This window comes from Pelophylax lessonae, assembly GCF_965119305.1.
Source record: "Pelophylax lessonae genome assembly, chromosome: 9".
NCBI lineage: Eukaryota > Metazoa > Chordata > Amphibia > Anura > Ranidae > Pelophylax > Pelophylax lessonae.
Genome location: NC_138776.1, coordinates 158,540,052 through 158,828,409, shown reverse-complemented (window position 1 = coordinate 158,828,409; position 288,358 = coordinate 158,540,052). Strand labels below are relative to the sequence as shown.

The window sequence follows — 288,358 nt, the reverse complement described above, 5'->3', positions numbered from 1 at the left end:
TGAACAGGATATGCAGTGCACAAGTGTTTCCTCCCCAGTTCCTGGCAGCATCTTTAGGTCTGGGAATACCTCATGGACATAGAACAAGAGAGAAAGGGCGCTAGGTCACAATGGTTAAAAACGAATTTCCACTTAATGTAGAATTAAATTACATAGAAAATTGCAGGATCCAGTGTACAAGTTGGGGGCAGGCAAAGAGCGAGCATCAACAGTCTGGATGGACCAATGGAGCCACGGGTTTCTTTTAAACCTTGCTGACCTGGCGCTCTTGCTCTCTTGTTTTCAATCAGTTGTATGTGCCTGTTGAAAGGGGACATTGGCTGGTGTCCTGAAGAGCTAAGTCTATCTAGTTCTACAGGAAGGGCTCCTGTTGCTCTAAAGAAAGAAGCTTGTATGTTGTTAACTGCTTTTATTCCACAGCCAAGTTCACAGTTTGCTACATGCAAGGGCTTCTGCTTCAGCTTAATAGAAAGGAGTTCACTATCCTCAACCTGTACATAGTTTCTGTTTTGAGAGTAGACCGCTTAATTCCCACAACCCTTTCCAAGTTCTCGAAAAATGAAAACAACAAAAACAACACCCCTAGACTGGTTATTGAGGAAACGTGTGGCTGAGATCATGTGCTGTGGGGCAATCCACTGGGGAAGAACCTGACAGACCAAGCATGAACAGGAGAACAGATACCCCTGTTCCTACAGCTGACCACTGAGGAATTGTCATTCACTCAGTCAGAGGCAGGGATCATAAACCCCTGTAGCAATGGCATCGAACATGAGATACCTGCAGATCAGGATCCTCCCATATGGGAGAGGTACGAAAGCATACCTTCACACCTGTATTTGAAATTAAGCAAATGCTGAAAAAAATGATGCAACAAGGGGTGATTATAGAAAGTAAGAGCCCACGGGTGACTGCAGTTGTCTTAGTGTGGAAAAAGAATAGCATTCATGCTGTTACCACAAGGGATTCCTATCCTTCCCTTTGGATTGAAGAATCCCTTGCCACCCTAGGGCATTCCAAGTTTTTCTCCAACACAGATCTAGCCAGTAAGTACTGGCAGATCCTTGCTGCCAAGTCAAACCAGCCTAACCAGAATGCTTTCATCATCCCCATGGGTTTTGGTTGTGTCATTTCAAAAGAATGTCCTTCGGGCTGAACTACATGGATGTCAGACTTTGGCCAATGACTTGAAAACAGATTCTTGTTTGGTGCAAAGATGCACATCAACAAGGCAAGTTACAGATACTGAGGGAAGAAGTCCCAGGAACCATATTATTGATCACCTATCGGGGATGTACCAGTCTATGACTTCTGGAAGGAGGGTATTTGGGACATAGGCTCTTCAAGTCTACAGCATGGAGAGGCTGTTAAAATATTATTGCATTCACAGACACCAATTTTGGGGTTATTATTGAACCATTGTTAGGGCTTATTGTACTCCAACTTCTTTAGTGGCCATTGCAATATGCTAAAAAACCTTCAGCAGGCTCAAAATGTTTGAGCTTTGGGGTACAAATTTTTCTGCTATTGTGCAGCCCTCTTGGAAGTGTCGGGGTTGCACTAGAGGCCCTCTATAATTTTCAAGCTGACCCCCACCATCATAGAAATAGTGTCTGTGTTGTGAATTTTGAAAATGAATTTAATGGCAATGCTTATAGATACAAAATGAGAGCTTGTTTTAAAGGGTTTTTAATGCATTAACCTCTGAACAAGTGGCATACATTCATTAATCAAAGGCACCTTCATCCCAGAAGATTAGATTTAAAAAAAAAAATATGAGAAAGGGATTTTAATGGTGCCACAACACATAAATTATTATAATAACATTTTTATTTGAATTAAAGTTTAAAAGGATATGGGGCATACAATTACTCCTCGATAGAACATTTCATAAAAAGGTTTTTTCCTACACAAACATGCATACATATAGATACTATGTCAATCACAATGCTTGTTCCTCAACATGTTTCCTTTTTCTGCTTCTTCAGAAGCCGTAAAGCATGTGTAACTTCAAAAAAACAACTACAATCAATATAATAAAACACACAGATAATCAAAATTCTCGTTCGTCACTGATAGTTATATTTGCATATATATAGGTATATACTGCAAAAATAAATATTCCAAGGAACACACCAAGTAAATTATTACATCAAAATCAAAATAAATTTGCCATTACTCTCAATGACAGCCCGAGAGCAACACAGAAAGGTAAATGATAATGAAGCACTCACCATATGTATATATCGCAATCACTTAAGCACTGCTAGGAATCCTAGAGTTGATATATGAAGGAGGACCAGCACCTACAGCGGCAATCGATCGTAGGGAGAACACACCAGGCCAGTGTAGCTGATAAAAGTTAAAGGGTATATGAATGTGTAAAAAAATATACACAAATGAGCCCCAATCAATTGGACTCAATCTCATAAGTGACAGACTCCAACTGTATACATATACAGTATCTCACAAAAGTGAGTATACCCCAACATTTTTGTAAATATTTTATTATATCTCTTCATGTGACATCACTGAAGAAATTACACTTTGCTACAATGTAAAGTAGTGAGTGTACAGCTTGTATAGCAGTGTAAATTTGCTGTCCCCTCAAAATAACTCAACACACAGCCATTTATGTCTAAACTGCTGGCAACAAAAGTGAGTTCACCCCTAAGTGAAAATGTCCAAATTGGGCGTAGTGGGGAGGTAGGGACAGATCTGGGACCCTAGTGGCGAAGGCCTCACAGAACCCCAAATCCTCACGCACTGCATGCAGCAACGGCTGCCTCAGTCTCTTCACTGAGTTAACTGGGACTCACAGGGCTGCTTCTCTCCTCAGTTCCCCAGTCCCACTCAGTCTCCACTTCAGACTTCTGTCATGATTACCGCATGCCCACGGCGACTAGCTAACCGGGACGTGGTTCTGTAACTGGGGAGTATAAGGTAATAAGGGAAACTCCTACTGAGTAATAAGACTGGCTGTGACACTTTCACAGCCCGCACTGCCTTTGGCAACCACTAGAAGAAGACTCCACACCAACCGACCAGCTGGCTGACCACATACAGTCAGATACAAATATTACACACAATCTGGTGCACTCTAAGGGTTGGGGAGCAGTCTAGCAATTATTACACACTACTAGGATTCCCTCAGCTATCCTACAAGCTAGAACCCCGGTGTTAATAACTCTTCCCACTGTCCACACACCCACACACCAGACACACCACAAATGCTAGCCTGCCACCACCCAACAGTTTGTCCACAGACTGGTCTGCTGGGCCACCACACACACACACAGATCTCCGTCTGGCAGATCAGCTAGTTTACAATCTGCATGCAATCTGCCAACACGCATTGCAATTGCATACAGATTGGCACGTAGCTTAGACAAGCAATTAGGCTCTAAAATGCAACAATCTCTCCAGGGATATGAGCCCTAGCTTAATATACAGAAGTCACTTATTAATTTTATAATTTAATATCCCAAAAGTGGGCAGGGCATAAGAAATGTATACAAAGAAAAAGGAGTTACAAAAATACAGAAAAAGACAAAAAAAAAAAGACACACAATGGACAATTTTCTATGAAAATAAAGAGAAATAAAACAGAAATAAACTTTACCAAAGCCTTTACCTTGGTAGAAGCATATCGGAAACCATGTGGGGACTCCCCAGTTTTGAACTGGCTTTATGGAAGAACGAATACGAATATGGATGTGGGCTGGACTTTAGCCCTTGGCCAATCAACCCCAGGGGGATGTCCCAGTCTCAGCCCACAGGAGGTTTCATCTTTTGAAATTACCAGAGTGTAATTGGCCCAGAACGGTGCTGACTGCTGAGTCAGGGATAGGAATTCTGACACCAGCGCATTGATCTGATCGCAACAGTACCAAACACTGCTTGCCTGCCACACTTAGGCACCATATAACGGTTTTGTGTGTTTCTCTAGGGTTCTACACACGCTACAAATACAGATTTACATGTACTTGTAGCCCAACATGTGTTCCGTCGGAAGGAATTATTTTCACCTTTCTGTCACTAATATTTTACCTATTATGAGAGATAAAATACATTCCTTAGATCTGGTGATATCATTTAAAGCTTGCAGACTCTTCGGAGCTTCTCATTGCCCCTGATGATTCTTGTAGACGGAGTGACTAGGTCTCTCCTTTGATGTTTTGGAAAGGTGACAATCTATGTTTTCTTGTGTGGGAGACTTTTATTGGCATCTAGGTGTCACCTCGATCCTAGAAGCTGGCCCTGTCCTTTTCAAATGCTAATGAAAGAACATATGTCTATGACTGAGTACTGAATACTATACCTTTAAAGCGGTGTTCTGGGCAAAAAAAAATTTTTACGCTAAAAATAACCCCAGGACAGTCAGGACTAGTGCATTTAAGCAACGATAGCCTCTGAACTGTCTCCTGTTTCGCTTACCTGTAAGAAGAAATACTTACCTTGAAAATGTCTTGTCCAGCGCTGCCATCTCAGGTGTTGCAGCTGAAGCAGGAGCGTCCCTCTTCGTGTCCTCTTCGGTGACGTCGGAGTCCCAGAATGCCCTGCTAGTCACTTCCGGGGCAGGCGCATCATCCCTGAACAGCTTCTGCACATGCCCAGAAGCTGTTCAGAAGGGAATGACGCACCTGAACCAGTGATGAGTGACTCCAGTGCAGGCGCATTGACTCTTAGGATCGATGATGCTCATCTCCCAGGAGTCAATGCAAGGAGGAAGTGACGTCGTGGGTCGTGTCCGCAGAGGGAGGAAGAGGAAGGAAGGTAAGTATATTTTCATTAAAAACAAGGTAAGTGAAACAAAAAAAAAAATTTAATTATCCAATTCTTTTTCAGGTGTTTTAAAGCTAGCGGACGGTGCAAACTTCATTTTTAGGGTGGAACTTTTTAAATTCAAAATTACACTACATCTGCAATTATACTACTTCTGTAGATCACTTCACATCTCGCTAGGGCAAAACTATCTTACTCTTACATTTGCGTTGCAACTTCCAATATTCAATTCCCTCTTCCAGGGACCCACACCGATGTTGGAAACTGGGTGACGCTACATCAATGGCCTCGGCCTCCTCCTCCTCCTCACTGGAAAAACTGGAAGCCTTCAACTTCTGAGCCCATTTATCCCCCTCTGCCTCTTAAGGAGCTGAACTGTGGGTTGTTGTGACTGTCGCATCTTGCGGCCACTGCTCGGCCCGTACAAGTTGCAAGAACTGCATCTCTGAAACATAGGTCTCCCTGGTCTGACAGGCAGTGGTGGGGTCGCCACTCTGGGTGTCAGCAGCTCCAGAGTGGTTCCTGTCTCCCAGCTTACATACAGTCTTCTGGGCTGACAATCACTCCTTTCCGACTGCAACAACATGTCACTGCAGTGCAAACACTGACCCCACTCCTGCACCTGCATGGACACTTTAAGGCATCTGCTACATGATGCTCCTAGATGCTCCGTGTCCCCTCCACTGCATAGGGCCAGGCTTCCTTTGAGCTCTAGTCGCACCCCAGTGTCCCACAGGGTCGAGTTCGGCAACTCAGTCTGCTCATCAGGTACTCCGCCAACACGTGGGAAAGCCCCTGCGCTCCGGCTCACTCCAGCATCCGCCATCTTACTCCTCCACACATGTGTCTGCTCCTCAGCTACACTCGATGGCAGAAGTGACGTCTCAGCTCCCTTCCTCCATTTGGATTGGCAGCCTGCGGACAGCAACTCCGCCCATTGCCCCAGACTAGCCGACTCTCTGGCGGTGGCTCTTCCTGCAATGCAGATTTCTTAAGTGTGCGCTTTCCCGCGTGGTGCTGTAACCTCTTCACCGCCACCATAACTCTGCCCAGCCTGCGAGAATTGTACTGTGATGCACATGGTGTTCCCTGCCACAGATACACATACATCTGCCTCTTCTGTCTGTACTTGCTGCTTTAGTTGAACTTCTCCATTCACAAGCCAACCAAACTCCCTTACTGCTGTTAGAAATTGTCCCGCTGTAATTGGCTGCACGGCAGACATTTTCTTTCACAGTACATGTACATACACAACCCCTGATGCACCGATCTCTGCATCCCGGGTCACAGCTTTCTTGGCGATCACCTGAAAGAACACTTGCACTGATCACTGTAAAGCAGACGCAATTTTCTCTCACAATACAGCACATCTTTCCCCCATCGACACTCCAGCACTTTACTTTAGAAGACATATTGTTTCCTAGGTAAATGTCCGGTCATTGCCAATAGCAACCGTTGCCATGGCCATTACTTAGCAGCACACTTTCACTGCTCCCTGTAGAACAGACATTTCTTTCTCCACTAACACTCTAGTACTTTGCCTCACCAGGTTGCTTGCGGAAGCAGCTGCATTGCTTAAACCATACTGCCACATGTATGGAAAGGGTTAAGTTTCCTTGCTCTTTTCTCTTCAGCAAGTGACTTGAGGAATCTACATTATCTTCGGGACACTCACTAGCATCCCCTTTACTGACACCCATCCACTTACTCTTCTAGCTGCAGGGGCAGTCCCCCTCAGGTCAGGCCCCTTGACACAGATCTGTACTCACTGTACTGCAGAATCAGATCCCCCAGTGTCTCCTCTTTCAGTCAGCTTCACCGGACCTCTGAGTTCAGTTTATAGTTGCATAGTTTGTGAGGTTGAAAAAAGACATCAGTCCATCCAGTTCAACCTATGATGTGTGTGTGTTCCTCACTAGCAATCTCCAGGCCCTTAGGTCAACTACCTGAGGCCACAGGGCACCTCTACAGAGGAGGAGGCAACCATGCCCTCTCTCCAGGAATCCAGCTATCCAGCTGAAAGACCCCAAGCACATGTGCTCCTGGCTTTTATACAGTACCATAGCATGCACCGATGCACTTTTCCTCTGTCAAATCACCAGGGCTGTGTCAAACCCCTGTGCACTCATTTGTCAGGTTTCCTCCCACTGTCCAATATGCCTCCCTATTGGACTAGTGTGAAACACTCTGCAGTCAGAACTATGGAAAGAACCATGGTAAATAATAGTAATTGTTGAACATGCCCCTATCCAGGCACAGTGTTCTCCCATTTGGGGTGTCCGGCTTTACTGGTGAAAAGGCCAGTGCTATGGCTCTACCTTTAACCACCGTATTACAGTTTTATTTGTATACTGTTGGTACTGAACATTTTAAGTATTTTGCATATGTATTCAATTTTCTTATGACAAAAATGGACAATATCCTAATTTCTTGCTTGAATGTATGTGATTTCTGTTTATTGATTTGAAAACCTTTCAAAAAAACAAAAAAAGTAAAGAATTAATGTTACAATGCTGTCCTTCCATAGGATTGATGGTACAGCAAAACACATAGCAAAAATAGTTCCAACTGCTGAATACATGTGCTACTCCATAGAGACATACTAATGCACCTGGCTGCTCTTAAATCCCAAATAAGAGGTGTAGGGTGGAATTTCTGGTTGTAAACTATCACCAAGCTGTCCCTTAAGCCCCGTACACATGGTCTAAATGTCAGACAGCATCGGCCACTTTAATAGAAATCGGCCGACATTTGGTGCGCGTGTACGGCAACTGGTCCAACAGAAGCAGTTCGGCCGGCTTCTGACGAAGGGTCATGACCAAAAAAGTTCTACCACCCAGCTCCCGATCAGTTCTCTCAGCCAGTGGCATTGTTCAGAACACTATAGTACAGCAGGGGAGATCACTATACCAACAATCAAAGCTGTCAGCTTTTCTTTCAGTCAACTCAGATGGCAGTAGTGTGTATGAGGCTTTAGTTATGGACAAGCCAAGTATTGCACCTTGCTGCCTTCCCTCTATCCAGGCTTGGGGTGTGAAGAAAGAAAGCTTCTCACTCAATCCCTCTTTGGTGAGTCCTGAAGTCCAAGTGGCTGCTGCACAGGCTTCTTGCTATACAGGGCCAGATCGTGACTGTCAGGGTAGCCTCAGCAAAGCCTAGCTGAGGCTGGAAAGCGTGTGAGGCTTATGCTGCTCGTTGTCTCTCTCTCTCTGGCTTTATCCTGTCCTTTCTTCTGCCCAGGGGCAGTGCTGTATCTTGGCCTAGGACAACAAGGCCCAAGCCTAGGGCGGCACTTTACAGGGGGGGCAGCCCCTGCACCCTGCACAGAAAAAGAAAACCAGCCTCTTCCCAGCACGAAAAGGGTCCCGCCGGCTTGCGCTACCCTTTTTGTATAGTGCCAGTCTTATGTGGTGAATTGGGCGAGGAGGCAAATTAGTCTGGTACCCCCATAAAGCGGTCATGCTGCTACCTACCAGTATGATAATACCGGCTGGTCAGGACATTTTGACAGACTGCAAGCCGCCAACCACACTTAATACAACTGGCCCGACAGCTGCCAATGCTAATAAGTGTGGCACTGCAGCCAAATGCTCCGCCTTCTCTCCTCTGCCCCCAGGCACTGATGGGCACTCATATGCTGCACTGATGGGCGCTAATAGTCTGTACTGATGGGCACTAATATGCTGCTCTAATGGCCACTGATGAGGTGGCAATGGTGGGTACTGATAAACTGCACTGATGGGCACTAATGAGGCTGCACTGATAAGGCAGCACTGATATGCTGCACTGATGGGCACTTATATGCTGCACTAATGGGCACTGATATGCTGCACTGATGGGCACTGATGAGGCTGAACTTATGGGAACTGAGGAGGCTGCACTGATAGACTGTGGTTGTGGTCTGTGGTTTACAGATGACAGGGCGGGTCATAAACAGGAAGGGGTGTGGCCTTTACAGGAAGGGGTGGGTCATATTTAAATTAGGGGGTGCACAAGTTTAGTCAGGCCTAGGGCAGCACAAAACCTAAATACGCCACTGCCCAGGGGGCTGAGCCACCCAGCACAGGGGTCTCTCCAGGCAACTTGACCCTGGACTCTGCTCCCACATAGTCCCACATGGTCAGGCTCCAGAACATTTATGGCCTACTGGACTCTACCTACCCAGAGATTGGTGGAGACTCTATAAATATTAAGGCTCAGTCTCTTTTCCTCCACCCTCTAAGCTCTGCATACTAAACACGCACAAAAATAATCCCAGCTCCTCAGCCTACAGAGAAGCCAACTAAATTTACCTAACCTGTACACTGGGGTTCCTACACGTAGGTGGGAGCTGGGGATTGAGGGAGGGGTCAAAAAGGTGAGGACTGTAGATTGGGGGATTATGGAAGTAAAATCTTCAGATGGGGGGGGGGTTCTGCAGAGGTGAAAGCTGCGGATGGCGGGGAATGTTACTGAGGTGAGATCTGTGGATGGAAGGGGAAGGGTTTTCATATATGAGAGCTGTGTATGGGGGGGGGGGGGGGGATGTTAGAGAGGAAAGAGCACATTTACACTTGCTTCAAAATGTGGGATTGGACATGCTTTTTTCAGCATTCTGAATGCAAATCAAAGAGCATGTCACTAAATAAAATGGTTAGATTACAGTCCTGTTCACACTTTGTGCTTACTTTGCTTTGCTTCACTTCAAAAATTATACCCAATGTCGCTTTCATGGTGCTTCAAGGCATCTTAAAAGCCTCTATAGAAGTCTGTGACAAAGCTTATTTACAACACCTGCAGATTTTGCAAACTACAGTATATTCACTGCAAATTCAGGGATTTCCCCTACAGCACTTTTTCTGCTGTTAGATATGTTCAGTCTAATGGCCAGTGTCTTTCATCCCACTTTCTTTGAGCCCCGACCGTCCTGGGCCTGCCCCGGCTGTGACTGGACTGTGAAAAGAGAAGTAGCAAAGTAATGAGTTCACTGTTTTCTTTTCTTGGCGCGGGCATCTTCACTATTGGCACCCGGCTGTGACAGCTTGTGGCTTCACAGCCTGGTGCTCATTGCGCATGCATGAGCAGGGCTGTGCTTTGTGAATGGTGAATGCAGACTCCTGGGACCTGTCACGTGTCCCAGAAGACTCCGGGGAGGGAGGAGAATGTCCCCTCTGATCGCCTGGATCAGTTATGGCAAACCTTGGCACCCCAGATGTTTTGAAACTACATTTCCCATGATGCTCATCTACACTGCACTGTACAGTACAGGAGCATTATGGGAAATGTAGTTCCAAAACATCTGGGGTGCCAAGGTTCGCCATCACTGGCCTAGATGGTCGGAGCGGAAGTGGGAGTGGGTACCTGTCAAAATTGGGTACCTGCTCCTGAAAAGTGCCAATTCTTCAAGGGGGGGGGGCAGTCCTTAAAGCAGAACTTACCCTTTTAGGTGGAGCTCCGCTTTAAGCTCAAGGATGTTTTTTTTTTAACATAGGTAGAGTTTAATATATTAATGCTGTATATTGTGATATGTCAGGAATTTATTTCTGTGGACTACATTTTTTCAAAGGTCCACGTTACCATTGATCATTGCACTTCACCAGTCAGAGAACCTATATAATTTACCTGTGTTAGGTTTAAATAGGATGAGGTGGTGATACTGACAACAAACCTTTTATACCAATAGCCAGAAATACAGTTTCCTCTGTTCTGTTGGTCCTGGACTAGAAGATGGAAACCTGACTCCACAGCTGTAGAACTAAGTCACAGCATGCTGAAATACAATGTTATCAGCAGTGCCAAGTTACTTGATGGTATGATACAGAACCAGCACAATGATATGACGGCAGAGCTATCCCTGCTGCAAATGTAAAAAACATGAACTCCAGGCAAACAGCTAAATATACTGAAGAAATACAAATACTTGCCAAATAATTCACCAAAGAATTTTGTATGTTTTTTTCCGATCCAGCCTGTAGTAGTTGTAGGCAGGTACCTGCAGAGTGGCATATATTTTTGCTATATTTCAAAAAAGTTCTAAGTTCCTTGTATTTTTAACGACTTGGCCTCCATGAAATATACCCCCCCTTTATGACCAGGGCATTTTTTGCGATACAGCACTGCGTTATTTTAACTGACAATTGCGCATGTAGCACCCTACAGGGTAGGTGCTAGGTAAAAGTATAGTGGGCCTTGGCTGCCTAACAGCAGGGCCATAATTACAGCTGGGCTGTCATGTCTCCCAGGTGTGTCTGCTGAGAGGGGAGTCTCCCCACTGGCTCCAGGAGAGAATTCTCATTGGACAGTGGAGGAAATCCAATCAGAGACACATTCAGGCCTGTATCTACCCCAGAAGGCAGATTCTGCCGCAGAGGATTCGGGGAATATGTTTGAGGGGAACTTTAGCTGGAGGAGGGATCCAGTGTGCCGAGCACCAGTGCAGGAAGAGGGGTTCAGTTCCAGGAAAGCCTGCCAAGGTCGTGAGTACTGTGAACTGCCCGTAGGGGTCTGCTAAGTGTAGAGGGGACCACTCCAGAGAAGATTCTAGGGATCCAGGAGTCAGCTAGCTGTTAAAGGGGGTGCCTAGTCAAGTGTTGAGTGTAAGAGGGGGTACCTAGTCAGAGGACCCTGTAGTGTTAGAGGGGGCGCCGGCAGTTGGGCCCTGAAGAGCTAATGTGTCCAGTATGTAGTGTACAGATTTAAGAGTTGCAGCGGCACAAGCAGTGACAAGGAGCTACTTCGGTCAGTGAAGGGCTGAAGGGAGCTGTTCAGTGACTTTTGAGCTAAATTGAGTGTCAGGAGTCAAGTGTTCTACAGTCCTGGATCTACTGAGTTAACAAACAAGTTAACAGCACTAGTTCAGCAAAGCAATATCTTCAAACGTCAGGAAGCACTGGTCGGCATTCAGCTGGCGTCAAGACAGCGCCAACGGGCATTTTTGTAGAGTCCCAGTTAACCTAGTTGAGCCAGAGGAGTATCCCACTCATTCCCTTCTCCCACCCCCAAAATACAATAAACAAAACCAACCAAAGATGCCGGAGTGGTCAATGTCTCAATTCTCACACTTGGGTTCACAATTTAACCACTTAAGCCCCGGAAGATTTTACCCCCTTCCTGACCAGGGCCTATTTTGCTATTCGGCACTGCGTGACTTTAACAGACAATTGCGCGGTTTCATTTGTACCCAAATTAAATTGACGTCCTTTTTTTCCCACAAAGAGAGCTTTCTTTTGGTGGTATTTGATCACCTGTGTGATTTTTTGATCATGCGCTATAAACAAAAAAAGAGCGACAATTTAGCAAAAATAACAATATTTTTCAAATTTTTTTTATATGAAATGCCCAAAAAAAAAATTTAAAAATCAAAATTTTTTAACATTTTAGGCCAATTTGTTTTCTGCTACATATGTTTGGTAAAAAAAATCGCAAAAAGGTTATTTTGATTGGTTTGCGCAAAAGTTATTGCGTTTACTAAGTAAGGGAAAGATTTTTGTCATTTTTATTGTTTTTTTTTTTTAACGAGTAATGGCGGCGATCTGCAATTTTTTTTGCGGGACTGCGACATTGCGGCGGACAGATCGGACCCTTGACTGACATTTTTGACACTTTTTGGGATACCAGTGACATTACTACAGTAATCAGTGCTATACATATGCACTGTTACTGTAAAAATTACACTGGCAGGGAAGGGGGTTAACTTTATTGGAGAAGGAGGGGTTAAGTGTGTCCCTAGGGGCGTGCTTCTAACTGTGATTGGATGTGGCTTGTGATGTAACAGCAGAGATCTACGGTCCTACATAGCAGAACCGTATGATCTCTGCTGTTACACAGGGGAGACTGACAGGCGGCTTTGTTTACATTAGCCGCCTGTCTTTCTCCCAGTGTAACTGACGATCGCGAGTGACCGGCGGACATCGGGTCCGCCGCTCACAAGCGCGGGGGGGTCAGTGAGCGAGCCGGAGCGCGCCTCCAGCAACGAGCGCTCGCTCCCTAGAGCCTCACAGGCTAGTGACGTAGTACTACGTCGCTTTGCCTGTGAGGGGCTGACCACCACAGTAAATAGTCGTGCGGCGGTCGGCAAGTGGTTAAATGTGTTGGAGGTGTCACCGGTAACAATGGCAGACCCACATCAGGCTCAAGGCCTGGAAATATTGCTACACGCGGTTATGCGACACTGTGCCCTAATAAAATGAATGTTCTTTTTTTCCCCACAAATAGAGTTTTCTTTTTGTGGTGTTCGATCACCTCTGTGTTTTTATTTTTTGCGCTATAAACAAAAAAGATCGCCATTTTGGAAAAAATATATATATTTTAACCACTTTAAGACCGGAGGATTTTCCTGCTTAACGTCCAGGCCACTTTTTTCAACTTGGCACTGCACAAATTTAACTGACAATTGCACGGTCATGCAATGCTGTACCAAAACTAAATTTACGTCCTTTTTCTCCCACAAACAGAGCTTTCTTTTGGTGGTATTTTATCACCTCTGCGCTTTTTATTTTTTGCGATATTAATAAAAAAAGAGCGAAAATTTCGCAAAAAATTGACATTTTCTACTTTGACAGTTAAAAAACATCAAATATATTCAATTTTTGTCATATATTTAGGCCAACATGTATTTAGCTACATGTCTTTGACAAAAAAATTCTCACTTTAAGACCGGAAGATTTTCCCCCCTTCCTGACCAGGCCATATTTTGCGATTCGGCACTGCGTTACTTTAACGGACAATTGCGCGGTCGTGCGATGCTGTACCCGAATTAAATTTATGTCCTTTTTTTCCCCACAAATAGAGCTTTCTTTCCTGTCTGTCTCCATGGCAGCCTACGTGTGGGTTAACCCCGCCTCCACTCCAAGGGTATAGGACCCCCCTCCCATAAATTTCAGCTCTCAGGTACAGCAGGTGTTCATTTTTTGTCCTCCTCCAAGGACCTACACTTCTGATGTCTTACTACGTCCAGCTTACCTTAGGATACTTTGGATGGTGTCTGCATGTCCAGAGCCCAGCCACGGGCGGGTGAGTGACATTTAAAATCCCCTGCTCTCTGCGGTTGACTGAAGCTTGATTGGCATTCTCTGACATGGGTCTGAAGATTCGCATTGCTTCCCTTCATGGCAGCGGTATTTGTTATTTATGTACACTTTGTTTGTCTCTTTTTCTATCACTGCACAATTTGTTTGTTTGGCCCAATGGCGCTGGAACGCTTCCTGCGTTCCAGCAAACCCTTCCTGCGTTCCAACAAACCCTTCCTCTTCCTCCTCTGCTTCTAGCGTCCAATCGGTAGACGCTTCGTGGTCCCGCGCATGCGCAGTGCGCCGCGAGCGAAGTCGAGGCTTGGTTCGCACATGCGCATTAGCGATCGCGGCCGCATCACCGCTGACGTCATTCCGGCGGGAGATTTAAACAGCTGACGATTCCCCTGTACTTTGGGAATGTACTGTGGGCGTTGCGGCAGCTTCCCAGTGTCTCTGGATTCCTTGCTACAGGTATGTGCAATGGAGACTTGACTGCAGAGGGGGGGGGGGGGCGGAGGGTTGTCACCTCACAATGTATCACTGACATGGTGTCTGATATGTATTACCTTTCTTTATCAGTCTGGTTGTTTGGCCTGAAGTATGGATCCTGCGTCACCGCCCTCCTGTGGCCAGCCCTCTCACAACAGGTGGGTGCTGGCATTTTTCAGAGGGGGGGGCGGGGAGGGCTTGCTGGTCCCTAGGTCATGGCTAAATCCAGTGTCTCCCCGATTTTCTCTTTTTTCATCAGCTCTCCCAGGCCTGATTTACCACAAGAAAGAGACCCTGTCAGACCTCGTGGGAGTTCATCCTCCAGATCTAAACGCCGTGAATCTCCATCAGGGAGTAGGCAACAAGGGAGACGCTCCAATTCCTCCCCCAGACACCATACACGATACCAGAGTCACCGCACACACCAGAGAGCCTGTTGGGGTTGTGGGGCGCATGTCCCGGAGGACAAGTCCCTATGTGAGCCATGTTTTGCTCATGCAGCCGGTGAGAGGGGGCAAAAGGATCAAGGATTGGAATCTCTAGTGAAGAGAATAGTACAACAGTCCCTGAAAGAATGGGGTACAGTCCCACCACTCGGTCCCACCACATCCAGTTCTCCAGGGGAAGTGCAGGAAGATCAAGGCCCCTCTCAACCGAGTATTACTTCTGCAAAGTCATCTGACAGTGATTCGGAAGAAGAAGGGGCTGTAGGCGGCTTTGAGTTCGCCCTAGTTTCACCCCTGATCAGAGCCATTAAAGAAGCTCTCAGATGGGAGGATCCTGTGTCTCCTCAGAAAAAGCAGCGGAAGTTCTTCAAGCACCTTGGTAAGGAGCGTATCAACTTCCCTTCCCTCTCTGAATTACAAGAGGTGATTACTGAAGAATGGAGTAAAGGGGATAGTAAGTCTTCCTTATCCTCCAAACTTGGGAAACTATATCCCTTTAAACCTGAAGATGTCGCCCGTCTGGAATCTGCTCCTCTTGTGGATGCGGCAGTTACAAGATTAGCAAAGCATGTCACTTTGCCACTAGATGACGCGGTCTCTTTCAAAGACCCTTTGGATAGGAAGATAGATCTGGACCTAAAGAGGATCTTTGTGACGGCCGGCGCGGCCTGCAAACCTGTGATGGCATTAGCAACAATGTCTAAAGCCATGGAAGTCTGGGTTTCCGATATAGAATCCAAACTTGGAAGTCTCTCGGAAGAAGCCGTAGAAAGTTCCCCTATTCACGAACTCAAGCTGGCTTCAGTGTTTTTAGGAGAAGCATCTATTGATGTTCTGCGTCTTCTGTCCAGATCGATGCTATCCTCAGTAACAGCAAAGAGGGCCTTGTGGCTTCGCCCGTGGATTGCAGATCCAGCTTCTAAACAGGCATGGTGTAAGATCCCTTTTGAGGGTACTTCCCTTTTTGGAAACAAACTAGACAGCGCCATTGCCAAGGCTACTGGCGGAAAGTCAGGTTTCCTCCCGCAAGACAGACGACTATTTGGTCAGAAGAAGCCTCAACCTAGGAGGCAATACACGGAGAGATCAAGAGATGCACGCTCTTACAAGCCTAATAGAGATTTCCGAAGAAACTGGAGAGGTGGTCAATCCTCTACTCGGAGGTCATCGAAAAATCCAGCGCCTGCTGGACAAGATTCCACTAAATCTTTTTGAGATTGGGCCCGTCCAGGCATGTCAGGTGGGGGCACGCCTTCTCCATTTTCAGCATGTCTGGGCGGCCTCAATCACGGACTTTTGGACCGTCAGGACGGTCTCTACAGGCCACAGATGGTCATTTCTGGCAGATCCAGTTCCAAGATTCATCTCAACTCATTTACCCTGTCTAGAAGAGAGAAGAGAAGTCTTGCTCGCCTATGTAGACGCCTTGGTGGCTCAAGGAGCGGTAGCTCCGGTTCCGGAACAAGAAAAATTTCAAGGGGTTTACTCACCCCTCTTCTTAGTCCAGAAGAAGAACGGGGCCTGGAGACCTGTTATAGATCTCACATACCTGAACAAGTTCATAAAGAACGAAAAATTCAAGATGGAAACACTCAACTATTCAAAGGGCAGTACTGCCGGGAGATTGGCTCGCCTCAATAGATTTAAAGGATGCGTATTTTCATGTACCTGTGGCAACCGACTTCCACAAATATCTTCGCTTCTGTGTTCGGAATCAGCATCTGCAATTCATTTGCCTACCCTTCGGCCTGTCTACCTCACCCAGAGTATTCACCAAAGTTCTTCTAGCAGTGGTAGCCTTCATAAGATTGAAAGGTATACGTCTACATCATTACTTAGACGATCTTCTGCTTCTGTCTCAAGAAAAGGATCAGTTATTGGCACACAGAGATCAGGTCATATCGACCCTCAAAGAGTTTGGCTGGCTGCTAAACCTACAAAAGAGTCAGCTGGAGCCTACTCAGCGCCTAGTCTATCTTGGGGCGCAATTCGACACCGTCGAGAATTCAATCTCTCTCCCATTAGAGAAGATGCCGGTAGTGAGGGAGAGAATCCTTCCGGCTCTTTCCTCTCCTCGGCTGAAAGCCTCTCAGTGCCTCAAAATCATTGGCACCATGGTGTCCACGGCTCCAATGGTCAAATGGGCTCTCTGGCATATGAGGCCCTTCCAAAAAGGGTTCCTACAACAATGGAACACAGAAGAGAAAGATCAGTACATTCATATCTCCTCCAGCATGAGATACAGTCTTCTTTGGTGGCTGCAACGCAGGAATCTGCTCAACTGTCATTCTCTGGTTCCAGTCTCATGGACTATAATCACAACAGACGCCAGCAACTCAGGTTGGGGGGCTCATTGTCTGACAGAGATGACACAGGGGAGATGGTCTTTTCAGAGACACACTCCAGTCTCCAATATAGCAGCCTACCAGGGTCTTCGATCTTTCCAACACCTGCTAGAGGGGAAATCTGTAATGATTCGGATGGACAACACCACGGCAGTGTCTTATGTGAAGAGACAAGGTGGGACACGGAGTCTCTCTCTGCTACGAGAATTAGACCCGATCATGTCCTGGGCCCAGACTCACCTAGTAAACATCTCGGCAGTTTACATCCCAGGTTCACAGAATGTTCAAGCGGATTTTCTGTCCAGGGTCCAGTTGAACCACAACGAATGGTCGCTCCATGTGGAGTCGTTCAAATGGATTCTGTCGTTGGGAGTATCTCCCGAAGTCGATCTGTTCGCCTCCCCTTGCAACCACAAGTTGGAGAAGTATGTCACGAGGGGCAAGTGTCCTCAAGCTTACGGGACAGATGCACTAACCGACAGGTGGGAGTTCAGCAGGGCTTATGCCTTCCCTCCAGTACCCATCATTCTCAAATTCCTGCAAAGACTTCAAGCGGAAGGTGTGGAGATAGTGATGATGGCGCCTTTCTGGCCGAACAGGCCATGGTTTCCGCTACTCCTACAACTGAGCTACCGGGACCCGGTCCCTCTTCCCCTCAGACCAGACTTGCTTCTTCAGGGAACATCAGTGCACCCCTGTCCTGCAATTCTCCGGTTGACGGTCTGGTTCTTGAGAGGGAAAGGTTGGAATCGCTCGGCTGCCCATCTACAGCCATTTCCACCTTGATGAATGCTAGACGACCAAGTACTAATAAAGTATACTGTAGAATCTGGGCAAGATTCATGGAGTCTGCATATCCTGAAGGTATGTCTTCCTCAGTCCCTGGGATTCAAGAAATACTAAGTTTTCTTCAGGCTGGTCTGGATATGCCCCTTTCAGTGGCAACTCTTAGAGTTCAAGTTTCGGCCTTATCGGCCTTCTCCGGGGTCATGTGGGCCCAACACCCACTAATCCAACAATTTTTCAAAGGAGCAATCAGGCTCAATCCTCAGAGAAGACCTAGGTTCCCGAAATGGGATCTACCTCTTGTCCTAAATGCCCTCTCCAAATCGGGCATAGATTCCTCTTCTTCTATCAAGGACCTGACCATCCGAACTGTCTTCCTGGTAGCCATTACTTCGGCTAAAAGGGTCTCTGAATTAAGTTCTCTCGGATGTAAAGAACCATTCTTGACTTTTTTTCCGGATCGGGTAGTACTGATACCCAGGCTGAATTCAAATCCGAAAGTCACCTCAGTGTTTCACCAGAATCAGGAGATTGTCCTGCCTACTTTCCGTTCATCTAATGAGTCCAATCCTCATCCGTTGGATGTAGGAGAATCCTTAAAAGCCTATCTTCAAGCAACTGCACCATTCAGGCAGTCTGACAACCTCTTTGTCCTGTTCTGGGGAAAGAACAGAGGTAAACCTGCTTCATCTAGGACTATCGCTTCATGGATAGTGGCAGCTATCCAACAGGCCTATAGAGCTGAGGGGCTGGCTCCTCCGGAGGCGGTGACGGCGCACTCTACAAGGAGTATCTCTACTTCCTGGGCGGCTTCGCGGCACGTGGCTCCAGATGTGATTTGCAGAGCGGCTTCGTGGTCATCAGTCAATACTTTTATGACCCACTATTGTGTAGAGCCTGCTTCTCTGTCCTCAGTTAATTTTGGTTTGACTGTTTTGTCTGCAAATAGCATGAATTAAAATTTTCTTTGCTAAAGCATTCCCACCCGTGTGGAGTGAGCTAGTTATTTCCCACACGTAGGCTGCCATGGAGACAGACAGGAAAACGGAAAATTCCTATCATACTTACCGTAATTTTCCTTTCCTGATAGTCTCCATGGCAGCCGGAGTACCCACCCTCTCGTCTTGGATTCGGCTAAGATATGGAACACCTGCTGTACCTGAGAGCTGAAATTTATGGGAGGGGGGTCCTATACCCTTGGAGTGGAGGCGGGGTTAACCCACACGTAGGCTGCCATGGAGACTATCAGGAAAGGAAAATTACGGTAAGTATGATAGGAATTTTCCGTTTTTGGTGGTATTTGATCACCTGTGCGATTTTTAATTTTTAAAAAAAAGAGCGACAATTTTGAAAAAAAAAAACAATATTTTTCACATTCTGATATATAACATCCCCCAAAAAATTTTACAAATCAACATTTTTTAACATTTGTTTTCTGCTACATATTTTTGGTAAAAAAAATCACAATAATTTTGATTGGTTTGCGAAAAAGTTATCGTGTTTACTAACTACGGGAAAGATTTGTCATTTTTATTGTTTATTTTTCTTTTACTAGTAATGGCGGTGATCTGCGATTTTATTGCAGGACTGTGACATTGCGGCGGACAGATCGGACCCCTAACTGACATTTTTGACACTTTTGGGGGGACCAGTGACATTACCACAGTAATCAGTGCTAAAAATATGCATTGTTACTGTAATAATGACACTGGCAGGGAAGGGGTTAACACCTTTGGTGATCAAGGGGTTAAATGTATGCCTCATGCTCACGTTTTTGATATCCGTCTTGGTTTTTTAAGGCCATTCCTCTCCATCTTGCCCCTGGGACTTGACTGGTTCAAATGGGAATGTGATGAATCCCAGGATCACCATCAAGCTATGTATGTGTCTTTATATATAAATGAACTGGTTGGAGGCCCCTCTGTTTGCCTCCTTTTTTCGAACACAAATTATTGTATTTATGATCATATTTTTTTCTTTAATAGATATGAATACAAGCTCTCTGTATAATTGTGAAACAAACTCTCTGTTAGGATAAGACCCCTGAAGAAGCGGACAGCGTACCGCGAAACATGTTGGGCAAGACCTACACACTTCGGACCACTATGTTTATTGTGGTAACATGAGAGCATATTGTTTCATTAATGCTTGACTTTTAGATGTATTGTCATATATCTGTTTTTTCTTTTTGTACTTTTAATGAATACAATTCAATAAATGTGAATGATTTTAGAAATTGGTACCCCTACTTTATTGCACCTTTAAAGTTCCCCTGCCTCCTTTATTTCTCCCCCCCCCCCCGCTTTTTTTCTCTTAAGACTTCCTAAACTGTCGATGCCCAAACTTAGGGGAATGGTCTCTGCACACAGAGATCTTTCAAAATTTCTGTCACAGGTGGGAATAAAACAGATGTGTACTACCTGGCATTCAGGTTCTACAACAAGCTGCACAAGTTTGTAGCTTAGACCAGGGATCATCTAGCCTTCACTGTGGATACTCTGGTGGTTCCTTGGACTCAATTAAGCTGGTTTTGATGAAGGTCATCCCCTCTACTGCTGCACAAGATGGAATAGAAAAGGGTTCTAGTGATTCTCATTGCACCAAATTAGCCCAGAAGATTGTGGTATACAGACATTAAAAAAGGCCCCGTATTTCATCCTTCTTTTCAGTCACTAGCTTAAATGGCATGGCTGTTGAAACCCATAATATTATTTATGGCTCTGTTATTTCCACCTTTTTCAGAGCAAGAAAATCCAGCCTCCGCAAGATACACCATCACATGTGAAAGCTTTACTTTGCCTGGTGTAAGGACAGTACGTTGAGTCCCAGGGAGTACTCTCTCATTTGGATTTTGGCCTTTATTCAGTCTGGTCTTGATGACCATCTGGCTCTGTGTACCTTAAGGGACAAATTTCTGCTTTATCCATTTTGTTCCAAAAACCTCTTGCCTCGCAATCCCTAGTCAAGACTTTTCTTCAGGGAGTTGTCTATATACATCCTCCAATTCAACCTCCTGTTCTCCTTGTGATCTCTGTACTTTAGAGACCTTCCTTTAAACCAATTACAGCTATTCCCTTGGAAGACTTCACATCTAAGGTTGCTTCTTCCTCACCATGACATCTGTTAGGCGTGTTTCTGAATTGGCAGCTCTTATCTACAAAGAGCCCTTTCTCGTTTTGCACAAAGACAAAGTGGTTTTGAGACAAAAACTATCCTTCCTACTGAAGGTGGTCTCCTCTTTCCACCTCTGTAAGGACACAGTTCCTCTTTCCCTATATCTTGCCCTAAAACATCACAAGGAAATTTCCCTACATTGACTGAATATGGTCAGGGCTGTTAGTAATGGCGGTGATCAGCGATTTTTAGCAAGACTGCGACATTGCGGCAGACAGATCGAATACCTAACTGACATTTTTGACACTCTTGGGGGGACCAGTGACATTTCTGCTGTAATTCCTGCTTCCCACTCCACCATTGCTAGGGGGATCATGCAACTCATTTCAATTAAGTAAGCGCTGGGCAAGGATGGTTGCTAGGAAGTCAACTAGCTTGGGTTTGAAGCTGTCACATTTAACAGCCGTTATTATTACTGCTGCTAAAGATATCGCTTCCTGCTTACGGAGGTTCAGCAGGCAGGCAAACACTCCATTTAGTTTTCTGAACAGGCAAAGTTCCTTCTAATGTATGATAGAGTGGCATGAGGCAATGAATGGTTTGAGGCACAGCATACAGTCCAGGTCTAAGACACTGGGGTTGACTTACTAAAGAAGAAGAGTAATATTTGTTTTCCAAGGAATAACCAGCAATATACAGAGACACATGGGGCACTGTGAGTAACAGAAAGGTTTAAAGCAGTAGTAAACCACTGTGTTTTGTTTTTTTTTTTTGCAACCTGCAATGCACTGTCATAATTAGGGATGATCGAACTTTTGAAAAGTTCGGTTCGACCAGAACACCCGAACTTCCGAAGTTCGGCCCGGATTTCAGAACCCCATTGAAATCAATGGGACCTGAACTTCGGTAATCAAAAAACACCATTTTGAAGCCCTAAAACCCAATAAATGGCCCTAAAAAGTGCCTAGGGTTCTGGGTCATGCCCCAGGGGGCGTGTCACACAAAAAAAGTTCTTAAAAATTGTCATTTTTGATAGAGAGCCAATTATTGAAAAAATTATTGAAAAAAAAAAAAATGAGATTTCTTTGGATTTAGTGCCGGGGGGGGGGGGGGGGTCTAAAAGGTGTACCTGTGAAGTTTCAGCTCTTTAGCATGTCCAGAACCAGAAGCAAATGGGCTTGTGCGGACCGTACACGCCAAAAACAGTAGCTGTCGGGAGCCGTGCTGGTGGGTCGCCGGAGGGGACGGAGACCTGGACGGATGAGCGGCGACCCACCAGCATGGCTCCCGACAGCTACTGTTTTTGGTGTGTACGGTCCGCACAAGCCCATTGTGCCGATTCATGCAATTCTACTTTGAATGTGAATCAATTAAAGGATAATAGCAGTGTACACTTAGATGCCTCATTATCTTTATTCACATATCATGTCCATGGGATGGTGAGAGATCGATCCAGGAAGTGGCATTTTTTATTGAGGATTCAATGCTGGTTTAATGCTTCAGTGAGGTGAGAGGCCATCTGGTGGCTAAACGGTGGTGGTGTCACTTGCACTTTTATATGGAAACATCTATCAAGCACTTTATTGAATTTTAAACCACGGTTATATTTATATTTTAGTGGACTCTTATGCACTTTACTTTGAATGCACTTTATGGACATTATATATTGCACCTAAGAGGAATATATATTGCACTGTAAGCGAGTTTATTGATTTATATGATGCACATTGTCACTTTATTTGATTTTATATAGCGCTGTATACATATTTATTATCTAGCATATCCACCTTTTTTGACTGTGAGGATGTTCCTGCAGCCTCAAGAGGTTCCCTCGTTTGCCTGGTGGGAATTTAATTTAAAGTTCACGTCCTCAGGACTCTGGTGAGCATATATACAGTATCTTACAAAAGTTAGTACACCCCTCACATTTTTGTAAATATTTTATTATATCTTTTCATGTGACAACACTGAAGAAATTACTCTTTGCTACAATGTAAAGTAGTGGGTGTAGAGCTTGTATAACAGTGTAAATTTGCTGTCCCCTCAAAATAACTCAACACAAATCCATAAATGTCTAAACCACTGGCAACAAAAGTGAGTACACCCCTAAGTTAAAATGCCCAAATAGGGCCCAAAGTGTCAATATTTTGTGTGGCCACCATTATTTTCCAGCACTGCCTTAACCCTCTTGGGTATGGAGTTCACCAGAGCTTCACAAGTTGCCACTGGAGTCCTCTTCCATTTCTCCATGATGACATCATGGAGCTGGTGGATGTTAGAGACCTTGCGCTCCTCCACCTTCCATTTGAGGATGCCCCACAGATGCTCCATCACCTTTACCCTCAGCTTCTTTAGCAAGGCAGTGGTCGTCTTGGAGGTGTGTTTGGGGTCATTATCATGTTGGAATACTGCTCTGTGGCCCTGTCTCTGAAGAGAGGAGATCATGCTCTGCTTCAGTATGTCACAGTACATGTTGGCATTGATGGTTCCCTCAATGAACTGTAACTCCCCAGTGCCGGCAGCACTGCTTGGCTGTAGGCAAGACACACTTGTCTTTGTACTCCTCACCCGGTTGCCACCACACACGATTGAAACATCTGAATCAAATAAATGTATCTTGTTCTCATCAGACCACAAGACATGGTTCCAGTAATCCATGTCCTTAGTCTGCTTGTCTTCAGCAAACTGTTTGCGGGCTTTCTTGTGCATCATCTTTAGAAGAGACTTCCTTCTGAAATGACAGCCATGCAGACCAATTTGATGCAGTGTGTGGCGTATGGTCTGAGCACTGATAGGTTAACTCCCTCCCCTTCAACCTCTGCAGCAATGCTGGCAGCACTCATACTCCTATTTTCCAAAGACAACCTCTGGATATGATGTTGAGCAGGTACACTCAACTTCTTTGGTCGATTATGAAGAGGCCTGTTCTGAGGAGAACCTGTCCAGGTTAACCTCTGTATGGTTTTGGCCACCGTGCTGCAGCTCAGTTTCAGCGTCTTGGCAATCTTCTTATAGCCTAGACCATCTTTATGTAGAGCAACAATTCTTTTTTTCAGATTCTCAGAGAGTTCTTTGCCATGAGGTGCCATGTTGAACTTCCAGTGACCAGTATGAGAAAGTGAGAGTGATAACACCAAATGTAACACACCTGCTTCCCATTCATACCTGAGACCTTGTAACACTAACAAGTTACATGACACCAGGGTGGGAAAATGGCTGATTGGGCCCAATTTGGACATTTTCACTTAGGGGTGTACTCACTTTTGTTGCTAGCGGTTTAGACATTATTGGCTTTGTGTTGAGTTATTTTGAGGGGACAGCACATTTACACTGTTATGCAAGCTTTACACTCACTACTTTACATTGTAGCAGGCCCTGGTGCGTTCTGGCCTGCGATTTTATTTATGTATTATTTTTTTTGAGCTGTGCATATTCTGGAAGTCAAGAGAATAAAGGAAACTTTTTTCAGTTACATTTCAAATATCAAATGATGCAACTCTTTCCTGTGTTCTTGTGGTAAGATCTCCGGTCTATGTTTTTATGGTTCAACCTTAAAGCAGAACTAAACCTATAAATTTAACTGTTTCCCAAAACAGTTACATTCAAGGCATGTCATGAATGATAATTGTAACAGTTTTTCAACAGAACTGTCAAGCCATCAAATGGCTGGTGTCACAACTGATCACATGTGCAGCACCATGGCAACTGCAGATCAAACAGGAGCTAAAATAGAGCCTTTTGGCTGTAAAAGCTACTTCAGCTTTAAGATCAAGCATCCTTATTTTAATCAACAGTGCTGACAGAGCGGCACAAGGTATTACAGTTGAAACAATTGCTCTCTGTTTTATTGTATTTATAGTGGAACTAATCTTATATTTTGTTTGATCTGCAACTGCCATGGTGTTGCACATGTGATCAGTTTTGAAACCAATCATTTGATGGTTTGACAGTTTGGATGAGAGCACAAACTGTTTTTTGAGAACTTTAAATTGTTGGGTTTAGTTCTGTTTTAACAGTAACAGGATATAGGTACATTTCCCTTACCTTTTTCTATTCATCTGAATCAGACGCTTTACACAATACAGTGCTTGTGCAAACTTGGAAATGTATAAATGTTGACATTTTTCACTGCTTTCGCATTTTCTGGGGTAGGTGGCTGGGCTGAGTGTCAGGGAGCACACTTCAGGGACTTTTATGTGCAAACCCTAGCAATCATTCAAGAGCAGATGTGCTGCTAGAGCTACATATGCTACTGCACAGGGCCCAAACAGATGACGAAACTGATGAGAAGTGTTCAAATCTATATGGAATCCAAGCAGTTAGGACCCCCAATTTTACTGGCAGAAGCTGACGGAAGTGCTCCACTGGGGTTAGCTTACTGCAAGGGCACCAGAGGACTGAAGGGCCAGACGGCCTGTGTGAATCTTGTAAAGAAATAGGGCAAGAAAAATACAAATTTAAGAGATGCTGGGGCTTGGCCAAAGACTACATGTTTTGGGGATCAACCTCTATGTCAGGTCACATTGTCCAAGCTTCTGACGTCTCCTCTGGATGGCGGTGACGGGCTTCAGCCACTAGTGTCACTTCAAGGTGCACAGGCCATTGCTGGCTTTGTCCATCCATCCGGCTTCCATTGGACTTGCGGCTCGCTCCTAGAAATCCCAGGGTTAGAGTCAGCCATCCATTCCATCCTTCTGTTCATCCCTCTACATGAGCATAAAGTTTGATCTACAATACAGCTATCTGTGAGGTTTCTTAATAAAGTGTTTATTGCCTTGAAACCTTAAAATATGTCTCTGCCTCAACTCACTGGAACAGCTCCCCCCTATTGAAAACTTTTTACCTCTTATTTGGTCTTATGAGTTGGGGAGCAGTGGCCTGGGTTTAATCCTTCCGTTTACATACCACTTTGGATATGCCTTTGGACCTGGCTTCTTGCTGTTGTTTGCATTAAAGTATTGCCTACTTGTTTGCATGCACAGCTCAGAGTACAAATTTGGCAAATGCAGAAGTGAATGAACTCCTGTGCTTGCGTGAGAGTGACATCACCCTGGTCTGGCCAATCAAAATAAATGCTAATAAATGCTAAACTAGTTGCAGTAAACACATTGAATATTATAGTACTCTGGTTCCCCCCACAATTGGCCCTAGTATGTGTGTGTATGATTGTGAGTTAGGGACCTTAGATCATAAGCTCCTTGAGGGCAGGGACTGATATGAATTTACAACATACAGTATCTCAGTATCTCAAAAAAGTGAGTACACCCTTCACAGTTTTGTAAATATTTTATTATATCTTTTCATATGACAACACTGAAGAAATTACACTTTGCTACAATGTAAAGTAGTGAGTGAGCAGCTAAATAAGCTATGTCTAAACTGCTGGCAACAAAAGTGAGTACACCTCTAAGTAAAAATGTTCAAATTGGGCTCAATTAACCATTTTCCTTCCCCGGTGTCATGTGACTCGTTAGTGTTACAAGGTCTCAGGTGAGAATGGGGAGCAGTTGTGATGAAGACAAGCAAACTAAAGACATGGATTACTTGAACCATGTCCCATGGTCTGATGAGACCAAGATAAACGTATTTGTTTCAGATGGTGTCAAGTGTGTGTGGCGCCAACCAGGTGAGGAGTACAAAGACAAGTGTGTCTTGCATGTGCAGTCAAGCATGGTGGTGGGAGTGTCATGGTCTGGGTCTGCATGGGTGCTGTTGGCACTGGGGAGCTACAGTTTATTGAGGGAACCATGAATGCAAACATGTGCTGTGACATACTGAAGCAGAGCATTAACCCCTCCCTTCAGAGACCTGGTTGCAGGGCAGTATTCCAACATGATAACGACCCCAAACACACCTCAAAGAAAAGCACTGCCTTGCTAAAGAAGCTGAGGGTAAAGGTGATGGACTGGCCAAGCATGTATCCAGACCTACACCCTTTTGAGCATCTGTGGGGCATCCTCAAAGGAAAGGTGGAGGAGCGCAAGGTCTCTAACATCCACCAGCTCTCTGATGTCGTCATGGAGGGGTGGAAGAGGACTCCAGTGGCAACCTGTGAAGCTCTGGTGAACTCCATGCCCAAGAGGGTTAAGGCAGTGCTGGAACATAATGGTGGCCACACAAAATATTGACACTTTGAGCCCAATTTGGTCATTTTAACTTAGGGGTGTACTCACTTTTGTTGCCAGCAGTTTAGACATTAATGGCTGTGTGTTGAGTAATTTTGAGGGGACAGCAAATTTACACTGTTATACAAACTGCACACTCACTGCTTTACATTGTAGCAAAGTGTCATTTCTTCAGTGTTGTCACATGAAAAGATATAATAAAATATTTACAAAAATTTGAGGGCCCGGGGTGAACTCACTTTTGTGAGATACTGTATATGGAAATTGATGGCACTATATGAGTACCTGAAATAAATAATAATAAAAAAAAATATATTGATGAATACAGACCTGTAATAATAACTGTATTTTATATCCGCCTAAAGTTAAGCTTCAGTTTTGCTTTTGTTTCCCAGATCCTTTCATAATTGTAGTAGTTGTATACAGAACATTTATTGCAAAGTCTTTAATAAATGAGCCTGATTTACAAACAAGTAGTGCAATTAGTTTTCACAAATAGTTTTTGCCATAAAACGTTGTTTGGCTGTAGATGGTGAGGGCTGCCTAGTTCCCCTACCCTCCTCCCGACTGAGGCACAACAGCAATAATCAGTGCTGGTACCTGCCGCCTCCATCTCCGGTTTGGAGGACCTAGCTCCTGGGACACCCCTGGACATGTCCCAAAAGTAAACAACTGAAAAGCTGTCTACCTATCCCAAGGAGTGTATTATTATATGCAGAGACTTTAACAAGATAGTGGACCAGTCCCTGGACTCTGCTAGCCCCCAAAGGAAACTGCATTATCCTTGTTGAAGGATATGAAGGACCTTACAACATTTTAAGGTGCGTGCATTGTACAGAACGGGATTATACCTTTTTCTCGCCCACACAAAAATCCTACTCCAGGTTTCTCACGTCTAAATCCCTGCTACAAATCACCTCAGCCTTTAGTGGGCTCATAACATGGTCTGACCATGTACCAGTAACTGTAACCCTATGCATGGCTTCTACCCCCAAATCCAATACAGTATGGAGAATAAATTCTTCCTTTTTAGCTCACACTTTACAACCCACAGATCAAGGCTAAAATTGAATCTAATTTTTTTTCTAACTCGGGATTGTACTCAACCCCCCCATGGTTTGGAATGCTCATAAATCAGTGCTTTGAGGTCTTTTCCTCAAGATTGGCGCCCGTGAGAAAAGAAGGTGCTCTGAAACTACTGCCCAGCACTTAGATCGTATAAGGGCACTCAAGTTTAGTAACAAGATCTCTCCCACTGCCCAATCCACCAGTGAGTTCTGCCAACTCCACCTTGGCCTTAGCTCTCACTATCAGTAAAAACTTTAATTTCTACATCAAACGCCTTTGCTTTCTTGGTATTCCCAAGGGAACAATCTGGCGCAGAGTTCTGGCCAATCAATACAAGTGCAGAGTATCCCAGTCCAAAATACCATACTTGACAGGTCCCCAGTGCACCAGATGCACCAACCCACTTGGTATTGCCAACTGTTTCAGAACCTTTGATTGAAAACTGTACAATATTGTCACGTGTACCACTGGGCCATCCCCCTCAGACAGTGTCATACAGTCCTTTCTATCATCGGTCCAGCTATCCCTCAATCACCCAACCCAACTTAGTACTTTATCACAACCATTTACGGAGCAAGAACATAAAGTGGCCATTAAATCTCCCCTCTTCACAAGAGTCTAGGGCCAGATGGGTTTTGTACTGAGTATTATAAGGCATTTACGGCTAATTACCAACCTATCTCCCTACTCAACACAGATCTGAAACTGTTTGCCAAATTATTAGCGACCAACCTAGCAACATACAACCCTTACCTAATACACCCTGATCAAGTTGGGTTTATGCCTCATGGGCAAGCCTTTGATGGCACGCTGAGGTTTATCAACCTCATTCAGCGGTCCGAGTATCACCGAATGGCTTCTCTGTTCATCTCGTTAGATGCGGAGAAGGTGTTTAATAGAGTGCATTGGAAATACTTGAAACATGCTTGTTAAATTTGGATTGACTGGCACTTTCTTCCCCCACGGGTAGAGTTTGGTCAGGGAGTATTCAGGGGGTAATTGTCAGATCCGATCCCCATCAGTAATGGCACCGTCAGGGGGTGCCCATTGTCCTTACTAATATTTGCCATGGTAATCAAGCCATTAGCAGGTTCTATATGCACCAACCCGCTGATTAATTTTATTGCAGCGGGAGAAATTTCCCATAAAATCGGCGTGGACGATATTATTGTCTCGCTTTCTAATACCAAACAATCCCTACCTATTCTCCAACAGGTAATAATTGACTTTGGACAGGCATCTCTCCACAAACCTAATCACTCCAAATCTTTCATGATGGGTATTCACCTTACCCACTCTGACAGGGATGAGATATTTTAAATTACGCATTTCTCAAGGGGCACCTAACTCAATGTTGAACAACCTAAGGATACATTTAGTCACACCCTCTTCTGCGCTTCTTTGCACCAATTTAGAGCCAATGATTAACAAATTACAACAAATAAGTTCTGTACTGCGGGCAGTGAAAGCTTCCTGGACGGGACGTATTGCCTTGACGAAAATATTCCTATTCACACATGTCCTATATCTCTTTAGAACTCTCCCAATTTATTTATTTATTTCAGGTACTTATATAGTGCTGTCAATTTACGCAGCACTTTACATATACATTGCACATTCACATCAGTCCCTGCCCTCAAGGAGCTTACATCTAACGTCTCTAACTCCAATTCATACATACATAGTAGGGTCAATTTTATACAGGATCCAATTAACCTACCAGCATGTCTTTGGAGTGTGGGAGGAAACTGGAGTACCCAGAGGAAACCCACGCAGGCACAGGGAGAACATACAAACTCCAGGCAGGTAGTGTCCTGGTTGGGATTTGAACCAATGACCCTCTTGCTGCTAGGTGAAAGTGCTAACCACTACACCACTACACCACTGTGCCGCCAGTTCCTATGCTGCCTTGTCACCTCAACAAACTGCAATGCATCATGAACTCTTTTGCCTGGGATCACAAACGGCCCTGACTGCACGACTCAATCCTATACCTTGTGACCAAACTAGGAAGACTGGGAGCTCCAGATGTCAAAGCATATTTTGAAGCTGCTATACTTGACCAAACAAAATGCTGGTGAAGCCCTTGTACTTCCACTGCCTGGAAACAAATTGACTACCCTGCAATATCACTGGACTTACATTTGCTTCTCTGTCCCTTATGGCTCCACTAATACCCTTCCATATCTTTTCTATTTATTTTTGTTTCAATCTTAATTTTATTAAAGTTCAAAGATTCAAAAATTACAAATAAGAGTGTACAATGTTATAATCAACACAACCATTTTAAACATATATTATCTCAACAGTCCACATAAAGTTCTTAAACATATATTTTCATTTTGCAGTAAGAAATCTATCCGGTACTTCTAAGATTATGCTCTATACATTTTCTATCTATTTCTCCGCTGTTGTTTCTCCTCATTTATTTGAGGTAGGGAAGAGATACAACCAAACATAGATTCAGACCAATTATATATACTTCCTCCTGTAACTCTCCGTAGTCTTACCGAGGTGGGTTGGGATAGTCCCATCTTTATTACCATATTTAAATCCCCTCTCTGTCCAAAAGGAGAGAGCGGGCGGAGAGAGGAGGAGGAGAGGAAAGAAAAAAGAAAAAAAAAAAAGGGGGGGAAATTTCCCCCCTAAGAGGGTGAAGGGGGGAGGGGGTTACAGCCCCCTCACCTCCCTCCCCTATCACCTTGTGTTTGTGTTCTTCAGAATCGTGTTAGCCATATCTCACCCACTACTACCCATATTAGAGGATTAGTTCCATATATACATTTCTCGTGAAATCATATCTTGTGCAAAAAAAAAAAAAAACCCACACTCCCCTCTTATATCACACAACCAGACTTGAGCACCCGTCCCGCATATACAAAAATATAAACTTCAACATTCCACTCCAATGACCACACCCTGTGAAAAAAAAACAAAAAAAAAAACCCTCCCTTTTCCCCCCTCCCCTCCTCCCACCCCCCCTCCCTTTCTTCCCCTCTCCCCTCCTCCCCCCCCTCCACTCCTCTCCCATTTCCCTAGAACAGCCAATATGTTAATCTTACTCATCTATCTATGTTCTGTACCGAATAAATTTCTTTCTTTCTAATATTTCTATTCTCTTTTTGATAAGCTGGTATGCATTTTGCATTTACACTGTTGACCACACTTCAATATTGCCTTGTGTCAGACAAAAAGTTTATATAAAAAAAACTTTTTATATATAAAAAGTTTAAGTTTTTTACAATCTTAGTTTTCCTTAAGGAATAATAAATCTTAATAAGAATAAGGAAAAAAGGGAGAAAGAGAAAAAAAAAAGGGTGGAAAAAGAAAAAAAAAGGGGGAGGGAGGGAGGATCTCTAGGTATCTATCATGTCATATACGAGGCACCGGGTCGGATCTTACCTCTATAAGCTGGGTAAACCTATCTGAGCATTGGAAGGTGTGCCATGGCCTCCATATTAATTGTAATTTGTTTATTTTATCTGAAGCAATGGCTATAGTCTCTTCCATATTATAGATATCTCTGACTGCGGATGCCCATTCTCTAGTTGATGGGGATGTGGTAGATTTCCAATATTTCGGTATTAGTAATTTTGCTGCATTCAGGAGATGGCATACTATTGAATTTTTGTACTTATGATCTGCAACATCCGTAACATGTAAGAGACAGCATTCAGGGGTTAATGGAATAACTGTACCTGCAATTTCCTCAATCAACTCCCGTATTTGAGTCCAGTACTCCACTATTTTTGTACACTGCCACCATATATGATATAATGTTCCTAATGATTGACCACACCTCCAGCATGTTTCAGATGTATTTGGGAACCACTTATTATTTTTTGCCGGTGTCATGTACCATTGGGTGAGAAGTTTATACGCATTTTCTTGGAATCTAGTGCTCCTTGAACATTTATGTGTCATAGTACATGCTGTGTTCCATTTTTTATCTGAAATTGCAACTTGTAGCACTTTTTCCCAATTTTCTTTAAACTTATCTGGTTTAATTCTTGCACTAGAAAGTAACAGTGTATAAGTATATGACGTCGCTTTTTTAAATGGCGTTTGATCCAGACATATCTGTTCAAAAGCCGAAGTTTGTCTCCCACAGGCCTTCTTCCTCGCGGGTTCATTTAAAAAATGATGTATTTGTAGATATGACCAAAAAGGTATGGTTAAAGCATTATGTGTGTGTTTAAGTTGGTCTTTTCCTATAAGAGTACCTTCCTTCAAAAAATGTGCAGCGACTTTAAAGTTACTATTTTCTCGTGCATTAAGCCAAACATCTGAGTACCCTGGCATAAATTCTGGGTTGTTTGTCAACGGCGTAAGAGGTCCCGGGGAACTCGATATATCATGGAGTTTGCTAACTCCGTGAAACGTCGCTAATGTCTGTTTTGTTAATGGGTGGGCCTTCGCTGTGGCCGGACATTTTTGCCATGTTATCCAAGGCAGAAATCGTAACGGACACTCTATAATGTCTGATTCTAACTTTACCCATGCTTTCTTTGATTAATGACAATGCCAATCGATGATTCGTGTAAGATGAGTTGCTTGATAATATAGTCGAAAGTCCGGTACTCCCATTCCTCCCCTCTCCTTCCGTCTAGTAATCAAGTTATGCCGTATTCGTGGCTGTTTATGTGCCCAAATAAATTGGGTCTGGATACTTCAGAGTCTAGCAAAATAGCTATTAGGAATCTTAATTGGCAGAGTGTGAAACAGATAAAGCAGTCTTGGAAGGGTTACCATTTTAATAATGGCTGCTCTTCCAAACCATGAGAAAAATTTAGTATGCCATTGCTTCAAATCTAGCTCAATTTGTTTAAGTAATGGGATAAAATTTTTAGAGTACAAAGTATCCAAACTCGGGGTTATCCAAACACCCAAATATTTCAGGGCCCCTGTGACCCATCTGAGGGAACTTTTTTCTTTTATCTGTGATAGTTTACTTTCGGGACATTTAGATTAAGTACTTCCGATTTCGAAAAATTTATACGAAAATTTGATACATAACTATATTTTTCAAACGCTTTCATCAAGTTCGGAATTGTAATCAAAGGTTGTGTTACGTAAAATAACAAATCGTCTGCGTATGCCGCTACTTTGTACGTGTTCTCCTTAACTTTCATCCCTTGTATTGATTTGTCCGCCCTTACTTGTCTCAGAAAGGGTTCTATCGTCAAAATAAATAATAGTGGTGACAGCGGGCACCCCTGTCATGTCCCATTTTTTATGATAATTGGTTCCGATAAGAGATGGTTTATTTTGATCCTCGCCGTTGGGCACTGATAGAGCGATGCTATCCATCCAATCATTTTAGGGGGAAAATTCACATGTCTGCAAGTTGCCATTAAAAAATCCCATGCTACTCTGTCGAAGGCCTTCTCCGCGTCCGTCGACACGAGAAGGCCCTCGACATTTCGCTGTTGGGCATAATGTATTAAATTAAGCGTCTTAATTACATTATCTTTAGTCTCTCCTCCCACCACAAAACCCACCTGGTCATCCATTATTATTGTCGGCAGATTAGGTTTGATTCTATTGGCCAATACTTTAGAAAACAACTTTAAATCAGTATTTAAAAGAGAAATGGGTCTATAATTAGCGCATTCATATGTTGATTTCCCTATTTTGGGAATGACTGATATATGTGCATGAAGGAATGCAGGTGAGGTCTGTAGTGGGTCTGTAAGGGAATTCAAAGCCGGTACTAATTGAGGTATTAAAAGATCTGCGTATTGTTTATAATATACGGAACTAAATCCGTCAGGGCCCGGACTCTTGTTTGGTTTAATATCTTTTAGTGCAAGGCGTAATTCGGTCTCAGTAATGGGTTGATCCAGATCATTAGCTACTTCCTCTGTGAGTGTTGGAAGCCCACTGCTCGTCAAATAAGCTGCAATGTTAGCCGCTCTATCTCCCGAGAATTCCGGGGTTCTGTGTTGTGGCGCAATATTATATAGTGATGAATAGAACGTATGAAACTGTGCTGCAATTTTTTTCTGCTGCTAATTCTATTTTACCTGATACGTTCCTAATCCCTGTTATAATATTTGAGTTCTGAGTTGTTCTAAGCGCCCTTGCAAGATATCTACCACTCTTATCTCCATGTTCATAGTAGACCCCCTTACGTAAAAAAAATAGCCGCTTAGCTTTCACCTCAATTATCTGTTGGAGTTCTTTGCGTTTCTGTAGCAACTCTGTTGCGACGTTTACTGACAAAGATTTCTTATGCAATTTCTCTAGATTGGAGATTGAATGCATAAGAGTTTGAATCTTTTTTTCTCTTTCTTTTTTCTGTTGTGAGCCCAGCTTAATGAGTTCTCCCCTTATGACACTCTTATGTGCCTCCCATCTAACCATCGGGGTAGTCTCTTGTAGCGTATTCAACCTAAAATATGATTGTATGTGTTGTATTATCTGGGTATTAATAGTTGGGTCTGCAATTAAGTCCGCATTCAATCTCCAATTAAAAACTCTGGGTGTATTGTTTGTTTTTAACGTCACAGATATTGGTGCATGGTCCGAAAGGACCTGTGTCCCAATCCTTGCATGTGATATATTATTTATGTCCCTTTGTGAGACAAATAAATAATCAATACGTGCATATCTATCATGTATTGCCGAGTAATGGGTGAAATCTCTACCCTCCGGTGCTGTCAATTTACGCAGCGCTTTACATATACATTGCACATTCACATCAGTCCCTGCCCTCAAGGAGCTTACAATCTAAGGTCTCTAACTCCAATTCATACATACATAGTAGGGCCAATTTTATACAGGATCCAATTAACCTACCAGCATGTCTTTGGAGTGTGGGAGGAAACTGGAGTACCCAGAGGAAACCCACGCAGGCACAAGGAGAACATACAAACTCCAGGCAGGTAGTGTCGTGGTTGGGATTTGAACCAATGACCCTCTTGCTGCTAGGTGAAAGTGCTAACCACTACACCACTACACCACTGTGCCGCCAGTTCCTATGCTGCCTTGTCACCTCAACAAACTGCAATGCATCATGAACTCTTTTGCCTGGGATCACAAACGGCCCTGACTGCACGACTCAATCCTATACCTTGTGACCAAACTAGGAAGACTGGGAGCTCCAGATGTCAAAGCATATTTTAAAGCTGCTATACTTGACCAAACAAAATGCTGGTCATGCCCTTGTACTTCCACTGCCTGGAAACAAATTGACTACCCTGCAATATCACTGGACTTACATTTGCTTCTCTGTCCCTTATGGCTCCACTAATACCCTTCCATATCTTTTCTAGACACTGTTAATGCTACAGTAAGTGTGTGGCACTCAATTCCACAAATAACCAAAGGCATCTCCTATCAAACCCGCAAGTATCTTCCACTTGCTGCTTTGGAACTTTTGTCACCCAACTTGCTCTTACATCACTGGACTGCAGCGGGTGTCCATAACCTTCATAACCTCTACACACCTCAGGGATTTACTACTTTTCAACACCTCTCCATCTCCTTCAACACCCCAAACCATGACTTCTATCTCTTGTTCAGCTCTTTGACCCCTGTGAAATAATGATGTGAATTACCTTATCTGCTCAATTACGGGTGTCAGTGCTCATTTAGTTCCACAGAAGGTTCTCCTGGGGATAGGGTTAAACTAATGGTCTACCTCAGTACACTCCTTAGTCACACACTTTCTTCTAGCTGCAATACTTTCTATTGCTCGTAACTGGAACAGTCCCACACCTTCTACTATCCAACTAGTGAGTTAGCTCCATAATGATCATTGCTTAAAGGAATTCATGTTCTCCAAAGCAAACTTGTTGACTCCTAGATTTTATAAACAATGGGAATTATGGCATAAGGACATAAGGAGTAGCCCTCTACCTTAAGCATATATAAATCTTTCCATATCCCTAGTCTTCTGGTTTTTCACCTTTATTCTGTACTTACCCTATCAGCAGTTGGGCCATCTATTGCCTTATGTTTGTGCGGGATTGGATATTGTGTATTCCTCGCGTCCCTCTTCTACTTTACTGGATGAACCCCTCGAGTACAGTCATTGGGCATTGCATAGGCTCCATGTCAACCTTTCTAACACAGTAAAACAAACACAAAGAAAGGGCGCACCAGCCTAGCGCATTATCCTCAGCAAGCTTGCTGAGGATAATGCGCTAGGCTGGTGCGCCCTTTCTTTGTGTTTGTTTTACAGTGTCTTTGACCACCCCAGTTGTAGAGGGCAGCAAGGCCTAGCCATACGGGATGCCAAGTGTGGGTTCCTAGATTGAAACAGCCTGAGGACCTGTTTTTGAGCGCAGGAGCAGGGTGCTTAGTATCACTCTTTTCTTTTTTGAACTTTTCTAACACACCCTGCCCATACTTATGGTCACAGGTGCTACTCAGCCCCCCCCCCCTCCTTCGCAGCATTGCCATAATTGACTACTTCTGAGGTGCTACCTTACAATCACAACAGCTTTTATTACTACTAATCCTGAAAGTCTGGTCCAGAAATCCTTTTTTTTTGGTTTGTTTTGAACTTAAAGTTATTGGCTATTGTAAGCCTTTCATATTCATGAATTGTGTGCAATTCACATTATATTAAATTGAATGTCCATTCTTTGTGTTATATTTGCTGTAATTTTGGAAAACAAAATCAAGTAAAAAAAAAAAAAAAAAATGTCAGTAAAGAATATTGCACCTGCAACAAAATAATGACTATCACAAAAATTGCTTGATAATTTATTTTGTCAGCATATGACTATAAACAATGAAAAAGTATACTTAAAGACTTTACTAAAAAATGGTAATCAAAAAGTACAAAATATATACATCAAGTAATGCTGAAATACATTACTGCACATGGAAGATATGAAACACTCTAGGGTAAAAATGACAGAACTGTAAAATAGACATTATGAGATTATAGGACATAAGCACAGATATAAATAATCATAGAATGGCTAGGCAAGCAAACATCACATTTATCTGAGCACAGCCATCAGATAAAGGGGAAATTGGTGACAGATCCTTCATTTTGCACAATTTACAATTAATATCATGTTTTTGCTACACATATTTCTGTATACAAATAGGTACAAAAATGAACTAGTGGAAGTCAGAGTCTCATTCATGTGACATAAATACTGTAGATGAAAAAAAAATGCAATGGCTGTGATGGAAATTAAAATACAAGAAAATGTGTTAGTGGAATATACACAGCACATACTGTATATGCTCATATGCTCAACAGGTCACTGCGGGCTTTTTCTTTACATTACATCAGTCATCCATGTAAAAAACAAAAAAAACAAAAAAAAAATCTTGAAGATTGCTAAATGACTGCTGCCCTTTTATTATAGTTAAGACCAGAGGACAAGAAAGTGACTCAGAAACTTCACATCACTGACTAAGTTACTAAGGAGAAAATTGTTGTTGGTTTTCAAATTGATTATTCAAATGGTACTGTTTAATGGACATTTTGTAGCTCTTTCACCTACTAAGAACAATTATAATATCACCATAACGTCAGATATTTTATCAAATATAGTATCAGATATTACAACAAATATAATATCATATATTTTGGTTGATCCAGTTCTGTAAGTCATACCTTTGGCTCTTTATTGGTTTGGATATGTCCCTGGTTGATTTTCAGGAAGATGTATATCCTGAAACATACAGTATGATTCCATAACCCATATGACCTATACCAATAATGGCCTGAAAAGCTATTATTATTCCATAAATGTCATTTTTTTTTACCTAACTATGCTAGATTATGAAATCTGACTACAAAATCATGTAGCTGCAAATTAGTTTAAAGTAAATTGCAACCCTTTATTGTTCATAAATCTGTACTATGTCCCAGGAAGCATTTGAACCCTGGGATTCCTCCAGAGGTTGTTAGGGGTTCCTTTAGCAATGAGCTTTTTCTACCTACCACTGATATTACGTATCTTTTTAACTGTCTTTCCACTGGTCTCCCACTGACCATTATTATAAAGGGTCATTCTCCTATTGGCCACTAATATATGGGACCTCTACACCAAGAGCCAATACAAGAAGACACTTTTCCACTGATCACTAGTGTGAAGGGCACTACATTTAGGTTTCCTTTCTAGACATTATTTTTAATATTTTGTTCCATGTCATGATTGTTACTGAAACATTTTTTTCTTATAGAGGAAGGGGGTGTCAAATATTGTAGGTACACTACATTCTTTATTCTTATATGTATAATTATATTTATAACTTACTGACTGTGCAAATGTGCTGTGAACTAGAGATGTAATAATTTAGCAAGGGTTCCCCATGAAATTAAAATTATTTCAAGGGTGTCTCTGTGTTACAAGGTTGAGGAAGTCTACTTTAATCATTCATTTCCTCCCAGGAACATGGAATGATTATTCAACCCATTCACCAATTGACCAATTTTGGAAAAAAAAAATGTACATTATAAATGTAAACTCAGAAAAGACCACCAAAAATATTTTCTAGAAGCAGAGGACCTATGCAGGTTTGCCCAATGCAAAACAGCTTGGGGAGCTGGAGTTCACCGCTCTCCTTCCTGAAATGCCCAGCATTGGCCCCCACGGAGGTGTCAACACCCTTAGGATTTTGTGTATGTGTGGGTGCTAACTTTAAACACATCATTTTTAACATTTTTTTAACCACGTTTGCCTATTGTTCAGTAAGTATTACAAGTTTAAATAAATACATTTTAAATCTATGTCTGGCAAACAATTGTAATAAAATGGGACAGCGTGATTAAGCAATAACTTCAAGTTTCTTCTTTGCATATAATAAGCCCAAACAAAAAAAACACAACATTGTAAAAATCACAATCAGACGTTTGACAGTTATTGAACAATATATACTAAATTGACCATTAAACATAAATCTTACAAAATAAGTAGAGAGTAAATTAATAACAAAATGCCCTCTTTGCACTTTACAATACATTTAAAAAGGAGAGTATTATAGAAGTGCATTAAATATATTACAGTTCTGTTTGCCATCTAATTAAAAAAAAAAAGCATAACATTGATATGCAGACTGAAGAATTGCTTCCACAAGTAATAATGCTCACTGCTAATGTAAAGGAAACATTGCAAACATATATTCCCTTAAATGCCACTGGGTTGTTATTAAAGTAACATATAACATTTTGTTAGATTTCACAAGAGCATGAACTGCATGAGGAAAATGCCCAAACTGTATGTTGTTTATGGATTGAAATGCAATGAATACAGAATGTTTTCTCATCCTTTTTTTTATGCAGCTGTGAAAAAATCATACTCTGATCAATATACAAACATTAACAAATGGGCCAAAAAATTAAGTTAGATTACTATAACAAAATTAAAGCATCTACCTAGACTTTTGTGTGGCAGTAGTAAATGGTAAATTACAACTAATGTTTTTTTTTTTAAATGGTTTACTAAATGGTTTACGATTTATGATTTATATGCAAATATAACATATTATGTGACTAGAGAGCTCAGTTTCACTGTAATTTTATTTAGCAGAAACATAAGATACCCAGCATGGGATGCCTACATCACTAAAGCAACCTTCTATATTTTTGTGCAAGGTCTCAAAAATCACTACGTATTAAAATTAATTTCTCAAAGTTTCAGAAAAAGCCGATAAAAAAAGATAAAAGATCTGAATATTACTGTTAACTGTTGATCCCATACTATTATCCCACCGCAGTTATTAGCTTGAAGGGAACCTGTTTATATGGCAGTAGTAATGAAAAAAAAAGAGGGGTGCGGGTACTGCACAGTAAAGCTGGCCATACAGTAGTAGAATTTCTTTAGAAATGTTTCATTTTAAAAACATTCACTTACTTTTTTAGTTAGTGGGGTTGAATCAACATTTGTTTTCGGTCATATTGATGAGAAGATTCGAAAGAGCAGGTGGAAAAGTTATTCTCGAAAGAACACTTTACTAGCAGTATATGTATATATAGTTTCGTTGAGGAAAGTATTTTAAATTTTATTTTTTTTTTGCTTTTACCATTTGATGTTAAAATGAATGGTCATTCCAAATTCAAATGGTAAAAGCAAATAAAATTTTAAAGCACTTTCAAACGATATTCATCAACTCATCAAACATACTGAGATTTTTTTGTACAAATGATTATTTGAATATTTGTTCGAACTTTCATTTAAAAATCTACTAGAGTATTGTCAACCTAATTCTAAGGGCTCATTTACCATCATGCATGTGTAGAATTGACCATGTCCATTCATTTTCAGTGGTACCTCAATGAATGTCCATGGTCCTAAAAAAACACCTCTCCATTTTTTTTTTCGGTCACTGGACGAAAAATATATGTTTAGTTCGTTTTTATGCACTGGGATACTATTGGAAATGAATGACAATGTATTACAAAGTACATACATGACAAGCACAAAAAAACTTGCCCAAGTGTGAATACGGCCACATTAAAGAGCTCTTTAATCAAGAAACTGATCTAACTTGACACACTCAAGTATGTCACTGAGCAGATTTTTATTTAAGAATCAGCTTAGAAAAATGATTTGTAATTCTCCCATATAAGAGCCACAGTGTTGCTTTACAATATTTTTTCGTAGTTTGTAGTATAATTTAATGTAGAACTCCAAAACACCCATTAAACCAATTATATATTGTTCTAAAAACCTTAAACATTTTTTACTCTAAATGTAGAGGGTTGGTGAAATTCTCGCGCTGTCTTCTCTAATTATTGTCTACAAAATCGGCACCTTTAATGCTGCAGGTACTAAAATTGGTAACCTACACAATAAAGATAAATAAAGTTGGGGGGAGTACCGCGCTTTAAAAGTGCTTAAATAACATAAATAAAATATATAAATATGTAAATAAGTGAAAAAGTGCCAAAGTGCTTCTTAAATAATATTAAAATTGATGTGTCTTAATGTATACAATAATACAATCCGATATGATTTATACAATAAATATAATAGATGATGAAATATTCATTAAAAAAATATAAATCTTATTGAAACCAACTATATCAATCCATTATACAGTGAAAAATTTATATAAAATTAAAATCGGTGACTTATTTAAATATAAAAAGTGCTCTAAATAAGTGATAACCAATAAAGTGCTGAAGTGTCCTTTTAAAATTATTTTTATAAATATATAATGTGATGAACACAATCTTCTTAATCCAAATTTCACATGCAGGTGCTTCGTGCGGTGCCCACTAGGTGTCCTAAGCGCTCACCTCACTGCTCCTTTAAAAGAGCCTTAGGTTGTATTCCCCAGTATGCTGTTCCTTCCTCCTTATTGTACCATTATAAATCCTTGGTTATATCTCCCTTGTAAATGCAGCTATCTTCCAGGGGATATAAGCGGTTCTTTGTATCTCCAAAAAAATCAAATTGGGGCCAACATAGTGAAGTACGTCCCATAAATTTTATTTAAAAAAAGATAGAGTAACACTCACATTGCTTTTCCTCTTGTTTCAAGCATAACATACGATCCTTTGCCGATACGTCACTTCCGGTTTAGCTATCCAGGATAGCTAAACCGGAAGTGACGTATCGGCAAAGGATCGTATGTTATGCTTGAAACAAGACGAAAAGCAATGTGAGTGTTACTCTATCTTTTTTTAAATAAAATTTATGGGACGTACTTCACTATGTTGGCCCCAATTTGATTTTTTTGGAGATACAAAGAACCGCTTATATCCCCTGGAAGATAGCTGCATTTACAAGGGAGATATAACCAAGGATTTATAATGGTACAATAAGGAGGAAGGAACAGCATACTGGGGAATACAACCTAAGGCTCTTTTAAAGGAGCAGTGAGGTGAGCGCTTAGGACACCTAGTGGGCACCGCACGAAGCACCTGCATGTGAAATTTGGATTAAGAAGATTGTGTTCATCACATTATATATTTATAAAAATAATTTTAAAAGGACACTTCAGCACTTTATTGGTTATCACTTATTTAGAGCACTTTTTATATTTAAATAAGTCACCGATTTTAATTTTATATAAATTTTTCACTGTATAATGGATTGATATAGTTGGTTTCAATAAGATTTATATTTTTTTAATGAATATTTCATCATCTATTATATTTATTGTATAAATCATATCGGATTGTATTATTGTATACATTAAGACACATCAATTTTAATATTATTTAAGAAGCACTTTGGCACTTTTTCACTTATTTACATATTTATATATTTTATTTATGTTATTTAAGCACTTTTAAAGCGCGGTACTCCCCCCAACTTTATTTTTTACTCTAAGTTTGATGCTAATGAATAGATCAATGGTGCTTATCTAATATGTTTCAGGTCTGGATGCACAAGAGACACATCTTTAGGTAGTTCTACAGAGAACACTTATGTGGTGCATTCCTATAAGTACTACACATATTCCTAGAATTCTAAAAAATCTTTCATGTCTTGTTTGCAAAATTCGGATGAACTATTGCCAGATAATATTGATCTGGCCTTCAGATACTGGAAGTGTATGTATGTGTTGTGTGAAAATAGGATGGAACACTAGACACAGATAGGTTTGTCCAGTGCTGAAAAATTCTAAAACAACTCCAGTTCTACAGATTGCTTCATCTACAAAAGATCTTTCTTATAAACAGTCTACCCCTGGTCAATTTGAGTTGGCCCCACACAGTAAAATTTTGCTTTTGAATGTTCATACGAAAATGTTGCTGATTAGAACATTCTTTCTGCCTTCATTGATTTAAAAGTCCTAACCATTTCATCTGGATCTGCAATTTGAATGGAATACCAGATGTATTAAACTAGTTTCATTGCAGTATGTACAATTTTGTAAATTTTGTAAAATTTTTCGCGAGCTAAAAATCACATGCGTAGGTAGAATTTCGTTTGTTCAACCAAAAAAGTCCATTCTGCTCCTTCAAATTTTCTTTTTACTACATTGTAAAACAAGCATTGATTTAACCCCACTAGCCACTATTAAATTGAGCAAACGGTCCAAAAACAAAGATTTCTGGTGTATGGCCAGCTTTGGATGAATGAACATTTGCCTCAACTTTTTCTGTTTTGTCAGGCAATTATCTTAAATGTATTTGGTTTACTTAAAGATGTGGCACAGGAAATCATTAGCTATGAATTTTGAGCTTTATAATTTGCTTGATGGCACATACTGTATCAGAAAATAGTTGGGCTAGTAAAACGGTTTACAGATATTTCAGTTGTATTTATAGGTGTTTTGCTGCAGTTCTACCTTTGAACAAAATCTGGTATAGGTTCCTTTAGCCCTTTTACTGGGATGCAATACCTTAATTGCCAATAAGGATGTCCAAAAGGGGGAAGGGGCAGGCAAGCTATACCACTATCAGACAATGCAAAATCTTTGTAAAAAAAAATAAAAAATAAATAAACTCTGTATTTGGTGTACCAATGTGCAAAACCAATATGTTGGAAAGCTGAACACAAAATAGTGTTAGAATACCTAACACTCACAAAAATGCAAATAAGTTGTCCTATCCCTTTAACAATCACAATAACGATGTGAATACATATGAGATAACGTATGAAATCTAATGTGACTTTCTGTTAATAAATCAATAATCAAATACAACAAATTCCATATGTTCCATATAATGTGAAAAAATTTGTGATGAAACTCTTCAAAGTGAACCATGTGAACGTCAGTGCTCCACCACATTTATAGCACCCCACCTCCCCAGATAGCAAGCAATTGTGCTGCAAGTTTGAAAAGGACTTGCTAAGTTATTACTAGACTTGCCAGGCTTCACAAGTTTGTTGCACAATGCCAGAAAGTCCGCATTGCATGACTCCAGATCAACTTTCTTTGCAAACATTCTGCAACTGTGCTCCATCTTCTGGTTTAGTTATGTTGTACAATAGTCATCTCACCACAGGGGTCACTGTGGCTGAATTTTCATGCTGTAGACATGCAGAGCTCTTGCTGTAGACTCACCACTACAACTTTGCTCTTGCTAGAGACTTGCCATGCAAATTTGCTACAAATTAGAAAGGTATCAACTAGAACTTGTGCTTTAAGTGTATTCAAGTGTACAACTTGTCAGTGAAAATGTGCAGCAAGTTTACCGACTTAAAATTCAACACTGCCACAAATTTGTGGCAAGTTATCCTTGCTATCTGGGTCCTTACCAGATCATATGATCTCCACAAAATTAGGTCAAAAGAGAGTTCAGGAAGTCCCAAATGATAATTCAAGCAGCCAACAACCCTCTCGTAGTGAACTCAGCAACAACAGCAGCAGCAGTAGGGAGCATAGGAGTCTTACAGCTTTACAAAGATGATGCCACCAGCTCTCTGTGCCAATCCCAGCAACATAAATACCTCAGGTATCATGCAGCGAGTATAAGAACTATAGTCCATTATCCTAATAAATGTCCACTTCATCATTATCCTAATAAATGTCCACTTCATTTATAAAATATACTCACAAGCATATTGTGGTAAAAACATTAAACACAAATGCACACTGCTTGATAGAGCTTGCCTGCTTGATGACGTCACTACCAAGCCTCACCAACATGTTTCTTCACAGCAGACCTCTTCAGGAGACTGTCCCCTGAAGGATTGACGGCTGCTTGAATAGTTGTTTGGGCATTCCTGGAACATATTTTTATACATAAGTGCTTTTGACCTCACTCTTTGGATGGAGGTGGTGTGCTATAGAGGTGGTGTAGCACTGAAGTTCACATGGTTCACTGGGGAGTTTCATCACTGATTTTTGCATGTTATATGAACTATATTTGTTGCATTTGATTATTGATTTAATTACAGAAAGTCACCTTCCATTTTATGTTATCTCATATGTGTTAACACAGTTTTTGAGATTATTAAAGGGATAGCGCAACTTATTTGTATTAACGCCACAGCATTGCATGATCATAACAGTTCAACATTTGGGCAGAGCAAAGACACTGAATGCTGCTGCAGGTGTATGCAGGCACCTTTAGGTGCCTGTTCCTCATACTTGTCGATAACATTTTGTTATGTTAGCAAAACCTTGTATAGCTGATTGCCAACTAAACATTTGGCCCTTGCTTTAAAAATCACAAAGACTAAAGTTGTTGTAAACTTAAGAAATAAAAAAAATTAATAAATCATATCCCTCTACAGTGTAAACTTGCCTCAATCCCTGTTTTATGCTTTGCAGTGGGTGATATCAGTATTCTGCCCTCTGTCTTCTAAAGCTGAGAAATAGCCTTTGATATGTGTAATTTGAACAGCTGTAGATAGGAGAGGGCTGCACATAAACAGGTATAACTTATGTAGGAGGTTTTGTTTTATCTCTTTGTATCCCCTTAGGCTATTCACTTCACTGGGTATATTTAAGGGTTTATAACTACTTTAATAGTAAGATTTATGATAGCTATACACATTCAGCAGATTTATGATAGCTATACACATTCAGCAGATTTATGATAGCTATACACATTCAGCAGAAATTGTCCAAATCAACATCACCCAGCTCAACAAAATTCATATTAAAATTGTGGGATGCACAGTAACAGTGTCTTATCACAAGCAGTCACTGTTTGGGTGTTCAGGCAGCCATGGGTACTGCAGTTGTCTAAATTTAATACCAGCACTGGAGATTCCGTGTATGGCTAATCCTATGTGCTGGGTTCAATTTGAATCTGAAGAATAACTAATTTACCTCTTGATTTTGACTCTTATATACTGTATTGCTTGCCTATTAGTAATTCTAACCTGTCATTTTGCTAGGTATGTTTATTACTTAAGAAACTGAACATATCAATTTAAAATAAGGCCAATGAATTTGAAATAAAAAAAGGATTAATTCCATAAGCACCAGTAATAAAAAGAAAATAAACTAAAAAATGGAAACACTACACACTGCAAACTCATCTGTTGCATATCAATGTGTGTTTGGTAATGTATTATAAATATTTTATGTCATCATAATATTTACATATAAACATAAAAAGGCATACCGCCTGCAGCCCTGGTCTGTAAGCTAAAAATCCAAAAAAAGGTAAAACACGACCACATAGTAACAAAATACACAAAAAATAACCCTCACCTGACTGCTGAATAGCAAATTTGTGTTCCAGATTTCACTTTAGCTGTGGGGCAGCCAAAACAAAACCGATATTCAGAACGCCATAAGTTGTAGCGTAGGCTAAAATTAAATTTCGGCTGAAATAACTTCCCCCATCAGTTACAAGATGGGGGTCCCAAAAGCAGGAGGGTCTAAACTCTATTTCAGAACCTACAACTAATAACACTGACCACAATAAAATCATCACTGTAGCTTAATTTCAAAATCCATTGTTAACCCCTTAGTGGAAAATGCTTGCTTAGCACTTATGGCAGTGAAGGGGTTAAATGAAAATCCAATTTAAAATTTGGACAAGAAGAACATGAAAAAATGCAGGACATCTGAAAAAACTCTGGAAATGGGCTTCTATTCAGGCATTACCTGCATGAACACTACAAAGATCTTTCTTCTTTCTAATCTAAACATAATAATTTCAATATAATGCAATATAAAACTATAAATCCTACTGCACTATATATATATATATATATATGAAATATCTTAATAAATATTGTGTAGCCAGTATTCAGAAGTAATAGTAATAACATTACATAAAAGTGAGTTAATGAATACAATTGTAAAGGAAAAAATGGAATTCCTTCATACACAGAACAACAGGCTGTGAAAGGCAGTGGGAGGGTTATTGAGGAATCATCTAAAGGTGTATTGGGGAGGTTTTCTGGTCTTCCTGTTTAATCCACAGATTTTCCCCAAAATAAATAACTCTCCAGTAATTTTAGGAGTTCATGTCATTTCCAAAGAACGGGTCTGTCCAATTCTTGCTGACTATTCGGTCACACATTTGGACTTACAGGAAACTATCAGAACACAATCCTCATAGCGCACTAGTTCCCTTTATCTTGGTAACCACCTATCCTTATGGATGAAAAGGGATTTTATTACAGTGACACTCTCTCATCTCAGGCAACTAAATCTCCATAGTTGAATCCATTGGTGACCATAAATGACTCTTTCACCAGAAGATGGACTTCATGAAGTCATCAAATCTAGGAGACATGTTCGCCTTCTTCCACATTTGTTGACCAAAATCAGATTTACTGGTTACTGCGCGGCTTCACTTTTTGGCTATTAGCCATGGAGTCTGACCCTTAAAGTACCAAAACGAAGGTGCTTTCATGAGTAGGGTTGTGAACATATAGCAGCCCTGACAATGCTTCATACCAGGGAAATCAAGACTAGATAACTTTTCTTAGGTTTTTAAAACCACTTTATATTCAGATAGCAATTGATAGTCTCTCTAAAAGCACATAGCTAACGGCAAACATGTACATTCAAAACATAGCTAACAAGTTTATTTGTATCTGTTTTTTAATACTAAGCAAAGACATGCTTTAGAAAAAAAATAGATTTTAACTATGTGTACAGGAGATTACCCAGTGCATGCAGCCGGTGACATCACCGGTGTATGCTCTCTGAAGGGACGGCATACCCATGCCGTGCCATGGTCTGTGACTCCCACACTTGTGCCTTGAGCGGTGACAGCGCACCACATGAGGGCTTAGGTTAGTATTTCATAATGTGCTGGTATACAATGCATACTAGCACATTATGCCATTGTCTTACAGGGTTAAAAAAAATGTGGTTTACTACCGCTTTAATAAGTTTGGCTATATACATATATACTGTATATACACACTCCCACCACATTTTAAATATAATAGGGATACAGGTGTTGTCAATATCTGCAGAACAATTTTGATGCACTGCCAATCTATGATCTTTGCCTCCTGAAAGCCAAGGATAACTACTATATTTTAAGTTGTAATCTTTTAATTTTTTAGATGTTTGGAAGTTTTGAGTTGTAAAAATACAAGTAAATTGAAACTCTAGTGTCTTGGTCTTTGTAGAAAGTAAAACGAACTTGCTACATTTAAATACAGTAGCATTGCTTTTTTTTTTTTATTACCAAAAGGTATATTGATGGAAACGCAATTCACCATATTGTTCTTTATGGATAGGGATACAGGTGTTGTCAATATCTGCAGAACAATTTTGATGCACTGCCAATCTATGATCTTTGCCTACTGAAAGCCAAGGATAACTACTATATTTTAAGTTGTAATTTTTTAGATGTTTCAAAGTTTTGAGCTGTAAAAATACAAGTAAAGTGGAACTCTAGTGTCTTGGTCTTTGTAGAAAGTAAAACGAACTTGCTACATTTAAATACAGTAGCATTGCTTTTTTTTTATTATCAAAAGGTATATTGATGGAAACGCACTTCACCATATTGTTCTTTATGATTAGCCAATGGATATTTCATAATAGACTGTATATTGAAGGATCAGAAACTATACACCTGGTAATACCAATGTCAGAGCTGCTGTAGGCATAAAAACAAATGGACAGGAATCTGAAGTACACGATTACAGGACTCAATCATGCATAACAAGCAGAACATACAATGCATTGAGAGCAAGCAGGCAATTATTACAAACACCTCCAAGGTTTTTTTTAAAAAAAATAAATTCTGAACTTTGGTTCTCCCAGGACCTCAGAGCAATCCACATTCCATGCCGTCTCTGTGACAGATGGTTTTAATTTAATACAAAGTATTTTCAAACTATACACCATGCAGTGCTTGTTCTCTGTCAGGGTCTATCACACAACTTAAAAGGCAAGATCCTTACTCCACCCCACCCCTTCCAGAATGGGGCAAGGAGTGAATCATGATATGTTTAAGTAAACTTTAATGGCTAGCTACGGTAGGAAGTTGAATGTCTGGGTTGTCATTTTACCTTTAACTAGCCAGTAAACCTAAATTAAAATGTGTCGGTATGAGGGCAAGTGATAACTTTCCTAAATGCATATGTAAACATTCCAGGAGTTTAGCAGAACTGATATATGAGCTAAAGGTCTTGTCTTGGAGTGACATTTTTTTCCTGCATATAACTTTCATCAGATAAACTAAAGGTTACAGCACACAGCCTTAATATGATTTCTTTGGCCTTAAATGGTGCATAACAGAACAATGGGCAGCTTTTATCACAGTGGTCAGCATGAGTACAAAGCCAAAATCATTTATTTTAATCTGTATTTTAATGTTTGCTGTCATTTAAAGGATAAACTCTCCTTTTTCTTGCCACAATTCTTTTTTTTTTTTTACTAATTTCTGTTTAGAAGGCATAGCACTTCATATGTTTCTTGTTACAAATACATGTATATTCTTATAGCATGGTTTTTTTTAGTGTACCAGGAAAAAAAGATTGATTCACTTTAAATGCCAGAGGTGTGGAACATCATCATTTTATTAACCATCATACTCAAGTAAACGGCCATCATTTCTCTGATGTACTTTTGGCACCAAAGTATAATAACTTAAAGAGCATTATTTAATAACTGTGCACAAATATCATGCAAATACAGCAGCATTTTTCACAAATATTAGAAAAGCAAAAACAAAAAATATACACAAATTGTTCAAAAAGAAACCAAAAAAAAATGTTTAGTATTTATGTACAAAAATGAATAAAGTTTGGTATGTCTTTCTTTTTGTTTCTACAGAACACTGTAAAAAAATAAATATTCTATGTACAGACACAAAGGGCAATTCCCAGGTTAGAACGATCACTGCAAAAGAAAACATAAACTTGGTTAGTTTTGGAATCCCAGTACTTGCAAGGAAACGCATTAACATATTTTGACAGGCAGAAATAAAGGTGTTTTATGGATCCCTTCCTTTTTCGATTTCCAGTTATTACTTACGCAACCAACAGCATACAATAGTATACTATAGCACTCCCTGACAAGTGCAAGGGACTAAACCTAAAAAAAACTGCTTGAGAATGGATGTCCCAAGCAACTAAAACAATGGCCATCCACATATAGGACCACATTTTGTAAATAAAGTGGTTTGGCTCCTGTGCTAAACTTCAGGAGTGTGCAGCAATAAAAGGTTAGACTACATACATAAATTGAGATCATTGTAACCATTTTTCTCTACACAACTACCGTAATCAATGTCCCTTGTCTTCTTACACTACCCGCCACTGAACCACAGATCTGTCCATTACCTAATATAGCAAAAGTTTTCTGTGAGATCTTTTTTAGCAGGTAAACTGCCACCATTATGTGCTGACTAATACGACTTTAAAAAAAATAATTTTAATAAAATCAATCAATAAATTAAAGAACCCTGTTTGGTATTTAAAAGTACTTGCTTAACCCTGGCCGCTAGAATAATTAAAAAAAAATTTCAGTTTTGAATAAAAAAATTCTGCACAAATCTAAGACTCCTCAAAACTTTGGAGGTAGAGTTTCCACCCAACTTCCGCTGCTCAGCATTTGATGTTTTAACAAAGACTGTAAATATGCAAGAAATAGATACGCAGTATTTGACTCTGTGCTGTACTTTTAGTGTTTCTTTAGGAAATCTATTGATCCTTCTGCCCTTTTTGCAAACATTGAGTCCTTTATGTCACTTTCTTATGTCACATTTCAAGTCCAAGACTTGGTATGAAGGGGTGAGATACCAGTGCCATAACAATAACAAGGCTGCTTCCCAAGCACATAGTAAATTGCAATGTACCCTGATCTATGATGGGTACTTTGCTATTAAATATCTACATATAGGTTTCGTTTTAATTTATACCTCAGCACCCTTTTTTAAGCTGCACTTTGGTACACCTCAAGCTGATTCAGTGCTACTAAATGGCCTGTACTGGCACATGCATAACACCTTTGGAAATATTAGATTTGATTGATATTAATTTTAAAGAAAACTACAATACTGCAAAGAAGTAAGCAGATTCACCAGTATTCAAAGTACAGGCTTTGATTGCAGTTTTCTGTAGTGGTAAACTATACACACAGGGATAACACAGAATTTATTGTTTACATAGCTCCAATAGTTATTTTAATTCTCCTAGTGCAATTAGTCCCAAGGGGAGCCAAAGTCGGTTACGTCCACGGGTGGTGGATACTAATATTTTTTGGATCTGCAGGCTAGTAACTTTACAGGAAACCAGAGACATTCTGAACAAGGTGGCAAGCCTATGGGCATGTAGTGGATACATGTTTGTGAGTTTGATTATTAGCTAGCTTTGTAAGCTTGTATGTTACTGGAGAGATTCTGAAACGCTAAGGGATGTAGAATCCTAATAGAAAAAAAGGTGCCCTTCCCCCTGCCCGCAACCTTCTCTGAACTTTCACAGGTCCCAAGATGCTGGGGGACCAGTCACAATGTGCCACATGACTCATCAATTGTGAAGCTGCATAGAGTCACAGCTGGCTTCCCTTAGTAAACATGCCATGACCAGGGACCCAAAGGCCACTGAAGAACTAAACCTGGTGAGGACGCAGCTGGATCCTTGGACAGGTAAGTGTCCTTTTTTTTTTTAAGTCAGCAGATACAGTATTTGTAGCTGCTGACTTTTAATTATTTTTTTTTATTAAGACTGAAAAAGGTCTGGGAACCCTATACAGGAATAAAAGGAAATGTCCAGAAACTAAATTATAGAAGCTGGACTGAAAAGTATCACAGCCTATGCCCAATCATAGTATAGGAAAATAAATATTTCAGTCTGAAGAAGATTAAATAAATGTTGAAGAAATACAAGTAAAGCATTTTACGTTTATAGAAAATAGGATGAAAAGGAGAGGGAACAAAGAGACTGGGAAATATACACTATAGCCCTATGGTGCTCACAAATAAGAGTTTAGGAAAAATGTTATGGGGCATGAAAATTATAAACCATTAGTTAACAACTTCAGTCCTTTCAATGAAAAAGCGAGAGGTCAAACAAAGAATTATACAACAGTTATTAACATCCAACAACAGAAGCAGGTATAAAGAATGAAGATGGCCTAGTCGTAGAAGTGGGAAAGAGAAAGAATCCTGAATATTTTTCAATGGCCTATAAAAGGCAAAAAGAAAGGTAAGCACTGCAGAAGAGGTGGTTAAAGCTAAACTGCAGGATAATCAAATACAGTATTGTCTAAATAAAATTGGCATGTGTATTTTTGCTTGAATCTTGGTGTATTTTGAGTAAGCATTTCACATTTATAGGGTACTCTAGTGTGAAAATGCCTTTCTGCAGGAGCCTCTTGTACTATAGACTGGTAACTGCTGCTCTCCCTCTACTTGTGTAGGTTGACTGGGCTTGTATCCACCCCCCTTCAGTAGTTTTCTACAGGCAGCCTGTAGCTGGTGGAACGTTAGGGTCCCTCCCACAGTTCTGCTTTCTGTGTAGCCCACTGATGATGTCATTGTAGTGGTGTGCCCCCTTATCCAGATGCAGGTGCAAGTCCCTTTAACTCAATTCCCCACAATCCTCTGGGCTCCCAGCATCCCCTGAGTTCCAGGACACGCCCAGGGAGTATAAATGCCAGCTCCGTCCAGCTTCCTGTGCTCAGAGATATCCTGCCTGATGGGACAGCAGTGTCTGGGTAAGTGAGCTGTCCCCAGGTGCTGGGTCCTTATCTGCCAAGTCTGGTGTGCGGGCCACCAGCAGTGAGCACAAGAGCACCAGCATCTATCCAAGCCCCAGTCACTGGAGAGGACTCTGTTACAGTCCATGTGGAGAAGCTGTCAAAGCAGTGGGTTGGTCCTATCTACGGCCCCCAGAGCCTCCTGACCGAAGTCAGCATCAGCAGCGCCTGTGTGAAGTCTGTGCCAGCAGGAAATCCCCTCAACTCACAGTCTGCTGAATGAACGATCAATCTCTTAGAACACATGAGAATCTTCAGTTCTTTATCCTATCAGTAAACTGAACTCAGAACACTCTGCTCCCATCTAGTGGCCATTACTAGAACTGCAATAGAATTGTTTTCACATGTTTTATGAATGTTTCTCCCTTCCTCATATTGCTGTTTTGTACTGCAAACCCCTGTTCACATGATCTCCTGTGTAATCTACGTTCTACATTGTTAAGTAAAGTAGAAATTACACATCACCACTGGTCTGATCATTTGGCTGATACCGTTACATAACACTATCACTACTTTTAAAAGGTCGTAAATGTATTTTAAAAAAATGTTTGCGCAGAAACGTGGATCCTTTGTTGCTACTGAAGAACATAATTAAATAGAACTTTCTGTCCCCAGAATTCATCTTTGAATATAAAGGGGGTTACGGGGAGTGACTCACAAGACAGAGGCTGAAAAAAATAGATAGTATAAAATCAGTTAAAATTTTTCAGGGCTCCTTAGGGATTATAGGATTATAGTGCCACACTCTCAGTAGTGCCGTACAAAGAGTGCAATCAATGATTAAATGTATAATAATTGCACACATGAAAAAAGTCTTGGGTAAAAGTTTCTTCTATTTAAATCAAGAGTGGAAACACATTTTGAACACTGATTACAGGAGGTGTGGAACATTTCTGTGGCTCACGCTCGTCAACAGAAAAGTTCCTTCCTCATTCTATTAGAATTAACATACGCCTTGGTATATAAATAAACATTGCTAGCACTGGGGCTTTCCTCTTATTTTCTATGACAAATGCAGGTATTTCAACCAACAGAGGCAACAAGTGCAGCCCAAAAATTCTAGCAGCCCCCCCCCCCCCCTTCCCGATTTAATAACTGGGGTAGTTCATGCACAGTGAGTCCATAGCTTAAGCACTTGTCATTCCTGCAAATTCACAAACATCAAAAGAAACCGGTTAAATGTTTTAGGTTCAAAGTAATATTCCATGCTGAGACATGTGCTTCACGTGTATATATATATATTTTTTTGCCAAGCTCATAACAGAGAGGAACATGCTAGAACTAACAACAGGCTGATTTATGCATTTATCATTTTCCTCTGTAACAAAAACTCACATAAACAAGGTGTGCAAGGCATAATCCAACATTCAAAACATAGTTTACAGATACAGACAAGTACAAGTGTTACCTTATTCCAGCAGCCTTGTACAGGTAAACCATCTTCTCCCTAGGGAAACAGAACAGTACTTTTATATCCTATTGTACTGTGGCACACTAAAATAATACACGCATTATGCTTTGTTTTGCCTACATTTCCCTTTATATTTTCTATCATTTCAAGCTGTGAACATAATGGCAGATTTAATGTTGGCTTACAAATGTTTTATTGTCATTAAAAGCCTAGTAAATCCTAAATTACAAGACACTTTTTGTAAAAATCCAGAAAATCATTGCCAAATCCGTATGCCCACACTCGTACAGGAAATTAGGAAAATGTCTGATGTTAACACAGATTTTAGGCTAAATAGACATAGCTGTTGGAGCTGGCAGTATTCAGGAGATTACTTGACAGAATGTCAGTTGTATGTAGAAAAATATCACACACCAGGAATATATTTAGTTCTAGTAATCTCCTCTGTTCTATTATGAATTTTATGAAAAAAGTTCCTTGTGTATGGAAACAGTACTTTGGTTATTATTCTTAAAATGAAAGCTCCAAACAAAATAGCTTTACTAATGTCACCAGTTCCAATCAACCTGATAAAACCACATTAATTTAAAGTGGTTGTAAAGCCACTATAATATAATGATACAATCCTCTCTGGTAAATAAGGGCATGTACCCCACTGCATGTGTTTTATAAAAAATATGCCAATTTCTACCTGATTTCAGAGTCCCTCCCGGTGCTCACGTGACTGCTCGCAGCTCTCCTCTCCTGGCCTGACAGCTCCAGTGGGCGGGGCTGAGAACTCCTGCTGATGTCACCTGGGAGGAGGGGAGGAGACCGGCGAGCAGTCACGTGAGCGCCAGGAGGCGCTCTGAGATCAGGTAGAAATCTGCATATTTTTTAGAAAGCACATGTAGTGGGGCATATGTGCTTATTTAACAGAGGGGATTGTATCATCATAAAATAACAAATAAAGTGAAACAGTGTGATCTCACACGACATACCGGAGATCGATCGGGTGAGCGGAGGTGTATCACCGGAGTGTCCAGGACCCTAGCGCTGTTATACACCAAGCGGCAGTGTCCGGAAAAGTGAGCACCCCGATCCCCGCTCATTGTGTTCATATGCTTGGTATATAAGTGTCCCATGTACATGCATTATGGTTGAATTTTTTATGGAATAAAAGTGGTTTAGACGTTATTGCACTAGTCGGCTTTCCTCTCTTTTTACATGGTATAAGTGGAGTGGCAGCTTGTTAGTCTCTAAGGACCCAATATTCCTCAGATCCTGTGCCGTGGTCGATTTAACTAAGCTTGATCAGCCCGATCCATGAGAGTGGAGGGCAAAAAGTGGGGTTGAGTGTTCTAGCTGAGGGGAGTGGAGCACAGAGGTGGTGGACCCTTTCGGTGTGTTTTTGTTTGGCTAACACTAGAATTTCACTGGATCATCATTACATCACCATTCTTTCACTTTTCTTCATATATTATATAAGTTGGATTTTTATACATATATATGTTTTTTTTCACTGGAATTTTTTCACTGGATTATTTCCTACTGGACTATTGTTTGGACTGGATTCATAGTTCACAGTGATAATTTATTACATGTATTTGAATATATTTTTTTCACATGTATTTATTTACGTTTATATGCATGGATTTATTTTGATCACATATATTGTGTCTACACTGTAATTTGAGCGCTGCTAGGTGGGATCACACTGTTTCACTTTATTTGTCTTATTATTTTTTTTTTTATTTAAGCAGCAGCACAATAATTTTTCGGATGCAGGATCAGTTCACTAGCGCAAGAGCCTGCCATATATATCATCATAATATAGTTTTACTATCAGTAGGAGGGGAGGAGGAGGGCAATGTCAGGAGCTGACAGGCCGGGAGCCGGGGGGAGAGGAGGACAGAGAAGGACCAAGGAGAGCTGCGGATGACATGACGGAGGCATATAAACTGACCACGGTGTCAGGGCTTAGCAGCCATGATAAACTGTGGTCAGTTTAGAGGGGGGGAGGGCAGAGCCAGGCAGGATACGCCAGGTATTTTAGGTTATACAGGGGGCCTAATTATACAGCACATGCACTTTGCTTTATAATGTGCTTTAAGGGAACAGGATCCATTTTTTTTGGGTAGGAAACACTTAAACTTGTCCATCTGACACACTATCTGACCATAGTGTTGGCATTTATCAATTCAATTTGGAGCTCCTGTACACAGATGTAGGGTTGCCTAAGTATGAAAACACCAGAAAGAATCCTGGAGTAGTAGCATAAAAAACAAACATCCTTTAAAGTACATTGTAGCCTTCACTTCATAATTCATTCATAACATGCCATTGCATCAGTGCATATGCTTTCACATTTAAAGATACTTGCCAACATTCCTAAAAGCTTGACAGAACAATCCATGTTCTTAGTATTTTTAAACTTAAGCCAGGACTGATGAAACACACAAACCCACTCACAATAATTTCAGTGTTTACTTGTCCATACTAATTTGCAAGCAAAAACACTGGCCACACAAGGTCAGTTGGCAAGTATGTATCTATACTAAGGCAGCACTCATGAAGAAATACAATAAAGACAATGTCAATACCATGCACAGAACAATAACTAGTGGCAGAATAATTTAAAATAATTAAAAAAATAATAAAATCTGTATTTTAGTTAACACAATTTCATAAAAGAGCAGCAGTATGGGGAATCTTATGAGTGAAGACTTAATTTTGAAACTTGCTCATTCCTGACAATTGTCAGCTATAGGTGAGTTGCATTGTCTTAAACTTAAAGTGTTACTGAACTCACAAGAGTAAAATCAGTGTGTATATGCAGTAAAGCATGCTTGTTATACTCACTGTGGAACCTAGGGGGTTAATCCTCTGCATTGTGTAAAAAGGCTGTTTAATCCTGTCTTCTCTGTTCCTCCCCTTCTTCCACAGTCCCCAAGCCATCTTCTGATAGAACAGAGGCTAGAGGACAAGCTGCCCATGCTCAGCTTTTTTTTCTTGGGAGAGTGCATAGTGATCAGTAGAGGGCCAATCAGCACTGTCCAGACAGAGGGTCAGGGGTCCTGCAGCCTCGTAAAATAGTCAGAGCAGAATGAAAACTCCTCCTACAAGCTTTACCCAGACACTGATAGAAGTCACAAGACTGCTCTAACTGCTGATGAAAAAAGGTATTTAGCAGTTTATATTTACTAAACTATCTGCATTTCAATGTTCTGTGTACTGTGGGAGACCAGATATAGTGAATGCAGGGTTCTGGGTTTAGTAACACTTTAAAATAAGCAATGCCTGTTAGAGGATTTTTTTTTCTTTTTTTACAGTCTGAACACTCATCAACCCACTTAATATACAGTCCAGCCCAATGCATGATGGCATCAGGTAAGGAGCCCTGGATTTTCTAATCTTGTTATGGTAAAGAAAGGTCTGCTTAGCAAGTGGAAAATTGGAAATTGTTAGGTTGGTCAGCAGAAGGTAATGTAAAAAGTACTTGTTAGAGTTACTGAGTTAGGATTAATGTATCTATACAATGACTCCCATTTCCATCTGGTTAAGGTGAACATAATATACAAGGTTTTGAATTATGTGCTAGCAGAAGGAGGCATATCATGAAGAGCTGTTCTGGATGTACTTAGGGGGTGCTTATGAGACAGCAATAAAAGTGTGTGGACATGAGGGGTTAAAAGACAATTTAAGTGATGCCTGGTCTTGGAACTAGGTACAGGATGTATCTGACTTAATGGGCCAAATTACATTGTCTGATCACCATCATCCAGACAGTTTTTTCAAATAGTTTTGCTTAGTAATCCCGCCATTCATGGATCGGGAGAAAAAACAATAGGAATGCAAATGTTCAAGCTAATAAACTACCTGAAAAATCATCCTTACTCCATAAAATAATTTTTTTTTATCAAAAGCCTTATAGAATAGCCAATCAATACTTACAGCATGTTGCTATAAATATCAAACTATTGGTAACATATTGGTAAGAAACATGTTTGTGTTAGGATACAATAGAAAGGAGGATATCAGTTTCTAGTTTAATTTCAGAAGCATGGTCACATAGACAGACAGATAGACAAAGATTTGGATGATGCGGGTTAACACATAGTCATAAATTCATGCCAGGTACAAAGATTTAAGTACTTTGTCAAGCATGCAGGAAAAAGGGTTGTTAAAGCCATACCAATGGGCAAGGGGCATCCAGCCCATCCAGCCCTGGTATCCCTGGATCACCATTTTCTCCTTTTATACCTCGTTGTCCCTGTTTACAAAATCAACTACTTTTATTATTCCATGAGGTGCCTCGCATTTCTGTTTTTATGGCATATAACTCCAGTCAAGGCAAAGCTGCCGGACATCTTTTTAGGACAGTCAAATTTTTTTTTCTCACTGTAAATGGCTGAGAAAAAAATATTGAATAGAATGTCTCATATTGCACAGTAGTAACTCTTTTAAAAAAAGAAACCAACGTGGAAGGGGACAGTGTTTGTCAAAAAACAAAAATTCAAAATAATCTGTAAAGTCTAATATATGAGTCCAGCAACTTTGCCAGTTCAAACTTTAAGACCACCTGGCAATTGTAGTCTTGAGGAAGGGAAGACATTTACCAACAGTTAAAGCAAACCTTTGTCTTCTCAGGACCTGCAATAAATATGTTTATACATCTCTACTGATAGGTAAGACCATGGGTGAACACTAAGTTCAAAATTATACAATAAGGTGCAATAAGGCATAAACAAATGGTTATACATTGTCAGCAAACTTATCAAATACAGAATTTAACTCAAAACCTCTTCTTTTGCTCTTCCCATCCTCAAGTCCTATATAGAATAAAAATCAAAAATCAAACATACCAACGGGCAGGGTGCATCTAATCCAGGCGCTCCTTGGTCTCCCTTATCCCCTTTAGGCCCCCTAGAGCCTTTCTTCCCCCTTTCCCCCTGCAAAAATTAATTAAGTTCAACAAAAGATATAGTAACTTTCAGGATCATCCAGTTCAAAGTTGTTTTAAACGTATGGAGTTAAACATTAACTAGAGATAAATAGTTATATATAACATGGAAAACTATCTACACTATCGTGGTAAATGCATATAAAGTCTTACAGTTAAGTAGTATTCATAGAATATAATGTTTATATATTTAAAGGTTGTGTGAGGTTGTGTTTCTGTTGCTTGTATCTGGAAAAGAGGGTGAATGAGTGTGGATAGTAATGTTGTCTGTTTTCAGTTTTCTGGACTATGATTATACCTTTACTGTTCTTATTTGATTTTAGAGACAGTGACAGGTTCAGTTATTCTTTGCTGAGAATGTTCAAAAGGTTATTAATGTCTATGAAATAAAAAGATGTACAGGTTACTACCAAACAAAAGTATGCGCATAGTAAATTCTCGAGGGGAATATGAAGATAGTAAGGACATCCACATCAAATAAAATATGATGATGTAAGCTTTCCTAATTTATTGCCTAAAAGGACTAAGAAATAATGGATGGTTGCTTTCATAAACTAGTGACAAGTTAAGAATAACATAACTGTCAACTGAGATAAAATATGCTAGAAAGATAATATAATGGCTAATGAAAACCTGTGCCCAAAAAAAAAAGTTACAATATGCTCATATAGGAAGAAATTCTAGAGCAATTCAGGGCCCCAAAACACCAGGGCACTCTGATACGTAGTCAATTGTCTGATCACCAACTCTACTTGGCCACTTTTGTCTTCCCCCGCTATTAGTTAGGGAGGTTACAACTCATAGTAATGGGTCAAAAGCATGGCAGTTGGCTGGTAGAGCCACAACTTTGGAAGCTGGAAGCTATTTGTTTGTCAGAGGTCCTGGGTATTTGGAGTTGCTCTACAACAAATGCAACCCATTATGCAGACACCTAGAGGTGCCTGTTATACAGTGCGAGTCAAAGTTGAACATTTTCGTTCTGGCCACAGGTTCACCTTACAATTAAAATAATTATTTATAAAAAGGGGCCCCAGTCTCCCCAAAAAAAATAAAAAATAAAGTCAGCAGCTTCAAATACTGTAGCTGCTGACTTTTATTATAAGGACAGGAACTTGTACAGGGATCCAGGCGATATTGGCACCCGAGCTGATTCTTCAATCGGCTTCGGGTGCAGGCGCCGGCATTGTAAGTAAGGGAAACCAGCAGTGAAGGCTTCCGGCTTTACAGCTGGTTTCCTACTGTTATCCCTGAGTCGTGAGTCGTGCTTCACTTTGTGAATGGTTCTTCAGTCTTCTGAGACCTGTGTGTGCCCCAGAAGGCTGCAAGGGGGAGGAGGAGGGGCTGAATATGCTCACTGATTGGCATGGCAATCTGACCAGGAAGTGGGAGTGGGTACCTGTCAAAACCAGGTACCCACTCTTCCTCAAAAAGTGTGGCAGTGGAAGGTGGGAGAGTGCAAACAAGTGGAACGTTTCAAATGAAAAGCACAACATTTCCTAATTAAGCACATGATAACTAAGTAAGCTTAGATTGAAAACCAATCAGGGTTTTTTTTTTTTAATTAAGCTTTTTGGTTAAAGTGAAACTTAAGCCAAAACTTGTGATTATCCTAGATCGAGTGAGGAAGGGTCAGACCTTCTGGCTTTATTGCTATCTGTGTCTCCACTGAGGATATTAACCCAGTGTTCTGGTGACCATTATCACAAAGAAACATGGGAAAATAAGCTATGGAAACCCCAAAATTTACAGTTGCCAACATACCAGACATAGAGAGTAAATCTTCCAATGAGGACACTTGTTCCAGTGATAACTGGAGTTTACTTTTTGTTAAAGCAAGAAAGGGTTAACACCTGTCAGGTACAACAGAAACTTTTACTGTGGCACATTTAAGAGATCTGGTATACTGTACTATTATTACTATTATATTTTATATTAGCATTTCCTTTATTTTAGTAGTATCCTGTACAATTATTTTTAGTACAAGCTAAACAGATCAATTGAAGTCTGATTCACACATTCTGTAATGAGATACAGTTCTTGGCCATTGAGGCTCACCTTGTGTACATGGTTCATTTATTTTCATGTAAAATACCCTTGCAAATAAATATTAAAGATACCGAAAATCCTGCAAGAATCAATCTTACGTCTATAAAGCTGGTAATACACCCAGTGTTTACAATGGATTTCCAACGTTTTTTTTCCAGTGTTTTTAAGCCTCAGAAAAAAAGATTGTTATATGTAACATTAACCTTACCTGGAATATCACAATAACTTTTACTCCTGGTATACCAGGAGAAACTTCATCAAGTGCCTCTTAAACACACTTGTTTCCGTAAATGTCATCTATAGATCACTAGATGTCTAGATGTGAAACAACCCTTTGCCACTAGTAGAGATTTAGATATACAAATGGATACAGTATATTACAACTTTTTCCAGAGGCTTTAAGTCATAAAAACCTATATGGTAGTATTTTGTTAGTCAATGGATTGAATACCTGTGCATTAAAATGTTTCATCTGAAGCAAGGTATTTTCTCTATGTGTTGTCAGCGCACACTGTCAGCTGAAGGTCTCAGCTGGCAATGGGCATTTGCCCACAAGGTTATTTACATGGGTCCCACTGCACTACTGCAAGTAGGGAACGCCCTGACTAAGGTGGACCCCTATGCAATTCCTTAAATGCATTGGCTTTCCTGTTGAGTATAAATGTTATTCTGGGCTTTTACAAGTAGAGTGTCATTATATTTTCTACCCTTCCTTCATGTCTCCTTCATGTATATGAGGCCCTAGAATAAACAGAGCTGCCTGCTAACTTCCACATAAAGCCTTTGACTAAACAGAGAGCATTATATTGCCCCAAAGTAAGTCACCTATTTGAACACTACCCTCATCCTGAGTCCAATTTGTTCCCAAGAACCTGTCAATTATATTAAATATAGAAATGTGATCGGTGGTTTGATTTGAAAACCAGGTCTTTCAGAAATACAGTATCCCACAAAAGTGAGTGCACACCTCACATTTTTGTAAATATTTTATTATATCTTTTCATGTGACAACACTGAATAAATTACACTTTGCTACAATGTAAAGTAGTGAGTGTACAGCTTGTATAACAGTGTAAATTTGCTGGCCCCTCAAAATAACTCAACACACAGCCATTATTGTCTAAACCGCAGGCAACAAAAGTGAGTACACCCCTAAGTGAAAATGTTTAAATTGGGCCCAAAGTGTCAATATTTTATGTGGCCACCATTATTTTCCAACACTGCCTTAACCCTCTTGGGTATGGAGTTCACCAGAGCTTCACAGGTTTCCACTGGAGTCCTATTCCACTCCTCCATGATGACATCACGGAGCTGCTGGATGTTAGAGACCTTGCGCTCCTTCACCTTCTGTTTGAGGATGCCCCACAGATGCTCAATAGGGTTTAGGTCAGGAGACATGCTTGGCCAGTCCATCACCTTTACCCTCAGCTTCTTTAGCAAGGCAGTGGCCATCTTGGAGGTGTGTTTGAGGTCGTTATGTTGAAATACTGCCCTGCAGTCCAGTCTCCGAAAGGAAGGGCTCATGCTCTGCTTCAGTATGTCACAGTACATGTTGGCATTCATGGCTCCCTCAATGAACTGTAGCTCCCCAGTGCCAGCACCACTCATGCAGCCCCAAACCACGACACTCCCACCATCCTGCTTGACTGTAGGCAAGACATACTTGTCTTTGTACCCCCCACCTGGTTTCCGCCACACATGCTTGACATCATCTGAACCAAATATGTTTATCTTGGTCTCATCAGACCACAGGACATAGTTCCAGTAAACCATGTCCTTAGTCTGCTTGTCTTCAGCAAACTGTTTGCAGGCTTTCTTGTGCATCATCTTTAGAAGAGGCTTCCTTCTGGAATGACAGCCATGCAGACCAATTTGATGCAGTGTGCGGCGTATGGTCTGAGCACTGACTGGCTGGGCCCCCACCTCTTCAACCTCTGCAACAATGCTGGCAGCACTCACACCTCCATTTCCCAAAAATAATCTCTGGATATGACACTGAGCATGTGCACTCAACTTCTTTGGTCGACCATGGCGAGGCCTGTTCTGAGTGGAACCTGTCCTGGTAAACCGCTGTATGGTCTTGGCCACTATGCTGCAGCTCAGTTTCAGGGTCTTGGCAATCTTCTTATAGCCTAGGCCATGTAGGGCAACAATTCTTTTTTTCAGTTCCTCAGAGAGTTCTTTGCCATGTGGTGACATGTTAAACTTCCAGAAAGCGATAACGGCAAATTGAATGCACCTTCTTCCCATTCACACCTGAGACCTTGTAACACTAATGAATCACATGACACCGGGGAGGAAAATGGCTAATTGGGCACAATTTGGACATTTTCACTTAGGGGTGTACTCACTTTTTTTGCCAGCAGTTTAGACATTAATGGCTGTGTGTTGAGTTATTTTAAGGGGACAGCAAATTTATACTGTTATACAAGCGGTACACTCACTACTTTACATTGTAGTAATTTCTTCAGTGTTGTCACTGTGAGGGTTGTACTCACTTTTGTGAGATACTGTATATACAATCCATGGACCTTGATTGGCTGGGTTGTATGATCCTTTCAGGGTTAATTAGATCCATGAATTAATCATGCATGAATCTGGATTTCTCTGGTTTGATCACAATTACATTAGAGCAGGCAGGGGTCAGTAACCAGTAGATCACAGGTAGGTGGTGGGTAGATTGAATCCCTTCCTTGCAGAACCCCGCAACCTGGACATGATCAGGGGGCAGCATAAACTGGAACCAATTCCATGTATTCCATGCAAATGCCACCCTCGCCGCCCCTCCTGCACAGGTTTTCCTTCCATCTGTTGCCAGGGCCCTCCTGTGTGCTCCCCTGGCCCCCCACCTCTTGCAGTGTTGCCGGCTTTCCCTCCTCTCCCGCAGGCTACTGCGGGGGATAATTTCAGGATGGAGAATGGGGAAAGGGGCCTGAAAATATGTCATTTACCAGCCCCTTTCTTTTCTGAATGAATACATTTAGTACCAATCACTCACTGTGTTCATTCATAATTGAAGCATAGTAAACTTTGTTTACTATGCTTCAGTATGTGAATGAACAGAGAGACTGAACAAAGTTCTTCCTGTTTGTTCATTTATTCTGTGTAGCTGAGGCTGCAGAGATGAAGATTGAGGTCCCGTGTCTCAAAAGTGAGAAATCAGGGATCAGTTTACCCCTGATATTTCACCATAGCATAACAGGGCTGTTAAAAAAAAAGTGTAAAAAAAATGTAAAAAATAAAAATGTAATCGTATAAAATATAAAAAAAAATAACAAAAATAAAAAAACTACTTACACCATCCTCAGTCCTACTGACACCATCCTCAGCGCTACTGACACCATCCTTTGCTTTACTGACAAAGTCCACTGGCCTACTGACACCAACCTCTGTCCTACTGACACTGTCCACTGCCCTACTGACACTGTCCACTCCTCTACTAACACTGTCCACTGCCCTACGGACACCGTCCACTACTCTACTGACACTGTCCACTGCCCTACTGACCTCTTCCACATACATTCCACTGCCTACTGACACTGTTCGCTGCTCTACTGATTGGCCCTGCACTTTTATGGTAGGCAAAGTTTATATTTTTACAGTAGCATTTGTTTTATTATACCTTTCTAACTTTTCCTTAAAATTTTATTAGGCTTTGCTAGTTAATTTCTTTAAAAAAAAAAGGGCACAAAACTCCTGCACTAAAGCGTCAAACCAGTACTTCTTTCAGAGTGATCATACTAAGCTCAGTACACTTTTTATGCATCTAGAAGCTCTCTGTGTCAGAAACTCATGTCAAGAGCACTTTTATATACAGTGCTCAAAAGAACTTGTCAAAATGTTATTTTACTTATACTGATTTTTTCAGCAAACACTAAAGAAAAAAAAAATCACAAGGATCATTGTGTAGCTCAGTTCAATTCTGGTGTCAATGTTTAGAATCAGACAACAAATGATCTATTAAGCCGGTGATGGTAAAACATGATAGATGTAAAGCATTGCTTAAATATTTATTTTACTAGTGCTGTTATAGGGAGTTTTTATTATATGGCTGAGGAAGCTTTTTTTATGTGTGTTTGAGGAAGATTAGAAAATCTAGGGTAGGATTAAGCAATTATGAGGTACAAATTGTGGGTTTGCTAAAATGAATGTAGTGGAAGGATGTGAGAAGCAGAGGAATAAAAAAAACAAGGAGAAGGCATTTCAACAAAGAAAGGATAATCCGGGAAAAAATGGAGCAGGCTACAGAGGAGGTTGGAGGAAAGACCCAGGTAAAAAGGCACAAGTTAAGGAAAAGGATAAAGGGGACAAAGGTGAACCTGTGAAAAGCAAAGAAAATACACACGCGATAAAAGTGAAGAAAGGAAATGGAGCAAGGCATCATTGCACAAGTGAGACGAGAGCTCTTTTCAGTTGGTGTTCTCTAGGATATTATCATGTGGCTGCACTAAGCCACAATAACCGCCAAGCGTCTCTTCCAAGAATGTGGCATTCAGCCCTTTATATAGACATGACAACCTTGAAGCAATATTTTCCTGATACAATCTTATATTTTGTATTGCTTACCATTGCGAAAACTGTTCCAAATAAAGTAAGAGTTTACTGAAATGGGATTACATAGTAAACATGTTTGTTGGATGGATTCCAACTAGTTGTAGGTACACTAGGGCTTTATTATCTAAATTTGTGGATAGTATCGTAATTGAATATTTACTGACAAACAATGTGTTATGGCGCACTGCTAGTAAATATAGGTAGTTAAAATAAGCAATTACTAGGGATAGCATGATGAAATGTTGGGCAAAAAGTCCACTTCTAATCCGAGGTGGGGAGGCTATACTCAGCAGCTGCCTGCTGGAGCGAGGAGGAGCTCTGGAGAAATTACAAGAGAACAGAGCGGCGCCAGCTTAGTGTAGCAGAAATATTATTGGGTATAGATAACAAGAAACTCACTTATAGTAAGGGGTCTGTCAGCAAAGTGGGTAGGTAAAAGTTCCTCTGCTGCCATCCTATAGGGGCTGTGACGAATGATGGAGGCAATCCTGTAGAGGTGCTGATGGCAGTAGGCATCTTCCAGCAGGCCGTCAGGCTGTCAGCCTGACGAAGGAGCATGGATGCTGCGAACGTGCGCACTTCCTGCTGACCTCTTACCCGGACGTGACGTCATTGGCCTTGTAGCCAGAACACGGCCGTGGTCTACACTACTGCTGCCGGCCTGCTGGAAGATGCTGACTGCCATCAGAACCTCTACAGGATCGCCTCCCTCATTCGTTACAGCCCCTATAGGACGGCAGCAGAGGAACTTTTACCTACCCACTGTGCTGAAAGACCCCCTTACTCTAAGTGAGTTTCTTGTTATCTATACCCAATAAATTTTCTGCTACACTAAGCTGGCGCCGATCTGTTCTCTTAGAATATTTACTGGCCTACTGATTTAGCTTTTCAATAAATACTAACTTTTTTGTGTTTTTCGCAGTAAACAGAGAAACCAAATGAAAAGTGTCTACATAGTTTTATTGTTCTGAATCAATTCCGAGCTGTAAATATAAGCATAACAATTAGTAAACTTAAAGGTGAGCTGCCATGATACTGAGATACTGAAAGAATCCTATTGAATGCCTAATTTTTTACATATTATCTAGATACTTATTTTAAAACATGATATGCAAAAATCTAGTCAAGCGTACACATGGCAAAAACAATAACTTGTTTTTTTAAAACGTATGATTAGATAAAATTGGACGTAAAATGCACTTTGCCATCATTGTCGTTGCGTTATTTGAATCTTCTTTTAAAAATCTATGGATACTAGGAGCATAGATTCTGGCCTGTTAAAACACATAATGCCTACAACGTTAATGGTCCTTGGAGATTGGGGAAAATATTAGCTTTCGTATGCAGTATTGCCCCAGAAAGTCAACAAAGATCGGCATTTGCTTTTAAAGTTCCTGTAAAAGCTAAAACTTAAAAAAAAAAAAAATTTTGGGATAGTGCAGGAAAAAGTTAAAATCACTGTCAGTTTTATCTTTTATTGTCTTTATCCTATCGGGAAAGATTTCCTTTATCTACCTGTTCCAAGGATACAATATAAAGTAACAGGAAATCTCTCCAAAGTGGGGTAAAATCCCTCTAAAACAGTGTCACCAGAAAATACGCTGCCTGGCCAAAAAAAAAGTCGCCACCAAAAAAAAAGGTCACACACTCTAATATTTCCTTGGCTTTGATTATGGCATGCATTCGTTGTGGCATTGTTTCAATAAACTTCTGCAATGTAACAAGATTTATTTCTGTCCAGTGCTGCATTTATTTTTCGCCAAATGATGGGAGAGTCGGACCACTGCTCAAAGCCTTCTCCAGCACATTCCAAAGATTCTCAATGGGGTTTAATTCTGGACTCTGTGGTGGCCAATCCATGTGTGAAAATTATGTCCCATGCTCCCTGAACCACTCTGTCACAATTTGAGCCCGAACAATCCAAGGCATTGTCATCTTGGAATATGCCCGTGCCATCAAGGAAGAAAAAATCCATTGATGGAATAACCTGCTCATTCAGTATATTCAGGTAGTCAGCTGAACTCATTATTTGGGCATATGCAGTAACTATCCAATAGGGTAGTTACTGCATGCTCAGTCTAGTTAGTTGCTTAGTTAATTTCAGGTGGCAACTTTTTTTTTTGGCCAGGCTGTGTATGTTCCCACTGGAAAATTTCCCCTGTCCCTATGACAACACTAACATTTTGGATTTCCAGCACTGATGTATTGCTGACACTGAGCACCAGGACCAAAAGAGGGGGTGCATCCCCCCAGAGATAACGTAGATTGCAAAGATCAGACAGGGGGATTTTATACTTGCTCTGGCTATCCAGTATCATGCTACAAAGGAAAAAGCAATTAGTATTACACTGTGGGCACAGATGGCCTCATATATAAACCATCACTTAGCATTTACTGTATGTTTATATTTGTTGCTCTAGTTTTTTTTTTTTTTTACCTTGTACTCTAATCTAATCTTATCTGCTTCCTCTTTCCCTATTTTTACTGTTCTCTCAACTTTGTTACTTATTAATCTCTTAGCACTGTCTCTCCTGCCATTCACATATACTGTACAGTATATACATGCACACACTCTCCAAAGCCCTCTTTCTCTTCTGCCATCTTTTCTCATCCTACTCTGCCAACCGCATACATAAGAGCTTGGTTTAACCCTTTTGTTCCCAGAGGCACTGAAGCCTGGAGACCAAATTTAACAATGTCAGTTTTCTTCAGTTACCTTGTCTATAGATCTATGACTTATTTGCTCACCAAACTATTTTATTTTATTTTTTAACCACTTTACCACCAGAGGATTTTGCTGTCTTACGTCCAGGCCACTTTTTGCGATTCGGCCCTGTGCGAATTTAACTGACAATTGCGCGGTCATGCAACGCCGTACCCAAACGAAATTTACGTCCTTTTTTCCCACAAACAGAGCTTTCTTTAGGTGGCATTTTATCACCTCTGCGCTTTTTATTTTTTGCGATATTAATAAAAAAATGCGAAAATTTTGAAAAAATAACAATATTTTTCTACTTTGACAGTTAAAAAATATCCAATACAGTATATTCAATTTTTGTCATATATTTAGGCCAAAATGTATTTAGCTACATGTCTTTGACAAAAAAATTCTCAATGAGCGTATTTTTAACCGCTTTAAGACCAGAAGATTTTACCCCATTCCTGACCAGGCCATATTTTGCAATTCGGCACTGCATTACTTTAACGGACAATTGCACAGTCGTGCGATGCTGTACCCAAATTAAATGTATGTCCTTTTTTCCCCCACAAATAGAGCTTTCTTTTGGTGGTATTTGATCACCTGTACGATTTTTACTTTTTATAAACAAAAAAAGAGCGACAATTTTGAAAAAATAACAATATTTTTCACATTTTTTTATATGAAATTCCCCCCCCCAAAAAATTTTAAAATCAAATTTTTTTAGCATTTTAGGCCAATTTGTTTTCTGCTACATATTTTTGGTAAAAAAAATCGCAATAAGCGTATTTTGATTGGTTTGCGCAAAAGTTATCGCAGCTACTAACTACGGGAAATGTATGTCATTTTACAACGGCAGGCCGCTGTTCTGTCTCCACGGGGAACAATCACGGGTGCCCAGCAGCAATCGCAGCCGCCGAACCCATGAATTGGCTTCCCCCCATAGTGAATGGGCGCATGCCCCCTCTATCAGTCCCCCAAAGTGACGTACATGTACGTCATTTTGGGGGACAGAGCTGGTTGGTTGGCAAGAGGTTGAACATAGGCACACTACCATTTAAAGCTTGCAGTGATCTCTCTAATTTGAAACTATTTGTTTTCTGAAAGAGGCCTTCAGCCTTTATTTAATTACCATTATAGCTGAACCAGTGACTGAGAACCTCTGTTATGGATTTTATTTCTGCTTATATCCCCATTGGGGAGATCCCCTTACTTCCTGTCCTGATAACAGATTATTATTACAATACATAACCACCAAAAAGAATAAGCATTTCTATATTGACAGAAGCTAACAGCCACAGAAAAAAAAGAAATATTTAATTAAATACGTATCATGACAGCTTCCCTTTAAGTTTTATTTTAGGTGGAATGATCATAGTTTACTGTGTTCTTACAATGTACAGTATATGCTACAGTGTGATATAACATGCTTAGATGTAGTCAACACACTACTGGGCCTCCTGTATAAAAACTGCAGGACAGAACCATGGAAGCTTTACCCAATAGGATTCCAGCTGTCCTTTTCCTACACATTAAAAATGGAATCAGTTGCTATGGACAATTCTTCCACATTTCCTTGTTCTCTGGTTTTATACATGCAGGACTAATATTCCTCAACATCCCACAGCACAATCATGCAGAATACGAAGCTAAGGAGAGCAGCAAACTGATTTACAACCAAAAACACACGGCTTCTTTACCTGATTTGGTAAAGTACATCATATAGTAACAATCTATTGATCACGAGGGTAAAAGATTCATGTATTTCCATAATAATAAATCCAATAAAAGTACAAGCAGTTTACTTTGTACTAGTATACTGTATTTAAGCTTTGATGTCAGCTAATCATTCCACCTTATTATGTAGAGATTAGTCACATGCTAAAACAAATCATAAGCACGTCTGCATTCTTACCCGGCTTCCCTTCTCACCAGTAGGACCCTGGAAATAGAAATGATAAAAATCATACAATTACACACAACCTGCAATTCTCAGTTGCGACTCTTATTACCTAGATTCCTAGAATCTCAGCTGTGGTCTTTATAACATAAAACTAACCATGACAGTTTTTAGCAGTTTGCCCAAATGTATAATTTTCTACTTCTAAGGTCCTTCACCTACTGTGAGGAAGGCTATGGAAATATAGAGCAAACTTCCATGTAGCAGTAAAGGGTGATGAACTGAACTGGACTGTTTATAAAGTATACAGTATGTTTTAAATTTAGTCAGTGGTCAACGTGATCAGTACACTATTACATGGGGGGGAAGTATTTAAAGTTAACTTAGGAAAAAAGACCACTTCAGGTCCAGTGGAGGATGAATGGTCTCTTATGGTGGTAACACAACCACTATTACTTTCTACTTTTTTTTACTTTCAGGTGGTGTCAAAAAGTACAAAAGTCAAGGTCCTCCGCCATTATAGAACACGTACAGTTAAGGTAAGGAAAAAAAAAACAGGAGGCGTTCACCAACAAACTTCACAAAATTGGCTAACTGCATCTTCCATGGAAATAGCACATGCCAAGGGCATATAACCATGCACTCATTTGGTGGTCATCTAGCACCCATCAAACTAAAAGCAGGGCACTAAATGGTGCTGTAAGGCCAGTATTCAATTCTATCTCAGTGTCAAATGAATTGTCAGTCAAGGCAGGTCATACACGGTGTAAGGAAAGAAATTTGCAGGATTCCCCCATCAACACAGACAGTGCTGACAATACTAAAAAATAAAGGTAGAAAACCTGGGATTTTTTCATTTTGACACATAAGGCTGAACTCAGCTTACATTATTGTTTGCAGGGGAGAATTTAAGTTATTAGGCTGTACTTCCGCTTTAACGGTTCAAATCTCTGGCCAGTTCTTGCCTTAAACTATACAAAACCAAACTAAGGGCAGCCAAACTGATTAGAGGCATGGAGGAGCTCAGCTATGAGAAAAGATTAGAGGAACTGAATTTATTCTCACCAGAGAATAAGAGATTAAGGGGGGATCTGATCAAAATGTATAAATACCTAAGGGGTCCATATAGTGAACTTGGTGTTGAGTTATTTACTTTAAGGTCAACACAGAGGACAAGGGGGCACTCTTTACGTCTAGAGGAAAACAGATTTCGTTTCCAAATACGGAAAGGTTTCTTCACCGTAAGAGCTGTGAAAATGTGGAATAGACTCCCTCCAGAGGTGGTTCTGGCTAGCTCACTAGATTGCTTTAAAAAAGGCCTGGATTCTTTCTTGGGTGTATATAATATAAATGGGTACTAATATTTATAGGTAAAGTTGATCCAAGGAATATCCAATTGCCTCTCGGGGGATCAGGAAGGAATTTTTTTCCCCTGCTGTAGAAAATTGGATCATGCTTTGCTGGGGTTTTTTCGCCTTCCTCTGGATCAACTGTGGGTATAGGATTGTGTATATGGGATTTAATGGTTGAGTTTTCTTTACGTTTTTTTTTTGTTTTTTATTGGTCATGCCAGATGGACTTGTGTCTTTTTTCAACCTAACTATGTAACTATGTAATACGTCCTTCATCCACTTAATCTCAGTCAAGGAGAAAAGCCGTACAACCCTAATTGCAGAAGCGTGTCTAAAGTAGAAAAATGCAAGAAAGCCCGAAAGAAATAAAGGAAAGGTGGGGGGTGTAAGGTCCCTGTGCTCCGGCCCTTACCTACCAGAGAATTTCCTAAGGCAGTATGGTCCCAGTCAAATATTTAATCCAAGGGTCCCCAGTTTTTTCTAATTATTTTATTAAGTAATTTTTCATGGGCCATGAAAGTTTAACCTTGAGCTGCTCAAAAGGTATTATAGCCAACTTCCAGGATCTGGCTATGGTGATAGCTTTCAGACACAAATATAAAGGTAATTTCTAAATATATAATGATGTCTTGGGGCACCCTCCACCCTGCAACCCAATAGTGCTTGTTTCAGAGACTTGGACAAATTACCTTGGGTTTAAATAAAATTATACACTTGGATAAAGACATGCCTTACCTTGGGACACTGCCACCATCTATGAAACACTGTCTCCTCCTGTCCACAGCCTCGAAACCACAGCAGAGACAACTCCTGGGACATATGTAGCCAGTCTTGCTGGCACCATATACTATCTCAGTAGCACCTTGTAATTTGCTCTAGTTATGGAAATATTGAGGAGTGATCTTTAAGCAACCTGAGCTATTGAGTACCACTCATCCAGCTCAAAAGTTGTCAGCTCTATATCAATGATTTAAATAGTTTATATTATTAAGTGAACCGTTAGATGATAAGAAAACTTCGAGGCCAAATACCCTAAAGTTATGCTCCATCTGTACCTCTGCACATTTTAGGGACAAAACAAGTTTGCAATATGTCCACAATACAAGTTTTAAATATGTCCACAATACTGAAGACATTCACATTGAAGGAGTTTTAACAATCCCAGCTGCAAAATGCAATATGCAACACAATACTGACAATACAAAACTGACATTCACTTTTCTTTCCAATGGATGTCATGGCCATAATGTATTTCAAGTAAATTATAGTGTTCGCTTTGAACCTAATTTTAGCCAACTACCTGCAATTTTGTCGCTAAGATATTGAGAAAAAAACAAAACGTTAATAAATAATTGTTTGGTGTTAAATTGAGTTTATAATTTTTTTTTTTACCTAATGTGGATTGTGCATGTTCTTGAGTATCTTTTTCTTCACTCATTGTCTAAATATATAAAGGGATTCTATTTCTATGATAACCATATAGTGGGTGCTGTCTGTCTTTGCATTAAATGAGTGTTACGGACCATGTACTATCTTCTCTGGCTGCTGATAGTGATAGGGCTCTTTTACATGGATGGTCGAGGGGGCGGTAAAAACAGGCGGCTGGTATACCATTATAGCCTGACAGGGCTGTACATTGATGCTTTGCTTGATCATGGCATTTTAAACTTGGGCTGGAGAGTTTGACATAGGGGACCCAATACCCATTTGAGATCAGTAAGGCCGCACCACAATTGCAATTTGTCTCGCAATGTAAATTGCAGTTCAGCAATTAAAGAAAATAAGTAATAAAGAAAGAAAAGAAAGACAGGCATCAGGAGGCGGCAGTAGCACCTACTGAACACCTTTTAACCACTGCTATACTACCCTTTGAAACGCAATCAATTACATATTGCCGCTTGTCTGAAAGAACCCATACACATGCAGATCTTCTAATCCTCCACTTTCCTGCACAGAGAACAAGACCTGCTGGATGAAGGACTCTCAAAGCTGGAAAACCTCCCTGTGTGATAACATGCAGCCTAATTCTGCACCCTGGGATGCTCATTGTCACCCACTTGGAATAACAAAATCGTTCAATAATATCAAGAGATGATTACAGCTGCACTCCAGGCAAATCAGGGGTTTGATTTGAATTTTTGTCTATAAATACTGACATTTACACAGCTATGGTACACATCAGAGCCCCAACTGACATGACAGGAGACCTGATTTTTAAATGCTGCAGTTAGGCAATACTGTAGCACAATGCCCATTTGATTATCATGCTCAGATGCAGGCACAGGCTCCTTTACCTCTTTTCCCAAAATTCCCTTTGTTTCTGGGCCTGATCAGAGAAGATAAGCTTCTCTCTGCTTACCTCACTCGGCAGTTCAGAGAGGCTACACCTGATAAGATAGAGGAAGCTGGTAGTGACATGCAGCCAGCTAAGAGGCCCTCCACTGTCACAACCAGTGTGTGGGTGCCAGAGCCCAATAGGATGAGATTCTCTGAAAGACCCAGCTTCTGTGGAAAGCACCTCCCCAAATGCTACCAGAGTCTTCTAGTTCCAGTGGGGCGGCTCCCCTGTGTCCTCAGGCCTTGGATTCCTTCAGCTGTTCACATTTTACTTTAGGGTAAATGCAGCCATTTCCTGTCCCATATAAACATCTTCATTGCAGCATACTTTTTTTTCCATCTTGATTTGCATGTACCTAACTTCATTCACTGTTCAATGTAGCATGGGGAAGCAACTAGCTTTGCTGTCAATGTTCTGGTTTCATTAGGTCCAAGGGTTACTATAAAAGTCCTGTGCCTGAAAACTAGTTGCTACTAGACTTTGCTTCATTCCCTCCACTAGTTGCCAGGCTCACAGAAATCTTTGAGAAAGACTGGAACACCCGGTGGCAGAGAGAACCAGCTTACAGGTTGGGGCCTTCAAGTGTAGAAACAATGTATGTACCTCATCTAGTATTAGTAAAATTCTCCTTTTTAGAAAGAATGCATTAGGACCAATTCCTACCTTGGCATCCTGGTGTGTTGCAACAGGAAATCTAAAATTTTGCAGTTTTCACAGTAGGCAAGTAGAAATCTTACCATATGGACACTTGTTCTGGTGGGATTTCCCCTCACTTCCTCTTGTGTCTCTTATGACCCGTACACACGATCAAAAAATCATATGAAAAATGCTGCTTTTTAAGCGATCGTACTATAATCTGATCGTTAGTATACGGCTTTCAAAAGCAAATCATGACAATTCATGAGAAATTATCCGATGGGACATGCACAAAATTTTTTTTCATACGATACCAGATTATAGGGTTTATGTTTAATCAGTAAAGTTGTTGTTCAAAAATACAATACAAATACACTATAACACATTACATCACTTCCGAATTTTTACTCTGCTGTACAATCATTTTTAAAACTTTAGTAAACTCTTCATTTTGATATGAGACTGGCATGCAAAAAAACAGACCATCATTCATCCGGTAATATCATCGTGTGTACCAGGCATTATACAGGAAGCGAAGAAAAAATATCCCAGAGATATAGACAGCTAAAAGAAACACTGCTTTACTATTGAACACTCTATCTAAAACTAAAGTTTAGCTTCAGATAAACTTAAAGTTAAAAAACAAAAACCACGCAAATTTTCAGCAACACACTGCATTAATTACCGATTACTGCTTTGGTATACTTACAGGTGGCCCTGCTGGTCCAGTTGGTCCCGGTACACCAGGATCTCCTTTATTGCCCTTCAAAAAAAAACAATAGCATTTTAACACTTCAGCAAAACAAATAACCAAGAGAACAATTTGTACAAGACTATGATTTTTACTTACTCTCTCCCCTTTTGGTCCTGCTGGTCCTGGAACTCCAATGGGCCCAGGGGTCCCCTAATATATAAATAAACAAAGGGTCTTTTTTTTAGAAAAGTTGTCTTGGTTTATGCATTTGGCAATCAGGAAATAAGCAAGTAGAGAGGAGACCATTTGTGCAGGCAGTAAAGATATCTTTGGCTTGTTACAGTTTTCAGCTTTGAGTCTAACCAGATCTTCAGAACACTGTAAGGATTTATGGATAACTAACATAAATGGTTAAGACATTAAACATGTATTTTAAAGCTGAAGTCAATGCATTCAATAGGTGGTCATCAACTCACGACTGAAAAGGGTAACTTGATGAAGACATACTGGTTTAGTCACATATTTAAGCACTGTAACCATTACAAATAAATTGGATTAAAAAGGAAAAGGGGCTTGCATCATTTCAAGAAAGTAGCTTAGCATGCAATTTGTAAATCACCATGCTGCAGAAATGGATGCATTTATAGAGATCAAAAGGCCAGGCCATATATTCAATAATCACCCTAGGGTAGAAACATTAGCAGTGCGCAAGTACAGTAGTTATGCTTCTTATTTTTCATACCAGTGGTTGTAGGACAACGTTTTATATAGGATCTTCAACCCTGAATTCAAATTGTGTTACCATTCTTCTCAATAGATGGCCTCTAATTGATCCCCCACATCTCACAGCCTTACTGTACCAATTGGTTTTTGGGGGTTATAACGTAATACCTTTTCAAGTGTTTTATGTCCTGTTGACTTCCATGATGGACTTTCTTAGCCTTTATAAAGTGACACATTTTAAAAGGACTCTCAGCACAAAGGATCTTAAGCATATGCTGCACTGTTGGATGCATAAATGCTTTGTAATAAAAAAAATTAATAAAAACGCTGTCGGTTTTTCTGGCCAAGAAGCTCCTTTGTGTCTCTTATTTAGATAATTGTTTGTAAAAATAGTTCAAATAGTTCCTTTAGATATAGTTTGAATAAAATACATATGCATGTCCTCCATCATGGTGGAAAATCAAACCTTTAATCAAACTAAAAATACAAGTGCTGGGCAAGTACTGATTTGTAATAAAATCGATTAACCCTAATGCCTATTGTAATAAAACCGATTAACCCTAATCCCTAAATTACTGATATTTCCATTTTTATCAAAAGGTCGAAACCGCTTACCTCTTAAATAAAGGCCACATGTTGATATTAGACTTCTCTAACCTATAATCCCCACACTCCTCTTGATTAAGGAATACTCTTAGGAAGCTGAACAATGTTCAATATGCCAGCCAACCTGGAGTAGCAAGGTTTGCCCATCTTTATACTACATCCAAACAGATAAGGTTCTATAATCTTAATTATTTATGAAATATCATTGCTTTAACCAGCTCTATAGCTTTATAACACTTGCTTTATTCAGAGCTGTGTGCACAAGGATGTGCAAGGCCAGTGACAGCCTATCCATAGTAAGAGAACAATCCTGCTTATGACTGCAAGCCTACCAGGCATGAATGGAATTTCTTCGGCAGTCCTCATGATAACTGACTGCAGAATAAGCATGGCAAAAGGATCAATCTCTATCCAATTCAGGAATCATCCTGAATTGGTTGCAAAGATTTTCCACCATGTTAGTGATCCTCTGCCAGTGATACCAAACATGTCAGATACTGGTTGTCACTTGTTAACCTGTTCAGGCAAATCACATCTCTGGTTGACACAAATCTATTCATCTTCACCAAATGAAGGTTACCAAAACTCCAACATGGAAAATATGAAAGTTCAATTTATAAGATTTGGTGGGGTTTCTAGAGATATTTAAACCTAATAATTGTATGTAAAATCCCATTGCTGTGCCCTTTAGAACATATCCAGGGAATTAGGTTATTGCAACTTTTCTTACAGCGCACAGTCATGATAAAAAGTCAGCATTTCTGTGCATATATATATGTATACCATGACAGTCACAAATTACATAATAAAACTCTAATATGATTGCAAAACAGAACTAAAACCCTTAAATGAATCCATACAGTTTTACTGCAAGTGCATGACAGTTCTGTATGTTGTATGTATGTTTCATTGCTTAAAGAGTCATTCTACAAATTAAAAAAGGCTATCAACCAACTGTCATAGGAATTTAGTGTGAGTTTGCTTTGGGTATAATGCTGCTAATTGGATAAGGGAGTCATTTAGTAGCAGACAGGTTGCAGTTAGGAGCAGAGGGGGCAAGGCAAGGTAATAGGAAACATGTAGGTTAGTGTAATGGAGTTAAGACTCACCGGTGGACCAATTCTGCCGTCTAAACCTGAAGCACCCTGCACAGCAGGGCAGAGTGTCAATACACATGGAGGGGGCAGGAAAATGGAAGGGGGAAACAATGAGGGAGGGGAGAGGTGAGTGAAGCAGCAACTGAATACATACATACACTTTAATTCCCTTATGCTTAGAATCAGCACTGACAACACATTAGAAACGGTACAAGGGAAGGTGTTGTTAAGGCACATTGACACAATAACCTGATGACATGTTACAGCCAAACGTTGCCACTGCTGTGAGAAAACACTGCTGCCTTGTCATTTTAAGTATACCTCACATACATTAGTAACAAATATGTCTGTTAATTCACAAATCAAGTGGAAGATCATTGTTCCGTAGAGATTTAAAACTTTCTATAAAGTTAATTTTAATGACCTTAAGCACGTTATGAACAGTAGAGGATAGTATCTTATTTTTCAGCTTAAATGTAATAAAAATTATGGTAATTATGAGTCTTGTGAACCTCATTCATAAAACAGATGAACTTCAGCTGCTTTGATTCTCTGAAACTGTCAAAAAAATAAAATTCAGTTTGGCAACTCGGAGGCTTTCTGTACACAGTTGGTTTACAGAATGCCCTCTGGAAATGCCATTTCCTGCTTATGTGATTGGCCCAATGATTTTCTCAGACTTCTTCATAGTCAGATGCACTAAGATACAAATAAAATTTTGAGTATCCTCATCAAAAGGAATTTTATTTTTGGGTGAGATGCTCCCTAAGGGTTAATAACTTCTAAGGGAGTGCAGACACTGCAACCTTCCTCATTAACATACTAAAAGTTCACCCGGTAGTTATACGGAGTGCAGACCCTCCCATTCAGGAAATTAGCCTTCCAAGGACATAGTAAAACCAACAGCTTTTTCTTCCGAACAGAAAAAGGTAGGAAAAAATTACAGAGTTACATAGTAGTTGAGGCCGAATAAAAACGATAGTCCATCCAGTTCAATATGTGTAGGTGTGTGTGGATGCAATCATCTCACATACCCCTGATTGTTTTGATCCTTGAGATGTACATTCAAGAGTCTTTTAAAAGCTTCTGTAAAATGTTTGTTAAAATCCTTGCAATGTACATACATCAGCCAGAGGGGATTGTTTTTTTTTCTCAACAAAAATGTAGTTACTCTTTAAATGTATCTTTACATATAGGTGAAAACTATACCTGAATCCGTTACAAAATTTACCTTTTGTAATTTCTTGCACATCCGTGCCCAGACTAAAGCCTAGTACACACGGGCCGAATGTCAGGCAGCAATGGTTGGTTCACTAGAAACCGGTGGACATTTAGCCCATGTGTACTGCAGTCGGTTGGACAGAAGCCAGCCATTTGGCCTGAAAAAAGGTTTGCCGAGTGTTCTGGGGGGCCCTGTCTATACAATTCTGAGAGCTTCCTGAGCAAAGAATTGGTCTCATCTTCGGTTGTTGTCCAGTCACAGGCTAGGGTTGATCCTACACCAAGCAGTACTGCGGAGTTAAAGTACAACTTTCAGAGAGGTTTCAGGAAGTGCAAGAACTAGCTATGGTGTCTGGACCACAAGACTGCCTAAAAACAGAATTACAATTTTTTTGGCAGGTCAGAATCAAATGTGGATTCGTGTCTCTGCCTGAAGTTCAGATTTTATAGGGGACTCCGATTATAGAATAATATGTGTTTCGAAAGATGATATGGCCAGAAGAGTGGGAGCTCATGACAGTAGCACATTTCAGGCCCCTGATATTTTGCACAATTGTAGAAAAAATATATATTTTTGTAATGTGATGGGGACCGGTAAGAAATATGCATCACACTTTTATAGAATAATATAAAAACGACAGTTTTTATTTGATTTTCAGCTAATAAAGATTTGTATCGGACTTTACTGATGAATTATTGATGGAAGAAGCCAGAATAGATCTGGTTGTTGTAGCTTCTTTAACAATTAACACATATCTTAGATATGCAGTAGTGGCTGTGTTCAGTGCTAAAATTCCTATAAAGCATCTAACAAAAAATGATAGTGTATGTATACAGTGAATTGGGCAAACTCAGAGTTTCAGTAAAGCTAAATATACGTACAATGGCACTAAACTCACAAAATAAAGATTTTATAGGGAACATCCCAAAATGTAATTTGTAAATAGCAGTGCGCTTCCCGGTAAGTGAGGGTTTCTAGGCATTCCAGGGTCCACAGCTTCATATCTCTATATCTGAAGTATTAGATCTAAGGAACTTCTGCCTGCTATTCTAAGGAGACTTGTAGTTAAATTTCATGATTTCACTACATTGCTGTTGACTATTCTCTTTGCTGGAGGCTCTGATATGAGGAAGAAAAGCTCTTCCTCTACCAAGATGGCGACCACTACATGGAGACATGGTGAATAACAAGGTATGGTAAATCAGTAATGATGAAAGATTAGCTAGGCCACAGGCACTGCTGGTGAGTGTTGACTAGTCCTTTGCCCTTTACTTGCCTTATTTTAACACAGCTTCTGGATTTCAGTCCCTCCCAAATAGTAAATATCTGGTATTTACTTGTGCCAAATCATATCTCATTTGACAGCTATCATTCCAGTAAGCCTATTCACTATTTACACATATTTAGAGTGCCAGTGCATAAAGTTCAAAATATACTCAATCAGACGTATATGATTCATTCCATAGAACGGCTAGCTATATATTGTGATATGGTGTTAATATGCATATTCAATTATTGCTAGATGCACTAAAAAAATGCATACTAAGAGTTGAAAAGGGGAATTTGAAGCTAAAAATAATTATCAAGTACAATCACTGAAGCACTTAAACTATTTGTTGGAGACCTGAAATAAAAACCAAAAAAACAAAACCAAAAAAAAAAAGACAACCTTGAATATTTGAAGGCCTGATGTTTGTTAAAACTGTATACATCAATGGTAAAAATCAATAAATTGATTTTTATTACCAAGCAAACAAAAACATGTGCGCACAGCATACCATTCAATGTTGATTTAATTTAGAGTTTAACCACAGCACTATATGAAACATGCTTATTATTAGTGGGCTATATTCACACAAAATCAAATTAGAATCAGTTAACATAGTTAATGTGCTCTGTTTGATCCTGAAATAGCGGATTGGATCTCATGGTCACAAGACAATAATATGTATCTTTTTTGGAAGGATAGCATGAAGGATAGTATGAATAAATAAACTTTTGGTTGGTCCAAGGCTGCAGTCAGCTGAGCAAAAATGTTTGGTCTTAAAAAGTTAAAAAACCTTAGTCCTTTTTATGTGTTCAAAAAGCAATGAGAGTTGATGTCAGTGAAAGGTATCTCCTCTAGGTGCTTCAGGCTCATGGTTTGTGCTCATAATAACATGGATCTAAACCTAAAAACAAAAATGCAATATATTGCAGCTAACCAGTCCTTAGATGTGATGGCCGATATTTATTTCTTTTCATTTTTAAGGCATTTTCCATATAATTTTACCTAGCAATCCAGACAATTACATACTTATTGTCCTAGGGTGACAACGCTCGCTCACTGCACTGTATCTATGGAGGAGCAGCATTGTCACCCTAGGTTCATTCCTCTGATTGGACTACAAACACCTCCTCCGGTCCTCATCCCTAATACATAGAGGCGTTTTGCGTTAAGGCTTACAGAAGATAGCTGCGAAAGCTGATAACATTATTTGGGATTTCAGTTCAGTCCACAGGATGTTACAAGGACATGATTTCTGATAGATACAATATGTATTTTTCTGGACTTGTACCAAGAAAGAAAAATGAGACTTTACAATTTTCAATATCTTAGGAATTGAAGGGGTTGTAAAGTCAGAAGGTTTTTTTTTATCTCACTGCATTCTATCCATTAGGGTGAAAAGCCTGTGTGCAGCAGTCCCCCTCATCCCACCTAATACTTACCTGAGCCCACCTCTGTGCTTGAAGAAAATGTACGTAGCCTTAAAAAAAAAAGAAACTTGGTGCTGCCCACACATCTATGGACAGGTAAGATTCACTAGATTAAATTTTTTGTCCTGGGGTTTGGAATTACTTGCGGGACAAAACAAGATAAGGCAGGAACTGATGCAGAAATTCAGTGTGGACCTGCACTCAAATGTTGTAGTAGCCAAGGAAGCAAATATGAGGAAGAAAAGGAAGTTAGTTACTACCCTTGTACTTGTTCAAAGGACTACGTTAAGGGCAATTCCTCTCCATATTTAAAACATGGTGGCGGATAGCGAGCTAACCTGGCTAATAGTTTCTTATATGTCTTGCATTCTTCAATAGTGAGTGCTCACTGAGTGTATACCTTTCAACTTTGTTTCTTCATCTTATGGCTCGTTTCCACTGAGCGGTACGGTTCGGTACGGTACGCTATTTTTGCCGTTTCCATTGTGAATAGTACCCTAATTCCGAACCGTACTGTACCACTTTTTTGGGACCCTTACATTGGGGTACCAAGCACATTAGTACCGTACCAACAGGGTGGAGCTACACTCTGCAGAACTTTGATTGGTTGACAGAGAATCGTCCATCACAGCTTTCCTGCTACACCACGAATATCATGAAAGGGTACTATTGGCAGTGGAAACGCAAGGTGTACCGTTCCGAACTGTACCGTACTGAACCTAACCGTACCACTCAGTGGAAAAGAGGCATTAGAGACCTAAATGTTCCTACCCATCGTTCTGTACATCACATTGATCATCGCATTCTCCATAGTAAAAATAAATAAAATCTGAAGGGAGAGTAGAAACCCTTCATAATGGCATCAGATGTTGTGCAGAACCAGGAATTCAAGTTAAGAAATGTCAAAAATAGTGTCCTTGGAGGTTAAAAAAAAAATTCAGCTGGTTTAACCATGCCGTATCTACCCAAAAAATGGAGATAGTGGGTGGATAGTACAGAGCTTGTGCAGTTACACAATCAGGGTGCATTCGCTGGTAAAACCTTGAAGAACACTATCTAAAACTGCAGCCATATCCTACCTAACACCTTGAGTGACATATTGGCTGGTTTCAATAAAATAGGTGCCACATCTACTTACTGGTAAGCCCAAAGGACCTTTATCTCCTTTTTCTCCCTGACTTCCCTTTTCCCCTTTTGCACCAGTCTCTCCTACTTCACCCTGTTGAAAACAGATAAATTGTATCGGGATAAGAAAAGACAGAAAGGGGCCATATAGTCACTCTAAGATAATATCCAAATTCTTAAAAATGCTTTAAATTACTTAGATAATTAATATTTAACATATCATAATAAACAAATCTGAATTGTGGCTGAGTTGTTTAAACTCAAATTATAATACGCAGTTCATCCATTCCAGATGTCCCGACAAAATGCTTTACTGTTACATGGCAGTTTATGTCAAGTCAGAGATGTAGATAATTTAAAAGCAAAATATCCAAGGCTGTCCACTTTTTGGACTTTCTCATGCTTCTGGGCAGCAGCCTCTACAAACAGTATTCATTTACGGTCACTTCACATTATACTGATCTGTTGCACTACACATGTGCTACCATGCGGTATTTCATGCATTACCTTGTTGAGTTTAGGCCAATAATTTAGAAAGGACTACCAGCATACGGAAAAGGATGAAACATTTTATTCATGTAGCCCACCACAATGCATTGGCACCTACTCTGGTTGTGCATTGGGTGCTATTCTAAATAAATGCCACCTTAACTCACCACCCAAAATGCAATGCGTTGGAGGAACATACGATAAGACATGCCTTTTCCCATATTTTACCACAACACATAGGTGTGAAACCAGCCTTAATGCAGCAGTGTTTCATCAATCTATCAGACTTTCTTATTTCTACAAAACTGTTCTATTATTTCATATATTCTTTATTCCTGATTTATAAACTTCCTTTGTGTTGTATGGCTAATACATGCTTTTTTAAAATTAGGATATATATTTTAGTCTGCTCTGAGGTTGGTTACTGGGACCTTTACATTTGATAGAGTATTTGGAAGAAGACTTTAAGGGGTTTATTTTACTAAACCCGGAGAGTGCAAAATCTGGTGCAGCGACGCATAGAAACCAATCAACTTCCAGATTTTTTTTTTTTTGCCAAAGCTTTATTGAACAAGCTGAAAGTAGCAGCTGATTAGCTACCATGTGCAACTGCACCAGATTTAGCACTCTCCAGTTTTAGTAAATCAACCTCAAAGTGTCTGTAGATCGCAGCTTGCCATTACCTGACACCTGACATCTGAGTTGCATGTTAACATATTAATGAGACACAACACAACTCAACAGCAACAAATATATTTTGCTCAATAAATAAAAATTAAAAATGTTACTGTAAGCTATTGCATGCATGGGTTAACTACTATTAAGCACATTTAAATGTATGAGGCAGTTACCTTTTGGCCAGGAAGCCCAGGGGGGCCCTTTGAAGAAAAAAACAGATAGTCATTACATATAATCATTTGAATTATATGGTTGATGTCCAAATAGAGCATACGCAGCGGAAATACCATACTACAATATATATATATATATATATATATATATACAGTATCTCACAAAAGTGAGTACACACCTCACATTTTTGTAAATATTTTATTATATCTTTTCATGTGACAACACTGAAGAAATTACACTTTGCTACAATGTAAAGTAGTGAGTGTACAGCTTGTATAACAGTGTAAATTTGCTGTCCCCTCAAAATAACTCAACACACAGCCATTAATGTCTAAACTGCTGGCAACAAAAGTGAATACACCCCTAAGTGAAAATGTCCAAATTGGGCCCAATTAGCCATTTTCCCTCCCCGGTGTCATGTGACTCATTAGTGTTACAAGGTCTCAGGTGTGAATGGGGAGCAGGTGTGTTAAATTTGATGTTATCGCTCTCACTCTCTCATACTGGTCACTGGAAGTTCAACATGGCACTTCATGGCAAAAAACTCTGAGGATCTGAAAAAAAGAATTGTTGCTCTACATAAGGATGGCATAGGCTATAAGAAGATTGCCAAGACCCTGAAACTGAGCTGCAGCACGATGGCCAAGACTATACAGCGGTTTAACAGGACAGGTTCCACTCAGAACAGGCCTCACCATGGTCGACCAAAGAAGTTGAGCGCACATGCTCAGCATCATATCCAGGGGTTGTCTTTGGGAAATAGACATATGAGTGCTGCCAGCATTGCTTGAAGGGGTGGGGGGTCAGCCTGTCAATGCTCAGAATATACGCCGCACGCTGCATCAAATTGGTCTGCATGGCTGTCGTCCCAGAAGGAAGCCTCTTCTAAAGATGATGCACAAGAAAGCCCACAAACAGTTTGCCAAAGACAAGAAGACTAAGGACATGGATTACTGGAACCATGCCCTGTGGTCTGATGAGACCTAGATAAACGTATGTGGTTCAGATGGTGTTAAGCGTGTGTGGCGGCAATCAGGTGAAGAGTACAAAGACAAGTGTGTCTTGCCTACAGTCAAGCATGGTGGTGGGAGTGTCATGGTCTGGGGCTGCATAAGTGCTGTCAGCACTGGGGAGCTACAGTTCATTGAGGGAACCATGAATGCCAACATGTACTGTGACAACTGAAACAGAGCATGATCCCCTCCATTTGGAGACTGGGCCACAGGGCAGTAGTCCAACATGATAAGGACCCCCAAACACCCCTCCAAGATGGCCACTGCATTGCTAAAGAAGCAGAGGATAAAGGTAATGGACTGGCCAAGCATGTCTCCAGACCTAAACCCTATTGAGCATCTGTGGGGCATCCTTAAACGGAAGGTGGAGGAGCTCAAGGTTTCTAACATCCACCAGCTCCGTGATGTCGCCATGGAGGAGTGGAAGAGAACTCCAGTGGTAACCTGTGACACTGATGGACTCCATGCCCAAGAGGGTTAGGGCAATGCTGGAAAGTAATGGTGGCCACACAAAATATCGACACTTCAGGCCCAATTTGGACATTGTCACTTATGGGTGTACTCACTTTTGTTGCCAGCGGTTTAGACATTAATGGCTGTGTGTTGAGTTGATTTGAGGGGACAGCAAATTTACACTGTTATACAAGCTGTACACTCACTACTTTACATTGTAACAAAGTGTCATTTCTTCAGTGTTGTCACATAAAAAGATGTAATAAAATAGTTACAAAAACGTGAGAAGTGTACTCACTTTTGTGAGATACTGTATATAAATAAAATAAATGTAAAATATTTGACAACAGCCAGGAGACTGGTTCCCCATGGACAACCAAACTGCATTTACATGCCAAGTGAATAGTTCGGAACAAATATTTATTTTTCTTATACAAAGGAGCAATAAACCATTGTTCATCTACCTAAACTATTTGTTTAAAAAAAAACTTGCATAGCTGAATAAAATATAGTGATTGATATTGAGGAAATCTGAAGAAAATTTGAATTCTTTGGCAATAGCAGTGATATTCCAGCAGGGGGTAGCAGAGGCTGAAGAATTGCAATTATTCAAAAATTAGGTATACAGCACATCTTTGTAGGTGATGTTGGAGGGCAGTAATCTTACTCATACATTTATTATTTAATATGATCCTATTGACTTTATTGTTTCTGAAGTCTAGTCTACACAATGCAGCTGTGATCACCTAATTTGGTTTATGTTTCTTAGTTTACCAGTTATGTTCATTCATTCTGTAAGCCTTCTTGGATATGCTAACAATCTGTACTGTCATCTAAACTGTAAGGTGTTATCTGCAGCGAGGGGGGTGATGTGATGTGTGTTTCAGTGCATTGCGGTCTTTAAAGTGGAGTTCCAGCCAAAAATACAACTAGGCCTTTAGCAAAAGACCACCCCCCCCGTTATTGGATTTTTTTTTTTCTATTTGTTTCGTACTGTTTCTGGAGTACAAAGGTGTACTTCTGTCGTAACCCCGCTGCGGCGAAGTATGTCATTTCCCCATCTGCATCAGCCCCTTCCCCCTTCCTGCTGCCTTCTGGGACCTGTGTGTGTCCCAGAAGACAACGGGCCAATCAGAAATCGCAGAGCGACTGACCCATGTGCAGTAAGAAATCCTTTCTCTTGGTTGCAATGGCGGCGCCTGCGCCTGAAGCTGTTGGACGAATCAGCTTTGGGGGCTGACATTGCGGGACACTTATTTAAGGACAGGTAAGTGTCCTTAAATTAAAAGTCAGCAGCTACAGTATTTGTAGCTGCTGATTTCTAACTCTGCTTTAAGAAGTAAGATAAATTTTCCCTTTTAAGCATTTTACTAAGTAAAGAAGAGATACAGCAAAAATAGAACATTGGATGGAACATCCATACATTTTGTTACAATATCTAAGGATACAATATCTAAGGATACTGCTGGTTATACACTAGGTAGGACTGAGTATCGCATAGGATTAAAAGGGGTCCTAGAAGTAAGATGAATTTTCAGTTACTGTACAATGGAAAACCCCTTTGCAGGTACAGCTCTTTCTGCAAGCATGTTTTACTGCTCCACAGTCCTTGAACTGAACTCCAGGTATGTTCTTAATTGCATAGTTACATAAATGTGTAGCTCTCATAAATGAGGGATCACTGTGGAAGCAGACATTAACTGTAGTAGTCAGCACAACTAAGGCCCCTTTTATATCGGCGATCCGATCAGGTGTCAGTTTTTCAGACAGACCTGATCGGACCCTCCAGTCTCTTTTATGGAGCGACCATTTGATCAGATCCTGTCCACCAAAAACAGATGGATGAGGGACCTATTACGCATCCCTCGGGTCAGATGGCATCGGATGGAAACAGACAGGCGGTCCATTTCCATCTGATTGCCCCATAGACGAGAGCAGGCTGTGTCCGTGTACCTGTCACCCGCCTGCTCAGTGGGGATCAGCAGAGAGATCTCCTGCTAAACAAGTGGATCCATCATGGAGACGCCCATGTCAAAGGGGCCTAAAGTGATTACTGCAAACTTCCAGGCCTCCTCACTGCATACTGACCACAAGAAATCACTCGCTTGGCACCACTGCCATTTAATGAATACAAGGCATTCTCTGGACAAGGTTGGGATCATGATGCCACCACACTGTCTCTCCACCTCTTCCAATCAGAGAATATCTTCCATTCATTGAAAGAAATGCAAGGCATTCTGCCGAGCAAGAAACCCCCTTTGGTCGGAATGCAGTGGGGTAGCGGCTTAGCACAAGAAGACATCAGCTATCGCTGTAGTAGTGCTGCTGGGTACTACAGTGATTGTCAGCTTCCCCAGTGGTCCCTCAAGTATGATATATGCATAGTTACATTGGTTCAAGCTGAAATAAGATCATACCTGGAATTCAGCTTGAAAAGGGAATACATAGTGGTTTCGAAAATATTTTCGATCTTTATCTTGGTCAGGATTGAGGAAAGAAATAATAAATGTTTAACGTGTTTTCAGCTCTATGCACACATGTGGCCTCTGGGTGGGTGGGCTTTAACAGTGAGCAGCCGTATCCATAGGGAACAGTTTACTGTGTTGAAAGCACGCTCCTAGCACAGTAACTAAAATGTCATGGGAAGCTCCTAATGCAAACTTGTGATCTTCCGATCAAGTGACTGCTGTGGCAGCCAATCACTGTGTTCACATGTTCAGAATGCTGGCCTCCACTTCCCGACATTTATATTCTCTTAAAGATCCAGAGGGAGGAGACGGGAAGGAATAAATAAAAATAAAAAATGTTCTATTTTTTTTATTATTAGCTAGGTAATTATAAAATACTACATAATAAAAATGTATTTTTATATTAATCCAGAAGGTGGAACTCTAGTCTGCTTTTCACATGTTTAGCTGTGTTTTCTTATCAGCTTTGCTAAAAACAGCCTGTTACTAAGCACAATAGCTTAAAAAATTCGAGGTGCTCTTAAACAAATCTAAAACATCAGTTTAAAAACATATAAAAGTTAGGCCCCTTTCACACATATGATCCGTTCAGTTCATCAGTTCAGTCACGTCAAAATGTATCAGTTTTCCATCCGTTTTTCATCCATTTTTCATCCATTTTTTCATCAGTTTTTCATCCGTTTTTCGTCAGTTGTCATCCGTTTTTCGTCAGTTGTTATCCGTTTTTCATCCTTTTTTCGTCAGTTGTTATCTGTTTTTCATCTGTTGTCGTCCGTTTTTCATCCGTTGTCACCCGTTTTCATCCGTTGTCATCCGTTTTTCATCCGATCCGTTTTTTTGACGGATCAAAAATAGGGCATTCATCCGTTCAAAAAAACGGACATTGACGGAAGTGGATGAAAACGGATGTTAACTGATGATCATCCGTTGTCATCCGTTTTTACATAGAGATACATTGATGTCCGTTTTTCATCCGTCAATGGATGGATGAAAAACGGACAGCATGTGTGAAAGGGGCCTAAAACAAACTAAAATTTACCCCAAATCATTATATTTTCTCTTTAAAAATACATTCAATATGAATTTGCAGAATGTCACAGTCCCTTACAACAAAAGCATGCAAAACTTACCACAGGTCCAGGAACACCTGGAGGTCCTGGTGGCCCAGAGACCTATAATAGAACAAACATACTTATGTTACATTTAATTAGGAATGCTGTCATTTCATTGGTGTAGAAACAAGTAACATTTATAAAAAAAAAAAAAAAGTTTTTCATTTAATCATTTTCTACACAGGAACATAAACAGTGATGTGATAGTCAGCCATGGGTGTGTTAATGTGACCAATATTCAGTGAGATTGCCATGAATTGTAAAACTGAACAGAGGAGCATTGCAAAATGCTGAAAGGATTAAGCATTAGGTGCATGAGGAGCGGTCCTGATTTTATATTTTGATCTATTCAGAGGCATGCGAAGGGACTTGTGTCACCTTTTCATTATGAAGGATTTTCCAAAGCATACTTGCAGTGTCAGGAGAATAGGGGTAACACCTCTTACAGGGTACCAAGGAGGTTTGGATACTGCACTATTATTATCTTTAATACACTGTATACAGCACTATAACGTATATTTAAACTGTAACTAAATGACATTAAGCTTACTAAACCACTAAATATAATAAATTATTACCATTTTTTAGAATAAAATATTCCAGTAAAAATATAAAAAGTAAAAAATGGTCGACTATGTGCGCATAATATGTGTTAAAATGTCAATTTGAAGTCTGCATCATAAGCCTGTGTGACGGAGGGACAATGTAGGAAACATGGATAGGTCATTGTTAACTAATAACAAGAAGTACTTAAACAAGCACCTTCAGGGCAGGATCATCAGGTTATATTATAATGAAAGATGCAGTTTATAACATTCTGAAAATGACATTACATTAACACAAGTTTATGTATAGGGCCAGTGATAGGTAACGGTTTGGGCAGGGGCTGCCTGTGGGTCAGTGGTGTCACTGTTTGGTGCCCTGGGACTTGAGACTACAAACTGCCCACTATTTAATTTAATAAAAAAATTCTGCGAGGCCTGCACTTATGCCCCCCCCCCCCCCACACACACACACACCTGTCGTATTGGTTCGCAGACAATTCCCCAGGCAGGTTCTTGAAAGGGCAACCAGAGAGAATTAGGTACTCAGCAAATGGGTACCTCCACTGGCCTCAACATTAAAATGAGGGACTTGCTGTCAACCAGAAGCTCATTGTCTATCAGCCTGCTTGCCTGCCTGCTTGCACCCCACCCACTCACCTGCATGAGGATGCTGCTTGCAGCTACGACAAGAATCTGAGCACCGACCACCAATTTAAGGTGACACAATAACCACTAACATGATGGGACGCACTGAACACTATGTAGAAAATACACTGACCACCAATGTAAGGGGCACATTAGGCACTGACCACCAATGTAAGGGGGAATGCTGAGCACTGACCACTAGTGTAAGGGGACACACCGACCACCAATGTAAAAAGCACACTGACCACCAATTTAAGGGGGCATGCTGAGCACTGACTGCTAGTGTAATGGGACACAGTGACCACCAATGTAAGGGGGGCACACTAACTTCTGACAACTAGGGTAATGGGGACACACTAAACTTTGACCATCAATGCAAGAAGCACACTGAACATTGACCAACAAACAAACATAAGGGGGCACAATGAGCCCTGACCGCTAGTGTGAGAGGGCACACTGAACCCTGACCACCACTGCAAAAGAACACAATGAGCACTGGCCATTAATGTAAGAGAACACATTGAGCACAAGCCACCAATGTAAGGAGGCTCGCTGAGCACTGATCACCAATGTAAGAGGACAGACTAAGCACTGACCACCACTGTAAAGGAGCATGCTAACCACCAACACAAAAGGGATATTTGCTCCTGTCCACTGCATTGTGTAAGCTGTGCTGTGCTATTGTATAGTACTGAAACTAGCATTGTATGTACTATGTTGTACATTACAAGGTCTTGACTGCTGCATTGTATACTCTACATAGTCCTGATCATTCATTCCATATGCTATGTTGTATGTTGCATACTGTCTGTCTGACTGCTATATTCGAGAGTCCTGACACAATATGCAATGTGTTATACAGTTTTTTCAGCTGCACTTTATATGATGTGTTGTATATTAAATATCCCTTATTGTTGTAGTCTTTATTGTGCATCATATGGTCCTGACCTCTGCACTGTATACACTACATTGTATATTACATACCTAAGGATTAGCTTTCTGTGTATATTTTGTGCGCAGAAAGCCTATGTAATGGAAGAGTTAATTTTCTTAAAATGATCCTCTGTGCCAATGTGTGTCTTTGAGACTTTTACATGTGGCACATAGGGCGAATTTTGTGACTATGAGGACTTCAGCATATGCGTACAGTGTATACATCAAACAGCTCAGACTCTGTCTCTTATCATATTCCACTTACGCCACACCCACTGGCATGCAGGATCTTACATCGCCCAGTATTCACCTTTCCTCAGTGCGCTCCTGAGTACCCCAGGTCTTTTACAATCCTAGCAATGCCATTTGGCGCAGAAGGGGCTGTAAGGTAGCCTGTATAGGGCCCTCTTGATTTCTAATGGCGGCCCTGCTTATGTGACTTTAGTGACTATATATCTGACTCCATGAAACTTTTATTTGTAAGTGTATGTAACTTTTATATGCAAATATTGTTTTTGACCAAAAATTTGGTACCTTTAACCACTTAAGCCCCGGAAGATTTTACCCCCTTCCTGACCAGGCCCTATTTTGCGATTCGGCACCGCATGACCTAAACAAATTTGACGTCCTTTTTTTCCCACAAACAGAGCTTTCTTTTGGTGGTATTTGATCACCTGTGCAATTTTTCGATCATGCGCTATAAACAAAAAAAGAGCGACAATTTTGCAAAAATAACAATATTTTTCACATTTTTTTATATGAAATTCCCCCCCAAAAAATGTAAAAATCGAAATTTTGTAACATTTTAGGCCAATTTGTTTTCTGCTACATATGTTTGGTAAAAAAAATCGCAATAAGCGTATTTTGATTGGTTTACGCAAAAGTTAATGCGTTTACTAACTAAGGGAAAGATTTTTATTGTTTTTTTTTTAACGAGTAATGGCGGCGATCTGCGATTTTTTTTTGCGGGACTGCGACATTGCGGCGGACAGATCGGACCCTTGACTGACATTATTGACACTTTTGGGGGGACCAGTGACATTACTACAGTAATCAGTGCTATACATATGCACTGATACTGTAAAAATGACACTGGCAGGGAAGGGGTTAACTTTATTAGAGAAGGAGGGGTTAAATGTTTCCCTAGGGGCATGCTTCTAACTGTTATGGGATGTGGCTGTTTGTGTAACTACAGAGATATACGATCCTACATAGCAGGACCGTATGATCTCTGCACTTACACAAGGGAGAATGACAGGCGGCTTTGTTTACATTAGCCGCCTGCCTTTCTCCCTCTGTACCGGACGATCGCGAGTGACCGGCGGACATCGGGTCCGAAGGTCACACGCGCGGGGATCACAGTGAACGAGTGGGGGTGGGATCGTGCCTCCGGCGGCACGAGCCCCCTATTGGCTCGCAGGCGAGTGACGTACCCATACGTCACTTTGCCTGCACGGGGCTGACCGCCGCAGTATATGTTCTTGCGGCGGTCAGCAAGTGGTTAAAGAGACCCTGTCACCAAGCCATTCATTTCAACAACAAATCTTCACATACGATTCTATGCGAATTTAATGTATTTTAGGCATGCTGTTTACTTGTAAAATACTCCCTTGTATAGACATGCAAAAGAACTGAGACTAGTATTAGGCACGGCCATCTTGGATGTGACGTCACCAACCCAAGAAGACTCAGAGATGTCATTCAATTGACACTCTACAATACTCCTTATCACTCCTCCCCATGTAACTGCATAAAAGGCTGTAGGGAGGTAAGAGAGGGTTGGAGCAGTTTGGCCATCACAGACAGCAATTACACATTTCAAAAAGAGGAGAGAGCAATGATGTGCAAGGAAAGTAGGAGCTGTGCTAGAAAACCAACACTTTTCGGATTGCCAACTCCCGAGCAAGTTCAGAGGCACATTGCAAGTCAATAAAACAATGTTTATAGAAAGGAAAATTGCATTAAATTAACATCTAAAACACTTGACTTTTCTCTTCTTTTACCAGCAAATTAAATTGGCAACAAGGTCTCTTTTAAAGAGGTGAACATTTTTGAATAAAAAACAAAAACACTTACGGAGTTTCCAGATTCTCCTTTGTCTCCAAAATCACCCTTCTCTCCCTAGTGGCAATACATTAGCATAATGTCAATTGGAATTGTATTATATAAAATAAAATATTAACTTAAATATATCCTGTTTTTAAAATAAAAAAAAAAACAAAAAACTTGTTTGCATACGGTCATTTTTCAGGTTCAGTATTGAAAAAATAAATAAATTAATTGCAATGTAAACAAAAACTTTTTTTTACATTTCTAGTTAATCAATAGGCAAGCCTGTTACTTTTCTGAATTGGCAAAATACAAGTTCACTTTAAGAAAAGGCAATTCTCCAACTATATTTCTACATAGGTAATTTCTCACTATAACCTGTATGATTTTACTATCCCATTGGGTCCCAAGACCTACTCTACAGAAGCCATGGTTTGTATACTCTGCACTAATAATTGCCAAATAGCCTTAACAGCTGTATGCAGTTTGGCATAAATGGCCCTATAATATTAGGCTATATTTGCACTACATCAGCAGTTCTGGATGTGCATCTAGCCAATGAATGAGATACATGAATATCTTCTGTTTTTAGAAGGCTCTACTTTTCTACAAAAGTATTAAAATTTTCACATTCTTACTGTAAGCCCTGGAAGTCCAATTGGGCCAGGAAGACCTGGAGGTCCTGGAACTCCTTGGTCGCCACGGTCTCCCTTTTCTCCAGTGGGACCATCAAGACCCTAACAGAAGAGAAATAATGTCACAAGGAAAACACTGGTATTTACTCAAAATTCCCAATGCAGGTATGTGGTTTGTCTTAAGCTGTCCATAGATGATTCACCGGACTAAAAAAAAAAAAAAAAAAAAAAAAAAAAAGAACAGATTCCTTCATCCACACAAACAGGGTGGATGGAAGAACCCCCCTCCTCTGCCAGGACATTGTATTCTGACAGTGGGTCTCTCTGCTGTCAGAAAAACACGAATTAGCTGCTGTAACCCCTGATTGACAAAAGTTTTCCAGTGTTCTCATTCCACACAGAGAAGTTTATCTAATATTTTGGAAAGTCCCTGCCGAACAGGATACAAACCCATCACAGGCCAGCCTAAAGATTAGGGTACCTTAAGCCCAGATACAAATTGTCAAGTGCTGCTATATATACTGTGTAAATACACGTATACAATAATTGTATATATATATATATATATATATATATATATATATATAGTATCGCACAAAAGTGAGTACACCCCTTTACATTTTTGAAAATATTTTATTATATCTATTCATGTGACTACCCTGAAGAAATGACAATTTGCTACAATGTAAAGTAGTGAGTGTACAGCTTGTATAACACTGCAAATGTGCTGTCCCCTCAAAATAACTCAACAGGCAAGAGGCAACCATTAATGTCTAAATCACTAGCAACAAAAGTACACCGTAAGTGAAAATGTTGAAATTTAGCCCAAAGTGTCAATATTGTGTGGACACCATTATTTTCCAACACTGCTTTAACCCTCTTGGGCATGGAGTTCACCAGAGCAGGTTGCCACTGGAGTCCTCTTTGACTCCTCCATGATGACAACACGGGGCTGGTGGATGTTAGAGACCCCCCGCCTTCCGTTTGAGGATGCCCCACAGATGCTCAAAAGGGTTTAGGTCTGGAGACATGCTGGGCCAGTCCATCACCTTTACCCTCTGCTTCTTTAGCAAGGCAGTGGTCGTCTTGGAGGTGTATTTGGGGTCATTATCATGTTGGAATACTGCTCTGCGGCCCAATCTCCGAAGGGAGGGGATCATGCTCTGCTTCAGTATGTCACAGTACATGTTGGCATTCATGGTTCCCTCAATGAACTGTAGCTCCCCAGTGCCGACAGCACTCATGCTGCCCCAGACGATGTCACTCCAACCACCATGCTTGACCATAGGTGAGTCACACTTGTCTTTGCACTTCTCACCTGGTTGCCGCCACAAAAACTTGACACCATTTGAACCAAATATGTTTATCTTGGTCTCATCAGACCACAGGACATGGTTCCAGTAATCCATGTCCTTAGTCTGCTTGTCTTCTGCAAACTGTTTGCGGGCTTTCTTGTTCATCATTTTTAGAAGTGGCTTCCTTCTGGGACAACAGCCATGCAGGCCAATTTAATGCAGTGTGCGGCGTATGGTCTGAACACTGACAGGCTGATCCCCCACCCCTACAACCTCTGTAGCAATGCTGGCAGCACTCATACGTCTATTTCCCAAAGATAATCTCTGGATATGAGGCTGAGCATGTGCACTCTGCCCAGGAAGGGGACCACTCCAGTGAGAGTCAGTGGACGGGAGCTAGCACACACAGCAAGTGAGAAAAGGGGGTGCCAAGTTAGGACCCTGAAGGTTTAACACAGCAGGATCACATTCACTAACTTCACTTCAGTGGCAGAGTGAAGCAGCGGCCTTGCCGCATTCTACAGATAGATGTCCTTTACATTGTGCATAGTTTTAAGTTGGAGTATACCACTCATCCCTTCTCCCATCTAAGTTCCAATAAAAACACAAAAAAACAAATCCCCTGGACTGTTCATTGTCTGAGCCAAGTGTTAAAGTGACAAGTTTCTACAAACTGTTGTTATGTGGGTTCATGGGAATCCAATCTCAGCAGCTCTCTAGGGGGTAGTGCTACATAGGTGATACTGTTTTGTTATTCTTTGAAACCCAAATAAAATATTTTTGGAAGTAAAACAAGAACAGGATCCAATCTTCCAATGGTTCCACCCAGAACCAGCTGCCACATCCTATTATCAGGTACAACAGGATGTGAGGACAGAAGAACTGCAGAAATGAACACGATGGACAGACAGCGCTAGAAGTGCCATTTTGCTCTCTAGGTTTTCTTGGTGTCATCACATTGACTGAAGTGATGTATCTGCATAATTGATAATAGCATTTTTAAAAAAATGTAAAGTTTTGTTACTTGCAGTTTTCAGTTCTGGGGGTTTTTAACTAAAAAGCATTTTTGTACATTTGTACTTTCCCTTGCCTTTTCTGCTTCTACTGTTTGGAAACATCCTATCCATCCATATAGAGAGGATGTCTATCTGTGTGATGAATAATAGATGACCTCTGTAGTAAAATGAATGGGATTTTCCCTGTGCATGTTCAGAAAAACCACAGGGGTGTGGATCTCTTAGGAGCATAGAAAGAAGAATATAAGACTTTGGGGGGATTATGGTATTCTAAAATGATAATTATAAATAGCGTTGCTATCCTTTAATTCCTCTATTGAGTTCTAAACCTCTTGGGGAAAACCAGAACCAATATCTCTATACAATAACTTAGGACTCCATTATTTGATTTGATTTTCACTGTTTCTGGTAGGTCAGGCATTTACCTTGGTGTTCTTACTCAACCTTTTATATTTGCTATGCTAATAAAATAAATAATATTAGATCGTATTAAATTTTATTTCAACAGATACAGTATAATAACTGTCATATAACTGTCAAAAGATCTCCCCAATAGCATCCCTGAAAGACCCCATTCAGGAATCAGCTCCAACAATTACCAAAAACGGAAATGTCAGTTGTGGGTTAACTGGCCTTTTTCATTTTTTTTATATGGTTTTGCTTCCATTTCAAAAAATGTAATCATTTAATGCATGCTTGATGTTTTACTAAAATACAAAGTAAGTTTATATTTATTTACACACATACAAACATTGTACTTACAGGTGATCCTGTTTGTCCTACATCTCCTTTATCTCCTTTTGGCCCTTGCATTCCCCTAGAGCCTGTGTCTCCCTTTGGTCCTTGAAGTCCATCCTGTCCTGGAGGTCCTGTTGGACCTGAAGGTCCAACCTCACCAGGTTTCCCTCGAGGGCCCTAAAACCACAAGAAGATACTCAAGCCTTTCCTCTTATATAAAAAATTATTACCCTCACAATAAATGAATAATGGACGTGGTAGATCAAACTTTGCATTAAACTATGTGACATGGTCACCCACCTGTAATCTTCTTTGAGACATCAAATTGGAAGCAGTAAAAGATTTATAAAAATGTAACATAATTCCAGTCTAAGAACTATGAGCTCCTTGTAGATTGTATACAGAAAAGGGTGGTTTTGTAATAAAAACAAAACAAAAAAAAATGATAAAATTACACTAATGTTGAACTAATAAAATTCTATTAAAAAAAAAATCAGGGTAATTCGAATATTTTTGCATGTGTAATTTCTGTGATTTGCCATTATGATGCAAATCACATCCTGTTGGTTAATACATCATTGAGCATTTGTATTTTTTTTTTTTTTTGCTATTATTATTATTACATACTAACAAATACTGAAGGATTAACCAGTAACTTGTCTGTCCTACCTTGTCCCCATCATGACCAGGAGTACCAGGCAATCCGATTTCACCCTGAAAATGTGGAAAGGAACACAAACATATTATATATTAAGTTGCTGAATGTATTCATTTTTTTTTTGGCTCAGGATGTCAAAAAATGAAAACTGTAGAGATTTATCACATGTATTGAAGTCCTTATTTCCTAATTTATTGCTTTCATTGAGGATACAACATCGGTTGTGTTGGTACGGCGATCTGCCAGAATGGGATATGTCAACCGACTTGGTTAAACGAAAAAACCTAGCAGCGTGTACCGGGCTTTTCAGTACATACTGGGACTCCACTGGTGCATAGACCACACAAAATAACAGGAACAAATGAACAAACTAGACAGAAAGTTAAGAATGTGGTGCAGATATGTCATGAAGTTGAACTTTCAATTTAGGAGACACGTACCTTCCCACCTAGGTTACACCTTTGTAAAAGTATTTATACATTCTCAAAAATAGTCATCATTTAGCTACCGATGAGCTCTCCCCAGAAGCTAGGTCCTAAAAGCTCAATACACATGTGCACTTGCCAAAGCATTTTCTCTGTTGTGCACCCGAAGGAACAGTTCCTGAAATATCTGACAAACTTTAACACCAATTTTTTTTCACTGGCCTAGTCATTAAATGACATTGCATCTATCATGGCAATTTTATATGCTCAATAAACTTGTTATATTTTTGTGTACCTACCTTCTGTCCTGGTAGACCCGGAGCACCCGGTGGCCCAGGAGGACCCTGAAAATAGAATCGATTTACAAAAATATTAATTTCCCATTATTTTCACAGAAGGAAGGATTGAAGAAAGATCACATTATATTATTTATGGAAGTTCCACAAATGTCTACATAGCATGGATAACATTTCAGTGTTAGACTAGGGTGTGCAGCGATCAGAAATTCTGTTATATGCACCAATAATAAGGTCAAAATACACTTTTTGAAATAAAACCACTTCATGCCACAGATACTCAATATTCTCAGTTATAGATATGTGAAAAGGTAGCACAGGCCTTGGCTTGGAGCTACACAATTTCAGAGGACAGGACCCCCCTCTTTTCATTATCTAAAAAAATATTATTGCCATGTGAACCTAAAAAAAACTTAAAACAAAAGTCTATATTTTTCAAATATTTTCAAATGGGTTCATTAAAATGTTTGTATTGCAGAAACCTAGTCAGGACCTCCTATAAGATTTGCATTTAATGGCCACTCTAATGGCGCTTTTCCACTGCATGGAACCGAACGGTTCGGCTCGCTTTTGTGCTTTTCCACTGTTGGCACCGCATGGTATAGTGTAGGAACGGTTCGGTACGGTACGGCGGCACTTTTCCACTGCATGGAACCGAACGGTACGGCTCTCAAAAACAGTACCTACTCGATTGTGGTTCCAACAGGTACCATACCTGGTACAATATCCCACAATCCTTTGCATTCAGTCACTACTAGCCACTGATTGGTCAGAGAATCCCACCCACCCCGTTGTTATCCCATCCACTTAACTTTAGTACTACTTTAGTGGAAAAGCAAACCATACCGTACCGTACCGAACTGTTCCAACACTGTACCATGCGGTACCAGCAGTGGAAAAGCAAACCAGGCCAAGCAGGGCCAAGCAGGGCCGAGTAGAGCCGAGCCAGTACTTGCAGTGGAAAAGTGCCATTATATACAGGTACTGTAGATCCACTTATGTAAAAGAATTAAAGAACTCTAATATGAGTTTTACTAATGACTAGATCAGTGAATGATGTTCTAACCAGTAGGTCACCTCTGTTATGTTTTAACCAGTAGGTCACCTCTGTCACCTCTCATGGTCTTTGGTCTAATTCTGCACTTTTGTTTTTACGCAATTACCATTATCTTGAAACAATAGGATACATGGGCAAAAAAAGAACCAGAAAAATCTGTTGATTATAGACAACTGTTGAATGAACAGATATGACAAGCTATTTTAAAAGAATCAATATTTAAATATGATCTGCCATGATTTATGATCAAACCTCCACGGATCCACTTTTATACTGCTTCCTAGCTGACTTTGTAGAAATCTTGCATACTAAAAGCTCAGTTTACTTAAATAAACTTTTACGAGGGAAAAAAAAGTTAATCACTTCCACAAAGTGCAAACAAACCTGGAACCAAGAGATTGATACAGATCATAATGTTCACAATATTGCTACAATTTACAGACAAAGCACATTGTAGGATAACATGAACAATGCAAAATTTTGCCCTTTCCCTGCAGGGGATGCTAAGCACCATGAAATCAGTTCAGGCTAACAATGAGCTGTCAGTTCTGATCACTACAGCACAGAAAGTCAATTAGTCTGAAATCAGTTGTTGAACAAAATGTATTTCTAAATGCTCTCTCTCTCTCTCTCTCCCTCTGCCTTACAGCAATCTATAGACAAGGCAAAGCCAGATGATGTCAAGTATACAGTAGATGTGTGTTTTAAATAAGGCCTTTTGCCATATGGCCGTTCATAGTCTGGATTATATTACAGCGACCAATGTGGCAAATGTTTATGCGATAAGTAGTTACTAGTCTCCAGAACACATCTATGTTATACCCACCTATGAGATTTGGAGTTATAATTTGTTCTGAGCAGTTTGTATAAGCGTCAACGTATTTGAGGTTTTTATGGTCGACAAGAAATGGACAGAGCATGTGGGCCAAGAGGATGTTATCTGCTGTCAGCCTATACGTTTCCATGCATTCAGAGCAGCCAGCTGATCAATATCTCCTAAATTAAATTGTATTGAGTCTGTGTGTGGCTCTGTTTGGGAAAGCATGTGGGAGAGAGATGGCCGACAGTAAGATATTAAGGCCAAGGAGGAGGATAGAATTTCCACTGCAGGCAACAGGGAAGGCAAACCTTCTTCTAATTGCATTTCAAGCAATCTGAAATTCCTGTGCATCTACTGGCTGAACCGTGACGCTGAATGCTAAATGTACATTCCCTCCCACTGCTCACATTGGTGCCTGCTGTGCATTTCCATGATTCACGTTGTTGGTCAATTAATAGCAAAAAGGAGAAATAAATGCTTTAAAACCTGGATTACTTACTAGTCTTTACCGTTGTTTTCACACAGTGTAATAGAACTCTAATACTGATAACTGCCAGTTAATTTATTTCTAAATGGTAAAATATTGTAAAATACCCATTGCTTTTATTTCCAACGAATGTGCTAAATCCGCTCGGAATTCATTTTCTATTTTCCTAGGTTTAGTTCATATTTTTAATTGCAAACCCAGAAAAATGTTTCTTCAACCACAAAGAAAAGAGAAGATGAAAGAGACATATGAAATCAAAAATATGGTACATTATATGCCTAAAATATTAGGGCCAACTTTACACTTAAAGTGGTTGTAACCCTACAAAAAATGCTAATCGTCCCTTTAAGGCACACTATATAGCACAGTGCTTTTGCAGTGTCATATGTCCATTTCCATGTTGTACAATACCTAGTTGATCCGGCCTGTTCCCATTTTCCCCTCTGTAATCTCACCACTAGTGATGAGCTGAACACCCCCCTGTTCGGTTCGTACCAGAACATCTTGAACAGGGGAAATGTTCTAGCGAAGCTGTTCAGCCTCTAACTTGCAAGCCTATTATTCTACCAGCTATACCACCGAGCCAGCTGATTAACTTAAGACTCTCTCTGCCTAACTAACTTCTATCTGAGTTTGACAGCTCTTTTATAGGGCTCTGACATCACCAGCACCCCATAATCCATTTCTCAGGTGCAGTAAATAAATTACTGATGTCACGTCAGAAGGGGTGGGGACAATTAATAGGTTTTAATTAATTAAAATTAATTTAATTCATTTAATTAAAACCTATTACATTATTTATGGATACGGGGACTCAAAGTTCCCGTAAAGAAGTCCATTTGTTCGCCATTCGGCGAATGGGCGAAAAGGCAGTGTTCGAGTCGAACTTAGGAGGCAAGTGGTTAAGTATACTAGTACTTTCTTCACTGGAAGAACCAAGAACAGCAACTACTTGTGCCAGTCATCTATATCACAGACACCCACAAAATGCAGTTTTTTTTTGACCCGCATTATTAAACTAGTCAAACTAACAGCCACTTTCACTGTTGCAGGGTGCACAATGTTCTAATTTGCTACGGCGATATCACCAGATCCTACAAAACATTATGGGTTTCCTTCCCGAAATAAGTCCACAAATTTGACTATCTCGATTATGCAATGGCATCAACGTATATGTATACTTGTTAAAAACAAGACATTTGCTGTCTTGGTTGAAAAATATAATTTACTACATTTTAACAGCACAAAACAGTATAAAGTCATATATGTAATACATACAGAGCATCCGCAAAGTATTCACAGCGCTTCACTTTTTCCACATTTTTGTTATGTTACAGCCTTTTCCCAAAACGGATTACATTCATTATTCTACAAACAATACCCCATAATGACAACATTAAAGAAGTTTGTTTGAAATCTTTGCAATATTATTAAAGATAAAAAGCGAAAAAGTCCTGTACATAAGTATTCACAGCCTTTGCCATGACACTCAAAATTGAGCTCAGGTGCATTCTGTTTCCCCTGATCATCCTTGAGATGTTTCTACAATTTGATTAGAGTCCACCTGTGGTAAATTCAGTTGATTGGACATGATTTGGAAAGGCACACACCTTTATATATAAGGTCCCACAGTTAACAGTACATGTCAGAGCACAAACAAAGCCATCAAGTCCGAGTAATTGTCTGTAGACCTCTGAGATAGATTTGTATCTAAGCACAGATCTGGGAAAGGGCACAGAATAATTTCTGCAGCATTGAAGGTCCCATCCTCCATCATTCGTAAAGTTTGGAACCACTGGGACTCTTCCAAGTGCAGGCGCACGGCTTAACTAAGCGATTGGGAGAGAAGAGCCTTACTCATGGAGGTGACCAATAACCTAATGGTCACTCTGACAGAGCTCCACAATTTCTCTGCGGGGGGAGGAGAACCTTCAAGAAAAACAACCATCTATGCAGCCCTCCATCAATCAGGCCTGTAAAGTAGAGTGGCCAGACGCAAGCCACTCCTCAGTAAAAGGCACATGACAGCCCGCCTGGAATTTGCCAAAAGGCACCTGAAGGACTCTCAGACCAGGAGAAACAAAACTTTCTGATCTGATGAAACAAAGATTAAACTCTTTGGCCTGAATGGCAAATGTCATGTCTGGAGGAAAACAGGCACCGCTCATTATTTGGCCAATACCATCCCTACAGTGAAGCACGGTGGTGGCAGCATCATGCTGTGGGGGATGTTTTTCAGCAGCAAGAACTGGGAGACTAGTCAGGATCGAGGGAAAGATGGATGCAGCAATGAGACATCCTTGATGAAAATCTGCTCCAGAGTGCTCTGGACCTCAGACTGGGGCAAAGGTTCATCTTCCAACAGAACAACAACCCTAAGCACATGGGTCAACTCTGTGAATGTCCTTGAGTGGCCCAGCCAGAGCCCAGACTTGAACCTGACTGAACATCTCTGAAGAAATCTGAAAATGGTTGTACACCGACGCACCCCATCAAACTTGATGGAGCTTGAGAGGTCCTGCAAAGAAGAATGGGAGAAACTGCCGAAAAATAGGTGTGCCAAGCTTGTAGCATCATACTCAAAAAGACTTGAGGCTGTTTTGGTGCCAGAGGTGCTTCAACAAAGTATTGAGCAAAGGCTGTGAATACTTATGTACATGGGATTTTTTCCCATTTTTTATTTTTAATACATTTTTAATAGATTTCAAACAAACTTCTTTCACATTGTCATTATGGGTTATTGTTTATAGAATTTTGTGGAAAATAATGAACTGAATCAATTTTGGAATAAGACTGTAACATAACAAAATGTGGAAAAAGGGAAGTGCTGTGAATATTTTCCGGATGCACTGTATGTATGTCCCCCTCCCCTCAAAAAAATGGATACAGCGTATAAATCCAGCTTTAATTTATTACCTGTAATGCCTCGCTTAGGTTGCTATTATATTCCACAATGTTGAATTTTCCTGGCTCCCCTTTAGGACCCTAAAATGAAACATATACGGTAACTATTACTATGGAGTTGATAAACTGACCAACATTTTAAAAAACGACAACACGTTGAAAAGAAAGCATCTGTTTACACAATGCATATGAACCCATAAGGGTCCAGTCACATGGGCATATGTGCATTTTCTGCATGAATGCGGGTTCTTGCTGGCAGAAGATCTTGCAGAGAATATGCCTAAAGTACACGCGTTTACATGCACACAGTGTTTAGACATGTACACAATTCTTCTTCTAAGCACGTCTGCGTTTAGATGTGTTTTGCGCGTAAAATCTGCATAGTTGGATCCAGAGGGGCTCTACTTTTTTTATGCACAGCTAAACGCAATGCAAATTTTACAGAGGCGCAGCTGTGTGCATGGGTTCATTGATTACTATAGTGTTATTCACGGTGTGCATCTAAAGGCAGAATTTTTTCTGCCCATGTGAATGACCCGTAATAGCCCTATACCGGACTGCATTTCTTTAACTGACAATTGCAAATAAAATTTAATTTTATTTTTGCGCCATAAACAAAAAAAAAGAAAATTATGAAAAAAAAAAAACACAATATTTTTTTACTTTCTGCTTTAAAACATTTCCAATAAAAAAATTAAAAAAATGTAAAAAATCAAATACATTTTTTTTTTTTTTGCCAGTAATGGCAGCGGTCAGCGACTTTAAGCAGGACTGCAACATTGCTGATACTTTTGACACTTTTTTGGGGACCAGTGACTATAATACAGTGATCAGTGCTAAAAAAAATGCACTGTCACTGTACTAATAACACTGGCAGGGAAGGGGTAAAATCAGAGGCGATCAAAGGGTTAGGTGTGCTCCTAGGGAGTGCTTTCCATCTGTGTGGGGGTGGCTTAACTGGAGAAAGACAGAGATCCGTGTTTCTGCTTAGCACGCATTTGGAGCATGTATGCTCCCTCATCAGGCTGTGTGGCATGCTCCGAATGCGCACTTTTCCAGCTGACCTGGACATGGAAGTGACGTCTCCCGCTCTCAAATTAATTGAACACCAATGAGTATTGCTGAGCCGGACACTACGCTGGCTGCCCCCAGTGCCACTGACCTGTGGCAGTCTTACCATGTGAATGTCACAGCACCCGCCAGGGACACAGTGGATAAACCTTTTATATACCATGCCCATGTTGACCTACCCTTGTGAGTGTTTTAACAAGTTTTAACCCTAATAAACCTGCTAATGCTGCACTTAGTTGGCGCTGTCCTTCCTCTCTGCTCCCAGCAGACATTGCATCTGACGGACCCGCTGATTGGCTCCCGCTGTGTGTAATCACAGTGGGACCCGGTCAATGGCGGCGCGCACACGCGCGCCCCAGACCCTACTGCATGAAACACGCACAGGTACATGATTTTACGCAGGAGGGCCACCCTGCCGCAGTATATCTGTGTAGGGTGGTCCATAAGTGGTTAAAGTATATCTAATGGCCCATGCACATGGGCCGAATTTTGGGCAGCATCAAGCTTTCTAAATCTTTAGATACAGCAGGCAAGAATTAAGCTTTGTACACACTATCATTTTTTTTTTTTTTGATCAACCCAGTGGGCAGAATGAAAAAAAAATACTGAAGAGCTCAGAAGGAAATCTCGTGCTAACAATCCGATGTTAGTATAGCGATCTCCCCGCTGAGCCATTGTGTTCTGATAGGGGGGTGGCCCCCCCGACAGAACACTCAAGTCAGTGCTCTCAGCTATTGATCTTTTTCAGTCATGCCCCTTCAACAGAAATCGGACATTCGGGCGGATTATGTCTGACCGACTGCCATACACACGGGCAGAATGTTGGCCAGTTTCTGTTGAACCGGCCGATATTGCCCTATTTTTGGTCTGTGTGTCCGTTTTACCACTTTAAACATTTTCCCCTCACTGTTTGTCCTTTAAGTCATTGTCACTGGGAAAGGAAGTGATGGAAAATCCAAAATGTGAACATTTCCTATTCCATCCAATATTAAAAGTTTTTTGCTATCAATAAAAGTACTTAAAAGATGTAGATGGGAGGAGGATTTGGGTCGTTCGTTTTCCCCTGGATCAGGTCCAATACATGATCAGATTTGCACTCAAATCATCCATGTGCACTAAGCTACAGGAGGAATCCAACTTTAAGATCCTCACTAGATGGTACTATACACCCTCAAAACTCCACAGGTGCTTCTTTGAGGTGTTGGACCGCTACTGGCGATGCCAGGGAGCAGAGGGAACCCTCTTGCTCATCTTCTGGTCCTGCCCTTCATTGACGCATTTTTGGTCTGAGATACGAAGGATTGTCCAGATGTTTACTGACCATCCGATCCCAAACAATCCTGCCTTCTTCTTATTGCATCTGTCGGCTATCCCGGCCTCTATCCCCCTTTACTGGAAGCGATCGACCCCCCACAGTTACGAGTTGGGTGCGTAGAGTGGAGGATATCAATAGGATGGAGGACCTAGTCCTGTCATCCCGACACCAACACGAGAAATACACGTCACTCTGGCGAAACTGTGATCTATTTGTTGTATCTAAGGAGGGTGCTACCCTTTTGAGTACATAGTCCACCCTGCATAGTACATGTGTTTCCCTGCTGAGCTCTTCTCCGGCCGGTCACCTTCCTTTCCCTATGTTCCCTTCCAATTCCACCCCCCCCTTTTTTTTTCTTTTCTTTTGCTCTTTTCGTCTCTCCCCCCTTCCTTGCTCTTTTCCTCATTCTCTTCCCTCTGTTCTCTTCTCCTCTATCCTCTCTAACAAAAAATAAAAACCGGGTGGTGGAGGTGATGGGCCAGTTAATACCGCACTGTTGATTTGTGCAAGTATGCTTTTTGCCATGTTCATGTTTGAAATCTCTTTTGAATTGCTTGTATCTTATTTTGGTTGTCTCACCTTCTCTACTTCAATAAAAATGTAATATTTGAAAAAAATATAATAGATATGACGGAAAATTACTTTTTCAAAACGGAACAATTTTCATTTTTGAATTGATTTCGGCTAGACATTTTATATCTTCCATATAAAATCATATTTTATGTGTTACATCAAAAGAAAACCCCTTCTAATGTTCCTCAAACATAATAGCATTTTTTTTTTATAGTGGTAACATGGATTTTTTTTTTTTTACATTACATGTTTTTTTCAGAGAAACAATAAAATAAAATAATATTACATTGCATATTACCTTTATATTTTTTAATCTATAGAGTACAGGAACTATTTGTTAAACGTGAATTTATCTAAGTGTATAAACACAGAGCAGACAAAGGTAAAGGGGGTGGGCAAATAACCAGTTCAGGTTTCTAGTGCTTATGACCAAACGCATACAGTATCGATGTCTGATTGCTGGTATGGGCTCAATCATTGTGTTTTTGCTTTTTGCAGTAGTCTAGGAACTAATTCAACTCACTCTTGGTCCAGGGTGACCTTGATCTCCTTTTGCTCCTGCAGCACCCTGTGAAAAAATGAAGAATCAGTGGAACAGAGGAAATCTAAATTCTAGATTCTACTATCATCCGGGGAATCAATTTTGTTGGATGTATAAATAGTTGACCTTTAACTCACAAACATCACCAAAAAGTGACTCGATAATGGAGCATACACAACACATCTGCAACAGGTGGTTATAGATGTTAGGTGATAGACACCCAATTCTGCCAATTATAGGATGTTCATGGGAACCATCACAGCTTAGCACACACCCCCACCTGAAAAATCTCATATTGAGATGTGTGTGTGTGTATTTGTAATTATCTATTCACCATCCTCTTCTGGCATAATAAATGTAATAGATTGCAGCTTTCCAATCATTAGCTGTGGTGGCTGCATTAATTTTCTTTTTAAGATTTTTTTACCTGATGCTTTGGCCAGTAACACACCCTTGTATTAGAGTGCCTCCATTCTGGATGAAGGAGCAACAGAGACACCTTTGGACAGCTACATTGTTAAACTTTGGTGAATTCAGTGTTAGATGCACTAGCAGATTTAAGTACGCTAACAAATTGAAGCTGAACAACAAGCAGTTACAGCAAACAGTTTTTTCCTTTTGGGATAAAGGTTTTACATATATAAAAGCTGATCATTGTAAGCACTCCTGTAAGTCGTAAATGGTTTGACTCAACCCTGTAACTTCTAACAGCTTGTTCTGTTGAAAAAAAAAACAGAAATACTGGCCAGATCATTAGGTTAAAATAAAAAAAAGCCTGCACAAAAAAAAAAAAAAGAAAACGAATGCAGAATTGGTAAACTGCATTATTATAGATGTTTGCTTTTGAATTTAATTCAGTTTTTAGTCATAGGGGTTGATTTAGTGAAACTGGACAATCTGGTGCAACTTTCAATTTTTTTCGCCAAAGCTTAATTGAACAAGCTGACGTTAGAAGCTGATTGGCTACTATGCACAGCTGCACAAGATTTTGCACTCTCCAGTTATAGTAAATAAACCCCATAATGTACTAGTATGCACTGCACTGCATTACCTGTCATAATGTGCCCTCCAGCGCTGTGCTGTCACAGCTTCCGCTGGTCCCAGGCACTTCTATCCTGCTCCCCCGGGGCCCATCTCTATGGTCGTTGGAGTGGCCAGGCCGTGATGATGTCACTACTACACTTTCGCACCTTCTTTTGTCTTCTAAAAGTATTGCAAGGACATCCAATGTGTACGGTATATCTTTGAGATTTTTAAATAACTGTCTATGGACAATTGTCTGTGAGCAGGAGGAATATGTCTGATCTTCCACTGATTTCTAAAAATTACAAAGAAAGGGATGTATTCCAGAGATAAGACTATAATTCTTCCACTTTATAAAACTCTGGTCTGACCACATCTGGAGTATTCTGTCCAGTTCTGGTCGCCAGTCCTCAGGAGGGATGTGTTGGAGCTGGAGAGAGTCCAGAGAAGGGCAACTAAACTAATTAGGGGATTGGAGGACCTTAATTATGAAGAGCGTCTGCAATCGCTTGATTTATTCTCCCTGGAGAAGAGACGCCTGAGAGGGGACATGATAGCAATTTATAAATATCTCAATGGTGATCTCGGCATAGAAAAACAGCTATTCAGTCGAAGGGATTGCATGAGGACTCGAGGGCATACAATGCGATTAGAGGAGAAGGCAACGTGGGGGGTTCTTTACTGTTAGGGCTACAAGATTGCGGAATTCTCTACCACAAGAGGTGGTTTCTGTGGGTAGTATGGTGGCTTTCAAAAGACTCTTAGACGTACATCTCAAGGATCAGAACATTCAGGGGTATGTGAGATGATTATGGCCACACACACCTACACAGGTTGAACTGGATGGACTATTGTCTTTATTCAACCTCACCTACTATGTAACTATGTAATTAGTCCCTAATGGAATACCAGGACAAAATCTAACAAAAACAACACAGGTGGTGTATTTTTAGGAATACTTTTAACCACATAAACAATTACTCTACTGGATGTCATAATGACCTACCTTATCACCCTCTTGACCTGGATTTCCAGGTTGGCCAATAGCACCGGTTTCTCCCTAAGCAAACATAGAAAAGAGGTAGGAAATGGGAGAGCAATGCACATTACACATCAACAAGGTGGCAAGAACAGAAAATATGCGTCTGCTCACATTCTATACATTCTGGTTGTTTTCTTTTATTTATATGCTATGGAAATTCACACCATGACCTACCACAAAAGCAATGAGAGCAACGTTTTTTCTTGTGGGCACAGAATTAAAAGCCAAGTTCAAATCTTTAACAGAGTCTATCTTGATAAAAAGATACATGTACCTTTAGTTGCTTTTGTTCTCTGACCTTTCCTCATTTTTGGTGTTATAAAAGAAATAATGATGATATAAAAGGAGTTGCCTTTTTATGCTCAGCTTATCATATTTCAACCTTCAAAGAAAAGGCACCATTTTTTAACCTGTCTATCAAAAATGTCTTACGCTTTGTGTTAATTCTAACAAGATCACCCAAACTGATATCAAGGGTGTTTTATCAGTTTAACACTATAAACTGAATTTTAATCAGATCCGTTGAATCACTTTCTCTGCGATCTAAAGTAAAATGTGAATGATATATCAATTATGAAATGACAGCCACAGGTACCTTTAACAGAAGGATAACATAGGCACTTTCCCTGTACTGCAGAAATCTTGCACAACTTTCAACTATAACTAGAGGACTAACTAGCAGAAATGTGTCCATCCCTTGAATGAGCTTCATAGCCCATTAGCATTGGGTGTGTCGCAGGTGGCTGATTCATAGGCTTCTAGTAGTCTGATGGCAGTAAGTGTGTGTCATAGTATATGGGCATGCTGTGGCATGTAGACACTCCAGTTCTACAACACAAAAGGTATGGAGGACATGCTGCAAATTTCTCATGTTTGCTACAATTTAGGTAGTAACATACAGACCTTTGGTCCTGGAGGTCCTGGTGGGCCCGGAGTACCAGGTTCTCCTTTTACTCCCCCAAGTGCATTGCCAGTGTCACCCTTTTCACCCTGTATAGAAAACACACATGTGGTCATTTTCACAGATTTGGATACATAATTCCACATAGAAGTATCCATAAAACATAGTAAAGTAAGCAATAGTAACAGAAATAAGCCCACCCGTGTAAAGGGCTTACTCTAGCACAGGGATCTCCAAACTACGGCCCTCCAGCTTTTGCGCAACTACACATCCCATAAGGCATTGTAAAATTCTGAAATTCATAGATATGACTAAGCATGATGGGATTTATAGTTCCTGAACAACTGGAGGGCCATAGTTTGGAGACCCCTGCTCTAGCATGTTGCTAGATACAAGCATTGCAGTATCCACTCAAAATTACCCTGTTGTTTCTCCTTGCTGAACCAAGCCAGAATCTGGGGCTCTTTCCCAAACCTCTCACTTGTATTAATTGAAGACTTTTCCATCTACAAATCTCCTACAAAACACCAGGTTTAGGTGGCAAACAAGTTGGAAACGTTTATGGTCAAATATAAACAAAATGGCACCCAGTCAAGTTCTGAAGTTAGTGTACTTTCCTCCCCTGTGCTGCACTTAAAGGCAACAGATACCAGAAGAGTTCAGATATCTCTGGCTGGGGATGTAGTAACCTCTAAAAACAAAATCTAGGGGATAGATTATGGCAAAGCTATTTCCATTGTGTTGAGCTACTTAAGGAGGCAACCTTTTTCTTGAAAATTTCCTCACTGCTATGTTTTCAAATGAGCCCCTCCAAGAATGATTTTTGGTTAAGCAGGCACACCACACTGTAGAACAACCTGATCCACTAAACAGAACCCCCACCATGTTCGTTGCTAAGTTTCAAGTATAGCGGAGCCCAAGAGCAGAATTTTATTATACTGCAGCTTATCAGTCATTAGATGTGGTGACTGCATTCATTTTCTTTTTTAGGCTGTTTTTGTTCATTTATTTTCACGTGATGACCCTGCCAGTAGCACACTTTCTTTCCTATGGTGACAATACTTACTCACTGTACTGTATCTTTGGAGGAGCAGAGTTATCACCCTGCTCACTTCTGATTTGGATTACAGAAAACCTCCCTAATTCCTCATTTAATTAACATAGAGATAAGGTGTTTTGAGTCCATACTAGGCAGAGATGATAACGCTGTTTGAAATTTCAGTGCACAGGAAGTTAGGACATTTCTGGTAGGACCAACATGTATTTTCTTTCTGTCTTGCAGCAGAAAACGCAAGGAGGAAACAGGCATGTAGAGAGAATACCTAATTTATTTTATTTATTTGTTTATTTATTGCCCTGATTACATTTTGAAAAAATGGGATTCTGGGGTTACATAGTCGGCAGGGCCGTCTTTAACACAGGGCAAAAGGGGCAGCTGCCCTGGGTCCAGTCATTGTTGTGGGGCCCAAAGAAGCTGCCCCTTGAGCCCACACTGCCTCTAAATAGTTAATAAGTGGTTTTGGGATGGCCCAAGAAAATAATTTGCCCAGGGTCCAATCAATATTAAAGACGGCCCTGATAGTCTGTAAGGTTGAATAAAGACACCAGTCCATCCAGTTGACTTAATAGAGACAAATAGGCTGTTTACTTTCCAAAGATGCAATTGGTAAGTTATAACAGATTTGGAATAGTCTATTTGGCTTTAGCAAAAAAAGCCCTCTGTCTGTTATCAGAGAAGATGGAAATACCACCTTAAAAAACCTCTCAGTATCTGTAGACTCAAACACTCTAGATCAAGTTCATAAGCTTACGTCTAAATGTAAAAGTTTTAAATCTAGCTAAAACAGACAAATTCAAAATATGCCATATACCTTGCCAGACTGCCTAATGTAATTTGTAATCTCATCTGATTATTTACCAACCCTAAGGGAACTATGCAGTGGTTGGAACAATTGCCAAACTGAAATACTGCTCTTCATTTTGTTTGAACACTAACACAATACACTCAGTTCATTGTATTGTATAGTTCATCAAAACTAGAGTACTAATTGCTCCACCTTTCTATTTGTGAACTTTGGTCCTTTGCAGTTTTGGTTGTATGTTTGGGCCTTTAAAGCCTAAAGCCTGGTACACACTATTAGTTTTTCTGTTCAACCCAGTAGGTTGAACGTAAAAAAAAACCTGTCAGCTCTGGTCGGAGCCGCTGTACTAACGAACCGATGTTAGTATAGCGCTCTCCTCCGCTGAGCTGTTATGTTCTGCAAGGGAGACTGCCCCCCCTCCAGAACACTCTGATCAGTGCTCTCAGCCATTGGCTGAGAGCACTGATCGGGAACCAGTCGGCTGCTGGTTTTCCAGCATGCATGGCCAGCTTCTGTCGGACTGACTGGCATACACACGGGCCAAATGTCGGCCTGTTTTGAACCGCCCGATGTCGGCTGGCATTCAGCTCTTGTGTACGGGGCTTCAGACAGACCATATCTTATGCAATTTTTTTCCTTCAACCATGGATTAAAAAGAAAGAAAATTGCTAGAGTTCCCCTTTCCCCCAGTTAATGTTGATGGGGGAATTCCTGCCGCTGTGCTATTGTATTCTGACAGCAGGAGGTTTCCCAGCCATCGGAATACCACGGTCACTGCGGGCAGTGATTGAGGGAAAAAAAACAACAGACCTAATGTATTAAAACTGATCGATAGATCAACTTCAGTACAACCAGCCTGCCCATAGATGGCTTGAAATTCATCTGGTTCCTGCTGAACTGGCAGAATTTCAGTCAATCTATGGCCAGCTTTATTTCAGGCTAAAATCTGTTAAAAAATTGGCACAAGAGGCTTTAGTTACATTTAGACTCCCTCCAGAGGTGGTGTTGGCTAGCTCACTAGATTGCTTTAAAAAACCCCTGGATTCTTTCCTAGGTGTACATAATATAAATGGGTACTAATATTTATAGGTAAAGTTGATCAAGGGAATATCTGATTGCCTCTCGGTGGATTAGGAAAGATTTTTTCCCCTGCTATAGCAAATTGGATCATGCTTTGCTGGGGGGTTTTTTTGCGTTCCTCTGGATCAACTGGGGTATAGGATTATGTATATATGGGATTGTATGGTTGGCTTTCTTTACTGTTTTTTGTTTTTTATTGGTTGAGCAGCCAGATGGACATGTGTCTTTTTTCAACCTGACTAACTATGTAACATTTAATGTGAAATGTCCTATGTGCTGTCATAGTGAAATCCAAAGTCTTTTGCCACCCCTCCGTTCCCCCATTGACTTTAGACTTCCACCATGACAGCCAGCACCAGCACAAGGAACACACTTTGTATGTAAATGACATCTCTGCTGATCTTTTTAAAAACACGTTTACCTAAACCAACAGTACTGTAGGTTTTAAAACTAAGTTGTTTTTTAGGGCCCAAGATAAATGGTGCATTGTTTTTGAAAGCAACAGAATCCTGAAAGAATTTTAAAAACTAGTCATATTTTATTGTAATATACTTTTTTCAATGCCAAAAATCTTTTTTATAACAAACAAAGCTGCAAAATTATTGTAGACATTTCTCTAATCCCCTCTACAAATAAAAACAATCATATCATATTTTATCGTTCGTTTTATTAAATATTTGACACTTTTATTTTGCTCTAGAGCTGTTTTGGAACTATAAATTATAGCAGTTGAAACAGTCAATGTTAAATGATTTAACTTAGTAATGACCATCTGTATCATTATTATGTCAGCGTATATTATAGACGATGAACTTTGCATGTGCTTCTAAGAGCCTACATCAGTTCTCATGATTTGTAAAGGCATTTTCAAGTCTTTATTTTACTCATGAAAAGGTTATCCTTGAAATCTAAGAACAAAGAGATTTATCACACAGAGCAAACTATATAATCCAATTCTAAAAATATCTTAGCGGTCATCCATCGTCCACCTACACACAGCAAGATTTTACCCTCTCACAGTAGATAGGATTCGGTTTAACAATGATAAGTCTTCAAGTCCAATTTTACATTAACTATTGACCTTGTAAAACACATCCTTCCTAATATTAGTTTGGAGTTATATTATATATTAGATATTAGAGTACACAATGCTGCGCGGAAGGTACACAATTGCTAGTCGCCTGAAAATTTTCTTGTTAACTATATAAAGGTGTTAAGGTGTTTAAGGGAATATAAACTGAACAATATGTACCTTTACTCCTGAGATTCCTGGTTCACCCTAAAGGAATGCATAAAATAGGCATAAATTATTTTAATAAAGTATAATGTATTTTTTTTTTTTATCTATTGTACTAAACATACACACAAAGTAACATGTCCCTAATCTGAACCAAAATACACCTTACTATTTCACTAGCAATCAGAAAAAAAAACCAATAAAGTATACTTTCATGAACACTGGTTCAACCTGCAACAATTGACCATATACCACTGAGGAAAGGGAAAGTGAAGTGGTTGCTCATGGTAGCCCCCTAGATACCTCTTTTTATTTTGATTGTACATCTAGTTTGATCTAAATTGTACATAACAAATCTAACTTTCTTCTTTAGCTTTTGACAGGTAAGGTCAAGTATACTGCAGATGTCAACATTATTGAAGGTATTCCACAAGTGTTAATACTGTAAACTCCAATGAACAGGTCTATCTTATTATTTCTTGTTATTGCGACTTTTGAAAAACAACTGCATGTACTAGACCTTGAAATATTTTATACATTGTATTGTCTGTACTGTCTTCCATTGTTATAGCCCTTACTTTGTAAAGAACCATCGGGAATAATGGCACTATATAAATAAAAATAATATAATATTTTATTTTTCAATTGGGGCTCATTGGGATGAGTGTTTAAGCCTGCCCTCCATGCATAGCTGCTTGCAGATGCATGTGCATCCACCTCGGAGCTGCATGTAGGCAGTCCATAGAAGCAGATGCACAGCCAGCAGCTGCATGGACGCATTCACATGGTAAAGTTTGACATGGGTACACGAGCAGGTGAATGAATCTCAACGCAGAGACTCTGCGTTTGGGTTTGTGCGCTTGCTCCTGCCCGCATGTCCAATTTGCGATACTTGCCCTGCCCACATGTCTAACTTGTCTGACATGCGTTTGTGTCCAAGCAGCTGCTGTGTGTGCATCCACTTCTATGGGATGCCTGCATGCAGCTCCATGGTAGATGAACATTTATCGTTCAGTGGCTCTGCATGGAAGATGGGCTTAATCATCCGTCTCAAGGAGCCCTTTAGCTGCACTAGTAAGAAATTAGTTCCAGTGGCCACTTTTCCCTTCTAGAACTTTAAAATCTGAACTCCAGACAAACAGCTAAATACGCAGATAAAATACATATATGAGAGCAGATTAAATTGCCAAAGAATTTGTATTTTTGTCCATCCATTTCTACTGTTCCACACAGCACAGTCCTCTCTGGCAGGGCTTATCTTTCCTTCTCTCTAATCTTTGCTGTAAAGTAGTCTGCAATAGGCTGATATCAAGTTAAATTCAGGTATTTACACTACTTGCATTTGAAAAAATACATTTAAAGGTACGTTAATGACTATGGAGCTATGCTAATTTAATGTTTAAATCTACCTGGTTTTCATCTTTAAGAGAACACCAGTGAATAGTAGATGGGTAAACTTTAAAGCGGAGTTCCACCCAAAAGTGGAACCCCTGCTTATCTGATTCCTCCCCCATCCGGTACCACATTTGGCACCTTTTGGGGGAGTAGATACCTGTCAAAAATAGGTATCTGCTCCTACTTTAGTGTAAGGACGCCTCGGCAACCTATGTAATTTGCGGCCCCTCCTCCTTCCCCCTGCTTCCTTCTGGGAGACACACAGAGGTCCCAGAAGACAGCAGGACCCTTCAGAAAACGCAGTGCTACTCGCGCATGCACCGTAAGAAACAGGCTGTGAAGTTGCAAGGCTTCCCTTAGTAAGTATGCCCGCGGCTGCACCTGGAATCTATGGACGGGTCAGCTTCTGCTGCCGACATTGCGGGCTCCCTGGACAGGTTAGTGTCCTTTTATTAAAAGTCAGCAGTAACCACTTGCCGACCGCTCACTGAGCTGGTACTGCGGCAAAGTGGCTCGTTATCGTCCAGCGACATAGACCTATGTCGCTGGACTCCTCCCCTTCTCGCAGACACAGCGGGAGTCGGGCCAGGGGAGGAGAGGCGGTAATCACCGCCGCTCTTCCCCGATCGTCGGGGATCGAGTGAGGAAATCCGCCCGCTTGTGTAAACAAAGGCGTTGCATGACCGTGCAATTGTCAGTTAAAGTCGCACAGTGCCAAGTTGCAAAAAGTGGCCTGGACGTAAAGCAGGAAAATCCTCTGGTCCTAAAGTGGTTAAATCACACTCTAAAACTTTAGAATAAATATATGCTAATGGAATGAGGAGAGTTTGTTTGTTAATGTGGCTCACATGTTTCACAGCAGCCTCAAAGTGAATACCCCCATTGTCTTTTCTCTCAATACTTGCTCATGTGTCTGACTACAATTTTTTTTGGGCTGAAAATAGCAAACATTTAATGCAGCTTGCATGATTTAACAAAAAAATAAACGTTTCAGTGAAGTTTGGTTTGGTAATACACATTTGATGGTTTTTTTGCTTCATATGCCAAGGATTTGTTTTTCCTGGTAGAACAGTAAAAATCATTGTATACAGTTGGAGATATACACATACGGTATAATATCAGTGTCGCTATTCTAGATGTAGTAAAATATAAAACCGGATAATAAAATCCTTCAGTTTGTACAATACAGAATAACAGCTAGAGGAATTTGTGAAACTTAAAGATGTGTAAAAATTGAGTAACAAAATCTGGAGAACATTATCTCCAATTGGGTTTTAATGTTCCAGACAAAAAAAAAAAAAAAAATCAGATTTGCTGCTGTTTTATAAGACCATGTCCCCTAGTACCCTATTACTCATTTATTTTCCCGCACCGGCAAAATGATGGCTGTAACTGGATAGATTGGTTTCCATGGCAACATTGACACTTTCCTTTCCTCCAGTTTTTATAAATCACTCCCATTGTGCTGACAACACTTAAATGAGTGTTCTAACTGTGCTAGCCGAGAGTAGGGCACACAAAAACATGTTATCATTTACAGGTAATCAATTACAACACATGAAGCCAACTAGTTCTGCACCTAATTTTTCAATTTTACATTGCGCATACCCAAGTATAATATAGATTATAATGTAGAACATTTTAATCATCATTGATGCTTATACCTTAGCAAAGCTTAAACATCACTGATGCTTATATCTTTACAGTAGTTATGATAAATGTACATTGAAATGTGAGCCAACATATTTTTCCGATATTATAATTCAATGCCGGCACAGAGGTCAGCCTCTATTACTATAGTGAAATATCATAGTTCCTTATTATCAGAAGACAGTCCAAAAGGAGATTAAACAATGGCATCCGTGTACTTAAAAAAGACTCTTGACTCATTGTGTACAATATGGATTTATTTGAGTCTATGATGAATGCAGACATCCTCTGATAAGTACTGTAACATACTAGCAGTTACCAAATTTCAAATCAATCTGTACAGCGGTTACCATATAAATTGACAATTTAAACCGGTTTACAGTCATTTCAAAGATGAATGGTTTTCTCTTTTATAACTATTAGTGCGGGAGGAGGAAAATGACCGTAATCCAAGCTACATCTGTTCCTGGATAATCCTAACCAAGGAAATAAGGAACACATTTTACCCCAATTATTATATGTTTATATTGCTGACAATGATGCTTGAGTGCTGCTTGTTTATACAGTCTTTCTGGGGTCAGGGGGGAGAATCCAGTGTACAGACATGACAAAAAGTTTTTAACTAATTTTGTTTAATTTTTTGAGTGTAGAAATAAAAAGTGTATGCTAATAGGCATTTAAACTAGTCATAATAAAAATTTCACTAGCCCAGTGACCTTGCTTGCCCTTTCCGGTTGGGTTGAAGGATACTTCATTGTACATTACAAAAATACATTTAGGATGACATCATACAAGCACTTTTAGGTTCTAAAAACCATTGTGTCCATCCGTATGTTGTACTAAACAATTTTATAGCAATAGCATAGGGGTCACTTACTCACTGGAAGTCTGCTGAGTGTGGCAGAGCTTCACTGAGTAGTCTTGGCCACAGGGATGGCCTGTTGACATACGCAGTAGTTGGAGTAGGAAGCTCAGTAAAGCTGATCCTGAGGTTTTACCAGGCTCAGTATTACTTAGGTGCACTAATGATGGAGTATCCCAAGGACACTTCAGCCTCAGTGCCAACTCCTGCAGTGTCTCCCTGAGTGCCACCTGAGACAGCCGCTTCAACTGGCCTCATCGGAGGCACGAACCTGCCTGGTGAAGGCTACAAGCAGTGTTAATTTTGACACCAAATTTTGAATTCGTTTTAGTGATAAGTCTTTTGACTACTATGCCATTTTAGTTTTAGTCGTAGTTTAGTCATCTGAGTTGTTTTAGTTTTAGTCGTATTTTAGTCGACTAAAATCTGCAGTACATTTTAGTCTATTAAAATCTAAAGGGTTTAGTTAAATTATAATGCATTTTTTCTTTAGAATTTACAATGATATACTCCTGTAGTAAAAACCAAATATCATGTTTTTATTTATGTTATTAAGGTTTAAACCTGAACTACAGACACAGATTTAGTCCCCGGTTCACACTGGGCCAACTTTTCAGGCGACCTAGCCGCCTGGCAAGTCGCGCTCCATTCAGTGCAATGGAACCGTTCTAATCGGAGCAACTCAAGTTGCTCCGATTTAGGAAAAGGTTCCTGCACTACTTTGGGAGCGACTTTCATTGACTTCTATTTGAGAAGTCATTTGCAAGCCTAGTTGAAGTCGCGCTGCACGGGGCGGCTTCAGAGTCGGGCGACTTTGAAACTGCCCCAGTGTGAACCCAGCCTTAGCCATCATGATATATTATGTCTTTATAAATAAAGCCAAGTTTCATAAATAAGCAAAGATATTGCTTTTTGACAAGCAGAAGTTCAACTTGAAAATGTTAAAAACCCAAAAAACTGTACACTCTATTGGCTGTAATGCCATTGCACATATTACCTGAATATATTACCAACGTTAAATATTAGGAAAAAAATAAGAAAAGCCTTTTTCTTATTTTTTTTTTCTTTCAGCAGCTTAGAAGATGTCTCCTATGTATTCCTTTGTGGTAGTACAGTTTTAATTTTGACGTCAAATTTCAATTTAGTTTTAGTCATAGTCTTTTGAATAAAATTCCATTTTAGTTTTAGTCTAATTTTAGTTATTCGACTAAAATAGCATTTTAGTTTTAGTCGTACTTTAGTCATCTGAATTGTTTTAGTTTTAGTCATATTTTAGTTGGCTAAAATAGTAATAATTTAGTTGACGAAAATATTTTAGTCAACAAAATTAACACTGGCTACAAGCTGCTGTCATCATCATACATTGCAAACATGGTCAACTGTTGTCACTATCAAAAAAAAATGTCTGACCTTACACTAATTGCTTAGGGCAGGGGTCTTCAAACTATGGCCCTTCAGTTGTTCAGGAACTAAAATTCCCATCATGCGTAGTCCTGTCTGTGAATGTCAGTTTTTCAATGCCTCATGGGATGTGTAGTTTTGCAACAGCTGGTGGGCCGTAGTTTGAGGATCCCTGGGGTAGGGAAATTATTACTGATAAATGCAGATTGTGTATGGCTATAAAATAGTTTTAGAGCATTATAGCTTCTAACAAGCAGACTTTTTTAAACAGTCCACCCAACATTAGGATGGGATTCACAATGTTGAGTTAAGCATTACTACAACGTGGCATTGCAACATGCGCATTATCACAATGTGGCAGCCCATTTAAATGAATGGCTCCATTGCTGCTTAGCAACTGCTGTCAAGTTGTTCCTCCACGAATAGAGTTCAATATTGGTTCTTAAATAGCCCTGATGAAGGAGGAATGGTATTGCCCCTGAAATGTGTTGGCCTTTTTTTATATGATTTTTTTTTATCAACAATTAAAATTATCTTGGATACCCGTATCCAATTTTAGTCTGGTGCTCCTTATTGTATTTTTGTTATTTTAATGAATGGGCTGCCCTGACATAATGCAAATTAACACATGTGTATTAAATGCACTGTAAAATAGGTTCTTAAAAATTAGTTTCGGATTAACACTGGCAACTTTAATTACAGGTCGTCTTTCTCATATTTCTATGGGGCTTTCATTCCAAATCCTTAAGAAACTGATGCCATTAACATTTTGGCCACTACTTTCTCTATGGGAATGAATGATAATTTGTTGTTGATTGATAATGTATGCATATTTATCAACTAAGTTAAATAGTCACACACCTAATCACCATTAATCTAAAAAAAAAATGAATTCCCATTACAGCGCAGGTTTGAGTGTTGTATGTCTCCAGCTAAGAACCCACATACTTGTATCTATAATATGTTTTTTTTTTTTAAACTATTTGTAGGGTATACAAAAATTAGAAGTAGGAACAGATTTTGCACATTATTACCTACTTTTTCTCATCAGTAACTGCAGAAAATACTTAACATCTAAGCCAATTTCATTTGTAGTGGCAAATCCAAGATGGATATATTTATATAAGAAACAAATAAAATGACCTTATAAATTCAATAAAATTAGACAGACAAGATTTACAAAAAGGTAAAAATATCATGTACTGACATTCCTTAATGCTAATGTAGATGGAACTTACTGTAAAATCAACCATCCATTTGTTTGAACTCTGCCTGCTTCAAGCTTACATTACAACAAGTGAAACAGAAATTCCTAACAGAACCTGCAGGGTTCATAGCATGAGCATTGGTGTCAGTCAGTTGTAGCAAACAAAGTAATCAGACATTTTGTAAAATAGCTACAACAGAAGGCCACTGGGTGGTATCATGGAGATCCGCTAGCTTAATAGTAATGGAGAGATCTCTATCCAGATCTGTTCAAACACAAGGTTGGCGTATATTGACTTTATAGGCACCACATCAAACATATTTGTTAAAAATATGAGTGGTGCATATATTTACTTTATAGGCACCACATGAATGCCTATAAAGCCCATATATGCCAACCTTGTAGTTAAGTTGTACCAAACAAAGTACTGGCAGAGTGCAAGAGACTGTTAGGTTAGGTCTAAATGCCCATGGACATGAACTAAAATTAAAGCAATCTTAAAAAGACTAAAGTAACTGTTGGCGAAATCATTGCAAAGGGTTTAAAGCACAAATATCTATCATCTACTAAGTTACCAGAAGGAGGGATATGCTTGTATCTCTGTTATCCGGTTCTTCATAATTTATTTAGAGTTCTTTGTGATGTCTTCTATTGAGGGTAATATAAGGGCTATTACAGTGCTGCCACAGAATGGGCTATAGCAGCCTTTTTCAACCAGGGTGCCCAGGCAGCCTGAGGTGCCTTGATGTTTCTCCAAGGGTGCCTTGGAAAGAAGCCTAAAAATTGCCCTAAAATTGTATACAAGCCAGTGGGTGGATGAAGCCTGCCTTTTAATTACACAAAACCACAGGTTTTCATTGTATACTATTTACAACCTTCTAGCTGCCGTGGTCCTAACAAACATTTACATCATCAGTTGATAAGGAGGATGTCTGCTGCCTGCATATCATCCTGGTTTGACCCTCCCTTGCCTCTATCCATCAGCTTTGGGGTCACATTAGCTGAGTAATGGAGAAGAGGAACATTGGAATACTAGTCAGTACCAGTTTGCAAAAGTGTATTTGCTTTGGAAGAATAAATCACCTCTAACATTGGGTGTCTTACGTGTATTGATATTGCTGCATTATGTAAAATTATTAGAATATATTTTACATTTTAGAATGGGGCGCCTCAAGTCTGTCCATAATTTTGGAGGGTGCCTTGAGATTAACCATCATTTTTAAGGGTGCCTTGACTGAAAAAAGGTTGAGCAACACTGGGCTATGGCACTTTTGTAGGTCAAAGGAACAAAACTTTGGGGCAACATTCTACCATATTTTAGAATACTTATAGAAACCAGAGGGTCTTTCTATACAATTACACATTTCATTTAGATACATGATTTATTTTATTATTTTCTCAGACAATTTTGGTTTTAAGTCCTTTTACAATACTGTCCACACAATCTGAAGCAATTATGGTGTTATGCAGATAATGTATTAGGGGTGAAGTCTTACTAAGGCTGGCCATATGTGCATCGAAATTCTACTGGTTTAGCAGGGACCAGCAAAATTTTAAACCATGTATGGTTGAAAAGAAGTCTACGTGCCAATCAATTTCTGTTAATCCGCCCTGTTCGAAGATTTACACTTGATCAGCATTGCAGGCAATAGACTGCAGTGCTGATTAGTGTATTTTGATGGCAGGGGTGTCTCCCTGTTGTCAGAATACATAGACACAATGGGGGGGAGGAGGTCACCATTTACCTTGAATATGTAAATGTGGGAAATCAGGTCAGTTTGTTTCTGTTCAACTTGCTGGTTAAACGAAAAGAACGGGCTCTTCTATGGCCAGCTTAAAGTCTATAAACTTTTAATTACCCCTATAGGGCTAGCATTTGGTCACGTTCAAATCAAGTCGTGGGTACGCCATTTGCCACCTGCTGTATGATAACACTGCTAGAAAGGAGACAGATTTGTGAGTGTCTCCTTTCACAAAATATCACAAAGCCTGAGGAACTGTCTATTTATGGAGGCGTCTAAAAATACATAACCTCTGCTGATAGATTACTTAACCCTGTAGTAAATGATCAGTGTCATATACAGTACTGGACCATAAAGCGCTGATTATTCATTCATAATAATAAAAGATTACTCAGCCCTATTGGGCTGCATAGACCATCGGCTGAGAGGAAAGGGGGGGGGGGGGTAGGGTATGCTAAAATGTAGCTGCAGATAGATCACACAGCGCTGACTGATCTTTTAATATTATAAAAGAGCAACACTGATTGTTTATTCATAACAGTAAAAAAAAAAAAAAAAACAGTCAGCTTAGAGAGAGCGAGCAGGAATTCAGTGTTGGCTGTATTACACCCCACAGGAACGCCCATAACTTGGGCTTCAGACTGGGGTGGAGCCACAGCCAGTAATACAATAAATAAAGCTTTCACTCTGCAAAGAGGCCACAATCAGTAAGGAAACAAGTGCTATATGCACTTGGTTCCTTGGAGAATAAAAAAAAGTTTACAAACAATTGTGCCTTCCTTGCAAGTGCTGCTTTTTTTCTGAAAGTGGAAGTAATCCCATCACTTTAATAGTTAAAAAAATAAATTTCATTTCCAGCAAGTGCTGGGAATGTAACTGTCACATTGGTTGTGCTCCCAACCAAACTGTCAAACCATCCAATGGCTGGTCTCATAGCTGATCACATGTGCAGCTTCATGGAAGTTGAAGATTAAACATAGGCCAATATGGCAGCTTCCTTGCCTTAAAACTATAGGAGGATTTACTTCCACTTTAAGCTGCTGTGAGCTTTACTTTGCTTAGCTGACAGATAAAGTCAAGTTGGGGAAATTGCAGTTGTTGTATACAAATAGGGAAACCCATAGTCCAAATCAAAACTAAGAGACAAAGAAAGAGAAGGTGAGTAAAAAGGGGGCAAGATAATTATTTCCTGGACACACATACACTATATTAGCAAAAGTATTGAGATGCCAGCCTTTACATGCACATGAATTTTAGTGGCATCCCAGTATTAGTCCGTAGGGTTCAAAACTGAGTTGACCTACCCTTTACAGCTATAACAGCTTCAACTCTTCTGGGAAGGCTGTCCACAAGGTTTAGGAGTGTGTCTTTGGGAATGTTTGACTATTCTTCCAGAAGCGCATTTGTGAGGTCAGGCACTGATGTTGGATGAGAAGGCCTGGCTCACAGTCTCCACTCGAATTCATCCCAAAGGTGTTCTATCGGATTGAGGTCAGGACACTGTGCAGGCCAGTCGAGTTCCTCCACCCCAAGCTCATCCATGTCTTTATGGACCTTGTTTGTGCACTGGTGCGGAGTTCATGTTGGAACAGGAAGGGGTCATCCCCAAACTGTTCCTACAAAGTTAGGAGCATGAAATCATCCAAAATGTCTTGGTATGCTGATGTCTTAAGAGTTCCCTTCACTGGAACAAGCCCAACCCCTCAACCCCTCAAAAACAACCCCACAAACCCCTCCACCAAATGATTTGGACCAGTGCACAAAGCAAGGTCCATAAAGACATAGGTGAGCGTGTTTGGGAACTTGACTGGCCTGCACAAAGTCCTGACCTCAACCTGATAGAACACCTTTGGGATGAATTAGAGCGCAGACTTTGAGCCAGGCCTCCTCTCCAAAATCAGTGCCTGACCTTTACAATTGCGCTTCTGGAAGAATGGTCAAACATTCCCATAGACACACTCCTAAACCTTGTGGACAGCCTTCCCAGATCAGTTAAAGCTGTTATACCTGCAAAGGGTGGGCCAACTTCAAATTGAACCCTAAGGACTGAGACTGGGATGCCATTAAAGTTCATGTGCATGTAAAGGCAGGCATTCTAATACGTTTTGGTAGTGTTCACTTTGGTAACCTGTGGCCAGTGCCAGATGTTGAGTGCTTGCGCCCTAATGGTTTGCAATGATTTCCACAACAGTTAGCTGTTAAGTATTTATCCCATATAGTATTTATATGTTTTTTGCAATTTAACACACAAAAGTATTATTGCGTGTTCAAAATTGTGACCTACATGGTTCACCCTTTATATGAATGCAACATTGTTCATTTTCATTATTCCAGTATCACTAGAGGGTCTATTTTATTTAATTCAACTTACTTCTACAAAGACATTGTTCTGCAAACTTACAGGAAGCTGGTACTGACCCATTGTCAGCATTGTAATGTGTATCCCTATTTGTAAATCTTGTCAACTTTACAAGTACGAAAAATACAAAAACAAGTAACATTAAGTTTCCCATAGATATTGGACAGTTACTAGGAATGGTTAGGGGGTGAAGAAAAGGGGCAGAGGCCAGGTATAGTGGTTGGAGTGATGTATGGTTACAAAGGTGAATATGAAGGAAGGTAAAGTTAAAGCAAGGGATGGGTCATACCTCTCAACTCTCAGAAACAGAAATCAGGGGAAAGCTAAAGAAAAAGAGGACACAAGATGAAAATTAGGGTTACTGAGCCACACAGGGGGTGGAAAGTGGTCATGTGAATAGTATAACTAGTGGATGACGTCTTAGGACCAGTACACAGAGCTGGGAGTTGTGAGTAATGTAGAAAAAGGGGGGAAAATTGGGGATGCAAGGAGACAGAACAATGTTGGCAAAGAGGTACACTGGGATTCATGGGGGGCACAGCTACATTTTTGCTAAAGAAGATACCTTTGCTCCATGTTTCCCTGGCATCCCGGGCATGCCTCTCTCTCCCTAAGGTTGGAAATGAGAAAAGAAAGAGAAGGGGAACGAATAAGTCCAGGCAGACTGAGTTAGTGTATGTGAAGTGTTTTGGTGGGAAATAAAAGTGTTAAAAGAAGATATATGTATAACAGGCTATTTAAAAACAAGGTGAAATTGAATGTGGTAACACATAGCAACCAATCAGAAATCAACTTCATAGGTTTGTCTACTTAATTATTAAAGGTTTCTGACTGGTTGGCATTGGTTACTGCACACCCCTGCTGTCCCAATATAGAATCCTATACTTAATTTAAAGATAACAGCTATAGTATTTCAAATGTAAAAAGTTATTCCTATACCTCAACCCACAAAAAAGTAAGTTAGTAAAAGTAAAAGTTGTTGGCATGGTAGAACCAGTCTGCACTACCGTAACTTAGTCTGTGTATTGATTATATGTTGTGTTCATTAAATAAGAGATATAAGTCTACTCTTACATGCAGGAAAAAATACAAATGATCATAATAAACTATTACATTAGCTTGTACAAGGAAATCAATATTTTAATTACAGACAAGGCATAGTTTTTATTTTTCTAGATCCAAATGTAGCCACAATTCTTTGGTGCAGTTCTGGATCTCATTAATTGGGTCACATAGCCTATTAAGCAGATATGGTTAGTTGTTGTGGCGCTTCTGCATTAATTAGAGATGCAGTTTTTATAAACTATAACAAAAGCTAATATATTTATTACAGTGTAATGTGCACACATACTAAAATTAGTGTACTGGAGGATTATATTATATGCAAAAGTTAAAGTATAACTACAGGCAACACTTTTTATTTTTTAGATTTAGTTAGATTCAGGTCTCGAGTCCTGCGGGAACACATGGGAATGGCATTCCTGTACTTTTTCCACAGCAGGAACGCCGTTCCTGCTGGCATTCGAATCCTGCAGGACTGGCCTTTGCCCTTCCCTCCCTCGATTCTCCTCTTCCTCCAGTGGCTGCTGTAACAAAGTCCAGCCTCCTAGACCGGCTCCAGTGAAAGGCAGAACACTGCTCCATTGCCGGCAAATTGAATCAGTGTGACGTGTATTATAGGAGCCAGTCTAGGAGGTGGGACTTTGTTACAGTGGCTTCAGTGGAGGTGGAGGAGGGAGGGGAGGACAGGTGCACCAGGACATTAAAATCTAAGATCTGCGACACAGCGGGAGATCGCCGCTGTGTGCTATCCATCCAGGCACTAATGAGGCTGCATTGCTGGGCAGTAGTAAGGCTGCATTGCTGGGCACTGGTAAGGCTGCGTTGCTGGGCACTGGTATGGCTGCATTTGATGGGCAGAATTGTTGCTCTACATAAAGATGGCCTAGGCTATAAGAAGATTGCCAAGACCCGGAAACTGAGCTGCAGCAAAGTGGCTAAGACCATACAGTGGTTTAACAGGACAGGTTCCACTCTGAACAGGTTTCGCCATGGTTGACCAAAGAAGTTGAGTGCACATGCTATGCATCATATCCAGAGGTTGTCTTTGGGAAATAGACGTATAAGTGCTGCCAGCATTGCTGCAGAGGTTGAAGAGGTGGGGGGTCAGCCTGTCAGTGCTCAGACCTTATGCCACACACTGCATCAAATTGGTCTGCATAGCTGTCATCCCAGAAGGAAGCCTCTTCTAAAGATGATGCACAAGAAAGCCCCCAAACAGTTTTCTGAAGACAAGCAAACTAAGGACATGGATAACTAGAACCATGTCCTGTTGTCAGATGAGAGCAAGATAAACTTATTTGGTTCAGAAGGTGTCAAGCGTGTGTGGCGGCAACCGGGGGAGGAGTACACCTCCAAGATGACCACTGCCTTGCTAAAGAATCTGAGGGTAAAGGTGATGGACTGGCCAAGCATGTCTCCAGACCTAAACCCTATTGAGCATCTGTGGCGCATTTTCAAATGGAAGGTGGAGGAGCGAAGGTCTCTAACATCCACCAGCTTTGTGATGTCATCATGGAGGAGTGGAACAGGACTCCAGTGGCAACCTGTGAAGCTCTGGTGAACTCTATGCCCAAGAGGGTTAAAGCGGTGCTGGAAAATAATGTTGGCCACACAAAATATTAACACTTTGTCCCAATTTTGACATTTTGACCTAAGGGTGTACTCACTTTTGTTGCCAAACAGAGTCATTTGGAGGGACTATCCCCCTTTGCTCCTCAGGTGTCCCTCCTTTTCATCTCAAATATAATCCTCTAAAAAATGGACTATTTAATTACCAAAAACCTTACGCTTCATCAAAATTTTAATCCAACCTTGAATCCAATCCAATTGTTGCATTTGTTATTTTGAAAAGCCGACATAACGAAAAGTAGTAGTAAAAAAAAAGCCTTTGTGGGTTTAAGTGCTTCTAGAGCATATTATTTCTTCCTGACTCACATGATAAGTGGTGTTGCAGTAGCATTTATTTATTTATATATATATATATATTTTTTTACATTATGTCTATATACCTAAAAGGTGTCCCTCATTTACATCCTAGAATGTGTGCCCCACTTTTATATCCTAGAAAGTTAGGAGGTATGAGCATGCAGTTAGTAAAATCACCTGATCTGCCTGCTTGATCCTGACAGTGAAAAGAGTGTTGAGGCCACTGGAGAAAAAAGACACTTGAAAAACTATGATTTTCAGGAGAAGGTCAGCAGAGGTAGCCTTCATTGTCATTTCAGTATGTGTTTTAATGCAAAGGAGTGCAGTATACCAAATTTCCACCGGAGGGCAGAATGAGTCAAGAAATTAAAGTTTAAAGCATTGTCACCCACAACAGGTTGTTACTGTATTCAAATTATGCTTCCACGCTTTTTAAATCTGAAATACGAAACATACTTGCAATCAGGCATCCATCAGGCATGCAGAATGAATTTGTAATATTACCAGATTGTGAAAAACAGTGTCTCCCCCCTGCAGACATCTTCAGGTGTTTTCTATTTAACGGTGGCTGAGTCAAAAGTATTTTATATTCAACTCAGATTAAGTAGTTTAATTTTTGAGGTCAGCATGAAGTGTACAATAGCCAAAGGCCATAACTCTAGCATTTCCGGGGTAAGATCATGTGCAAAAAGCATATCATCCCCATGTAGCAGTAGTTGAAAACTTGCTGTTAGTCTAGACAATATCAAATAGTACATAAGTGAGTGCAGACACCACATAGTCTGAAGCATTATAGCACTTGACAGATGTCAAATCTAAGCATGCTTTAAAAATATTGTGTTTTTAAAGGCTGGCTGCATCTAGCATAGAAGTTTATTTACAGATGGACACCTATGGTCTTTACTACTTATGAGCATTCAAAGTATATCTAAACTAAAAAAATAAAAATGTAATATATTGCAGTTTTCCAGTCCTTAGAAGTGATGGCTGCAAGAGTTTCATTTTAAGAACATTAAAAGTGGAACACTACCCAAAAGGGTAAGTTCCACTTTAAATCCTCTTCCCTTCCTTCGCTGCCACATTTGGCATGTCATTTTATTTTTTTACGGGAGCGGGAACCTAGTTTTGACAAGTGCCTGCTTCCACTTCCACATGGATCGCTCAGCCAACATGAGTGGAAGTTCTCCTCTCCCCTCCCTCCCTGCAGTTTTCTGGGACACGTCACAGGTCCCAGAAGACTGCGGGACCATTCACAAAGCACAGCGCAGCTTGCCCATGCACCGTGGGCGACTGACTGTGAAGGTGAAAGTAGCATAGCCGACTGCCCACAGTTAGAATTCCGGTGCCGGGAACTCAAAGGCTTGTGAAGAACTAACCTGGATGAGGACAGTGCTGGATCCTTGGACAGGTAAGTGTCCTTTTATTAAAAGTAATCAGCTACAGGATTTGTGGCTGCTGACTTTTAATTTTTTGTTTCCAGAGTGAACAACTGCTTTAAGAACACTTGTAGCAAGTATGAAAAATACACAATGATCTTGCCAGAAGGGCTGTGACCTTGTCCCTTCCTGTAAACTAAGCAATGTTTTCTTTGGTCTGTAAAAAACTTCTAATCTCTCTATTCCCATGTAATGCAGACTTGTTTGAAGTCCAGTCTGGATGACAACCATGGCTCCTACAGTGGAGGAGTGAGCATGTAGGGTAGGGCACAGAGGTGGCCGATGTAGTTCCCCAAATTGGCCACTAGATGTCACCATCATTTGGGTTCAGAACCCTGTAGCAAAAATATGCAGTGTACAGCTGTGGCTAAAAGATTTGAGAATGACACAAATATTAATTTTCACAAAGCCTGCTGCCTCAGTTTTTATGAAGAGTGGTCATATGAATTGCAATTAATTGCAAAGTCCCTCTTTGCCAATAAAATGAACTTAACCCCATACAAATCATTTCCACTGCATTATTGAAGAAGGCTTCAGGGCGCCCAAGAAAGTCCAGCAAGAGAAAGGACCAGAACAGTTGATTCAGCTGTGGGATTGGGGCACCACCAGTGCAGAGCTTGCTCAGAAATGGCAACAGGCGGGTGTGAGTGCATCTGCATGCACAGTGAGGCAGAGACTTTTGGAGGATGACCTGGTGTCAAGAAGGGCAGCAAAGAAGCCACTTCTATCCAAGAAAAACATTAGGGACAGACTGATATTCTGCAAAAGGTACAGGGATTGGACTGCTGAGGACTGGGGTAAAGTCATTTTCTCTGATAAATCCCCTTTCTGATTGTTTGGGGCATCTGGAAAAAAACTTGTCCGGAGAAGAAAAGGTGAGCACTACCATCAGTCCAGTGTCAGAACTCAAAACTCTGCAGGAAGAGTGCTCAATAGATTTCCACAGTCCTCACATTTCATATATGGAGAATTGTGTATAAACCACCACCAATGATAGAGGGGGGCTTACCAGATGTAGTAGGCTCAAGTAGGCATACGCCTTATGGGCCAACAAAAGCATAAACAGGCAGCGATGGACGCTTCAACTTCTCCAATTAATGTGTAGATAGCCAGTGGTAATTGGATATTTATTGAATATATAAACCAGTGGCCAATATGATATTTATTAAATATTTTATTGGGAAGTTTTTACACTATGTTGAGTTCCTCTTTTCTTTGAGTTACTATGGAGATGGTCCAGAGATGATTCTGTTGTTGGTCTTATCGAATGTCCGTTCATCTTGACTCCATCTGAACATACCCATACTGGAGGAGTGGAGGCAGCTACCACTGGCTGTCTACACGTTAATTGGAGAAGTTGAGGTGGTCATCGCTGGCTGTTTATGCTTTTTTTGGCCTATTAGACATATGCCTATTTCAGCCTACTACATCTGGTAAGCCCCCCTCTATCATCGGTGGTTTATACACGATTGGGTGATCTCCAAATGTGAAGACTGTGGAAATCTATTGAGCACTCTTCCTGCAGAGTTTAATCACAACTTTGGACAACCCTTTATATCTATCTATCTATCTATCTATCTATCTATCTATCTATCTATCTATCTATCTATCTATCTATCTATCTATCTATCTATCTATCTATCTATCTATCTATCTATCTATCTATCTATCTATCTATCTATCTATCTATCTATCTATCTATCTATCTATCTATCTATCCAAATATTTTGCACATTTTTTTATTAATTTGTCCTAATTTGGACAGATGTATTCACCTTTATTGCTTGGCACATTATAAAATAAGCTTATCTTCAGTCCTACACTAATTTTTTTCTTAATAAGACATATTTATAATTCCTATTTTATGCACATATTTGTTCACTTGTTGACATATGATGGAGTGAGTATTATATTTTCAATTTTATTCCATTCCCATTCCATTTTCACACAAGGCTGAGATTGTTTCAGGATTCTTTTACCTGTTGAAGTCCCAGTTCTTTATATACCCATTATAGCGCTGCACCTTTTTCCTCTCTGTACCTCTTTTCCTCTCTTTAGATAGACAGGAAGTGCCAACCCTGTTCCTGCCAGTATAAAGCATGTTGAGTATGTGGGCTTTGTATATAGTATGTAGTCTGGCTGGAGTCCGCATGGACCATGGCATGCTGAGATGTAATCTTTGGGGTATGGGACGTAGAATCCTGGCAAACCAGCCTAAGGTATAATGAGTTGCTCCTCAATTCAGTTCTCATCTCTGCCGTTTTCTGTGTGCAACTAAGCAATGTGCCTTCATCATTTCAAATAACTGCTGAGAGGATGTAAATATGTAAATCGACTGTGTTCCAGTTAAAGCATTAAAAGGCATCAATGTGAACTTTTCCTTCTGTACCACACGAAGAGCGCCATAGCCATGTTGAAGGAAGATGGGTGGGGATGAGAGCATTGTCATAAAGCCCCCTATTTTATTGTAATACACCTTTTTACATATATATGATAAATATGATTTTTGTGATGGATGAACTGTAAAGTATTGTATGTGCTGAAAAAGATGACAGCTGCACTGTGAAAATTATATGAACTCCATATTTAGAATACTACTACATAAAATACAATGCCACCAATTCAAATAATCCTTATCAATCAGTTTCCTTTAACAAATGAGCAAAATACATTTCACAGTTTTGCATTCTTCATTTAGACTTCCATTGCAGCTCTCTGCATTTGGTCGCATGTAATCTCAGAGCTACAAAGGAAGTCGATGCTGGAAGGCTTTCCTCTACCATGGACACTTGCCCAACATACCTAACTTGTACTGGCTTGGATGGCAGCTTATTCGCTGACTAATTCAAAGGCAACTCGAGCAGTTATTCAGGTAGCTAATATTCCCTTATGAGACCATGCCTTATATTGCAGCTGTAGCTGTAACCCATTTTTATTTGTAACTTCTAATACATTTTACAATTGCAATAACGGGTTTGGGTGCATTCATCTTGGTATGGCCAATGAATCTCAAAGGTTACATAGTTACATAGTTAGTCTGGTTGAAAAAAAGACACAAGTCCATCTAGTTCAACCAATAAAAGGGAAATACAATCCTAAAAATAAGAAATTCTAAAAAAAAAACAAAATCATACAATCCTATATGCACAATCCTAATACCCACAGCTAATCCAAAAAAAAACATTAATGCATGAGCCAATTTGTTTTAGCAGGGGTAACAATTCCTCCCTGATCTCCCGAGAAGCAATAGGAAAAACAATTAGGTTAATGATATGAATGTTACAGAACTGAAATGTATGCAGTGCAAACAACACTAGAGAAATTATGAATTACCTCCTTGCCTCCCAATTCCCTGACCCTTTTTATCCCAGCTACCAAAAAAATCATCCCTTCAGAAATACTACCCATTCTGCCCAAGGATGGAGAGTGTTTATAGGCTTAGGATTTGGCAAGCTCTCTAGTTGAGCACTTTCAAAGGGAGCAGTAGCCATATTGGGAGCATAAGCCAAGCACAACCATTGTTCTTTATGTCAACACAGGTTTGCCACATACAGAGAATATAATAAATTGCTATAGACATCATTTTCACTTTTGCTGTGGTTAACAATAAACTTAGATATGCTTTCTTTGTTTCTAATAAACATATGGAGCACCTTCACCTAGTTTAGAGTAGGCTGCTAGGAAAATTTAGTTAGCTCCTCTGTAATCAGTGGAGCAGTGTTTGATTGCTTTGGACTGCTCAGGGTCTTATAGACTGCTGTTCTGCAGCTTCCCCCTTTCTTCTGGATACTTCTAGAAGTATAGTGGGAGGGAGAGCAGGACAGCCAGCCTAAATATTTTTGGGTCTCTGGCCAATTTCTGGGCAGGCATTGCCCAGTAGGTGGAGGGAGAGCCAATAAATGTACTTAGGCCTGGCAGAAAAGGTGCAGAGTCCAGGGTCCAACCTTCTGGAGGAGACCCCTGTGCTGGGGGCAGAGAGAGAGAGAGAGAGAGAGAGAGAGAGACATTTCTGAGAGAGGGAGAGAGGATTTCTTTTGCAGACATTGAGGTCCCAGCTAGGCTTGCCTGGTGTGGGTAAGAGAGAGCCTGGATCAGAGTCTGGATAGAGCGAAGAGAGCAGGTGTGTGAAAGCTCCACTATTTTGGGACTGAATGAGTACTTAATCCTGCTACACAGTGGAGAAGTGACTATGGGGTGTTTTACCTTACAACTCATTGCAGTGCATCCAGGAGCTGTGCAAAATAGCCAGGAGTGTGCCATATATCTTAAGTGTGCCTAGTGCAGCCAGGAGCCTTGCAGTACAGTCAGGAGTTGTACAAGTTCAGACAAGAGACAGTACAATGCAGCCTAAGGTTGTGCAATACCGCTTACATTTTGTACAGAGCAGCCAGAAGTCTAGCAGTCCTCAAGCTCTACAGCTTCATAGTTCATCACTCTGTACTTTTTGATAATCTAAACTGATATTTTTGCATAGACCATAGCAGTGGCAGCTGGTGTTTAATTTACTTGGGGGGGTGGCCTACAGCCAACCACATAACCCCCCCATCGATTGATCTATCGATCGCATGTCCAGCCCCCTGCCAGCCCCTGCACTTACCCCATGCAAGTGGCGTTTTCACCCCTGCGTCTCCTCCGGAGTCCTGGCAGTGGATTCTCCTCCTGGCCAATCAGGAGTTAGGACTCACGGCCAATCGGGCCCTAGGATTCCTGGCCAATCGGGACTCAGGTCCTGATTCCTGATTGGCAGTGAGGAGAAACAGGGAGACATTATTGAATATTAATTTGCTAATGTCACACAACTGGGTGGGCTTTGGGTGCAGTGCTATGCGCCCCGAGCCCACCCTTTTTGAAGCAAATTAGAGCCTCCGGCTCTAATCATGTGCTTCTGGAAAAAAAAAAAAGACCCGTTGGAATCCATTTGTCCGGCGCTCTGCATGTAGATTAGGTAAACATAAAAACGACACCGACCTAAATCGATGGGTCAGCGCTCACTGCAGCAAAAGGAAAAAAATACCACACATAATAAAAGCAATAAAAACGGAGTCAATAAATGTATCTAAAATCCAAAAACCTGATGAAGGAGGTGGATCCTCTGAAACGGTGTTGCGGCCCGCCCTCTCCACTGCTTGTTTTTGTCCTCTGCCAGGTTCCGTGGAGGAACCGGCAGTGCTCAGTGATGTAATTTCTGACTTCCGGCGTTGTGCCGCTGATGCCTCGGGGTAGGTGCGTTCGGACCCTGCCCTGCATCATCTCACCTCTGCCCCTGGTACACAGCGGCACATCCGTTGCTGGCTCACTGGCTCCCACGTCACCCTCCAGTCCATCACGCTTGGGGATTTTCTTTTGATTGTCTGCATGCTGACGTTGGCCTGTTTTTATGTAAGTGTTCATGAATAAATGCTGTTTTACAAATTTCCACTTTTGACCTGACGCCCTTGTTTTTTCTTATCTGCATGTAGATTTGGGGCTGGGTGCATGGATTAGGGGGGCCCCTGTATGGACGGGCCGCCACTGGACCATAGGTTCAATTGCCCTCATTCATGCACAGCATGGGTAAGAAGACATGTACATTGGTGGTTAATGAATGCACAGGAGTATTTCCCTGTAAAATCCTTTGTCCATAGCTGCTCTCACTTGCGTTGTGTCTGAACAGGTCCATTTATCTTTAGTGATGAACTGGACCTGTCATTGGTTCACGAAAGCCCACTGAGCTACTGAAGAAGTGCAGTGCAGTAAGGGGAGTCTGCACAGTGCAGCTCATTGCTCATCTGAAGAAGCTTAATTGATTTACTGACAATTCAATTTTTACCTTCTAGGACTGTGACATGTAAAGCATTAACTTGTCATTTTTTGTGATGTTTGGATTGAGGCCAAGGAGAAGAACTACATTTGTGTATCATCGTATTGTCTAATTCACTAGGCTGGATGCTGTCAAAGTGAACTAACTAGATTAAAGTATTTTTGAAGTCGGCATCTTCTTACAGAGATAGCTATTATAATCTTCAACTTCTAAATCTCGGATAAAGCCTTCCTCATCAAATTCCAGATACTGCAGTGGTGTCTAATCTTCATGATTTTTAAATAATGATGTCATCTTCTGTTCAAGGTGTATAGGAAAACCTCATGGTAATTAATAATAAAATACAAAGTAAACTTCAAAAACTGCAATAGTTATATATGGAGTGTAAAGGTAAAAAAAAAACATACCTACTCTCATTATGACTTTGATTAAGCTGTATTGGAATGTTTAAAGATATAATTTCCATGCTAGAACAAGCAGTGCGATTTATCACACCTTTTACATACTATCTAATGTGGTGTTAATAGAATGTACAAGTTTAAATGACAGATAATAGCATATCATTTATACTTGTGAGGCTATTACTCATGTCCCTGTGCATGTATTTATCAGTTTACAGTTAGCGTTTTGGTTACCTACATACAGTAAAGAAAAGCCATTTTATTGAGTATCTTAGTGCCGGTTCACACATATGCAATGTCAGACATCGCATGTGATTCGCACCGCACTGCTCTGCAAATCACATGCGATGTCTGTGTGTTGGGAATTCAGCCATACAGATTGTATGGCTGAATTTGCATCGCATTCACACCAAAGTCACACAGGACCCTTTTTTTGGTCCGTACCAGAATCGGATCGCTTGGGTGTTTACATCTATGCAATCCGATTCATGTCCGAATTGACAGTTCGCACTGCACTGGGGGTGTCGTTAGCTTTGTATTGACACCCCCAGCGATTCGCATATGGAAGTGTGGGTCAAGTGCGATGTGAGAACCCGCAGTGGATTCGCAGGGTTCCCGCATCGCATATGTGTGAACTGGCACTTAAGACCCCTTTCTTCATCATAATTGGTCTAGAATAAACATTCAGGCTGGGTTCACACAGACATTGCATGTGATTCTCACCACACTGATGTGCAGATCACATGCGATGTCTGTGCAATGCGAGTTCAGCCATACAGTTACTCGCATTGGACTTGCATACAAAACGTGCAGGAACCTTTTTTTCCCCGCACTGGAATCGGATTGCATGGATGTTCCAATTCCTGTCTCAATTCACAGTTCTCACTGCGATCTGCGAACCGATCTAGGTGGGGTCATTAACTTTTTATTGACACCTGCAGCGGTTTGCAGAGGGCAGTATGAACTGCCTGCGTGAGACATGCGATGCAGAAACCTGCACTGGTATTGCGCTAATTCCGGCATCACATTTGTGTCAACCCAGGCTAAAGGTTTATATTATTTATTGTAAGCCTGGGTTTACACTTCTGCGATGCGGGAACCAGCGCAATTCTAGTGAGGGTTCACGCATTGCATCTCCCCCGCAGGCAAATCACACTGACCTCTGGAAACGTGTTAATACAAAGTTAATGACACCCCCAGATCGGTTTGCAGATCGCAGTGCGAACTGTAAATTCGGACAGGAATCAGATCGCATTGGGTGTGAACACCCATGCGATCCGATTCCAGTGCGGGGAAAGAAAGGTTCCTGCACCTTTTTTATGCAATTTCAAAGCAAGTTCAGCCATACAACTGTATGGATTGCAACTGTATGGCTGAATTCACATAGCACAGACATCGCATGTGATCTGCACAGCAATGCGGTGCGAATCACATGCGATGTCTGTGTTCGCAGTAGTGCGAACCCAAGCTAGGGCCATAGGTATGTTGAAATGAGCCTGACCTGGCCTAAAATATTTCTAAAGTAACAACAACAATGCCCAACAATGGCCATGGTATTGGGAAGTGGAGGTTCCTGCTTTTAAAAGTTAAGTCCTCATTCACATTGGAGCGACTTGTCATGCGATGTGACAGGTCAAATCGCATTACAAGTTGCACCCTATTGCCAGCAATCGCACTGTTCAAAACAGTGCAGCGCCGACTTTGTGCTGCCGCATCAATTTGAAAAGGTAGCTCCTGCACTACTTTTGGCGATTTTGGTGTGACCTAAATCGACATCTGTGCATAAAGCCACATAGATATCTTACAAGTTGCATTACACCCAAAGTTGCACAGACATGCGGCTTTGAAATCATGCAATTTCAGATGAAGTTGCACAATTTTAAAGCTGTAGTCAATGTAAATGTTGGGAAAGGGGGTCTAGTTTGAACTTGATCAGAAACCAATGTTCTGTGTATAGCCTGGGACTGGGATCCAGGGGGGCTCTGCAGCAACACTGGAATTGATTTGAATATTACCACAGGTACTTTAAAGTGTTTGTAAAGGCACTTTTTTTGTTATACGCAACTGCTCTGTGCAATAGTATTGCACAGAGCAGCCTCAAAAGTCCTCTTCTGGGGTTCCCTTCTCTGGCGATCTTGCCTCCTCCTCATCCTTTGTGTCTACCCCCATAGCCACTTATTGCTATGGGGGCAGACGTGCAGACTCAATCCCAAGTCAGGCTGTGTGCGTCCATGGACACACAGCGTGGCTCAGTCCCCCCCCCGCTCTCCTCTGCGCACAGGATTTGACAGACAGCAGCAGGAACCAATAGTTCCCACTGCTCTCAGCAAAGCTTGTGAGAGCAGGGAGAGAGGAGAAAAGACCAAGAGATGGGCACAGCACTAGATCGATACAGGACTCAGGTGTGGATTTGGGGGGAGTGGAAGGGCATAGTAAAAGAAAAAAAAATTCCATTTTTGCTAGAACATGATTGGATGGTAGTCCCCTCAGTCACATAGTTCTGGGGCAAATTCTATTGCAAATCTATCTGACTTTAGTAAATCAACTCCCATACTATGTTGCACATTACATGGCTTAATTAGGACTCTTTCACATGGGCAAACGTAAGAGTACACCCTTGCAAGAGCTGTGATTGCCCACATGGGGATGCACAGGTGCAGGCAGTCTGATTCATGTGACAGCCTCTCCTACCAATTTGACAGCTAGACATGTCACCGAACACACACTGTCTGCATTCAGGGACTCGCACCCACATACAGCTGTCAAATTGGGTGCAACTGCAACTTCTGCATTCCAATTGACACACATGGGACTGTGTGAGCCGGGATGCACACAACACCTGTGCCCTCTGTGTGGACAAACATGGCCCATGCATGAGCATACCCTTAAAGTGATTGTAAAGGCAGAAAGATTTTTCATCTCAATGCATTCAATGTATTAGGATAAAAAGCCTTCTGTGTGCGGCAGCCCCCCTCAGCCCCCCCAAATACTTACCTGAGGTCCCTCTAGATCCAGCGATGTTGCAGGAGTGTCTCCTCTGCCCGGTTCTCCCCTCCTCATTGGCTCAGACAGAAGCACGGCGCAATTGGCTCCCGCTGTTGTCAATCATAGTCAGTCAGTCAATGAGAAGAGAAAGGGGGCGGGATTGGTTCACGGTTCCATGTCTGAATGGACACATGGAGCTTTGACTCGGCTTGGGGGACCCCCATAGAAATCGGTGGGGGCACTCAATAGGAGGGAGGGGTCAGTAGCACAGAAGTGGGACCCAAGAAGAGGAGGATCTGGGTTGCTCTGTGCAAAACCACTGCACAGAGCAGGTAAGTATAACATTTTTATTTTTAACTAAAAAATAAAAAAAACAAGACTTTAGAATCACTTTAAAGCGTAACTCCACTTTTGTTGAGAAAAAAACATTCTTCTCTGGGTGATCTCTGTACATTGCAAAGATTATAACAACCTTTGTTGTAGATTCCTACCTTTTGTTATTTAGAAGAATTCACTGTTTGTTCCTCTGTGTTGAGTGGGTCTAATGGGATTGGTTTCATAATTATAAATCAGCTGTGCAGTTGAAGAGCACTAATGAGGAAATCTGCTGGGCCTGCATCCCTTTAGATATGTTCCTATTGGGAGTATCTCACAAAAAATGACATTTTGTTGCAGGGGATGCCAGAAATCTGACTTGTATCTTAGTGTAGACTTCTGGGAAAATTGGTGAGCCAATCACACAAGCAGGAAAGGATGTTTCTGGGCTGTGGTCAGTACACATTCTGTGTACAGAACAGCTCCAGGTAGCCATATTGCATTGCATTTTCAGAAAATTACAGCAGCTGCAGATCGAAAAGGAAAGGTCATTTTTATTAACATTCAATTACACTATGATTTGTGTCGCAATTGTTTTTTCTTTATTTGCTATTTTTTTCCCCCATAAAAGTGGAGTCACCCTTTAAGTATGCCCACGTGAACGAAGCCTCACAAAATACAGTTGAGAAACATATAAAGAAGAACTTCTCCAAGCACTATTTGTATTAAAATATTACAATAACATAAACCAGTTCTGTTAACACAAATGTACCTTCTCTGGAAATTACTCTGGCAAGTGTGAGCAAGAACAAAATATCAGTTCTAGGGATGAGCTTCGAGTTCAAGTCGAACGTAAGTTCAACTCGAACATTGGCTGTTCGCATTGGCTGTCATCGAATGACAAATAAAACGGCTTCATTGTGGGAACTTCAAGTTCCTGCATTATCATGGACTTTGACCTCAATAAATCACCTGCTGGCTGGGGGATTTGAACCCCATAGCTATATCATTGCAAGCCTTGTATTCTACCATCTATGCCACCGTTAAGCCTGCTTAAGCTGAATACACTCTCCCTAACTTTTATCTCATCCACTAGGGTGAGATAGGAGTTAGTTAGTTAGGCAGGGAAAGTGCACAGTAGAATGTGTACTGACCACACCCTAGAAACATCATTTCCTGCTTGTGTGATTGGCTCACCAATTTTTCCAAAAGTCTGCGCTAAGATACAAGTCAGATTTCTGGCATCCCCTGCAACAAAAATTTCATTTTTGGTGAGATACTCCCAATAGGAACACGTCTTAAGGGATGCAGGTCCAGCAGCTTTCCTCATTACAGCCCTGCAGCTGCCACAGCTGATTGATAATTATGAAACCACTCCCATTAGACCCGCTCAGCACAGGGATTTCTTCAGAATAACAAAAGGTAGGAAACTGCAACAAAGTTTGTTAAAATCCTTGCAATGTACAGAGATCATCCAAAGGGGAATGTTTTTTCTCAACAAAAGTGGAGTTATGCTTTAAGGTAATATGTATTGTAATCAGAGCTACTGTTAGAAATCACGGGGCCCCATACAACCTACCTGGCAGGCCCCCCCGAATATATTTAGACAATATTTTTACTAAAAATACATTAAAATCATTATTAGCAGACACAAACATAACAGAGAACTTGTGTGAATTAGCCCTTAATAGTCTTTTTTGCATTTAAAAAAAAAAAAAAAAAATATATATATATCCTTTTTTGTAAACATTTTAAAAATTATTTTATTTTGAATTTTTTTTTAATTATTTAATAAAATGTTTAATTATTATTTTATTTTTACAGTTTGTTATTTTTTTTACTGGACGGGGAAGCCTGCAGCGCTGCGGGAGGGGGGATCAAAAGGAGGGTGATCGGTGTCGGAGAAACAATTACAGGAATGATGCCCTGTGTCTGTGTCTCTCCCTGCAGCAGGTGAAAGCTGGCAAGAGGGGGAGAAACTGGCTTTCAGCTGCTGCAGAGAGCCACACAGGGCTTCCTTCTGTAATTGTCCCTCTGCCTGACTGCACTGATTCCCCATGCTGTTGGGGCCCCCCCTGTGTGCCCGGGCCCCCTACAGCAGGACTGGTGGTCCCCCCCCCCCCTATCAGCCGCCTTAATTGTAATGTATTTTAATGCCAAATTAGAAGCAGCACTGTTAACAAAGCATAAAGTGAGTTGAATTGGAAACAGATGAACAGAAGCATGAAGATATTATTGCAGGTAAGTCTGAGCACTGTTGTGTTTAAGCTAACAACTACAAGTTAAAGCCCACGATGAAAACTGATCCTTTTTCTTTTTTCTTTTCAAAGACCTATATTAAATCCCAGCTGTCATAACAGATTCTTTCTTTCCCACTCGGCCTTCGGTTTACAGGATGCAGACAATAAGGGTTATTTGCCAATGTTATCTCTAAGGTTCACATCGGTAAATAACCCTTAACTGGTGTAGTTACATTTCTAAGAGTTTTCTTGTTTCCCAAAAGATGGATACAGGCATATACAACTTCATAGAAAATAACAAGATCAGAAGGAAACCTACCTTGTGTCCCACCTCGCCCTGATCGCCCTGTTATGTTACAGAGAAGAAAGAAATGAGAGAAAAAACACAAAGCAGGAGACATGAAGGGCAACTCATACAGTCAGAGCAATACGATCATGAAAGGCTGAACCGAGGTCTAGAATTCAGCATTATTTTCTGAGCAATAGAAAAGACTCCACATAAAATAAAGCACTTGGCAGCATGCGATTCACTGTATTTGAACAATGTTTGCAATGAGTGCTTAGTATACAAAGAGTGAAAGTAAAACATGCGTGTAGGAATGCAGGTGTATGACGTGCCAGCAATGTGTTGGGTTAGTTCCAGAAAGCCTTTTAAAGCCCAAGTTTGGAAACAAAGTCATGCATTTATCATTATAAAGCACTTCTTCAAAATTAAATTTAGATCAATGTAACCTTCATATTCGTTTAAGCAATTCAGCAAATGTGCCAATGTGAAAAAAAAGAGAAAAAAGAGAAAAGAAAAGAGATTAAGGGGAAAGTGGAGCTGTTGCCTGTAGCAACATCAGCCTCCAATAATTAAATTCCGATAACACCTAAAATGTGGCAGCTAGAGTGTACACTCTACAACAGCCCCTATTTTCCTTTGAGTATATATTTGCACATTTTAGAGTATGTGAATTATAATTGCTAGTAACAATTTTCTATATTATATATTAGTGATGGTGAGCAGCCATATTGTGAAGGTAACAAGCCACAGAAGGTCCAATGATAACTAAAGGATAATGAGATCAATGATGTACCAAGCATGCCCAGAGCATCATACTTCAACCGGCTAATTATGAATAATTTATGAATTAGATGGGGATTAGATTGAAGTTGAAGTATGTCCTATATATAGGCCTCCTATTTGTGTTATACGGGGTATCTAAAGAACACAATATGACTCTAAAAGATCTGCAACCTTGCAATATATTTATAGAAAGCTGTTTGAAAATCAAATCTCAATACTTCTATTTACGTTACAGAAAAACTATGAAATATACTTGTGTCCACAATGAAGAACCCTGAAGCAGCCAGAAGGTGCTTCACTTTACTATACTATTCTATACTTCTACAGAGGTGTAATACACGATGGCACTGTCATGGTTGTAAAGGATGGGCCAATGCTCTTCTTCCTGCTTTGCTTTACTACACAATGAAGTTAATTTATGGAAGGCAAATAGTCTGTTCATGTTGTAAGAAAATTTTCCCTTAGCTTAGTGAATGTTATGAAAATTCACTTTGCAATCACATGCAAAGAAAAAAAAAACTGCAATTTTGCTGGCATATGATTGGATGATGGAAGTCAGAAGATATTCAGCTCCTTTACTAAACTACAGGAAAATTCACTTGCAAGGTAAACAGCCTATTTGCCCTAAGTAAGGCCAGCCATAGACGATTCGAATTAGCAGGAACCGGATGAGATTCGAACCGTGTGTGGGCAGGCTGAATGTACCAAGATGATCAATTGATCAACTTGAGAACAACCAGACTGCCAGATTCACTTGCATTTATTGCTAGTGGCTGCTATAGCTACAGCTAGCAGTAATCACTGTCTCCTCCCAGCAGGGACAGCTTCCATTAACCCCCCCCCCCCCCCCACCACAAGGAGCAGACAATTGCTTGGCAGGAGGGATTCCCCCATCATCACGGGTTGCAGGAAAGAAATTTGCACCCTCTATGACCTGTCTAACTCAAACCCCAAAGGCTGTGGTTTACTGGCCCTCGTTACAATGCATGTCTAAAGCAAATAGGCTGTTCACTATTCAAGGGAATTTTCCCTTCAGCTTAGTAAATGGGGTGAAGTTCTGTAGACTTCCATCATCCAATAATGTGTAAGAAAAAATGCTGTTTTTTAAAATATTTTCCTTGCATGCGGTTGGGTATTTTTTGCAAGGCAAATGTTCACCACATTCACTGAGCTATGGTAAAATTCCCTTGAAAAGTGAACAACCGATTTGCCTTTAGTAAATTAACAAATATATATAAAAATGCTGCGCTTAAAAAAGCTATAAGAAAAGCAACCGACACAAAATCTTTGAATGTTGCAAAAGATCAGAATATCAATAATTGAGCAGGTGCAGCGCTAATCAATTCCTCAAAAAAAAAAAAAAAAAACCACATTCAAGGGGGGAACACAAGTTCAATCTTCTGATAATGTGTTATGGAGACCACCACTGACACCCAATTCCACAGCCTCTTACCAGTTAGCATAGACCCTCACTACAAAGGTCTATGGAAACAGTAGATCATTTATAGGCATAGGCGGCACTGGAATCCTGTTGACTTTTCACCACAGCATTCCTCTCCATTGTTCTCAAGTGACAGTGCCCAAGCCTTAGCAGCCAATCACAGGCCCAAGCATGGTCAAGTAGGGAGAGTCAGTGACGACATCCACCTGGGTGAGCGCCAACACAATCTGACACCTGAGCTTTCTTAGAGTAGACTTCTGTGATGAAAGAGCTTGAATAGCGGAGTATACTTTCTTGATGGGGTAGGAAATCCGGAGGCAATTTCACTTTATCACACACTCCTACAGATAATACGGCTCTTCTCCAGAAAAGTCAATGACAGTAGACAGGCCCCATCAAACTCTGGTGACATGCATAGGTGTGCGCAGCCTATTGCATTAGGGTGTGCACCCCAAAGTTTAAATACACATGCATGTGTTTGCCTACATGTACATGGCCCTGATACATTACTCTCCCTGCTGGCAAAGTGAAATAGAAGTGTGTGGCACTTCTCTTATGGCAGAGCAGGTCAGAGGGAGATCTTTCCCATCTCCTCACTGGCAAACAGAGCGATAATGCTAATGTGCCCTAGGTGATTAGGGTGTGCCCAGGCACACCCGGCACACCCTGTGCGCACGCCTATGGTGACATGTGAGTACAGAGGAGAACTGGCAGCGAGATGCATCAAAGCTTAAACGCTGTAATTTTATCATGGTGCCATCTTTGCCTATAAATGATCTACTGCTTCCACAGACCCTTGTAGTGAGGTCTATGCTAATTAGTAAGAGGCTGTGGAATTGGGTGTCGGTGGTGGTCTCCATAACACTTTATCAGAAGATTGCACTTGTTTTACCCCTTGATTTTAGAAAATTAACACTTAAGAGTCAACTGACCCTTTGAAAATAATTTTCTGATTATGTGGTTGATAATAACTAATTTACCCTTTATCTGTTTACTAATCTACAAATATCTACATTGAATACAATAAAAGAAATCTTGAAGACCAAACATGTTAAAGCCATGTAGGGCAAAGCAGCAGATTCTCCTTAATGGCAGCCCCTATTTTCTATTTGCTCTCCCAAAACACAGTTCAGGAAGTTAATTGACATAGTTGGTATTTCTATGTATGGGGGAGCATTTGACTCACCCCCCATCTTCCCATATACTGGTGCTGGAGTTTGGCTATGGGGATAGCTGGCATTAAAGTAAACTGATTGCTTTGACTTGCAAAGCACAAGTCTATCTTATGTAAAAACTGCAATGAACACTCATAGTGCTCATTAGAAATACACTGAACATTCCCTGAGAACCTGTCAGGGTAAAAATATAGGTGCTGTCATTACTGACCTTTTTAATAAGGATGTAAATTTGTCCTAACACATGCTAGTTTCTCGTCAGTGACTTTTCAATAGTAGGGCACGGACAAGAATAAAAACCCTGAAGCCTGCACCTTGAAAAGTAAGCCAGAATATTTCTATCCTAGCATATTATTTTACAGTATCTTAAAGCGGAGCTCCAGGCTCCTTCAGAAAAAAGCAAAAGTCAGCAGCTACAAATGCTGTAGCTGCTGACTTTTAATATTAGGACACTTACCTGTCCAGGGATCCACTTCACTCCAGCCGGTTTTTCGCTGCCACCACTGCTTATAAGGGAAACCAGCAGTGAACTCTTGCAGCGTCCCATCTGGTACCCTACTGCGAATGCGCAAATCGTGCAGCGCTTTGTGAATGGCCTGTCAGCAGGGGAAGGAGGACGGGGCCCGGATCACCCGGAAGTTGGAGTGGGTAACTCTCAAAACCAAGTACTCGCTCCCCCCGAAAGGTGCCAAATGTGCCACCAGAGGGAGGGGATTAGGTAGATAAGCGGATCTTCCCCTTTATGGTGGAGCTCCGCTTTAATTTAGCAACAAGCTTATGCAAGTAAAGGTGGGCTGCCACATGGCAAAAATCTGAGGCTGCAGAAAAAGTGCATGGTATAAATTGCATTTTTTTTTTTGTCATATCTTAATTGAACCAGCTGAAGTTAAAAACTGATTGGCTACCATGCAGAGCTGCTCAGATTTTGCACTCTCCAGTATTAGTAAATTACCCCCAGAGTATACAGTAGAGCATATCTTAGAAAACACACATAACTTATTAAAAATTCTCATTTCTTCAATTGCATGCCCAGGCAAATCGGAGCATTTTACATCTGATAGCTTTTTAAATTGTAGAATGCAAAACACAGCAAATATAAAATTTTTGGAAAAAGATATCCGCAAAGACGATCAGAAGAATTGTGATGGTAAATGGGCAGATATGAAAAGCTCCTGTCTTATCATAGCTATAACCTGGTTATTTTTAATTTATTATAAGATGCACATTAGCTGGGGTTATTAAACTGCATGCAACGATCTTGCAATACATCCACACCAGAACCATAAACCCAGCAACAAGATTATTTGTACTTATACCTTTACACCTGCCGGTCCAGGAAGCCCAAGTGCCCCTGGCAAGCCAGCTTCACCTAATTCCCCCTAACAGGAAATATGAGTAACAGCGGAGAATTGTACTTAGCAAGATTTAGAACTAAAAAAAAAAAACATTAGCAACATTGCAACCTTAGTAATAATTAAATTGCAAAGTACTATTACTGCCAGATAGAATTTCATAACAAGACAACTCTAGCTTTCTCTTGCTTTGTTGCTATGTATGCCATGAGAAGCACTGTACACTAAACTGTCAGTGACTGTTAACAGCCAATCAAATATGTGTGATGTGAGCTCAAATTCTGTTTAGCACTAGAAAATGTCTTGAAAGCATAGTAAATGCTCTTTGGAACTAAATAGGCTTTTTTGTACTCCACTGTATATATCTGCATTGAAAATAACTACTTCAAAGAGAATTACAACTGGGTGGAGTGGGTTAAAAAGAGTGCAGCTTTTTGAATGAAAAGACTGAATATAACAGCTTCTAAAAGGAAATCTATAGACTTTTTATGTTTACAAGTGTATACAGGTGGTTTGACTCAAGGTCAGTAATGTTATCAATGCATGTTCATGTTTTAACCACCTTGCCACATCTACCCTCTACACATCTACCATTCCAACATATGCAGGCTCTTTTTCATACAACCATATCCAAATCTTCAGACCACCTTGGATCTGATGCAATCGTCCCACCCTTGGGTGCAGTTCCTTTTACATTAGAAGGTACAAAGGTATTGCTACATATACAGTGGGTACGGAAAGTATTCAGACCCCCTTAAATTTTTCACTCTTTGTTATATTGCAGCCATTTGCTAAAATCATTTAAGTTCATTCTTCTTCCTCATGAATGTACACATAGCACCCCATACTGACAGAAAAACACAGAATTGTTGACATTGTTGCAGATTTATTAAAAAAGAAAAACTGAAATATCACATGGTCCTAAGTATTCAGACCCTTTGCTCAGTATTTAGTAGAAGACCCCTTTTGATCTAATACAGCCAGGAGTCTTTTTGGGAAAGATGCAACAAGTCTTTCACACCTGGATTTGGGGATCCTCTGCCATTCCTCCTTGCAGATCCTCTCCAGTTCTGTCAGGTTGGATGGTAAACGTTGGTGGACAGCCATTTTTAGGTCTCTCCAGAGATGCTCAATTGGGTTTAAGTCAGGGCTCTGGCTGGGCCATTCAAGAACAGTCACGGAGTTGTTGTGAAGCCACTCCTTCATTATTTTAGCTGTGTGCTTAGGGTCATTGTCTTGTTGGAAGGTAAACCTTCGGCCCAGTCTGAGGTCCAGAGCACTCTGGAGAAGGTTTTTGTCCAGGATATCCCTGTACTTGGCCGCATTCATCTTTCCCTCGATTGCAACCAGTCGTCCTGTCCCTGCAGCTGAAAAACACCCCCACAGCATGATGCTGCCACCACCATGCTTCACTGTTGGGACTGTATTGGACAGGTGATGAGCAGTGCCTGGTTTTCTCCACACATACCACTTAGAATTAAGGCCAAAAAGTTCTATTTTGGTCTCATCAGACCAGAGAATCTTATTTCTCACCATCTTGGAGTCCTTCAGGTGTTTTTTAGCAAACTCCATGCGGGCTTTCATGTGTCTTACACTGAGGAGAGGCTTCCGTCGGGCCACTCTGCCATAAAGCCCTGACTGGTGGAGGGCTGCAGTGATGGTTGACTTTCTACAACTTTCTTCCATCTCCTGACTGCATCTCTGGAGCTCAGCCACAGTGATCTTTGGGTTCTTCTTTACCTCTCTCACCAAGGCTCTTCTCCCCCGATAGCTCAGTTTGGCCAGACGGCCAGCTCTAGGAAGGGTTCTGGTCGTCCCAAACGTCTTCCATTTGAGGATTATGGAGGCCACTGTGCTCTTAGGAACCTTAAGTGCAGCAGAAATCTTTTTGTAACCTTGGCCAGATCTGTGCCTTGCCACAATTCTGTCTCTGAGCTCTTCAGGCAGTTCCTTTGACCTCATGATTCTCATTTGCTCTGACATGCATTGTGATCTGGAAGGTCTTATATAGACAGGTGTGTGGCTTTCCTAATCAAGTCCAATCAGTATAATCAAACACAGCTGGACTCAAATGAAGGTGTAGAACCATCTCAAGGATGATCAGAAGAAATGGAAAGCACCTGAGTTAAATATATGAGTGTCACAGCAAAGGGTCTGAATACTTAGGACCATGTGATATTTCAGTTTTTCTTTTTTAATAAATCTGCAACATTGTCAACAATTCTGTGTTTTTCTGTCAGTATGGGGTGCTATGTGTACATTCATGAGGAAGAAGAATGAACTTAAATGATTTTAGCAAATGGCTGCAATATAACAAAGAGTGAAAAATTTAAGGGGGTCTGAATACTTTCCGTACCCACTGTATGTATTCTGAGCTACCTATGCAATGTACTCATGTTCACATTCTGCATAAAATTTCATCTCAAACCCATGTAGGCCATTTAGGTATTAGGTGGCATGGTTTAGGGCATGTAGAGTACATATTGTCAGATAGGACATTATTGTAATGTGCCTATGCACACAGGCACGTAAACAAGCGCCGCAAATGCCCATTTTCATATAGTACAGAACAGAAATGTGAGAAAAAGTTTCCACGCATGTGCGCAAAATTGCACAGTAACGCATTTGCGAGAAAATTAAAATAAAAAAAATAAAAAAAAAATGTCTGAAAAAGTAGATGTTTAAACAGGAGTATCGTGTGCAAGAGGCCTTAATCTGCCATTGAACACTGCAATTAAAATGTAACTAAACCCAGGACCCTGCATTCACTTTATCTGGTCTCCCACAGTACACAGAACATGGAAATGAGATAGTTTTTGTAAATATAAACTGCTAAATACCTTTTCTCATCAGCAGTATATAACAGTTTTGTGACTTCTATCAGTGTTTCGTTAAAGCTTGTAGGAGTAATCTTCATTTTCCTATGATTGTCCTATGAGGCCGCAGGCCCCCTGACCAGGGTCTGACTGGCAGCTTTTTGACCCAGGGGGCAAGTACAAACCAGAGGGCCATGGCGCAGCGACTCAGCCCCCCTCCCGCTCTCCATCTTCCCGTCCTCCTCCTGACCCCCATTCCAGGCTGAAGCTCTGCTCTAAGTACTCTCTACTCACCAGGCAAAAATGGGTTCCTGATCTGGCCAGCAGGGGGTAGTTGGGGGGAGCTGGGACAGCTCGGTCAGGGCTGCCTGGGGGAGGAGTGTCTCCAGTGGGGCAGGAAACCGGCCTCTGCTCAGACACAGTTTACACCACCCATGCTGGGGGGGGGGGGGGGCCTGCGTTCCGTTCTTGTCTTCATCCCACACTCAGTAGGTCAAAAGTTGGGACTTTTTACTTCTCATCACCAGTAATCCTTTAGGCATGTCTGTGGCAGAAGCAGTGCAGCCTTTTTACGGGACATCAGAGCAGCCCGGGGGGCAGTTGCCCCCCTGCCCTCTGGCTCAGTCCTCCCCTGACCCTCTGACTGTACAGTGCTGATTGGCCCTGTGCTGATCACATGCACTCTCCCAAGAAAATAAAAACTCTCTCTAAACCCTGTACTATCTGGAGATGGTTTGGGGAAGGATTAGAGGAGACAGATTTAAACAGCCTTTTTACACAATGCAAAGGATTATCCCCCTTAGGTTCCACAGCGAGTATTACAGGCATGCTTTACTGCATATACAGACTGATTTTACTGATGTGGGTTCAGTAACACTTTCATTTTAAAAACACAAAAGAAAGGAGGCGCAAACACCTAGTGCATTACCCTTGGACACCTTCTGAAAATGTATTTGAATGGCTCAGGCTCTAAAGGAAGGGAGCGTGTCCCCCGAAGCACGTCAACGGTCCTAACACAGGGACATGTCTTTTTCCACATTGAGGTGGACTTGTTGTATGCGATTTTACTCTTCATGTTTGTGTTATGTATAATTTGGGCATTCAAATACATTTTCAGAAGGTGTCTAAGGGTAGTGCACTAGGTGTTTTCTCCTCCTTTCTTTCGTGTTTTTAGTCTTTGGAGTTTCCCCATCTGAGGAGAGCAACCCGCCTACAATCCCCATATAGAGTGAGCGCTTGGGTCATTTAACACTTTCATTTTACTCTAGCCCCGTAAATTAGCCGACCCTATTGCATGGTTGCAACTATGTCACTACCTGCCTGGAGTTTGCATTTTCTCCCTGTGCTTGCATAAGGTTCCTCTGGGTATTCTGGTTTCCTCCCACACTCCTAAGAAATGCTAGAAGGTAAATTGGCTCCTGTCTAAATTGGCTCTAGTATGTGTACATATGAATACAAGTTTAAGCTGGCCATACATACACGGTCGAATGAAAGAAAATTCTTAGTGTATAGGTTGCCTTAGGAACTTAGATTGTAAGCTCCGTGAGGGCAGGGAATGACGAGAATGCACAATATATATGTAAAGCAAAGTACATTGTTGACACTATATACAGTAAATACCTGTAATAAATACGTAGCATATCTAGCACCTGGGTCAGATTATTTTTTAACCTTATATTTTAATCATTTTCAGTAATATCCATGAAATTAAACATCCTGTCTGCTGGGTGTGGGAGCAGAATTAAGCAGTGGAGGGCAGACAGCAGAAGCATCTGTATGTTTAACTGCAACTTTATACAGAGACGGTGAACTTAGTATATCTATAATGAGATGAATAAACTGCTATTCTAAATATTTAGACTCATTTATATATATAATATCACATACAATGCTCAATATACAAAGCATCCAGCAAGGACTAAAATATGTAAGATTTCCCCAGTGCAGGCAGGGAGTCAACTGACTGTCTAATGTGCCATAACAGATCACATTAGTGTTTAAAACAGCATGATAGGCAGCAACCCCTTCCGACTGCCAATGTAATTAGCAGCAGAAGTTTTCTTAGCATTTAGGTAAAATGCTTAGCTATCAATCTCACCCGGAGACCATTACCCGAGTCAGTGTAAAGTACGGACTGTGGGATATTAGATTTGCAGATACTGTATGGAGCAAAATATGAGCTTAAGTCTGTGCTTGCAGGATCTCATGTTTGGATTATATAAGGAAATCACATGTCCAACAGTATTAACCACGTAAGCCCCGGAAGATTTTACCCCCTTCCTGACCAGGACCTATTTTGCGATTCGGCACTGAGTGACATTAACGGACAATTGAGCGGTTGTGCGGTGCTGTACCTAAACGAATTTGGCGTCCTTTTTTTCCCACAAACAGAGCTTTCTTTTGGTTGAATTTGTTCACCTGTGTGATTTTTTGATCATGCGCTATAAACAAAAAAAGAGCGTAAATTTTGCAAAAATAACAATATTTTTCACCTTTTTTTTTTATATGAAATTCCCCAAAAAAAAATGTAAAAATCAAAAAATTTCTTTTTACCATATGTTTGGTAAAAAAAATCGCAAAAAGCGTATTTTGATTGGTTTGCGCAAAAGTTATTGTGTTTACTAAGAAAGGGAAAGATTTTTGTAATTTTTAACGCGTAATGGCGGCGATTTTTTTGCGGGACTGCGACATTGGGGCAGACAGATCAGACCCTTGACTGACATTTTTGACACTTTTGGGATTACCAGTGACATTACTACAGTAATCAGTGCTATACATATGCATTGTTACTGTAAAAATGACACTGGCAGTGAAGGAGTTAACTGTATTGGAGAGGGAGGGGTTAAGTGTGTCCTAGGGGCGTGTTTCTAACTGTGATTGGCTGTGGCTACTAGTGTAAGAACAGAGATCAACGGTCCTACATAGTAGAACTGTCTGATCTCCATTCTTACACAGGGAAGAATGACAGGTGGCTTTGTTTACATTAGCCGCCTGCCTTTCTCCCGCTGTCATGGACGATCGCGAGTGCCCGGCGGACATCGGGTCCGCTGGGCACACGCGCGGGGGGGTCCATGACCGAGCGGGAGCGCGCATCCGGCGCCGCGCGCTCGCTCCCTAAACCCTCACAGGCTAGCGACATAGCCCTACGTCGCTCTGCCCGTGAGGGGCTGACTGCCGACGTAAATAGTCGTGCGGCAGTCGGTAAGTGGTTAATTAAAAGAGCTTCTCTTGCTACCATGATAGATGCTATCAAGCCCTTAATAAATAAATACAACACATGCCCTAACTGGTATGGTATATTCAATTCCCAGTAATCAGGCTTTGAAAATGTAGTAATTATAATGAGAGAATTCATTAGAGATAAATGATAATTCCTTTTATAAATAAGTTCTGTTTCTCCACCAGGGCAATATTGCTCAGCATGATCTTAATAGAGAAATAACCACACTACTGCCTTGATTCGTCTGAATAGGGGATTCCTTAACCACTTGAAGACCAAGCATTTCTGACACTTTTTGTATACACGTGAAAATCATTTTTTTTTTTTGCTAGAAAATTACTTAGAACTTCCAAACATTATATATATATTTTTTTAAATCAAAGGCCCTAGAGAATAAATTGGTGAGTTTTTCAATTTTTTATGTCACACTGTATCTGCACAGCGGTTTTTAAAACGCAATACGCTTTTTAAAATTGTAATGCTAAAAAAACACAATACATAAGCCATGTTTTTGTAAAATATAAAAGATGATGTCATGCCAAGTAAATAGACACCAAACATGTCATGCTTTAAAACTGTGCACGCCCGCCCAATGATGCCAAACAATTTAAATCCCTCTTATGCACTTGAAAGCATTCAAAACGCCAAGATCAGATTTTAAAAAAATGGCATGGTTGACAGCCAGGTAAACCGGAAGTCATGTCATTGCTTCCGGGTTACCATAGTGGAGACCTGATCAAAGCCGATTTCGGCTTTGTATAGGTTTCGAGCCAGCCAGTGGACATGCCGGCTGGTAGTTCGGGTCTTCCGGTGGGACAGAAGAGCCAGAGAGAGCTGCGGAAGGTGGCACGAGTTGGGGGGACGTCCCCTTCCGCTGCTAGCTAATTAGCTGCTCTGGTTGCTATCACAAGAGAGTCAACCGTCGTTTCTAAAAAAAAATGGTACCGTGGTGATGTGGCATCACCCCGATACAACCACTTGACGTCAAATGACGTACAGGTATGTGATTTGGTGGCAAGTGGTTACAGTAGAACTATCATTTTGGATAGAGTAAAAGTGGGTTATACTCTTGTCAGATTTTTTTTCTGATATCTGTGTCCTATTTAGGTGATTTACCTCCGCTTCCTGTCCCATAGCTAAACAGGAAGTGAAAGGAAATCCCTGCAAATTCCTTACGGCTCACCAGATCACCAGAACTAGTGTCCCCACTGGAAGATTTTCCTTCTAATACTTTTCTGGAGACAACCCACAATTTGGGATTTTCTTTTAATTTCACTTTCAATGATAATGGCGAACAGGACAAATAGAGAGGATGAATTTCCCTAATGGGGGCACAGACAGCAATAAAATCTGGCAGGTGTTCTAATCCCTCTCTACTCTATCCAAAACTAAAAAAAAAGTTTTGCCTTTAGTTATACTTTAAGTATGGTATAGTGATACATATCCTAACTGTAGGTTATAATATGCTGCCCAGTGGGAGGACATAATCACTTAGTGTAAGCTCTGAATGTCTGGGCTGGGAGTAGATGGGGTTTCAGAGGTGTAGCACTGCCCCCTAGAGGACTGCTGGATTGTTCACTTTGGGATCCCCTGGGTTACCGATGGCAACTGCAGCATGCACAATTTAACTCTTTACTCTCTGGCTCAGTCAATGACCAGTCTAGGGGATGTAGTTGTTTTTGTGGTTTTATTTAAATTAGGGATGGGAGAAGGGAAAAGTGGGATACTCCAACTTGAACTATTCACAATAGATGAGGATTTCTGTCTGAAGATGCAGCCAGGCTGCTGATTCACCTTGCCACTTCGATGAATTTAGGATAATGCCTCTAGGTAGATGACTTGCTAGGATGAATTATCTTCGGGATACACACCTAGTACCCCCTTTTACTGCACCTGCTGACACCCGTTCGCTGACTATTCTACACCAGGTTGGCCCCCTCAGGTCAGGCCCCTGGACACGATCCCCTGTACTCACGATACTGTTTTACGAGGGTCTCCAGTGTCTCTACCCCTTCAGTCAGCTCTCATGGACCTCTGGGTTCAGCTCCTTCCTTCTGGTCCCCAGGCCGACTGCCTGTAACTGCGTGCCACTGCTACAGAGGAGGAGGCAGCCACCAGCCTCCCTCCAGGACTCTGCTCACCAGCCAAAGACCCTGCAGCACTCCTGGCTTTTATACCACACCCCACAATGCACTGAAACAGCCAGTCTGTGCCAATCACTGAGGCTGTATCAAAGGCTATATACCCATTGGTCAGATTTCTTCCACTGTCCAATATGCCTCTGTATTGGACCAGTGTGAAACACTCTCTAGACCCAATGAATCACACACTGAGCACACTGAGCAGACCTAACACACAGATCATGCTCTCTGGTAGGCAGAAACAATATAGATTTCCCTGCTGCTCCTCTGATAGGCAGACAGAGCTAAAACTATACTCTCTCACTAGTACCTACCTAGGAGGGTGCTACAGAGGCTTTAAAGGGGTGTAATAAATATGTTCCTAGCCCCAAGCTGGCATTGGTAAACCTCCTGCCCACTATCCCTGTTTTTTGTGCTTCTTTAATAGGCACAGGCTAATGTTATAATGTCTCTTCACTACCTGATTTAACCCTATAATGCTGCAATACGCACTACCATGCCTTATAAATTCAATCAAGCTTGTATTTAAGAACCGTTTCGGGTATTACTGAGTTCCAACTGAGTTCCTTCAACATGTTGTTGATCTGAGTTTGACAGATGGTTGTCTAACTCTGCACACCGAGTTAAAAATGGGCCATGTCACATGCATCTGTGCAGCTTCATCTGGCTGTATTGAAACAGTTTAGATAGGTGCTGGGGGGTGTTAAAACTGCGGCTCAACTGCCAGTTTCTACCGCCCAACTAAAAGAGCACATGCAAACAACACACGTCAATACTATTAGGGAACACATATATTTTTTAAATTATCTTCATGGCTGGTGTAGTTGGGGGAAAATGTGCCATGATTTCAGATGTATGTAAAGTGATACTAAAGCTAAAAAATGTTTTCTATTTCTCTAACCCTGTGCACGGCTGCATCTATTCTCCCCTCTCTTCCTTTTCACACAGCACTCGAGCTGGAGCTGTTGTCAATCAAATGCAGGGAGGAGGAAGTGGGAGCGGGGCTAAGGCTCCATAGACACACAGCTCGTGATTGCGCACACACTGGGGTTGATTTACTAAAACTGAAGAGTGCAAAATCTGGTGCAGCTGTGGTGCATGTTAGCCAGTCAGCTTCTGACTTGTTTAATTAAGCTTTGGCAATAAAACCTGAAAGCTAATTCGTTTCTATGCAGAGCTGCCCCAGATTTTGCACTCTTCAGTTTTAGTAAATCAACCCAATTGTGTGCCTCCATAGCAAGCCATTTGCTATGGAGTCACATGAATGAAGAGGAGGAGCCAGGATCGCCGCTGGGGGACCTGAGAAGAGGAGGCTCTGTGTAATAACACTGTACAGAGCAGGTGAGTAAACCATGTTTGTTATTTTAATTTTAAAAAAGATGACTTTAGTAACACTTTAAGCTTATATTTAAGAACAGTTTCAACTGAATTCCTTCAAAGGTGCAGTTGATCTGAAGTTAACCCCCTTTTAACCTGCATTTGACCTCCTGTTTAGCTGCATTAAACTGCTTTAAAATACATCAAACTAATTTTGTATGGTGGCAAAGCAGTTCTGATGCAAACAAAGGCCTGTGTACACAGTTCCTTACTGTAAGATTCAGGTCATTTGCCAAGATCCCCCGCTGGATTCTCTAAAAGATATATTGTTGGACAAGCTGCCTCTGTGGTGCTAGATGTATTCCAAGTCCTATTATGCATTGCTTCAGTAACTGCCAAGTATGTAAACTTTCAGTAACAGTAAAAATAAATCTGTCATGAGAATGATTTATGTTACAATAAAGGAATATAATCTTTGCACAACTATATAAAAGTAACATAAGTGGAAAAAGGAAAATAATTGGATGCAAAATAACCAACAGTGGAGTTCTCCCTATTACTCCAAAATGCAGATAAATGGAAAGCATTGGACTAGCACACCATCAGTGCATTTCATTATTTAATATTAATGTACCGAAAGGACAAAGCATATATGTAGCAAGGTTTCCAGGCCTGTGGCCTGATGTGGGTCTCCTATTGGTACCGGTACTCTCTCCAGCCCATGCGAGCTGCGACCCTGGGTGTGATAACTGAAGCAGTGACAACTCCGGCATCTTTGTTTGTGGTTTTTATTTGATTTAAATGGGATGGGAGAAGAGAATGAGTGGGATTCATGCTTGAACTAATTACACATGGGACTTTACTCCTGAAAATGCCCGTTGGCGCTTTCTTGCCGCCAGCCGGTGCTCACTAACGCTGAGAATACTCTGTAGAACACAGAAGTGCTGAATCCTCGACTTTTAATCCAGAAGACTCAGGACTGAGAACTGTAGAACTCCTGACACTGTGGTGCTGTATAAATCACTGAATACTGTCCCCCGCTTTGGCCAGCTTGAGGTAGTATGAAGTAGAACTCTGTATAGCTGTACTTGCAACTGACACACTCTATACAATTCCGGGCCCAGCTGCAGGTGCCCCCCTTTGACTTTAACTCTTCAGGGTCCACTGACTATGTACCCCCTTTGTAGCTTCAGGGTCCTCAACCTCGGTACTCCCTTTGCAGCTAGCTGACACTGGATCCCAGAACCTCTTCTGGAGTGGTCCCCTCTAACTTCAGGCAGACCCCCAGGGGCAATCCTCAGTACTCACGACCTGTGTAGGCTTTCCTGGGACTGGACCCCTCTCTCTCTCCGCAGGCTCTCGGCACACTGGATCCCCTCAGCACTGTCTGGACACTCAGGCGACTCCCTGAGACATCCACTTTCCTCAGACAGGAGGAGAGACAGCCACACTCTCCTTCCTAGGACTCTGCTCCCGCCAAAGACACCGTGCCACGCACTTCCCCCCAAACTTATACCCACTCCCAGAATCCTTTGCAGCATAATCTGCCTTCTGGGGTAGTTACAAACTAGGATGTGTCCCCTGATTGGGCTTCCCACACTGCCCTATGAGAAGCCTCTCACAGGAGCCAGTGTGGATACTTCTCCCCTCAGCAGGCACATCTGGAGGCCCTGACGCCCCAGCTAAATAAATCACAGCCCTGCTGTTAGTCAGACAAGGCCCACTATACGTTTACCTAGCACCTACCTGTAGGGTGCTACATATATATTGTATATATTATATCAAAACAGCCACATCATACAAAAACTATTCTATACATATGCCAGATACATATATGCATCAGATGCATCATAAAGCAAAGTGTCACATAGGAATACAAAGTATAAAGTAAATAAAGCAGTATTACCCCAGATAACAGCACATGGGGAGGGAGAAGGTGAGATCTCAAAAATAGGGATGTTTCAGGGTACAAGACCCCTTCAACAGCAGAGACCTACACCTAGGTGGGTCTTGTACCCGGAAACATCCCTGTGTTTGGGGCCTTACCATCTTCTACTCCATGGGGTGTAATTTGGGGTGATTCGGCTTTATAGTATACTTTGTATTTCTATGTGATACTTTATTTTATGTTGCATCTGACACACATACACATGGGAAAACATACACACACTTTTTTGTCCTTTGGGTAAACTAGCATTAAAAAATTGAATGCACCGATTGTGTGCTAGTCTATTGCTTTTCATTTATGTGAACAATATGAGTGCTGCTATTACTGACCTTCTTTCAGAAATTCTAGTTTTCTCTTTGTTATAAAGACGCACAATCCTTACAAATATACAGTCTATATCTACACACCTGCTCTGAGTCATTGACTCAAAATTTTCAAGCGTGAAGGTCAGGATGACAGCTAGGCAATCAGAAGGAGAGGTTAGCACTGGGGCCTCCATGTCTTATTCATGACAGGCTTGCTTTTGGGAACCATTGGATTATCCTGAAGTGGGTAATTTTAGCTTGCAGTTATAAGTCTAGGAATCTTCAGAAATGTCTGACTTCAAAAGACATATTAAATACATTCTCTCTTATACCTCCCATGACCTTTCATTTGCAATCATGCTGGGAAATGAGTAGTCAATTTACTTCTATTTTATGACATTCATGTACACAGTAGATGGAAGTTCCACGTGCTGCAGAGCTATGGCATGGGCATGGTGAGAACTGGGAGAAGACTGACTTTCAGCCAAGCACTTGGGTAGATAAATGTTATCAGGGAGGAGAGAGGGGGACATACGGAAGCATGTGATTAATTATTTCAGTTTTCCTTTCGTAAGGGTAAAGAATAAAGGGAGGGTCTCAAGTAGGAATTTAAATTAGAAGATATAGGGGTACCATCATCTTAATAGTGACAATAAGGAGGACGGAAGGAGACAATTTCCTCGTATGTCTCCGTATATCAGAATAAATTGACTATCTCGATACCCTAATGGATTTCACATAAAGGTATAAAATACATTTTTATTAATGCACAATGTATAAAACAAGTATCTAGATACAGATTTAAAACACTAATCTCATACTGAGACAGAATATTGCAGAATGTTCCGCAATATCCATTACCTCCATTATCTTTACGTTCATTAGAGTATCAAGTTAGTCCATTTATTCTGATATACAGAGACATATGAGGGAATTGTTGCCTTCCATTCTCTTCACTGTAAGGGTAAATACCACAATATCCACTTGGACCAAAAAATAATAGACACACATTCATATTGTGTTTCGTTTGCTAGAAAGCGATATGTCATCAGAGTTAGTCAATGTTCTATGGCTTAAAGCCATCTGATACCGCATACTGTGTAATATAATACATTCCTTTTATTCTGTTATTAACTGTTTTATCCGTAAGTGCAGAAATAGACCGTAACTAGATTGTATTAACAATTTACTTTTTCATGTCAATATTTCATGCAAGCTGGCTGTGGATTCATAGGATTCATGGGTAAAAAACATTCCCTCCTGCATTGAAGGGTCCTAAATCTAACCACTGTAACATTGAGCAGTAATATATCAGTCACAGCTAAAAGAAAAAAGGTACAAAAATGTACCCTTGCTCAAATTCTGCAACCCCGAAGTGCCTAATTCTGCAACCCTGAAGTGCACCACCATTCAACCCCCAGAAACAAAAAAAAGACATCCCTGCGCAAACCAATCACTCATATTGGAGCTTATACAGGACAAGGACTCTCTCTGCTCCTATATGACAAAACTGCATCAATCACCATGTACCAGAGCTGTAACATGGAATGAATAACATGTTCCACCATTCCCCAAAGTACCAGGTATTTCCTTCACTCCTAATGGTCAAACAGAGTTGCAGGGGATCCAAGGAAATGTATGTGCTGCTGGCAAGGGAGGAATTAAAGCAAACATTTCATTTTCTGTCTCAGCTACGAGTAGAACTAGGACTGAGCTTAGAAGCCAATTTCACACAGGGGTTAAACATACTGTTTACTTTGCAAGAGAAATTACACTTTGCAAGATAATTTTCCCCGTAGCTCATTAAATGAGGCAAAGTTCTGCTGACTTCCAACATCCAATCACGTGCAAGCAAGCAGCTGTTTTTTTTTTTTAATTCTCTTTGGACGTTATTGGGTATTTTTTGCAAAGTGACATTGCACCTCTTTCACTAAGCTCTGGGGAAGATTCCCTTGTAAAGTGCAACTTTCCTTACAAAGTATACAGCCTATTTGCCTTTAGTAAACCCCACAGACTTCTACAGGTGTTTTATTGAACCATTATGTGATTGCATGTAAGATAACAAAATACACTTCATAAAGAGTTATTATTACTGTGTGTGTGCCAGAGATAATTCACATGTAGCAGCAGACATTATCACACTGTTTATCCTTCAGTTTGTTGTTACATATTAAATTCCTTTATAGCAGCAGAGCGGACCAAACTCTGTCATCTTTTTACCTTCCTTCCCGGGATTCCTGCAGTCCCTGGCTCTCCCTGCAAAATAAATAAACTTCTAAGAATTTTTGCGTTTGTTCAGGAAAAGGGGTGGAAATAAACATAAGACAAGACCAGAGCTTTTAACAGATGTTGGACCAATTAAACAAAGCCTTGCTATTATGCAATAAGACTCTGAACTAATTTTTAGAATTCAAGTTGTTCTATATCACAAAATAAAAATTGGTTGTCCTGTTCTGTTATACATTAGCATTGTTTCGCAAGCCTGGTAAACCAGCATTGTTAGCTTCAACCTCAGCAGATCTGAGTGAGGACTGCACTCCTTCCAGTGTTCAACTTTGGTAACAGATGGGTGCCCATGGTGGCTATAATACAAACCACGGTGAAACGATCAGACATTGCCAGTGTCCCATTGCACACATATGCTGTACACTCTTATTTATGCAGTGTCATGTCAGTTAAGTAAGCCAACACTTTGGGAGAACTCGGGATCTCTTTTTCAAGGCGCAATAATGACAGTCACTATGTTAACTAAAAAAAGGGACCCTGAGTGTATATATAAGTGCTGGTGATGTCTCATCAATTAACTGTGGACCTCTCACATGCTGCAGTACTTTAAGGCTTAGTGCACACAACCACAATATTTATAGCCGTGGCCAAAAGTTTTGAGAATGGTACAAATATTAATTTTCACATGTACTTCAGAATGGTATGAAAAGTTATCCGATGAATTACAATTAATTGCAAAGTCCTTCTTTGCCATGAAAATGAACTTAATCCCATAAAAAACATTTCCACTGCATTTGTGAAGAAGGCTTCAGGATGCCCAAAAAAGTCCAGCAAGCACCAGGACTGTCTCCTACATTGGATTCAGTTACAGGATCAGGGCTCCACCAGTGCAGGCTTGCTCAGGAATAGCAGCAGACAGGTGTGAGTGCATCTGCACGCAGAAGGAGGCGAAGACTTTTAAAAAGATGGCTTATTGTCAAGATGAGCAGCAAAGAAGCCACTTCTCTCCAGGAAAAAACATCAGGAATAGACTGATATTCTGCAAAAGGTACAGGGATTGGACTTCTGAGGGCTAGGGTAAAGATATTTTCTCTGATAAACCCCCTTGCTGATTGTTTCGGGCATCCAGAAAAAACCTTGACCAGATAATAAAAGGTGAGCACTACCCTCAGTCCTGTGTCATGCCAACAGTAAAGCATTCTGAGACCATTCATGTGTGGGGTTGCTTCTCAGCCAAGAGAGTGGGCTCACTCACAATTTTGCCTAAAACACAGCCATAAATAAATAATGGTACAAAACATCCTCAAAGAGAAAGTTCTCTCAACCATTCAAGAACAGTTTGGTGAACAATGCCTTTTCCAGCAAGATAGAGCACCTTGCCATAAGACAAAAGTGATAACTAACTGGCTTGGGGAACAAAACATCGAAATGTTGGGTCCATTACCAGGAAACCCCCCAGACCTTAATCCCACTGAGAACTTGTGGTCAATCCTCAAGAGATGGGTGAACAAAAAAAACCCCACAAATTCTGACAAAATCCAAGTATTGATTATGCAAGAATGGGCTGTCATCAGTCAGAATGTAGCCCAGAAGTTGATTGAGAGCATGCCAGGGCAAATTGCAGAGGTCTTGAAAAAGAAGGGTCAACACTGCAATATCTTTGCATAAACTTAATGTAATTGTCAATAAAAGCCTTTGACACTTATGAAATACTTGTAATTGAACTTCAGTATACCATAGTAAGCAGCAAACTTTGTGAAAACTAATATTTGTGTCATTCTTAAAACTTTTGGCCACAGCTTTAATACTGCAACATGTACAGGTGCATCCCATAAAATTAGAATATCATCAAAAAGTTAATTTATTTCAGCAATTCAATTCAAAAAGTGAAACTCATATATTTTATATAGATGCGTTACACACAGAGTGATATATTTTAAGCATTTCTTTCTTTTCATTTTGATGATTATGGCTTACAACTAGTGAAAACCCAAAATTCAGTATCTCAGAAAATTAAAATATTACCAATAAAAAAAGGATTTTTTTATACAGAAATGTTGGCTTTGTGAAAAGTATGTCCATGCACAGTATAGTATACACTCAATACGTGGTCTGGGCTCCTTTTGCATGAATTACTGCATCAATGACATGGAAGCAATCAGTCTGTGGCACTGCTGAGGTGTTATTGAAGCCCAGGTTGCTTTGATAGCGGCCTTCAGCTTGTCTGCATTGTTGGGTCTGGTGTCTCTCATCTTCCTCTTAACAATACCCCACAGAAGGGATTTAGGTCAGGCAAGTTTGCTGGCCAATCAAGCACAGTGATACAATGTTTATTAAACCAGATATTGGCACTTTTGGCTGTATGGGCAGTGCCATGCCGCACTGATGCAATAATTCATGCAAAAGGAGCCCCGACCAAGTATTGAGTGCATACTATACTGTACATGAAAATAGTTTTCAGTAAGCCAACATTTTGGTATTAAAAATCCTTTTTTTTAATTGGTCTTATGTAATAGTCTAATTTTCTGAGATATTGAATTTTGGGTTTTAACTAGCTGTAGGCCATAATCATCAAAATTAAAAGAAAGAAATGCATCTATATAAAATATGTGAGTTTCAGCTTTTGAATTGAATTACTGAAATATTTAATTTCTATGAGATGCATCTGTACGTTAGAGTGTTGTGCTGCCATTCATTATTAAATGGTGCTCCACTGTGCAAAGGCAATGAACCTATGTTGCAGTTCACCACAAGACATGGTAAGGCACCACCATGGATTGTGGTGTGCTGCATCAGAAAAAAAAAGGTTAGGTTCAGCTTTTGGTGTGCTGGATGTTGTAGCAGTCCTGAAAAAAAAAAAAAAATGAATAGGATATCTTAATGCAAACCATATTAAGGCATGTTAACGTGTGTGAAGTAATGCAACTATTTGTGCAAGTTGCAACATGAATTTATTGTACATAGAAGTGTGGAGGTACCATGCCTTGAAAATGCATTTGGAGGGGAATCCCAATGCACACCAGTGCAAAAAAAACAAACACTTGACTTTTAACATATCACAATGCATACATGTGATCACACACATATCCTCTACTAGATAGATAAAGTAAGGTTTTAGGTGCATTAAACATGATCAGAGCCTATACAAAATTAAAAGACAGAAGCATCATGCTCCAGTGCCCATTAGAAAATGCATGACATTTGGTAAAATGTAAATGCATAAATGTGAAAGGGTCCCTAGGGATGGCACCAGGTACAATTAAACCACTGCTTAGTCATTGCTTTATATGTTCCAGATTTGGCATTGCAATGTATAACAGCAGGACTGCCTATGCTTTCAGAGGCACCTTGTAACCTTTTCACTGCCACCAACATATGTCATACGTTGCCAGCAGCGGGAAGGGTTACACACACTCCTGGCTGCTACAGCAGCAGGGAGTGCATGTAAGCCTGACAAGCTAACTGTCAGCAGGAAGTGATCAGGCAGCTGTAAGCCACCCCATTGCTTCCATTAAACCGCCCCCCGCACAACTCCCCTACCAGGTTTCCTGGGCTCTACTATCCAATCTGGGGCCCTTGATGCCTATGGCAGTTGTTGTCAGGTAGAGGGGAGGGAAACCAGTGAACATCTGTTCTTTGACCTTCCCTAGCTAGAATGAACATGGAAGTGACACACATTAGGTAACTTCTGGGTTCAGCTGCCACTTTTGATTTGCATACAAAAATGTCAATTGAACTACACATGTCAAATCGCTGCACACACCAGATTTAAGACTTGACAATCTCTTTACTTGGCAAACCGTCATCTATATAATTCGGTTAAAAAAATTGGGTAATATATTGCGTTTGTGTGACCTAAACTAAAGCGGAGTTCCACCCAAAAGTAGAACTTCTGCTCATCTGCTTCTGCCACATTTGGCACCTTTCAGGCGGGAGGGGGGAACGGGTACCTGTTTTTGACAGGTACCCTTCCTCGCTTCCAGGAGACAGCGACGCATCGTCGTCCCTCGGAAGTTCCATCCTCTTTCTCCTTCCCCCGCCGCCAAGCCAATGAGAATAAGCAGTGCGCTTCGCGCGTGCGCAGTAGGGAACCGGCTGTGAAGCCAAAAGGCTTCATTGCTGGTTTCCCTTAGAGTGAATGGTGGCGGCAGGACCCGGCGACCGATCTGAAAATGATCTGGGGTGTCTACTGTATATATTAAAAGTCAGCAGCTACAGTATTTATTTGATTTTTATTTATTTATTTATTTACTGTTAAAGTATTTTTTACTAAAGATGTGCGATAATATTATGTAGCATAAAAACTAACATTTTATTCTCCAAGGCTTCAGCTTTCAGAAAATACATTTATATTGTTTGTGGATTTAAACTAATCTTTGGGCCTAAAATTATTTTTTATATACGTATGAAAAAAAAGTAAGAATGGCTCTAGCAGTGAAATAGTTAAATGGTATTTGGCTTACTATTAGGAGAAATTTTTTTTCAATCCTGCTTGCTGGCTGGAGGGTCTAAGTCCTAGGGAAATTGTCTTATGCAGTGAACTGTTACTGCCATGAACTAATTTCTGGCTAGATATAAACTGATAAGCTGCTTACTATTCTCTCTCTTAGTTGCTATGGGCAACACAGGCAGATACACAGTAATAAATGAGGCCACTGGTTGCCCCCGGGGATCAGACTTACAAGAGGTAGCTCACCATATCAGTAGCTGCTAAATGCAATATTTCAATCTGTATTACTATGTAGGAGCATGTGACCTACATTTGTTCTCAAACAAAATCAGTGCACATAAACATTTTCCTTACCTTGGGTCCCTGAGGTCCAGGCATGCCCTGAGGATGAAGGAAACAATTGCATATAAGTAACAGAAAGAAAATAGCTCATTATAATGTATATACACTCATGAATAAAACATTGATCTTCACTACTTAGTTTATAAGTTCTGACCCTAATGAATAGAACAGGATATACAGATAAACAGAATAAAAAATTTCATGCGTCACGCTTTGCATAGATGGTGCTTGAATTTAGAGATGCATTCTGTTGTACCACACAACATTTGCATTTAATGCATGTAATGCCACATCACAAAGAGATGCAGATTTTTAATAGCACAGCTGTTTAATTCTCCCAATGTAGCCTCTTAATAATATTGTTTTATACTTTCCCTTTTAATGAGAGTGTAGCATAAAGATGTTTAGTTCTCGCTTTTTACCACTAGATGTCCCCACTTGTCTTTAATTCCTAATTTGAAATGTTTTGTTCTATCAAGCGGGAAGCCAGACACACCTGTCTTTTCTCTGCCAAGAACTCGAGGTGCCATCTTGGGGAAGCCTGTGTTTCATTACACACAGAACTCTCCATAAATTTGATTGGCCATATTTGACAAAGGCCCCTACCAGGTTCCGTGGTGAGCCCTGCACTGTGGGGACAGGGATACGTTGCCTAAGAAGAGATAAGCCTAGTGCAGGGAAAGGTTCCTGAGGTGTAGGGACAGTACAAAAAGTAGCCAAGTTCCCCTAAAACACTTTTCTGAGTTTGGGGAAGGACCTTGTGGCCTCGCCTGAATCTGAATTGATGCATATATGCCAGTACAGCACTTTGAATCCACATTGAATCCACATTGTACCTTTCAAGGGGAGCTATTTAAAGTGGAGCTTCATCCAAAAGGGGAAGCTCCTCTTGTTCGCATCCACCCCCCCTCCACTGCCCCATTTGGCACTTTTTTTTTGGGGGGGAGCAGGTACCCTTCCCACTTCAGAGTAGGATCTCCGCAGCGATTTCCGAGCATTTTCGGCCCCTCTCCCCCGGTGGCCTTCTGGGAGACACACAGGTCCCAGAAGATGGTGAGACCATTCAGAAAGAGCAGAGCGACTGGTGCATGTACAGTAGGAAACTGGCTGCAAAACCTGAGGCCTTCAGTGCCTGGTTTCCCTTACTTCCAATGCCGGCGCCTGCACCCAAATCTGATTGATGAATCAGCTTGAGATGCCGACATTGCAGGATCCCTGGACAGGTAAGTGTCCTTATATTAAAAGTCAGCAGCTACAGTATTTGTTAATTTTTTTTCCAGACTGGAGCTCCTCTTTAGGAGCACTACTCAGGCATACTGTCCTAAAGCTCTACATATTTGTACAGCCTTGTTATGGTACTTAGTGTACATAAGTATCTTAGTGTACATAATATTACTTGGGATTATTACTGCATTGTTGTACTGTTCATTAATTATTACCAGAAAGCTGCCAGAATATGTTGTCTTGCCTGGTCCCTTTAAGGGGCTGGTTCAAACCACAGTTCAAGAGTATAAATTAAGCCCTAAAAAGGGCAGAACACGACTGGGGAGTTCTCTACAGATGGAGAACAGGAGCTGAAGCCATCTTTTAGCCATCTTGTTCACATTTATGCAACAGGGAGTTGGTGTCTGTGTGCAGACAGCCACCATTTTGTTGAAGTTTACTGGAGCCTGACAAGCCGATTCTGTCTGTCCTGCACCAGTCTATTCACTTACTATTCCAACTGACACAGGTTTGGAGTGCATTCAAGGGGCACTATTTCTATTGTTTTGGAAAACATTTTAATACTATTTTACGTTGTATGACAACCCGTAGCAAGAAGGAAAAAAATTAAAGTGCAAAAAAAGGCTTGTGTTTATCTCCCACAACCATTTGACTAATGGAAAAGTCCATTAAAAATTGTATGTGTATCTGTTCAAAATGGAAGGTCTCTCCGGTGGGCATGTCTTTTTCTGCCTATGAGTATCAATCTTGGAAGTGACATACCTGCTCCTCTGCTCCAGGTGGGCATGATCATTGAGCGGTCAGGTAGGACAGAGAAGGGCTGGGTGAGACAGGGGCAGGGACAAGTTGTAGCACAGACACCAACAACAGTACCAGGAGGTGACTGTAAGCACCCACATTCTACAGCAAAAGCAAACCGGTGTCGGTGAAGCAGAGGAAGAATGTCTGGATTAGACATTAGCAATTCCATCAAAGTATAATATAAACGTTTTTTTTAATTATCCATAGAAATAAAATGTATTTTTTATTTTTAAATGGAATTTCACTTTAAATCTAACTGGCTTGAAGGTTTACTGTGAGTTGTTCAATACTTATGATTTATGCTGTGTTTTATTACATAAGCCCATATCTGTGCACAGATATGCTAGCAGGCCTAAGTAACAAAGCAACTCAAAAATGTCAGGTTCAATCAGATTGCTATATAAATTTAGTTGGCTATTCTAGGGAACTGTACTTTGTTCATTGCTCTTTGCCACATTGTGGATGTTCTCTTTACAAGACTCAATAAACGAACCTATAATGTAAGTGTTTTTTGCTACAACTGCCTCTTTCAGCTATTTTTTTTTTCGATATATACTGGCTCCCATTTAGAAAATCTGAAATCATCCAGTAATCCTAGGTTCATATTTATGCAGTTTCAGTGGCTGTGGTTTTCAGGTGCATTTTGTGTTTTTAAACCTGCTTTTTTGATGTGTTTCTGTATGCAGCTTGTGCTTTTTTTTTTCCTTTTTAAACACACTATGTATAGCTGATTGCTATACATGCAGGCCAGGAATCTGGTTGCCACATCCTCAACAATCGACGAGTCATCAGCTGTCAGCTGAATGTAAAAAAAAAAATTGGCAGCAAAAAAAAAAAAAAAAATGGGGAAAAAAAATTTGTGGGGTCCCCCCTGAATCCACGCCAGGCCCTTTGGGTCTGGTATAGATTTAGAGGGGAACCCTATGCCAAAATAAAAAAAATTGGTGTGGGGGTCCCCCCTGAAATCCATACCAGACCCTTATCTAAGAATGCAGCCCAGCAGGTCAGGAAAGGGAGGGGGCGATCGAGCGCCCCCCCCCCCTCCTGAACCATACTAGGCCCCATGCACTCAACATGGGGGTGGTGCTTTAGTGCAACCCCCCTGCCCCAAAGCACCTTATCCTCATGTTTATGGGGACAAGGGCTTCTTCCCCACAACCCTGGGCTGTGGTTGTTGGGGCCTGCGGGCAGGGGGCTTATCGGAATTTGGAAGCCCCCATTAACAAAGGACCCATTGTACATCATTCCCCTACTCATTCACTAAAAAGGGTCAAAAATAAAAGCACACACACACAGTTTTTGCCAATTTGACAGCTGATGACTTATCGGTTGTTAAGGACTTCCCGACCCACTCCTTAGCAGCCAGCTATACACAGTGTGTTAAAGAGAGAGAAAAAAAAAGCGCAAAATGCATCAAAAACACAACACTTCAATTTTTGGTGTGGCTCTATCAAAGTCTATTACACGCAAAACATAATCTGCTGCAGGAAAAAAAGACCCTGACCCTTTCCAAAAAGCGCAGCATTGCAGAACGCACAGATATGAACTACACCATGTTAAATGGGCTGTAGTGCATTTCTGCAAAACATACCAAAAAACGCATAGGTATGAACGTAGGGTAAAACCTCGGCTGCCACTGAAAAGTAAATCAATATTTCTTTTGATCCTATAGCAAATACAATTATGTAATCCATACTCCTACACTTCCAGCTGACAAGTGGCTATTATCAGTCCTTGACTTGGCTTGGATTACCCAATGAGCACAACACCGATCTATAGGTTCTATATAGGGCACAAAACTGTTGTAAATTGTAAAATACCTTTAAAAAGTAAACTTACTTTTCCATCTTTTCCTGGCTTACCAGGCTCACCTGTTTTTCCCTGGGACGAAAGAAATAAGTTAGTACAACAGATAGTTAAACTGTTCAAGCTCCTGATTTAAAACTACTCTTCTCCAGCCTGGGAATAGCACATGGTTGGTCGGGGGGACATCAAAGTCTCTCCGAGTCTTTTTTTAGTTTGAATTTCTGCTGAGACCAGGATCATTACATGTCAGAGTGTTACTTCCTCTGCCTGGTATTTAACAAGAGTCTGGAGTGGAGGAAATAACATTGATGTCAGCCACTGGCACGTGTTTGGATAATGATAGCATTGATAACGAAAGAAGCAATGAAAACACTGAAGGAGATGCATTTGTTACTCCTGACCCCATCTCTGTAACAGACTAAATCAACAATACAAGGAAAAGTAGTGATAACATCTGTATATCTAAGGGATACAACATTAGTTCCATATGATAAAATAACAGTTTTCTATACAAATGCACTATATAGACTGACTTCACACATTTGGTAATGGCCGTTAACAGGGACCTGAGTTGCACTGTACAGCTATTTATTTAGAATGGCCCCCAACACATACATACAGTAGCCACACCTGGGTTGCAGTGCACCACAATGCAAAAATGCTGCAGCTCCAGTTTTTCATAAAATTAAGGTTTAAGGGTCATTGAATAGGTTGCCCTATCACAACATACCCCAAGGCATGAAGTGCACACATGTGTTACAGTGCATGCCTTAATGGTACACACAAGTATGAAGAGGCCAATAGGTATAAAATGCGGTATTCAATGCAAACAAAAAATGTAATATATTGGAGCCTACCAATCATTAGATGTGGTGGCTGCATTCATTTTCTTTTTTTCCCTCCATTTTCTCCTGGTGATTTGGCAAGTAACACACCGCACCTGCATTAGAGAAGTGCCCCCCCCCCCCTCTGGATGAAGGAGCAAAGGGGGCACAGCAGACAGCAGCATTGTTAAACTGGGGGAAGGGGAGTTTTAGATGTACCAGCAGATTTAGATACACACTGCAGTTACAGCAACAATTTTTCTTTTTTTTTTTGGGGGGTGAAGGTTTTACATTAATAAATAAAAACTGACCATTATAAAGACCCATGTCAGTAGTAAATGGTTTGTCTCGACACTCAGCTTGTTCTGTTCAGACTTACTAGCCAGATCACCAGGTGAAGCTAAATGAAAGAAAGCCTTAAGTTTGCGGAGATCGCATGTAATTCGGAGCGCACTGCCCCTAATAACATGCGATCTGATGTGCGGATGCGAGTTCAGCCATACACTTTGTATGGCTGAATTCGCACTGTATCCGCACCAAACACACACATGAGGCTTTTTTTGAGCCGCAGTAGAATCGGAACACACAGTGGTTCACACTTGTGCGATCGGATTCTGTGCGTACTTGCAGATCGCACTGCGATTTGCGATCGCAACTGGGGGTGTCGTTAACTTTCAATTGACACCCCCTGCGTATCGCATATGGCAGTGTGAACTGCCAGATGTGCGGATGCGATGCGGGAACACGCTGCATATTCGCAGCATTCCTGCATCGCAGAAGTGTGAACCGGCACTAAAGGGTTTGTAATTTCTTGTTTTTTTTTTTTTTTAAATAAAAATAACAAACATGCCTATACTTACCTGCTCTGTGTAATGGTTTTGCACAGAGCAGCCCCAATCCTAGAATGCATTAAGGTGAAAAACCTTGAGGTTTTTACAACCACTTTGAAAAGAAAACTAATGTTGCCATCACATCTAAGAATTGTTAGGCTGCAATACTATACAATAAATGTTTGCTTTTGACTTTAAAACCACTTTAAAGCACAATGTACTGTACCTAAATTTAAAATGATCTTTTAAACCAATAAATAAATTATTTAGTTTCCGCTTACTGTACGCATACAATTTTAGTGGACAGGGAGTCTCAGACATTTTCAGTCATAACCTTTTAAAGGTTATGCAAGCTTTTTTTGTGTTTTCTGATAATATAAGCAAAAGCAGAGATTTTAGAATATGTCTCACAACTACTCATTTTTTTTTTCTCCTGCGGTAAGCTTTGTCAATATATACCTCCAACTTTCTATCTGCCATTTACACCCATGGGCACCTGGATCTTTAGGTTAAACGTGCAAAGAAGCATCATTCATTGTGTCTCAATTTGTGTTACAAATGTGATTAAATAGAAATGTGGTTCTAAATCAATGTACAACCTGAATGGCTGTTTTTTTCATATGATTTGTTGAAGTTTTTCAAAGAAGATACCACAATATCGGAAACATCAAGTATCGTAATCGGGAACATGCAATGCACATTCGAGTAGTCCGAACAAACAATAAAAACAAAATTCAATATAAAAAACTAAGAGAGGAGTATTAAGGGCAGGAGGGAAGGGTGACAGATGACAAAAATAGTCTTATTACATAAACACTTATTAGATTATGTCTATTCTGCATATTAAGTATTAGGTGGGAGTCAATGACCAAACCTACCCTGCCATCCCAGATGGGAACAAACTGTGACAGAATAGAGGCCATCAAACACACCGTTATAAGGCATTCAGTTTTTAATGATTTTTGTTGAGCTTTTTGGGAAATACTTACATTGATGCAGAACAATGAAATTAAGAAAATTGCAACAGAAGAAACCAGGGATACGATGACCACCTCGACCATTATAAATTAACTAAATGGATGTTTTGGATTTTCTCTTTATAGATGGCTATGTCTGTTGGAATTGGGGAAATTGGTTTATATGCTCCATAAGGAAGCAACTGCTGTGCACAATTAAAAAAATAATAATAAAAAAAATTCCTGGCTAGTCTTGATGAATATATTGCATTTCACTGACATCAAAATGATAACATAATAGCACATTAGGACAGAAGTTATTACATTTTGAAAATGACCTTCACAAGTGTTGCTTGCACCAGTGTACAAATCAGTGAGCCTGGAGAAACTTATAGAAATTGATTTAAGACTTACAGGTGGGCCAGTAACCCCTGGCAATCCTGTATCTCCTGGAGGTCCAGCTGGTCCAGGTGGTCCAGGTGGGCCCGGTAGCCCTGGTAGACCTTGAATACCTGCCTGACCCTGTTCACCCTAATTTGAAGAAGAAAAAGAAGAAAAAAAATGAACTTATGTATATATCAGTGTTTTTTTTTTTTAGTGGTAGAACACATCTCATTCCGCAGCGGGCAACAGACACAAATACAAAACCAGAAAGCTTTACATCAGGTTAGTATGCTTCAAACATCAAGGGGTTTCCTATAACTCAGTTTTAAAATTGATAGTTTTAATTTTATATGTCTACGTTTCACATGGTATGCTGGTGCCTGCCAATCAATAACTAGCCGATCACCTAGATTATAATCAAGTGAAATCAAGGAGGTTCTAATGACACTGCATAGGAAATCCAGTACTGTACATATAGTTGATCTATCATATCAATATGTCTTCTTAATACATGTTCATATCTATGAACATAAGGAAAGGTCACAGCTATTTCAGACAGTGGTATTAGCTAAAGCACAAGCACTCTCTGATAGTGATCTAAAGAATTCTTACATCTCCCATTAAATCTCTCATAATTGCATAATCCTCTTTGTCCTACTTTTTGATTTGCGGTCCCTTTATACTGACAGAAGCCCCCCTCCCCTTCTCCTGCTGCTATAATGATGGTTTCTTAGAAGGATGACATTCCTTCTATAAATATTCTGCCCTAGCACTCAATGCGCCTGAATGATGTGCTGCCTTTAGAGCCAGGATTAAAAGGGCTGCCGCTATGGACAGTAACATAGTACAGTCAGTACACAACTACCATTGTTTATAGGAAAAAAGCTTAGAGTTGTAAGTGGAATCCAAATGTCTTTTTCTTTGGAAAACATAATTTATGTTGACTTGTTTTCCATATTTATAATGTTTTTTTTTCTCATTAGGGAATTCATTAAAATATAACTAAAGAAAAAATGTTGTTTTCGTTTTAGATTTAGTTTTGGATAGAGTGGAGAGGGATTAGAACAACTTTCAAGTTTTTATTGACATCTTTGCTCCTATTAGGGTGATGTACCCTCTCTACTTGTCCTGTGTATTGTTATCACCAAGAGCAAAAATGAAAGAAAATCCCACATTTTGCATTGTTACCAGAACAGGAAGAGAGAGGTAATTCTACAATAAGAACGTTAACTCTGGTGGCATCCAGGGTTCGAAGAGATTTCCCCGAATTTCCTGTTCAGGCTATGGAACAGGAAAGTAAGAAAAATCTAAACAATAAGATGCATATGGCAAACTGATAGGGGCTATAACACTTCCTCACTCTATCCAAAATGAAAAAAAGTTTGCTTTTTTTTTCTACTTTAACTAAAACTACACTATTGAGATAATAACATTTATAATAAAATTCATACTGAATGTTATACTCAGATGATGATAAGTTGCCAATTCCTATGCTAGAAAATTCAGCCATCCAAGTGTAACCTTAGGAACACTTATGTTATTCTAAATAAAACTTTCATGCACTAGTAATGCAGTATATTATCACCATCTTGTATTAAAAGACATCTCCATTCTTACAGGTCAACTTTCTTGGGTTGACAATAGAAATCTGGAGAACAGTGCACAAAAGGGGCAGACAAGGAGAAAACGAGGACCCTAGGAATCACATCCCCTCCATCTCTGCCTTAGTGCCTTCCCTTTCTTTGTCAGAATTGCTGCTATGCATGCCAGCCTGTAGGAATGGGTATGTCTTCTAAAGCAAATCAGCAGCAATACACTGCATTCTACAGTACACTGGGCTCTATTTAGAAAAACATTCATGTTTACAAAGTTATAGTTATATATTATAGTCTAAAATGTCAAATGTGTTTTATTGGTTATATTTATTTTGAAATTAATTCTAAAAAAAAAAAATGAAAAATAAAAAATGGAGTAGCATTATTAAATGGGGGTTGGCATTTAACCTGGGAATTAACCTTTGTTATTTCTTCTCTTCACAAATGTTATAGAAAAACTGCTAGAGTGAAACTTTATATTGATAAAAATCAATAGTCACATCAAGGGCTCAGGTTCAATAATATGACCCCAGAGGCCATGTTTACTGTGCTGCCATCATGACCCCATAGCTTTGTGGCCATGCAACTTTTAATAGCGTAATCTTATTAAATTTAATTTTTATTCTTAAAGCTTCACAAAAATATATGAAAATAAATGAAATGTAGGGAATCCCAACATCTCTCTGAATTTTTCTACTGACTTCATAAATCTGGATCAGTCTATTCTTGTAGATGATCTGAACCTTGAATATGCTTTGATCTGTAAGCATCAGCGGCTGCATCTATACTGTGTTGTTCTGTTTTCTGCAGAGCTGCAGAAGAGTATTAATGCATTTCAGTAATGTCGTGGTATTATTAGAAACCCATTACCAGCATACTGTGTTGGAATATTTCCAGCTGGGGTTGTGGTACACCAATACATTTCCTAGGTGACAAGGTAATCTGGAGGGCTGTTGGGTTACAGGCCTCACCATCATAACACATGGTCTTATCAGCAACAAAGGAGTTATGCATCATCTTGTGACTGTACTAATCCCTGGATATTGTCAGTCATTCAATGACATCACTTCTGGAATGTTTTTGGAATGGTATACAACTCACAGAAGGCATACACTAGGGAACAATATATCTAGAATAATTATTCTATTTATTATATCTTGTCAGCCTTTTTAATGGCACTTGTGGCATATAAAAAAAAAAACCCATATAAAAAGTCCAGAAACCAGAGAAAATAATATTTTCTCAACCTTGCTAAAGGAAATCTGATTGGCTGCTATAAGTTAATGCAATTTATACACTATCACTGCACTCTGTACTTTTTAGTAATATTAATATAGACTTTCCATGGTCTAGAAAAATTAGTAAAAAAGGCGTTGGTTGCTCATACCAATCAAACATAACAAAATGGCAGTTATGATATGAATGGCTGCTATGAGCAACAGACTGAGATATACAGTATATCTGTGTATATTTTATAATGTGATCTATAAATGTCTAGTTTTACTAACACTAGAACATTTTTCCTTTTTATGAAGAAGTACAACATCATATCAGACAGAGAACTACCTATAAAATATAACCTTTACCAATAACCAGGAAGGTTGTGGAAGACTGAACATTCTTTAATGTCTCCCTTTGCTTACGTAAACCTTTTACACAAATATTTTTGACTGCTGTGAATTATTATATCTTTTGCTAGTAGACTGTGTTAATCGGTAGGTAAAACCTTTGGGATTTCGACAGTTAGAAGCAAATTATTAGAATATGAGTTATAGCATTTGCACTTTATCATCATGCAGCTTATTAAGGATCATTGTTTTATCAAAACGAATTAAACAACATAGGCACCAAATGCAAAAAAAAAAAAAAAAGAAGCAAACTACTCAAGGCAATAAGAAACCCTTTGGAGGGTAGGACAGTGAATGAGCCAGAATGCCAAGCAAATAGAGTAGTGTACCTGGAAGATGCGCTTTCTTACGATCGCTGGCTGAACCGCCCGCACTGTATTAATCATAGCAGGCAACAGCTGAATGGTGACACAGGTCAGGAAAGTCCCAGTGCAAAGGTGTGATGATACAGTGCAAGGTAGGCCAGCAAAGTGTAGCAAGTCAGAAGATCGAACAAGATAAGAGAAGAAAGAACAGAAAAAGGGTAATAGAAAGTTTTACCGTGAAATAGCATAAAGAGGAGGATTCTGAACAATGATCCACAGGAGAACATTCAGGTACTGCCCTTTAACACCACGGCTTCTTTGGCTCAAAACATCCTTACATATTTCAGTTGATGGATACAATTAACAAAGTAATTTGCTTTGTGCATTCCAATGGTGGTAATATTTCTTAGATGCAAAGAAGCCAGCGTGGTTTTGTTTTGAGGTGAAACACAGCTCATTAAGTAGAAAGTATGGACAATCCATCATTTATTTAGTTTGTTGGTCAACCTAGTAATGTAAGAGTCAACCTCGTAACAGAACTTGCGTATCAAGAGCGTCAGAATAGAAAACTGTCTGTGTTGGCCATAGCAACCATTAAGATTCCAGGTGTAGTTTGTTTAATGTAGGATTAAAAGTGAATGAAAGAATTGCACTTTTAGACCCAATTGCATATTTATCATCAAATCTAACAATAGATAGAATGCTGTATCTACTCAAGTATCTTGAATTAAACAGTTTACGTTTGAAATAAAGAAAAATAAACCTAAATGTAAATAGATTTGGTGTGTCATAGCCCATAGAAACAAGTTTAATTTGAGCTTGGTATTGTTGAAATTTGATATTGATTGGTTGCCATGAAATAATACATAGCTCTGCTTTTTATGTTGTGCTATATGCCATATATATCCAATAGAGGTAGCATTTTAATTTATTAATATTTATAATTTTAAACATCTAAAAGGTTACAAATATAAAAATAGTCTTTCAAGTTTCTCCTATTTAACCCTTTCAGCACGGGATAACTTTGGAAGTAACAAGTACAATTCTGCAATCCCTGATGTAATGTAAAAGTAAATGTAATCTAACAGTTTTCTCATGGGGCACAGCCACAGAGGTGTTGCTGCCTGGAAGGCATAACGGAAATCCTTCAGTAAAATAGCAAACGATGTATGCCACAGAAGCTATATTGTCTGTTTATGCAGCAATTAAACAAACAGATGAGAATTTAATAAGTGTTTCATCTATCATTTTTAATTGACTTAACTGAACTGCTTGCATGTGTTTTATTATGAATTTTTATATCATATATTAAAGAGCTTATTACTCAAAAACGAATGTAAAAGTAAAACAGTTTTCTATGGCAACCAGTAATGATTTTTTTACCAGCACAAAAAAAAAATACAAAGGTTGTATGGCTGGTACGGGGATTGCACATTGATTCAATATGCATAAAATTTTGTAAAGCCTTCTGCTGTTTTTTTAGGCATTTTAGGTAAAATAGTTAGTCGTATTAAAGGTAAAGGTAAAAAGGCTGTTTACCTTGCAAGTGATTTTTCACTCTAAAGAGAGAAATTTTCACTTAGCTTATTGAAAGAAGTGAAGCTATGCTGATCTCCATCCTACAATCATGTGCAACCAAAAATACTTTTTTAAAATGTTCCTTGCACCTGTTTAGGTGTTATTTAAAAAGATAATTTTCACCATATTACTAAGCTAATGAAAAAATATCTTAAAAAAAGTGAACGGCCTACTTACTTTTAGTAAATTACCCTTTAGTGTCATATGCCATTTCCCAATTTCATAAAGGATTAGTTCACCCAAAATTTATTTGGTAGCTTTGGAAGATGCTGGAACTTAAGGCTGGGTTCACACTTTTGCATTGTATTAATGCAGGGTAAAATGCAATAAATGCTAGCCCAAGGATATATGTGGGTTACAATTCATTGTCTAAATGGTACCCCAATACACATACACTGTTCAAAAAATACACATGCGTTATAGCACACCACATTGAATGATGTAGATACTCGGTGCTTTGTGGTGCTCAGCATTGTAAAAAAAAGTGCAGGTGTGTTTTTTCATGCATTATGGGCTCATTCAAAATGTATGGGCTGCCCTAATGCAACATGACTCATAATGCACGCAAGGGTGGCAGTGGGCCCTTAACCCAACAAATTATTTCTTATATAAAGGATGTCTTGGGTAATTTGATGACTGGCAAAGCACTGTCACCTTAGTTGAGTGTGCAAAGAGAAGGTCAGTGTGTGCATTTGGGAAAGGGGGCATTAAAGCAACCCCTGCATAGGAAAAGCACAGGTTTGCTTTAAGTTTAGGTATTTAAGGCAAATAAGAAGGCATTACAACTATAACTGATATGTCACTTTTGATTGAATAGAACCTTACATTTTAGATCAAATGGGTTCAACATTATTTCTACTACAGGCTTGTCATTTTTTTTTTAACCATTATTTTTTTTTTTTTTTAGCTATTTGGCAACTCATATGCCACACTCTAAAATGGTAAATAACACAATTTGGCAGAAAAGACATAAAAAGCAAGGGAGATAAAAATTGGAGATGCTGCAAATGATAGCAATTGGAACCTGGAATCAGATTGGTTGTTAAAGAATGCAATATCAATGTTCTTTCCTTTTTCTTTATAAAGATTGACATTAGAGTTAAAGACTTCTGTGTTCCACCTCATTTTAAGAGATGTACCTTATGTTTCCAAGTAAAAAGGAAATGGAAAAATGATTTTTCTGCCATGTGATCGGAATGGAAGTAGAGTTTAAGTCCGTCTGTCATACAATGTCTGGCAACCTCATATTGCATTTTTTCCAAATATGCTTCTTGTTATACAACTCCTCTGACAATTCACAGGCCTTCTTGAAACAAAATGTCTTTAAATACTACGAAAGATTACTTCTATGAAGTGCCATTACGACTATATAATAATATATACATATAATTTAGAATTTAAAGCTGAAAAAATGCAATATACTGGCTCTTGTCCTGACTTTGCTGCAGACGTTGTTTAACAGATACCCACAAACCTTTAAAGTAAAAATCTGATTGGAGCGCAGAGCTGCATAAGTTGTACTTAAACATTCCTATTAAACAGCAGAAACACAGGGACATATAATGTCAGGAGGTTTTTTAACATCTAGACCCTAGACAAATTTAGTAGCTTTCTTCAGGTACAGATACTAACTAAACACTATATTTTCCATCTTAGCTTGTTTCAGATTGAGTTTTTGGACATCCCATAGATAATACACACACACCACAACTGCATCTGGAAAACAGGTTGAGTTTTACATTGACACTGCTTGATTGTAGCACATTCAGTAGGTTAATAGTTTAGCCTTGGGCCTCTGAGGCCATCCAGCTGCAGGCTGTCTGGCAAAGTCTATGCCAGTCTGCGGCTGGAAAGGCTGAATGCTCTACTGGGTGGTACCCTGTTGGTTCGAGGAAGAAGGCATGTTCCTGCTTTAGATGTATTTAGAGTATCTAATCGGATCCTGGACACAAAGATTTTTATTTACTCTAAACCCAATTAAACTATCCACACCTATTCAGGTAAACGCTCAATGTTAATGGCACCATTGAAAAATCATTGCATGCATTTGGAAGCATTTAGAAGGGTCCTCTAAATGCAAAAAAAATTGCAGATTTGACAGTGCCAGTGTGAATAAGGTCTAAACCTCTTCAAAATGCTACTTCAGCTGCCTAAATGTTCAATGATTGTCTTCTCTCGAGAGGGGGTGGGTTGACGAAACCATCTTAGACGGGAGAAGACAGTTAATTTTTGCTAGCAGCTATAGCATCCGCTAGTGATAATCGCAAGAGAATCTGCAGGCTGGTTGTACCCAAGTTGATTGATCAGTCAACTTGGTACATTCAGCCTGCCCATTAATGGTTTGAATCTCAGCTGGTTCCTGCTGAACCTGCCGAAATTTGAACCTTGTATGGCTGGCCTTACTCCCAGATGACACACCTAACATGGCCCTAGCATCTAATATCTCTTGTGTTAACTGATTAATTACTTTTCACAGAGATCCCAGTTTGTCACATTACAATATCTGCATATATCAGATTACAAAGCTTTACTCTGCTTTTAATTCCCTAAGAATGTAGACTTGTTAAAGGTCGATTATAACCATTTGTGTTTAACCACTTGCAGTCTGTAGATTATGTTCTCCTGCATCATACACTACTCTACTACTGAGGAAATGTTACCCTATTTGCTCTCTTTGACAGCAATTAGTTGACAATGTGTGCGCTTGTTTGGGCACACCGATCTGTCACTAGCCGCTCCAGTCCCCAGTAATGATCAGAAACCAATAAGAGTGATATCCAGTCTTGTTTTTACTATATCACATGGCATAGTGATCACAAGCAGACCAGAGGTTTATTTACAAAAAAAAAGCCTTTAGCCTTCAGATGCCTTTGATGCCTGAAGATAGAGGTCTGGCTCTGTTCAATACTGTATTTGGCAGGTACAATTACAATATTAACCTCCCTGGTGGTATGATTGTTTCCGATATTAGGTGCTGAAAGCGGTACCATTATTTTGCTAGTAATTCTTAAGGTCGAGCAGCCCAAACCAACTATTTACATATGATTTTTTTTTACTGTGCGTTCTTCTTTATAACATCTCGGGTATGAAACACAAAATCATAAATTATAATATAATAAATAGCTATAAAGAAGTTAAAGTATATATATATATATATATATATATATATATATATATATATATATATATACGTATACATTAATTATATATATATATATATAGATATAGATATACATGAATATCTATCTATCTATCTATCTATCTATCTATCTATCTATCTATCTATCTATCTATCTATCTATCTATCTATCTATCTATCTATCTATCTATCTATCTATCTATCTATCTATCTATCTATCTATCTATCTATCTATCTATCTATCTATTTATCTATCTACCTACCTATCTATCTATCTACATATATATATATATATATATATATATATATTATACGTATACATAAATTATAGATATATATATTATATATATATATATATATATATATATATATATATATATATAAGAGTACAGTATAAAAAAGTACAGTAAAACTGCAGGAAAGGGCACTGGGGGGCAAACTAATGTCAATTTATTTTATTTTGTAATGTAATCCAATAGGATTACAAATTTACAATATATCAGTGTGTTTGTGTGTTTTACTATTTGAATTTGCCGCCGGTTCCACCCCCCTGCGAGCGTTACGTCGCAGGAGACAGAAGCCGGGGGTCTACAGCATCGGGCGGAAGATCCGCAGGGACACATCGGGGGATCCCGGGGACAAGGTAAATACCCTCTACCAGGATCCAGCGATGCTCCCTGGCAGTACCCCGATTGTGGTTCGGGGTTACCGCTAATGACACTAAAATTTCACCCCGAGCCACACTCGGGAATACTGCTAAGGAGGTTAATAAAATGTTTTACATTTTTTTGTCTATTTGTCAGTCAGTAATAAAAAGAAAAAACAAGGTTTAATAAAAACAGTAAGTGATATTAGGGTGGATTCATTTAATTCATTTTTGGTGGATGTGATATTTAACATATTAAATAAAGTCTGTTTAAGTCTGTATTAACTAGTTTTCTAGGTATTCCCTACTGAATTAGATCCAAATTTCAAACAACAGTTCAGAACATATTAACTAAACTAAAATGGGATAAAAACTGTTATAGTTTCCCTTTAAAACCTAAGTTTACCTAAAAAAAAAATCATCACAAGGCATAATGCTTACCTTCAGTATACCTTTCCATCCAGCTACTCCATTCATAGAAGCTATAAGTACAGCTTCCATTACTGAAATAGGACCTGTGAGTGTAAAGGTCCACCCCCTCCATTCATAGATCATAGATCATGTTTCATTCATAAATACTATAGTAACAAGTTTCTATGAATAGAGCAGCTACCTGGAAAAAGCGGAGATAGTCAGGTACTCTTGATAAGTGCCTGTCCCAGCCCCCTAGTTCTATTACCCCCACCACACCTACACTAGAAGATAATGGGAGTCGGGGGGAGCATTAGAGGAGGAAGATTTTAGCAAAAAGAGGACATAGCAGCACAAGATACAAATTTCACTGAAAGGAATGTAATGTCCTCCCTTGTGCAGATTTTTTGTACTTTCTGGTCTAAGGTAAATTTAAGCTTTAAATGGATCTGTTCACCAAAAAGTAAAATTTGAGTCTTGCCTCAGAGCCTCCAGCAGTGAGATCCCTAAACCTGCGCAGTTATGCCTGACCACATGCTGTGTCCATTAAATGTGGAAAGGAAGTGTACAACTCCATGGCAGGTGTTGGCAGGGCCAGAGAGAAATCTTACCCTTGGAGTCTCTAAAAGATGTAAGATGCCAATAGTAGTTTAACCCACCAGTATACATCCATGAGTGAAATATACATCACTGGTAGATTAACCCTCTCGGATGAAGATCTCCATGTCTTTTTGGTGCAATTAAGGTACATCTGTGTTTAGGGTACATCTGTGTTATTTGTTCTAATAAATATTGTGCATAGCATGTGAATATTGTTCACTTAATGAGGGCCCTCAAATTATATATTAAACAGACAAGTTTCCCTAGCAATAAAATTATGGGTGGAACAAGGGCATACATAGTGGCGTTTATGTATTATTTTATTTGACAGCAATTTTCTCATCAAATCATTCAATTACAGTAACTTGCATTTATAATGCTAAAAATATTTTTTTTTTTACATGAAATAGTAATTTAATCATCGTAAGTTTGATTGTCTAATAAATCGGTATTGTATCTTAAGAATATTAATGTTATCACCTTGCAGTTAATGGCAGCCAAAATATAGCAATATTGTAAGACAGAAAACCCTTTAAAATAGAAATTACCATCAAAACTGTTTCTAAGACATGCATTCTGCATATTTAACTGATCCAAGTGATAAAACCAATAGTAGCCCCTGACAGGAAATCTAAACCAATTTATGGGACATTGCTCTGTTGCTTTGATTTATTGTAAAAGATTTAGGAATGCTCTGATGAGATTTTATTATATCTGGTGCAATGTATTTCTATATAGTGCCTTTTCTGCTTTATGTTTATATATTCTTAATATGCAGACAGATGGCTTTGAACAGATCTGTTCTTTCTCTTGTCCTCTAATCCTATTTTATGTTTATACCTCTTTTTTTCACCTTGAGGGTTCAGCTGCAGGCAGCAGCCCAGCTCTGTAATAAAACCCAGGACACTGCTTAAACAAGGATTTCTTTGGTCTTTCTTTTTCGGCATAACAATCCGGTGATGCCGTTTTTGCTAAATAAACACAGCTGACCCTTCTATTATTGTGCTGGTGCTGCAACATAAGTAGTGACAGTATATCACTGCACAATGCCTCATGTCACGAAGAGGATAAATAAAATCAGCTAGTCTTTATGTAGGAACTGCCATTATCATCACCACCATTGCCCTACAAATAATTATTTCTACTTGCATTTACAACTAGCAATGAACACGATTTTGATGATGGGAAGATGGATATCAGTGTGTTATTCATCTATGATTTACGCTATGATTGTGTCTTATTGCACAATCTTTTTAACATTTTTAGGACAACTGGTTCTTGTTTTGGTCTATGCACAGTTTGAATTCTAGCAGATATCTTTTAGACTGCAATTTTCCTGTATTTTAATTGATATTCGTGAAGACAGGCCTCTGCAGGGAATCATTTTCTAACAAATTTAAATAGCATTTTGATGAATATATCCCATTTTAGCACTTGATAGTGAATGCTAAGATCATTGTGTGTGTGCCTAAAATCTTTACTGAATTTTCATTAATTTTTGGAACATTCGGTCTGTGTATTGCCAGTATAGGTACAATCTTTACTGTACTGCATCAGCAAATCAAATTCCAACTTGCACTAGAGAATATTCCATGTTCTTTTAGATAAATTTTGGTTATTGTGGATCTAAGTATTTAAAGATCAGGTGTATTTGATCCCATGTATTGGATGAAAATCGGGAATGCATAGAAAAAAGGAAGAGATGAAAAACTTCGTTATGAGCATAATGTTTTACTATTAACATGATTTAGTGTATTACCGGATCAAATGCCTAGGAACACAGAAGCTCCCAGATTAAGGAATGTTTTCATTGAATTGAGAAGTTTGGTAAAATACATTTGACTTTGATCTCAAGTCACTAAGATGTACTGGTTTCCTAATCAAAATCTTAAATTATAATACAGCCCTCACATAGATGCGTACGCCTTATATTTTCCTAAATATATAACTGTTAATTTGTTGAAATCATTTGTTTCTGATTTATGTGTATTTTATCCCCGAAGCACTATTTTATCTCCAGCTCATCTCTTCAACAGACACCTTGTAGAACATCACCATTTTCCTCGGCCAGAAAATAGAGTTATTCCAAAGTGGAAGGCAAGTCAAAAACCTAACTAAGCCTAAATCTACTCTCATCCTCATTCTAAGCCTATTCTTTCTATGCTGGAAAAAGGAAAGATGCCTAAACTTACAAATTCTAAAGTCGCTCCAGTTTAGTCACATGAGCTCTCTGGCGCCGGCTACAGTGAAGAGGAGAGATCACCAACAACAGCTACAGAGCCTGGGCTGTGATGTCATCCATAGTCTTAATAGAGGACATCCATTGTTCACTGTCCCTTCTCTGCACTGAAGCCAGCTCTAGGGCCCGATCATGTAACCGGACCGGAGTGACTTCCAAATAGGTACTGTAAGCTGGGGAACAGGTAGCAGGTACAAAACTCCCTGGGATAAGCAGTCTCTCAGGTACAGATGCCAAATCCAGCGAGGTAGTGACAAAACAGTGTGGTGTTTATTTGTGCTATATACAAGTGCTTTCAAAAAACCAAGCAGGAACAATAAAACCTAGCTGTGTCTCGGCACTAACTATACAAAAAACAGGCCCTAACTAACAGGCTGAGCAAGCCTACATCTTGTCAGTTTCCCCATACACAGCTTGTTAGTTTTTACCAACCTTTTGCTCTCCCAGACAATAGTTGTCTGATTTCCCAGGATGAGAGCACTGGCTGTCTGTCTCAGGTGAGTTTAAATTAACCTGGGGGAGCGGACCAAGATCCATACTGGATCGTGGTTCAGAGATCCCTGAACCTGAATGAGAGGTGCCTGGGAGATGTATAAACCCCGAAACAGGACTTTTCTCTCTGGGACACTCTGCTACAGTACATATAGGCATATTTCCATTTACAGGTTATATAGAATAGGCCTAGAAAGGGGGTGGGAGTAGATTTAGGCTTAGTTAGGTTTGAACTTGCCCTTCTACTTTAAGGAATTCTATTGGGGTTTGTCTGTTAGTTTGTAACATGACAGGATCGAGGTGGATATATTGAAGTTTTCAGAGTAATATAGAGAGCAAAGGCTGACTAATGGATGGCATTAGTCATTACTTGTGCTGTTTATAGAATAACTTAACCAATAACATTTAAACATGTTTCCTTTTGATAATATATGTAAAATAATGTTTATATCAACTAGGCTGATCTGTAGGATAAAATCTATAGTGAACTGAAAACACCAATAAACATCAGCATATAATAAAAAAAAAACTGCATGGGTTATGCTTTATTAAACTGCTCACTTTTAATCCTGGCTGTCACTGGCAGACAGGGTCCCCTAGTAATGTTTGGGAACTGATCAAAATATTTCCTAAAGCTGGAGAGGGAAAAATCAAGCTCACTTATGCATAGAAATCAATCACTTTCCAGGTTTTATTGCCAAGGCTTAATTGAACAAGCTGAGGTTAGAAGTTGATTGGTTTCTATGCAGAAGTGAGCCTGATTTTGCACTCTCCAGCTTTAGTAAATCAACCCCAATGTGACCACTATGTTCATTTTGACACATGAAGATTGGTGGCTGTATTGCCAAAAATAAAGGCCTTCATCCAGCAGATGTTCACTGGGTGTAACTGTCAGAATCGACTGCAGTGTTAAAAAATAAAAATGTTTGTTTAAAGAAACTTTAAGAAAAAAAATTATAAAAAAGTGCACATTTGTCATTCTATAATATATATTTTTTCCCATAGTCTACCATGTTAAAGGATTATATGTTATTAAAGTATTTTTAAAAATGATTTAGGTATGCATATCAGTCATGCTGTCTAAATTTGGACTAGGCATCTAGGCATCAATGACCTCTGGTCACAAAAACATTCAAGTTTTTATATCAGCTGGTAACATGCTTAATCTATAAAACATTTGTTAAACTGGTTCTGCTTGAATAAATAGGGCTGGAAACTGCAAGCCCTCAAATCCCAACTCTGAGATACTTTAAAAACCCTTGCAGTGGGGCTGTGCCCACATTGCAACAACCTGTTTTGTCTAGGGAAGAGGAGAAGTGCTTTTACTTTATCTCCCACTCCCCTGGCGGTCAATGCACCCCACACTTAAGGGATGGACTGTCACTTCATGCTATGAACCCTGCATTGATCTTGTTGATGTCAGAAGAGTGGAGAGTGGGGTAAATCTTTTTTAACAAGTCCTCTAGACCTAAACGAGCATATACCCACCGTACAAGATCATTTTTAAGTTTCCTGGATTTAGGCTTTAAATTGGTCAATTGGTCTTACATGTTTATAAGTTAAAACTTGACTTGTACAATAGTGACATCTGTGGGACTGGATGAAATTGTATATATGAGTAATGTTTTTTTCTTTAGTGGACTTAAGCCGTGTGTAACATATGTAGCGTGATTGTACATGTATGAATACTTTTCTCTGAAGCAGTCAGTGGGATTGTATGATCAGAATCTTTATCTGTGTGGGGGTAACCTTACAATCATGTATTCATATTCACTATTGGAATGTGGTGTGTGTGTATAAACATTTCATCCAGATATATTATAATCAAACAACTGGATTATCAGATTGGATAGTGTGTGCCCGGCTTCATAGCCAGTCCAATAATCCTTCAGGACATTTGTAGTTCAAGGCTAACAGCCAAATCTTTATACCAAAACTCTGGGAGGCTTATGTGTGCTTGTTCCTTTCAACTGATAATGCTTTTCTTCCTGTTCCACCCTATAAACCATGTCATCAATTCTTAATGAAATGATTGGCATGTCATCTGGAAGCTGGCCAGAAAGATGGTCGTTACAACACTGTATATTTACACAGCAACAGCCTCTTATAACTTCAAACATGACATGTTCACACACATGACGTTACTATAGTGCTATAGTCCAACATTTCATAGAACCTTTATTTACGGCTATGGCTATTTTTGGCCAGAACATTTTGTGTATGTTTTTTTTTTTTTTTTTTCGCAACATAGCCTATTAACATTTTAAATTAGTCACTTTCCAGATTGCTGTCTTTAAGAATCATCTGCTAAGTAAAACAAAACCCAGAATATTGAATCATGTTTTTGGAAGGGAAAAAGCGGAACTAAGAAAAACAAACTGCAAGACCATATGCTGAACATCTTGAGCGTGTAACAATCTTGCAGGATACAGTATTAGTGAACCCCAAAAGAGGTCATATACACATCAGAAAAGGATAACGTTAGGTGCTTGGCTCCATCGTCTATATTCCGAAGCCAGTGCAAAGAGCAATAACGCATAACAACCAATCAGATTTCAGTTTAAGTAAAAATGAATCTTTATTGGTTGTTATGAATTACTGCAGTTACTTGATAAGTCTGTGAGGTTGATTTATTAAAAAAGTAGAGACTTTTCATTTATCAAAGTCAAATTGTGTTACAAACCAAGCAAATGCAGGGGAATTATAAGAAATTGTATTTTACTTTGCACCTGTTAGGCCCCTTTCACACATGCAAACCCTTTGTCTGTTTTTCATCCATACATTGATGGATGAAAAACGGACATCAATTCATTTCTATGGAAAAACAGATGTAAATGGATGATCATCCACATACATCCGCTTCTGTCAACGTCTGTTTTTTGGAAAGGATCAAAGCCCTATTTTTCTCTTGTTAATAAAACAAGACGGACGAAAAATGGATGTAAACAGACAAACAGTCCGTTTTTGCTTGAAAAAATGTCTCTGGGACTCAAGTGGTTAAGGGCTCTAGCTGGAGGGTGTAAAAAACGGATGAAAAACTGATGTAAACTTCATCCGTTTTTTTTTTCTTTTTTTAAAAAACGTGACTGAACTGATAAAACAAACAGTCTGCATGTGTGAAAGTGGCCTTTAGAATGAGTGAAGTGAAGGGAAGGAGGCTTCTTTGTATTCATTTTTCTAGGCAAACTTTCTCTAATGCCTCGTACACACGATCAGATAATCGGACGACTTATGGTTTGCATTTTGTTGCATGATACTAGTATCGAATTCAACAATGCGTACTAAACGTATGATTTTTTTTCGTACGATTCTGGAAAAGCTTCCTGGTTGTGTAGCTATGTATCGGATAGTGCAAGACAAAAACAACGGCAGCCAGGCTTTTTTTCGGGTTATTTTCGTGTTTCTGACCATGCGCGGTCTTTGTCTATCGATTTCTAGTGAATGCATACTGTACTGATTAAACGATTGTTGTTCGCTAGCCTATCATACAACAAAAGTTTTCATGTTAGTCCCTTTGGATTTTGTTGGATGAAATGTTGTGATCGCTTGTCAAAAGCTGTGTACTAACGATCAGATTATCGTGCGATCAATTCGAAAGCAATTTTTTTCGTATGCTTATCTGATCGCGTGTACGAGGCATAATCCTTTAGTAAATCAGCCTCTATATGTGTAGGTTGACTTTTATAGCCTTTAGGTTGAGTTCATTTTTTACAGTTCAAATAATTTCCTGATGTTGCTATGCCACCACAAATCACTGCACTTCTTTATTTATATTCCGTAAGGATTTCAACACCAGAGAGCAACTGCTTTCTCCATTCAGCAATGATTGCTCCATAAAGCTATATACAAATGTAAAGACTAATCACATATATTAGTGCATAACTTCACCCTAAGTCTGATTTCATTATAACACATCCAAACCCATAATAATTAGTCATGTTAAGTCTGGTTTTTACCCCTGTGGGTTGACTGTAACGAGATGTAAACTACAGTTTTAAGAAAATAAACACTTCAATTAAATGCTGTTGAAGCGTGCAGTGACTGAGAACAGTATACAGGTAAATAACAAGCAATATTTACCCTGTGGGAGTAATCCACACAAAGACCCTGAAATACAAAACAGAAGGGGAGGAATTTCTTTAAGATATCTTAAACAGTATTTTTTGTTATAATAACAAATGTTTTATAATTAATATGAGATCTTGATATCCAATTTGTATGTAATATCATTCGATTTAAATATAGTACAAAGGAACTCTTTGAACAAGCAGAAGCTGAGCAACACTCTTTGTTTATGTAAGGAACGCCACCATTGTGCACAGTGCTTTATAGAATGACAAGTTACACTAAGAGAAAAGGTGTGACAACAGCAAAAGGACATTGGTGCAATCTTTTAGGGAGCAATCTAAACAATGTAAACCAGAAAAATGCCTAATGGAGTTAGAAGGCCAACTGTAACTGATGTGCAGAGTATGGTGCCATTTTCTTTTTACTAAAAATATACTCAAAATGTCTATATCAGTTGGAGAAAGACTGATAACTAATATAGAAAGTTTGAAGCAGTTGTGTAAAAATGGGTAAAGTTTGAATCTGAAATAAATTATCGCCGACAATAACACCAAAATTAAAAGCAAATTTTAATGACAGATTGGGATTTTATTTTTGATTTTATATTAGCCTCTGATGTCAGATTAGAGATAAGCTGGTGATGCACAGCCTTTGTCATAGCCTTAAAATGAAACTGCAATCTGTATATTTTAAACATTGAAAAGGTTGGATTGTCTGTCAGTTTTTATTGCTGTCTGTGTTTCTATTTGAAACGTGGTTTTAATCCTAAAAAAATGCTCCAGTTCCTTTAAAGCATGATCTATAATATAGTGCTTTTGCAGTGTAATTTCTCCCATGCTATGCTGTAAAATACCTGGTTGATCCTACCTGTTCCTATGTCCCCTGTGTGTACTGACCACGGTAATCGTGGTTGCTGATCCATGATACCGTGCTCAGTTTACATCCCTCCGTCATCCCACTGTGTGTTCAGTTTCTCCCCCTCCCTGCCTACTTGTCAGTTCAGTAGTCTGTGTTGTGAGAGCCAATCTCTTACCCAACCCTTTCGCTCCTGGCGCTATTCTGCTGTAGGTGTAAAGTAATGTATATAAATCACTTCTATCCCCTCTGTTCTAAGAAGATAATAAGTGTAGTATGTCAGTTTTTTTTTAATTATAATTTTAAATACCTTTTTGCACAGTGCTGCTGTGTCTAGTGACCTCCTCCTGCTGGCTAGCATACGTCAGAGGGGAATCTCAGCCCCTCCCACTGATCGGGGAAGGAGAGTGGAAGGAGGTCACATGACCACACAGCGGTGCTGTGTAAGAAGGTATTTAGGATAATAAAATAAAATGATAGTTGTGCTAAATGTCATACAAAATATAAATAAATGTCAGTGACAGCTGTACTCCACATAGAAATATAAGTTATTAATAAATAATAAAAGTAATAATAAAGTGTATTTGCACTTTATTGGTTAGATAGCGCAACGCATTTGAATATATTATTTAGGATTATAATAAACAAAATGACATACTGTACCTATTATCTTCCTAAAACAGAGAGGATAGAAGTGATATATCAATGTGACAATCAATGTGAATTGCCTAGAGATGCACTTTAAGAACAGCACTGCACAGTGCATGTGTAGGTTGTCTAAAGAAGAAAATTCAAAGAATGGACTAAGGTGGTGGCATCCAGCTCCATGCTTGGGTACCAAATATACAATAACCTGATAGCTCATGTTATTGTGAAATTCTCTGGGTCTATACATACACACTATACTATAGAATATGTATTACTAGACACCCACACAGCAATCCTAAGGTTTTCCTGAATCATTTTTTGAACAGTTAAGGTCATTAGTGAAAAGGAAGACTGAAAAAATAATATTATTTCTCTGCTTTTGTAACCTGTCATTCCAAAGGAATATGTGTATGTTTGTTGAAGCCAGGAAGGATATTGTCTGTATTGTTCTTTGTAGAGTCTCAGTATACTTTCACCTCCTTGCTCTATCATTTGCCAAGCTGCAATCCACCCATTTTATCTTGAAATAAAACAGGATCAGATTTAAAAAGATCCTGTCATAGGAAATCCCTTCATTGTTTTCACTGAATGTAACATGTTCTCTGAATGGGGGAGAGGATGCGGTCATTTATCTGCCTCTCCCCAACTCACAGAAAATGCAAGGAGTGTTGTGAATGGAGGAGAGGACGGAAAGGGAGATAGGCAGCCGGCAGGACTTTCTCAATGTCCTTCAATTTTAGACCCAAGGAAGTTAACCTGTGCAGAGCTGTGAAGTTTTTCACTGTAAAAGAGGACCTGGCTTCACTGAAGGGAAGATTTGTACTGTAGGAGCAGTCAGCAGGACATGGGAGGCAAATAATTACAGGTAAGTTATGTGTCCAAGGGGGGGCAACCGTGTATGGGGCCTACAATTTGTGTAAGTATCATTGTGCATCTTTAAAAAATATTCTTCACCATGATTTGGATTTTTTCTCTTACTTTAATCTTAATATGTTAGAATATATAACAGCTGTGAAATTCATCACCTGTCCAAGGCATTGAACCATGAAGAATACAAATTATGAAACTGAAAGATAAAATCAGTAGTCCAACTATTTGAAAAACAATATTAAGTCTTTTTAAATTGTCTAGAAGTACTGACTTTTCAAATATTAACCCTTTATTTTTCAAGATAAACTACATTTGATAGACCAAAACATGTGTCTGGATAGCCGAACTCCAATGCAAATATTTATTGAAAAGAGGATAAAATACCACAGCATACAGAGGTATAGATCAAAGACAGCTGACAAATTTCACAATACTAACAGTGCTCAGTCATAGCTATGATTAACCACTGTTAGTAGTGTGAAACGCGTCAGCTGTCTTTGATCCGTACCTCTGTATGCTGTGGTATTTTATCCTCTTTTCAATAAATATTTGCATTAAAATGCAGCTGTCCAGACTCACGTTTTGGTCTATATGGCTTGCACATTGAGCCTGCACCCTGTACCTGTGCTCTTACTGTGGGATTTTTGAAGGCATTTCCACCTGGAGCAATATGTGGTTTCTACATTTGATAGACGTTGCATTTGCTTCTTTGATTCTAAAGTTTTAACTTTGCATTGGCAGTGTGTATGTCTCTTGAAGCACATGTGTTAAAGTGGAACTAAACCTTTCTATCCTTTACTACCAAGGGAGCTGCCATCTTAGCGTCTGTTTGATCTGCAGTTGCCACGCAGTTGGACATGTGATCAGTTCTGAATCTGATAGCAGCCAGTTGATGGCTTGAAAGTTCATTTGAAAGCACAAGCAACTGCGATAATTATTATTCATGGCATGTCTTGAATGTAACTAATTTGGGAGACATTTAAATCAGTAGGTGTAGTCCTGCTTTACATGGATTTATCGTTATTATCATCATCATCATCATATAATAAATGCTTACTGTTTCAGTATATATAATTATACATTTGTAATAGGAGATAAAAAATAGTACACAATGTAGCATTTCATACCTTTTCTCCTTTGGCACCTGCTGTTCCCTAAAATAAGGAAAATACATTATTTAGAAAAATTGTAGTATTCATACATTTAATTTGAAACAGACACAACAATACTTTCATTAGTGGAACACATAAGCATATATACTCACTGGATTTCCCTTTGGACCAGGAGGACCCTTAAAAAGAAAAACAGAATTGCTTTGTAGTAGACTGCTTTCATCAGTAATACATGCAGTATGATTCACATTATATAGTCATAATCAGGGCAACTGTAGAACAATAAATGCTCTGTATTAGTCAATGACATGCAATCCATACAATTCCCTGGAACCAATGGATTTCCTTTTAAACAATGCTAATTGTGCCCTTAAAATAAGGTTTACAAACAAATGTTACCCCTTTTTACAAAGCATAGAAATATGCATAATCCAAAAAACTAAAGTCTTTATTAATTCCAGCAATTAGGAAGGCTTTCTTTTTATTTATTTTAACTTTTAATGGGCTAATTAAGTGCCAAAAGGCCTGGCCGGTCAGTATGGAAAATATTTACACTCTGAAACAAATCAATCATGTATGGACGGAGGTCACAGGAAAAAGGCAATAATAGTCATTAATTTGGAAACCACAAACCAGCATATTCTGTCAAGTAATTATGTTTAATGTGCTAATAGGGGTCACTTTAGCACAAAGCCATAGATCGGACCCAATAGATTGATGCATTGTTCAAATGCAAATCTTTTTCTGAATCCACTATGCTCTCATTTGCAGAAATACCTCTATATAATTTAATCAGTATCTTACATGACAAAGGCAGATTTTACATACATATGGAATATTTCAAAGAGCTAAATAATTTCATATGAATGCAAGTCAGTACAAATTATACTCTATTTGAAGCTCATTCAAAAAATTACCTGCTTCTGTTCAGCAGCTATAAAAATATACATTTCCCAATTTGATTTAAAAGAGGGATATGGGAGCACTTATTATCGATAATTGGTTGATTTAACCTTCCTTTACTTTGCAGACATAACAACCTTGCCCTCCTGTCCCAGACTGCATATGTTGGGCTGTCTCCAAGATGCCAATCTAGTAACCAGGGGATATGCGAGTGGACCATACTACAATAAAAACAATCCATGCTGGCTTAAAAGAAATCCAAAACCTAACATTTATACAGAAAACAAATCGTGAAAGTAAAATACACATTTCATTCTTATTCTTACAAAAATGTTACTACAATGACATTTATGTTAAAAAAAAAGAAAAAACTCTTGTTCCTCCTAGGACAGCCTCATTTAGAAGTATAAGGACATGGCTGGGATGGTCAAACCATGATCTTTTCCTGCCAGCCAAAGCTGGGCTTTGTGGCAGGGCAGTGTACATCATAGGACTGGATGGACAAAAATACAAATTCTCGAGGCAAATTACTCTCGCCACTTATTTTTTCTATAGCTATTGAAACTCTGGCAATTGCAATATGATCTGGCCCAAACATTCAAGGTGTGCACTGTGGGAACCAAACTCATAAATGTGCCCTGTTTGCGGACGATTTACTCTTGTTTGTCATGTCGCCCTTGAACTCCCTACCTAATGTACTCCGTCTATTGCATTAGTTTGGGGAGATCTTGGGCATGCGTGTTAATGATAATAAGTCGGTAGCGATGAATAGTAATCTCCCCCAGGACTTGGTGTCTTGTCTGCAAGCATCATTTCCATCACACTGGAAATCTTGGGGGTCTGTTTAATGCCCTCTCTGGAAACTTAATGTAAGATGAATTACCCACCTTTATATAAAAAATTAGAAGAGGATCTGGGGGGGTGGATGACAGACGGTCTGTCCTGGTTGGGCAAAATCTATTCTGTAAAGATGACACTTCTCCCATGTTTATTGTGCTATTTTCGTTTCATTCCCATAGAGTTAGTAAGATCTGACCTGGTGAGATTCTAAATTAAGCTTACACACTTTGTCTGGAATGACTAGAACCATAGAGTCTCTAAGTAAAGGCCCGTACACACGATAAGAAAATCGGAAGGGAAATTTTGTCCCTATGAACGATCTGCTGATTTTCGGATTGTTAGTATAGTGTTTTCGACTGCTGATTATGGATTTTTGGACGACAAAAACTGGATGTGCAGGCTATAACATTTTTATTGTACGTCAACACAACGTCCGATTATCACTTAATTAGTACAGTTTTCGTATGAAAAAAATCTTAGGAGCAAGACTAGGCATGCTCACAAACGAAAGAACACATACAAAACAATTCAATATATGACATCACTTCTGAAGCAGTCCTACAGGAAATTTCGTATGAAAATAACCTCTTCACTTTCGACATGAGACTAGCATGCAACAAAAAACAGACAACAGATTGTTCAATAATCTGATACTTGCTCACAAAAAAAAGGGCGGCCTCAGCCTACCGCATCTTATGTTGTATTATCAAGTGGCCCAGATAGCTCAATTATCAGTAGTATATTCTCAGGGTAAAACACCTGAATGGGTGGCTATGGAGAGGACAGTGATTAAAAAAATTCCAATAGATTACCTCAAATGGCTACCCAAAAAGTATAGGTTCCCCTTTCTTGCCCCTATGTTATCTAATTCCCTGGCTGTTTGGGATAGAGTCTGATACAAACCTAATCTGGTCTCTTCCTTTTCCCTTTCAGCCCATCTTTCAATATCCCAGTCTTCCCCCTGGTTGAGACCCTAAAACTTTTTGTTGGTGGCCCAACAAGATCTTGTAGCGCATTGGTCAAGTCCTTACCCCTCGAGGCCCTTTCACGCTAACATTGCAAGTCACAGCTGAAGACTTTTCGATTTTTTTCCACATCTTTCCTTTCCTTCAGTTATCAGGCCCTGAGTTATCTTAGGGCCCAAAAGTGAACCCCCCCCCCCATGAGAGTCGGTGTGAGCAGGATGATAGACAAAGGGGAGAGATTTCCATTATCTACAAGCTCTTGCTTGACTCTACTGTCAATCTACCTTCCTTGTGGGCATGGGATGCGGATTTAGCCTCTGAGAAAGACCTGGACCAATGCCACTCCTCCTTCAATGCTGCCTATAAGGGTATACTAAAAGTGGAGGCGAGTGTTAAGATCCCTACGAGATGGTATATGGTTCCAGCACATCTTGCGAGGCTATTTCTGACGTCCTCACCTTCATATTTTTGGGGCTGCCATCCCCTGGGTACCATGCTGCACGTATGGTGGGAATGCCCTAAAATCAGGGGCTTCTGGAATAAAGTCTTTGTGATAATACATAAAGTAACAGATATACAGTACCTGTTCCACAGCTACCCCATATAGCTCTATTAAATGAAAGGTTGATGACAATACACGTTCTACTCAAAGGTTGATCCATTTTATGCTATTGGCTGCCAAACTTGCCATAGTTTCATCCTGGAAGCACCCATCGGTTCATATTGCTATGTTTAGGTGCACATTTTCCTGGATTATGCTCAATGAGCATCTGGCACTAAGCTTACTGATTCCGTGCCTCGGTTTTGGAAGGTATGGGAACCATTGGTTAGTTATGTCAACATTGATCTGTAGGAGGCTTCCTATTCTATATATCCTGTTCAGGACTTCCTGGTTCAAGATTCTTTAACAGTTTCCTCTTCTGGGTCTCCTCTTCCTCTTCTGTTTTCCCATCTTTTTCCCCCTCTGGGACCTGTAGTCCTGTCTCTTGACTGGACAAGATTTGGGTTATATGTTTTCATGGTTGGGGCTAGTTCCCGTTTTTTGTTTCAAGTTAGCATAAGGTCAACAGGGTGGGACCTCCCCCCCCCCCCAATTTTTCTTTTCTTTTGTGATTACTTGGACTTTACTAGTTTTTATGTGCTTATTTACTCATCAAGTGTCTAAGTGTCTAAAATTTTGCGCTATGTTCTAATGGAAACTGACATTGTATTTATGCTGTATCTTGGCTGGGGCTCCAGCCTGTGCAAACATTGTTGTACAATGAAACTTTTGTGTTTTGACTTTCTTTGCATAATAAAACAGATTGAAAGTAAAAAATACAAATCCTATGACAGGTAAAACAGAGCCCCTATGTGCATTTAATCTGTGTATTTAGTGTGGTATAAAGCAAGCCCTAAGGTCCCCAAAGACATAATGGGGTTGATTTACTAAATCTGGAGAGTGCAAAAAATGGTGCATCTCTGCATAGAAACCAAATAGCTTCCAGTTTATTTGTCAAAGCTTAATTGAATAAGCTGAAGTTATAAGCTGATTAGCTACCATGCACAGCTGCACCAGATTTTGCACTCTTCAGTTTAAGTAAATCAACCCCACTATGACCATCACTTGATCTGGAACATCTGAGATAACAGAAATCATCCTATCATTATTTTCTCATGGTAAGTTTGCCTCAAGGGGTGTCTTCTTTGTCCACAAACACTAAGGCCCCCGTTCACACCTTAGTAATTTTCTGCTTGAAGCTTGTAGCTCTAAAACACTCAACAAGCCAAATCCCCTTCCATTCAATGACCTCTGTTTCCATCTGAGCATTCTGTCCCCTGAAGCAAAATGCCTGTCACTCAAAAAAGGACATGAGCTTCTTTTTGGCAGATTGGGCCCTTATAGACTTCAATGGGAAGGCCTGAAAATGTGTGACATTAACTTTTTATGGACATTTTGTTGCACCTTTTCTGCTCAAACTGCAGCTCTTCTTCCCCTAGTGCTTTTATTGGCTAAACAAAAATGCCTGTAGCTGCAAAACACTCTAAAATGCTTGTAATACACTTCTAAAAGTTCTCAAAAACTCTTGAATAAAAACACCTGAAAGCCACTCTGCTCAGGTGTGAATGAAGCCTTAGGTGTATGTATAGCTATTTTCCAAATTTTGAATGGATAGGTCACAACCCTTGTCATTTTTGTCATCTTGTTTTTGTCCTTGCCTACTTGTTTAATCTCCTCTATCTGTCCTGATGACCATTGTCAACATTAAGTGTGAGGGATTTCCCCCCCATGCCTCCCTATTCTTTTTTTTTCCCTCGCTTATTCTACCGATGACACTGGTTGCAAAGAAAAATAGTGAGGGTAAATTTTACCATCAGAGACACAGGCCATGGTAAAAAAAACAAGGGTATAACTATTCTAGACCCTATTCAAAACTACAAAAAAGGATAAAGTGATATTAAACCCTTAATTTTTTGTTTTTAAAGTGGTTGTAAACCCTTATAAATATCTAGTGAAGTGACTGGCCTCAGGTGATACAGAAAGATGAAACACATCCTCCTACATACGTTGTACCTTTCTATTTGTCTTCTCTTCTCTAAAGCCCTTTAAAGTGCAGAATTTATAAAGCTTGTCTGAGAGTTCAGAAAAAGAGGGCAGGGAGCTGAAATTACACTCTGCAGCGCTCAGTAAGCAGAGCTCTGAGAGCTGATTGGAGGGTAGAGACACCCTCCTTTACACAGCTCATGGGAACAAAGCTAAGGATGTCATTCTGCTGGAGGTCCCTCCCTTGTCACCATTTTTCTCTTGGTGTCAGGAAAACCAGAATTTATTTATCATGATAGCACAGGGACGAAGCAGACAGAAATGACACAGTGCTCTAAATTGAGACAAGTACACACTACAGAGCAGTGGTTCTCAACTCCAGTCCTCAGGACCCACTAACAGGCCAGATTTTAGGTATTACCTTGGAGAGATGCAGACTAGAATACTGCAATCACTGAGCAGCAAATGGTATCACCTGCAATGTATTTCAGTTATCTTGCAAACCTGGCCTGTTAGTGAGTCCTGAGGACAGGAGTTGAGAACCACTGCTATAGAGGGATATGCTTTTTCATATTTCATGTCTGAGGTTTACAACCACTTTAAAAGGAGATCTGCATTTACATTATAAAATAATTCTTCACTTCTAAATTTCCCTATTTTGTTCTCCTTGTGGCTGATCCTCAAGCTGCTTGAACCCCCTGTCTTTTTCAAGTGTCTCCTTAACAAGCCGGCTGCTAAGGAGTCACTTATGCATGTTCCTTGTTAGATCTGTGTGTGTGTCTATAGACATGCATAATGTCTGGCAAGTCACACCCCTGCTTCCTCCCCTGGGTGGGAAGGGGTTAATGAAATAGGTGTTAATATGTATGTTGGTATGTGTTTTCTTGGAAAACCAGGCTCATCCATGCAACCGACTCAAAAGAACAGAAAAACGTATGCTGGACTGGAATATGTCTACAAAAACATTTTTCTATATAAACAAAACACAGATTCAAGGCACCATAATAGGCACATTTACTATATTGTAGAATAATTAACTTTAATTTTCTTTTCTTTCCAAACCATCAACCTAATATTACAGTGGAGATTATTAAGTTTATAACATCTGGCTCTAATTAGCTCTCACTGGCCACTAACCAGTTTGCACGACAGTTGCTATAAATGACAACTAATTAGAGACATGTGTGCCTACAGGTGTGTAACACATGGCTGTTCAGATCCTGAAGATACATTATAAAGCTTGTAGTGGGGGATTTGCGAAGACTAAAGCTGCCAAAATCTCTAGCAGTTGTGCATGGCAACCAATCGGCTTCAAGCTTTTATTTTCAAAGCCTAAAATCCAACTCCTGGATATTAGCAAACTTAAGCTGGAATCTGATTGGTTCAATGCACAGCTGCTCCAGATTCTGTCTTCTCTGGTTTTAGTAAATCTCCTCCATAGTGACTAGTGCAAAGATAGAGTGATGTTGTTCATATATGCTGAAATCATTACTAATCTCTACTCAAAATATATCTGGAATCTGATTGCTTGCTATTAGCAATTCCAATATGGTTTTAATGGTATTCATATCATTTTGTATAAATACATGTATCATCTGCTGAACATAACTAATAATTATGTGACTAAGCTAAATTAAAAAAAACTTCTATAAATGTCATGTATCCTTCAAGTAATAACTCCCAAAAAAATTAGAATGGTACTAAATGTCAGACATGTTTTTTTACCCTATGGCATTTTCTTCATTAACCACTTCTGGACCGGAAGGTTTTGCCCCCTTAATGAGAAGGCCATTTTTTGCGATTCGGCACTGTCGTGTGACACTGTACCCACATAAAATGGATGTCCTTTTTCCCCACAAATAGAGCTTTCTTTTAGTGGTATTTGATCAACTGTGCGATTTTTATTTTTTGAACTTTAAACAAAAAAATAGCGACAATTCTGAAAAAAAAATATATATATATATTTTTTACTTTCTGCTATATAACATTCCCAAAAAAAATTAAAAATCAAATTGTTTCATCCTTGTAGGCCAATTTGTATTCTGCTACATATTTTTGGTAAACAAAATCCCAATAAGTGTATTTTGATTGGTTTGCGCAAAAGTTATCGCTTCTACAAACTAGGGGAAAGATGTATGTCATTTTTATTTACTTTTTATTTTGAAATAGTAATGGCGGCGATCTGCAATTTTTAGCGGGCCTGCGACATTGCGGCAGACAGATCGGACACTTTTGCCACGTTTTGACACTTTTGTGGGGACCAGGGACATTACTACAGTAATCAGTGCAGTGTAAAAATATGCACTGTTACTGTAATAATGACACTGGCAGGGAAGGGGTTAACCCAGGGGTGATCAAAGGGTTAAGTGTGAGCCTAGGAGAGTTTTTTCTAACTGTATGGGTGAGGGACTTGTGGAATCAACACAGAGACCTGTGATCCTAAATAGGAGGATCTCTCTCCACGGGGAGTGATCGCGGGTGCCCATGGATCGGCTTCCCCGCTTCCTAATGGAGCCAGCCTGCTGCAGTATATCTGTGGTGGGCGGTAGGCAAGTGGTTAAGGAAGAAAAATGCCTCAGTACCCTTCTGTACACCCATCTCCTATCACTTACCTGCAGTGTTGGAAGTAACTGCGTTTAAGTAAACGGTGTTACTTAACGCAGTTACTTTTCAGGGTAACGAGTAATCTATCAGATTGCTCGTCCTGTCCCTGTAACGCCGTTGCCGTTACTTTCGGCTGCTTTACTGCAATTACATCTACCGCCACTAGATGGCAGTAGATGTAATTGTATTTCCTGTCTCCTCTATGACCGCTGTCCGCGGTACTTGAGAGAGAAGAGGAGGAGACTGCCGAGTGAGTCACACGTCTCAGACAGCAAGCAACAGCACAGCGCGCCATAGGGCACAGGGCAGGGCATAGAGTCCGGCGGATCGGCGGATCGGCGACCTGACCCAGGCAAGCGGCTATTGCATTGCCAGCAATAACTTTTGCCAGCCTGGGCTGTATTATATATAATTTAACAACATAGTCCAGGACCAGGACTCCACCCACCCACAGGGCAGCAAGAAGTCCACCACCACTGACTCCACCAAGAGGAGAGGAGAGAGGCACAGACAGGCAGGTCTGAGGCCTGGAGGAGGACGGAGCCAGAGGGACCCGGACCACAGTGTGCCAGTGCCTGCCAGGCCACACCACCACCAGCAAGCACAGCAGGTACCAAAAAAAAAAAAAAAAACCTCACAGACTCAGTCAGTCACAGTCACAGACAGTCAGGACCCCCACCAACCACCACCCACCACCAGTGTGCCACATCACCACCATTGTGCCACGCCACCACCATTGTGCCACGTCACCACCATTGTGCCACGCCACCACCAGTGTGCCACGCCACCACCAGTGTGCCACATCACCACCAGTGTGCCAAGCGCCCACACCACCACCAGTGTGCCACGTCACCACCATTGTGCCACGCCACCACCATTGTGCCACGCCACCACCAGTGTGCCACGCCACCACCAGTGTGCCACATCACCACCAGTGTGCCAAGCACCCACACCACCACCAGTGTGCCACGCCACCACCATTGTGCCACGCCACCACCATTGTGCCACGTCACCACCATTGTGCCACGTCACCACCAGTGTGCCACGCCACCACCAGTGTGCCACATCACCACCAGTGTGCCAAGCGCCCACACCACCACCAGTGTGCCAAACATAATTGCATTATAGAATATTAAAAAAAAAAGTCAGTTACTTTGCTGAGTAACAAATTACTTTTTCTATGTGGTAACTGAGTCAGTAACTAAATTACTTTTTGGGAGAAGTAATTTGTAACTGTAACTAATTACTTTTTTAAACTAAGATGAGCAACACTGCTTACCTGTAGTCTGTGTTAACCACTGCAAGATCCTCCACGATCTGCACAGCTTCCCAAATCTGCTGGGTTACAGAGGCAGGTACTGAGGGCAGAAGAGCCATAGGCTCCTGCTGCCATTGGTCAAATTGGAGCAAAGCAAGTAGTGGCCTCCCAGGCATTGTGTGTGTCTATGCACACACACAGTACCAGCATGGAGCACACATGCACGGGTGTCTCTAACTAAGGAGCTAAGGGGACACCTGCAAAAAGGCAGGGGGTGAAAGCAGATTGGGGACCAGTCGCAAGAGAACAGAAAAAGGCAATTTTAGAAAACAAGTCTTTAAAATGTTACTAAACCCAGGACCCTGCATTCACTATATCTAGTCTCCCACAGTACACAGAACATGGAAATGCAATTATTTTAGTAAATATAAACTGCTAAATACCTTTTATCATCAGCAGAATATAGCAGTCTTGTGTCTGGACAAGCGCTGGAAAAAGCTGGTAGTGGAGTGGTTTTCATTCCCCTCTGACAGTCCTATGAGGCTGCATGACCCTTGACCTTCTGTCTGGACAGTACTGATTGGCCATGTGCTGCATGCTTTACTGAATTTACAGATTGATTTTGCTGTTGTGGGTTTAGTAACACTTTAATGTAAGTAATCCTCTGTTGGTAAGAATTGCCCTCTCTAATTTTCCTTGCAACCAGTGTCATCAGTACAAAAAGTGAGGGAAAAATAAAATGGTATGGTCCTTTCCAGAATAGAAGGCAGGGGGGGGGGGGGGACATTTTCCAGTGGTGATACCTAACCACAACTGCCAAAGCTAGAATTTGCCCTCACTTTGTTGTGTCTCTGGGACAGGAAATGAACAGAAATGTTCCTGGTGGGCATACAAAAATAAAAATCTGGAGAGACCCTACTCCTTTCCCCCTCCGTCCAAAACTAAAAAGACATTTACTAGAATTCCACTTGAAAAGCTTTTCCTTCCCTTTGTCTAATTGCATGTTCCCCACCATAAGCCCATTGACAAACTCTAGGTGACAACTACAAGCACTATAAAAAGCAATGTTTTGTTTCTGTAACTTATATTAGTGGAACCTTTGTTATCATCACTTCCTTGTCTTGCAATTTTATTAGAATTATAACCTCCTGTCCTGAAGGGTCAGCCCAGCAATGACAGTAAGGACAATGAAATAAATATAACTACCAGACAATAATTACATCGAATAGTGTAAATGGAATGTTTTGTAAAACATGAAGTCCAGCCAAACATGGGTGTAATACATTCTGTGTTGTCATATTTGATATATTTTGCTAAGGAAGTGGGAGAAGTCGCAAGTGTTTTGTTTTACCTTTAAAAAGGGCAGGTCGTGTTCCAAGACACTGTCTGAGAATTTCTATTTCCTGCTGACTATCGGATGTAGGGATCTCAGTACATACAATACATCGCTATGTAACTGTACCGACATTGCAAATGCTGCTGGCAAAACAATAAACCAATGGCTTCCAGGTGTGCACACTATCTTGAGAACAGAGAAAGGATGTACCAGCTTTCCCATGACAAGGTGTCCAGTAAATAATGAGTTTTAGACACAATTTTCTGGCCCAGACTATGTTTGTATTTTTCCCACAGAGCATCATGATACAGGTGCATCTCGAAAAAATAGAATATCATCAAAAAATTAATTTATCTTAGGAATTCAATTCAAAAAGTGAAACTCTCTCTTATATTGTGGCCCACCCAAGCTACTTGCACATGGCCCATCCACTGTACAATATTTGGGATACTATGAAATGCTCTAATGTTTATTCAAAGAGAAAACCTGCCTCGTCGCTCCCTCTTATATTGAGGCCTAACTAAGCTGCCTACACTTGCCAAACTCTTTGCTTTTTTCGATTCGCTTTTAACCTCCCTGGCGGTATGGTTCTGTCAGGAATAACATACCAAAATCGGTACAATTCTTTTCATGGAAATTTGGCGTTATGTATTATAGGCCTACAATTCTTAGTAATTACTGACTTAAACCTGACCAAAACAAGAGTCTAGTAGACATCCCAGATGTGATAAATTTGAAACACAAACGCATGAATTATAATCAAATCAATAATATAATTTTATTATTTAATATATAATATATATAATAAAATTATATTATTGATTAGATTATAATTCATGCATTATATTATATATATATATATATATATATATATATATATATATATATGTGTGTGTGTGTATATATATATATATATATATATCCCAGATGTGATAAATTTGAAACAGAAACGCATGAATTATAATTGAATCAATAATATAATTCTATATATATATATACATATATATTTATATATATATGTGTGTGTGTGCATATATATATATACACATATATACATATATATATATATATATATATGCATATATATATATATATATATATATATATATATATATATATATATATATATAATATAAAATGTGTTATGTGTTTGTGTTTTGTGCAACGTTTTTTTTTTTTTTTTTTGAATTTCCCTCCCTAGTTCCATTCCCATGCAGCATTGCTGCTGCAGGGAACGGAACTAGGAAGTCATCACACCGACGGAGGACGGAGGAGCGGCGGGACTCTCGGCTGGCGGTCACAGCAATGAGAGATCATCGCTGGATCGCCAGGAGAAGGTAAGAGACACCGCTGCACTCTCTGCACATCCACCCCGAGCGTGACTCGGGGTTACCGCCCCTGATAGAAAAAATCAACCCCGAGTCACGCTCGGGATCACCGCCAGGGAGGTTAAGGAGAAAAAAACACAAGAATTAAAATTGGTCATAATGGGAACCAACTGTTTTTTTTTCTTCATTTTCATGAATCTAGGATATATATACTAAATAAAAGTATAAACACAACACTTGTTTTTGCCCCCATTTTTCATGAGCTGAACTCAAAGATCTAAGAAAACCGGGATTCATCTGTGAAGAGAACACCTCTCCAAAGTGCCAGACGCCATTTAATGTGAGCATTTGCCCACTGCAGTCAGGTCGAGACCCCGATGAGGACGACAAGCATGCAGATGAGCTTCCCTGAGATGGTTTCTGACAGTTTTTTGCAGAAATTCTATGGTCATGCAAACCGATTGTTGCAGTAGTTGTCCGGGTGGCTGGTCTCAGACGATCTTGGAGGTGAAGATGCTGGATGTGGAAGTCCTGGGCTGGTGTGGTTACACGTGGTCTGCAGTTGTGAGGCTAGCTGGATGTACTGCCAAATTCTCTGAAACACCTTTGGTGACAGCTTATGGTAGAGAAATGAACATTCAATTCACGGGCAATAGCTCTGATGGACATTCCTACAGTCAGCACGCCAATCGCACATTTCTTCAAAACTTGCGACATCTGTGGCAGTGTGCTCTGTGATAAAACTGCACATTTTAGAGTGGCCTTTTATTGTGGCCAGCCTAAGTCACACCTGTGCAATAATCATGCTGTCTAATCAGCATCTTGATATGCCACACCTGTGAGGTGGATGGATTATCTCGGCAAAGGAGAAGTGCTCACTAACACAGATTTAGACAGATTTGTGAACAATATTTGAAAGAAATAGACCTTTTGTGTACATAGAAAGTCGTAGATCTTTGAGTTCAGCTCATGAAAAATGGGAGCAAAAACAAAAAGTGTTGTGTTTAGAATTTTGTTCAGTGTATATATATATATATATATATATATATATATTTTTTTTTTTTTTTGTTACCTAGTACAATATTTATAATCTCGTTAGGTCACCCTTTTCCACATTCAGAGAGCTACAGTATTCTGCTGGTTCTTTCTGCAAGCCATGTAAACACTTCCCCTCCTCCAAAATCTGAGATGTTGTAGGAAGGCAGAGGCAGTGCTGTGCAAGGCACAATGCCTGACCATCTCATAATGCTCACACTCCTAGTTTCAGTCTGCTGTATAGTAGGGCACAGAAAGTTACTATAGAGACATATTTCGTTAAATTATGTTAAAAGTATTTTAAAGTACATTAAGTGATTCTTGAAACAATATATAACTGAGTTTTCTTTAATTTGTCTGGAGTTCTGCTTAAATCTCCTAAAACCGACAGCTCTTTCAGCTCCCAGTAGACAGCAGGTGGCGCCCCTGGTTGACTGCCCAATTATTGTGTGAATAACTACAAGCCCTTTAATGCATTTAACAAATCTCATGTTAGAAATATTCTCTTCTGTGTGAAACTGAAAATTAGACTATACTTTTGGAATTTGGTTCTGCTCTGGCAATTAATGATTTCCGAAATCTACACATAGTTGATTGTGAAGGTGGATGTCCTCATAAAACACCTCAGCAGACCCTGTAAATTCTGTTATTTTTCTAATACAGAGCCCACTGTGTGTTAATGGCTTTGTTTGAAGCCGGATGGACAGGCTTGCAGAGGTGTCTAGGAGAAGAATGATTTCATTCACAGCTGTTGCCTGAACCTAGGTAACCAACGCTCGCACTTCTCGTAAATGGCAGAATGTGGGACATTTGAGTTGTTATTAGAAGATTCTAAGTGCAGAACACTGCAAGGAAATTACAGTGTTCCAAATATGTATTTATAATGGGATTTTTATGTATTATAGGTTGGTTACATTATAGGGCTAATAAATAGAGAAGTCCAACAGCCATAATTATTTATTGCAGGACCAGAACTCTGTCATCATCCCAGCAGTGGGACCCCTGTTTCAATATAAAAGGACATTTGATATTAAACAGGCCCATATTTTGGAACTATATAGCTTTGCTAATTTTAGGTCATTCACCACTGTATTATTTTAAACCTCTTATATTGTAACTCTAACAGGGTTGGTCATATAAGATTCTCTATGTCTTGAGTCAGCAACGGGTTGTATGTGATTTACCTGTCGATCACAGCCATATGATGTTCATTTGTGGCAATGACAGCTCTTCAACCTGTGTGGTCTACTCAGGTAATGGCACCTCCCTAGCCTACGTTGTCATTTATAGCTGTGACACCTCTTCAGTCTATGTCATAATTTGTGGCAACAATGGTTCTCCAGCCTATATGGTCATCTGCATCAATCACACCCTTCTAGAATTTGTGACAGCAACAGATTTTAAATTTTTTCACTCCCCCCAAGACAATCTTTACTGTGAGGCTCCTTGGGCAATTAGATGGATTTAGTGCAAAATTGCATGTACTTACTGCAAGTCTATAATACACTGTTTACAGTGCATTCCAAAGGCCACGTTATAATGCTGGTAATTTAGTCTTCTGGCACTCTCATCTACACTAGTATGTTCATGCCGTGTAGCTCAAGTTTTCTTCAAACCTTCCCTAGTATTTAAAGGAGCTTTGCTAGGGTATCACCTCAAAGGAAAACAAATGAGCTGCACCCTGGTGATCTTTGTTCTCTTCCATGTTGTTCAGGTAGTTCCCGACCTCTCCAGGGTTGTCTACCCCCGACAAAAGCATTTTAATGGTTCACTGTACTTGTCTGGAGTTTTGCAGGGATAAGGGTTCAAGTTTGATCCAGCAGGTTTGAAATTTGTGATCCTGGTAAATTAACGTGGAACTGTGTCAGATTTAATCATTTGTAACCATAATGCACCTCCAGTCCTTTGATTTTATTTCAGCTGGCTGAGGAATGCTGATAAGGCAGATTTTTGATAAAAAATAGATTTTTACTATAAAAGGGGAGGTCACAGCAGCCATGTTGACATTGTGCTTTATCTGTGATAAAGAAAAGCACAGGACGTTTTGCACATAAACTGCATAGGAAGAGATTAATGTAGGGCTTGTAGCTATTGGCAAGCCTGCTAAAGTAGAATAAAACACTTACTGAGTATCATGTATGTAACAAAATGCTCCTATAGAATTGGTGGGTAGGGGAAGTGTTTTACTTTTTTATGGATGTGGATGTACTGCAGTCTCTGCAGTAAATCCCCAACAAGGGGACACAGATGGCAAAAAATAAACTGACAGAAGTTAAAACCCTCCCTTACTCTATCCAAAAAAAAAAAAAAGTGTTACCTATAGTTCTACTTTAATCTTTAAGTGCCAAGAAAACATGCCAGTCTGACTGTAGCAGAGGACTGCATCCTGAGAACCTTTCTGCACCAAAGTCCATCATTCCTTGCAGGGTGGGCTGGTGAACATCAGGGAGCCCCTTAGGTCCCTTTCACATGGGGCGGATGCCGGCAGCAGCTCCCCCTGCTCAGCAGAGGATCTCTCCGATGATTCCCGTTGAGCAGGTGGGTGACAGGTCCATGTCCACTCAGCTGATGCAAATCGGACACAGCTCACTGTTCTTTATCCATCTGTCATCTGATCCGATCTGCCAGACAGATGGGGAACGAATCTACATCCGTCTGTTTTTAACAGGCTGGATCAAATCAGATGTTGGTGGGTGTTAGCGGATACATGTCCACTGACATCCACTGCTCCATAGAGAAGTATGGTGGACTCAATCAGGATGTCCGCGTGAATAGGGGGCCTTAGACTTTGCTCCTCATGTCTTTGGCAAATTGGCCACTTTCACCATATTTTCAAGACAATACACAGGCCTAAATATAGACACAAAGCAGTGAAACCAGGGCCAAATGTTGAGTCAGAAGATACAGAGAGTTCTCTCCTAAACAATTAGATCTTCAGCTCTTTTTGGATATGAGTTGGTCAATTGTTTGGAGGGGAAAGAGAAGAAAGTGCGAGGAGGTGGAAATTATAACAGCAGCAGAGTTTGGTCATTCCTTAATTGAACATATACAGTATGTAAGAGGTCAGCTTCACATGTATAGCTTGAAGAGAGGTAGTTCAGGTGCCAAAGTAATTTTGAGGGTTTATGCCTGCTTTTGTTTGTCCATAGAAGAAAACAATAATCAATGTCCACCCTCGTATGGGTTATCAGAACCAAAAACAACAAAAACTTCCAGTCTCAGCCTGTTCCTAGCACAAATTGAATCATTCCCTCCAGCCTCTCACTTTTAGGCTTTAATAATCAAGTGTGCAAGTAACACAGCTTTTAACCCCTGTCTACTGCTAAACAGCCAGATTTCAGGGAATCAACATGATAAAACACAAATGTCTAAATGAAACAGACACTCCTCCATGCCCTGGACCAGCTGTAGCTGTCTGTCAAAGTATATAAAATAAATAGTGTGATTCTATCTATTTTTGGTAGTTCTTTTCTATCCATGTCGGATTCATTTTATTAAAAGTCAGCTTCTTAGTCCCTATGCAGAAGTCCTCTCTGATGTGACATGTGCAGCAGGGCAAGCTAGTACCTCAGTCAAATACTGGGCTACCTCCAACCAGGGATTTATCCTTATCATCCAGCGGTCTGTGATATGGTCTGATTGTAAGCAGATGATATGCTTGTAAGCATTTTAGATAAAACATTGCTGTTCCTGCCCATGTTTGTTTGACTAGGGCAGGGATAGCCTTATGAGAAAGAAAAACAAACATAAAAAAAAATCTAAATCTGTAAAGAAATTTCAACAAAAAACAAAATACACACAAATTTGTAATGGCAAATGGGAAAATGTAGGAAGGAAGGAGGCTGTTTTTGACAGCTAGTATGAAAGCAATTAAATTGCTAAAAAGGCATAACATGTGGGGGGGGGGGGGGGTTAGAGACATATTTTGTTTCCTCCTCTTCAGCCAAAATTTGGCATGAGAAGGTTGTTACTGGGGACAGTAGGGTGGGTGTTGGCAAGTGCTACTTTTTTACTTGTAAGGCTTCACTCTATGACCATAGGATTCAATGCTTAATTGTTTCTACTGCTTGCCCTTCTCTTATTGTCCCTCAAGAAAGACCCACAGGAAAATGCCAGCAAGGGCTGGAGGGAGATTAAAATGAGTCTCCCACCAAATATGGTAATCTCGGGAAATCCAATTGGGTCCCCCATTACAGCACTCTTTCCAATTACCATTTTTCCCCTAACTTTGTAGTGCCATTCCTGCCCATGTTTGCTTGACTTGGCAAAGATAGCCTTACAAGAAAAAAGAATGTATATATGTAAAAAAAATTATGTCAACTGGGAATATGGTACTGTGGGGCTGTCCAAGTCAAGAAATGGATGAAAGGGGTTGTTTTTCCCAATTTTTCCTTCTGCATGATTCAGGGGCACAATTCTATTTGCTTGCTCCAGCTTGTTATGCCATGGAGCAAACTACAAGGGTAACGTTCCTCTGCCAGCTCAGAACAGAACACAACTTCTAAGGGGATTTTTTAAACATTTAAATTGCTGTTCCTGCCCCTGTTTGCTTTACCTGGGGACTGATGGCCATGCAAGGAAAATATAAAAATAAAAAAATATGCATATGATAAAAAAAAACTGATGACGAGTGGGAATATGGTAATGTGGGACAGCCTAGGCCGGGGACTTTACACTAACTATTAAAAGAGTTGACTGTTTTTGAGTGATCAGATCTATTAGGCTATGCAGTGTGTTCTCTAGCAGGAACAGAAGGAGGATTGTGTTACTAATCCCTGCCTCATTATAGCTCACCATTTTTCTCACCTCTATATAAGGGGCCAAAATATGTAGGCTTCCTAGATAGTGGGCCACTAGCAGAATGAAAAAAAGACAGTTCCCCAGAGCCTCTCCTCATGTCATAATCATATAGCAAGAGGTAAGCAACTAAGAATAGGAGGAGCAGACAGGGGAGTAGAAAGAGGTCACATTAGCAATGCTTGGCTTGCTACTTACTACCCATGTGACAGCAGCTCTACCACTTCTTTTTGGCTTGCCTGTCATTTTATTTTGAACATTCCTGATTAAGGAAAGAAAAAGTAGCCTATGGCTGTAGGATTCTATAATAAATTTATACTACTGCCTATCCTTCCCCATAGCTGAAGGTTTCCCTTCCCCCCATTTGCTTCTGCCTGCCTTTCCACTGTGTTGTGGAATGGTAGGCAGCCTTTAAATGTAGGCTTCTCCCGTAGATATACTTTTAGTGCCACAACTATAATGAAATAAAGAAATATTAAAAAAACACAACTGACTGCTGAGTGACTGCGAGTAGAAAGATTATGCTGGCAAAGCAGAGGAATTACAGATGTAGCTTGCCTGTGCTGTGTGCAGCCCAACCAATGCATCAATGCCAAAAAATGCAAAAAAAATAAATTATGAAACAAAAATGTAAAACACATAAGTAAAAACAACGACAAAAGAATAAAATTGCAGCTGGGAATCCACCACTCTGGGGCAATCCAAGCCAGGAATTTTTTAATAAATATAGGGGGGTTGCAGCACTATACAAGGATACAAGGACGGGAGAAGGTCTGGGGAATAGGGGAATATATTGTTGCAGTTTTTAAGTATTTTTTTCTACACTCTGTTTTGAGATTTTTAAAGCCAATGCAGTGTGGTACTGCAAAAAAACAAAAGGAAAAACAAATTAAACTTACAAACTGCCCTAACAAACTGTTCTGCTGTTGGCCTATTTGTCTAAATGTCTAAAAGTGAGGTCTTTAGCTTTTTATGAGTAGTGGGATACCTCCTTATAACTTTTAGATTTGTTGTGGCTGCTATTTCCACTGGTCATTTTAGGCATATTGCCACTTGATAAAAACCAGGTGCCTTTTTCAGGTTAAAATTAATTTGATTGGGGTGTTGTTGCTGTATTTAAGTCAAAGATAAATGTAAAAAAAAATCAATTGCACATCCAAAATATGTCATGTCACAATATTGAATACATCAGGGGTATTGAATTATAATTCACCGAGGTCCAGTCAGTAAAATTTTCTTCTAGCAGAGATCCGAATATCATGTTGGTACAGTTGCGCATTTTCACGTGCGCCAAAAGGCATGTTGCTTAAGCACCATGCAGCTTGATGCAGTGCAATTTTTTAAAAGTAAGTAAAGGACTTCTTTCTGTGTTTCTTGCGGGTAGTGCAGCCCATGACCTGTGCACCTGATGCACATGCACAGATCTTAGCCCTTTCTTACATGAGCGTCCTCAGTCCCCTCTGCACATCACAGTCCCCTAACACTTCACATCAAGATCCCCTCTTGATGAGTGTCCTCAGCTCCCCCTTTACATCATCTCCCTCCACTCCTTTTTACAGTAGTGTTCTCACACTTCCTTAACATCAACCCCCATTAACAGTAATGTCCTCTGCCCCTATTTACAACATTCCCCACATTACTGTCCTCAGTCCCCCACATTCCAGTCCTCGGCTCCCCCACATTCCAATTCTCAGCTCCCTCACATTCCAGTCCTCAGCTCCCCCACATTCCAGTCCTCAACTCCCCCCACATTCCAGTCCTCAGCTCCCCCCACATCCCAGTCCTCAGCTCACCCCACATTCCAGTCCTCAGTCCCCCACATTCCAGTCCTCAGCTCCCCTCACATTCCAGTCCTCAGCTCCCCCACATTCAAGTCTTAAGCTCCCCCACATTCTAGTCCTCAGCTCTCCCACATTCCAGTCTTCAGCTCTCCCACATTTCAGTGCTCAGTCCCCCCACATTCCACTCCTCAGCTACCCCATATTCCAGTCCTCAGCTCTCCCACATTCCAGTCCTCAGCTCCCCCACATTCCAGTCCTTAGCTCCCCCACACTCCAGTCCTCAGCTTTCCCACATTCCAGTCCTCAGTCCTCCCATATTCCAGTCATCAGTCCCCCACATTCAAGTCCTCAGCTCCCCCTACATTTCAGTCCTCAGTCCCCCCACATTTAAGTCCTCAGCCCCCCTACATTCCAGTCCTCAGCTACCGTCACTCTGATGTCCTCAGCCTCATCACTTCAATCCTTGGCATCCCCCTCCCCCCCACATTCAGTTCTTAGCCCTGTTTACCTTAATCCCCCTCACTGTCCTACCTTACACAGATAGATCGGAGGGAGACATGCTGCACTGTCTGGATGGAGGCAGGTGTTAAAAGATACTGATTGGCTGCTAGGACTGTCCTTCATCCTAGCAGCCAATCACCTGCTTCTTAACCTCAGACAGCTCCGCCCTCCATCCAGAACTGTCCAGCCTCCTACTGTAGGCTCTGTGAGGATTACAGAGTGATGACAGGCGGAAGAAAAGGCTCCTAATTGGCAGGCCTGTGGCAATCCAAAAGGGAGAGTGACGAGGTCCGCATTTGGCCCGCGGTCCGCCATTTAGTGATGCCTGGTATACATGCTGCTGTAACATCACATACAGCTTAGAGGTATCTCCCAAGCTTGTAATTTAAAATATTTGTGTTTCATGTTGCCCTTGAAAATGCCTCAAAAAGACTCTTTCCCTGGCTGTATTAAATTTTTAATACCTTTTTTTTTTGCTTTGTTAAATGCCTCCTATAGCAGCACTCCACTCCCCATGCCCTTTTTGACAATAGCTTTCCTACTAGTCTTGAATATGGGCAGAAATTAGTATCAAGATTCATCCTCCAAAGATTTAACTGGATTCACTGCTATCTTCTGGTTTTCAGAATTTCAAACTGGGTCTGACAACTTACCCCCTGCAAATTGAATCTAGGCAGGCATGAAGAATGTGAAAGGACAGTAAAATATAGTGGCCTTTTGGACCTTGATAATTTGTTGTCACTTGTCCAAACCTTTACAGCCTTTTCATAAGTTTAGGTTGATCTTATGAACCACTAAAAATAAGTAAGGTCTATTAGGGGTTTACTTATTGCAAATGCAAGGAACAAGTGCAATAGATACCTTGTTTAAGCCAGTTATAACTAAGAGGTTTTTAGCCCATAGCTTACATACAAAAACAAATACTCATCAGGGCTGCCAACCTTCTACTTTTTACTGGCATGAATATAAAATAAATACTGACAAGGCATGATATTTACTTGCATCATTTATTTTTAGAGAAGATCACTAAGTACCAATAAATTAGTACTACACTTTTAAAATATTTCAGATCACAAAAACATTTATATTTTCACGCTTAAGTCATTAAACTAGTACTTACCATGTCTCCTTTTTCTCCTTTTTGCCCTGGATGGCCCTACAATACCGAGAAAATTATAAAAATTAGCAGGACTAATGCAGTGACTGTGGATTATTAATATATGTGGAAATATGTGGATTATTTTTTTATCTCAACAGTTTAATTATTTTGGCGTATTAATGACCAAGCATAATTTTAACAGGTGACTTATACTCATGTAAGCGTTGTTGATATACGTGGAGAGTCCATGGAACAATTTACATGTGTACAGGTTATGACAATGTTATTTGCCACATTCTATGTTCTATTTTATATTCTTGAGGCTGATTTACTAGAGTTAAGAATATTCTGACGATAAATTGTGTGAATATTCACATCAATTTTTCAATCATGTAAATATCAAATTTTCATTTACTTTTTTTAACTACACATACAGTAAATAGGTATTCAAAGTAAACATAATTGGATAACTGAAGTAAATAGCACACAATTCATTGTGGGAAGATTTTTTTTAACTTTTTTTGTATATCAGGCAATTTGTCTTTGAGATTAATTATGCATGCAAACATTGTTTAATTTGAGGAGCCAAAAGATTAGAAACGATGACGACAGGACTAAAATGTGCAGATAGCCTGAAATGGAAGTTCTCTGTAAAACCATTTTAGTATAGTCTCACTCTAATCAGTGGTTGCAATCTTCAAATCAGATTAAATAATCAGGTTCTACAAATCTCAAGGTTACCAAATGAATCACTCTTAATAAACATTGTGTTTGTTTAAGCATGGCTCAGTTCTACTGAATATTATGGGGTTTCTTTGTGACCTTGTCACTTGAGTTATTGAGTGAGTTATGAGGCGTACTTATGCCGTAACAAATTACAGTTGAGAGCTGCAGAAAGGTATAAAATGGTTTGTTAAAATCAGAAGATTTATTGCTAGACAGAAATGACCGAAAAGGACTATACCGGCAATGTACCAGACTGGTAGCATATTATGCCATTCAATTTGTTTACATTTTGCATTTGCACATTTATGCACCGATCTTTGTTTCATGCATAGAGTGAAGGGTTAATATGGTTTAAGTAAAAGAAAAAATATTATGCTAAAAGCAGCCATGCAAACAGTTCTGCTACATGGTTAGCATTTTTCCCAACAAACTAACTTTAGAGCATAAGATGCCACAGTTATAGTGCTAATTCTGGAAAGGAATGCCATACTCACTTAGTGACCCCACACTACAGGTGACATTTTTTGGATACTCAATACTAGCAGCAATAACCTTGAAGGCATATGTTTCCATCATAAAGGTATCTTAGAAAGGTGGGAATTTTAGGAAAAGTAATTCCCACAGTACGAAGCTATTGCCGCCACAATTGACTAATTTCATATCCTACAGACTGAAAGACTGGCTAAGTAATGAGACACTTACTGTCTTGCCGTCTAATCCTATTGGGCCCTGAAATACAAATAGAAGATGCTTATGAAAGGTTATAGATGTCATCATTAGCCACCATATACATGATGGTTGAGTTTTCTTGTGTACCCAGAAGATGTCACAAAATTGTCACGTTGTACAAAAAGCACAGACACAATTTTTTTTTTTCCATTAAGAACCTTCTTCTTCTTCAGCAAAATGTAGATATTGTTGGCTTACTGCAAAAAAAATTGTAACAAATAGCACTGGCACTCTGTATAGGCTCGTGCAAAATTTTAAATTAAAAAATATGAACTCTTCGTAATAGTCACTGAGAAGGAAGGAAAGAAAGATTACTGATAATGCCACCGATACAGAGTGGCATGCATTACACAAACCACATACCGTTAATAAATTATCAACACACAATACAACTAATACAAATGGTACATGCTCTGTGTTGATGAGTTTGAAAGAGCATTCTGTAAATCAACATCAATATATTTTTTTTTTTTTAGGTTCACACATAAATCTAATAAAAGGTCACTTAGCATATACTAGAAAAGTATATGTAACATAACAGCTATGTAAGGCAAAAGATCACAATTAGTGACTGGATTAGTAATTGTAAATTTAAGAGCACATACAGTCTATATCCTATATACAATATTATTCATACTTTATATGAGGTTTAGCTGTGGAGTTACATAGCAATGAGACTAATTCATAAATATGGAACCAATGTGTCTGTATTGACTACAGCTACCTGGTTCTATTTACCATCTACAGTGTCCACAAATTTCAAATACGAGATTTCAATAACTTGATTGGGCCTATAAAAATTTTAACTAAGAATGGGAATTTCACTAATTTTGTAAAAACAAAAGTAAGCAATCTGTGTTTGGAAATGTATTTTATAGTTCTCCATAAGGTCACATGTGCGGTGCAATTTAATGATTTTTTTTCCAAATGAATCTTCTAGAGTATAAAAAAAAATGAAACAGTTGGATATTGTATTCAAATCTATGACTGCAATAATTGTCTTAATAGTTTAAAAGAAAACAAAATGGCAACCATGCATGTGCAAAATCAAAAGAAAATACTTCCAAATATGAACTAAATTTCAAAATGAATTTTCAGCATAAAAATTTAAATCAATGAAAATTCGCAACAGCAGATTCTGTAATTTATGGCTTTAAAAGGCAGGACTATGGTACATAATCCTGATGCCTATCTAGCAGCACACACTTGGTTCTGAAAGAGCGTATTCACCAAAATAGTTGTGTTTATCATCACTGTGTATTGCATTGCATTCCCTTGACTGTTGTCTGCAGTTTCTAAGCCATGTCTGATGCACATTGCCTTCACTGGTTACCCGGCTGGCAGAGCGTTTGGAGCATGGCTTGGATGTCACAGGGGCACTGAATGGATTTCTGCATTTAGCAACTGTCTATACTTCTTACAAGATGTTAGAAAATGACCACTGATATGAACAGAGACACTTTATTTCCCTTGAATATATAGTTACATTAAAGTGAATGTAAACCCTCTCCTATACCCAATGAAGTGAACAGCCTCAGATGATACACAGAGAAGAGAAAAATCTCCCTACATAAGTTTTACTTATATATCTGCTGTCTTCAGCTTTCTTTAGAATGTGCACATCGTGTTAGAATTTTTTCTTCCTGTTTCAGCAGCGGGAGAGGAGTCTAGGCATACACTGTGTGTGAGCTGATTGGAGGAAAGGCACACACCCCCTCCAAATGAGCACGGGAAGTAAGAAACATGCAGAGCTGTGCTGTGAATAGACCAGCTCTCTGCTAATCTATCTCTTTGCATCCACTTGTCAGAAGTTATCATGCTGATAACAGAGGAATGGAGCAGCAGAAATACAAGGGACTTAGGGCTTTAAAGAGATTTCAGGTCAGATTTTATGAATGGGGTTTACATCCACTTTAAGATAATACAGTATAACAACGTTTATGTGATTCAGCATAAAGCTGTTCCCCTTCTTTACTTCATATTCAATTTGAGAAATCTTTTAGGGAAAAAAAATTAAACTTCTAGCTGTATAGATGTAAAGGCATATACCTTCATAGATATATCTATCTATGAAGTGAACATAAAATAACACATTGTAATGACAATAGTATTCATGCCACAATATTGTAAAAGTTGCAGCTCCCAGCCACTATTTCTTACTATAATATTGCACATAGGAACCCGTCAGCCACTATTTACATAATTTATTGAACGATATTGGAAGGGTCTTCCATTTACACATATACTTGGCTGTTTTGGTGAGCATACTACAATAGCAACAAATTTGGTTGATTAACTAAAACAAGAGAGGCTGTTCACTTAGCAAAGTGAAAGTTAAAAAATAAGGACCTGTGTTAAATTTGAAAAGCCAATGATGTGTTTTTTAATCATGATTGGAACTTTAAAGTGAAACCAGTTTTATATTATTTACCAAAATTTACTTAACTAAGTGATTAGCCTTTACTACTTTAGTAAATCGACCCACTGTTTAAGCCTTTGCTGTAAGTATCACTGACCACTAGAGGGCTTCAAACTTTAAAATGAACTCATGAATATCCTAAAAATCATTCTAAACAGATCTGTTTTATTGCTCAAAATCAAAACCATTTGGCTACTTAATCATTAAATCAGTGACCACACTAAAATTCCTTAACTGGTTAGTTTTAAATATAATTCTTAAGAATCCACCATTTATTATATGGAAAAAAACAAAATGTGAAATTTATGCAGACATTTCCTACTCCAACCACTTAATGTTTATTTGCTTGACTTACGGGAAATCCAGGAAAACCTCGTGTTCCAGGCTGACCCTGAGGGAAAACAGAAATGGTTAGGATTGATATCTCGGACATAGCTAATATTCAATTACAACTTTAAAAAAAAACATTTATTTGTATCCATAAATGTTATTACTCATGTTTGAGTTTGTGTCACTGTAATTCATATTTTTATTTTTTTATTTGGTGATATTTTGGTGATATTTTGTTTGTCAAGTGAGTAGACTGTTATGTTTTTAAAGAAGGGGCATGGTTTAAAGCATAATCCCACAAATTTAATGGTTTAGTTATAATGAGGCAAGACAGCAAAACAAAAAATGTTTTGTAAGCAAGATGTTTTACCTTTGGAAATGAGAAATGTTTTTTATTTATTTAATCCAGTACAGGTATTTATATGGGGCTGATAAATGACACAGAGTTTTATATACTTTAAATTGCCATATGTCTTTGCCATCAAGGTGCTTACAATCTAAGGTGCCCATCTCACATGCATAGTCATGCTATGGCCAGTTTAGACAAAAGCCAAAACATACCAAAACATTTTTGTATTTATATAATGAAAAAGGGAAAGGCTTCTGTTAGAAGTAATTATGTATGCCACAATTATACATATCTGTATACTGTACTAATCCTTCAATATATTTTATATTACATATATTATATATATAATTATATACATATAATTCCAACTTTCTGGCTCCATAGCTGGTAAAATCTCAAAATATATGAAAATAAAAAGGAAAAAATGTTAGGATCTGTAAGTGCCAAACTATTTAGATGTTCAAACAATTTTTTTTATTAACAAATCAAATTGTAAATAATGGAAACAATATAGAGAAACAAAAATGCAAGCTAACTATCCTAAACCACTACAAGAAAGGTTTGTTAGATTAGATTATAGGACCCTTAAATTACAACTTTTTAAACATTTCTTTGATATTGTTGACTTCATGCATGTATAATGAGATGAAATTAGGATTTTACTAAACAATTTCTTATACAAGCCACTTCCACTTAGCAGGGTTTGGTCAGATTTCAGATTTTTTCTTTTTTTTCAAATTACACCAGTCTTTGATTTTTTTTTCAAATATTTTTATTTTTTCAAATACCCTGCTTCTCGTTTGTGTTTTTTTTTTAAAAAAAAGTGTCAATACAGTTGGTATCCAGTGCTCACTGTATACAGTGAAGAGGATGAAGCTAAGAATGGAGGATGAAGCTAATGGAGGGTGAAGCTAAGAAGAGCAGCATGCCAAACCATTAAAGAATAAATCTTTTTAAATCTGCATCTAATAAAAATATGAATTCACATCAGAAAAAATAATATTTTCACATACTTTATTCAAAGTATATCTAAACCAAAGAACATCTAATGTATTGCGGTTTAGCAGACCTTAGGCCCCTTTCACGCTACTATGCTTCGGTTGTGCAACACAGAGTACTTGCGGTTTTTGGTGCGTTTTCTGAAAGCGCACCAAGGATGCAGCATGCAGGACGTTTGGTACGCTTTCAGAAAATGCATAAAAAATGCAGGACTTAATTGAAGTCTAGGCTGCACTGGGCTGCACTTGCCCTGCATCCAAACCACAGTGCGGCATTGTGAAAGCGGCCTTAGATGTGGAGGCTGAATTTTTTATTTTGTTTATTTTTTCAGGCCAAGTACATTTACTACCAATACAAACGTTTCTGTTTATCATACCAGAAATCAATTTCCTTGTAAATTTGTGCACTGAAGTGAAAATAAATGTTAAAAAATGCCATCAGCATTTCTGTGAACTAAAAAGCATCACCTACTTATGTAATGGATGTGAGGAGAAGGGTGGTGTTTGAAGTATAATTCAAAGCAGCCTAAGGTGACAATGCTGCTCCTCCATAATTATAGTACAGTAAATGGTCATTGTCACCCTAGGACAGTATGTTTGTGTTAAAAGGATTGTAAAGTCTCATTAAAAAAAATAAATAAAAAAATAACATAAATACTTACCTGCTCGTGTGGCCCAGATCCTCCCCTTGTCAGGTCCCTCTTCTGGACTCCTGGCCCCTCCCTCCTGTTGAGGAGCAGCTTGCTGTGGGGGCACCCAACCCGAGTCACAGCTCCATTTGTCCATTCAGACAAGGAGCCCCGACCTGGCCCCGCCCCCCTCTCTCCTGATTGGCTGACTAACTTTGATTGACAGCAGCTGGAGTCAGTCGTGCCACACTGCTGTCTTAGCCAATTAGGAGTGGAGTCCTTCGGCAGCTGAGACACTCCTGCAACATCCATCGCTGGCTAAAGATGGATTTAGGTATGTGTTAGGGGGGCTGAGGGGGGTGCTGCACACAGAGAGTTTTTTTTATCTTAATGCATAGAATGCATTAAGATAAGAAAAAGAAAACCTTCTGCCTTCAGCCCTAATGGCTGGCTTCTGTCAGGCCAGCTGCCATACATATTGGCCATATGTCGGCAAATTTTTAAAGAACCGGCCGATGTCACTAGGCATTCAGGCCATGTGTATAGGGCTTTACTTGTAGAACCACCGGTGAAGCAGAAGATAGAGGAAAAAAAATGTGAAAAAGAAACAAATGCAGCCATGACATCTACAAACTGATATGTTTCAATATACAGTATCAAACTTTGTTTTTTGGGTTTTGATCATTTTCAATCTTCCATTATAAACCACTTGCCAACCAGCCGCCGCCGATTTATGGTGTTAGGTCGGCAGGTTCCCGCAAATCAGCGTACTTGTACGGCAATTTGCGGGAGTGATCCTGGGGGCATGCACCCATTCACAAGCGGGGAAGCTGAGGCACGGGGCCGGTGGCCGAGATTGCCCATGGGCACCAGCGATCACTCCCTGTGGAGAGAGAACGATGGTCTGCCGTTGTAGACACCGCAGACCGTTGTTCTCTCAGTAATTATCACAGGGCTCTTGTGTCCCTCCTAATTAGGAACACAGGTCCCTGTGATGATTCCATAAGCCCACCCCCCACAGTTAGAAAACACCCCCTAGGCTCACATTTAACTCTTTGATCGCCCCTGGGTTAACTCCTTCCCTGCCAGTGTCATTAGTATAGTAATAGTGCATATTTTGAACACTGATTACCGTAGTAATGTCACTGGTCTCCCCAAAAGTGTCAAAAATGTCAGTTAGGGGTCCAATCTGTCCGCCGCAATGTCGCAGTACTGTTAAAAATCGCTGATCGCTGCCATTACCAGTAAAAAAAAATTAAATAAATAAAACTGACATAAATCTTTTCCCTAGTTCGTAGATGTGATAACTTTTGTGCAAACCAATCAAAATACGCTTATGGGGAGTTTTTTTTTTTCTTACCAAAAATATGTAGCAGAATACAAATTGGCCTAAAATGATGAAAAATTTTGATTTACATTTTTTTTTATTGGGAATGTTATATAGCAGAAAGTGAAAAATCTTTTTTTTTTTAGAATTGTCGTTATTTTTTTGTTTAAAGCACAAATAATAAAAATCGCACAGGTGATCAAATACCACCAGAAGAAAGCTCTATTTTTGGGGAAAAAAAGGATATAAATTTTATTCGGGTACAGCGCCGCACCATCGCGCAATTGTCAGTTAAATTAACGCAGTGCCGAATCGCAAAAAATGGCCTGGTCATTAAGGGGGGAAAATCTTCCAGTCCAAAAGTAGTTAAAAAGAATATTTGTTATGAATTTTTTTTGTCATTAAAAACTAATTAAATATTTTCTCTCCTGGTCAAATGTTGTACAATAATATTATACATTTAATCATTAGGCAAGTGTGAATAACGTGCCTATTAGATGTTTCTTTCAATTTTTCTGTAATTGATGTAAACCATTCTTATATAAATAGCTATAAACTTCAGACATGATGCCCATTATGAGGACAGAACAAATTGTTCAGTTAAATAAAGTCCCTTTCATTTGGAATTACGATGTTTACACATTTCTATTAGTTATCCTCATTAGGACCATTTGTCATACATGAACTGCTCTCATACAGGAACGTCAAGATTAAGGGGGCTATTTATAAAGAAGACTGAAGTTATTATCAGTTTTTGTCAGCATTATGTACTTTAAGTTCCCTCATTAGCATTAGCATTAAACACTTTTTTTAAAAAAATAAAAAAATGATGGACCATATGTATAAACCAAAGACAGTGGGTCAGATTTACTATAAAAAGCTGCACAAGAAAAGGGAGAATGGCACGCTTGTGTTTCAGGTTCATATGAGCGTGCTGATGTCTCACTGCCCAGCAAACACAATGCCATAAAGCTGAACTTATGGCAAACAGCAAAATAGACAGCTGAAATGCACATAAGACACCTGCCTAAGGATTTGTATTCCTTTCCATCCAGTCCTGAAATTTGCACAGTCCTGGCAGACAGCACTTCCAGCCTGGTGACCCCATTTGTTCTCTTTTGCAGTTAGGAAATGTGGTTCGATCACTAGCCTATGACTGAATAATGAAGGAACACAAACAGACTGATAAGCTCATTCCTCTTCTCTCTCTTTCTATCAGCATTTTTTTGTCAGTATTTGCTTGCAGCACACCTGATTGGCTGCTAGTGTTGCCCCACCCTCTCCCAGACTAAATTATTTTGCAGAGGTGTTTACGAGAGGCTAACATCAGGACAAATTCTGGTACTTACGTTGATGTGTTTAAAAAAAATGTAAAGTACAAGTTTGGAATAAAAAAAAAAATCATACTAACCTCTATGTTGCAGCATCTCAGTCTGTTCTGAGCAGAGAGCTGTGACTGTCAGTCATCACTCTCCACCCTCCTCCTCCAGAGCTCACTGGAACACTGGACTGGGAGGGATGTGGGAGCAGCTGGCTCTGGTTTTCAGCCCTTCCCTAAAATGTGGAGCCAGCTGTTAAACAGGCAGCAAGGTGGATCCTGACAAAATTGTCAGAATGCTTCCCAAGCCTGGAGCAACTCTGCCATGAAAGCAGACAATAGCCCGCTACTACCTTCCTGTGGGTCACAGGAGGACAAACCTAATTGTACTCCTGTGACCCACAAGGGAAATATGGCCAAAAAAGCTTTGGCCGTACATCTCTAAATACTTTTACATGAATATGCATCTGCTTTAATAGGTGTTTAACCACTTGCCGACCGTATACTTTATATATACGTCGGCAGAGTGGCTCTCCCATGCAGAGTCACGTATCGGTACGTCACTTGCCTGGGGGGAGCTAGGGGGTGAGCACGCGCAGTCGGCGGTGTGCTTCCGCCCCCGATTGCCGCCTGATAATCTCGATCTCTCCCCACTGACAGAGAAGGACGGTAGGCTGATGTAAACACGGCCGTCTGTCCTTCTGCCTGCAATGATCATAGAGACCATGCGATCCTGCTATATAGGATTACATGTCTCTGTGATCATTTCACAAGCCCAACCCCCCCACAGTTAGAATCACTCCCCTAGGCTTACATTTAAACTCTTGATCACCTATACTGTTAACCCCTTCCCTGACAGTGCCATTATTACAGTAACAGTGCATATTTTTAGCACTGATTACTGTAGTAATGTCACTGGTCCCGCCAAATGTGTCAAAAATGTCAGCAAAAAAATAAAAATCGCACAGGTGATAAAACACCACCAAAAGAAAGCTCTATTTGTGGGAAAAAAAGACGTCAATTTTATTTGGGTACAGCGTTGCACGACCATGCAATTGTACGTTAAAGTAACGCAGTGCCGAATTGCAAAATAGGGCCTGGTCATTAAGCAGGAAAATCCTCCGGTCTGAAAGTGGTTAATACGTGACCACAGTTCAGCTTACATTTATCTGCTGAATAGTACGCCTATATTTAATTCATACATGATGGTCTCCATTTGCAGTGTGCATCGAACGTCAAAATAATGCTGTTTTTGTGTCTGATATAGTGCATTAACTAACATGTTTTTACAGATTTAGTATTAAAAAAAGAAATTAAAAAAATCTTTAAAGTGATAAGCATTGTGATTATTCATTAAGGTATGTAAGGTACATTGCCAAACTATTTTTGTTAGGGGGTCAATTGTTGCTGGGTGGGATCTGCTGTTGAAGGATGTGTCTATTGATGCTGGCTGATGGGAGCTCTATTGGAGCTGGCGCGGTCTGTAGTTGCTGGGTTGGAACTATTGTTGCCTGGGGGGGGGGGATATGTTGTGAGGGTCTATTGTTACTGGGGGGAATAATTGTTGCTTGAGGGAATTATTGTTGCTTGGGGGATCTATTGTTGCTTGGGGCATCTATTGTTGTTGTCTGCAGGGATCTATTTTATTGCTTTTTTCGTTATCATTAACAAATTCCATACAAATTACTTAGCGTTAAAAAATGATACTTGATTCTGTATTTTCTAAAAGGGAGGTGGGTAGGTGGTGGAACCAAAAGACAGTGCTTAGAGATGGGTAGGGGGATACAAGGGGTGATTCTAAAGGGGAAGGAGGACTTGCACCTATCCTGTTAGAAAAAAAATCCTGCCTTTACATCATGCAAATAGAACAGCGTGAGTACATTTATCTATCTTTACTGGCTCTTTACGCCATGAAATATGCATGCAAAAAAAACTAACTGATGTCAGACAGGCCAAAAAACATTAAAGAAATGTTATTTTAGGAATGCCCTCACATAGCTGGACTATGTCGGGGCTCCTACCCACCTTCCTTTTAGAAAATACAGAATCAAGCATAATTTTGTGACGCTAAGTAATTTGTATGGAATTTGTAAATGATAACGAAAAAAGCAATAAAATAGGCCTCTTATCAATCTATATTTCATAGTTAATTTGCTGTAAGTAGGCTACAGAAAGTCTTAATACACTAAGATTTATGTTAACTCTATTTAAACTAAACGCTGTGTTAACTATGTGTAGTTACAAGCAATCTGTATCCTTCTTTAACTTTATCCCTCACACGTGCTTGAAGTTGCTTTGCCAAGTCACAGGAGGAAAAACAAGCCTAATTATCCCTTTTTAAAAACGTGTACATTAAGGATTAAACACTCAATTTAGAATAAATGCAGGAAACTGTCAGCTTTAATATTTATGACATTAACTTAATATTTAACATGTTACATAAGCAAGAAATCTGAAAACAGCTTTTATGATCGTGACAATACTTAATGCAAAGTAGCTGATACATCATACATAAGCAAAATGTATGAAAACAGCTTTTATGACTGTGACTATACTTAATGCAAACTAAGTAGCTGATACCAACTGATCAGTTAAGTTTCTGCAGTTAAAAAGTTGCAAGTTAAAAAATACACTGCTATGAATACATACTCCTTTTAGAAAAGTTGCCACTTTTTTTGCAGTCATAAATTGAAGGCCATGAATTTTTTAAGGCAGCCGTCTTCCACTGCTACACTAATGCAAAAGCAGGTGGATTTTTTTTTTTTTTTAGCTCTGAAGCTGGATACACACTATACAATTGTCTTTAGATGTTTTTCCTTTAGATTTACCAAAACCATATACTGTAATAGGAGGTCAGACCTAAACACTTTCAATTTGTATGCAATCAGACAGGCCCTTGCACTACATAGTTGAAGGAAATCTACCAACAAACGTTATATAGTCTGTATCCAGCTTTAGACTTGGGTATTGTAAGGTGTAGGACGATGTGGTTTCAGCACTGATACATTGAAATGTGTAGTTAGAAGTCAATATTTTGTTGGGGGGTTACATTAACGATTGGGTTATGGGTAGAGAGGTAAGTGTAATGTTATTGTTCAGAGTAAGAGCTAATTTTAAGGTTTAGGTTAAATGTTAAGTTTAGCTTAGTTAAGTGTATGCGTATAATATTAGAGTTAGTGTTAAGAATTATTTTAAAATTCAGGGCTCTTATAACACTGCGGTTGTGTTAGGGTAAAATTAACTATTAGGAATAGTTTTCAAAATGATACAAAATACATTTCAAAATGATTGTTGTATTATGAAGATCCACCTCCGGAATTATACTTAAAATATCTTAATCGCTGTAAGTAAAAGTAACAGCAGATGGCCTATTTATTATAAATTGATATTTCTATATTTCTTTTCTCCCTGGGGACTGACTGAAGCAGCCATACTGGACTCACTTAGTAGAATTATCATACTAGTGCCAATTAACCTACCAACATGTCCTTGGAATGTGGGGGTGAACCTAAGTACCCAAAGGAAATTCACTCAAGTATGGGGGGAAATTGAAAATTTCATTTACTGTAGATACAGTCCAGTCCAGGACTCAAAATGAGGACCCTGGTGCTGCAAGGCAGAAGTGGCAGTTCTGATGAAGAGGGGTCACCCTCGAAATGTGTCAGCTTCATTTGGAGATTCACATCCCACAACCATTTCAGATCAGTGGACTATGCTGTATGGACAACTGGTGGACTTGTGTATATATATATATATATATATATATATATAATTGTATCACGCCTGAACAGTCATCTCAATTGTGAGTACAATGTACAGAAATTCTTTTTTAATAAAATAGTTGCAAAGGTAATGGTGTGCCCTCTGTATTTTTTTGTTTTAGAGCAGAAGTGCTGAATCTAATGATTGTACGCTGCAATATATAACATTTTTGGTTTTGGGATAAAATACCGCTGTCAAGCTGATGCAGTCCTACTATACAACACATCCAAAGTTCATATACAGTATAATAAAATGAACATGCAAACAGCTGGTTAACAAAATAGAAACATAGAAACATAGAATGTGTCGGCAGATAAGAACCATTTGGCCCATCTAGTCTGCCCAATATATCTGAATCCTATGAATAGTCCCTGGCCCTATCTTATATGAAGGATAGCCTTATGCCTATCCCATGCATGCTTAAACTCCTTCACTGTATTTGCAGCTACCACTTCTGCAGGAAGGTTATTCCATGCATCCACTACTCTCTCAGTAAAGTAATACTTCCTCATATTACTTTTAAACCTTTTCCCCTCTAATTTAAAACTGTGTCCTCTTGTGGTAGTTTTTCTTCTTTTAAATATGCTCTCCTCCTTTACCGAGTTGATTCCCTTTATGTATTTAAAAGTTTCTATCATATCCCCTCTGTCTCTTCTTTCTTCCAAGCTATACATGTGTCTGTAATATCAGGGCCTAAACATTCAAAGGCTTTATAGTATTTACCTTTGCAGATGTTGTATCTGGCAATCGCCTTACTGTTCTACAAAAGCCACCACCAGCCTGTACGGTATGTGTTCTGTATGTGGCTGGTAAAGTAGGAGTCCAGACTCTTACTAACTAAGCTTAAACATGACTCCCACTCCCATTCAAAATCCTATTATAACTACCTTGTAGAAGGTAGATGCTTAAACTTACCTATTCTCAGGACGCTCCAGTCCGGTCATTTGATTGGCTTCCAGTGGCGGCTTCAGGGGAATGGAGGGACAGCCGACAATGGATGCCCCATATTAAGCCTATGGGTGACTTCACCACCCAGGTATTGCAGTCCTTGTCACTGTTCTCTCCTCCCCTGTGAAGCTGCCTGCTGGGGAGACCATGTGACCGTAAGTATTGGCATCTTCCTTGTATCGGGTAGTTGGAATAGGATTTTGACTTTATTATGATGACATTAGTGGAAGAAAGTGGGGAAATTTCACAGAGCTTCACGTATTATGGTTTTGAAAATATGTCCATACATGTGTGCAAGTAGATGCCAGTGCTGGCAGTTATGAGAGTATTGGCATTCATAGTGTTTTCTGTAACTCATTTCTAGGGCCAAAAATACACTGCAGCTGAGGTTTTTGGGTGTTACAAGTAAAGCCACATTTTACTTTGTACACCCAAGCGCTGTAAATTATGGCTGTGTGCAAAAGCCTAAAAAGAATGGATAGCAGTACTGTGATTCCTCTTAGTTCCAGTCAGTGTGGACAGTTTAGTTCAGTGTCCCAAAGAGTGGTGCCAATCTGCACTAGGATGTACACTACATGGCCAAATGTTTGTGGACACCTGATCATCGCAATGGCAATAATGGGCCATTATGAGCATATGGGCAATTATATGGCGTTTACCTCCCCTTGGTGGATATACCAGCCTTCACTTCCTGGGAAAGCTTTACATAATATTTTGCAGCATGTTTCCCCCAGAGCTTAGAAAATGTCGCAATGTTTCACTATGCAAAGAATATCCGATGATGTGTAAGGAAAATTAAAACAAAAAAACATGATTTTATGATGGAAGTAAGCAGAGCTTCACCTCATTTACCAAGATCTGGGGCAAATTTCCTTGCAAAGATCAGCTTCTTTTACAAAGTGAACCTATTTGCCCATGGTAAATCAACCTCATGTAATTGGTCTTCCAATTCACCCTGCAGGTGGTCTTAAAGCGGTTGTAAAGCTTTTTTTTTTTTCTAAAATAACAAAAATGTTTTACTTACTTGCTCTATGAAATGGTATTGCCCAGAGTGGCCCAAACCTCCCCTTCTGGGATCCCCCGTTGGTGCCGTAGGCTCTTACTCTTTTTGGTGCACCACCACAGGAAGCCACTTTCCATGGGGGCGCACCTGCAGGCTCCATCCCAAGCCAGGCTGTGCGCATCTATAGACAAACACAGCACAGCTCAACCCCACTCCCTCCTCACATGATCTGACTGACATCAGCAGGATCCAATGGCTCCCATTGCTCATGGCCAAGCTTTTGAGAGAAGGGAGAAAGGAGAGAACAGATGCTGCTGGGTACAGAGCTGGATTGAAGAAGGATTCAGGCAAGTAATTGGGGGGGACACAGAAAGTGGTAGAACATTTTTTGCCTTAATGCAGGAAATGCATTAAGGTTAAGAATGCTTTACCTTTAGAACTTTAAGGCCCTCAAACTTTTCCATGCCACCATGTCTTTAGGAGCCTGGTTTTGTGCCAATGCTGGAATATAATAGAGCCTTCTTCAAACTGCTGCCATAAGGTTGGGAGCGGGCAATTGTCTAAAATGTCTTTGTACACAGTACCCTTTACTAAAAATACCTGAACTTAAAAATTTGGAAGGGTGTCCTCAAACGTTTTACCATATAGCGTAGATCTACTCTAGCAACTAAAGTGTAGGCACACACACACGCATACACATCTAGGGAAGTGTCCACAGTCATGGGAACAGACACAGAAAAATGCACAGAAGTATTGGCAAGAGTATTTATATCTATTGTGCACATAACCCGAATGATACAACCATAGTCACCATAGTCACAGTGATTTACTATCAGTTGAACATATTGTCAAATTACAGTTATCACTTAACCTAACAATATTTCCAAAAGATTGTTTTAAAATAAAATTCAACTTCCTCTCCTTCAGCTCTCAAGCGGCAAAAAATAAAGACTGCAATGCAACATCAAATGTACAAATAAATTTAGCTTAAAAAATGATCTGCCCAGAATTATACCCCAAACTACAACTTTCTTACATTTAGGGGGAAAAAAAAAAAGAAAACAAATAAAAAATCAAGTAAAGAAAAATACTTACACTTGAAATATTGCTGTTTATTTAGGTGGTAATGTGCCTAATATATGCAGTTTATGTCATAAGGTTTACTTTAAATTTCACATCCACGATATATGGCCAATCTAATATATAAACAGTTTCTGTAATATTTATTATACTGCTGTCCGATGTGATATTTGAATTAATTAATAGCGGCTGGTTGTGTTTGGCCTAGAGCCAAAGGCAATAAACCATCTATTTTATTAGCTGTTTAATTTGTATTGCAGATAACATTTTATAAACTACTTTTCAGTCCTTAAATAAAGATGCCAAATGATCTAACAAGAAGGGACAGTATATGCTGAAGCTAAAGATTGGAAACATATTTTATTTTCTTATATGTGGCTAGAAAAACTATTTCATGATATCATTTTTCAGCTTCTTGTCTGTTGGTACAACTACACAGAAGCTTGGGTAAAAGACCTGAAAGTATGTATGGACTCCTTTGGGACATATTCGAAGGTCTGTGCCTACTGTTCACAATACATGCATTATTCACTGAGGACACCTAATGGTCTTGTTCCTTGCCTTCAAGGCAATCGTATTCCTTGTCACATCTCCAAACAACACAGCCCTAAGCAATTACACAAAACATATTCGGTGAACTCAAGATAGAGTCTAGACTCAGGTTCACATTGTTTCATTCATTAACATTTAAAGGCACTGTATGGTTTTTGGTTTTTGCTTATATTTTCTCAGTCCTCTTCCAAAACATGTTATATTAGTGAGGCCGCAACAGATTGTGCTATTTATTGGGTGGTTTGGAGAGCTCTTTAGATTGGATATAACTTGAGACATGTATGGGTAAAAAAAAGGTATAAAGTTTTTATACTAGAAGGCTAATCCCATCCAAGGGATTTAAATTGGGGGTTGAAGAATTCAGGAAAATATATCTTACTCCACTGGCTGCCAAAATAATTTTTCATATGAACAGTACATGTCAAAATATTTCACTATTTAATGAAGAAATCTGATGTACACACACACACACGCGCACACACGCACACAAATACACACATACTAATGGAATAATTTATAACGAAGAGAGAGGGAGGGAAGGAGAGGGAGGGAGGGAGAGAGAGGGGGGAGAGAGAGGGGGGGAGGAGAGGGGGGGTGAGAGAGAGAGAGGAAGAGGGTGGAGAGAGAGGGTTTGGAGAGAGAGGGGGAGAGAGAGGGAGAGAGAGAGAGGGGGGAGAGAGAGAGAGAGGGGGGGAGAGAGGGGGAGAGAGAGAGGGGGGAGAGAGAGAGAGAGAGAGAGAGGGTGGGGGAGAGAGAGGGGGGGAGAGAGGGGGGGGAGCTTTGTGATTGGAGAAGAGTCAGACATATGACTGACAGGTCACAACCAGACTTTTTTTCACAAAAATTCAATTCTGGTGGTGTCTGCCATGTTCAGAGTCCCAAAGCAAAGTAGAGAGCTGTTTTTTTCACAGAGACTTTTTATGCATGATGTTTTTGAATAAATTGTTATACATAAAGTATTATTATTATTATTATTTTTATACAGGATTTATAAAGCACCAACACTTTATGCAGCGCTTAACAAAATTAAGGCAGACATTACGGTTACAATACCTTTGGTACAAGAGGAACCAGAGGGCCCTGCTCTATGTAATGGGTTGACAATTGATGTTCAGGGGGAACTCTGATTGGGACACCGATGAAAGTGGGTGCTCTAATAGGGACTATGATGTAAGGGGGTGCTCTGATTAGGATACCTGGTCTAAGGGGACACTCTGATGGGGAAATCTGATATGAGGGGGTACTCTGATGGGGACATCTGATGCATGGGTGTCCAGAAGGGGGGGCAAATGACCCCCCCCCCTGAATCTCAAATTCCCCTTTAAAGTAGTTGTTAAGCCTCTTTATACCATCCTGTCTGGTCTGTTTACTCTTTAATAAACTGGTGTGCCTGTGCCCCTGTGTCTGTGTATGTGTTTTTAAAAAATAAGCCGTCTTTACCAGTTTTCAGAGCACCGACTGCCGTTCACGTAGCCTGCCAGCTCTCTCCTCTCCCCATCTGACAGCTACCTGCAGCGGGCAGGGCCGAGGAGTCCCCGCTGACGTCAGTCGGGAGGGGAGGGGAGGAGGAGAGAGGCAGCGGGTCACATGAGCGGCGATCGGCACTCTGAAAATTGGTAAAGAATGGTTTATTTTTAGAAAACACAGACACAGGGGCACACAGGGTTATTAAACAGACAGTAGACAGGATATGATACTTTAAATGAAACTACAGTAGTAGGAGGGGAGGGGGGGCACTGACACTGGAGCAGACAGGCAGGGAGGGGAAGGGAGAGAGGACAGAAGAGGACAGGAGAGCTGCAGATGATGGAGACACGTAGACTGACCATGGTGTAAGGGCTTAGCAGCCATGGAATACCGTGGACAGTTTACAGAGGGGAGGACATAGCCAGGCAGGATCAGCCAGGTATTTTAGGTGATAGAAGGGGCCAAATTACACAGCACAAGCACTGTGCTGTAGAACAGGATCAATATTTTTTTTTTAGGTTAACAAACACTTTAAAAATAAATTCTGCTGTTCCCTCCTTAAAATGTAAAATGATGCCCCCCCCCCGAAAAAAGTTCTGCAGGCGCTCATGATCTGATGTAAGGGGATACTCTGATGGGGAAATCTGATGTAGGGGGTACTTTGATAGGGTCATCTGATGTAAGGAGGGGGGGGGGATTCTGATGGGGACATCTGATGTAAACAGGTACTCTGATGGGGACTATGATGTAAGGTGGTGTCCTGATCGGGACACCTGATCCAAGGGGACACACTGATGGGAACATCTGATGTAAGGGGGTACCCTGATATGGACATCTAATGTAAGAGGCACTCCATTGGGGACCCTGATATAAGAGGGTACTCTGATGGGGACCCTGATGTAAGGGGACACTCTGATGGGTACCCTGATGTAAAGTGGAACTCTGATAGTGACATCTGATATATGGGGGCACAGGTTCTGTTTAGTTACCCTAATCTAATGACAGCCTAATACATACTAGTGTTTCCCAGATCATGACACTGTGTGACAGACTGTCAGTGATTCACACATAGTGTTGACATTATGCCCCCCTTACTTTTTATCTGCATCCCCAGATCAGATAGGCTAGATCCGCCCCTGCATGTACATCTCTTCCCTTTAATATTCTATTAATTTGACTGAGATTCATATCTACTTAGATTGCACTGATGCACAGTGCAAACTAAGTAGCTATGAATCTCAGTCAAATTAATAGAATAGATGGTTGCAGGGCTCAGTACCAGTTTTCAGGACCATCAGGCCCATCCTGTGTATAAGCAACCACAACCAAAAAACAAGATGCAAACATACATGATATTTTCTAGTGCATTGTTTTTAGGCCCCATTCTAACCAACAGTTCTGCTCATCTAAAGAGCCCCCCCCCACTCATTTATACGGGAAACTTTGTATTTTGTATGGAGCAAATGTGTCAGAGGAAGGGGTAAGGCAGGGTGTAAACAGTCATTCTGGTCAATAAAGCAGTAAAAGAATGTGGTGTGTAGTCTCTATACGTTGGATAACATTTTTCCCCCATTCTAAAGCTAAATTTCAAAAAATGTCTAATTTCAATAGAGATAATGTCCTTGCAATATCTTTAAGGGTTTATGCACACAGAGATTTGTAAGCATTTTATATGTCTAGTGTATATACCGTAGCTCTTTCCCACACCTGGGGAGCCACAGTTACCACATAGAGCTAGCAATTCAATTAAAACCACCAATACTTCTTTGGATCAGCGTTTACTCGCACTTGTATTTCCGAAGAAGCATCACCATGTACAAGAGTATGTACTTGAATGGGAGGCTGTATGATGCACCTACGGCTCTCCTGGAAGTTTACGCTAGGGAGAAAAAAATGCGTATAAATCTCCATGTGCATGAACCCTAAAATGTGGATATGCTAAATGCCAGCACAAAAAGGTTGCTAATATCCATCCCACATTTAGAGTGAGGCTGCTAATTTGTGCACAGTAGTACCCAATGCAACCTGCTGAGTACAGTGTGACATTGCTGCTAGTATTGAATGCAGGTTTAAAGTTTGGACACACCCAAAATATGCATATATCTACAACCCAAGAAGGGTCATCAGGACTTTGGAATACTCTTAGATTGTAAGCTCTAACAAGCAGGGCCCTCTGATTCATTTTGTACCAAGTGTATTGTAACTGTAATGTCAATGTAACTGTCTGCCTTCATTTTGTTAAGCGTTGCGAAAACTGTTGGCGCTAAATAAATCCTGTATAATAATAACAATAGTAATAATACAAAGTAAGTGATTCATAACTGGATTGATAAGGGAACCTTGAAGATCCCTTATTGCCTCCCCCTTTGCAGCTAGGCCCCAAGCAGCTGTATAAACTCTGATAGAGCAGACAAAATGTCAAAGAAACAGAGGAGGAAGTTTAGTATATGCGTTGGAAAGAAGATAGAAGATTTCTGTCTGAATAACTATAATAAACTTTTTCTGTACTCAACATTCTCATTTTAGGTTATTTATTACTGTATATAGATTAATGCAAAGCCTTATGAGGATAGATAAGAAGAATGAAGCACAACGAGCTAGACTGTTAGACCATATTTACTATGTTCCTCTTTACTCAACCTGCAGACATCAAGGACATAAAAGAAAACACTTAAAAAGTATGTTTCGGGTTAAAACAACACAAAAGCTTTCTGGGTATTTTCATAATGTATTGTAGTCCTAAGTGGAAAGACAGGTGTACTTTTAAAAGGGGGGGATAAAGTGTTTCTTATTAGCATTGCCTATTACTGTATTAGAGACAGCGTATTGAAAAACCAGATGTTGCTTTGCTGTTTAGCTTCCACTTGACTTCAGCCTGCTACCTATGACAACCAACAAGACACAGACCTTTAATCATTCAGCAATAAAGAATATGGTAAGATCACTGCTTTGTGTTTTCCTAATAAAACACTAATCTAAGAATCATAAATGCTTTACTAGACAAAACGATGCTTGCAAAGAATAATATTAAATGGCAAACTCAATAAAACATACCAATATCAGTTACAGAACTCTTGTATAGACAAGATGTGCAGAAAATCTGTATATTTTCTTTGCAGGATAGCTACATTGTTTGCCTTAAAGTGATATTTATAAAAGAACAAAACAAACATGCCATACTTACCCACTCTGTGCAATGGTTTTGCAGAGAGCAGCCCCAATCCTCTTCTTCTCAGGTCCCCCCCCAGCTCTCCTGGCTCCTTCCCCTTGGCCAGTGCCTCCAATAGTAAGCTGCTTGTTATGGGAGCACTGGTGCGTGCTCGCTCCTGAGCCCAGCAGTATGCATTCATAAGACCCCGCCACTTGCTCTCCCCTCATTGACCCACTGGCTGTGATTGACAGAAATGGGAGCCAGTGGTTCCCACTGCTGCGTCAGCCAATGAGGCTCCTGTGCACATCGCTTGATCGAGAGGAGTCTCAGGTGAGTATTAGGGATGGCTATGGGGGGAGCAACACGCAGAAAGTATTTTGCTTTCATGCATGGTTTGCATAAAGGTAAAAAACCTTCAGCCTTTACAACCACTTTACAATGATTTTTTAACAAGTGCGACCAGATACATTTCGAAGAGAAAAACTTCAAAGACAGAAAGTTATTTCTCAAAAAGCAACAACACAGTCAGTTTACCTAAAATTAATATTTTTTTAGATGCTGGATAATTAAACCACTAGGCGCTAGTGGCAAAATTCCCTAGCAAGACTGGAGTTCCTGGATCTGCACACCCACTAAGGTTGTTATTCGGAATCCCAATCTACTTGTTAGGTTTCCATTTACTTCACATTCTGGAGAATGCAACAGGAGATTATTTAACATGCAAAGGTGGGCTGGAACACCCACAACTCCCACGTGGACAGGGAACTACGATAAAACAACCTCGCTGTAGGGATATACGACCTTAATGTAGGGGCTGTTTTGTTCCACCAGGCTCCATTTATAACAAAAATTACACTTTTGGAATGACTGGTTCGTTACTGACCCTAAAATGTTAGGAAACAAACTGGTCAAATGAAAGGCTCTCATTAAATATAGTCAACATTGTATGTGGGACTGCAAGAAATGTAGTCCCCATTCACAGAACTAGGGAATAGGTGAGGGAATGTATGTATGTAGTGTAGCCTCTGTTTAATCCAAAGATAAAAAGCCTATATAGTCAGTGACATCCAGATCATATTTTCATGCTTTTTTTTCTATCTTCTAATGCACCACTGAGTATAACTTTCTACATTCAAAATAGCAGACAGTTTGTTGTGGGTGGTACCATCATGGGTCAGAGCAACCACCACATTTCTGTGGTTTCATGTGCTTTCCCCCTGACCATGTGCAACTGCCTAACGGAGGGGAGGCAGCCAACTTCCCTATAGGAAGTCATCGTTCCTTTTGTACTTACAAGGCTGTTTACCATGTCACAGCCCACACACTGTCCAAAGTTGCCTGTGATTTTAAACAGTGAACACAAAAAGAAGACTGAGCAAGGTGTTTATTATGAAAAAACACATTCTTACCATCTGGAATCCTTGAAAAGGCTATATTACAAAAATTTAGGGACATTGTCTTACATTAGGTAAAGTTGTTAAAACTTGAAAAGACGTTTTACATGCCTATTACCTTTCATCAATAAAAGGTATAATTTGCAGTTCACAAATACATCTGACTACAATGCTCTATGCCAGAGGTTAAAGAGGAACTCTAAGCCAAACAAAAAGTATGGTTTCCTATGGTATATCAATGATCTCTTTATAACCTATCATCAATTATGTCTATAGTTTTTAAGGCTGCGAAGGCTGTGAAGGCTGCTTGTATACTGACTAGCTGATCATCCAGGCTAGACAACCCTTATTATTTTTACACTGGATTTATATAGCACAACCAGCTTGCAAAGCACTTAATGTAAAGGTAGGCAATGGAGTTGTAATATAATTCAGTTCAAGATAGTTCAGAGGGCTCTGCTTGGGCAAGTTAAACAAAAGGTAGTAACTGTATGGAGATTAGTTGGCGGAGAAGGTAAAATTATAGTTGCTAGAGGTTGGATAAGACTCCCCGTAGAAATGAATTCTTAGGCTATGGCTAAAGTTGGACATATTGGGAGATAACTGGATAATGTTAGAGTAGGGAGTAACAGGGGAAGGAAAAAGGGCTCTGGAGGAGTGATGGAGGTGAGTATGGTAAGAGGAAGAGGTGAAAAGGGATCTAGACCAGGAGTCTTGTGAGAGGTGAAGAGGATGGTTTGGGTGATATTTTGAGATGAGGTTGGTGATGTAGCTGGGGGCAGAGTTGTAGATGGCTTTGTATATTGTTGTTTGCATTTTGAATTTTATTAATTGGGGAAAAGGAAGCCAGTGGGGAGAATGGCAGAGAGGAGTGGCAGACACTGAATGGTTGGCAAGCTGGATGAGTCTGGCAGCAACATTAATGATAGATGGAAGAGGGACTAAATCCTTATTTAGAATTATTGCCAGATAGTTTGACAGCTATCACATATTGAGAAAGAGAAGTAACTCCTTACATTTTGGGTATGTTCAAATTTGTATGAGGACAGGCGCGAGGACACCACGTATGGCAAGTCATTTGTTATTTTAGCTAAAATTGCATTTGGGTTGTTTTATGTGGTCAGCTCATATGCAAGTAGTACTTAGTGTTCTTTTTTATGATAATCCTCTTCTCCCAGTAATTTGTTAAAAATAAGTTGAATCATGAAACCTCAGCTGTTTCATTTAAGTAGACATCTCATTTCTCACTAGTGATTATACAGTACGACATTCTTACTGGAAAGGTTGCATAAAATTTACATAATGACAATTTAAGCCACCAAAAACACTGCTATATATTTATACAGTAAAAACAGCAACTACCGACTAAAGTGGCACATTATAGTTATTTCTGTTATCTATTCTATGTCCATGCCATGTTGATGCAAACCAAAATTTAAAAATATGCAAAGAAAGCCACATAATGTGACACTGCAATTCCTATGAATAATGTTTTTTATCTACAGAAGAAAAAAGTAGAAATAACCTATAATTAAAATAGCATACAGCGTTCACTATCCTTGAATTACAGGAACTGGAAATTAAATGATCAGAATTTTGTTTTGGTTGCCCAAAACCTGTGATAATATTATAAAATATGTATTATTGATTGAAACAGTTGACACACTTACAGGAGGGCCACGGGGTCCTATGACAGACATGCCCGGTTCTCCTGAAACGCCCTGCAGAAAGACAGGGGATAGAAAGGAGAGGAATGAGAAAAATGCAGAGAAGGAGAAAAGTCACAAAGAGCAAGGAGGATCTAGAAAGATAGTATGTGAAATAATATTTAAAATAGTACAAGGAGTAAAATCCTACTTATAAAGGATTGTTTCCAAAGTTTGGATACTGTTGGGAACGGTTAGGACAACTTTCAGATTTTCATTGCTGCCCGTGTTCCCACTGGGGTCATTCAACCTCTCTATGTTTCCCAGTGACCATTACCACTGGAACAGAAAATGATATGAAATTTTTCCTCGCTATAGAGAAATGTTCTCTCACTTTCTGCCTTGTCTTATGGACAGCAACCATTTAGTTTTTCATGGTCAGGGAGTAATGTAATAAAGGAATAGAGTTATAATCAAGTTAATTTTCCCTTGCTAATGAATGAGACTTTACAGTAAACATACAGTAGCTTAACCTTACTTACTCAGCTCAGTCTCTACTGCTTTAGTGAATCAACTCCAGTAAATTAAGCTTCAATTTGAGATACTAAACAAGTGCTCATAATAAGGATATAATATTTTCGTTAAAATGCATCAGAATTACATTTTAGTACAGTTTATGCACAACTGACTTGGCATAAGCATTGGCAGTAATTTGAAATCACCTTCTGTGTATCAAAAACTGAATAATTATGAGTGAATGGTAGTCTGCCCCCCCCCCCCCCAAGTCTCTCTGGTGTATAGCCAACTTAGTTATGGCAAAAGACAGGTCACTTTCAACAGCTGCATCCAAGATTAAGTGGATCTAAGTGATCTAAGTTTTTCGACTGATGAAAGTATGTACCACCAGTTCATATGACCAAAATGTAAAAAGGTATATTCTAATATACTGCCTGCATATAATAATTGGTTGTATGGCTTGTATAACACACAAAAACAAGTTAGTGTTTAAAGGTAACATCATGGAAGAACATTTTTAAAAGAAATAAGATGCAGTGTTTTAGGGGAAAAAAAATAATATTATTTTATTGTGGTTTACTATTGCCACGATAACCAGAGTTTTAAACACAAATCGTCAGGCGTCTACACAAGACAATTTATGGAGGAACCATGAAATATTTGTATTTTAACTGCAGAAGTTCAGCAACATCAGACATCTGGTCACCATAGTTAAAGTGAACCTAGACTCCCCTTAAAACTTTTAAAAGTAAAAGTCCAGTCTATGAGCACAGTCCATAAAAGTCCTTTCCCGTCTCCACCTTTATTAATTAGAAATGTTTCTTATGTACTACTCTTTGATTGCATTTCACTTTGTTACTGGAGCCTGACTGTCCCTGACTTCATGGCTAAGTTCTACAAAGTGTGGTCCCCCATCCAATAACTCTGTTTTTACTGGCCACTATAGCAGTTCCATTTGACAGCGTAATATCAGTTGGCAGAGATTTGCCATGTTATTGACAGTCTGGTCTTAGTAACAAAGTAAAACTAAAGTCAGGGAGCAGCATATAAGAAACATTTCTTACTTTTGAAAGTGATGGTAGACATTTTATGGGGGCTATTCTTAGACACGGCTTAAAATGAATAAAACAGAGTACATGTTTACTTTAAGCTGAACTCCAGGCAATTATTATTTTTTCCCATGCAGTGCCTGCTTATTTTGTCTAGGGGATTGTAGAACTGAGATTTATTCACCTAATCCTCCAATCCTCCCAGTGCAAAACTGGTCCCTCCCCCTCCCCTCTGCAGTCTAGCGGTCTTATGCGGTGGAATATTCCTGACCTCATCACGCTTAAAGATCGGCTCTGGACATGAAGAGATCAGGAACAGGCCACCGATGGATGTGGAGGAGCACTGTTTTCCAAAGGATCGAAGGATCAGGTAAATATAGGCTCTGTGTTCACCCCTAGACAAAATGAGCAGTTAACCATTGTAGTAATGGGTAAAAAGTGTTTTTTAACCAGGGTTGGGCCTTAAGGTTGTATTCTGGAGTGCATAATTCTTTAAAACCTAGGCAGAAATAGATTGCCAAATTCTATCTTCACAGTGTAAATAACCAACATTAGATATCCAACTCCATCACAGCTTCTCAGGATAACAGTAGGTAAATAGCTTGATTATATTGAAACTACAAAAGCATCAATAAACTGATATATTTTAAGTTAATAAATAATGCATTTTTGTTTGTTAAATATATTGCCTTAAACATCATGCTCCCAACTACTTAATAGTAAAATACAATTCTCCTTGACAGTTGCCAGCAAACAACAGCATAGTTTACAAGCCAAAATTGCCATTAGGCTATTACATTGAGAACAAAAGATAACCTTTCTGCTATGCTTAAATGTGTTTTTTTCTTTTCGTTTAGCTACCCTGGCTTGTTACTGCACATAAATGAACTGCATGCAACACATATTTATTTACATAATTGATTTGGAACCTATCTGTATATTTGTATAACCTTGTGAAGTGGCTTAGCGGAATGAGCCATCAGGCTGTATGCACTCCTTTGCAGTCCTTCCTAGCTGTATGCTCTCTCTCCCATTTACCATACATTATTTTTCACAGGGCAAAATATCAACAAAATGGACTTTGCAGTTAAAAGCAAAGACTGTCTATAATGTCTGGGCCCCTTCCCCCTAAATAAGCCACTAGTTCTTAGTACGTGCATAAGGTACTCATTGGAAAAGAAAAAAAGTTTGATTTTTTACTTAATTTACACTCTTCTACCTAGGTGAGATTGACATCAATAAAACAAAACTGTGTAAAATCACTTGTGCAGAAGGTAAGTGGTACTAAGCTGCTGCTCTTAAATGGTCTATGAACTCAATACACCATTGCAATATGCCATTGCAATGGTGTAAGCTGTGCTTACCCTACAAAATAAATACTAATAAATTATAAATCCACACAAGCAATTAATTTATTATATCCATATTAGTCAATAAAGTGCAGGTCATATGAAAACATTAAAGTGCATAAAGTCCAGCAAAAAGTGCAAACTCCTAGGTGGCTATGCGTATTAAATTAATGCGAAGATGCCTTTAAACAAAACAAAAGGCATCTTCACATGAATTGAATTAGCATAGCCACTTTAGAGTTTGCACTTTTTACTGGACTTTATGCACTTTTTAATGTTTTCATAAGCCCTTTATTTGTTATTGCATTGCACTTTATTGACACATTTGGATATATGATAATTATTGATTGTGTGGATTTATACTTTATTATTATTTATTTGGTAGGGTAAGCACAGCTCATGTTTACAATAATGAGAGTGAGATTACACTCCTTCTAGAAAGGGAAATACAGAGTAGCCTAGGAGTGATTGTTCTTAAAATGGACTGGAGTGTCTTATTGCAAGATTTGACCTGCTCTGCAATGTCCAGGCATCTTCCTGGAGGGGGGGGGGGGGGGGGGTAACATAATGCCCAGCCATGTGATAAATGAAAGTGAATTAAATAAAAAATCAAACCTTTTCCTTACATGTGTCTTTTGCTCATACTAAGAGCTAGTAGATTTTACAGGGGGAGAGAGCCCAGATAATTTGAGCAGACTCTGCATTGTACCACAAGGTTCACTTTATTTGTCTTATTCGCTAATAGACATAGAGATACTGTTTGGGCTTCAAAGGTTTGTATTGTATAAAAGGTATAGTAACACAATCACTAAAGCAATGATGTGCTATATCCCATAAAATCCAGGCCGCAACATCCTTTATCGGAATGCCTGCATCATACTGCCAAAAAAGCAGGTTTGAAATGTAGCACCCTCCTAGGTAGGTGCTAGTGAGAGAGTATAGTTTTTGGCTCTGTCTGTCTATCAGAGGAGCAGCAGGCAAATCTATATTGCTTTCTGCCTACCAGAGAGCAGGATCTGTGAGTTAGGTCTGCTCAGTGTGCTCGGTGTGATTCATTGGGTCTAGATAGTGTTTCACACTGGTCCAATAGGGAGGCATGTTGGACAGTGAGAGGAAACCTGACCAATGGGTACACAGGCTTTGATACAGTCCCGGTGATTGGCAGAGATTGGCTGTCTCTGTGCATTCTGGGATGCTGTATAAATGCAAGGAGCACGTGTGCTGCAGGATCTTTGGCTGGAGAGAAGAGTCCCGGAGGGAGGGTGGCGACTGCCTCCTCCTCTGTAGCAGTGGCACGTGGCATCAGGAGGTCGTCCTGAGGACCAGAGGAATCGAGCTGAATCCAGAGGTCCAGGACCTGAGTGAGTGGGGAGACACTGGAGACCCTAGAAAAACAGTATCGTGAGTACAGGGGATCGTGTCAAGGGGCCTGACCTGAGAGGGACCGCCCCAAAAGTAGGATAGTCAGTGGACAGGTGTCAGCAGTCCAGAAAGAGAATACTGAGAAGAGTTTCCCGAAGAGAAATGTAGTTCACCACGTCTTCTGGCAAGAGACCTATACCCAAATCTACCTCAGTGGCAAGGTGGATCAGCAGCCTGGCTGCATCATCAGATAGTAGTCCTCACAGCTTGTGAATAGTTAATTTGGAGTATCCAACTATTCCCTTCTCCCATCCTTATTTAAAATAAAACACCAAAAACAACTTCATACCCCTGGATTGATCATTGACTGAGCCAAGAAGTAAAGTGTGAAATTGTGAATATCAGTGTTGCTAACGGTAACCCAGGGGGACCCGAAAGTGTAATATCCAGCAGTCCTCAAGGGGGCAGTGCTACAGTAATTTAAGTTTTTGATTTGCTATAGGTTTACATTAGACACTCTCACTGCAGGTAAAGGGTTTTGCACTTTCAAGGAACAGCAGCCAATTGAGACTTAGTAAGCATGTGAGTCAAGTAAGTCATAACACCATCTTGTGTATATGGTTGGACAAATATGTTGGAAAACTGGCAGCATTATAGGGAACATGGTGCTGAAAAGCCCTGTCACTGTAATCTGGTAGCAGTTAAGACCTGCACGCTAACTATTGATCCCTGCTGTACAGAATAAACCTGCTCTCAGGGAAAATTACATGAAGAAGCCTGACCATCAATAGCAGGCCCCATAAGGTGCTTTAAGGTGTTCTGGCTGAACTGATTCTGCATTGAATTGAGCCCCCCAAGCTAATGTTGCATGTGCATATGTTTCTCTGAGTCCAGTAAAATGGTTTATTGTCATTTTAAATAGAATGGAGAAAGGCCAGAGCCCCTGCCAGGCTTCTATTGCTGTTTGTATCTTCACTTAGGAGATCTTCCCTCACTTCCCAAGACAAAGACAAAGACAAAAATATATTTTTAATCAGTGAAGGGTTACTTCTTGTTCCAGTGACAAACACACCTTTCATTTCTTTTACAGACAATAACAGAGACAGGGAGTGAAGAGACAAAAATAAAAAATAATGTTTGACTCTTCTCTAACCAAACAAAAAAACAATTTGACTGGCATTGGGCTTTAAGATCCAAGTTTAGGAAAAAATTGTATTTGCATACATACACCTTGGATTTGGAGCACATGATGTAAGTTGGAGCTCTGATTGCACAAACCAAAGCTAAATACCAGCACTATTCCCTGATATTACCAATCACATGTAGGGACTCTGCCATAAGCGTGTGTGTCCCTAGTCTAAATATAGTGGTAACAGGTAGGCTGCAGCCAGCCTGAGCCTTGTTTTATTTTTTATTTTTTGCTAAATTTTTTTTCCAAAAAATAAAGTGGTTAAAAAACAGCATGTAACGACCCTGGGAAAGATACATAACTGCCTTCACATAACACTATGGTGAGTTGGACAGAGCATTACTAATGAATAAATGCATAATAAATGAGATAGTTTGGTTATTGAATATGATAAAAGCTCACATAATGAACTCTTGGGAGTGGAAGCAGATCTATATAAAATAAAATAAGTAGAATAGGGAAAAAAAATACCCTTAGATGCCTAATCAATACAGCTAGACTAGACCGTAGGCTACTGAAGACATTTTATTTGTTCGAAGAACCAAGAGAGGACAAGGGAATGGGGGGGGGGGAGCTGAAAGGAGCACAGGGATGAATCACCCCTGTTATTTTAAGCTTTCCCAAGGAGCCAGTGAGCTCGGCCTTTAAGTACCAATCCGTGAAGCAAAAAGGGTTGCATATGAGAAGAAAGTTCAGCAGGAGAAAATTAATGTTCCATAAAGCACCAGAGCCTTGTTTAAGTGATCTGGTTTCGCAAGGTTTTTCCTAAGCCCATGGACATTGCTTGCTTCTGACTGCATCTGGGGAGTGTTCTCCTGTATAACATAAAATATAATGCATGGAGAGAAATCATAAAGGTGCCCTTGCCTCTCTAGATGTGCCTGGTGAATATGTTTATTTTGCAGGGTCCAGTTTGTGTCTTCTGGATAGGAATAGTGTTAGTCAGTTTCTCCAGACCTGAACCCACAAAACCTAAGCAGGCCTGTGTTAGGGAACCATCAGGATTGATAATCTTCAGAGAAGTCTGCTATGTGCATTTATGTTCATGTTATGTTTCTGTAAATGCTTGTATGGGGCCTGATGACCAGTTCCTAATGGTAAGCTGCTCCTGCAGTAGAGGTATATAAATGATCCATTGTAAGTAGGAGGCAGCTACTGATTAACTAGTTGTTCTTAAATATTTAATTTGAAACTGGGAAGCTGCCACTGACACATAAGAGCATCATCAACTTTGATATTACTAGGAGGCTGCTACTAGAAAAATTAGAGTCACCATACACCCTGATTAAAGAAGGTCTGATATCTTTTTGCTATTTTTGGATATTCTGTATTCCTAACCCTCTCTCCCTAGACATCCAAGTCAATACATTTTTAAAACAATCAAGACTGAAGACCTTGAAGTCTGTCTGATTGTCAGGGGGGTTATTGAGTGTCTGGGTGCCGCCACAATGCAGGTCACTAGCAGGGAAAACAGGATAGCCCATTAAAATCCAGCAGCTTCTCTGAGGTTCATTGCTACACGTGTTCTTCTTTTTAAAGACAATTTCATTTTACGGTTGTTTAGTAAAGCATGAGAAAACACTGCAACTCTCAGATCAGCCAGTGTGGTTATTGTTTCTGTATACAGAACCATTAACAGGGCTCTAACCAGAAAGAATTTACTACCATCCAGCCAATGTAAAGCACAAAAGAGTCCACCATGTGCTATAACATTTATCTGCATATCAATGCAACAAGCTGCAGAACATTTATGGTGCACCTCCTGGAATGTCTATATGATTGGGTGACAATGCTGAACAAGTACAGAACACAGATTATTTCCTAGACCCTGTGGCAACATGTGCACAGTGCGGACTATCGCAGTCAATCAGAACATCTGACAGTACTTCCATGGGATGTAAGCTAATGCTCACTCAATGGCAGTCAATGACAAGGGTCACATCTGTAATCTCTCATACATCTTCATTCTGGCACTAAGAAACCTGGAAACAGAGCTGCCTATATACACAGAGAGGCATTCCACAGACATGGACAAGGAAGACATCATCAGGATGTGGTTTCACAGATTTATTGTCTAAGACAAACCGTACTGCTTTTGATTTACGTGAAAGCAATAACACCACATGTCAGTTTTCTTGTGGCTTAAGTAAATTACAATACTGGATCCAAAACAAGCCCAAGGCACAAAATGATTTTATTTAGTGAATAAACCAGTGCATGTGACTTTCTATAGTCTATTAGCGTGGTATGGCATCATATTATCTCCCTTATTATAGGTACTTTCAATATTAATAGCCATGTTACAGCATCCTGCTATATCATGTTTTGTATACTGTAACGCCAGGAAAACAATTTGTGACCAAGCGTGTTTATAAGAAATCATTTCAATTACTGTGCTCTGTAACTGCAGTTTTAAGTTCATTACTCCTTAACTGGCATCTTCATAAAGTGAGGACATTTTTGCAGACTGCAAATGGAATTGTAATTTTTGTGAGCTTCAGGAAACAAAACATAATTTCTGCACATACTGTATGGGCAAGTGAGATATACTATACCTACCATTTTTGCAGTAACTTTTATGGTGTATTGTATAACCATATGTATTACAAATATGTTTAAAATCCAGTGTAGACAGATACTGGTCATGCTATTATTATTATTATGAAAAAAACTGTTTACAAAGTGCACCCATAAAATATATATATATGGGTATATATAACACACACACACGCACATACACAGGGATTTTCTTTCGCAGAGAATAGGTGCGGGAACTTACTCTCCCTAGCCAACTCCCCCCCCATCATTACCCGGGAAGAAGAAGTAAAGCAGAGCCAAATCTGCATATTGCTCAAGGCCCAAAAGGCACAAGGTACTTCACTTAGGAGCGCATAACACACACACAGAGCTCAGGAAAGTGTACTCTGAGGTATGTGTATCACACAGGGCACATAAAAACAAAATCAGCACAAGAAACAGTAGATTTCTCCCCCAATGTAACTATTATTTACCTCTGTACCCCCATTTACACCTAACCTCTGCAACCCTTGTCCACAGCCCACCACTTCTCCCAACAGTCCGCAGCTCACCATTTCTCCCCACTGTTTGCAGCTCGCCACTTCTTCCCCTGTCCTCAGCTCACCACTTCTCCCAACTGTCCGCAGCTTACCACTTCTTCTCCCGTTCGCAGCTCACCACTTCTTCCCCCTTCCACAGCTCACCACTTCTCCCCACTGTCTGCAGCTCACCACTTCTTCCCCTGTCCTCTGCTCCCCACTTCTCCCCACTGTATGCATCTCACCACTGCTCCCCACTGTCCACAGCTCACCACTTCTTCCCCCCGTCTGCAGATCACTACTTCTTCCCCATCCACAGCTCACCACTTCTTTCCCCTGTCCGCAGCTCACCATTTCTCTCGTCTTCAGCTCACCTCTGTACCTCTGCCCACAGTTCACCTCAGCACCTCCCACAACTGACATTTGTACCCCCTGTAAACAACTCAACTCTGCACCCCCCATCCACAACTTACACCCCCAGGTCACAACTACAGCTTGCCTCATCCCCTCTTCCAGATTTCATTTCTGCACCCCCCATCTACAGATTACCCCCAAACCACAGCTCTCATCCCTTCAACCCTCCAACTTTCACCTCTTCACCCCCTGCCACCTCTAATCAACTTGTCAACCCCCCCCCCTTTCCAGCTCTTGCCCCTGTACCACCTGCCCCCCTCTCTTCTCCCCTTTCCAGCTGTTACATCTTCTCACAACGTTGCCCCCCTCTTGACAAATCCCCGCCCCCCACTGTGGTTCACAGCTGTCACAGATGCCTCTATGCACAACCACTCCCCCCTTCCCTTCTCCCTTTCCCTTCATGGCTTTTGCTCATCTCCTCTTGGTGCGCTGGCTTTTTTCCAACACAGTGCAGACCAGCCCCGTCCCACCCTGCCTGTCAGATGCGTGTACCACAGAGCCAAGGAGGAGTTTTAGAACACTTCACTCGGCTCTGAACTACACATGTCTGACAGGTGGGGCTGGGTTGGGTGGAACAGGAGACTCCACTGGAAGCTCGATAAAAACAAGAAAAATGCAGCAGGACTCAGGGCCCCAGTGACACGTGTACAGCTGTACACATGTCCTGAGTGCCTGGCAATAGGACACAGAAGCCGGTGGAGGAAGCAAGTAGTGCAAAAACTTCCTCTACCGCCTTCTGTGTTTAGTGACAGGATGGAGAGGACAGAGCAGCCAGAGGTACGCAAAATTTCTAGCAGTTTAAATTTACTTAAATTATTGCATTTCCATGTTCTGTGTATTGTGGGAGACCAGATATAGAGAAATCAGGGTCCTGGGTTTAGTAAAACTTGAAAAAAACATGATATAATTTATAAGGCCCCTTTCACACATGCGGACCGTTCAGATCCGCCTGTCAGTTTTTTAGGCGGATCTGAACGGATTCCCCATGCATTTCTATGGGGCAGCGGATGTCAGTGGAGACATGTCCGCTGACATCCGATCCGATCCTGTCCATAAAATCCGGAAGGATGGAAACCCTAGTTTCCATCTGTCTGGCAGATCGGATCGGATGAGAATGGCAGGCGGTCCGTTCACATCCGATTCCCCCATAGAGGACAGCGGGGATCTGACAGCTCCATCTCTGCACACAGAGCGGAGACGGAGCTGCCATCCACCTGCTCAACAGGGGATCGGCGATCAATCTCCAGCTGAGAAAAACTGAGTTCTTCCATACTGAATATTTTCTTCTTTCCCACAAATTAATGGAATGTCGGGAGTGAAGGAAAGGTGACTAAAGAACCAATTTATAAAAGAGAGCGGATATTTGCTGTCTGTAATACGTCTGTATTACTCAATACTATGGCCTGCATTTTGTAGCACTTTCATAAAATGCAGGCAATAGTACTGAGCTGCAGAACTTCACTGAGTTACTTCTGCCTAACACGATTGGGGGAGAACTGGTCAAGGAATTTTAACAGGTCACACGACAGGGTTTTCCTTCCGGATTTTTTTTTTTACATTTTATTGCACTCCGCCAGTCCCAAAGCAAGCAGAACTCAATGCACATTTGTCAAGCACATTGCTGTGTTTTATAAATGTGGGGATTTTTATTTTTTTAAAACAGCAGAATGGCCTTGGTACTACCATACTGCTGTTTTTTAGTTTCTAAAAAAAAAAAAATACCTGCCTATGTCTGAATGAAGAAAATTTGTCAGTTACAGGCATGAAACCACTATAAACCAGAACCTTTCAATCAAATGAAAAACATTTATAAGTTTGTAGGCTGCTTCTCATTTCCTACATGTGTCAAAACATGTTAGTGTTCAACAACATTTATCAATGCCAGTAAAAGGGCGGACTGGGCCTTGTTCCTGAGGTTTTTTTCTGTAATAACATTTTTTTCCAGGAAGTCAGAATGATTTCATTGAGTTGTGCATCATATCTAGAGGCATAAAATGACTATAGCTTTGTCACAATACCATGATAATCCACGAAGGCATCAGTGTGGACAATTAAATGTAACTACAGCCTAAAGGCAGGTATTTCCTGGGTTAAAGAATACAGCCTATCACTGCAAAGCATGTCACGCATCAGTGATATTACTAGTATTTATTGACCTGACATTCGAAATATTGCTTCAGCTTCTATAATAGAATCATACATTGTGTGTCTGTGCAAGCATATTAGTGAAATTGTACTCTGTCCTTCCTAAATAAACACAGTTAAGTGATTTAAGCTTTATCTGGTCTTCTCAGTGATTTGCTTGCCTTCTGGTGAAACAAAAACCTAATGGCTTAACAGGACCTAGGGATATATCTTCACAAAATCCCTCTTAACAGCAGTCTTGAGCCATTCTTTAGTGCAGTAATGAGGAGATGCCGCAAGAGGTGTAAGATGGTCCTCTTCAAAACCAGACACAGGTTATCAGGGTTTCCTTATTATAGGCCAGGAAGTAACAAATTCGAAGAATTAAAAACATGTGACAGCCTGAACAGTTGGGTTAAAGGCATTCCAATACCTAGAAATGAAAGCACTTGCAAGTAATTGCTATAATTCCTAAGTAAAGCCTACAACTGTGAGAATCTGGATTTGTACAGCTTATATTTCTTAGCACTCTGGAGACATATTTTAAAGGACCTGGGCGCTTGGTCAAGATTAAAGTTGTCCAGTGTAATTTAGATATTTGTGCCTAGTCACTGTCTTCATGAGAACATAAAAAACACAGCTATGTTGGGCTATTTAAAAGTTCAAACAATAATTATTGCTTGCTTAAAAAGTGTTTTATCTGATTTTCTGATAGCTATGTTCTTAGATCCCAAATGTCTCCTATTTGGAGAGACTGTCTCTCTTTTGAAACCAAATCCCACTGTCAGTTGTCTCTTTTTTGGTCTGATGTATTACTCTAAAAAAAGATGTATTATATCAAAATTGTTTTACTTCAATTTTTCGCCCAATCTCTTAACTCTTGTATTTCTTATTTGGACAAGCCAGGAAATTGGAAAAAAGGTGATGATAAAAAGCACTTGTGGATTTAGGCAAGCATTTTGTGAATTTTAATTCTTCATGGTCTGAGTAACTGAAGGGTTTTGTCTTTTGCCTACATACTTTAGAATAAAGAGTGTCCTTTTTTTAAATTTCTTTTGAATCTCAGGAAGTTGGGACGTGGGTACATTTTTCTTTAACTGTGATTCTTGTACAGCAGTGTTTACCATGTACAGGGGGGACTTGTAGATCACGATAACTATTCATTGGCAGAACTACTTCCTTAACAGTCAACACAGTTGGTTTTGAGTACTCCTCTTACCGGAAGCCTTTTTCGCACCCTTAGCCAAGCACTGCCTGTAACACCGAGAATGTACCTGATGTTGCCTGTCAAAGCCCCATCATCATCAGTGAGACATCTGCCTGCGATATGACCAGCTCAAAAGATGAGAATGTTGAAAATGCAATTTAAAAGGAATATTTTAGCTCTTTAACTTACCTTAACGTAGAACTATGGGCAAAATAAAAAATGACATAGTATGCAGTCTGCCACTTGCATTAACACATCAGATTTTATTTTTTTAGTTCACCTGTTGATTCTCCAAGTAGATCTGGTAATGTTTAATTTCCTGTTAAAGGGTGACATTGCTATTGCTTCTGCAGTGAAATCACACTGCCCTGTTGTCACCCCATGGGACAGGGTAGGCTTAGATGGACATGTAGTTTTAAACTGACTTTCATGTAACTGAAACTCCTGTAACTGAAACTGGACAGTTTGACCTGATAATAAAAGTGGAAAAATAAGTCTACAAGTGAAAATAACAGGTAGTACAACTATGTTATGGGTGGAATTCATAAAAAAACAAAAACTGCTATGCCAATGCTAGTGATCTTTTATTTTTATTTATTTTATTAATTTTAAATTTTTTAAGTTCCACTTTAAATTTTATTTAAATTATATATTTCAAGACATATGAATATCAATTGTTTTGTCAGGAAACGTACAAGGAGGTGCAATACAAGCAGACAGACTGTGCATCACAGATGGAGTTGCCTTATTTTTTAAAGCATAGAGCTGTCTGCCTTTACAACCAGTCAATGTGCTCTGCAGTGCGCACTGTTTATGGTTTACAAGACTGGCTATACAAACTGCACTTGTGGTGAGGATTTCTGGTTAGTATAAAGTTTTCATCACTTGTGTGGGTGTTTATGAGCAAATAATTTCAGCAGGCAATAGCCAGGCCATGTGGCTGCTAGGACCAAGACTGTCTGGTGGCACCAAACATTTTGTGCTGCAATTAATCCTAAATAACAACATGTTTAGGATGGCAGTTATTAACTAAAGCGGGCTCTTTTATCAAAGAAATGGGAGTGGGGAAGCAGGGACGAAAGAGGAGTCATTTTGTTGTTTTTGTTTCAAGTAAACAGTTTCCAGATGGCTAAACTTGTGGTTAGAGGGTATTTTGGGGGAAAGGAGGAGCTGACTCACCTTCTCTCCAGGCTGACCCTTTAATCCCTGGATCATTTACATCATCCGCAGGCACATATAACAGGGCAAGATCAGGAAAAGTTAAAAAGGGGAAGGAAGGGAAAAAAGAGAGAATGTAAGATTAAAAGGGATAGAGGAAATATTAGTACTTTATTTAAAACATGCAACATTTGTACAACTGAGGGTTAAATGACTGACACTTTCCTTATAAATGACAGAGACTCTTTATAGTCCAGCTCCTGACCTACTTATACTCAACTACGCCATGCTCCCCCATGCCATTTATTCATTGGAGACAAAAATTCAAACCCTGTATAAGCTCTGTCTTGGAGCTCTTTTACACGATTGATGATTTAACCCCCTCTCTTTATTGACAGTGTTTGGGCATGGTAATTGGTCACTCGATGTAGGGTGGGGGGTGGTGGCATAGATGAGCATATGTTGGCCAGGGTGGGCCTATGATTACAAAAATTTGGGAAATAAAACTGATACAATTGTGTATTTATAGGGCTTAAGCGGGATACAAGTATGAGATGATCACTGAATATGCGTACCTACTCCAACTGGTGCCAATCTTATTTCAGGAAATCATTAGTAATCAGCTAGGACAGGGATTCCCAGACTACGGCCCTGCAGCTGTTGCAGAACTACACATCCCATGAGGCATTGTAAAACTCTGACATCCACATACATGACTAGGCATGATGGGAATTGTAGTTCCTGAACAACTGGAGAGCCGTAGTTTGGGAATCCCTGAGCTAGGACAATGAGTCCAAACACTAGGCTCTCTCAAGAATTATCAACCAGAGGTGTCTGCAAAAGTTATTCTGTGGTCAGACATATTAGTCCTATTGGTCTTAATGTGAACTTATGCACACTGGAGCATTTACATATATTTTCTGAACAAGCAGTAGATGCACTTTAAAACAAGCCCTCATTTATCTCTGTAGCTGTGGGCACTGTGTAGAAATTGTTCTTCATATTTACAACAGAAGCACTGATGTCTTATTTTTTTAAATCCCTTTCTTTTGCACCAGAATTTGTGTTACCTGTCAGCCTTCTGTAAACAATTTATTCACATTCACAATTTTGCATTTTTGCTGCCTTATTAGATGTGAAGTGCTGTGCTGGGACAGGATTGTGTGTTTTTAGCCCCACAGACTTTTATTATGGAAGAAAACTCAAAAATGTGCACCACTATTGAAGTCAATGGAGCCAAAAATGCTTCAAAATTAGCTCAGGTACCTTTTGGAGATTTGAGTGTTGAGCTACAGATGCCTTAAAACATATTTGTGCTAGTGATTGACCAATATAGTTTTTTTATTGCCGATACCGATATTTTGGTCATCGTATATCGGTATCAGACGATATCTGCCGATATTTTCGGACATTTAAAATGTTTTCTTTTTTTTTTATAGGTACTGTTGTGGAGAGATCTGGGGGATATAAAAAAAAAAAACCCAAACCCCTCCTCTGCACTTAAAAGCATGGTTGTTTTGAACACTGTAATTTTTTTGAATTTGGCGCTGAGTACCCAGAAGTAATGTCATGACATCACTTCTGGCTTTTTACATGCAGACCCGATCAGAGCCTAATGTGGCTTTGATAGGGTGTTCGGCGGCCGTGCAAGTAGGATGCCGGGTTTCCTGGTGGGACGGGAGACCCGGGCGAGCCGCGGAAGGCGGCAGGAGGGGGGGATGTCCCCTCCCGCTCCTTGTAATGATAGCTGAGCGGCTTCTCAGCTACAGGCATCACTCCAGTACAGCACTTTCCAGAAAAATTGGCAATATTGGTAACCTCAGGGGAAAGTGAAGATCGACCTTCGATATCGGCCTTCGATATATCGGCTTTGCCGATAATCGGTCGCTCCCTAATTTGTGCACAGGGTCAATTATAAACATGGGGTTTAGCTTACTGAGCATTTTGGAGCTATGAGCTTTAAGCCACAAAATTATCAGATGTGAGTTTAGCTAAACTGTTTAAAATTGACTCTAACCTGATTTTATCATATTTGTTATGATTTTTGAGGAACTTTGAGAGTGAATTTCTGCATAATACAAACAGCTAGAGAAGTCAATGGTGGCTCTTTTTCTGCTTGTTAAGAATACATTTCTGCATAATATATCCAGCTAGAGGAGTCAGTGGTGGCTCTTTTACTGCTTGTTAAGAATATGTAACAAGTTCACAGGTACACTTTAAAGCTAAGCTCCAGGCAGATATAAAACAAGTATTTAAAGTGTATAAGTAGCTAAACCTTTTTTTATTGTTTGGATAAAAACCATGTCAAGTTATTTTTGCCGTCTGTGTTCTGTTTGAATGGGTAACCCCATTAGAAGACTCACCACCACCTCTTGCTTCGGCGGCATTGCTAAAACTTTGGAGATTATCTCACTTTCTGTTTCAGTTACAACAGGCTCTATAACACATAGCAAGGATGAATCTCCATAGTGGGTACAGACAGCAATACAAACTTGGCAGAGAATCTAACCCTCCCCCACTCCATCCAAAACTAAAAAACAAAACAAAAGTTTTTCTTTCTCATGCACTTTAATCCATTGATATAATTGTTTCAAATAAATGTCTAATTGTTTTGAAAAAAATGAAAAAAAAAAATGATGTGCAGGTTGACTATGTAATCCATTGTATTAGAAATTGGTAATTGCTTTGCAGTCACTCATTAAGCTTGGCCCTCAACCAGTACCGTTCAGTGGAATTGCACGTGTTCCTCACACACACATTGCAATGTGTGTTACAGATGTGATCTAGTCACTGGCCTTCTGGCATGATATCATGTGACTTATTCCTAGTGTTCATTACTTAGACACAAATGAGAAAGATTGGATCATTCTTTGTTTAAAAAAATGTTTATCTCAACTAAAGCTGATTTAATGCAGGTGACAGGATTAGCTGAACTATGAATGCTAATTAACTCTAATTGACAGGCCTGCAAACACAGCCAAAATCTTTGGGATGCTAGTACTAGTGTGTTAGGCAATAACACAGGTGGCAAAAGTATAAGAACAGGAAGTAATGGATTTGTATGGGTAATTTCAGTTGACAACTCATAGAGTGCATACAGAAGAGTAGTGACTTACTACGAAGCATCACAAATGCCACACTAAAGTCAATAATGTTATATCAAGGTTCTATATCTCTTTTTGGGTAACTGATTCAATTTACCACTTTAAAACTTTGTTAAAATCTTTTTAGTCCCAATACTCACTAGGGCAAGGATAACATTTTGGTTAAAAAGGCTGCCATATCTTTGGTGCTACGCTACACTGGCCCTAATCTTATCTGGAAATCACTACAATTTTGTCACATTTGTGAGGTCACTTATGTCTATCATAATAGGACAGTGTGTCCTTCAGAAAAGAAGGTACAAAAATACAATGGAACAAAAAAGTAAATATAAGGACGAACGCCTCTCATATCCCAAGGTTTTCAACCTAATTATTTGTTAAAATATTATTAGGCCAATGCAGATGAGCTGAAATTACTTTAAAACATAAATTAACACAAAGTGGTTCAGCTGCTGGGCCAATTTATGCCAAACGAGCCATGAAAATGTGTCTTGGTGCCAGCATCACCAACTTGGAATGGAGCATGCCAAGTTGGAAAAAAAAATAAAGGGACTTTAAATATGCCTTACCAGTGATATAAACATACCAAAAATCAATACATATACAGCCGTGGCCAAAAGTTTTGAGAATGACACAAATAATATTTTTCACAAAGTTTGCTGCTTCAGTGTTTTTAGATCTTTTTGTTAGATGTTACTATTGTATACTAAAGTATAATTACAAGCATTTCATAAGTGTTAAATGCTTTTATTGACAATTACATTGTTTATGCAAAGAGTCAATATTTGCAGTGTTGACCCTTCTTTTTTAAGACCTCTGCAATTCGCCCTGGCATGCTGTCAGTCAACCTCTGGGCCACATCCTGACTGATGGTAGCCCATAGTTGCATAATCAATTCTTGGCATTTGTAGGAATTTGTGGGGGTTTTTTCTGTTCACTCACCTCTTGTGGATTGACCACAAGTTCTCAATGGGATTAAGGTCTGGGGAGTTTTCTGGCCATGGACCCCAAATTTCAATGTTTTGTTTTCCAAGCCACTTAGTTATCACTTTTGCCTTATGGCTGAAATGCTGAAAAAAAGCATTGTTCGTCACCAAACTGTTCTTGGATGTTTGGGAGAAGTTGCTTTCAGAGGATGTTTTTGTACCATTCTTTTTTCATGTCTGTGTTCTTAGGCAAAATTGTGAGTGAGCCCACTCCCTTGGCTGAGAAGAAACCCCACACATGAATGGTCTCAGGATGCTTTACTGTAGGCATGACACAGGACAGTAGTGGTAGTGCTCACCTTTTCTTCTCCGGATAAGGTTTTTTCCGGATGCCCCAATCAGAAATTGAATGCATCAGAGAAAATGACTTTACCCCAGTCTTCAGCAGTCCAATCCCTGTACCTTTTGCAAAATATCAGTCTGTCCCTGATGCTTTTCTTGGATTGAAGTGGCTTGTTTGCTGCCCTTCTTGACACCAGACCATCCTCCAAAAGTCTGCACCTCACTGTGCATGCAAATGCACTCACCCGCCTGCTGCCATTCCTGAGTAAGCTCTGCACTGGTGTTGTCCCGATCCCACAGGTGAGTCAAATATAGGAGACAATCCTGGCACTTGTTGGACTTTCTTGGGCACCCTGAAGCCTTCTTCACAAATACAATGGAAATGTTTTTTTAAGGAATTAAGTTCATTTTCATAGCAAAGGGGGACTTTGCAATTAATTAATCTGATCATTCTTCATAGCATTCTGAAGTATATCTAAACTGCCATCATAAAAACTGAGGCAGCAGACTGGGAAAATTAATATATGTGTCGTTCTCAAAACCTTTGGCTATGGGCAAAAACTTTTGGCTTTAAAGTGTATGTATTGCTTTTGGGTATGTTTATATCTCTGGTCAGGCATATTTAAAGTCCCTTTATTTTTTTCACCAACTTGGCATGTTTGATTATGTTCTGGAGATGATGCCGCCTTGCAGTGCTATATGGAAGTTTTTCCATAACCTACATTGAGACCCCTTTTCCTTCCTAAATGTTGTTCAGCTTGCAATGGACATACAAAAGTAAAACCGTGGATTTTCTTTCTTTTTTTTTCCTTTGTCTAGTGAAAATTCTCCTACAGAACCACCTAGGTAAGAGTTATAGCCATGGAAATGAAAATGCTGCAAATAATATAAACGTGCACACAATTAGGTAATACCTAAACGGACTGCTAATTGTAGAATAAGCATGATAATTTGTGCTAGAATTATATAAGTAATGTCAGTCACACATATACAAAAATAGCTGGCTAATTATACGTTATCTGATTGTACCAGTTCTGGAACATGTAAGCCCAATGAAATAATTGTATTTAAACTCTTGTCCAATCAGATAAACAAGATTTATTCAACTTATTTAAATGTATAGTTGACACCAGTGTCAAACAAAATCTGGGACAAATCAGACCACACATGTGCTACAGCACATAGAGCTTATTTGCTATAGTTTCAACCCATTTCCAAAACATTTGACCATATTTGCCCTAAAAAAACATGGAATTTGCATGCAATAAACACAGCGCAAAATAGTTAAAGCATAGCAGTTAAAGCAACAGGTTATTCCTTTTTGGGTTAAAGGTTTTATCTTTTCAGGATAACATTTTTAATAAATATTTGTAGCCAGGTGCTGGACTACAGCAATATGAAGGATGAGACATAGGGCTCAATTCATGAAACGCTATCTACCGCTTTAGGTTCTGCAGTAAAAAAGCTCATTGTGTTTTTCAAATATTTTTTCCAAATCACTAAAAAATGCTACTAAAATTACACATTCGCTCATTCTTGAAGTGATGCTGTATTATAGCAGTGAAAATGTTCAGTATTTTAATGCCATGCATAGCTGGTTGTTAAGGAGATGGCACTCGCCACAATTCTATGCATTAAGATAAAAAGCCTACTGTGAGCAGCAACCCTCCTCAGACCCCCTAACACTTACCTAAGGTCCAGCGATGTCCACGAGTGTCTCAGCCGTCCAAGATTCTCCCTCCCGATTGGCTGAGACACAGCAGCGGTGCCATTGGTTGCTACTGCTGTCAATTAAAGTCAGCTAGCCAATCAGGACAGAGAGGGGGCATGGCCGGGTCAGGGCTCTGTATCTGAATAGACACAGGGAGCTGTGACTCGATTCAGGTGCCCCCATAGCAGGCTGCTTGCTGTGGGGGCACTCCACAGGAGGGAGGAGCAGGATCACAGAAAAGGGACCCGAGAAGAGGAGGATCTGGGCTGATCTGTGCAAAACCAACTGCAACAGAACTGGTAAGTATAACACGTTTTTTATTTTTATAGGAAAAAAAAATGAGACTTGACAATCACTTTAAAGCAGGACATTGGGATAAGCAAATATTATCTACAGGGCCATGTGTATTCGTACTTGAATCTTGGTGTGCTTTGTGTATTTCTTCCACAACTGTGCAGTAATCTAGTGTGAAACTTTTCCTTTGTGCAGGAGCTCCCTGTAATAAAGACTAGTCACTGCTGCTCTCTCTCCTTGAGCAGGGTGACTGGTCTTGTCTCCGCCCCTCCTGTCATTTTCTGCAGGCCTCCTGTATTAGGGTGGAGCCTGCTGGGTCCCTCCCACAACTCTGCTCCCTGCACGGGCTATGTACAGCACAGTGATGATGTCACTGCTACTTTTATAAGGTAATATTTTGATTTGAAAAGGCATCGGGGGAACCCAATTTGAAATATTGAAGAATATATTTAAATGAAATATTTTATGTCCCAAGTTCAGCTTTAATGTTTAGCAGTTTGTCTAAAGTTCAGCTTTTCTGTATTGTTTACCAACACAGAGCTCTATTACTAAGTAATAACCCTCTGCAGTGGGGCTTTGCTTGCACTGCAAGGATTATTGGCTTGTTTAGGTCTAGAGAAACAATAAAAGAAGAAATACTTACCCAATCCACAGAATCTTCTCATGCTCCAGTGGTCTAGGGCAGCCTTTATCAACCAGTGTGCTATGACAGATGAGCCAGATCTTCCGATCCCCGAACTGTACATCGGCACTGCAAGGGAGATCCGTCAACTTCAAAAGTGAGAGTAAAGGAAGGAGGAGTGTGCTTTGCTCTCTACTTCCCCCTATAGTGCAGTACCCAGCTGAATGAGAAAAATGTACTGTGCCAGAACATTTTAAAAGGGCTTTATACGTGTGTGTGTGTGTGTGTGTGTGTTCATGCGTGTGTGTGTGTGTTCATGTGTGTTCATATGTGTGTGTTTTCATGTGTATGTATGTGTGTGTGTCTGCGCATGTGTGCACATGTGTCTGTATTTTTGTACGTGTGTGTGTACATGTATGTCTGTATATGTGTGCACATGTGTCTGTATTTGTGTACTTTTGTGTGTGTGTGTGTGTATATGTGTATCTGTATATGTGTGTACATGTGTGTGTGTACGCATGTGTCTGTCTGTGTCTCTATGTGTGCATATATACATGTGTCTGTATGTGTGTGTGTACATGTGTTTGTGTGTGTGTGTTCATGTGCATGTGTGTGCGTGTGTGTATATATATATTTGTGTATGTATGTTACTGTTAATCCTGACCCCCCTCCCCCCCATATTCCTGTACCATCAGAAATCCTTTTTTAGGGCTTGTTTGTAATAACAGCCCCTGCAGCTAAAGAGGCAGAAGTTGGGGGTGGTAAAAACAGGTCAACCATGTGGTTTTACCACCCCTATAACCTGACATATGAACAAGCCCTTGGTTCACATCTGCATGGCTGCGTGCTGTGTGTAGGGCAGCCCATTCATTTCAATGGGCTTCCCTACCCGCAAAAATGCAGGGAAAGAAGTCCCTGACCTTTTTTTTTAAATCACACCACACCAAAAGCACCACATGTTTTCCAATGTGTGGGGTACCATTAAGAATTATTGGCACTCCTAAAGAGCAGATCATGTATCAGGAACGAGCGTGAAGCTGACGAAGCTCCCTCGCAGTGGTGATGTGCAAATCGGCAGAGGATGGGGAGATTCGGCTCATCTGACAGCCCTTCTCTCCCATGATTCTGCAGCACACCTCAAAACCTCTGAAAACCTCTGGGGGTGCACCAGTGTGCTGCGGCACACTGGTTGAGAAAGGCCCATAGTGTCCGCTCGTTAGCAGTACACTGCAAGCAGGTGGGAAGCGGTTAAGCGTTTTAGGCTTTATTCACATGCTGTAAAAAAAAATGCATATACAAGTGTTTTTTAATTACAGATCTGAACACAGCTGCATTGTTTTCGATAGAGCCAACATAACAGGTGCGTAAACATACACTGCATTCAGATCCGTAACACAGAATCCAAAAATCTGCATCTAAGAACATGCACTTTATGCACTTACGTGCATATGCATTAGTAAGCACATACATTAAAGCGGAGTTCCACCATAAAATTAAACTTACCTCCATCTTCTCGCTCCGGGTCACCTGAAAAACAAATGGATAATCGCAATTTTTTTTTTTTACATACCTTGTTTAGAAGAAAATATACTTACCTTACTTCCTCTTCCTCCCCTCGGCTGCCACGGCGATTCGTCACTTCCTGGCTTTGCAATGATTCCTGGGAGCTGAAAGTCATCGCTCCCAGGAATCAATGCGCCTGCACTGGCCCCAACGTCAGTTCCGGTGCAGGCGCCGTCATACCTTGCTAAACAGTTTCTGGGCATGCCCAGAAGCTGTGCAGGGATGACGCTGCGGCACCGGAAGTGACGGCGGGGCCGGTGCAGTGCATCATGGGACCGAAGAAGACGGAAGAGGACACAGAAGAGGATCGCGCTGGCTTCAAGCTGCCCACACCTGAGATGGCAGCGCTGGACAATACATTTTCAAGGTAAGTATTTCCTCTTTCAGGTAAGTGCGACCCGGGACAGATCAGAAGCTAGCCATTGTGGAATGCACTAGCCCTGACTGTCCCGGGGGTATTTTTATTAAAAAAATGTCCCAGGGTGGAACTCCGCTTTAAGTATGTTACTGATCATTACGCAGGAACTAGAAAAACACATGTGTAGTAAAAATAGTAAAATTGTTACAGCCGTGTGAATAATGCCTTATGCTGTTTGCTTTAAAATCTGCATTTAATATAAAAACAGGATTCTTTTGGCAAAATGCATTTACAGCTCACGGTAATTTTTTTTATAACGTGTAAAATGCGTTAAAGCAAAATAATTATTTAATTGAATGCAAAATTTAGTAAAAAAAAAAAAAAACAATATTTGAATTAGAAATGTCATAAAGGTACATTTTTGCCTCTCATCACCGTTCAAGAACAACTGTCTTACTGTTGCTGTTCACTCAAAGCTACTGTTAGTAATATGTCAGTTCCTATAATGGCTAAAATAATGTTATACTTAGGTTTTGGCCAAGAAGGGTTCATATTAATTAATATGACACTTAAAATAACAAGCCTTCTCAGAAATAAAATATTCCAGTACAGCAGAGATATGGAACACCTAAATATTTAGTTGCAATAAAAGCCAGATTTAATTATCTGACACGAAAATCAGGACCTAGATCTGATTTTCCAGAGATAAATCAAAAGTTTGGCTGGAGAAAGTAGGTTTTCTTTTACGTTCGCCCCTGTTTTCTCATGTTTAGCAGGAAATAAATATGCTTTCTTTAGCAGTGGGGTCCCCAATGCCTGTCTATATCTCCAGCTTACTACGAAAGTTCATGACACCAGTATTAAGGAAAAGTCAACATGTTTTCTCTCATTCCCAAGGAAGAGAAGGATTTCGGTACGGGTCTCGATTTCCTCATTGTGACGGTGGGATTCAGACCAGTAAATTAAGCCTAATGCGTTTCAGCGGGTTATCCTGCACAAAGACACATATTACATGCCGCTAAAGAAAACAGCAAAGTCCAACCACCACCTAACATAAAATATGAGCGTTACGTTTTCAGTTACCAAGTCATGTAAAAATGTCATTTTTTTTTCACGATGCTTTATGGTAAAAGAGTGTATTATATGCTATGCAAGCGGGATAATTCAAAGGAAAATTCCAAAGATCACAGTGAACAGAGGATACCAAAACAAGCTAACATTTAAAACTGCAAGCATTGTGTTACCAGGGAGGGCTGGCAAGAGGAGCAGGGGGGGATTTGGCTCCCTTGGCCCACACAGTATTCACATATATGGCCATAGCATAATTGTAAATATCTTCTAATGCCTAAGTCAGTGAATTTAACTGTGAATACCAACTGTATAAAGCACTTTCATTACTAAATAGCTTTATACTGCGATTTGTGGGCTCACATCATTGTGGCAGGTTTCCCCATATGTACCAGTATACATAGAGGCAGTTGTTTTATGTCCATGCCTCCAAAAGCACAATTTTCATTTTTCAGTTCCAAGAATTGTTATAAAAAATTCTAAAATAGTGTAAAAGTGGAGTTTTTGTCCAGAGCAACCAAGGGCATGTATGCCCCTATTTTCTATCTTGCCTTGAAGCCTAAGTGCAGCCAAAATCAAAAACAGAAAAATCAGCACAAGACATAACCTACAAACGTAAGCCCTGTACACGAAAGCCAAATGAGGGGCAACATTGGCGGGTTTAATAAAAACCGGACTACATTCGGCCTGTGTGTATGGCAGTTGAGTCGATAGAAGCCAAAGGCTGAGAGCGCTGATCAGAGAGTTCTGGCAGGGGGCCTGTCCCCTGTCAGAACACAACAGTTCAGCGGGGGAGATCACTGTACTAGCGTTGAATCATTAGTACAGCGGCTTTGACCGGAGCTGACAGTTTTTTTTGTTCAACCCAGGAAAAAAACTCATAGTGTGTACCAGGCTTTACAGTCAGTAGGATGTGTCCCTTGTGCTGATGCCTCTGCTGTTAGTAGTAATCTTTCTTCTTCCATCCCCCCGCCATCCCTGCTTTTGTAATCTTCCAATGTGATGGAGGTTAATACAACTAAAGGGTTGTCACAGACTCTTATTGCCCAGCTCCGCCATTCACAAAATCCATACTACAGCTACAGCATCCTACTGCCTGTACGTTATGTCCCTTGTGCTGATGTTTCTGTTTTTGATTTTGGGTGCACTTAGACTTTAACACATTGGAGGTAGGAATTGACTGTTGTTTGTTGACAACTATAAACCTTTTAATTAAAACCCAATTAAACTTTCCTAATAAATCAGATTAATACATTTCAGGTGCACCAGAACAAAAGGTCTTCAAAGACTACCACTACCACTACTACAACTTACACATTGATTTCATTAGAAAGCAGCCAATATCTAAGTAGAAAAGTCCATTCTCTGTAGAGGATCCTTTCTATCCGCAGAGTTCTTGCCAAGTTGGACCTATTGCTGAACAGTCAGTAAAGCTGAATGGAGAGTTGTATATCCGATTCAGCAGGGGGTGTCTTGGACCTATACAGAGAGACCACTGCTTCCACACAGAGCACAAGGGTCCTTCTCTACAGTAACCTGGCAGAAGATTAGCTCTTCTACATAGGCTGAGGCTGCTCTCAAAAGAAAGTGAATAGTGTAGTTTTAACACATTTTGTTTTGATGCACTAGGAATATTTGAAGCTGATTTAAACCAGGGGTTCAGTTGGGCTTTACTCCAGTTTCTATACATCAAGCCACTGTATCATTCAGAATCCATATTAAATTAGGCTTCCCATTTTGCCAGCCTTCCCTTGCACATCTGCAATTTCACAGCCGCCACACAAAATGATACAGAAACTACAACTCACCATTCGTCCTGGCATTCCGAGACCACCTTTCTCACCCTGATAATCAATAGAAATCACATGAGCTTTCACAACTAATATTTTAACTGGCTGAAATGTGCAGAAATATGAAGGAAACGTGGATTTCTGCATAATGTTTTTGTTATTGTTATTTTTTTAATATTTCTAACATTTACCACATACTAATTATTTTAACATACATAAAACTAGGCCATTATGGTAATTCTGAATACATGTATGAATAGACAGCTACGTTATAGTCATGTCTCTAAGGGTACATTTCCATTTTATTTTCATGCCAATGCTGTCCTACATTTTATCACTGTATCTCAAGTTGAACTTGTTTAGTATGTATTATGTCTGCTCATACTGAAGTGTGACATTGATATTCTAGTGTAAAGTGCATTGTATTCCCTACTGTAAGTAAAACAAGATCACGTGACCCTTGCATTACTTTGTTGACAACCTATCTAAAAATAACTAAGTGGTCTAGATAGGGGCTTCAAAGTGATCCAGGCCTGTGTCAACTTCAATGGCTGCTATTCCAACACTTTTTGCTTTCCCTTTTGCATCATTGCTTTTCTGACAGACTTTGCTGACCAAATTATTAAAAAAAAAAATGCTGTGAACAAGAACATGGTGAAGTGACTTTAGAAAACTAGGAAAATAAACTGTAAGTCTAAGCAGACATTTTGCACTCAACCAAATCCAATTTATGAACTTGGTGAGCTTGAACAAAACCCTTCCAACCAAAACAGCAAACAGGAAAACAGAAGGTATGACTACTACTTTTATAATGTTGGGTAAATCATGCACATTTTTAAAAATGTCTTCACTTAAAAAAGAGAGAACAACTGAATACCAGAAATTGTTATAATAATGAAATTTATAGTGGAGAGAGAAAAAAATTGAGGAAATGGAATGGAGAACTCACACACTAACCATTTTGAACCTTTATAGTTAGGTCCTTAGGTTTTTTGGCTTGGGCTTTTCTTGCATTTCTGGAGGTACTAAGTTGCTGTTAGGGTTCATTAACCACTTGCCGACCGCCGCAAGTACATTTACTGCGGCGGTCAGCCCCGTACAGGCAAAGTGACGTAGTAATACGTCGCTGGCCTGTGAGCCTCTAGGGGGCGAGCGCGCGCCACCGGAGGCACGCTCCCACCCCCGCTCGTTCCCTAACAAGTCCGCACGTGTGACCGGTGGACCCGATGTCCACTGGTTACTCGCGATCTCCCTGTGGAGAGGGAGAAAGGCAGGCGGCTAATGTAAACAAAGCCGCCTGTCATTCTCCCTGATCTAACTGCAGAGATCATACGATCCTGCTATGTAGGATCGTATGTCTCTATGGTTACATCACTAGCCACACCCCTTTACAGTAAGAAGCATGCCCCTAGGGACACACTTAACCCCTTGATTACTAATAAAGTTAACCCCTTCCCTGCCAGTGTAATTTTTACAGTAACATACGTATAGCACTGATTATTGTAGTAATGTCACTGGTACCCCCAAAAGTGTCAAAAATGTCAGTCAAGGGTCTGATCTGTCCGCCGCAATGTCGAAAACCCTCAAAAAAAAATGCAGATCGCTGCCATTACTCGTTAAAAAAAAAAACAATAAAAATTACAAAAATCTTTCCCTTAGTTAGTAAACGCACTAACTTTTGCGCAAACCAATCAAAATATGCTGACTGCAATTTTTTTTACCAAACATATGTAGCAGAAAACAAATTGGCCTAAAATATTAAAAAATTGTGATTTTTAAATTTTTTGGGGGGCAATTTCATATAAAAAAATGTGAAAAATATTGTTATTTTTTCAAAATTTACGCTAATTTTTTTGTTTATAGCGTGAAAAGTAAAAATCGCACAGGTGATCAAATACCACCAAAAGAAAGCTCTGTTTGTGGGGAAAAAAACGACGTCAATTTCATTTGGGTACAGCATCGCACAACCGCGCAATTATCTGTTAAAGTCATGCAGTGCCGAATCGCAAATTAGGGTCTGGTCAGGAAGAGGGTAAAATCTTCCGGGGCTTAAGTGGTTAACTAGCCAAGTCCTTTCCAATCTTCTGTCAGTTATCTACCACCATCTCAACCTTTGCAGTATCAGGGTAACACTTATACTGTTAAATGGTACAGTGTGTACCATCCCCTATTCTACAAAAGGATTGCTTGCTGTGGCAGTGGCTGCACAATTTTCATCAGGAAGTTGTTCATAAAATACATTGTTTCCTCCGTTCCTGGAGGTCCCTCCTATATAACACACTCATTTCCTTCCCACCAATCTACATCTGTGGATGTAAGTGACCAATAAAGTCCAATTACTACTTTGAATACTCTAAATAAGCAGGCACACCTACTCTGGTAAATTTTCTATTCTTGGGCTTACTACAGATATCCAACACAGAACAATAGATCCAGGGCTCAGTTGAATAAACCATATCATGTGATACTTTGGGCCATATGACCCATTGCAGCCAAATAGTGCATGTGATAAAAAATTGAATTAATAAAAAAAAAAAAAGTGAGGTAAACACCACAAAATCTGTAAAACATGCAGTAAATATTACAAAAAAAATTCACATGGTCTAGACACTCTGTATTTAACGAAGGTGCAAAATCAGAAGTGAAACATTTCGCAGAGGTTTAACTACACCTGCTAAATATGACAGGGGGGCCCATGGTTGTTAGGGAGCCAGTATGCATGAACGTGCTAACAACCAGTGATCTCCACCTTGCTCATTTCGCTGTCAACCAAGGATTCCTGACCAATGGGTGAATGTTAACAATGGGCAGAGACAGTGCAAAAAAAAAAAAAGATTGTCTTAGGTACCCCCCCAATAAAAATTTATACCAGATCCTTTGGTTTGGTATAGATTTTAAGGGGAAATCCACAAAAAGAAATACTGGGGTCTCTTCAAAATCCATAAACACTCTTAGCCTGGCATGCAGCCGAGAAAATGGGGGGACAAGTGTGTGTGCCCCTCCCCCTGAACCATACTAAGCTACATGCCCTATCATACTGTATATCCACTCTTGTTGGGTTTTTTGAGGCAATCAAACACATTTTAATAAATCTATAAAAAAAAATTGTATTTCATTGTTATTTCTTGAAATTTATTTTTACAGAAATACATAAACTTTAAAAAAGATCTTTTTATATACCCATACATCACATAAATTGTAAACAACCATGATATTTACATGTTTAAATCCTAACAAGAAAGGATATGCAATATTATGTTTAAGAAGGGATGATCGCAATCACACCTTCAGTCATATGAACTCTTTTTAGCTACACGCCCTATGGTCACCCTCTTATTCTATTCCATGCTACCTCACTAACATCTTTAATCTCTCCCTCTCTAGGGGCACCTTCACCTCACCTCTAAAACATGTGTAGATCACTCCCATACTTAAAAAAAAACCCCACTGGACCCCACCAACTTGAACAACTTAAGACTCATCTCATTGCTAGCATTCACCCCTAAACTTTTAGAATGCTTAGTCTACAACCGTCTTTGTTCCTACCTCATTGAAAACAACCCCTCCGCTTGCAGCACTCCACAGAAACTGCCTTACTAAAACTCAGTAATGATTTACTAACTGCTAAAACCAATAGCCACTACTCTATAATCCTACTACTTGACCTCTCTGTGGCCTTTGGTACTGTTGACCATCCTCTGCTTCTCAATAAACTCTGTTCCCTTGGCCTCCAAGATTCTCCTCTATCCTGGTTCTCCTCCTACCTATAACAGCGCTCCTTCAGTGTTACCTAGAACTCTGTCTCCTCCTCTCCATTTCCACTTTCTGTAGGGTTCCCCCAGGGCTCTGTTCTTGGACTCCTTCTCTTCCCTATCTACACCTCCTCCCTTGGTCACTTGGTAACCTCCCATAGCTTCCAATACTATCTCTATGCCGATGACACCCAAATCTATCTGTCTACTCCTTGCCTCACGCCTTTAGTCTCCTCTCGTATTACTAACTTACTGACTGACATATCAGCATGAATGTCACACCCATTCCTTAAACCAAATCTCTTTAAAGCTGGTAATATTCCCCCCTGCCCATGCCCCCCTCCAAGACTTTTCCATCAAGGTCAATGATGTAGCCATCAATCCCTCCTCCTCACGCAAGGGTACTAGGTGTAATCCTAGACTCTGACCTGTCCTTTCTGCACCAAATCCAATTGTTGTCAAAAGCGTGTAGACTTCACCTCCCTAACATCTCTAAAATGTGCACCTTTTTAACTAATGAAACCACCAAGCTACTCATTCACTCCCTTATTATCTCTCGCCTTGACTATTACAACTCCCTCCTCATAGGCCTACCTCTCCTCAGGCTATTCCCTCTTCAGTCTATCATGAATGCTGCTGCCAGACTCATCTTATGCGCTAGGCAGTGCGCCCTCTGTTTTTCTTGTTCTCATATACTTTACCAATCGCTCAGTGTCTGCCACCCCTCTCTGCCAATCCCTACACTGGTTTCTGATTGCCCAGTGAATAAAGTTCAAAATACTAACAACATACAAAGCCATTCACAATCTGCCCCAAATTACATAACCAATCTTGTCTCCAAATATCATCCAAACCATCCTGTCCACTCCTCTCAAGACCTCCTACTCTCAAGCTCCCTTGTCTCTTCCTCCAATTCTCATCCTCAGGACATCTCCAGAGCCTCTCCCATCCTCTGGAAATCTCTACCTCAATCTGTATGGCTATCTCCTACTCTGGCTGCCTTCAGACGATCCCTGAAAATTCATCTTTTGAGAGAAGCCTTTCACACCTCCAATTTTTATCACTTCCATCAGCTTATTCCCCACAGGTACAACCTTTTGTACCCCTTGCCCCACCCTATTAGATTGTAAGCTCTTTTAAACAGGGCCCTCCTAACCCTCTTGTATTTTATTGTATTGTAACTGTACTGTCTCCCTTTTGGCGCAATAGAAATTCTGTATAAAAATAATAACAAGGGGGTACCTTGGCAATGTATTTTGTCCCCATGTTGATGAGAACAAGGGCCTCTTCCCCCACCCCTAGCCCAGGGGTTGTGGGGTCTACAGGAGGTGGGTTTATCAGAATATGGGAGCCCCCTTTAACAACAAGAGGACATCCCAGATCCACCACTCCCATATGAATGAGTATGGGGTATATTGTTCCCCTTTTCATTCACAAAAAATGGATCCTCAGCTAACAGTTGAATGACCTGGGAGGGCATGAGTGAGTGAATGTTAGAATACTGGTGGATGCCTGCTCCCCAACAACTAGTAGCCCTAAGCATATTATAACCACTGCTAAATGCTTCCCTTCCCGCTTCAGCTGGAGGTTTGGTCAAACACCAAAATACAGCAAAAAAAAGAAATAATTAACAAATGCTTTTTAAGGAACTGACTGCTTCTGATACAAGTATCACATGAGTTATTTTACTGCAAAACTTCCTGGAGTATTTACGGTGTCTCTTAGTGAACTGACCTCCCAGCCCATAATCACACTGAGGCAAGGCCTGTGAAAATGACAATGTTTTCTTCCTAACTTAGGGAAAGGCAATGATCAGAGGTGCTTAGAACAGCCCACAATATTGGTCTGACCCTTGCTTAACTATCAGAAATATTGCTAAAGTCAAAAAATCAATTTGTGGACTTGGCCATGTATTCAGTGCCTGTTGTTGATTGCTGTTGCTACAGACCATGTTCTTCCACTTCTAGATCTGTCCTGCATACATCCAGAGCCTTGCTTCCAAAGCTTTTTATTAAGAATGTGTATCAACAATGAGAAACTGTACCCAATGACTTACTACATTTTTTTTTTATAAAGAACATGTATGTTTTAAGTCCTAAAATGCTCTAATATAACCTGTTTTAATGCTAAAAGAAATACATTTTGCATCTAATTTATCTGAATAGAAAATGTGTATGTTTGTATATAGCATGCTTGCCTATCTCTATATCACACACCACATGGTCTTAATTCTTCCTAATTGTCTACGTAGCTACTCAACAGTGTACAAATCACTTGTAACAACTAACAGACGTTTATTCTTTTAAATAAATGTGCCTTTGGGGATGTCTTTTTAGCTTGTTTTCTATGGTTGCCCTGTATAAGGATCAGTTACAAGCTCTGTACAATTTGGGCCAATATCAAGCAGAGACTGAAGCTGGCTGTAAGCTACATCATTTTAGTTTCTCCAGAAATGTTACAGAATCAAAAGTCACTTAGAATAGCCAGAAAACGTTGGCTTTAATAAGGAAGCAAGAATGATTTTTCTGTTATATGAAAGAAAAACCTAGGGTGATCATCACCAAAATCTACCAGTAGGCTGGAATCTATAATATTCAAGATTGCCAACCATTTGGAGAAATTAATTACCAAAGTCGATAGCTGAATTCATAACCACTATGGGTGCTTAGCAATCGTTGCAAAAAAAGTCAATTGCACACCATCTATTACAAGATAATTTCCTGTGGTTTGCCAGCTTAACTTACAGGAACATAAGTCCCCTCATGATCCTAGAGAAGCTAGAGATAAATAAGACCACCAGCATCCATCAAAGACTGAGCAAATCAAGGTTTGGATTGACTTACACAGCATGATTTATAAAGCAAAACTGTATTAAATGACCTCTGAGAACCTGTGTAGCCTAGTGAGATGTTACCCACAGCTGACATATCAGAGGCTTATTATTGGCATATTTCCCTGGGATGTGTTCAGTACACCCGCAGCTTTTCTTACTTTATTTCTAACACATATCTGTATAAATATCATTTTATTTATTGAGGCTGGCATTCATACTGCATTCTCAATAAGGAAGAGAAAATCATCGGTTACAAGCTCGGGAACACTGAAGACAGTTTTTGGACAAATTCATGTTTACTACGTATACTAGAGCTCAGACATTACCGATTTAGATGACATTTTGCATTTGAGAACAGACAGGTGCCCAGACATATACAGAGAAATGGAAAGACAGAAACAGATCAGAGAAAACAGGATAAGAGTTTGGGCAGGGAGAGAATGGAAATATTTAGGGTGTTGTATAAATAAAAGTTTTGGAAAACATGAAGATTCTTCAAAGCCTGAGATTCCAGATGTAGCATGACTATTAAATATTAAAATATGAATAAAAGCGGAACTTAAACCAAAATTCCCTTTTTTTTTTCTTTTTGCTGGCTAAAGAAAGAGTAAATCTGGCAAAACGCTTTTGTGTGAAAATTGTCGCTTTCAGAAAGTTTTCTAATGGTTAGAAGGTTAAGTCGATTGTAGTGATGAGAAAATTTGAAAGAACAGGATGAAAATTTTTCTTGAACGAACAAATTTCTAACAGTGTTTTGTCATTTTCATTAAGGAAATTCCATTTTGCAGTACTTTGAACATTCATCACATCTTTGATGGCCTTATTGAATGTACTGGCGAAAATTTTTGTAAGAAAATCTGCCAATATATGGCCAGAATCTTAGCCTGTTATATTAAGTTGTTCTCTGTGTCTCTCTCTACTTCCTGTTCAGCCTGGCCTGGCGAACTTTACCTGCTAATGTAAGGCTGGCTCTCTTGTATTCAGCAAATAACACACAGTGTAAGTTTTCCTTTAAAACAAAGCCTTTAAATACCTTTTTTCACATATCTTCAGGCCAGTTACGTGACTCCCAGGCCGCCCTCCTACTCCGATCCAGAGCTAAAGTAGGAGGAGCTGAGTGGCCAGCACAGCGGTCACGTGACCTCCCTGGCTGACGTCAGAGGGAGATCTCAGCACCTCCTGCTGTAGCTCTGGATCAGAGTAGGAGGGTGGCCTGGGAGTCACCTGACTTGCCTGAAGATATGTGAAAAAAAGGTATTTAGAGACATTGATTTAATAAAACACTTATACAGTGTGTTATTGCTTCATACAAAAGAAGGACTGCCAGTAAATCACTTCTTTGGGTTACAAACACTTTAAGTCTGTTTTCTTAGCAGCTCGCCTCCCTCTTCTCCCCACTCCAAACAATGACTCGGTAGCCTTCGAGTCTTGTAATCTGAAATGTGTACATGAAGTATGTGCTCCAGAAAAGTAAGCAAGGAGGCTGAACTGTTGAAAAAGTCAATTTGATAGACTTCAGTGGATCTGATGTGAACTGAATGATGAATTGTTCCAGAGTGCCTTCAGTTACAGAAATCAGTTAGGGTTTACTGCTTGTTAGGAATAAATAAATACTTGAAAGTCCATAGCCAAACCACAGTTTCACTTTAAGATTTTTTTCTGAATTGTAATGAATCATCTAGACCTCTGGTACAATGTTCTGCATTTCCCATTATCTTGGCAGTGGCTATTTACAATTATTTATTTCTTGCTATTCCACATTTCAGATGTTCATGTGCTAATGCAATACATTTTCCTGTAGAATCCATTATTTCAAAGTGGAGGAAGAGAACGAGTGTCTCATGTCAGAGCCTAATTTATCTAGAGTGTTCCATTATGATGTTCAAGCAGAACTCGTGTGCTGCTTTGATAACATTGTATTAATTGTTACTACTCTTGGAATTGGCTGCCCATCAAAGCGCTTCACACTTGTAAAAACACAGACATGCAATGAGTGAATGACAATTTCTGAAACAAAAACAAAACATAAAATAATGGCAGTCCAGGATACCAGCATGTTCCCTCTGATGAGATACTTTCCACCACTCCTGGACAAGAACATCTGGCTAGGTCTGCATACATCTTCGCAACCCTTTCGTGCCACTTAATGTTTTCCTGTTTTGTTGTTCCCCGTTCTTTAATGTAGCAATACAAGCATGACACGAACAGTTTAAACAAACACGTTATTGTCTCTGATGCATTTATGTTAACAAGGTTGTTGTCCCGCTGGGGCTTTTTTTTTTTGTTCATGTCATGCTTCAAGCTGTAGTTCCAAGTTATACAGGCATTTGATATGCGGACCAATAAACTGCTTCCTTTTCTCATAAAAACATGTTTTACGGGGGATGTTACAAGTCTGTAAAATAGGTAAAAATACTGCATCTGTCCGCCCTAACTGATAAATGAAAGTTCTAGGTTTTATTGGGATATTCATACACAAGGAAAAGACAAAATGATAAATGAATTGTTATCATGGAATGCTGAATGACGCATAGAATCTCATATTTCCACCACAGAAACTGTAATTCTGTATTTTGTCATTTATGGGTGAATATATGAGGCTGTGTATATATAGTATCTGTGAACATAAAAAACACAAAAACTACTTTCTGTTCAGTAGGTTGGTTTTTCAGCACAAAATCTCAACTTGGAGTTTTGGGTGCTAACTTTCAGTGGTTTCTTTAATGCCCCCAACCCCTAACTTAAACTAGCTCTTAAAGTAGAACTATAGCCAAAACACTTTTTTTTATTTTGGATAGGGCAAGGGAGGGCTATAACCACTGTCATTTTTTTTCGCCATATATATCCCATTTCAGAGATTTGACTTCACTTCCTGTCCCAAACAGGAAGTGAAAGGAATTCCCTGCAAATTAGGGAAACTCTTGGGGGCCCTCAGGTCACCAGAACTAGTGTCCACATTGGAAGACTTCCCCTCTATTACTTTTCTGGGGACAACCCAAAATTTGTGATTTTCTTTTACATTCACTTTCAATGATCATGGTAAACAGGACAAATAGAGAGGGTGAGTCTCCTTAACGAGGGCACAGGCAGCAATAAAAACCTGACAGGGGTTCCATGTCCACTCTGTCCAACACGTACTGTTTAGAGTATCGAAAGCACAATTTTTTTGTTATTGGTTTAGATAGAGTAGAGAAAGGTTAAGCCCCCTTTTAGGCTATTATTTCTGGGGAGATTTCCATTCTCTTTCTATTTCTTGTTGCACCACCAGGATATTAGGAACTCTGTTCAAGTGAACAGTATTCCCATAGAAGACAGCTGTCAAAGTAACAGGTGTCCCCTGTGGATGATTTTCCCTCATTTCTTTTTTTGTTGATAACTCTGCAATTTTGGATTTTTCATTACTTTCTGTCTTATTGATAGTGGCCACCAGGACAAAGAGAGAGGTGCATCTCCTAGTGAGGACATAGACATCAAATAAAAAGGCAAAGGATCTAATCCATTCCTACTCTATAAAAAATGTTGCCTTTAAATGTATATTATAAGCTCCCAAAACGAACCCTGAAACTTTCACCACCTTTTACGCTTAAACCTTACTCTATCATACTCTTACACTATAATGTTATACGCTAATCTTAGCCATTAACACTTAAAGCGAAGCTCCACCAAAAAGGGGAGGCTAAACTTGTCTGCCTCCTTCTCCCCTCCACTGCCACATTTGGCACCTTTTTGAGCCAGAAGTTTCCCCCCCCCCCTCCTCCGCAGCCTTCTGGGAAATTTCACAGATCACAGAAGACTGTGGTCCTTTCACAAGCGTGCCTTAGTCAGGATGGCAGCATCAGCACCCAATTGAAGAATAAGCTCAGGTGAGTACACCGCTGGATGCCTGGATAGGTAGGTGGCCTAATATTAAAAGTCAGCAGCTACAGTATTTTTTATTTTTATTAAACCGTAATATAAAACCTAACCTAACGCAACCACCTGAACTCTAATCGAACTCCTTCTTCGTTTGTAAGCTATAACCTGCAAACGCATCAAAAGTCAAAATCTATTGGACTCAAAAGTTCAGTCTAATGAGTAGAGATCCCAAAACTAGAAAAGTGTTGGGTAATGATAAAATTAAGAATGATATTTATAAAGTAAAGGGTACCACTGATATTTCAGCTGAAAAAAATGAAGTTTTACTAAACGTAATCGGATGCAACCATCTGAACTCTAACCTAACCCCACACTTAGTTTGTAAGCTATACTCTGCAAATCCATCTGTGTCAAAATCTATCAGATCCAAAAGCTCTGAGCTCAAAACTCCAAAAGTGTTGGTTATTGATAAAAATAAAAATGATATTTAAAAAAAAATAGGTTCAACTGATATTTCAGTATTTTGTGGTTGGCTACTATTTTCTGAACATCCCTCGCTGCCTACATCTCTCTAGGACTTAAAAAGCAAGTCGAGTTCTCAACTTTGCCCATTTCACAGTCATTACTTCCTTGCTCAATCATTCATTGTTACCGGGGCAGGACAGAGTTAAAGGTCATGGCCCCAGATGGCATATAAGCAGCATGTGTGGTCTTCATAGGGGGATTCCAAATCTGATTGAATTAAGTCAAATGGTGGTAGAATGTGCCACAGGTCCATTGATAGGAGCAGCGAAACACAAAATAAAAGTGTTCCAAAATCATTATGGTGCTTACAAAAGGTTGTATGATGGACCCCCGCCATACTAATATATAGTGTTAAAATCAGATGGAGAATTCATTTACGTATTTTCTCAAATGCATAAAAAAAAAATCAGTCTAAATCATGATTAGAATGTAAAGTGTGTTTGTAAAACAAAAGAAGTAAAGAAAAAAACTGGAGTGAAGGTATTTTTAGATTTGATAAATGAAACTGCAGTTTAACAGGCCAAAGAGAAATACATATTTTACAAACCGGCTGAGACAAATTGTTAGGTAGGAAGCATTTTAGAAAAAAAAAATGATATGCACAAGACATTTGTCTATACAATTTTCCAGCCCACAGGCATGTTTAAGATACTAAATAGTGTATGTTTAAAATACACCATAATCTGTATTGGCTTGCAACATGTGCATCTTTATGGGAAACGTATGCAGATCTTTTATTTAATGTATTTACTTCTGTTTTTAGTCATATTTTGCTTTTTTTGATACTGTTCTAAAATGACCATCTGGCAACTTTAAAAATGTATGTACATTATCTATGGAATTTCATAAGAGTGGGGGAGATTTACTAAAACTGGTGCACTAAGAATCTGGTGCAGCTCTGCATGGTAGCCAATCAGCTTCTAACTTCAGCTTGTTTAACCACTTCCGCCCCACCAGGTTTACCCCCCTTAATGACCAGGTAATTTTTTTGCGATACTGCACTCCATTACATTAACTGACAATTGTGCGATCCTGTACTCAAATAAAATTGATGGTTTTTTTTTTCCCCACAAATAAAGCTTTCTTTTGGTGGTATTTAATCACCTTTGCGGATTTTATTTTTTGCGCTGTAAACAAAAAAAGGCCGATAATTTTGAAAAAAATATATATACTTTTTACTTTATGTGATAAAACATACCCAATTAAAAAGTTTTAAAAATCAACTTTTTTCATCAATTTAGGCCTATATGTATTCTGCTGCATATTATTAGTAAGAAAAAAATCCCAATAAGCGTATATTGATTGGTTTGCGCAAAAGTTATAGTATCTGCAAACTATGGGATATGTTTTATGGAATTTTTATTCATTTTTTTTTTTACTAGTAATGGCGACGATCAGGGATTTTTAGCGGTACTGCGACATTGCATCGGACAAATCGGACCCTAACTTACACTGTTGACACTTTTTTGGGGACCAGTGACACTAATAGGGTGATCAGTGCTAAAAAATATGCACTGTCACTGTACTAATGGCATTGGCAGAGAATGGGTTAACATCAGGGGTGATCAGAGGGTTAAATACGTTCCCTGGGAGTGCTTTCTAACTGTGTGGGGGGGTTGCTTTCACTGGGGGAAGACAGAGGTCTGTGTTCCTGCTTAGCAGAAACACAAGATCTCCACCTTCCCCTCTCACAGAACGGCGGTCTGCCTTGTTTACATAGACAGACTGCCGTTCTGCCTCTCTCCCGAACAATCACGAGGTGCCGGTAAACATTGAGTCCGCTGAACCCGCTGATTAGCTCCTGCTGTGTCCAATCACAGCGGGAGTGGGTCGCCGGTGGCGTGAGCACGCACCCCAGACCCATTTCACAAAATCACATACAGGTACGTGATTTGGCACAGGAGGGCTGCCCTGCCGCAGTATATCTGCATAGGGTGGTTCAGAGGAGGTTAATTATGCTTTGACAATAAAACCTGAAAGCTGATTGGTTTCTATGCAGAACTGCACCAGATTTTGCACACTCCAGCTTTAGTAAATAAACCCCATTGTGTTAAAAAATGTTGAATTGCGGGAAATTGCTACTTACATTTCTGTTTTTCAGGCTTTATTGATAAATGCCATGTCACTGTACTTTTTGTAAGATATTACAAATTGAGGATTAAGTTCAACCTATTTCTCCAATGGCATATGATGCTTATAAATACATAACCAAGGTCACAGAACTAGCGGTCGTAATTGAGAAATTTAATGCACTTTTACCTCTATTTTACTTTGATCTGTTAAGTGTTTAGGTGGAACAACGGATACAAACAAGACAAGTATAAGTCCCGAGTAATCAAGAGCAACATTTCCTTCAAAAAACAATATGAATGATAAAAAGGGTGCTTACCGGACTACCAGGTCTTCCAATAGGTCCCTGAAACATAAGCAGATGGTTTAATACAGGAATTTACAGCAAAAATAAACAGTCATAATATAATAAAGAGAACAATCACTTCATAAATGTAATGAGAATGTAAAACAGAAAAAATATTGCCAGATTTTGACAATTCTCCAATGTCTTTATGCCTCACCTGATCAGTGTCATATATCCCAAACAATATCAAAAGCTCTGCTGCTGGTACAAATTACATTTAAAGAACAAAGGGAAATTTGGACTGCAACTAATTAAAGGCAAAGTGTAATCAAGTCAAAGAAAAGTAATGTCTGAACAGAAAGCAGGCAAATATGGCCCACCCTACCTTCCCTGTCTTGGTAATGTGCAACACAAGACCAATGAAAAATAAAAATTCAAAACTTTCCCACCTCTCAAAACCCAGTGTTCCATGCCTGAGCAACCAGTCTCTAGGCATGAGAAATTAACATTTGGGAGGGTGGCAGTGCTTAGTCTGTATTTTCATTTGATCTTCAGGTGCTGCATTACCCCATTGGGAACCTGACAAAACATTATTGAGGTTTAATGGGAGATATTTGCTTGTCTGCTATATAGCTCAAGAGTTACTTGCTTTTTTTTTTTAAAGTTGGTTAGAGGACTGGAGCCGGGTTTACATATGTGCGGCCATCTCAGCTTGGGGTCTGGTACGTTCCTTTTCACCGGTTCAGGTGCGAATCAGGTCCGCATTTTTGGCAGAATTCGCACCTGAACCGGACCCAAACACGCACAGGATCCTTTTGGAATACGGTCCACTCCAGACCTGTGTGAAGTGACTCCACTGCAAGCTGTGCACACTCACATGTTATGTGAATTGGATGCGGGGAATTCGCACATATGTGAACCTGACCGACTCTGACATGTTGTGAACAGGAACCCCGGGGCGCTGCACAGCTTGTCTCTGAGATTCAATAGCATGCAAAAATTTGGAATATTGCTTCACTCCTTGGTATCTTTATTGAAGCATTAAAATCACATCACAGATATGACAGGGACATAAAAGGTAACTCGTTTTGCGCTAAAGTCAGCACTTACATATACACATATGTAGCACTACTCCCTTGGGAGCTGCTGGTTACGGGTTCCCCTGGCTAACCATTAGCAACAACAGAACAGTCTGGCATTATTCCAAGTGTTTTACCACAGACAAGAAACAGCCCAGTATCTTTGGTTTTTAGGTTTTATTTGGAACTTGGATAGGAGAAGGGAATGAGTGGGATACTTCAACTTAAAGAACTATGCACAATAGCCTGGGACAACTTGAATAGAGCTGAATAGCACTGGTTAACATTGTATAATGCTGAGTAACGCGGAATAGAGCTAGTCAGGGCTAGGCCGCTGCTTCACTTTGCCCTCAGCTGTGAATGAAGTAATAGAGCTTCCTGAGCTAAACTGTATCCTGAGGTAAGCTGTACTCTGAGGTAGACTGTACTGCTGAACAACTTCAGGGCCCTTCCTGGCACCCCCCTTGTCCCTAATCTTCAGGGTTAACTATTTGGCACCCCCTTTCCTGTAACACTCTGTGTGAGCTGGCTCCTTGATCCCCTGACTTCTCTGGAGTGGTCTCCTCTCCTAGGCAGACCCCTGAGCAGATCTCTCAGTACTCACAATGCTGTTTTTCTCAAAGTCTTCTGACCAACAGCTCCACTGGTCAGCACACTGGATCCTCCGTAGTCCAGCTCCACACCCACCTGGTTCAACAGGCCGACTGCCTGAACCACCTTCCTCACATCAGCAGGAGGAGAGATAGCCGTCCACCTCCTCCTGGGACTTTGCTTCCGCCTAAAGACGCCCTGCCAAATGCTCCCTCTAGATTTATAGCCAATCCCAGGATGCATTGCAGCAATGCCCACCCACTGAGACAGCCATAAACCCTGGTGTGCTACTGGTTAGGTTTCCTCCACTGTCCAACAAGCTCCCTTATTGGATACAGTGGGGAGACTCCATTAGACCCAATAAATAACACCTGGAAAGATGTGACAGGCTAAACTAACAGATCTGGCTCTCCTGATAAGCAGAACAGAGCCACCAAATGTGTTTTCCTAGCACCTACCTAGGAGGGTGCTACACATACATTGCATAAAATATATATATATGCATGATACAAGTGTGCATGGTTTGGCAATTAAACAATTGAACAATTAACCAATGAATCAATTACAAATGCACTCCCACTACACTAATGAGAGCCTATACTCCTTACCTTCCCATAATAATATGTCATATGACACATAAATCAAAGCGGTGGGAATATATTGGTGTCACGACGAGCCCCTACTTTGGGGCAATCTTTATCACCTAGTTATTTTTCATCGAAGAGACCTGGTAATATACATTGGTTAAGCTTCAGAGGCCACTTCAAATGTGGTGCAAATGATTGTCCAGGGGGATACATTTAGATCTTGCACAAGTGGAAGAGAGTATGGTGTAAAATATTTTATTAATTGTTATACAGTAAATGTGGTACACCTCATCACTTATGCTATATGTAATGTCCAGTATGTTGGGAGAATTGTGGTACACCTCATTACTTGTGCTATATGTAATGTCCAGTATGTTGGGAGAATTGTGGTATACCTCATCACTTGTGCTATATGTAACTTCCAGTATGTTGGGAGAATTGTGGTACACCTCATCACTTGTGCTATATGTAATGTCCAGTATGTTGGGAGAACAACCAGGTGGTTACATGACCACCTAAGAGACCATGTATATGACACACCGTTTAACAGCATGATACAAGTGTGGCACGTCACTTTCATGAACATTATATGGGGAACAAATTGGTCATCCATGTCCAAGCTGTAGCGAAGGTGGGTACTCCCATATGTGGTGGTGACAGGTTTAGGTCTCTGTAAATGCAGGGTTTATTGGATCTTTCATTTGTGCACAAGATTTCCAGAAGAGTTAAACTATGAGTGGCACCTTACACATTTTTATGAATAAACAAGGGGGCTGTTAGTGCCATCTAGAGTGTGTGTTGGTCTGTCTCGTTGTAAGGTGGTGTGATATCCATATATATATATATATATATATATATATATATATATATATATATATATATATTAACACAGTGGCATTTTAGTTTGAATAATAATAATACCAGCCATTATGGTACTGACATTCGTTTATATCGCACCACATTTAATTGGGTCAGTAAGTAGGTTTGGTATTATATCTGTGTTTGGTTTATACAAGGATCATTCCTTCTTCATCCAACTGTACCATTTATTTTGTCCAACTTTACCTTTTGTGTATAGGGTTGAATTATTTTGATCTTTTTTTTAATCTTTTATTTATATTTTGTTTTTATTGATTATTTGTTTGTTTTTGAAATTTTGGACACTTTATCTCCTCTAACATATTTTGTCGTTTTCCAAAAAGATACCAAGGATTGCAGCTTTTTTCTGTATTTTTGCATGCTACCATATTGAAGGTCCCAAACAGACAACCCAGTAGTCAAGATTTAGGGGCTCATAGGAAATACTCTGGAAACTCTGAATGTAACAGTAATGTATGATCGGCTATTCATAAACAATGTTAGTTTACATTTATTACAAGAACATGGTTATATATATATATATTTTTTTTTTATAATACAAATATTAAAGCCTAACTCTAGCCATTTTTGTAGATCTTGTGGCAAAAAAAAGTTAAATCTCCTGACAGGTTCTTTTTTCTGTCCATGACACAACTAGGGGGAGCATGCATCACTAGGACAGGAAGGTATGGTAAACAAAAAAAAAAAATTCTAACCCTTCTCACTATCCTAAAATGTGCTTTTTCTGTGTCCCCGTTATAGAGATTTCCCATTATTCTCTATCTGGTTAAGTGAGGGTTATTGTCCCTACTGGGCACACAAAGGGCAATAAAAACTTGATAGATGATGTAACCCTTCCCTGCTCTATCCAAAAAAAATAAAGTGTTCTTGCTGGAGTTGGGCCTTAAGGAAGTAGGGCTTGAGAATCTGATGTGTAAGAGTGTTAACTTTTCCTTTCGTGTAATGTTTTTTTACTTTTACCCATGTCAGCAGAATGGGTAAAAGGTCCAAACAACCCCAGAGTTCATCAGGGTCAGGGCAGAAGCTACATCCACATTTTACAGATAATTTGGACATTAGCCTGCTGGTTTACACGAACCTCCCTATAAAGCAGGCATCATTAATAGCGGACTGCGGTCCGGATCTGGACCGAGTCGCTGTCCCTTCCGGACTGCTGCGGTCATGCCACTTAAGGAGCTGCTTCTTTCCCCCAGCCTCTGCTGTTGTCATTCTCAGAGCAGAGAGTGGGAGGCTGTACAGTTCTGGACGGAGGGTGGGAGGCACCACAGCACTTCTAAATATCTATACAAAATGGCATTAAATAGCAATGGCTGTGAATCCTGAATATCAAATTGCAGAAGCAGCTTCGGTGAATTGCCATTACAGTGATTCAGTAATGTTTTACTCACCCCTAATTAGCATTGGAGCTATATATTACAGATTTTCAAACATTAGACTACTCTTCACCTTGTAAAGTGCCCTAAAGTGCCCCTTTTGTGATATTATACCCTGTTAAGTTACCCAGGAAGAAACAACTTTATGAAATTATACACCAAGTAGCAATAAAATGATGACTTTCTTAAACATTTTCAAGACGTTTCTCTGCCTATACTGTCAGACAAGATATATAATTATGTACATCTATAACCAGTGTTCAAGGGTTTATTTAATTTCAGAGTGTCAATCTGTGTTTCCCAGGCACAGTGGTTTATGTGAAAAGATTGACATATTCATTATCTGAAGCTTTTCTTCTTTCAGCCACCTCCGACCCTTATAAATCAGTTACCAGCAGGGACACAGTAGAGAGAGTTACAAGAAGAGATTCCAGTTACTTACAGGTGGTCCTAAAAAAGAACAGAGAAGATGAAGGAATATTAATTATGGATGCATTACAATAAAGATAATGTAACATGTAACATTTATCCGTTATTGATTACATTAAACATGCAATACAATGTAAAATAAATTTATCTAACAGTAAATCTTAAAAGGCCAACATTAGCATCTTCAGTCAACTGCAAATCAAATGTTAAGGTCAATGCATCCGGATAAACTTTGTGGCAGATACTACGTTTTTCATTTGTTAGTTACCATGTTTTCAATGTACCAGCTATATCGGGGGCAGGCAACCCTGTAGAGGTGAAGAACTGCTTAAACGACATGAAAGAGATCACCACTGTGCAACATGCTTGAAAATATTCAAGCAACATTAGCTTTAATATGAAGCACATAAACCATGACTACATATGAATTCAAGAATCATATGATTCAATCCGAAATGCACAGTTACTACCATAAACAGCACTGAATCTGTGAATTATTAAGGATTAATTAATTAATTCAGGCCCCCCCCCCCAAAAAAAAAAAACAAAATGAAAAGTCAGCAGCTACAAATGCTGTAGCTGCTGACTTTCAATATAAGGACACTTACCTGCCTAGGGATCCAGCAATGTCCTCACCCGAACCGATTCTTCAATCAACTTCACAGATCCACAGCCTGTTTCCTACTGCACGTATGTGAGTTGTGCTGTGTCTTGTGAATGGTCCTGTAGTCTTCTTGGACCTGTGATGTGTCCCAGAAGACTGCTGGGGAAAGAGGAGGGCTGAACTTCCAGCTTAGATCGCTGTTGCGATCTGAGCCAGGAGAGGGAGCGGTCTGTCAGTGCCAGGTACCCACTTCCCCCTCCCCCCAAAAGTGCCAAATGTGGCAGTGGAGGGGGGGGGGGGGTGGGTACAAATAAGCAGAGCTTTCCCTTTTGGGTGGATCCCTGTTTCTAAGTGATACTAAAGTCTCTTTTTTTTTTGGTTATAAATAACAAACAAGTCATACTTACCTGCTCTGTGCAGTGGTTTTGCACAGAGCAGCCCAGCTCCTCTACTTTTTGGGTTCCCCAGCAGCACTCCTTGTCTCTCCCTCCTGCCATGTGCCCCCACATCAAGCTAGGAGGGCACCTGAGCCGAGCCGCTGTTCTGTGTGTCTGTGTGTCCAGCCCCCTCTCTCTATTCATTGGCTCATTGACTTTGATTGACAGCAGTGGGAGCCAATGGCACCCACTGCTGTGTCTCAGCCAATCAGAAGGGAGAGTCCCAGACAGTTGAGTCTCTTGTGCAACATCACTGGATCAAGATGGGGCTCAGATAAGTATTAGGAGGGCTGAGGGAGGCTGCTGCACACAGAAGGCTTTTTACCTTAATCCATAGAATGCATTTAAATAAAAAGCCTTCTGCCTTTAGAACCACTTTAAGTAAACTTGTTTCTATGGGCAATGTTCTATTCTTTAAAAGAATTATCCACAGATGACTGCAGAATTATTCCAATACAAAAAAAAAGCAATGTTCATGTTCTATAGCATAATATAAGTGCTTTTTTTTCTGGGTTTTTAAAGAAAAAAATGGGGGTCAATTTCCATACTCAAAATTACATAACATCATGGAAAGAAGGAATTATAAGCGGCTAATTACAGTAGGCCATTCAGCTACTACCACCTGTGTTACAACTGATTTGGAACATTCTGTTACGGTAAGGCTGGCCATACATTACACAATTTTGTTATTTAATTTCTTTTAGATTTGCCTTTGACTATGTATTGCAAGGACATGCCTGATTGCATACAAATTGAAAGTGTTTAGGTTTGACCTCATATTATATGGTTTTGCTAAGTCTAAAGGAAAATTGTACAAGAAAATTGTATAATGTATGGCCAGCCTGACATCTTAGCTGCACACATTTCTAATGAAAATGTAATCAAGAATCAATCTTGTAGCTCCAGCCATATTCTGACTTGCTAATGGTGCAAGTCAGCTTTCCTCACTTTGAGAACCTGTTTGTTAAATATACATATGGCCATATGGTGGGACTAAATCCCCATTTTTATTTATGGATTGTCTCCATATTTGATAGTCATTTCTTTTGCATGTGTGCGCTATTCTTTTTTAATATACATGTTGCTTGGTCCATAGCTGCACCGGCTTTAGATATACATGTTCAGGGTTTGCTCCCCCAATTTTTTGCTTGTTTATTATGTATTCGGTCTGACCAGACTTCTGAGGTTGAGCAACCCACCCCCCACACACACCTGTACTCTATCAGAGTCCACTATCAAGTAGATATAGGAGGAGTCCTTTGTAGTGCATTAGCACATCTCTCCCAGCAAGGAGTGTTGTCTCCAAGGGTTAGAGAGGCTGGATTCACCCCTTTTTTACGGATAGTGTAGGACCCACTAATAATGGGGTACTTTGACGCAGTGGTGGGCTTGAGCACGATATGGCCATATGGTGGGACTAAATCCCCATTTTTATTTATGGATTGTCATCATATTTGGTAGTAATTTCTTTTGCATGTGTGCGCTATTCTTTTTTAATATACATGTTGCTTGGTCCATAGCTGCACCGGCTTTAGATATACATGTTCAGGGTTTGCTCCCCCAATTTTTTGCTTGTTTATTATGTATTCGGTCTGACCAGACTTCTGAGGTTGAGCAACCCACCCCCCACACACACCTGTACTCTATCAGAGTCCACTATCAAGTAGATATAGGAGGAGTCCTTTGTAGTGCATTAGCACATCTCTCCCAGCAAGGAGTGTTGTCTCCAAGGGTTAGAGAGGCTGGATTCACCCCTTTTTTATGGATAGTGTAGGACCCACTAATAATGGGGTACTTTGACGCAGTGGTGGGCTTGAGCACGATATGGCCATATGGTGGGACTAAATCCCCATTTTTATTTATGGATTGTCGTCATATTTGGTAGTAATTTCTTTTGCATGTGTGCGCTATTCTTTTTTAATATACATGTTGCTTGGTCCATAGCTGCACCGGCTTTAGATATACATGTTCAGGGTTTGCTCCCCCAATTTTTTGCTTGTTAAATATACATGTATGTGGTAAATTACACACATGTGTTGATGTGCTTTATGTCACCCCTCAATACTGAATGTTCATTTGAAAGTTGCACCAAAATACACAACTCCATGTACCACAATGCATGGAATGAATGGCACCAGAGAGCATCAGTGCCCCTGATTTATAAATCCAGCCTTAGTCTGACATGAATGGATCTTAACTGTATCACAACATTAGGTGCTGTGTTAGGTTTAGCAAAGTCATAAAGCTCACTGTTATCATACACAAAAAGAAGCAACCACAAGGTTTGCTGTACATAAATCTCTAGCTTATAATGGTCAGTTCAGTCACATTTCTAGCATGGTTGCCAAATATTTAGCACTCTTGCTCGGGTGCTGGGTGCAGTTCCAACCAGGAACCCTATCCAGGGATGGGACAAGGAGTGGGCAGGAGGGGAAGTTGTCCTGGGCGCGGTGATATCATGTGTGGTGCTAGGGAGCTGCATGGAGAGTTCCTACCTAAAAGCTGATAGGAGTAGTGGCAGCAGCTTCAGTAGTCTTGTTAGCTTAGTGCTGGAGGAAACAAGCCAGAACTGGAGAGGAGGAGAAAACTGGGAGGAGTTGGGGGTTGTGCTCCCTCTCCCCTCCAGCTCCTCCTCCTGCCACTGCAACTTTCCTAGATCAGGAATGCTGGATCGCCACTGTGCAGTGTTGGTTTGCCCGTCCCCATCTCCTCCTAGCAAACAATGTGGGTAGAGGGTGGGTTAGCAAACACTGCACAGTGGCGATCTGATCAGTGTGGGGCTCCGACACTGAAGTTCCATAGCCTTGTAGCAGCTGGCATCTGTCCCAACCATCTACCTGTCAAAACTGTTAAGTCAGCTTCCCCTAGGCTCCTCCTCAACCCTGAAGTATCAAGATGAGGAGAAGCCTAGGAGGAAGGACATCTCACAGCTGTGCTGCATCTGAGGTCTGTGTGTTTGAAGGAGGCGAGCGTTACACTAGGGGAGTGGATTTATGTTTGGAGAAGGAATTTGGGGGGGGGGGGGCAGCAATGGCTCAAGATTTGTTTTAGGAAGCAAAAATTTGGGGTGTGATTTTGGGGGGATGTGCTAGGATTTGTGTTAGAAGGGTGATTTGTGCTAGTAGGAATGATTGGGGGGGGGATTTGTACTAAAAGGGGAAAATTAGGGGGGATGATTTGTGCTAGGAGGGCTGATTTGTGCTGGAAGGGAAAATTTGAAGGAGTATTTATTCTCAGAGAGGAACTTTGAGAGGTAGAGGATTTGTTCTAGGAGGGGGGATTCCGGAGAGAGAGAGGATTTGGGCTGGGAGGGGTGTAGCAAGGATTTGTGCTGTGTTGGGGATTTGAAGATTTGTAGTGGAAGAGGGGGAATTTTTGTTTGCAGAGAATTTTTGGCTTGCAAAGGGAATTTTTGCTTAGGGGGTAAGCGTGCAGATTACTTTTTGAGTTTCTTTGGCGAGGGGGAGAGAGAGGATTTTTGCTGACACATAATGCTTATGCATTTTGATGGGGGGGGGGGGGGGGCACAGCATTTGGCATCTCGCCCTGGGTGCTAGATGACCTTGTCCCAGTATTAACCCTATCTGCATACTTTTTTTACTCTCCTCACAATATGAAAACATACCAGTAGGGTAAGTGGTTTCCAAGCAAAATTGGCTATAGTGAGTATGCTCATGTATGTGTGACTGAAATAGACAAAGTAGATAGTAAATACTTGTGTGGCACAGAATATACTATTTTACCACAACAAAGCTTTCTAATAAAGCTGTTTTCTATAAAATACATACATTGGCCTCTTGGAGCCAGTGCTTACTATCCCCTAAGGGGTTAAGAATGCTGAGGGGTGGGGCTTATGGTCATGTGACTGCTGTGATTGGCTGTCATGGCAGTCACATGATTGGAAAGATCCCGATCGCAAGCGGCAATCTGTAGCTTTCTGTTAGCTACCGGTAACTGTAGGGCGCTACTCTCGGCACAGCTCTATTTGCACTAATGCACGCAAATATGCGCCCCCTAGTAAATACTTGTGTGGCACAGAATATACTATTTTACCACAATAAAGCTTTCTAATGAAGCTGTTTTCTATAAAATACATACATTGGCCTCTTGGAGCCAGTGCTTACTATCCCCTAAGGGGTTAAGAATGCTGAGGGGTGGGGCTTATGGTCATGTGACTGCTGTGATTGGCTGTCATGGCAGTCACATGATTGGAAAGATCCCGATCGCAAGCGGCAATCTGTAGCTTTCTGTTAGCTACCGGTAACTGTAGGGCGCTACTCTCGGCACAGCTCTATTTGCACTAATGCACGCAAATATGCGCCCCCTAGTAAATACTTGTGTGGCACAGAATATACTATTTTACCACAATAAAGCTTTCTAATGAAGCTGTTTTCTATAAAATACATACATTAGCCTCTTGGAGCCAGTGCTTACTATCCCCTAAGGGGTTAAGAATTCTGAGGGGCGGGGCTTATGGTCATGTGACTGCTGTGATTGGCTGTCATTGCAGTCACATGATCGGAAAGCTCCCGATCGCAAGCGGCAATCTGTAGCTTTCTGTTAGGTACCGGTAACTGTAGGGCGCTACTCTCGGCACAGCTCTATTTGCACTAATGCACGCAAATATGCGCCCCCTTGGCACAAGGCCCACCTGCCAAGAGGCCACATATTTGCATGCTCCCAGTGCCAAGAGGTTAACCAAATAATTAATAGCGAGGCCAGCAGGGCCAGATTTATTAAAACATATTAGATTGCTAGTCAATAATGACATTGCGTTCCATATAAAAGAAGCACTCTAATAATTATTCACAATTATCCACCAGGTAAGCATAGATATATTTCCCCTGAACATGTTTGAAACTTTACAGAAAAAAAAGCACACATAGTTTAGTATGTAAAAAGCATACAAAGATCATGTTGGTGTCCAAAACTTTATCCCTACAATACTATTACTCAGTGTCTAATGAAAACAATACAATTTACAGATCCAGCTACACATATTAAAGGGCCAAGGTTAGTACAACCAGCTGCTGCCTTCAATTTGACTACATTCTGAGCTCCATCTTATCATCAAAGAACAGGCTCATTATTGATGGTGTCATGTCTACTAATAACATCCAAAACTGAAATTTCTCCTCATTGTCTCTTCATTGTCACATCAGCCCATATGGCTCACAATGGAAAACTTTGAACTGGCGTCAAGAGACTCAGTAAGGCTGGCACATTGACAGCTATGCATAGGCTGATGACAAATGCAAGAAAATATGGGAAAAATTTTTTTTTATTCTACAAAAAAATGGCTTTTTATATAAAGAAGGCAATAAACATGTACATGTTATTTATTTATTTTATTTTTTTATATAATGCAGTAAAATGTGTACCAGTATTGCATAGCACAACTAAAACGATCATAGTCTTCAGACTTTTAGAGGCATGCAAATTTGTTTTACAAGTTCAAAACTCCACTACCCTGTCACACATGGAATATGAACATTCTTTACAAAATGTTGTAGCTATAACAATGGAAGTACAAAAGTTGTACTGATTTTTTTCACGATTTAACAGATAACATTGCCAAAATAGTGACGACTCTGACGAGTACTATAAGCCAAGACGCCTTAAACCAGGGATCCTCAAACTATGGCCCTTCAGCTTTTGCTGAACTACACATCCCATGAGGCCTTGTAAAACTCACAGACATGACTAGGCATGATGGGAATTGTAGTTCCTGAACAACTGGAGGGCCAAAGTTTGAAGCCCCCTAAACCCAAGAACAAAGTTGTAATATAGTCCTTAGATGTGGAGGCTTCATTCTGTTTCTTTTTTAGCTTTTTTTCTTGATTTTCACCTGGGAAATCTGCCAGTAACACACTGCCTGTCTTAGGCCTGGTTCACACCTATGCATTTTGTAGTGTGTTTCCAGTTTTGCAGAAACACCCTACAGACTACAGTCCATTTAACATGGCTTCCTATGGGTCACATTCACATCTGTGCATTTTATGGAAAGGGCCAGAGACTTTTTTCTGGTTTTTGGTTCCATAGACTTCAGTGGATCAAAAATGTGTATTAAAAAACGCAAAATGCACCTGGAATATGCAAACTGCAACCTGCATAGATGTGAACCAGGCCTTAGAGTGGTTACGCTCACTCCTCAACTGTATCTATGGCCACCCTTAGACAATAGCATTGTCAACCTATGAAGAAGCTAATATTACTGGTAGATTTAGAGATACTTTGGCTAATAAAATTAAAGCCTAACTCCAGCTGCTTCATTTAGACTGTTACAGTATGGCCCCTTTCACACATGTCAACTGTTGGTCCATTTTTCATCCATCTGTTGACGGATGAAAAGCGGACATCAATGCATCTCTACGGAAAAATGAATGTAAATGAAGGATCCCCCATTTACATCCGTTTGCATCTGCTTCCATTAACATCAGTTTTTTAGGATGGATCAAAGCCCTATTTTTATTATGTTTAAAAACAGGTCAGATGAAAAACGGATGTAAACGGACAAACCGTCCCTTTTTTGCAGGAAAAATGGCTCTGGGACTCAAGTCGTTAGAGTGGAGTTTCACCCCCCCGCTCCCAAAAATCTTAAATCAGCAGCTACAAATACTTTTAGGACACTTACCTGTTCAGGCATCCAGCGGTGTCCTCATCAGTGCTGAGTCTTGGATTGGCTCTCAGGTGCTGGTGCTGCCATCTTGGCTAAGGGAAACCGGAAGTGAAGGCTTGTGGCTTCACAGGCAGTTTCCTACTAAGCATGCACAAATCGTGCAGCGCTTTGTTAATGGGCCCATTGCCGGTGGGGGGGACCGAACTTCTGGCTTGCTTTGTGGCGACGAACTGAGCCAAAAAGTGGGAGAGGGTACCTGTCAAAAGCAGGTACCCGCTCCCCCCAAAAGGTGCCACATATGGCAGCGGAGGGAGGGAGGAGGCAGACAAGCGGAGCTTCCCCTGTTGGGTGGCTCTACTTTAAAGAATCCTAGCTGGAGGATGTAAAAAATACTGGTGTAAAAATGGATGAAAAACGGATAAAATAAATTATGTAAACTTCATCCGTTTTTTCTTTAGAAAAACATGACTGAACTGTTAAAAAGAATGGCCTGCATGTGAAAAATGGGCCCAAGAGCTGTTTTTCTCTTTTGGAATGATTTAGTTTTATTTATAAAAAAAAAGCTGGCAATTGTAAGCACCCCTGTTTGGTGTTCTGAAGCTTTTTTCTGGCT

At 40.1% G+C, this 288,358-nt stretch overlaps 1 protein-coding gene across 2 annotated transcripts; it reads right to left on the bottom strand.

Annotated features, from left to right (window-relative positions):
- Nucleotides 1-46,776: 46,776 nt before the first annotated feature.
- Nucleotides 46,777-261,878, bottom strand: COL13A1 (collagen type XIII alpha 1 chain). Of its 2 annotated transcripts, XM_082269398.1 has the most exons (35): nt 261,845-261,878; nt 250,070-250,096; nt 236,649-236,699; nt 217,026-217,061; nt 214,225-214,251; nt 212,818-212,853; nt 191,978-192,004; nt 191,841-191,867; nt 171,670-171,786; nt 168,679-168,720; nt 164,827-164,853; nt 160,017-160,052; nt 146,014-146,076; nt 141,332-141,358; nt 125,413-125,457; nt 114,247-114,273; nt 110,055-110,141; nt 109,116-109,169; nt 107,069-107,113; nt 103,599-103,667; nt 98,322-98,366; nt 97,609-97,653; nt 96,964-97,116; nt 93,894-93,992; nt 93,283-93,327; nt 89,102-89,143; nt 84,037-84,063; nt 82,710-82,790; nt 77,665-77,700; nt 75,383-75,436; nt 75,242-75,295; nt 70,222-70,248; nt 58,911-58,997; nt 54,064-54,102; nt 49,359-49,796 (listed from the first exon to the last, which is right to left on the bottom strand). In XM_082269398.1, exons 1-35 carry the CDS (start codon nt 261,857-261,859, stop codon nt 49,794-49,796), a joined length of 1,722 nt encoding a protein of 573 aa, XP_082125524.1. In that variant the 5' UTR covers nt 261,860-261,878; the 3' UTR covers nt 49,359-49,793. The 2 variants fall into 2 exon arrangements, with proteins under 2 accessions (XP_082125525.1, XP_082125524.1); XM_082269399.1 differs by lacking the exons at nt 49,359-49,796; nt 146,014-146,076; nt 191,841-191,867; ... (5 more) ...; nt 250,070-250,096; nt 261,845-261,878 and adding exons at nt 46,777-47,316; nt 175,192-175,255.
- Nucleotides 261,879-288,358: the final 26,480 nt, after the last annotated feature.

Coding starts and splice junctions, on each gene's coding strand:
- COL13A1 (XM_082269398.1), bottom strand. Junction 114,274..125,412: donor CAGGGAAACATGGAGCAAAG/GTATCTTCTTTA, acceptor GCATTCCTTTAG/GGTGAACCAGGAATCTCAGG. Junction 103,668..107,068: donor AAGGTCACCCTGGACCAAGA/GTGAGTTGAATT, acceptor GTTTCATTTTAG/GGTCCTAAAGGGGAGCCAGG.